We start from the raw sequence: 288,358 nt of genomic DNA, 5'->3' as shown, positions 1-288,358 counted from the left end.
GTAAAGTATGGAGGCATATGGGGATGTGGAGGTAGTGCTCCACACATTCTCGACCTCGACCTAGGCCATATTATGAAGGTGATGCGGTGATGTGGTTCACCAACCGCCTTTACCCCAGGTTTGCCCCAGGTACTCATTTGGGCTGAGTCGACTCCGGAGCCGCTAGGGATATTTGATTGATTGATTTGTTGTTTTAATTCCACTTTATGCACGGGAAGGCTAATCGGGACTGGACCTACAGTTTAAAGTGAGATCCGAAACACTGTGCCATGTGCCTCCACTGGGTATCGAACCAGGGACCCCTTGATTACAAGGCGACGACGTTACCACTACGCCATCGGGAAGGCCTGCTAAGGATATATGAAAGAGTTCCACAAACCACCGTGCGTCTCCCGCGTGGTCAGACGCCCCACCAACTATACATTTTGCACTTCAGTTGCGGTATAATTGAAAGATGGGCAGACTTTAACGGCGACTTCGGAAAGAAATGGTTATTGAAAGTGTATATATTCAATATTTTCAGAATGGATTGAAAAGGTAACCTGTAAACAATGCTCGTTTCGTTAATTCGTTCATGTTGTAAGGGAGATGGAAATGAAGAGAGAAAACAATAACACATTCATCATTGTTGTCATCATTGTTATTTTTTTTTCTCGAAAAACAATAACACATTTCATCATTGTTGTTCCTTTTCATAACACGTTTTCCTCAACACAGCGCCAGACGGCTGCACTGCGTACCGTACCCCATGATATGGCAACACCGTGACGCGTGTTCCTTCAGCTCTCAATACCAAACTAATTTTGCGGCAGGTATAGGTAATAGAAGAGATTTTACGAAAAATATCGAAATTGTCGGAAAATTTGAAGTTGTTGGCCTTCTGCTTTTGTTTTACTTGTATGGTGCAGTGGTGTCTTATTTCTATTGCATCTAATTAATCTAAATGGGACGTATAACAAATGCATACAGTAAATAAGATTGTTACGGTAAACTACAAGTCGGGACGCGATAAGAAGCGGCGTGCAATCAGAACGCAGAACGGGAGAACGTGACCAAATTCTGTCTCCTCGTTGGCTGCCATGTGGCTGGGGGTTTTCTACGTTGCCACGTTTGCACAAACAGACGGACAGGCTAATCAGCTGTTGGCAAGCTCGGGAAAAAATTAAGCGTCACGCGAAATTAAGCACGTACGGATCAGTATGCTAATATATGTTACTTCCGCCGTAAAGTGATAATTTAACGAATATAGAAGTTTGAATCTGAAGTTTCTTGAAGGTTAACGTTAACTTCCCGTGTGAATTTTACATTCTGGCAAGCATGAAACATTTTATCTTCCTGCTCTACACAGCAACCGAAAACCTTCACTGAAAGAACCTCTGTTGTGTTTTTATTATGGTACATTGCAAGCATCAGTTACCCGCATCTTTATACTTGTGTTGTATCACAATTACCAACAAAAGAAAATGAGTCTTGTGTTATAAACAACTGTGGCAAATCGTTCTCCTTTGATTTCATGCCGCCTCTCTTTGCCTTCTTTGTCACACCGCGACGTTTGTCTTTTTCACAACTCAATACCGACCGCAGCTATGGCCGCCTATTGTTTTTGTATATGAAACTCGCCCTTTGCTATGTAACCACATGGAATTTATACTTCTGTGACATAGTTGAAGCTTCAGAAGTTACAAATTGAAATGTATTTCTTGAAAATTAGGGCGAATAACGTATCAACAAATTACGTACAACTTGGTTTCGTTAACACGTTTTTTAAATTATATTTTGCGGAACCTACAAAAATTTACCTTTTATACAGAATTTCACAGAACTGAGTTACTGTATTACAGAGACGAATTTATTAAGAACAAATCAATTGTGTGTGAATTGATTGATTGAGTTGGTGTTTTAAAGTCCACTTTATGCACACTACGGATAATCTGGAATGGACCTACAGTTGGAAGTGGGATCCGAACCACTATGTACCTCGACAGGGTATCGAACCCAGCACTACTTGATTACAAGGCGACGACGCTTACCCTACCACTGTACCATTGGAGAGGCACATGTGGGCGTGTGAAGTGAGATAATTTGGGAAGCTACAGGATAATACAGGCTCTGGCAATACAGAGTTCAATTAATTACAACGAAACGCTTGGCAATTGCTCGATTTCCTAAACATTAATGATACATTTGGTACATGTGTAATTAGTGCTTCGATCTACCTGTATGTAAAAACATAAAAAATGAATGAAAGCACAGAAGTTAAAGAATCAGTTGTTTTTGATGAGAATGAGAACAATGGAAGTGTCCAGTTGTTGACTGTTTAACCAGATGTTTAATCCTACACGTGTTTCTGTGGACTCGCGAAAATCCTGAAGTAGGTCAATCCGGCAACTGCGCTTCGCTACCAGAGTGGGTGGTTCCACGCCGCTTGCTAGCGCGTCCCGACTTATAGATCAATTATTCAGAATACGTTACTATGTTTTGCTGAGGTTTAGTTGTTGTTGATTTGGTGTTTTAAGTCCACTTTATGCACAGTAAGGCTAATCTGGACTGGACCTACAGTTTAAAGTGGGATCCGAACCACTTGTGCCTCCACAGGGTATCTAAACTGAGGTTTAGTAAACGTAGCGATGAACATTTTGACATTGCACTAGACTTCCACATGCAACAACTGTTAAGAATATTACATATCTTCTGTCCGTTGTAAGAACGAATTCACTGTAAACAATTAGCTACACGTGGCTTCTGAGAAGTTTTATTGGTTATTCCAATGGCGGCCTCATGGGCAAAATAACACCAGCACTAACACATAGGAAAGAAACTATTTTTTCAGCAGTCACGTGTTATTGTTTACATTAACTTCGTTCTTACCGTGGATGAAGAATAAGTTGCAATTCTTTCTTAAGGTGAGGAGGTACAGTTACGCACCAGTTGTGCATTTATTTTAATATCGCCCAAATGGGCAGCGCTACAAAAAAAAAAGAAGAAGAAGAACTGGGTGTGTGCAAGGGTATGAATTTCTCCCCATGTTGCAAGTGGAAGCGTTTTCTTATGTTGATTATTAAGCTGGACACGACGATTGAAAAATATGATGATTAAGAAATTTCGGAATCCCGTACTCCTTATGGGAATCAACTTCAACATCAAGTTACGGCCAATCAAATGAAAGTTTCTACTTCTCCGCTTGCAATCACTTCTTCAAACTGACCTCTTCCTGTTGATGTATTTTTGTATTCCATCGGAAGTTTCATATTCGCAAGAGAACAAATCAAAATAATATTCCAATAAGCACAATGTATTTCTCCTTGCATCCTACGGCCATCCTGGCAGTGTTGCCAAACCTGATGCGGATGAAAGAGCTAAATTTCACCTTAAATAAAGTTAAAACTGACTTTCAAGGAGCTAGAATTACGAAAGCTGGATAAATTGCCTCCCACGGTAATGTTAGTTGTCAAAGGGTTGGGGGTGCTGCTATTATCGTTAACTCTAAATTGATGACAATTTATTCTTAGTTTTCACCATGTAGATCCAGAGGCATGACCCATTTCAATAATCCACCGATGGTCGTATGAAATCGAAAATAAAGGATTCCCTGATAACAATATGTGAATTTCACGTGAACATGGCGCTATAAAAAAAGTAGCTGGGGATATAAGAGGGGGTGGGCCCACGCAGCAATATAACAATATCACGTCACGTGTAAAATGTATCATCATGGCAAAAGTCGTTCTATGTGGGCGGAAACAGTGATGGCATCAGAGTGGGGCACGGGGGCGGGTGCACAAAAGAGCCAGATCTGGCTTCAATAGTTCTAAGTTGGCAACACTGTCACGTTAGAAAGTGCTTGGGAAGAGCCCGTTGGAAACTGTTCCGCATGTCCTTAATCCACATTAGATGTTCACGTGAATCGTTTCGTTAACAATACGGATCGCCAGAACAACAACCGCGAAAGTAAAATTTGTGCAGCAGTTATTTCGTTTCGCGGTTGTTCCTTTCGCGCTTATTCCACCTCCCCAACAATACCATAGAGCAGGCAACACTGCAAATCTACAGAAATTATCGCAGGAATTAGTATCAATTGCATAAACAGACGCCGAAAGCAATTAGTCGTGTAGGATTTACCCTGAACATAAACTGGAAAGTTGCCAATATAACGGAAGTGATACAAGAGTGTCATCGCAAACAGAAGGCATTCTATGGCCTGGCTTCCAACCACGATATCAACTTTCATTGTCCACGTGAAACAAGCAAACAGGCTCCATGCATCTTATCGTACACGGGTCATCGTCCTAATTTACACACTCTGATAGACTCGGAAGAAAGTTGAGTTGTGTCGCTACAAAGTCGTTGCAAATAAACTTGCAGATCGATGCTTAAGAAGAAGAAATCTAGTGGCGTGCCAAAGGGGGGATTCGTGAAGTTTATAATCCCTTACTTTTAGTGTTGCCCACGAGACGAGACTTTGGCCTGTCTCGTCTCGTGGAAATGCTGTCTCGTCTCAAAAATATTCGTTTGTCTCATGACGCATGGTCAATCTCGTCTCGTCTCGAATTTTTAAAAGCCTGTCCCGTCTCGTCCCGTGGACAACACTACTTACTTTGGCCCAATATTCCTGAAAAAATCGCAAAAACAGGAACAGATGGTAAAATGAAGACTGACTACTGAAAATAGTCTATGTCAATGAGTGATTCTACAATTAGGATATAATTTAAAAGTCGATCTTAACTACACGTAATCTAGATAATGAACATGTGAGGTTATATATATATTTTTATACCGCCTTTTTACCTATTCATGTAATAATAATAACAATACGATATTAATTAATCTACACATTATTATGAATAAACGTATAAATTATATTAACATATTAATTTAAACATTTTATTATTGTTGTTGTTATTATTATTATTATTATTATTATTTCTGAGTCACTTGGTTCGGAAACTCCCCCGAAATATATTTCTAGATACGTGTCTAGCTACAGTGACTAAAGCGACTATGTTTTCTTTTTCTCTTTCTTCTGAAGTTCTAAAATGCAAGGCGGAAATCCCATAAAGAGTATCCATGAACCTTAGACAGAGAACACAATGAAAATAAACAAAAGGTGCAAGGGCAATTAAAGTGTATCTGAGAAGTTTCAATAGTCAAGTCTCTTCAATTTACCGTAGCATATGGGAGAGAATTAAAATAATAGGTGTACTAAAAGTGCATAGACGTCCGGAAGGGGGGGCACGCCCCCATGGAAAATGAATGTCCACCTAAAAAGTATACATTTCACACATAATTTCATTTCAGTCATAGTAATTTATATTAATTATTATAAGGATGTTGAAGGAACATAATAATTTCAGACTGAAGTAGTGTTTTTTCGAGGGGGCATCACTATTATGGGGGGAAAATATGTCTTCTTTGCCCCCCTGGAAAAAAAATACCTTGCTTGCCCGTTCCTGGAAAGAATCCTGCGGACGTCCATGTGAAAGTGGAAAAAGCAGGATGCTATCTTGGGTAGAAATGAAGATTCTGGACCATGGGGGGTCCAACAGGTCCGTTGACGCAACTAGTTAATTTCAAGTTACAAAATAACCAATAACAGCAAGTTTGCTATTTTATTGTGAATAACGTAAATTATGTTTAGTTAGTTAATATCCGAACATAATGACGTAGTAAAAAATTGTAATGTAAAATACAGGAATCAGTTTGTTCTCATATTCTACCATTTAAACCAAAGACTCAGTGGCGGCGATTAGGAGGGCGAGGGAGATAAAATTCTTCTCACTTTTCGCCACTTTTGCCCCGGCACTATGCTAATAAAACTTATCTACAAAGGGAAATATACTGCCCCCCCCCCCTCCTCCGGCTGGTTATGGAACTCAATCGCCGCAACTGCAAAGAATATTTAGTTCTACATTTTTCAGAACTCCAAAAGTCAAAGTTTTATCTGAGACGTTACACAACACAAAGACTATGGCTAAAATTTCCTCCAGTGATGTACCGTACACTATAAGTTTACGTCTTCATGCGTTGTCTACACGTAATCTACGCGTAGATTACATTGTGTTGTAGTTTACATAGACTACGTAGACAATTTAAAGTGCATTAAAATTAATTTTCAAGGCTTCCATGAAAGGAAAGTGACATTTCCAACTATTTTGGTTCCTAACGAACTGAAAAGAATCCTATTTACAACAAAGTTTATTTTCTCTTCTATCATCAACTATGGAAGAAGATAAATAGTATGCAAAAAAGACGACAGATGGCAGTCGTGAGGAAAAATTAGTCCTTTTTCCCATAAAACACCAGAATATTTCCTATATTAGGTTTTTCCTAGGTGAGAAATTGTTCGAATTTGGAAGAAAGAGTATGAAAGGTTCTCCTCCACGTTGCCAACTGATACGCAGTATAATTTTCTTTAAATTCCACAGCGCCCTTTGCTAAGGTTTCACCTTTCGCCATGTTGTTTACATAGATTACGTCATCTACGTGTATAATATAGTCTACGTGTAGAATGTAGACTATCGTTGTCTAGGCGTAGACGCACATAACTGATTTCCTCCTAAGTTGTAAGCTTTTTCTTGAACAAGTGTATGAAAAACATTTGTTCTGGATATTCATTCATCTCATAGATCGAGCAGAAAAGTCCCCCCTCCCCCAGGGATATAGCCTAATAGTAGGAGTAGTAGAAGTTGTGCTACTACTACTAGTAATAATAATAATAATAATAATAATAATGAAAAATGCTTTATTAGTTTATAATAATTATTTTGTATCGTAATCATAAACATGATAACGATAATAATAATTATTATTTCTACTATTGAAGTTTAATGATGGCCTGACGCCCCCTACAAAAATTTCTGGCGACGCCTATGTTCTGGGGGTCTGGCCCCCGCCCCTGCCGTTTCGACGACCGTTATTGTAACTGTAACTCGGTACATTTAGAAAGTAACTGTGCAAAATAGTGGTTTGTATGCTACATGCACTGGCTTGCATTTCTTTCCCATGTCATGCATACGCGAGTAGCCTACTAGAAAACCAGTTTCAACTGTGAATCAACAACATACACGTGGCAACATCGACGGCCTTTGTATTGCCTTTGCACTTGAGGCAATATAAGGCGCCGTAAAAGATAATGATAAAAAACTGTTCCATTCTTAGATTATCTACGCATTATCTGCACGATTGTTCCCAACTGTGAGTAACCGAGGATATCATACTAGATGCGAAGATTGATTGATTTAGCTTCGCTTTTCTGCTCCTTTTGGCTAATCGCGAAGATGAGGATGGGTAATTTACAGTGGCGGTGATTAGGGTGGCGAGGGGGGCAGTTAACCCCCACTTTTCGCCACTTTTGTCCCCACACTATGCTAAATCTTATGAACAAAGGAAAATATACTCTCCTTGCCCCCTTAGTTTTGGCACCTTGTGCCCCCAGTTTTGGGACACAATCACCGCCACTGGGTAATGATATGATGAAATTGATGAAGGGAAAATCACAAAGAACACTAGTGCCCAGGTCGAACCCGAGACCCCTGGATGCGAAGGAAAAAATGCGGAATCTGTCACTGTCTTCAAAACTTGTGGCTAATCTATAAGGTTGCTGTATATCCAGGATTTTCCGGGAGGCCTGGATATAGAAATAAGCTTTCGGTCTGAATAAATGTCAGGGTTCCTAACGAAAACTGAGAAATTAAGAAAAATAATGTTTTTTCTTTATTTCTCTTAGCCTGTCCTCTTGGCGGAGTGGTTAGCGCATCGCACTACGACGCCAGAGGTCCCGGGTTCGAATCCCGGCCTGGGCATGGGTGTTTGTGTGTCCATTCATAAATATCAACATATTTGAATTAAAAATTTTGTGTGCGTCAGCCCTTAGGCTAATAAAGTGGACTTAAAACACCAAATCAATCAATCAATCAATAATAACCAAAGTAAAAGGTGTATTAGATCAAGAAAATTAGAATATAATACAGGAACAAGGTTAAATTCATATTCTACCATTTAACCCAAAGACTAAATGGTTCCACAGCTTCCAAAAATTATTTTTATGCGATAAGCCATGCAACATAAAATTTATGAGTAAATCACCTCACCCCCCAACTTTTAAAGCCTTTCCCTTAACGAGATGTGTAAACTTTAATAACACAAAACAATAATTAAGAATTTCAGTATACTAGGTGTATGAAATATTTAAACAAAAAAAAATAGCAAAACCTCCCTATTTGCATATGTACGATAATAATAATAATAATAATAAAATTGACTTATTTATATTAATTTATTATGGTTATTACTTTAAAATAACAATTATGGCCGTAGTAACAATAACTATTGTTATAATTTATACTAGGTTTTATCTATGAGCTGACCCCCCCCCCCCCACCCTACAAAAATTTCTAGCGACGCTCATGGCTCATACACACTTTCCTTTGCCTTTCTCTTTCCTCATTCCATCTTCCTTTTTTCCGCTTGTGTATCAGCTGGACGTCAGGAGTGAACATACCACTTGTTTTCTTGTCGGCTTGGCTTGCTTAGAAGCAAAGCGCACCGGTGCAGATGTCAAAGAGAGTGTTGGAACGAACTTTACTTCCTTGTATCTATTTTTGCGAGAGCTGGCCTCCTTTTCGTCTCTTCCCCAAAGCCTTTTCATGTCACTGAACTTGTTTTCAATGTCGTCGGCACAGGTTGAATGCTTTCTGGTGTTCGCTAACATCGCTGTTCGGTCTTGTCTCTCGTGGTGTTCTCTTTTTCTACTCTTCATGTGACTCTTGTTGTTGAACGAAATTTAAGCAAGGTAAGTACATGTTTTTTTTTTATTCGTCGCAGAAGACTTGGCGTGTTTCTGGCCAAGGTAAGAGGTTTCTCGAAATTCTGGCAAGTTATTTATACTTTTTTGTTTAAGTTTCAAAACGTTCTGGTCCATGAGCGCCCGCAAGGAGGGTCAAGGGGACACTTGACCCCCTTTCAGTAGAAAAATTACCTACTCGTTCTTTAATTTGTAACTCATTTGTGTATTTCTGTTATTGTATCATCTTTTTATCTTACGATCTTCTTCGTTATTTCTTTTATAATGTTCTGCCTCTCTTCTACAGAGCATTCCCTGACATTCGCTACGAGACTCGGCGGCAAGCGGCCCGGCATCAGCGCTTGTCTTTCCCGGTGAACGGGGTTCGCGACAGTCGCTAGAGTCGGCTATTAAAATTACAGTTTTCATATTGTGTACTAACCTTGACTACAGAAGGTGTTAAAAATGATGTTCCTCTGCTGCAACACATTCCTGGCATCTCCGAAGGAAATTGGCATTTACACGTGCAAGTTCGTCTACTGTAATTCTCCCGATTAAGAATTTTAGCGGCTCTAAATGCTGTGGTTTTTGAAACACGCGTTTCTTGTGAGAGGCGGCGGATAGATTTCTGAGGAGATTGTTCTAACCTTTGTCCTATCTCATCGAGTTTTTCCTCAGTAAGTACACGTGGATTTTTCTTTCCACTTTTATTCAGAACTGACCCTGTTACTCTAAACTTTTTACGAGGTTTAATATAGTGGTCCTATGTGGTACGGGAACACGAGGAAATTTCGTTGCAAAACGTCTTCGCACTTCTCCACAATTCCTCTTTCCGAAGTAACACTCGACAAGATAAATCCTTTGTTGTCATCTAAACTTTCGTGGTGCCATATTAAGCCACAATCTTCAACACACGGAGGATTATACTGGCGTCAGTCTGCAACGTCAACACTTTCTGAGAGCGAAGGCAGGGAGAGCGAAGAAACAGACTGGAGCGTGCGACTGTTCGCCGTTCACCGGGAAAGACAAGCGCTGATGCCGGGCCGCTTCCCGCCGAGTCTCGTAGCGAATGTCAGGGAATGCTCTGTATATTTCTGCCCACCCCCAAGACTTACGAAGTCGAAATTATAACAAGTAAAAAAAATGTTTACTATTGACGTTCATTCATTTCAGCAGAACTTGCATAAAAGAACGGATTAGATTGCGATTATACAACTCTGAGCTGACATTGCCTGCGAAAATATATGCGTACTACTACTAGTAATAATAATTCGCATAAATGTAATGTTCAGACACTTCTTGGTGTTCAATCAATAACACTGGGGAACAGTGAAATTGCGGCACAGTGTTTGAGAGCTAATTTAGGGCAATTTCATGCTGCTGAATAATGATATAATAATATATTTCCTGAATTGGCTCTAATTTATGAAATAAATGCAACTAAATCAAAATGGCAGAAACATAAGACATACATATAAATGAACTTCAAACAACAATTTAATATTTCTTTTTGTGATTACAATCATTATTATTAAAATAAATTTATATAGGTCTATGATCATAATAATTAAGAAAATATGTACACAATGAAGTAACAAACTATGTGAAACGTTTTCTATACGATTTCCTGCTGTATTGCTTTTTAGGACAATCCCTCTGTAAGCTCCAACAGTGGTCGGCCATCATGTGGCGATCCCACCGTCCCTGGTACCTTTCTTCCATTATCCTTATATCCTGATGGAACCTTTCTCCCCGTTCTTCACTAAAATCACCAACGTTCTCAGGGAATCTGTCAATGTGGCTATGTAGAAAATGTATCTTCACTCTCATATTAGCTCCCAATTTCTCAAAATTTTTCAACATATTTCCAACTATATCGGGGCACTTTTCTGCTCTGTGATTCCCCAAAACGTTTTTGACGACGGACACAAAGCTCAGCCAGGCCTCAGATTCGATGTAAGACATGTAAGTTGTAAAATTGGCATCATTTATAAGTGTACGAATTTGTGGTGCTCCGTCAAAGATTCCTGCCTTCAATTTTTCAATACTTAGTCCTGGAAAAGTGTGGCATATATATTTGAAACAATCACCACTTGTATCTAAGGCCTTGACAAACTGTTTTATCAACCCAAGTTTAATATGCAGTGGCAGAATAATGATTTTGTCCCTATCTATCAGCGGTTCATGAATGATATTAGCTTTTCCCACTAATATTTTCCCTTGGGGGCCAAACTTTTATCGTCCAATGCTTTTCTCTAGCACGACTATCCCACAAACATAGGAAACAGGGATACTTTGTGTACCCACTTTGCTGTCCTAGTAAAAAATTCACCATCTTCAAATCCACACACACGAGCCACTTATGTTCAGCATATTCAATTTTTTTTCTAAAACCATTTTTATGTTTTGGTATTCTTCCTTAAGCTTTGTTTAGTGTCCGATATATTGCCTAGCAATGCTTAATAAGTTGCCTAGCAACAATGTACAAATGAATAAGTTTCTTAATGGGCATTTCAGCCCATTATCAAATTTTGATATTACAGAGAAAAGCGTAGAGTAATTTTACCTCCTACATTTTCCATGGTGTGTTTATTTTTATAACTGGAGTCAATTCAACTGAACCAATCATACAATTGGCAATCACAGCTGTTTTGTGTGCTGAAACTGTTATTAAACTTTATGCCGCAAAATAAAATCTTTTTTTTGTTCCCCAGTGTAATCCATTGTAATTTTTTTACATTAAATCTCTGGTAGCTAAGCTGTTTCTGTAATAACAATATAAATAGTGGCCGATTTTAATATTATTAATCTTATTAACTTATTAATTATAAACATTATTATTATTATATTTGACACGCTTGGTTCAGATTCCTCCCGAAATGTGGTTTTAGATACGTGCTTGCAGTGGCGTGGCCAAAAAGGGTTGGTGGGGTCATAACTCCCCATCTTGGCTCACTTTTCCTTAAAAAAAATTAATGTCAAAGGCAGGAAAAGTTGGCAAAATGAGGGCTGACTACTAAAAAAAGTATACTTAACCCCCCCCCCCCTTTCATTTCGAAAATCCTGGGTAAGCCACTCCGTGCTTGAATTGGAGTGCTAGAGTTAACCCTCTCATGAGATACTCTCAAAACAATACAACATCCAGGGCACGTTCTTGGGAAGTGCCGAGTGTCGTAGCGACGAATGACGGACATGTGACGGAGACATGCTAGTTCTTTGCGCCGCAGCATAGCGGTCCAAGACAAAAACAGCGTCTGCCAAAAAGTGAGTTATGATTCTATATCCGTGTATGTAAATATGGTGCAACCCGCTCGGTACAGAACGTGCATTGGCAACGCTGGTCACAATGACGGACGCTTTTTGTGGTCACCTCAAGGACAGAAACGATGTCTTGTGTTTGCAGTGTGCTGTTTGGGAAGTGCGAGTGACGAAGAAAACGGTATCGGTGCTCCTGGACTGTTCGTTTATTGCATGTGCTTTTAATTTGTCGCAAGATCTGTTGAGAAAGCAGAGGTTCGTGTGCACGGTCATCTCACTATTCTGCAGATTACGTTAGGGAAATACAGAGTGCCCATAAATAATTTCCTGCGTTTTTTTAAAGTTTGAAATTGGCTTTTTATATGATTTCGTAGTGTAGTTTTTTTTTCGGTGGTGTGTTTCGATTGCCGTTTCCGCAACTAGGAGCGCTGGGGCTGTTGTCCAGTTAAGTCGTTCGTTTAGGAACACCCTATATTCTTAACCCAAAAAAGTGACTTCGAATCAAGTACCTGACGGCTCAGGAATATAAATGTTTTTGTGCGAGCTTGACTTTCAACGGTAGCTTTCATGAACAGTGATTTGCCGACCTCCGTGGGGGAGTGGTTAGCGCAGCGCGCCACGACGCCAGTGGTCCAGGGTTGGACATGGGTGTTCTTTGTGAGCGTTCCTTCATCAATTTCATATCACCACTCATTCTCATCGTCGCGATTAGCCAAAAGTGTCAGAAAAGCCACATAAATAACCAAATCAATCAATCAAAGGATTTCGTGATGGCAATCAAGAGGTCCAGAATTTGTTACCGCGGTGGAGTCACATTGCATAGTAGTCCGGACCTGACTTTAGTCAGATTAACCTATCTAAGCATAGAGTGGACTAATAACAAATTTTGATTTCCTAATATACCCCATTGGCCCGACCCTTGTTTTCATATCCTCAGGAACGCTTTGTGTATTGAATTTCCTATTATTATTTATTAATTTAGGTTATTTTACGGCGCTCTTCTGCTACCTTTGCCTAATCGAAACGATGACTATGAGTAATGATATGATGATTGATTGATTTAGTTTATTTTACTTCGCGTTTTGTGCCTCTTGGCTAATTTGCGAAGATGGGGATGAGTGATGAAATGATGAATGGACATTCACAAACAACCAAGCCCGACCGGGATTCGAACCCGGGACCCTTGGCATCGCAGCGCGATGTGATAACAACTCGGCCACAGGGTCGGGCTAATGATATGATGAAATTGATGAAGGGACACTCACGAAGAACACCCATGCCCAGGACGGGATTCGAACCCGGGACACTTGGCGTCGTAGCCCAGTGTGCTAACTACTCTCCCACGGAGGTCGACTGAGACCTAGAGTGGGCATGACTTCCTTTATGTGGTGTTCCTCCATTAACAAAGAACATCATTCATCCTCATAATCGCGATTATTCTAAAGAGGTTGAAAATCGGCGAAAAATTAAAACATAAAAACACTGGAAAGACTTAGGTATCCCATCGTATATCCAATGACCGACTTAACGGTTTTCTTGCCGATTTTTTTAAAAAAAACAGTTCAGGGCGCAAGAAACAACTTTACAACTAATTTTTCATAGATACGAAGTTTCGAAGAAATGTTTGATTGATTGAATTAGTTTATTTTACGTCACTTTTCTGCCACTGTTGGTTAATCGCGACGATAAGGATGGGTGATAATATTATGAAATTGATGAAGAAACACTAACAAAGAACACTCATGCCTCAGCAGGGACTCGAACCTGAAAACTTAGGTGGCGAAATCGAAAGACGACCACTTCGCCCTCGACCACAGAGCTGCCATCAATTTGAATGTCTATCGTGAATAAACTTCGGAAGGTATACATGTATTTTTTGGAATAACAAGCTCAAACATAAACGTTGAAGATGTTATCCTCCTCTTTGCATTTTACATTTACGAAAATACATTGTTTCGAGAATATTATCATGTTTACTTACTTTGAGGGCAAGGGTACTCACGTAGGTCAGTTTCATTCGGCAATCTCTTTATCAATCTGCAGGACCAGTCAGTGTGGCCAAGTGTGGCCTTGTGAAATGTGTACACGACTTCCAGCGCCACAGTGCGGCTTGGCCTGAAGTTTCAGCAATTCTTGTTTGTACAGTAGCAGTGGCTGTGCAGCTTGCCGGCATGCAACATGGAGTTTGACGGTTCGGCGATATTGGAATTCTTCGTAAGAGTATGGCGAGCCATTACAGAATGGATTACAAGAGTTTTTTGGTGGAATCCGAAACCGAAAGATTTCCCAGCTACAAACGACAAAAAATCGAAAGATAATTCTGTGCAGGTAACTGTGGATAGCGTGAAAAATGATTCCAACAGTGAATGTGACGTTGAAGATGACAGTGAGGAGCCTGTAACCCCTTTCGAATCTGAAGACGATAATTCTTTCGAACATTCGGAAGATTACGAAGTCAAAAAGGCCGAACTTACAGACTACAATCCTGATAATGGCACGCTTTGCGAAAATCGGGTTGAAAAATTGAACGGAGATGTTTTATTAAGTAACACAATTGTTGCCAACAAAGAACAAGGTGGTGACATGAATGTTCTTGAAGTAAGCAGCAAAGAAGCCCCAGCCGAAGAGATAGTGTTAACACGAAAACAGTGCAGTGAAGTGTCGAATTCTGTATCTTTTGTCAAACCTCAATCAAATGACACAGATTTGGAACCAGAAGAAAAGGACAACCCTTTTCAATCTTGCGAGGAAAGTGAGGACTCTTTCAAGGATGAGGATGTAGCTTGTGATATTAGTTCCAGATGTGCTCCGATTGATGACAAGCTTAATTTGAAGTGTCCATATACTCAACAGCTCTTGACAGACTTAAAGGAATCAACTGTTCAGTAAGTATGCAACGTTTTAAAGTTTAAATTATGGCTTATTTGTTTTAGTTTCTGAATAACCCGTTGTTAAGTTTAGTATTACTGTCATGTTCTTAACTTTATTTATACCAAATGTTATGTACCTTTGTTTTTCTAACAAAGGTTAGAAATAACTGCATTTAATGACTTTAGCCAAGCAAGCAACTCCATGATCGAGTTGAGGTCAACGCTACGTCTTGTATACACTCGCCTCAATTAGTACTCCGGCAGTTTGTTTCCTTATACAGCATATTTGCAGAAGATACAATTCAAAATACAAGTGTATCAGTATACGTTGTATAAAACCCAAATTATTACTAACTTCGTTGACCCTGTACACCCAACGGCAAAATAAATGGTATGCGAATTGTCCACCCCAGTCTCTTTCCCAGAATATGATGATCATGAATTGAAACAAAAACGTGAATAAACAAAGGACAACATTTGCTTTGCATCAACAGAATTCCATTTCTTAAAACAACATAGGATGCAGAATAGAAAAGAATGAAAATAGTGATGGACAGTTTGCCTACTATTATCTTTGCCGTTGGCTGTACGTACAGGGTCAACGAAGTTAGTAATAAGGTGCGTTTTATACAGTTTGTAGGTTGAATTGTATATTCTGCAAATATGCTGTATAAGGAAACAAACTGCCAGGGTACTAAGTGAGATGAGTATACAAGTAGTCCTGGTCTAAGTGGTTCGGATCTCACTTTTAAAACTAATGATGCAGTCCAGATTATTTACGATTGCAGACAAACTAAGCTTTTGCAATTTAACTCCGTATCAATTTCAGTCTTTCCATTTCATTGTCTTCTGATCATATCAGCTGGTTTCTCAGAGTTCTCAATCTTTTTGTGGCATAGGTGTACGGAACTCAGGGTTCTCGCGTATGCGAATGGTTAACGCTCTTGCCATTGGTGTTGGCGGTCCCGGGTTGGATCAACGACGAGAACTCTTAAGTTCTCTTGACATAGTATTATGAGGACTGTTGGGGAGATACTTTAAAAGAAGACGCGAGTTCGAGCGACAGCAACTGACAGAAGCGCCGATGGGGCTCAATGCACTTGTCAGTGCTTTAAAAATGTCACTGACACTGTGCTGACTCTCAGAGGCGAGGCGTCCGGCATCGGGAGATGCGGCGATAACAAAGCAAAATAATAAAAAATATTTATTTTTAAATATTTTAGGGAAGAAGAAAAATAAATCAGAATATTCGCATATTTGAGCGAAATTAGTCAAGTAACACCATTAAACAGCTAGAAATACACAAAAGATTCGCTAAGTTTAGCGCATCGAAAGGAGAGCCCAGTTCTACACCCCGTGCCCAACCGTCCCGCTGCGTTTCCGTTGAGTGCAATGGTGTCAGACGGGCCAGCTCATGGCAGCAGGTCTGTGAATCCAAGGTCCTTCGACCGCTTTTCCCCCGCTTTTGAAGGTCTTGTCATGAGAGACCTTTTTTTTCAGCCTCCTTGTTTACAAACACGGCAGGGTTTCTGTGACATCAAAATGAAACTTTTCAGAATGTCCAGCACTGTAAAGCATGTAACGCTCTTGTTTTTTAAGAGAAAAAAAATATATTGAAGGGCATCGCAACGCAACTTACACAGAATACATGATGAAAGTAATGGTGCATAGAAAAAATATAAGTAAGCAAAGCATAAATTTCCCCACGGATAGTGCTAGAAAGAACTGGAAAAAAAGCAGTTCTGGATCCATTCTATTTTCTTCATAGTTTTTATTTTTTATTTTTATTTGGATCCTGCGGTTCAAATATCGATTTTTTTTTGGGGGGGGGGTGTTCTTGGTTTACAAAACACTAAGTACTTCCTGCTGTTTTGTGTTTACTATGCATACAAATGACAAGATTGATCAAGATTTTTGTTCTCGAGGTGATAGACATACTTACTCAAACAGAACCTTTTCCCTAACATATGTTATTTTCACACCAGGGACGGCCAAAAATATCAGGATTCCGGAAAATCTAAAAATATCGATTCAATTCTACTACCCGGACTTCGGAGAGAGAAGTTTAACAATTTTTCCATTTTTTTTTTTAAAAAAAAGAATAGATTTAGCCATCTCTACTTCACACGTCATGGAGGAACACTGTTATCATCATTATCAATGTAGAAATCCCCCTCCGCCTCCACGGTTGAAAGATTGACCCTGGCGTTTGGCAAGTCTTGCGATGACTACGTGAAAATGTCACGCTTCGCCACTGCTGACTCTTTAACTGTACAACACCAGAACTAGTGTTTTTTAATTCGTCCATGTTCTCTTGTATTTGAGTAAGCCTACCAGACATGCTCGAAGGGGGTCGGGGCATGCTATCCCCACATCCCCCATCGCCACCCACTGCAACGTCTTAAAGTTGATCCATACAAGCATCTTACCCCCATACCTCCTGCTGCCAGATAATTACAAGCACAATAATTCACGATAAATAATGTACCTTGCTAGGAAATGTTAGCACATATTAAATGGCTGAATTTGAAGGGCTTGGTGCAAGAACATGACAAGCCACACTAAATTATCTGTTTTCTCATTGGAATAAACACAAACATCCATGTCACAACCGGGATTTAGCCACACTTTTGGTGAAAATAGTTTCTTCGGCTCAGGTGACGTTTTGCTACAGTGTCCAACGATTTCTAAGAAATAGCTGCACGCACCAAGACTGTCATGGTGTTGCCCAAATTATTTTCCTCCTTTTTTAAGAACATGACAAGCCACTGTGTAAGATGACGTCATGTCGTGTTGCTCGATGCCAGGAGGTAATTCTTTAATTCTGACACTTCGTTGCCTAATTCTAGGTAGGTAGGCCCTGGCCCTGTTGCCCCACGGGTTATTATAACATTTAAAACACACATTCGTTTGAGTCAGTGAAGATATAAAATATCTACTTAAAAAATTATGAAGTCGAACTGAACATTAAATGCAAAATAAAAATTACGGAATTCTTCAAAAAGTTAAAAATTGCTCTACTGAAAAATTTACTGGATGTGGCTTTGTCATGTTGTTGTTGCACAAAGCTCTTCATTTTCAGGTGTAAAAGGTAAAGGCACAGTACCCTTGTGCATGTGCACACATGTCATGAAGGCATATGGGGTGATGTGGAGGTAGAACTCCACATATTCTTGATCTGAGCCATAGTTGGGATAATGTGATCAGCATCACGCCCGTCTTTACCTCCCAGGGCTACCCATTTACGAGGCTAGTTGGGCCTCAGAGCCGTGCAGTAACCGGGAAATGAATGGAAAATGTCCTGTTCCAGATCACCTGCACAGAAATTTAATTCAAAAATGTAATTCGTATCTTATAACAGTTTTATTTAATTCTCGTATAAGCATCATGGTAAAAGTATTGAACTATCAACTGGAACTAAGTAAAAACTTCCAATGTTCTGTTCTTTTCAATTACTTAGTTTCGGGTGACCAATTATCGTGCGTCCACACTTGCATCCGTATTACGTATCATAATAGACCTGTGGACGGAACGCCGTATCGCATCAATAACTTGATACGAAAAAAAAAGTCTGTCTGATTGCATTTGTAAAGTAACTTCTTAACTACTGAGTTACTTTCAAACCGAGTAACTGAAAAATATGAGTTATAATTTGAGTAACGAAGTAACAACTATTTCCACAGCTCTTGATACCAAGAGACCCGCAAAAGTAAAGACAACTTACGGATACCCATTTATCAGATTCAAAATTTAGCGTCGTATGCCCGGAATTCCATTCAAATTGAAACCCGAGAACTGCAGTTCGATACTCATAGTTGGGCAAATTCAGCTCACCAATTTGCAAATATTATTTCAGAAGTGGCTCCCCCAGGGCTCTGCTGCTCTTTCAATAGAGATATATCCTTATCGCTTGGCCATGAACTTCTCTCAGTGATAACGTTCACAGCTTCAAGGAAAAAGCATGGTTCCTACAAATGGATTGAATTGGATTGGATTGGGAGACGATTACAACGAATTTCGGGAGTGTAACGCAAGGAACATTTACTTTTTCAGTAACGCGTTACAGAAATTACAGGAATAATTGTAACGAGTTCTCTATCTTTTATTGTGCGTGTTACTCGATAAATTCAGAACAGGAGGATATATTTGTCATGGCTAAAGAGGGTTCGTTGTGTTGTCAGTTGATGTAACTTTGTTTTATTTTTAAATTTATCGAGGAGAATAGTTATTGAAAAACATCTTCTGTTTCACCTCTCGTACTACAGGAATTATAATTTTAAAAGTTTTGTAACGAAACAATAAAATAAGATAAAAGTAGAATAGGAAAAGTATGTTAACATGAAATTATTGGAGAGGACACAGTCGTGCGCATACGACATTTCATACATGTTTCTGAATTGAAGACGAATTGGTAAAAGTTGTAAGTGCCAAAAGCGAAAGTGTTGGGAAATCGCATCGTTCCGCACATCAGCCCGTAGGAACGTGCACACTAGTGACCTCTTTACACGCCCTTTGAACTACTTAGAGGGCTACCAGCCACATTTCACGTTTACCACATTATAAAGCATGGCTCATTTCACAGTTTAACGTGGAAAACTGTGTTTGAATTATTGTGGCACTTACAGTGTACACCAATTTTAGTCTTCAATTATTCAGAGCCGCGAAAGTATAGTGTCGACCTCCGTGGCGGAGTGGTTAGCACAGCGCGCTACGACGCCAGAGGTCCCGGGTTCGAATTCCGATTACGACATGGATGTTTGTGTTCGTCTGTCCTGAATGAAAATGAGATTAATTGATATGAGTATAATCTGTGGGGAAGGCTGCGCTTAGGGGCCTTTGTTTTAATAAAAAAAAAGTTTATAGGGCACCTGACTGCAACGCGAGAGACCCGGGTTCGATTCCCTGGGTGGGTGATCTAAGCTCGGAATTTGTTCGGCCTTGTCCCCGCATAATGCGGCTCGGGGCACACCCAGCCTCAAATTGATGGACACATGGGGGCAACCCTGGGGAGTAAAGGCTGCCGGAGCGTGGTGCTGATCACGTGGAAACTTATGACTTACTACATTTTCTAAAAGGTTTACAAAACACATTTTTATTGTCGATTATATGAGAAACTCTTAATTTCGGTGAATGTAACGTTTGAAACACACTGCATCGCGCGCAAATATAAAACATAAGACGACGACGAAATTCTCGACGTAACGATGGTGGCGCCGCGAAGGACACGACAATCGTGCTGCCACCTACGGTTAGCTTTGCCCGTTACATGCTGGTGATCTCGCAGTCAGCAACGGCAGCAGAGAGAAGGTGACGGAAGCACAATGGCAACACTGAAGAGAAGTCTCTGGGTGCAACCGGAAGTTTTATAGTCTGTGAAGGTCGTTCAAGTGTCCTTTCGAAGTGGGTCAGAAGAGCCAGCTGTATTCGTTTGTGAATGAAGTTGTACTGGCAGCTGTAATGTGAGAAAAGGTACACTGTTGTCAAAGTTTTACGACCTGATATAATGATCGGTGTTGTGTTTATTTAAATGCGTTGTCTTTTCTGCAGCACTCTATCGGCAGTCTAACCAAACTTAGAGAATTTAGTGCAAGGATTAAATGTCCTCAAGCATTGGATTTACAAGGTAAAATATTTTACAATTACAATGAATAAGCGTGAGGTTGATTGTGAAGAAGGAGCTGAAAGCAAGGTTCCGAGGCTTGAGGAAGAACAGACTGTCAGCAACAATCAGTGCAATGCCGAAGTAGTTCAGCAGGATTCGAACACCGAAAGTACATTATCAAAGAAGCAGCTGAAGAGGTTAAGAAGAAAGGAAAAATGGTTGGAACATAGGAAGGAGAAAAGGGAGAAGGAGAAGCAAAAGTTAAAGGAAAAGAAGCAAGAAGCACGTTTAAATAATATTAAATTAGGCCCTTCTAGGAAAGAACTCAAGAAGTCTAAGATGTCAACCAGCAAGTGCAAAGTTACTGTTGTTATTGACATGTCATTTGACGAACTGATGAATGACAGGGATATTGGAAAATGCGTGAAACAAATTCATCGTTGTTATAGTTTAAATAGGAGAGTGAACGATCCACTACAATTCTACGTGACAAGTTTTAGTGGAAAGACTGAAAAGGAAATGGAGAAACATGATGGATACCAGAACTGGGATGTCAATTTCAGTGGTAAAACTTACACAGATGTATTTGAAAAGACTAATATAGTTTACCTCACAAGTGAATCTGAAAATGTTATAAACACTTTGGAAGATGACAAGGTGTATGTAATTGGGGGTTTAGTTGATCATAATTCACAGAAGGGACTATGTTATAATTTAGCAAAGGAAAAAGGAATAGATCATGGAAGGCTTCCTATTGATGAATACATAAAGCTGAAAACTAGAAAGGTGTTAAGTATTGATCATGTGTTTGACATAATGTTAAACGTTTGCCAAGGAAATTCTTGGGAAGAAGCTTTTCTTAATGTAATACCCCAAAGGAAGGGTGCAGAGAGAAAAAGTGAAGCGGAATAACATTTTTTTTAAATGTGATTTACACCGGGATTTATCATATATATATATATTTTTTTTTTACGTGTGGATGGTAACAATTATTGAAGAGATGTGAAATAAAATTTACAACAGTCTTCCAAATCTATTTTGATTGAGTTACAAGCATTTATATTTTTGCACATTATTTCTCCTGCTATTTATTTGCTGGTCTCTCTGATCTAGTTGCCATGCCGCAATAATAGGGAACTAGGGTAAGACATAGATATTAGTATTTTCCCTCTATCCACCACACTAATTTATTTTTATTGTGATTGAGCTGGTAGTTAGCTGTAGTGACAGTGATTTAATAAATAATGCATTTACATCTTAATATGCATGCATTTAATATTTTGTCATTATTTTTTTAATTTTAGTAATTTTATGTTGTACATTTCTAATGCTAGATTATCTTAAATTAGTTACATCAAGATTATACACTAATATCTATGTCTTGCAAAAATAACTTACATCTGTTATTAATCATTAGACCATGTGAAAGAAAATGGGCTAAATGAATAGCTAATTTTGAATGATGCTCTTTTATGAACACTGTAACATCTTTGCACTCTGATTTTAATAGTAAAACAATGAAATAGGGGTAGAAGAAACTATTACGAACTATTTCAGATATATCAAAGTAGGTTGATTGAGAGTTAGAATCTAAACCTAACTGTTTCTTCTGCAACCTGAAAATATAAAATATGAAGTGACATTGAATATTTATCCTATCATTGACACATTAGGAAATTAACCAATATTCAATGTCACTTCTTATATTATATTTTCAGATTGACAGAATATCTATGGGATAGTTCTTAACAAAGCAGGATGTGCGATGACAATGATATCCCAAATTTTACATTGTAATGCTTCTTCTCAATCAGACTTCTGCATACTTGATTAAGCTGTGTGGTAGAGTGGGAAAGCATCTTACGAGACAAGGAATTTGTTTAATATCATGTGTGACATTTGCGAAATGCATTTCCAGTGCATTTGCTCCCAGCAAGTACCTTTGGAAGTTAACCACAATCTCAAGTTTCAGTTGTGAGAGGTTTTAGTTTCACTATGTTCTATGCACTTACAAATCTGGAAAGTACAGAACTACCAAATTAATCAAACTTAGCCGAACCAACTCCTAATGTTTAAAATGTTAAATGCACAAAATTTAAGTGGCTTCAAACTACTAACAGAGGAGTCCAGCAATGTGAACTTGAGCCAATTTTTCAGACAAGCTAGTATATATCGTAAGATTGACATCGTGCACACACAAACATCCCTAACTGGCAGCATCTCTGCTTGTGTGAATCCTCCAAAATCTTTCTGCATTCTGATTAACGCTTGTGTTGAATATTTTTATTTTGTGAAGTACTATTGGAGATTGGTTTATCATCATTTGTCATTTCCTGCCTCTGGCTGGGTTGGCATAGAAGTCAAGCTAAAGGTAAAGGTAAAGTGCTCCCCTGTGCATAGCACCACGCCATGAAGGCGTATAGGGGGTGTGGGGGTAACGCCCCACACTTTCTTGATCCGGTCGTGAGTGGGGGTGATGTGATCAGCATCACGCCCCTGACCGCCTTTACCCCCCAGGTACCCATGTTATTCGACGCTGGGTGGGCGCCGGGGCCGCTTCCATCGTTAGCAAAGTTCCCGGATTTGAACCAGCCGGGGATCGAACCTGGGACCTTTAGCATGGTAGTCAGATGCGTTACCGACTGAGCCACCGTGGCCAAGCCTCTCCATTTTTTCCTGGTCTTTCACCACTCCTATCTTTCCACGGTGTTCCAATCGTGTCCTCTTCTCCTAACATTCTCCGCTATCTGCTCTTTCCACAGACATCTTGGTGGTTTATATTGCTTGTAATACTTGACATGATACATCAATACATTCGCAAACTTAGTAGAAAAGGTTAATAATGCACTAAAAATGCTGACAAAGGCAGAAATTTATTTAAAAATACACACTATGCACGTGACGTTTCAACCTTCCAGTAAGGTATGCTTCAGACTCTGAACAACTTTGAATCGATTGGAATTTGGTTTATTCATGTGTTATTTGGTTGTGTTTATTAAGCATGGAAACAAGGCTTAACAGTGTTATTAGAAAAGGTTATCAAGATTTCAGTGTATCATATACTTACAATGTCAGTGAAGCAATGAGTGTTTAGCTTAAAGATATTGCTTTCCAGGTTCTGCACATAAATAAAACATTTAGGTTCTATCATTTGGAAGTAGATTCAGTAAGGTTGGCATCATGATCAAAGAAGCAAATATATTTTACATATGCTTAAAATTTGAGAGTGAACATCTTCAAATGAGGTTTCAACTGTTGATACCTACTTTTGTTAAACATTGCAAGTTTATTAGTAAAATTCTGATGAGTGCATATGCTTTGAAATATTGCCAAATGAGTGTTTTTTTATGCAGGTGTTAACCTTAATATGAAGTAGTCTCAGTGGACAGAATAAAATATGGTATCTCGATGCAGCAGGATCATTTTTGAAGTTAGAGTTCATTTCTGAACACACTCTAGTTTTACATCAAACATCCAGATAAAGATGCAGATGGGAATTGCATTGCCTAAAGTTTTATCTAATTTTCACTGACCAAGCCTTAAGATTCATGCGCAGCTGCTTAGAATCTGATGTGCATCGCCTATTTTTTTTTCTTTGAATGCCTATGAGCCACACTAACATTATGATGTTTGATTGATTAATTTGGTGTTTTAAGTCTACTTTATGCACAGTAAGGCTAATCGGGACTGGACCCACAGTTTTAAGTTGAATCTGAACCACTTGTGCCTCCACCATGTTTCGAACCTGGGACCTCTTGATTACAAGGTGACGATGCATTATGATGATGTGAACCAGGAGTGCAGTGATAATTACTTTCTTATATGATGGTAGCTTGTAAGGTTTTATGTTAAATGCAATGTTTTTTAAGTGCTGTAGACAAGATGCAATACCCTCATTTATAGAAATGTGCTTAACACGTTGCTATGAATGACTGTAGGCCATTGTGAATAATTGTCACAATACTTTGACCATATTTACTCATTTGATAGCAACCTAGATGTACTGATTTATTCATACACAGCCTCCTAACACCTGCAAGTTTTTTGCAATACTTGCCTAAAATTGCTGACAGTCAGTCATTTCCACACTAAATATGTCTTTATACCACTCGCCTTAAAAATAAACTTTCAACCTCCAAATGGAAATTTCTGAATGGTCCTGTGTCAAAGTGGACCCCAGAACAGTTTTCCACAACTGTCTACATAATGGGGTTTATTCAGTTTGAGACTTCCCCCACATTTTTTTGTACGAAATCATGCGCAGTAAAAGTGATTAAAGGTACCATCTGTGATTCAAGGCATAGTTTATGAGAAAGACCTTTTGCCATTTACTCTAACCCGTTAACAGTAACATGAAGTATCTGAAGGTGGTTACCATGAATCACTGTGAGCAAAGGAAAGTACGTGAACTGCAGAAGTTTTTTCTTGAGTTACGTTACAGTTTAGAAGATTTTTTTATATTTGAAATAACAAATAACTTCACGTAACTTGATATTGTTTAGATGACATTTGAAAATAATCCAAATGTAGGAATGCATCTCAGATTTACGTGAAAAAGAGGTAAATGTCTGTTATATTGGAGACACATTTCTTCATTTTTACAGAAGAAACTACTTGAGTAAAGTAAAGTGCTCCCCTGTGCATAGCACCACGCCATGAAGGCGTATAGGGGGTGTGGGGGTAACGCCCCACACTTTCTTGATCCGGTCGTGAATGGCGGTGATGTGATCAGCATCATGCCCCTGACCACCTTTACCCCCCAGGGTTTCCCCCAGGTACCCATGTTATTCGACGCTGCGTAAGCACCGGGGCCGCTTCCATCGTTAGAAAAGTTCCCGGATTTGAACCGGCCGGGGATCGAACCTGGAACCTTTAGCATGGTAGTCAGACGCGTTACCGACTGAGCCACCGTGGCCACTACTTACGGAAATGAGTTTCTGTAGCATTTTGAAAGTTCGTGGAGGTATTTTCTCACCTTAGAATGCTGCACAACAAGAAATAAGCACTTTTGATATAATAAACTTTCATTCTGTGCAAAGCGACAACATTATGCTGTTGTTTCCATTATGTACCTGCAGATGGCACGAGCGTCGAAAGCCACGTGGTTTTGCCAGTGTTTCCAAATGTGCCTTTTTTTAAGAGATTTTTTTTAAACTATGCTTATCTTACCTAACCTTGCCGGAAATTGTTCGTGGGGCTATCGAATGGTTTTTGGGGCTGTCTGTCAATGGTTCGTGGGGCTATCCGTCAATGGTTTGTGATGACATAATGAACATGAAAGTAGGTATTTTTCGATTAAGAAGGTTGAAACACTGCATACCCACTCCAAATCAACAAAACACAAGCACAACACGCGATGATCCACAGCTGTGCGCGCCATATTGTATGTTCTGCAATGGAAGAAAGGAACCAAAAGAATTACTCATAATGTGAAAAATCTAAGTTATTTTCGTGTAAAAAGCATAATGGCACCTTCAACTACGTTCCGCAATACACAATTGGTAAGTACGAACCATCCAAAACACAAAATGTCAGATTTTTGTGTGTCTCCGATATAACAGATATTTACCGAAAAAGATTTGAGGTATGTTCTGGAAATAGAAAATTCTGCACAGTATGTGTGTGTGTGTGTTATTGCATCAGTTGCAAACAAATTTGAAGTTCACTTGATGCTCAGATACGCTAATGCACAACTGGAAAGAGGCATTTATGAAATTTTAATAACTTTGTCAATGAGATTAATTACAATGGTGGTAGAATACCATCTTGCTGGACTAATCTGGAATCTGCAATCTTCAATTTAAAAACACCCAGTGGATGATCTCAATACTTCCATCTCCTCCTTTTTAAACTTACCTTTTAAAGGGTGCAATTTTAAATTGATTTTTTCCAACTCCTTAGGATGATGACAGGTGATTATCGAAAATTGAGCAACAGCTACATTTTTCCTCAGCATTTGAAGTTAATTTTGAATGTGACAACAGCATTAAAAAAATCTACAATAATGCTTACTTTTGCAGGAGGTTCATAGAGACAGTCTTTTACATGGAAATACGGATAATCTAGATTTTTAAATATCTTGATATTGCAGATTATAGATATCCACGTAATATATTTCATTAGTATCTGAATATATATCTAATATCCAGATCAGATAACTAACTGAAATATATGAATATATTCCGGGTAACAGCTACTTTTTTTTTGGCTGCATTCTATTTTTGGGAGAAATGCCTCGTTTGCGCCACACCCAGAACAAATGCTGTGGGTATGAATGGTGTAAGAGACAGCAAAATGTCATATAGTACTGTGAAATGCAACTTGCAGTGCAAAGACGAGTGATCCATTTTCTACTGCAATGACAAAGCAATAGTGTCAACAACCAATGGCTCAGTACGTTAGCAGCATTGATCATTTTCAGTATATGATTTAACCAGCAGGAAGTTATTGTTACAAGAATGATAGATATGCACTTTCTGGAATTACAATTATTTTCGTCACATTATTTGTTCACAAATTTTAGAATTACAATTCGATTAGAACACTCGGGTTTACACATCAGTTTCCTGAACATATTTTATGATATTGTAAAAAGTATGTACGAGTTATTGACTTTCCTGCAGAAACGACAATTTTCTTTAGTTAATATACATTTTAGAAATTTATGTATTTTCCTACTTTTCATCGCTTTTCTCTAATTTTGCTAATCATGACAATGCCGAATGAATGGTTCATTTAGTAATTCTTTTATCTAGAGAATTTCTGTCTCTTTGGCTAATTGTGAGTATGAGGAAGAATGATGATAAGCAGTGCAGGGAATGCAGCAGCCGGATGATCCCATCCTTCCAAGAAGGTGTCTTTCCCAGTTTTTATTTCAAGTCCACTTTATGCACAGATAAGCTAATCGAGACTGGATCCGAACCACAATGTGTGTCTGCCATGTATCGAACCTGGGGCCCTTTGATTACAAGGTGACAATTTTCCACTACACTACAGAAGCATTCGCCATCTATCCTCAAGGTTCAAGTAAAACATTCCCCCTCCCCTACCCAACTAACATTCCGTTTAAGGGCCAATAAGATAAAATTGATAAAAATCACATTTTAATGTTATTCACCTTTTGCATAACATGTAATAGTTAATTTTGATATATATGATAATTATCTAGATAGAAAATCCATCATGTTCACGACAATTATCATCCTTGAAAAAGTGTCATTGAGATATTTTTTCAATCAAAATTCTGTCTTCATATCAGTGTATTGAACAATGAAATATTTATTCTATAAAATATGTTGATATATAAATAATCCTACCAAATTTTATTGGTGTATATTAGTAATCATTAATTTGGGTAACACCCTAGTTGCATCACACACATATCAAATTTGAATTAATATGCCACTTACATAGATATGTTATTCTCAAACACTATAGTAGAAATAAATAACTGAAGTAACACTGGTATCAAAATTACCGAATCGTGATAATAAATAACAGAATTTATTTTCCAGAAAGTACAATTATCATACTAGGGAAATCTTTTAAATATCCATGTGGTTGTTTTAAGTTTTTTTATGCAGGAGTAGCATATCAAGCTACTTTTGGGTAAATGTATCTGTAGCGAAGCTATATTCTTGGAAGAGTAGCTGTAGCAATGCTACTTTTAAAATGTAGTGTTCTGATCACTGTCTATTACTGATGCAGTACCAGCAAATGTATTACATGCACAGTCAACAATTTTAGTAGAAGCAATCTAGGAAGTCACAGAAAAGTTTCTATAAAAGCCATTTGATATTGAAGAGAATAGTTGTCAAGTAATATTTTTCATTCAATCACCCTTGTTTTTGGTAAGGAATAGGGGAGCAGCCACTGCACTCTTATTCTTTGCTTCTGCTTAGAGCTTTTTAGAATCACATTTAGATGATGACTGGTCTTTCAGTTTGGCAACAGTGTTCTTTTTAACCAATCGAGCAGGTTCCACCACCTCTGTATTTGATAAGGCTCTATTGTGCCATTGCTCATTTTCATTAACTCCTTGTAAAAAGAAAATCTTCAGTAAGGGAAATTAAACATCGATTACAAGAAGGAATAGAAAATTATATAGTTTCGCATAAGGTAAAGGTAAAGTGCTCCCCTGTGCTTAGCACCACACCATGAAGGCGTATAGGGTGTGTGGGGGTAACGCCCCACACTTTCTTTATCGGGTCGTGAGTAGGGGTGATGTGATCAGCATCACCCCCTGACCGCTTTTACCCCCCAGGGTTTCCCCCAGGTACCCATGTTATTCGACGCTGGGTGGGCGCCGGGGCCGCTTCCATCGTTAGAAAAGTTCCTGGATTTGAACCGGCCGGGGATTGAACCCGGGACCTTTAGCATGGTAGTCAGACACGTTACCGACTGAGCCACCGCGGACAACCATAACTTAGTTTCGCATAAGGTGTATACTTATTTTTTCCTGTCAAAATGTGTGAATATTTAAAGTAAAAAGAACAGCAAGTTGTAGGTTTTGGATTTTTTCCTCACATTCAGTTCTGATTACATCTTCAAGCTGATTATTAAGCTGCATCATAGTTATAAAGAATGCCATTTACGAGTGTCACAACTGCCCTGTATTTCTTATGGAGAATGACCATGCTCACTCTCCACCTTAGTTTTCATTATGAAAAGATTCTCTTGGGCTATCGACCATGTGAGTTGATGGCCACAACTCACCTGGTCAGTAGCCCAAGAGAATCGCTTCATCCTTTGTTGCCAGGAAAGCTTCAGGATTTACTTAGTTTTAATTACTGAAAACAATTTTTTTTTTTTTCCATTTTTCATAACAGCCAGTTCTTCAGCTTTTCTTCTTTCCATCCATGTGTTTTGTGCAGTCATGTAGTGTAACATGTTCATACAGTACTGTTTAGTGACATAACCAGTTCTCGCATAACTTCCTTTATATTAACCTGTAGCACAAGAGCCCGTGAGCCTACCTACAGACTGCTGGCCTTGCTCCCACATGCCGATGTGGGAGATCATCGAACCAGTTATGGGGTGACGTGTGGTCAGCATGATGAACCCCCATCATGTTCAATGTTGTAGGTTTCCATGATGGAGTTGTGCTACTCATTCATAACTTCCCAGTTTCCTCATGATGGTTAGGCGTACCATTTTTTTTTTGGGTCCAATTACGTGGCATTATGATTAGTGCCTAGAGAAAATATGAACCTGATGAAGGGGGCAGTTGTACCCTGAAACGTTGTTTTCTAAACTTCATACTCACTCGAGTAAGTTCAATTTTGTACTAATTTAGTATTGCTTATAATATAACATGATGGCCAGGGCCTACCAACTGACTGCCGACCTCACTCCCACATGCCTCAGCAGAAGTGGGAGATCATCCAATCAGTTACGGGGTGTCGTGTGGTCATCACGACAAATCCCCAGTCGTTGTTGTAGGTTTCCGTGACCGGGTTACGCTACTCATTCATAGCTCCCCAATTTCCTCATGATGGTGGCTGGCCACCAGTCTCATACAGTGGCCAGAAACTTGTGTGAAAGGTTGTTACGCTTCCCCCAGCGTACTCAAACCTGCATGCCCAAATCCTGATACCGTGACTCGAACCCTCAACCTCCTGGTTACGCTACCATCAGGTTATCTTCCCAGGTCCTTCCCCTTTCACTCTGGCTTAGGGGTTAGCGATTTGTTTAATTTGAAGTTGAGGCTGTTTTCTGCGTGGACCACACAGCATCGGAACGGGCCAAAACAGCACCCACACAGTGTGGAAGAAGATTCAGAACTGTGTATTTATGCATATACACATGGCAACTGACCAGCCCCCACCCTTCTGGGACAAAGACCCTTCGTTGAGCTGAAAAGACAGCAAGTCATTGGGAAAAATTAACATTAGAATTCCTGGCTAAGCAGCAAGAGGCAACCATGACACAAACACAGCTTCACACCTGTGTCTGTTAAAAACCACACATCAGTGCTCTTGACATGAGCACTAAGTGGTGAATATACAAGAGTTTGGCTTTTTATGCTTTGAATGATGATAGCAAAGTTGTGGAGCTAAGTCAGACTACCTATAGATGTATTGGACCAGTAAAATTAAGTGTTGCTATTTTTGACTTTGATTATTTGACTATATTTGATTGGCTTCAAATCTAATAATTTACCTTCACTATCAAGTGTTGTTTCCATATATTGAGTTTTGATTATAATTTTCAGAACTACCACTGCAAAAAAGATGCTTGTTCGGAAGCAAAGCTTAACAGCCATTGGTCCTGTTCTTGGTTTGGTGGGGAACTACCCAGGTAGTCAGCATCAGATCAGGGTGTTGACAATAAACGATGGGGAAATCCAAGAGTCAACCTTGTACAGACTACAGAAGGGTAAGTGTTACAAGACTCACTTTTAGAAAAAGTATTTTTTGAACTGACTATGCGATGAGATTTTTTCACCTATTTGGACCCTGGAAATTGGCAAATTTCATGATCATAAAACTAAATTTTAGGGAATAGTAAATACAGTAGAATTCTGATTTTACATTTCAGTTTATTTTTGTGCTTTATATTAGGGTCAAAATTGCCCTAATAAAGGCACATGGTGGTTCTGATCCCATTTTAACTATAGGTCCAGTCACAATTAGCCATTCTATTTTTAAAGTAAAAATTAAAGCAAATTCAAATTTTAGTAGATTTCCACTGATACCGATGTTTGAAAATTGTGACATTTAAAAGTTGTTCAAAATATTAGTGTGTAAGCATTCCATTTCAATTTATCAAAAGTTTTGCTTCAAAGTATTCAAGAATGACATCATATTGTGCAATCACAAATCCAGTTTTTCACATAATACTGGTACAAAATAAATGGCAACTTTGAATTTTGCATGCCATTTGTGCACATCCCGTGAAAGTAAAAAATGCCAGAAAAATATCGAGATGGCCACTTCTTGGTTGTAATGATTCCATTGAAACTTAATGGGAGTGTTAAAACCCAGAGCTATCCATGACTGTACATAAATCCCAATGGATACTTTTCCCGGTGGAGGCACATAGTGGTCAGATCCCACATTAAGTTGTAGGTCCTGTCCTGATTAGCCTTACTGTGCATAAAGTGCACTTAAAACACCAAATCAATCAATCAATCAACCAACGGATATTTTCCAAATACTGATGCATCGTTTCGACCCTATTTTATACATTTTACATTTCTGGTACACATTCAGTAACAGCTAATATCATATTTTATGTGTGGGGCCCAACATCCAACCCTCCCTTCCTCAATATGCCTTAAAGGTATGTTGCAATATGCAGGCGTTAGCTTTACCTTTTTACATTTAACTGTTCACTCCCCACCCCCAAAGTAAGATCAAATCATTTCAACTTCCAAAAGAAAATTAATAAGAGCATTTGCATAATAATTCCACAAAATTGATCTCAAATCTTGAAATACTGAAGCTATAGGATGTTGGGTGTTTAAAAGATAATGATTGATTGAATTGGTGTTTTAAGTCCACTTTATGCACACTAAGGCATAAAAGATAAGTCTTGTTTTGTGAGGTTTTACATAGGGTTGAATCAGTACCACTTTGTCCTCGTACCACCTGAAACTCTTAAAGATTCCCACTGATACTAATGCTTGAAATTAGTAGTAATTAAAATTTGTTCAAAATATTGATTCATTAGTGTAAAGTATTCCACTCCAGTTATAAGCATCAATTTATCAAGGATTTTGTTTTAAAATATTCAAGAAATTACATCAGAATGTTAAAATACATGTTATGTAATCGCAAAATTCAGTTTTTCACACAGAACTAGTGCAAAATAATTTTAAGATAATTAGACTCCATAAAAGTATCGCATGGCTAGGGTTACCAGATCACTATAAGGGAAAAAGTAGGACATGTTGTCCTAAACTGTAGAACTTTAGTCAAAATGTAGGACACAAATTGTTCACAGTAAATAATATACATTACTAATTACTAGAGCATGTTTGCGTAAAATTGACACATTTTAAGTATTTCTTTAAATAATGATTTTTTTTCATGATTCCTTACATACAAAATTCCCAAACTTGTAATCAATATTAAACGATTTACTTCTTACTATACGTGTTTTCATTCGTACTTCTCAGAGGAGCGAATCTTTCTCAAAATTTCAATTTGTTCCGTATACCCCTTACTTTACATTCAAAATATTGAATAACAGTAGGAAACATCTTGTAGGATTACTTCTATTGTTATAAATGCTAAAGCAAGAAATTACACTCAATTCTTCATTGATTATAGCTTCAGTCTTTGTTCTAGCCCAAAACATTTGTTTTTGCAATGTCTGAATCAAAGGAAATCTCTCTTTCCAGCTTTGAAAGGCAAACTTAATGATTTCTCTTTGTTGAACTGAAACACATACAGTAAAACCTCATTAATCCAGACTTTGCTTAATCCGGACAGACAAAAGGCCAAAAAAAAAAGCAGAATGCAAGGTTTGAATTGATTGATATGGTGTTTTAAATCCACTTTATGCACAGTAAGGCTAATCAGGACTGGACCTACAGTTTAAAGTGGGATCCGAACCACTGTGCCTCCACCAGGTTCGAACCTGGGACCCCTTGATTACAAGGCAAATACTCTTCCACTGAGCCATTGGGGAGGCTCTGCAAGGTTTTAAATGTGGCTAGAAGTCAACAAGAGAACTTCCCAAAGAAAAGGCAGTCAACCACTGATGAAATTCAGTTTCCCACAGACTTTGTACTGCATAGTGCATTTAGGCCTATGCCCTTTGAACACACCATAATAAACGTGTTTTGTTGCTATAACCTGAGTTTTAATGCAGTTTCTACTGTTCTTTTAGGTTATTTCAGTTAATCTGGACTTTCATTAAACCGGTCAACTTATCCCCCCCTCCATTAGTCCAAATTAACGAGTTTTTACTGTATTTTCTTAATTCAAATTATGTGATGCTCCAAATGTAGGGCATGTATGATTTTTTCCAAAATTCTCCTGCCGTGCATAAAGCCAAAATGTAGGACATGTCTGGGAAAAAGAGGACGTCTGGTAACTCTATACATGATATTTTGGAGATCCCTTGAAAGACGAAAATGCTGGTATTGGTATCGGATCCGCCAGTTTTATCCCGTCTTTTGTTTTTGCTAAGTTACTTCATGAGATGCAATCATAATCTTGCAGGATGGACTCTCCAATTTCGTCTGGGCCCTACCTTGCTCGGAAGGAAAGTTACAATATATGTAAACCACCCTGAAAATGTTGATGAGGACTTTATTAGGAATAAATACCATCCGCTTGCTTGGAAGAGTGATAGCGGAAACCATTCTGACGACACAGCAATATATGCAGATGTGTCCGTTCGGAGAGCTGGGTCATTTCATTACTACTTCACCTATGAAGGAAGGTGAGTATCCTAACATCATAGCAAGTAACATATGTAAAATTTGTGTAGTTTTTTTATTTTTTTTTTATGAAATACTTCTCAGCAGGGTTGCATAATTTCTAGTGTGTTGATATAACTGACTGAATGTATGGGTTCAAATTGAATCAACATTTCTCAGTATCATCCCGAGTTCTGGTATCTCACAAGGCATGCAAAATGATGATAGAGATTTTCTCAGTGCAAATGTCTTGTGATTTATTTTCAAGTTGGGAAGAATGATCTTTCCAATTTGGAACATATGAGGGATTGAGAGCACAAGTGGCGTAACTCCATTCAAGACAGTTTTGAGAAAAACATACATTTAAAGAACTTAGTATTATCTTTAGCTGTTGAAGCACAACACAGTGGTGCCTCTGTGAGCAAGAATTTGAAACTTAGGAGATACTAACTTCTAGCACTGGAATGTTAATACTTCACAGTTGTAAATTATACAGGGTAAGTCAAAATGGTGGACCCGATTACAGAAATTTATTCTGTGAAATCTAATAAACATATGTTATTGTGAGAGACGCGCTTCAAAAGGTTAACTTTCAAAGTTTAGTTTCCACGCAGTGTTTCCACTTTCTACCGCTAGGAGTCAGCAGCGAGCAGGAAAATGGCGTTGACTGGAGAACAGAGATCTTTCTGTGTGCTTGATTATCATGTGAACAAGTCTGATTAGTGTGCAATGGCATTTCCATACCAAATATCGGAGAGAACCACCTACGGGGAAGGCCATTCGTAAGTGGTATGAACATTTCAGAGATTCGGGCTGCATCTGTAAACTAAAATCAACTGCCCATCCATCGACTGGGGAAGAGACAGTGGAATGAGTGTGCACATGTTTCGTGCGGAGTCCACAGAAGTCCACCTACCGGGCAGCGAGAGTACTTCAACTTCCACAGAAAACTGTCTGGCAGGTTCTGCGGAAACGTTTACAAATGAAACCCTACCGCTTGCAACTAGTTCAAGCCTTAAAAGACACTGATTATGCTTTGCCCTCATCCTTCTGTGCTGATTTCCTCGCGTTAATGGAAACTGATGGGTTCTCTGAGAGGTTAATTTACAGTGATGGAGCAACTTTTCACCTTTCAGGGAAAGTGAATAGACACAACATAAGGATTTGGGGAACTGCTAACCCCCATAAATTTGTGGAACACGAAGGCGATTCTCCCAAAGTGAATGCCATTTCCCATGAAAAGATGTATGGGCCCTTTTCCTTCCATGAACGTACTGTGACAAGACTTGTTTTCCTAGATAGGCTGCAACTATGGCTCCATCCCCATCTTGCAGAGGATAACGCAGATTTCATTCTCCAATTGGATGGTGCCCCTGTGCATTACCATGGCAGCATTCGGGACCATCTCAATGGGGCATTGGAACAACATTGGATAGCCCGTGCATGTCCGGAGGATCGACCTCTCCTTCATTGGCCACCTCGTTCCCCCGACTTGACCCCATGTGATTTCTTCATGTGGGGTTTTGTCAAGGATCATGTTTACGTACCACCACTTCCAACAACTGTGGATGACCTGCGTGCCAGTATCACAGCAGCCATTGCTGATATTGACCGCAACATGCTCTACACAAGGTTTGGCAGGAGATAGACTATCGGCTTGATGTGTGCAGTGTTACGCGAGGTGCTCACATAGAACACTTGTTGTTTTTTTTAAAAAAAACTTTGACAGTTTACCTTTCTTAGCACATGTCTCACAATAACATTTGTTTATTATATTTCACAGAATAAATGTCTGAAATCAGGTCCATCATTTTGACTTACCCTGTACATGCAACTTAATTTCCCCTCATACATAGATTACTCCTGCAATTAAATTCAGGTGAACAAAATTGGTCCAGATGGAAAGATTGATTCATTTGGTTTATTTTACTTTGCTTTTCTGTCACTTTTGGCTAATTGCGAAGATGAGATATTTGTGATTTGATGAATTGATGAAGGGACACTTGCAAAGAACACTCATAACCAGGCTGGAACTCGAATCCAGGGTGCCTAATATAGTAGCAGGCTGTGATAACTGCATGCCACAGATAGAAAAATAAACTAGAAAAGTTTATTCTTGCAGTCACATAGTGTGTGCAATTTGCTACCAGGAGTGACAGAGAAAAGTGGTCAACCTAAAAGCTGAACTTCACTCTGTAGTAAATAAAATTACTCTTAGATCTCGGTGAAATGATGAAATAAAAGATTACTGAAGCTGATGTCTTTGCTCATAACATTTGGAACAAATTCTGTATTATTATTATTTTCCTTGTAGTTTACGGTTCTTACAAGCACATGAACACAATTTTTTATGTAACATTTCATGAGAACACACGTTCCCTTCATCAGACCTTTATTCCTAAAGGTCTTTTCTACTCTTATGGTGGGCACCATACATGCTAGCAAGGGAAGAGGGAGGAGCGGGGAAGCGACCGATCCAGCGCGATAAGAAACTTAACATCCTCTACCTTGTAACTCTCGGAGCCACCACTGTTGTCTGGTTGGTCTGCGACGTATTCCCCGTTCCCCACTTCCCTTGCCAGCATATAGGGTAGAAAAGACCTATTGTTTGAGTAATGTTAGCATTGTTTAACAATTCTATTGTTGACATTGAACAGATTGTTTTTATTAAATAACTATTTATATTGCAATGTGGTTTCCAGCATGCCAAAAAACAAGTATTGTAAAAACTATGTTCTAATTCTCAAATTTTACACGGGTTCATTAATATGAGAAAAGTATAAAGTGTGCGAGATTTGAAAACTGTACAAGAAAAGAGAATCCATAAGTCAGATTTCTTAGGTTTTGCTTACAGTAGAACACAACCCTGTAGTGTACTAAATGTATGAAAATTGTAATCAAGCGTACTTAATCATTCTTGAACATTTGACTATCGGAGGTAGTTTATTTTTTTATATATGATTTTTTATGGAAAAAAATGGCTTACTTGCCCCTTCTTGGAAACCATTACTGAATTTATATGGAGAGTTATGCTTTCTCTGTCCCAGGATTCCATGCAGCAAGCAAATGAAAACAAGTGCTCTGCACAGTTTAGTGACTTGAGAGAACTTTGCTTTGCTCCACCGACTCCTGGTACACAACATATTACTAGACACTACTTTATAAAATATTAAGTTAATATAGTGCATAAATGTTCTATTATCAATTTTACAGTGAGAATGTTGGTTATCAAGGATCCGGCTATTTTCTCGTCGATCCCGTTTTGGCATATGGAACAGACGAAGTTCTCCCGTTGGATTGCGTTCAGTGTCAAACTGTCTTGGCAAAAAGTTTAGGCCCATTTCAAACATGGGAAGCTAAGCTAAGAGTTACTAAAGAGAGTGGCTACAATGTTGTTCATTTCACACCAGTTCAGGTAAGTCACCATTTCAGTGTCACAGGTCAATAAATTAAGTCTGACATTCCTAAACCCAATGGTTGTTGCAGCAGCATACACCATGCATGTCTACAAACAATGAAGGCAGTGGCGGCTTGTAATCACACATTCGCTATTATCTCAAACGGCTCATTTGCAGACCCATGCTTATTGAGACTTTTTTCTTCTATTATAGTGTACTTTCACCTGTGTCAGTTTGCGATTTTACTTATGAGACACCCTGTATATTGTCCATTCTGGGAAATATCAAAGGGAACTGCATATTACTTTAAAATAAGGAGAAAAGAATGCTTATATAAATTTGCACTAATTTAAATAATAATATTACATGTTATTTATTGAGAGATTGTATCTGTATTGATAAATTATATTTCCTTATATTGACTCATCCTGGCAGAATACAGATTAACCTTTTGGAGCCCAATGCCATTTTCACATGTAACCCCCTTGATGCCCGAGCCGACTTTGAGCAAAATGCAGAGTTTCAATTAAGTGAGTGTAGATCGGAGGCTAATTGCCTTAGACAGATGAGTGATATACCGTTGTACGCGGAATGAATGAGAGATTTATACTATATAAAATTTATGCAAATTCGGCATATATGTGGTGGGGGGAGAACACTCAAATTCCAAAAGTTCCGAAAAAATGGGGATTCCCCCTCCCCTCAAGAAAAAAGTACATGGCAGTGTTGACATGCACATGGAAATTATCGCTGACATGTAAGGAACACAAAAATATTTGCATTACGTATGACCAATGTAACGCGAGTTGTACCCCCAAAAGGAATGGTCAGCATGCCACTGATTCAAGCTTCAAAAAAATGCAGCGGCACCTTGAAATGACTGTAGCTCAGAGGCTAATTGCCTTAGATAGATGAATGATATACCTTTGTATGCGGAATGAATCACCGATTCAGACGTTATAAAATTCATGCACATTCGGCGTATATATGGAGGGGGGAAGGGGGAATCCCCCCAAAATCTTTCTTTTTTAAAATGAGCCCCCCCCCCCCCCCCCCGAAAAGAAGGACATGAAAAGGTCAACATGCACATAGAAATTATCGCTGGCATGTAAGAAACAGAAAAATATTTGGATCATTTACATATGTTACCAATGTAGTGCGAGTTGTACCCCTGAAACGAAAGGCCTGTGCGTCACTGTCTCAAGCTTCCAGGAGGAAAAGCTAGAACGGAGTGACAAAAGCGTGCCAATTCTTGCAGCTACTTTCAAATTCTATTTTTAGACAATGCAGGGTAACCTTTGTAGCCATTTGTGAAACACTGTGCTCAAGAACAAAGGCTTTTCTTCAGCGTAACTCGAACTTACATTTTTATGACACAGTTTCAAGAACCCCTCTTCCCCTCCCCTAACTCCCAACCCCCACTTGCTCCCACACGGAAAACATTCCTTTTGACTTCAGGTACCAATATATATAAACTTCCTTCCAATGCAGTTTCCAGGGGTGATGGAAACGCATTGCTTTAGAACAACAAAGCCGGCCTTCCTTTGTCAGCAAAATGTTTCCCTTGAAAAGAGATGCAAAAAAGAAGTCTCCTTTTCCCCCGCCATTTTCATGAAAAGAAGAAACTTACAACAATCATTTCTGTTAAATACATGTGTTAACAACAATATGAAATAAGAAAATCTACATTCTAGCAAAAAATTGCGAAGGTATGACGTAAAAACTACGATCTTGACAGAGTGTCTCGATCGAGACCGTCGGGCTCCTAAAGGTTAATGTGTTCTGTCCCTATTTTTCTTGTCCCATTATATTTGTGGGATATTTATTTTTGTAAACTCTGCCCAAAATGCAAATTTACATATTTTTGGGAATATTAATACCGTTTCTAAGTATACTGTGCAATATTGTGTATTTCAGGAACTTGGAGCTTCAAATTCTTCGTACAGCTTGAGTGACCAGTTGAAGTTGAACCCTATCTTCAGCGAAGGCAATAAGGAGAAGATCACGATGGATGATGTTGCGAAGCTCATTGAGAAGATAAAGGTTGATTGGAAGGCAAGTATAAGTTCACATTTTTAACAGAAGAGAGCCGGGATTGTAGGCGATATTTTTCTGAAGCAAACTGTGCTTTTAACACAATAGGGACTGAAAAGAATGTTTACATATGTTCATGAATTTCTAGGAGCTCTACATATCATTGCTAGAGGCATGCATATTTCGTTTTTGACGAAAACACTAAATGTGAAATAACACATTGTAATGTTAATTTTTCATGTTTGAAAGGTGTTAGGTGCATTTTCTTACCCTGTTTTGTCACGTAATAATGCGAAATAAACTGCTAAATGCAAAATAGACTCTTAAACATGAAATTTTGAGTTTATTTACAGACTTGACACTTTCAGAAGTCGGAATTATCCTGCGAGTTATGCAATTCATGGAAAATTGATTAATTCTGCTGTAAATATTTGAGGAGCAAAAATGGATCTCTTTATACTGAAATAAACTTAATATTCTGCTAATGACATAAATGTGTTATTTTAGAAACTATGTTTATTTTGCATAGTAAGTGCAGTTTTTAAATCAATTTTAGGATTACTAACTAACTAACTCTCTAGCCTTCTTAAACCCGAAGGTTCATGGCTGCAGCAACACAGGCCTTCCATGTTTCCCTATTTTGAGCAAGTTCTATATACTCTTTTCCATCCCTACCGATTTCCCTTAGGTCCATCTCAACGTTGTCCCTCCATCTTCGTCTTGGCCTTCCTACAGGTCTCTTACCATCAGGTTTCCCAACAAGAATCCTGTAAACTCCTCTTTCCTCTCCCATTCGTGCCACATGGCCTGCCCACCTAAGTCTTCTTGATTTAATTATTCTAATAATATCTGGACATGAATACAAATTATGTAGTTCTAAATTATGTAACCTTCTCCACTCACCTGTCTCCTCATCCCTTTTAGGTCCAAATATTTTCCTAAGGATCTTATTTTCAAATACTCTCAATTTATGTTCCTCTTTCAATGTAAGGGACCAAGTTTCACATGCATATAATACTACAGGCAAAATTACTGTTTTGTATATTTTAACTTTCAGTTTCTTAGATATTAAACGAGAAGACAAAAGTTTATGAAGAGAGAAGTAACATGCATTTCCTGAATTAAGCCTACTTTTTATTTCCTCTTTAATATAATTTTCATTTGTTAATATTACTCCTAAGTATTTGAATTTGGAAACTGGTTCAAACGAGTTGTTATCAATAATTAGATTTTGATTATTACCTAACACTTGGTTTCGGCCTGTAAGCATATATTTAGTTTTCTCTTTGTTAACTTCCAAACCTATGTCTTTAGCAGTTTTGAAAAATATTTTAGCATTATTCTTAATTGTATTCACATCATCCCCCAGTAAGTCTACATCATCTGCATATGCTAACAACTGAGTCACACCATTTAATTTTAGTCCTTCTTTAGTTTCTTTTACCTTCCTAACAGCATATTCTAAGGCAAAATTAAAGAGCAATGGAGATAATGCATCTCCTTGTTTTAACCCATCATGAATTGTAAATTTGTCAGACATATTAATACCCACACGAATTTTACTTTCTGTTTCACTGGTGCATACTTTTATCATACTAACAAGCTTCTTAGGTATTCCAAACTCAACTAATATATTATATAGTTTATCTCTTTTGACTGAATCATATGCTTTTTTGAAATCAATGAATAGCTGATGGACATTTTGATTATATTCCCACTTTTTTTCAAGTGTCTGTCTGATGTGAAAAATTTGATCTGTAGTTGATCTGTTACGTTTAAATCCACATTGATAATCACCTATAATTTCATTAGCATATGGGGTTAGTCTTGTTAAAAGAATGTTAGATAATATTTTATATGTTGTTGAGAGTAGAGAAATTCCACGGTAATTATTGCAGTTCATTTTATCACCTTTTTTAAACACAGGAACAATTATGGATTCTTTCCACTGTTGAGGGATTTCTTCTTTATTCCATATTAAACAGATTAATTTATGAATTTGATACATTAATGAATTTCCACCATATTTAATTAACTCAGCTGGTATTAAATCAATGCCAGGTGCTTTGTTATTCTTTAGCCTTTTAATAGCATCTTTAACTTCAGTCAAGTTGGGTTCTGGAACTAAAGGTTCTGCTGTGTGTACTTCATTCACTTCTGATTTATCTCCTACGTGGACATTTAAAAGGTCATTAAAGTAGTTCTTCCATCTATTTAGAATATCACTTGGGTCAGCTAGAAAATCACCGTCTTTATCTTTTATCAAGTTTACTTTAGGTTGCCACCCCTTTCTAAATTCATTTACACCTTTATATAAATCTCTGATATTTTTATTTTTGCTGTTTGTTTCAATTTCGTTAATTTTGCTTTTCAAGTAATCTCTTTTTTTACTTCTAAACGTGCGGTTAACTTCTCGCTTTATTCTATTATAATTGTTTAGATTTGTATCATCAGAGTTATTTAACCACCTAAGTCTAGCCTGATTTCTTATTTCTATTAGATTATGACATTCATTATCAAACCATGGCTTACTTTTTCTTGGTTTATGGTATCCTATACTTTCTTTAGCTGCTGATTCTATTGCATTACGTATGTGCTCCCAATTCTTATTTACGTCTGTTTCATTTATATTTTCATCATCATTTAAATCCTGCAAAACATCAAATCTATTTGACAGTTTAATTTGGTAATCTTTCTTAATTCTTTCATCAGTAAACTTTCCTGTATCAAATTTTAGAACTTTTAGATTTTGTTGCTTATGATTTATCACTGAGAGTCTTTCTCTTAATTTAGCAATTACTAAATAATGGTCACTAGCACAGTCAGCACCTCTATGTGTACGGACGTCAATTATACTAGTATGCCTTCTCTTATCAATGAGAATATGATCTATCTGATTGTGAGTTTTACCATCTGGAGAAGACCAGGTATATTTATGGATATCTTTATGTTTAAAAGTGGTACTTTTCACAATTAAATTCTTTGAGGTTGCAAAAGTAATCAATCTTATACCATTATCATTACTTAATTCATGAAGACTTTCTTTACCAATCGTGGGTTTAAATGTCTCTTCTTTGCCAATTTGCGCATTACAGTCACCTAACAGAATTTTCATATCATACTGAGAAAATTTATCAAAGACCTGTTCTTACTCTGCATAAAAATCATCTTTAGTATTATCATCTTTATCTTCCGTTGGTGCATGTATGTTTATTAAAATAATTTTACACCACCTACCCTGTAAAACTGCATATGATATCCTATCATTAATAAATTCTACTGTTTTAAGAGCCGATATAATTCTATTATTTATGAAAAAGCCTGTTCCAAAATTATGATTTTCAGTACCACCATAGAAAAAAGTATAATTTTTAGTTTTACAATTCCCTTCTCCTGGCCACCTAACTTCCTGGACAGCTACTACATCTAATTTATACTTAACTATCTCATTAACTGTACACTGAAATGCCCCAGGCCGGTAAAGGCTCAGAACATTCCAGGTGCCTAATTTAATATCCTTCTTCCTAACGTAGATCTTATCCTTAGTCCAGAGACCTCCCAAAGTAGTCCCCACCCGGAGATCCGAACGGGGGACTATTTTACCTCCGGAATATTTTACCTTGGGAACATCCATGGCCTTATATTGTTGTTTCTTGACATGTGTTTTTACAGTGCAGAGTTGTCAGCTCTACGCCTAACCCCCAATATGAATGGAGGAACTACTACACAAGACGAACACAAACACATTAGATGACCATAATACCCCTTGGTACCCTGATGTAGGAGCACTAGTGCATTTGTTTGTATCAGCCTCCATTTCCCCGCAAATGGGAAAAAAGGGATTTTTTTATCACCCATCTCAATAATCCACTGATGGTCGTATGAAATCGAAAATAAAGGATTCCCAGATAACAATATTGTCATCTTCATCACAGCGTTGGCGCTATCAAAGAGTAGCTGGGGAGGAAAGAGGGGGGGGGGGGGCATTGCCAATATAACAAAATCCCATCACATGCAAAATGTATACTCATGGCAAAAGTTGGTCTATGTGTGCTGGAGCAAGTGATGGCATCATGGGGGGAGGGGGGGTGGACACCCCAGCTCAGGAAAGAACCAGATCTGGCTCTAAAGGAGCTAAGTTGCTAACAGTTCTGCCAGCTGCTGCAGAGAGAAGAACCTCATGGAAACAATCCCTCATGCCCTTAAGACCATAGCTACAATTCCCACCTCCAAATGAAAACTGATTATCAGTTCCATAGTTGAACTTGGCAGACTAGTGCTGGAGTCCATATGTTGTATTGGCACTTTTATGGGTTGTCCTATTCGTGATCTTCATAGACCCATGTCCCTATTATGCAAAAGTATACCATGTTTGATAATAAGTTGGATACAAGTACAGTAGATTCGTGATTAACCGAGTCTCCGGGTTAACCGGGGGAGTGTTTGAAAAACATCACGCTTCATAACAGAACCCCCTGTTTGTTTATGAAGTCAAGTCACCATCCATGCTGCACGTGTTTGTTACATTGTCGGTGTATCCGATTGTTACGGTGGTGTTTAATTTTAGGATTATATTAACAATTTTAAAACCAAAATGTCATTTTATATACTGCTTTTTCACTGCTATAACACAGAGATTTGATTTTATTTATCGCTTTTTAGCCCGAAATTGACTGTTTTTGTACCAAAATTTTGCTGTTTTAAAACCTCTGACAATAAAGTTCAGTGAATGATCCTGAATATCGAAAGTAGACGAATTCTTAATGAAACCTACCTTGCTGTCCTTCGAAGTAGTCCCCTCCCATGGCTATGCACCGTTGAGAACGGCTGCACATGTCCTGGAAACTTTTAGAAAAGTCTTCTTTCGGGATGGTGTTCAAGACCCTCGTCACGTTCCGTTGGATGTTCGGAATATCCTCAAATCTCTGACCTTTCAAAGCGATTTTGAGGCGTGGGAAGAGAAAGAAATTTGGAGGATTCAGATCCAAATGTCTTGCAATGCATTGCTACAGAGGATGAGAGCTGGTGTGTGAGGTACGACCCTGAAACTAAATGCCAAAGCATGGAATGGCGTTTTCCTTCATCACCCCGTCGGAAGAAGGCCAAGGCGGAAAAATTGTTGTACCCTCCGGCAGGAATTCCTTGTGGATCATGCCATCACTGTCAAAGGATAAGCATCGTCTTGATGCGTGATTTTTCCGCCTAGACCTTCTTCCAACGGGGTGATGCAGGAGAACGCTATTCCATGCTTTGGCATTTTGTTTCAGGGTCGTACCTCACACACCAGCTCTCATCCTCTGTAGCAATGCATTGCAAAACATTTGGATCTGAATCCTCCAGATTTCTTTCTCTTCCCACGCCTCAAAATCGCTTTGAAAGGTCAGAGATTTGAGGATATTCCGGACATCCAACGGAACGTGACGAGGGTCTTGAACACTATCCCAAAAGAAGACTTTTCTAAAAGTTTCCAGGACATGTGCAGCCGTTCTCAACGATGCATAGCCATGGGAGGGGACTACTTCGAAGGACAGTAAGGTAGGTTTCATTAAGAATGCGCCTACTTTCGATATTCAGGATCATTCACCGAACTTTATTGTCAGAGATTGTATTTACCAAAAATATGTGCCCCTAATCATTACTAATTAAAAAAGAGACTTGAAAATATCTCTACAATGCTCTGTGATGCAAAAATCCAGTCTCATATGGTATTTACCTCAATCCTTAACATCTGCTTTAATCTTCCGTAGATTTTATTGCATTCAGAGCATTCCACGAAAAGTGGTCCTACTCCATGCAATTAACAATGAATTAATATGAAAATTATTATTGTTTTTAATTGCGTTAAGGTATAAATGTTTGTGAATGTCTATAATTTGCACATTCACCAACAAAAATTACTCTCATCTGTGGATGATATGCTTCACAGCCAAATGAAGTCAAAATTTGTTACATTTTTAAAGTGTCACGTACATAACACACTTTTGTTAAAGCTTTTCATGCATTCAGCCTATGTCATCATATTAAAGTCAAATATTGTGTGTAAAATGACAGACATGTAATGCTGGAATGCCCCATACTCGGTTTTGGTAGGCAGCAAGAGGAGACTCTCACAGTCTCTAAAAGTGGAAATGCAAGTATATATATAATTTCACAAGTTTAGATGCTAATAACTATTGAAGAAAAGTGAAAATGTTTTCTCGAATACAGAATAACAGTGGAGCTGTTTAAAATGCAGCATATGTAGATCATAGAAATGAATGTGCATTTATGACAATTGTATTTCAAGTTTATATACTATTGACAAATACACTAGTATACAGTTGTATTACCCATATTATTAGGCTTACCATATATTTTTGGGTCCAACCCAGGACATATTGGTGATCAACTCGTTACTGCTAAATTTCATTTTTTTACAAAAAATAAATTGAAATTACTTTAAAACCTTAATATTTTATTGGAACATTAAACTATAAATTTTACAAGATAAAATATTAGTATTATTTTCTAAAATCAATCAATTATTTTTTAAATGATTAATTGAATAATACATTTTCTGATGTTTAGGAAACCTCTCTGTTCTAGGTAGCATTATCTGTTCATTGACTCAGTTGTACTTTTCACTAGACATGACTTTTTTCAGAAATGTATTGTTTGTCTTAAATTCTGGTCGTGAATATTCAATACCTGTAGCTATTTTCATGTTCAGATTCTCAAAACCCCCGACATTTTGCAATCCCGGACAGCACTAAAAAACCAGGACTGTCCGGGCTAATCCTGGACTTATGGTAAGCCTACATATTATGATAGGTATTGCATCTTCTAATGAATCCCTTCTCCATGCAGTTTTGAAACTTATCCTACAACTTATCGTTCACATTAAGCTTATCACATTACATTGACCTCTCTTTGGTCATAAAATACTTATGAGATTTACTCTCGAAAGTATTTATAATTTACTAATTTAAAAACAATCATCATATATCATAGGAACATGGATTTATATCAAACACTGACATACATAACACAGTTTAAAATATGACAGCATTATATACATGTGTTCAGTTCAAAATATTTGTGTGACTGAACTACTAAAATAAAGTCAAACATTTCATTTTTGCTGTCTTCTGATTGGTAGTTGACTAGACTTGAGGATGGTTTTTAGAGATGAGAGGAGGAGGACCTATGGGTGAGAAAGCTCGCATGATCCTGAAGTCAGGAAGCTGCAGTTTTATCCTGAATTCAGGACTGAGTTAAGTACCATGCAAGACTGGCTTTATGGTTTCCATATTATTAACTATCAAAGGTAGGGTAGAGGTACTTTTTAATCATCCTGTAGTATGTCATTTGTTCATTGTTCCGATTTTCTCATTAGGTCGTGAGCATCTGTGATATCGTTCTAAACCACACAGCCAATGAGAGTCTATGGCTAAAAGAGCACCCAGAATGCACTTACAATTTGGTCAATACTCCCCACCTGCGACCAGCTTACTTGCTGGACATCATGCTCTGGCAGTTCACCATCGAGGTCAATGAAGGCAAGTGGGCATTCTCCGGAATACCTAAAGAAGTAAATTCTGAGGAACATTTGAATGTAAGTACAGCACCACCAATTCAGACATAGTGAAGTAGTTGGAATATGTTCAATGTTAACTAATGGTTATGCATCAAAAGTTATTACAGGAAAAAATTTCAAGTTCCACTCATCATTGTTCCCATGGGCATTGCCAGAAATGAATAATAGAAATAATAATCATCATGTAATAAAAATAATTAAAATTTCACTATAATAAAACAATTTATTCTAAAACTTATTATCATTATTGCTGTTATTATATCATTGGCCTCCCTGCTGGCGCAGTGGTAGCATCGTCGCCTTGTAATCAAGGGGTCTCGGGTTCAATAACCGGTGGAGGCACATAGTGGTTCGGATCCCATTTTAAACTGTATGTCCAGTCCCGATTAGCCATACTCTGCATAAAGTGGACTTAAACACCAAATCAATCAATCATTATTATATCGTTGACAAAACTTTTCTACTCGATCCATCAGATGCGTGAATGTGCAGCACAACTGCATTTTTTTTAATGTTTCATGCAGTGTGTACTGAAATCCATAGTTATCATATTTTGTCATTAAATTTTTGATACCTTCAAGAAAAAGCTTTAAATGTTAGAGGGATTTTTTTATTCATAAAGTTTGTTGTTTGTCCTGTCACACAAAACTTATTTTTTTGAATTTTGAAAACTGTGGAACCAGTTATTCTTTGGATTAAATGGTAGAATATTAAAAAAGTAAAACTAACCTAGTGCTTGTACTGTAACCTCAATTTTTCGATCTTGACGCATTTTAATTTTATTATTTTGTTTTAATACTAACTAGATGAACTTTATTTATGTTATTAACAATAAAAAATAAGAAAAACGTTCTACTATTTTGTATCTTGCAATAAAAGGTGCCGGTTCCTGGGAGGGGGGCGGGGGAATTCCAAATATCCGTAAATTCTAGCTCGATCGTCCTAGCATTGTCTCCTTGTTGTACTATTGCGAAGCTTCAAATACATTTTTGAAAATGAGTTACAAATTTTGGTTTCTGAACCTCCATCAATCCAACATGCCAGAAATTTCAGGGTGAGGAGGTTGAACCCTAATCCCCCCACCCCTAAATATGTTTACCTGGAAACTGGAAATACTCAGAGAAATTAAAGTATTTTGCTTGCCAGGATTTCACGTTTTCCACCCAAATAGTTTCTTTCTCTTTTTTTGGAGGGAGGGAATATTTCACATTAAAAAAATGTTTTTATTTTTATTTTTGACATTTTTTTTCAACAATGGTAATTCATTTGTTTAACACACAAATTTGAAGATGTGTGCTTTAGCACGTTAATACAAAATGTATTTGAAAGTACTTGGAAATGTAATGGAATTTGGTTTTGCAATATGATTTGGACTTGTGTAGTAATTACCGTAGTTAAGAAATTAATGTTTGTCATTGAAAAAAGTCATTTTTTGTATTTTAACATTGTTTTCTAATTTTTACATGGCTTCCTATCAATGAAGATATAAATAATGATTTTCTATGTACAGGCCACATTAAATATCAGAATACATAGGAAATGCCATAAAATAGACTGAAACAATTAACTTAGAAGAATTTTCTTAGAAATTTAGCAAGTTTTATGTCCCTCTCCTCCTTCGCCCCTCTCTCTCTCTCTCTCTCTCTCCCCTTCACATCCACCATACTCGACAGATCTCTCGCCAACAGACTACTGGTTTTTTAAACACTTGGACCATTATTTGGTGACGCAAAGGTTGACCAATGAAGCAGCTGCCTATAATCCCTTTGAGGAAATTCTTCAGACCAGAACGTCTAACTTCTATGAAAGTGGCATTAATGCACTAGTATCGTTGGGAGAAATGTATAGCATCGAGTGGTGCCTATTTGGATCAATGAAAGTTCCTTTCCACTACGTTACTGTTGTTTGAAGTTTCATGTGAAGCAACCTAATAGTTTCAGATCCTGGCCAATATTTACATTCAAACTAATCTCAGCATTTACAAACTTTAGGATAGGAGTGCAGTCATAATTTAATTTGAAACTGTATTTTTTGTGCATTAACATAATTTTTTAATACTGATATATTTTTTTCCCCCAGTCGATTCGGAGTGCACTTCATGGTTTCTTCCTGCCACAAATCAAGATACCAGAACTGTACATGGTTGATGTGGTTGCACTCGTAGCTGAATTCAGTGAGCGATCACGAAGGACAGTTCCACCGATTTGTGCTCAGAATGAGACTTCACAGCTGAAAATCCTCCAGGATCCCCAATACAGGCGCCTCAAATCTACTGTTGATATGGAACTTGCTCTTAGGCTGTACAATGTATACAGGTAATAGATGGCTGATTGTATTCCTAGATTATTATTATTATAGTAACTTTTCCATGCACATTGGCGTTGTCTGTTGTATTTCATATTGTCTGTCATTATTATTTATTTTATATTTAGGACTGAGCCAGTGCCAAAATATCGGTTGGATTTTATTTACTGATACCAGTCAATACTTTTCTGAAATTTTAGTATTTCACAGGGTCTCAAAAAATGCCATGCTACACTTTCATGGAGCGTAATTATCCTGGAAATTATGCAAAATCAAAGTTTCCATTTATTTTACTCCAGTATAGTGTGAAAAACTTTACATTTGTGATTACAGAACAGATATTTTAATATTCTGACATAATTCTTAAACCAATAAGTTGCTGACCAAGGCAGTTTATTAAGGTAAAAACACTTAACACGTAACGTTTCGACCCTGTATCAGGGTCTTCCTCAGACGAAGAACAAAAAAAAAAAAAAAAAAAAAAAAAATCTTTTTTTTTTTAGTTTAGTTCTTCGTCTGAGGAAGACCCTGATACAGGGTCGAAACGTTACGTGTTAAGTGTTTTTACCTTAATAAACTGCCTTGGTCAGCAACTTATTGGTTTCAATATGGAAACAAGGCTTAATTATATTACAAATAATTCTTAATTTTTTAAAGCAAGACTGGTAAACTGATGCTTACAATTGGAGTGGAAGGCTCGACCACTAACATTAATACATATTGTGAACAACTTTTAAGTGTTACAAATTCCAGACAATGGTATCTGTATCGGTGGGAATCTGTAAGAGTATCATATCAGTAAGGGCATGCATATTTCGTTTTTGACTATAGAAACTATGTCAAAAAACACATTGTCGTGTTAATTTTCCATGTTTTTGAAAGGTGAGAGATGCATTTTGCTACCATGTTTTGTCACGAAATAATGCGAAATGAACTTCAAAATGAGAAATAAACTCTTAAACATGAAATTTAGGGTTTATTTACAGACGTGATGCCTTCTGAGGTCTGAATTATCCTGAGAGTTATGCAATTCACGGAAAATTGATTAATTCTGCTGTTAATATTGAACAAGCAAAAATGGACTTCTTTACACAAATAAACTTGATACTCTGACAACTACATAAATGTGCTATTAGAAGTGAAATGTTAATTTTGTGTAATAAGTGTAGATTTTAAATTAAATTTAGGATTATATTCACAATTTTAAAACCAAAATGTCATTTTGTATAGCAATTTTGATGTGATTATTCACCGCTATAACACCAAAAATTTTTATTTTATTTGCCACTTTTGAATCCGAAATAGACTTTGTATCCAAAGATATCTGTTTGGCTGTTACGCGGAGATAGGTAATTAACTCTGATAAACTCACTTTTCATTTTTCCACGTAAATTTCTTTTGCGATCAGTCAACACAACCACCATCTGAAATTCTGTGTTCAAAACAGCCAGGAAATAAAAGAAATGGTCACTGGATACGTGAGGGCTGACAAAATATAAATGGCCAGCATAGACGTCCAGGAAATGTACCCATCCATACCAAGAAGCATTGCAATAAGTGAGACCAGAAAGTAGCTATTAACTAACACAAAAAGCCCGTATGAGACCGAACTAATCATATCCCTCCTGAAAGTTTGCTTGGAAACCTCTGCCCTACAGTTCGAAGGCCAATACTTCTATCAAGAGGAAGGCCTGGCAATGGGAAACCCCCTTTCCGCTATCCTCTCCAACATAGTTATGAATGCAATAGAAACCAATGTCACCCCTCCTTTCCGGAATTGGCTACAGACTGTATGCTGACGACTCATTCTTTTTTACAAAAACCACGAGCAATTACAAGAAGCTGTACGATTATTTAACTCTGCCCACCAAAGCATCCACTTCATACCAGAGGAAGAAAAAGACAGCACACTAAACTACCTGGATCTCGCCATAAGCAGAAAAAAATGACAAATTCAAGACCAATGTGTACAGAAAACCCAACTCAGGAACACAATACATCCACAAACTTTCCGGTCACTCTGCACGACAGAAAAACAACATTTGGATCAACTTCTTCCAGAGGGCCATCAACCTTGCCCCGGAAATCGGAGAACCTGCAAACTGAATTGAATCATATCATCTCCCTTGGCATCAGCAATGGGTACAGCATCTCCTCCACCTCCTGGACACTACCAAAAGAAGTAAAATGAACCAGCCACGCCCCCAGAAAGAAAAGATGAAAGAGAAATGGATCGGCCTCCCTCGCCATTCTTGCGTAACCAAGGAAATTCAGAAAGTTCTAACCAGGCACAATTTCAAGATAGCAGACCAAATCCCTCCTTCCATAGCCTCCCACCTAACCCATTTCAAAGGATATTACACCGACCCCAATGCAAGAAGTGGACATGATCACCTGCACATGTGGAGGCAAGTACGTAGGTATGACAAAATATCTTGATGATAGGCTCAAGGAGCATGATGCTGACCACCGACATGGGAGGAGAAGAACAGGCCTTTACTGCCACCTCATAGATGAAAACCATAACATAGACTCAGCCAAAATAGTCATGCAAGCAAAATCCACATTGGAAAGGTTTTCAAAGGAAACTTATGCAATAGTGACCATGCCCGCCGACCTCAACACTAAACCCCGGGGCCCTCAATAAAACCTGGCTTACCGCTATCAGGAATATGCGCACCCACCCAACCTGCTCCTCCCCCATGACAAGTAACCAAGCACTGACCTCAAGCGTTTGCAAAAAAGTCTGCCTGCATTTGTGAACAATCGCCGCTCCATGAAAGCAGACGATGAGAGCAGGAACCGCCACAGCGCCAAAACCCCATTGCACGGTAAAGGAAGGAAGCACTATGCCCTCACGGGAACGGCAGACAGTGAAAGGACTGCATCAACTAGCGCCGCCACAAGCACAAGCGGAAAAAGAAGGAACCACGCCGCCCGCAGCAAGACAGTACATACCTGACGAAGCCACCAGACGGGTGGCGAAATCGATCGTGAAAGAAATTTACGTGGAAAAATGAAAAGTGAGTTTATCAGAGTTAATTACTGAAATAGACTGTTTTCGTACCGAAATTTTGGTTTTTTATTTACCAAAAATATGTGCCTCTAGTAATTACAGAACAGATATTTTAATATTCTGACATAATTCTTAACTTTTGAAAGCAAGACTGGTAAACTGATGCTTACAATTGGAGTGGAAGACTCGACCACTAACATTAATATACATTATATATATTAAACTGTGAACAACTTTTAAGTGTTACAATTTTCAGACAATGGTATCTGTATTAGTGGGAAACTGTAAGATCGGTTCAAAGTGGTATCAGCTGAGCCCTATTTATAATAGTTTTATTTTTTCCTTCCAAACAAAAAAAAACATTAGGTGGTAAACTTTCAATCTTACCAGTTGGGGGGGAATTTTCGTGAGATAGTTTCTAATTATAATCTAATTTAATATAATTCATCTTATGTAATAATAAGAACCTCTCTTTATAATTTAAAGTTTCCAGGTTTGGGTTCTGGAATTGATATGAGTGTATCTTTTGAGCAGGGGTGTATATTCAGGACTATCTAGGCTATTTGCAAAGCCCAGACTCAGTGACCAAAACACAGAAAAAAATATCTATCAGAAATGTGCATACAATTGTTCATTTCAATAAGAAAATGAACCTGATTTCTTAGGAGTTGGCACCTTTATTTCTTAGGAGTTGGAAACCTTGCCCGCTTTCTTTGAATTTGCGAGGCGACAGCTGGCAGCTCTCCAGGGGGTGATGGGCGAACGTGACAGAGCTATCTTAAGGATCACCCGATCAGTGTTGCAAACCAATTTTTCCCAGCATGTAATTTCCCCAGGAACGGGGAATTGTGGAGCCAAACTGTTAGAGGAGAGGGAACAGGGTTGCATATGGCCGGAAAATTCCCTCTGAACTTCCTTAACAGTCTGGGTCATTGTTGCATGTAATTTTCCCAGGAATGGGGAATTTTGAAGCCAAATCATCGCAGTCAAGGGGAAAGAACATCATTGAACGCTTGCAGACGAGTTGAAAAAGAGGTCGTTGGCCTTCAAGCAACAAGTTACAGTGGGGATGAGAAAATTGTTGGCTGACTGGAATGGTTTATGATTTCATCTAAAAATTACCGAAAGAACAGGAACCAGTTCTAGTCTAGATCGCGTTGAGTGGTCTTAAGGGTTCCTTTGTGCATGAAATTCATTTAGAGGCAGCGTGTGAATACAGTAGTGAGTGAATTGTATTTTTGTGAATGATACGTGCTGTTCTGTGTTGTGTAGTGAACTGAAATGAGGGACATAATAAGCTGTCTATTTGGCTTACGTATGACAATAAGCTCCAAATCGTTGTGGATTTTTCTTATGTCCACTTTATGCACAGATAAGCTAATGGGGATCAGATCTACAGTTAAAGTTGTATCAGAACCACCATGAATCGAACCCGGAACCCCTTAGTTTGAAGGTAATGATGTTACCACTGCGTCAACAAGGAAGCCCCAAACTTGAAATCGTGAAAATAGGTAGGTAGAAGTTTTATATTTATTCTCCCATATAGGCCTACATAAATACAGTATTTTACAATATGGGCCTCTTATTTATGCAAATAAGAATGAAATTCTTTCCTTACTGACATAGTGTACATTTCCATATTTTATTTATCAGGTATATATTTTTAATCACAATGTCACATCACTTCAACTAGAAAAATGTCTCCACCAGCAAATTTTTGTCCATTCGAGCACTATGATATGGTGAGGTAGCACAGGTGTTTAACCCCATTATACACCACTGTTTGCGAGTGTTGCTTCATCACTCATCATCATACCATACAAAAATATCATTTGTGATGTTTCTATATATGCCAACAAGTTCATGGAAATAATTTTAAATAATATAACAATTGGTGACATTTAGTGCATTTCATAATGCATGTACAATGAATAAATAGATTGATAATGCTGATGATTCTGTATTCTTGAAAATAGAATTGACTCACTTTGAGTGAGTGCCAAGCTACATTTATTTTCATCATTGACTTACAGAAATTTCAAATAAAATGACATGCAAGTCACTTATGGACATTAACAGGATACATTTTTTATTTATGGGTTAGACCAGCAGTTCCCAAAGTGTGTGCCGTGGGAAAATGTAAAATCAGGGTTCCACTGTATGTGCTTATTTAGTACTTTTTACACATAAATGAATTTGAAATATGTGTTTATCTTTTAACTTAAGGCAAGCAACCTAACCACATTAACAGAGCGTTTCAAATGTTAGATAGGCCTACATTCTGACTTGGGCACCAAGGAAAAATCTTGAAACACTAACGTGCCCTACTCCTGGCCTGGGCATGGATGTTGGTGAGTGTCCAATCATCAATTTCATCATACATATCATCACTCATCCCCATCTTCGCAAATTAGCCAAAAGTGGCACAAAAGGCGAAGTAAAATAAACCAAATCATATTCATATTCCATGCCCTATTTTTTTTAAGAAAGTAAATGGCTAAATATGCAACTTTTGCACTGCAGTCAGCTCAAAACGCACATTTATTTAGGAGGTCGATGAACCATTCACGTTCTTCAAGGATCATTTGGAATTTTATATTGGATTGGTAGAATATCGGTATCTGTAAATTTTTATCTGTACTTATTCGGTATCGACCAAAATTTCATATCGGCCCATCCTTAATTTAAAGTATTTAGAAATTAGATAAGTTTGAATTTTTAAAATTAAAATGTTATTGCTTTCTAGAGAGGATATATTTGATGAAGAAACAAGGCTGAAGAGATGTTCCGAAGACTTGAAGCATGCCCTCGAGGAGTTGAATAGCCAAAAGTTTAACGAAATCCAAACTGATCTAAGTGCTGCTATAGAGAACGTCATAGCAGGTGCAAGGTACCATCGAGTGCAACTGGATGGCCCTAGAATTCGGGAAGTCTCAAAGAAAGATCCTCTTGTACCAAGGTGATTTTCTTGATAAGTATATTTGTCTGCAGCATGCAATTTTCACTAATTATAATTATTTATTTTGTATAGTACATATATCTAGTGAGATGCTATCCTGCTATTTATGGATATTTAATTTCTACATATTAGAAACATATTATTGTCCATAAGTTAATGGTTTTGATTTCTTAATGTAGTGGAATATATAATTTCATAGCATACATTTTTTGGATTTTTTAGCTTTTTCTTACACTGCATCATTAGTAAGATTTAATTTGTTCTCATTGGCATTGTGACTACATGAAACTTTGAAAATAATAATTATTATTATAATACCATTCTTTTTAGTATTGGATTAGTATCTTTAGCATGAGTGTTCCTTATGATTATCATGGCATTCCAAAACTTTGTATTTTACTGAATTAGTTTAACAAATGCTATTTACACTAGATTATATTTGCTCACAGATTTAAATATTATAATACCACATTACATAAATATATAATTTTATTAGCTTCACATATTTTTTTTTAATTAGTAGTACCTTTATAGTGCATTACTTTTAACATTTGAAAAATGTATTAACATGACCTCACTTCTGCGTAGATACTTCACCTTCTGTGGACTTGAAGGTTCTTTAGAGCTTGTGGAAAAAGGCCTAGTCTTGGGTTTATCAAGGTTGAGTTGGAAATTTTCATAATTTTCCTTTCATGCAAGCATGATTGAATTGACTGGCCTGCCATTGACAGTTGTTTGAAAGTGTGAAATGCATGAGAAAGAATGAAGCAGTTTATATTAAATTTTAAGTAGCCTTCTTTTGCATGTTTTTATCTTTTATGTGGTGTGTAATAGGCTGAAATGTTTTCCTGTTGACAGTGGCTGTGATAATTAATATCTGCTTGATGACTGATGACCTGCTTCATTTTTCATGTTTTTTTGAAGGTGTGAGGTGCCTTTTTCTATCGTGTTTTGTCGTGAAATGAACTACAAAATGCAAAATAAAGTCTTAAACATGAAATGTAGAGTTTATTTACCAACACAACATTTTGGAAGTCTGAATTTTCCTGATAGTTATGCAAAATCATTAGTAATTGATAGAGGCATGCATATTTCGTTTTTGACGAAAACACGAAATGTGAAATAACTCGTTGTAATTCTAATTTTTAATGTTTCTGAATGGTGTGAAGTGCATTTTACTACCCTGTTTTGTCACGAAATGATGCGAAATAAACTGCAAAATGCGAAAGAGACTCTTAAACATGAAATTTACAGTTTATATACCGTCGCGACACTTTCTGAAGTCACAATTATCCTGTGAGTTATGCAATTCACAGAAAATTTATAAATTCTGCTGCAAACATTTGAGAAGCAAAAATGGACCCCTTTGTGCAGGAATAAACTTAATATTCTGGTAATGATTTAATGTGCTTTTACAAGGGGTATGTTTATTTTGTGTACTAGTGCAGTTTTTGAATCAAATTTTGGATTATATTCACATTTTTAAAACCAAAATGTCATTTTATATACCGCTTTTTCACCACTATAACAGCGAAATTTCATTTTATTTACCGCTTCTGAACCCAAAATTGACTGTTTTTGTACCGAAATTTTCCTCTTATTTACCAAAAATATGTGCCTCTAATAATTGATTACTTCTGCTGTAAAACTTTGAATTAAGAATGGATTCATTTACAGAGTAAATGATAACTCTGATAACTACATAAATGTGCTACTGGAAGAGACAGGTTTATTTTGTTTAATAAATATACATTTTAATTCAAATTTAGGATTATATTCACCATTTTAACAAAAAAATTCCATTTTATACCCTGCTTTTACTAGTGCAATGTGCCCAGTATTTATACCGAAATCTTGACTTATTCACCATAAATATGTAGCCATAGTTACCAGCTCATTCTCTTGCCAATATGCATGCACAGTCTTATATTAAACTTGACATATTTTTCCCCAGATATTTTGTGTCTTTCCATCCGTACACTTCACTCGAGGAGGAAGAGAAGCAGATGTACACAGACAATGCTCTCTACATAATGGCTCATAATGGTTGGGTTATGAATGATGACCCACTTCGCAACTTTGCAGCTCCAGGCTCGAATGTGTACCTGAGGAGAGAGTTGATCGCATGGGGAGACAGCGTGAAGCTACGGTAAGCCTAGATATGTGTCATTTGTTCTAGAAGTTTGTGATTACGTGGTAAAATGACACACTCCAAAGTCCTGTTTTAGCAGCGCATCTGAAAGATTCAGCAAACAATGTTTTGCAGTGTTGCTGACTAGTAGACTTTGTCACCACATGCAGGGAATTTTGGAGATGTACACTAGGAATTGCTTGTTAAGTAAAGACACTAATTCAGTAGTCTTCCAATTGTACAAATAAGGCAACAGAAGCATTGGATAAAATAGTCATAAAATAGATGAGGGATAACTTACACCACATGCCATCATTTCACTAAGTAGCTGAAGTCTAGTTTAGGTATGTACTTATTTTTTTTAGTTACTCTAGCTTTTGCCACATCAAGGCCTTAAGTCCTGAAGAAGCCACATGATGTGGCGAAAGCTACAGTAACTAAAAGGAAGTGAGTACATACCTAAACTGGACTTCAACTGCTTAGTCATAACTTGATCGAGTTTGGTTTAAGTCTATCGTATGCACAGATGGGCTAATCGGGACTGGATCTACACTTTAAAGTGAGATCTGAATTAATATGCGTACTAAACGTGCAGTCTCCAATATTTTGTCTTTTCATTTATCAATGAATTACATGTTAGTATTGTCCCTCACCATGGCTGTGTGGTCTACGGCATTGTGCTTTGAGATGCACGCAGATTCGAGTTTCCTGGGGGAAGCATAACAGCTTTTCTCCTGAGATTTCTACCTGTGTATGGACCAGAAGTGTGCGGTAAAGGAAGACTGAGCAAGCGCCGCTTGCGTTGTTTTCTTAAAAGCAATTTTGATATCATAAGTTCAGGTTTTTCAATGCCTTTATACACCTTGGAATGTAATTTATCTACTTTAACATATTTACATATGCAGACTTTTCATTTCCTGTCATATTGGCTGCAAACATAGAGAAGCTGCAGCCTTCACGAGGCTTCGCAACATGGCACAGCTGCATGGTCACTGTCCGTCCTTCTTCACGAAAAAAAAGGTTGACCACAAGTGATCCCCAGTCCGCTTCATCTTTGGCAAGGTGTTGGAAACACCTCGTCCACGCTGGCCACGAGTGTTGCTAACTTCCAGAATTTTCTATGCATTCATAGCACCACCTAACTCAGTACAATTATTCACGCGTGAAACTCAACAGTAGTGAACAAATTAGCTTATGAAGATTGTCAGTGAGTACCGGTGTGTGGTATTTATAAGAAATAAAATCAGCAGCCAATACTTGGACATATCAGTAGCTTCGAAATATAGAGGGTATGTAACACTGCAAACAGGGTGAGGAAGAGGGCACATTTGGAAGTGTGGGAGCTGCGGATACATGTTTTCTTTACTGTGGCCTTCGTCCTGTGTTATTCCGTTCTTTTGTGTGGTGTTTTTTTGTTAAAGTATGGTCTACATTGAAAATAACCACCAGGGTTGACAAACAAGACCAGCCATCGATTTGGAGTGGTGAAGGTAAGGACTTGATTAGAGATCTTCTTCGAAAACAATTCAGTTCAAGAATTTGTATCAAGAGGTTGGAGGGTGTGAATCATGAGAGATGGTGTCCTATACTATGCATGACCAAAACAAGTCAGAAAAAAGGGAAAGTTTTCATTAAGTAGTTAAAAAGTGTCTCGGTACTCGTAAAAAAACAATATTATGTTTAAGTCCACTTTATGCACAGAAAGGTTAATTAGAACTTGACCTACAGTTTAAAGTAGGATCCGATCCACTCGACCGATTTATCGAATCCGAGGCCCATTTATTACAAGGCAACGAAGTTACGTATTGTGTGGTTGTAGCAATGATATTTATAAATCATTTTGTAGGAACGTGGAAATTTACAGGCCAGAATGACATCAGTAATTTCCATAAAGCAGTGCAAAGACATGAACATTCCCAAAATTACGCTTGTGCAGTGCAGGGGGATTGGTGGAGGTCAAAACCCCTCTTTTGGCACAATATTCCTAAAAAAAGGCTAAAGGCAGGAAAAATATGACAATACACATTTTAGGGACCAGGTTAGCAGTGGGGAGCAAGAGCCCCCGTTAGAATTACAGCCTCCTCCCCTCACAACCCCCGAAATTTTCTCAATACCCTCCTACAAGTTGACCAACGCCCAATTTTTGGTAATTTTGGCTCCAAATTTACCCTTACCCCCTCTATATCACATTTGAAAATGTTGTAATAAGCCGAAATGAAAAACTGACCCATCGCTTGCCTATCATGAACATTCACGGCACACCCCTGGTATGGACCAGTGGCCACCCACCATCGAGAGGAAATTCGGAAGCTACAAATGAGTATCGTAACCCAGTCATGGAAACAAACTATGACAACGACCACACATCACCCCGTAACTGGTTGGCTGATCTTCCACCTTGGGTGAGTGAGTGAGGCTGGCAGTCGGTAGGTAGGCCTCGGTGCTGTTGTGCTGTGGGTTATTATTATTGCTTGTTAGTATTTAATAATTTCCTTCTCTTCGTATACAGTTTACCTTATTGCAATTTTAGGTATGGAGAAAAGCCAGAGGATTGCCCATACCTATGGAAACGTATGAAGGAGTACGCAGAAGAAACAGCAAGGGTGTTTCATGGGATTCGATTGGATAACTGCCATTCTACGCCTATCCATGTTGCAGAGGTATGTGCTTATGCAATGTATCTTAATTTTTATTATGACCCTGGGTAATGTTCAGGGTGGGGTCAAATCTTCAATGTAGCCCAGTATGACAATATCAAATAGTATTTTATGGTGTAAGGATTCTGGCCATAGTAAATTCGTGACATAAATGTGTGTCTTTTCTAAATAGCTTATCAGACCATACTTTCCGAATACCCCTCGTATATTATGAAGCTTTCTTTTCTAAGTAAAAACCTATTAGTCGTAAATTAATGAAGGTGGTGATAGAATTCCTTTCGGAATGAATGTTGTTGTATCTTGGATGGATACTCGTAGATGTTGGTCTAAGTTTCATATCTTCTCCATAGTAATATAAACAGAGAAATGCAAACGTTTCACTATAAGCTGTCAAGAGTCTTATACTATGGCTGAGCGAACCGAATTTGTGTACTGATACCGGCCATACTTATCTGGCATTTTGGTCTTTGCATGAAGTCTGCAAAAGTATCATGTTTCCATTTATTTTGCACCAGTATTGTGTGACAAATTGGATTTTGTGATTACGTAATATGTATTTTAATATTCTGGTGTAATTCTTTAATATTTTAATGTAAAACTCTTGATAATTTGATGCATATAAATTAAGTGGAATACTTGCACACTAATATCCAGGCACGTTGCCTGATAATGTTCGCATGAGGACATGAACACTCATGTATGTGTCTTAAATTACGTACATATTAAATGCACACACACATACGTATGTATATTTATTTAAAAAAATACTATGTTTGATGTACGAGTATATACACACAATTTATTCTTGACACGACTTCTTTCAAGTCTGATAACTTTTGTAGATAGTTGGTAACACTGACTCCCACTGTGTTCCACGGAGGGCATTGAACACAATTGCTTTGCATGTTGCATAGAGCTGACAGCTAAGGGGCTGTTGGCCACTATACCCAGAAGATGTTCACTTCGCTGTGCGAACTCTGATGCAAGCAGCAATACTTATTAAATTTGGTGCCAGAGTGCAGCATATACAAGGCATGTCTAGGGGGCCTCAAAAAGGTCTGTGCTACATAGTTGCAAACTGTAGTGAGAAGTCACTAAACCTGGTGGATTTTAAGGGTGAAAGGGACAATTTCCTCTAGGTCCTTCTTGTATTACTTCAAATATAGAGTGATTTTGTGGGGAAATTGTTGAAAATAAATTCTCACTTTTTCAATTGAAGATGAAGTTACAAGGGAGAGGAGTAAATCTGCATTCAGTACAAAAACATTTCATATGCGAACTGCACGTGATGCCACTGCTAATACCGATCAGTATTTTGAACAACTTTTAATTGTTACGCTTTCAGTATCAGTGGGGATCTGTAAGAGTTTTGGGATCGATTTGGTTGTCAATTGAATATTGTATCCACTCAATCTTATCTTATTCACTACAGAGCCCAGATACCTAGGTTTGCTGCAGATGCAAGTTCATGTCAGGGTGTCAGTAATAATTTCCAGTAATATGTAAGTGCCAAAGAAATATTAATTTCATGTTCAAAATTAAATCTAAATCATATCTTTTTTTTTTATATATATAGTACCTTTTAGATGCAGCAAGAAGAGTACGACCAGATCTGTACATCGTTGCAGAGTTGTTCACTAACTCTGATGAAAAGGACAATATCTTTGTCAACCGATTAGGAATCAGCTCACTTATAAGAGGTAAGGATTGAAATCAATCAAAAATTATGGTTAACTGTAGCTTGATGTGTAGAAACTCTCTTCTAATAGCATTCTCATTATTATTCAAGGCATGTGCAGCCTTGCTGGGCCTAACTGTCAAAACTGGTTTTGAGTCCCAGCATTTGTACTCCTTCATGAATTTAATCTAATCACAGTTCATTTTCATTGTCATGATTAGCCAAAAGTAACCAAAATAAACACAAAAGAATAACTAAAACTTTGTAGATATTATGTAAATTTTGGCATTCAAAAGGAGGATTAATTAATAGGTAGAGGCACATATTTTTGGCAAATAAAAGAGCACGTCAAAACAGTCAATTTCGCTGTTATGATGGTATATAAAATTACATTTTGGTTTTAAAAATGTGAATATAATCCAAAATTTGATTTAAAAACTGCACTTAACCCCTTGAATCCCAGCCTGTAGATAGAGAGCTTAATACCATGATACTTCAATAACAGTCTCGTAAATGTTTCTCACATTAAAGTAATGGATAACATGATCATCATTTAGTATTTCTTTATTTTTAATGCTGACCTCCACTGTGGATTGGTTATAACACCGTACTACAATGACAAGGGCCCCAGGTTCGAATCCCCGCCTGGGCAGTGGTGGCGATCGCCACTTTTCTCCACCGTACTATGCTAAATCTTATATACAAAGGGAAATATACTGTCTTTGTCCCCCCCCCCCCCAGTTTTGCCACCTTGCTCCTTCCCCCCCGCAGATTTGGAACCCAATCACCGCCACTGCACCTGGGCATAGGTGTTCTTTGCGAGCATCCCTTTGTCAATATCATCGCTCCTCCCCATCTTCGCAAATGGCCAAAAATTGCAGAAAAGCCAAGTAAAATAAACTAAATCTATCAATCAATTATTTCTTTTTAACTCTGTTATTCATATAATTCTTCTTTTTTTTTAAAAAAAAACACGACGAATTTTCACGTGCATCACTGAAAGGATCGTTCACATATGTCCAATCTCAGACGGACTTTGCCTCGTCTTCCACATCGGATATATCTGAATCCTCCTCTTCCGGAACATAATCCGACGAACTACTATCGTCGTCCTCCATATTTTTCTGCTTTTTTTCACCAAATATGCAACAAAACAAATACACACAGGTCTCCTTAATATCACGGTTACGTACTTTCAGCAACAGATGGCGTAACGAGCATGCTTTGCTCATTGCTTGCGATAGCCACATGCTCAAATGACATCACAGCAACACGTAGACTTCGGTCCTTCCCGACCAGAGGCATTCATATGTTTTATTGGCCATTACCATGCAAGAATATTTCTCTTTCGGCCAATACTACCAGCTATGTACAGGTTGTACGGAGTGGTAGGAGAGCATGCAGACTCGACAATGTATGGGCCGTACGTAGTGGTAGTCAAGAGGTTAATACACAAAATAAACATATCCCTTCTAATAGCACATTTATGTCGTTACCACAATATTAAGTTTATTCCTGTAAAAAGGTGTCCATTTTTGCTTCTCAAAAAGTGTCGCATTGGTAAATAAACTCTAAATTTCGTGTTTAAGAGTCTATTTCGCATTTTGCAGCTCATTTCTCATTATTTCGTGACAAAACTAACTAACTCCCTAGCCTTCTTAAACCCGAAGGTTCATAAAAAAAAGTAAAAAGTAAAGTGCTCCCCTGTGCATAGCACCCGAAGGTTCATGGCTGCAGCAACACAGGCCTTCCATCTTTCCCTATCTTGAGCAAGTTCTATATACTCTTTTCCATCCCTACAGATTTTCCTTAGGTCCATCTCAACGTTGTCCCTCCATCTTCGTCTTGGCCTTCCTACAGGTCTCTTACCATCAGGTTGATACTGTTTTCGTGACAAAACAGTTTGGGAAAATGCACCTCACCCCTTCCAGAAACATGAAAAATTAACATTACAATGTGTTATTTCACATTTAGTGTTTTCGTCAAAAACAAAATATGCATGCCTTATTAATAGGTAATAAATATCAACCAATAATGGCAGTGTGACTTGTCAGTAAATTTATTGATAATTTTACTAGTGTGTTAATTCTATAAATATTCTTTGAAAATCATCAATGGTAACACTATTAACCCTTGTTTCCATGTTAGAAAAACACTAAAGATGCTGTAAAGTGTAAAGTATACACTAGTAAAGTGTTTGAGTGCATAATAAATATGTATAATAAAAAAATAAAATATATGTAATATAATGGTCGATCAGCATCTTTAGTGTTTTTCTAAATATTCCAAACTTGATTTATTGAAAAGCTAGTGGTCAACCAAAGATTAGTGCCAAATTATTTCCTCAAATAAAGTGGGATGATCACTTTTTATGCTTCCATCAATGAGGGATTATTTATTAGTTGGATATCTTGAGGGTAATTTGTTAATTCTAGATTTCATGGAAAAGCTTGATTACTCTTTTTCATCTTTAAAACTGGTCGTCAGCATTAACGTTTACATCAGTTGATTATTTTTAGGTGAAACAAGTGCTCAATTTCGGATATCAAGTAGGTAAGGAAGAGATTGTCTATTTAGACTGACATCCAGAGAGAGTTATTGATTGTCACTTGCTCTTAAGCATTAGTATTCACATCTTAGCAACCAACCTCCGTGGTTAGCGTAATGTGCTGCAACACTAGAGGTCCTGGGTTTGAATTCCAACCTGAGGATTGGTATTCTTTGTGAGTGTTCCTTCATCACTCATCCTCATTGTCGTTATTAGTCAAAAGTGGAAGAAAAGCAATGCTAAATAACAAAAATCAATCAAATCAACATCGTAGCAGGGAAGGAGGTTCAAAAAAATATTCACAATCTTAGTAAGATGTATAATGAACTATTCTTAATGCTTAGTATGAACTGCTAATGCAAATTAATATTTATGATAATTTTTATTTTTTGCCTTTAATTTTATCTTGGTCCTCCAGTAGCCATCCTGGTCTATATAAAAAAAAATTATATTCTTAGTTTAAAGTGGGATGTAAGAGGTGACCTTCCATATAGTACACCCAATCGTCAACTTCACTTCCACGTAGTACACCCTGGAATGCATTTTACGACGATCGAGGCTCTGGCGACTGGCACTATTGCCAGTATAATTTTGTGTGTGTTGTCCTGTTTTTTGTCCTTGTGTGTGTGCTGAGTGCCCCTTTACAACCTCAGCTTTTAGCAAGTCAGAATATTTGAGTAACACGACATTGCAATTATGCTATTTTAGTTATGGTAAGGGACTGGACCCCGTGTAATGTGACGGGAGTTGAAAATAGCCTAAGTGCTGACGCACCCAATATTTTAAATTCAAATTCTGTTTAAAAGTATTTGAATTAATATTTTGTATCATCAAGATTTAAGAAAGAACACTTAAATAATCTCCAGTTGTTATTTACTTACCTCTTTATTTATTTTGCATAGCTATGACCACATATTTTGCATTGCAGAGGCTATGTCAGCATGGGATTCTCATGAACAGGGTCGTCTGGTGTACCGTTACGGTGCGGAGCCGGTTGGAGCCTTTTTCCAGCCCCCGTTGCGACCGCTGGTTCCTTCAGTTGCACACGCCCTGTTTCTGGACCTTACTCATGACAATCCGAGCCCCGTGGAGAAGCGATCTGTCTATGATCTTCTTCCCAGCACAGCCATTGTGTCTATGGCATGCTGTGCTACCGGAAGTAACCGTGGTTACGACGAACTTGTTCCTCACCATGTAAGTAATTTTGTTACTTATGGTTCAGATAGACCTCCTGGCCGACTGCTGTGTGGTTTTAGTCGTGAAGCTGACAACCTGAGTTTAATTTACATGTTTGTCAGTGCTCTTGTCATGGTTGCGTTTTGCTACTTACTGGGTATTGTAGGTTGGGTGTTTCCCCAACAGCTCGAATAATGATCCTTTGTGTCATAAGGGTGGGAGCGAGCCGGTTTTATCATATGTATAATTATGCAGTTACAACTCCTCGTGAGAATACAGGAGAGTTCAGGCGCTAGTTTCTTATGAGCACCTTGCGTAAGGACTCTGCATGGTAAACTCTGAGAGTGAGTGAATGCTATGTTAAATAATGTGATCATACGACCACAATTAAAAGAACATTCAGCCAAAAGTCTCCGTGCACCTCCCCCTCAATTGGTTCAACCCTGGCAATAAGGAAGCCTGCTCCATTCTGCCCCTCCCCTCCAGCAGGAGTATGATGCACAGGAGTTGCAGGTCTGCGCAGGCTCTTTTGCCTGTGGTTTCAAGCATGAGTTAAGCTAACGGTATTTGATGAGAGACAGAGTTTTCTTTTTAAAGAACTGCATATTTAGATATTTACTCTACAAATCCAGGGCACTAGAATTGTATGTTTGTATGAATAAAAATGACAAAATGAGCCAACCTCCGTGGCTGAGTGGTTAGCACAGCACACTGTTACACAGGTCATGGGTTCGAATCACAGCATGTGCATGGATGTTCTTTGCGAGTGCCCTTCATAAACTTCATCATATCTTGTTTGCAATTAGCCAAAAGTGGCAGAAAATTGAAGTAAAATAAACCTAAAAAACAAATGACAGAACTGTCACTAAATTACAAATTATTATGGATGCATCGGATTGGGTAAAATATCTGATTTTATTGATAAACAGAATTCACCAATATACGTGCATTAGCCCTTGCCCAATAGGAAGTGAATTTTAATATCCTTTGCCTTATGGATGTAAACTAGTTTGTCCTGTGAATATTTGAAGCTTTAAGGCAATTAAATAATAATTTTTCAATAACTTAATATTTGAGCACTATTCAGAAAGTGTCTTCTTTAGAAATGTCTAATTTTAGTTTGTTTTTTTCATTTCAGATTCATGTTGTGGATGAAACACGACAATATACAGAATGGTCCGAAAAACCCACAGTCTCTCCTCAGTATGCGAGCTTGAAATCCGGTATTATTGCAGCGAAAAAAGCTCTAAATAGACTCCACTTTGAATTGGGAATGTCTGGTTACAGCCAGGTGAGTTGAGATACAATTGGTAATTAGTATCATTTTAAGTTGAGTTATTTGGTGGTTTAATTTTTATTTGAGGTAGGGATTTGAAGGCTGACAGAAGACAGTCGTATTGGTATCTGAAAGTATCTTTTGAATTTTATTTATCGATACTGCCAGATACTTTCTACCATTTTGGTTTTCTACAGATCCATAAAAATTAAAAATACCATGTGATAGCTTTTGCAAAGTCTAATTATCCTGAAAGTTATGCAAAATTAAGTTTTCCATTTATTTTACAAGATTGTGTGAAAAACTGTATCTTGTGATTACATAACAGATATTTGATATTCTGATGTAATTCTTGAATATTTTGAATAGGGATGGACTGATATGAAATTTTGGTCATACCGATAAAGTACTGATATACAATTTACTGATAACCAATATTCTACCGATCAGATATAAAATTCCAAATGGTTCATTGACGACCTTAATAAATGTTTATTACCCGATGAACAAAGATTTCACGATGCAAGAGAACCTGCACATTTAGGCAGTTACTTTAAAAAATATGGAATGGAGATTACATGTTCATATCCATAAAAGTTATAACAAACTGGCATAATATTGCACTAAATTCTAAGATATTTATAGATATATTGGATTGGTAAAATTATTGGTAATATTACCGATACACAAATATATTTCTATCGGACGATGCTGATAGAGTACAGATTAATTGAGGGGTCTAGTGAGAGAGGGAGCTATGCCAATTTAACAAGAAATGGAAATAAATTGAGTTTTCTAAAGCATTGTGTTGTCATAATTTGTGTAACAAAAGGTAATTTTTTTTTGCTGAACATATTGTTAGGTAAATTATTCAAAAGGAAAAATATGAATTTCAATATAAATACCATTTATTATGAACATGTATGGTATATTGTTGTAGTATACCCATGTGAAAAAATCAATCTAGCACATTAAATATTTTGAACAAGGCTTAAGTACTTTTGCCTGAGTGTAAATCATGTTCACAGGGTTTCATATGATATACATAAAGACAACTTCATATGTCGTCTGGAGGATCTTCACTGTCCATTGTTTCTGTGGATTTTAGTTTTTGGTAAACCATGAAAAGCTGGAGGAATATAAGGCATTATTGCCATGAGATCTTTTAACTTGAGGGCTGATATTAAATCTTGCACCGGTTACTGCAACACAACCTCTGCCACTCCTATTGCAGACACCATAAGTAAGTGGCATAGCTCCTTCTCTCACTCAAAATGCTGATGAGGACGTATTCAAGAACTCAGAAAATCTGCTGCAGAACAAGCGGGAGCTATGCCACATGGTTGTAGTTCACATGATAGATGACAGATGATAGGAGAAGACTCAAAATGGCAAAAAATAAAATTTTCAACATTTGTGGCATAACTGCCTCTCTCACTAGACCCCTCAATTTGCCCCATCCCTAATTTGGCATCTGTATCAGTGGGCATCTGTTTGTTAGAGTATTGGCACCGGTATCAGTGTGCATCTGTTTGTTAGAGTATTGGCACCTGTATCAGTGGGCATCTGTTTGTTAGAGTATTGGCATCTGCATCAGTGGGCATCTGTTTGTTAGAGTATTGGCACCTGTATCAGTGGGCATCTGTTTGTTAGAGTATTGGCATCTGCATCAGTGGGCATCTTGGCATCTGCATCAGTGGGCATCTGTTTGTTAGAGTATTGGCACCTGTATCAGTGGGCATCTGTTTGTTAGAGTATTGGCACCTGTATCAGTGGGCATCTGTTTGTTAGAATATTGGCACCTGTATCAGTGGGCATCTGTTTGTTGGAGTATTGGCATCTGTATCAGTGGGCATCTGTTTGTTAGAGTATTGGAACCTGTATCAGTGGCCATCTGTTTGTTAGAGTATTGGCATCTGCATCAGTGGGCATCTTGGCATCTGCATCAGTGGGCATCTGTTTGTTAGAGTATTGGCACCTGTATCAGTGGGCATCTGTTTGTTAGAGTATTGGCACCTGTATCAGTGGGCATCTGTTTGTTAGAATATTGGCACCTGTATCAGTGGGCATCTGTTTGTTGGAGTATTGGCATCTGTATCAGTGGGCATCTGTTTGTTAGAGTATTGGCACCTGTATCAGTGGGCATCTGTTTGTTGGAGTATTGGCATCTGTATCAGTGGGCATCTGTTTGTTGGAGTATTGGCATCTGTATCAGTGGGCATCTGTTTGTTGGAGTATTGGCATCTGTATCAGTGGGCATCTGTTTGTTGGAGTATTGGCATCTGTATCAGTGGGCATCTGTTTGTTGGAGTATTGGCATCTGTATCAGTGGGCATCTGTTTGTTAGAGTATTGGCATCTGTATCAGTGGGCATCTGTTTGTTAGAGTATTGGCACCTGTATCAGTGGGCATCTGTTTGTTGGAGTATTGGCACCTGTATCAGTGGGCATCTGTTTGTTGGAGTATTGGCACCTGTATCAGTGGGCATCTGTTTGTTGGAGTATTGGCACCTGTATCAGTGGGCATCTGTTTGTTGGAGTATTGGCACCTGTATCAGTGGGCATCTGTTTGTTGGAGTATTGGCATCTGTATCAGTGGGCATCTGTTTGTTGGAGTATTGGCACCTGTATCAGTGGGCATCTGTTTGTTGGAGTATTGGCATCTGTATCAGTGGGCATCTGTTTGTTGGAGTATTGGCATCTGTATCAGTGGGCATCTGTTTGTTGGAGTATTGGCATCTGTATCAGTGGGCATCTGTTTGTTAGAGTATTGGCATCGGTATCAGTGGGCATCTGTTTGTTAGAGTATTGGCATCGGTATCAGTAAGCATCTGTTTGAGTTGGCATCGGTATCAATGGGCATCTGTTTGAGTTGGCATCGGTATCAATGGGCATCTGTTTGTTAGGGTTGGCATTGGTATCAATGGGTATCTGTTTCTTAAAGTATTGGCATCAGTTCAAAATGGTATTGGCTCATCTTAATCATTGCAAAATAATACAGTATATGTTACTATTAACCATGAAACTTTGCTGCAAGATTAAAAACTACTTTAATAGTAATATTCATTATCCAAACTTTTTAAGAATGACACTGATATTTATGATTCTAAATCATAGTTTTGCATTGTATAAATGTCTCCTTTCAGGTTTTCGTGGATCAAGTAGACAAAGATATTGTTGCAATAACTCGCCACTGCCCAGCTACACACCAGTCGGTTGTTCTTGTTTCGTACACGGCCTTCCATCCACCAGAGTCCTATTTTCACAGAGCCCATGTTACCCCTCTCAGGGTAGAGGGTACAGTGGAGGAAGTTATCCTGGAGGCAAGGCTGATCAGCAAATTGTGCAGGTATGTTTGAATCTTTGAATTTTGTTTTAAAAAAGTTACTGTAATACAGGGTCCATTCTGAAAGTATCCGAATTGTCTGCAGCGCGGCGCGAGAGTCTGTTGAGGGTTCGGGTAAGCTGCGCTAGGTGGCAGTGGGGACCTTAACCTTCAAAACAAGGCTTTGCTCAGTTGCCTGCGAGCAGTGGTTGAGGTGCAATCACTAGTGTTGTGTAGACGGAAAAAACATTGCGTCGAGAATATGCAGTTGGTGAAAATGGAGCACACTTTGGAACACTGTGAAATTTTGTGTTAAATTGAAAAATAACTTTACGGAGACTTTAACCATGCTACAGGAGGCAAGTATGACCCCGAAAGCAAGAGACAAAGTTCAGAATGGCACCCCCCCCCCCCCTGCGTCCCCTCGTCAAAAGAAGGCCCGGATGTCAAAATCAAAGGTGAAGACAATGCTTGCTCCTTGTCTTTTTCGATGTGAAGGGGGTCGTGCACAAAGACTTTGTACCTGCTGGGACCACCGTGAATGCAGCTTACTACAAAACAGTGCTTCAGCGTCTCCGACAGAGGGTCCAGCGCGTCCGGTCTGACATCGCTGACAGGTGGGTGCTTCACCACGACAATGCGCTGGCTCACACAGCGCTGTTGGCAAGTGAGCTTTTGGCCAACATACGCATGGCAATGCTGCCTCATCCCCCTTACAGCTCGGACTTGGCACCGGCCGTCTTCTTTTTGTTTCCCAAGGTCAAAAGGGTGCTCAAGGGGAAGCATTTTGCATCAATTGAAGAGGCTCAAGCTGCCACGACCGCAGCATTAAAGAGGGTTTCAGTCAAGGACTTCCAGGACTCCTGTGAACAGTGGAAAAGTCGCTATACTCGCTGTATTGAGGCTGAAGGTGCCTACATTGAAGAATATTGACAGCAGTTGTAATTGTCATCAATAAATTGTTTGCAAATAAATAAGTTCGGATACTTTCAAAACAGACCCTGTACGTATGTCTAAATCTTATACTGATCTAGTAATTTCTGTATATCAGTTGGGTATAACCATGGGTAGAAAAATACAGGGCACCCAATTGCAATGGCACCTAAAAATTTTCAAATTCAATTCTATATTTTTTTATGTTTAGAGTTTACCTATGAAAATTTATATTACTTTTGTTTTTAATGACTAGTACAGTATGTGTTTTTTAATCTTTATAAGCTTTCTGTATCACATGTGGCATTAAATCGAAATAATGAACGTGGCATTATAAAACTTTGCAGTGTTCCTAGCTGAATATTGAAACCTGCAGTGATATGATAGCGTCAACTATGTATTAGAATGTATACTATAGTTATGAATGCTGTTACTTCTTTAGGAGGGGCACTCCGGTACAAGAATTAATTGATTTTAACCCCTTCCCTGTGAAATTTTCTGACAAAATGGTTTCCCGTTCTGTGTATTTTTTTTTCTGTGTTTGCGTAGTAATATTTTTAAGTAGCTACTGCTTCAGCACAATTCATCCGAGTATCATGGTTCATACGTCTTTCTCTTCAGCATAGAACAGACTTTCAAATGGTACCACGGACATGTGTACATGAAGTATGAGGAAAGGGAAATTGGGGATAATTCAGGAAATTTCCCTCCGAAAAATCCCTTTTGGTAACTTTGGGGCCCTCTGGACCTGCCCTGGATATAGGTACCCGATTATAATCTACCTTGAAAAATACTACGGTCTATACGTAATGTGTCCGCCAAGTTTCATTGCAATATCTTCAATAGGTATAATGGATGAGGGGAAAAAATATTTCGCAATCCTGTTTGACAATACTATTAGAAACTCACAAACTCAAAAACCAAAAATAAATCACCAACAGTTAATATAACGCAACACCAAAAAAATTGTACATAAAGCAACTGACTAAACGCGACACGCAAACAAACTCACGTTTGCACTTTGTGAGCATAACACAAAAACAGTTTACTTTCCTCTGAACTACTTCTTCTTTTTGTCGGCACTGAAAATCGTGACTAAAAAAGGTTGTTTCTTCAATAGCAAAACATATGTTTCACCAACAAAAGAAGTATCATTCCGTTCAACACAGGTTACTTCAGTCAGAGATGTTCGCGAGCGTAATATTACGCCCAACACAGAATAATCTATAGCGACCAAGGGCGTAATATTATGCCGAACACAGGGAAGGAGTTAATACAATCTTGTATTTATTAATAAATAAAATGTCTTATGATCATATTTCAAAATATGTTGCTTTGTATTAGTTGGATTCATATCTTTCTTAGACTGTATTTGACAAAAAATGGCTGGCTCCTGACAGAAAAGGTCCAGGGATTGAATTATTGTAAGTTTTTCTACCCCTGAGTATCATCATCCTTCGCAGTTTCCTGCCCCTGGCTGGGTTGGCATAGAAGTCAAGCCTCGCCATTTTGTCTGGTCTTCCACAGACATCTTGGTCTCCCCCTTGCCCTACCACAGAGTATAACTATTGCAAGAACCAATCTGCTAGTGGTATCATTCTTGCATTGTAATCAAGGGATCCTGACTTCAATACCTAGTGGAGCCACACTCCACTGTGGTTCGGTTTTGGCTTTATACTGTATATCCGGTCACAATAGCCTATCTAAGCATGAAGTGGACTTAAACTTCAAAGTTGGCCATGACAGCTTGGTGGCAGAGTACCTTAAGTTCGAGTACAATCTCTGACATGGGTGTTTTTTGTGAGTGTTCCTTCATCGATTTTATTTAATCATCACTCATCCTCATCATTGTGTACAGCCAAAAGTTGCAGAACCATTAAATAATGGGTGGTCATAGATATTTTACCCACGCAAGTTTATCAAGTAGTTTTGATCTCCCGTGTTTGTTCTGTGAAGTTATGACCAATCGAGGATTGGCAATACATTCCCAAATACAAGCAAAACACCACACTACTCCATTCAAGTGCAAGGCTCAGCGCTACCATGCCAAAATGGCATGGGAAGCCATTTTGTTTAGTATCATTATTAGCGGAAATTAAGATTAATGCCTGAAAACCCTAGTAAAACAGCCTAAAATCAAGTTAATGCTGCAATCCATAACAAAATAAGTTATTATCAACATCCCAAAGCCATTTTGCATACATAAACACCATGTGCTATATTTTGTTTATCAGACAAAATTTTTATTTACTTATGTATTTTCAAGAGAACATTTGTCTAGGTTCAGAATAACCCCCTTTTCCTGAAAATACTATTTATTTACCCCAGTTAGCATAACTGTGCTTAAGAAACCCCAAATATCCATGTTTTTTGGAATAAAAACAATAGAGAGCTGAAAAACTCCATGCTAGTCTGTCACCTGGTGGCCAGACTGGGAACTGCTTGATACAAGCTACCCATAACTTGAGTCAGCCAATTGGAACCGTTGCAGACCATGACGTCAATCCACCAAATGGCAAACTTCCTTTATTATGTGTGTAGGAAGCCATCTTGGACTCTATTCTGTACCAACTTTTGACCAGTGAAGGTCGTGACCAAGAAACGTGCTATGTTAAAACAATACGAGTGAGCACAATGGCCCGGATATCACATGGAACTACCGTAATAGTGATATAGAGTCCCTCAAAGGCCTAGTGTGGGCTTACAGGATAGATAACAGTGAGAAAAGTTATCTAAGTCAGGAATCGGGACTCTGGCATGTGAAAAAGGGGTAAAATCGGAAAATGCGGACTTTTCATTCCCCGAACTTTTCGCGTTTGCCTACGTCGCTGTGTAGGCTGAACAATACGATGCATAGTGAATGGGATCCACCTCAATCTAAGGGTGGATCAAGCATCCAACATCATCAGTACCACCAATAGTCTGTAGAGTCTCCGGGAAGCTTAGGATCTTGTGTATTTGTGCCCGTAAATTCTGCTTTCCCCCAAAAAATGAGCCATCATCATGTGAAAGTGTGCAAGTGCATAACAAAGGGCCCACATCAGGTAAAACGTGTTAGGTGTTCATGCCTAGGATGAGATCTGGAAATTGTAAGTAGAATATGTCATCTTATCTAAATGCTGTGTGTGTGAAAGTATACATGTTTGTTTTGCCTGTGCTATTTCAAGATACTAGGGATGTTCAATATATAAGTTTCCCTGTGCTATAAAATATTGTATAAAGCAATGCTATTAAAAAGAAGCACATGGTTGACAAGCGCCATCCTTCGTCTACAAGGAACAAGAATCGATTTGTTATCAGACGTGAAGGCACATGCGCTCAAGAGCGAAAAGTAAATGCTTGTTCGGAAAACGTGGGCTCGCGTCATAAGGAGTTCAGAAGCATGGATGCTAACGGCATTCTGCTTATGGACTTTTTGGAACGAGGAAGAACAATTAATGCTGACCGTTATTGTCAAACATTGGATAAACTGAAAAACTCAATTCGACATAAGCGACCAGGTCTCTTGTCAGCTGGTGTCATTCTTCTTGACGATAACGCTCACCCCCACTCAGCAGTGCAAACACAACACAAAATTGAAGAATTGGGGTGGGAACGGCTGTCCCACCCTCCATACAGCCTTGATTTAGCACCGAGTGATTTCTATCTTTTTCCAGTGTTAAGTCTGAATCGCAAGGTTATCGTTTCGAAACAGATGAAGAAGTGAAGCGGAATAGTGAATAGTGCTCAATAGCCAGAGCCCTGATTTTCTTGCAAAGGGCATGGACAAATTGGTGCAACGGTGGGACAAATGCCTGAATCTCTATGGGGATTATGTGGAGAAGTGAGGTAGGATCCTCCTATACATGTATGTATAGTTTTGTAATGTATCTTAAAATTAAAATTTTTTACAGCATACGGAAACTTATATATTGAACGACCCACGTACTTGTCCTAATGGCCAATAAATTTGTCATTTCAATGAACTGCATCTGATTTTCATCCTTGAGTGTGTAATTCTGCCAGTGTTCCTCCACTACCGTTTAAATTTAGACTGAAAATTCCTCTAGAGACAAGAGAGTCTTCTTCGGAACACTCGCTGATAATCTGGGAACACCACACATCGCATGTGGGAGGTGTGTGGCTGCATAGAGTAGCTTGGGATGTATATTTTTAGGTTCCTTTGCTTCTTGTGGTTATTGAAGATAAGTAGATAGCCAAACTGATCAAACCAACCTCAAAATCTAGAAATATAGCTCCCGAAAACCATTGTAAAGTTGTGAAATTAAGATGATCAACACTTAAAACAACTGCCTGCTTTTATTATACACAGCTCGACAATTAAGAAATGAGACTGATTTTGTACTGTCCCACGTGGGCATTCTATCTGTGAAGTAACGCTTTCATGATGTAGTGTGGTCCATAATCCACAACCTGGCAACACCCCATGAACTTGCGATGGGCATGCTGGGAATTATGCCGCCATGTCGTGAAGGTGGTGCAAGGGTGTCGTGACATAATAGCTATGGAGCAGTGAATGAACATCAAGTTTCATGAAAGACATTCTGAAAACTGCTTGCGGGAATAAACATTTCTTGAATTCTATTGTTCTGGAGGACAAAACAGAGCATTTTCACTCTTGTAAGAACCGACAAATTGCAGGATAGAAGTTGCTAAATTTACCAAGAGGGAAGAAAATGCAGCTCGAAAAATCAAAGGTGAAGACAATATTGTGGTTTTTACGACAGCAAAGGCATTATTCATAATGTATTTGTTCCAGAGGATGAAACTGTAATTGGCTGTTACTATCGTAGTGATCTGAATTATTATGAAAGAGAACTGACCCTCTCAGAGCTCAGTTTCCTGAGGCGGGCAGTTGATTCCTGCTTCACGATAATGCACGGTGCCAGGAAGCTGTGTTTGTCTGGGTATTCCTAGTCCAAAAACAAGTGAGTGTGTTGCATCTTCCTCTCTACTCTTCAGATTTATCTCCCTGTGATTATTTCCCATTCCCAAAACTGAAGCTGCTGCTGAAATTATGCACTTTTGATGAACACAGGACCATCCAACAGGTTACGACGCCCAATCTTCGTCATACCACTTAAAGATTTGCAGATGTCGTATCGATTGTTGGCCAACCATGCCAATTGCTATATTGTTGCAGGAAGGATGTACTTTGAGTAATAAACATGCAATGTTCAATTATTTTGTTTCCTTTTCACAATATAAAAGTCAGTCTCATTACTTAATTGTCGGATTGTGTATGAGGGGCTCGGAGCATTTCGTGGGCAATGGAGCTACATGTATAACTGAACTGCAAAGTATCAATATTTCATTGCTAGAAGTAAGTATCTCCTAAGTTTCAAATTCTTGCTCACAAACACCACTGTGTAGCTAAACATAGCATATCGTACCCAAGGTATTGGGTAAGAAGTATAAAGTCTTAGCATAGCAGGAAGCAGAGGAATGCAGAATAAGCAATTAGGCAAACGTTAGGTGAGTGACTTGGGAGATGGGTATGGAAGGAGTGTTGGAATTGTCAGGAGTTGTGATCAGTTGGCGAGAATAGGAGAGAGAGTAAGGTCTACGGATTGTGAGAGAGAAGCAAAGTGGAGAACGATTATTGGACGATGGTGTGTGATTGAATCGATGTCTGACAGAGAGGTCAGACAGTGACATTTGAGAGGACAAGTGTAGGAACAATCTTCATCTCTTTGTAAGGCAAGTAATATCCTTTTCTAAACCAATCCATATCGGTTCAGTCATGGAGAGTATAAAACCCATATCTAACCTAAGTTAATTTCTATCGCCATTCCTTAAAATGTAACCTCTTGCATTTATCACATTTAGGCCAAGCGAGTGATAACCATCTGAGAGATGAATGAGAAATAACTACATCACCCAATTCAATCTAGAGGTTCTTGGTTCGATCCCAAATGCAGCATGGGAGTTGCGTTACAATAGTGCTAAGTTATTTTTCTCAAAACTGAATGGACTTATGCCACTTGTGTGCTTAATCCCTCATATTTTGTGTATTTGTTATGTATAGGCTTTTTACAGCATGTAGGTTTTATTTCCGTAAGATTATCTATAAACTTTTAATAATTGCATAGGTTTTAGGTAAGGGGATAATCTGTGCACTATGAGATTGGGGATATATACAGCCAACAACAAGATGATGATAAGTAACTTATACATCACCGGTAAGGTAAAGTTCCCCATGCATATAGCATTGTGCCATGAAGGCACTTTCTCAATTTTGGCCATTTTGGAGCTGATGTGATCAACACCAAACTCTGGCTGCCTACAACACCAGGAGTCCCGCATTTAAATACTTGCCTGAGCATTGATTGTGAGCGTCCCTTCATCAACTTTATATCATCACTCATCCTCATCTTCATGATTAGCGTAAAGCAAAATAAACCAAATCAATCAATAAACTGTAAGTGTTGACACGTGCATTTTTTTTTCAGACCAGGAGGTCCCAGATATAATCGTCCACAAAATTTTGTGAAGAACTCAAAGTATATCAATGGACTGGACAGCTACGAGGTGGAAGTTCGGGAGCATCTTCAACTGTACGAGTCCGAAGTTGTAGAACTAGGGGACTCAGGAGATTCCGTCATCACGCAGGTGGACTTCACCAACTTGCAACCAGGAACTGTCGTGGCTGTAAGGTAGGTGGTGTTAAATTCAAGATGGTGCTCTAATTCAGTACTGATTTTGTGATCACTTGGATATTTGTATTCATTTAACTCTACCTCTTTATGGTATAGTTAAATGAATGGGTTTTCTTTTAAGAATGAATCGCATAATTTAAGATTTCTTAACTTTTTATTTGTAAAAAGATTTTAAAAAACTACAGAATAGTAGACCTATTAGGGTTAAGCGAATACCAATGTGAGTATTTGTTATTTTGTCATTTATTCCCATTAAATTTTTTAATTATTTTTTTGTTCTCCAATATTTCATTGAATTTAAATTATTTCAGTAGTTTAAGTAGAATATTAAGTTGTGGGCTTAGTGGTAATTATGAAGTTCTTAAATCCATGGTTTTTAATTTTTCTATTACACCCTAAAAACAATTGCAGATCAATTAATCAAATGCTTTAGTATCAATATTGCGTAGAGTTCCCATTTTAATGCCACTTTATGCACAGTAAGGCTAATCGGGACTGGACCTACAGTTTAAAGTGGGATCCAAACCACTTGTGCCTCCACCGGGTATCGAACCTGGGACCCCTTGATTACAAGGCAACGACGCTACCACTGTCCCATGAGGGAGGCCAGTATTGCGTAGAGGATCTGTAAGAATACATATGAAAACTTGCAATCTGGTAGATGATCACTCAGTCATTTGTTAGGTAAATGTCCGATAGCTTCCGTGACTGAGGTGAATGTATGACGATAGGGGAGAATAAAACAATGGAGACTATGAGAGACGGGGTTTTTTGGATGGAGTAATTGGAGAGAGAAGAAAGTCTATAAATGGTACTACGTCTTTGTGCCGAGACTAGGTAAGCTCTACCTCTGTCTCATGAAGTCTGCCATTCTCTGTCATAAGGTATTGGTAAAATGCAGTGGTGTGCATTGAAGGCAGGCTACCGAAGCTTCGGTAAAAATTCAAATTTTGCATATCTCCTGGGATAATTAGACTCCCCGCAAGTATCGAAAGGCATTTTTGTGGACCCCGTGAAAGACTAAAATGCCGCAAAGCAGTGGCATGCGGTGTTTTTATCAAGGCAAGCCTGCCCCTTGATGTACTATTGTTTATTTCAAAATTATATGTTCAGTGCTTCAGTTATCTAAATGGTCACCGCACGCTACTGGTAAAATGTAATCTCTCGTGTCATTTCTCTGTCAGGTTTAGTATCCCAATGCACCTCTCAGGGGGGTTTATGCTAAGCGAGTGGCGTACCTGTGGATTACATTACGATTGTTTGTTACCAATGCACATTATCCATTGTCTAGTGCTTTAAACTATACTTATTCTAATGCTACGTTTCGAAAGAGCACATCTTCTCTCAACTTCAGGTGAAGAAATTTTGTTCTTGCTGGTGGTGAGGATCGAATCTATGAACTAGGAGCTTTACTACAAATATGGTGTGCTAACCAACTACTCCATGCCATTAACATTGCATGCTAATATAGGACCATATCACTAACAATCAGAGAATTATTGATAATTAATAGAAAAAATACCTGTTGGAATTTATTCACCGAAACTGGTCAGTACTTCTCTGGCATTTGTGTATTTTACGGGTTTCCTTAAAAATATCATGCAGCACTCTTGTCGAGTCAAATTATCCTGGAAAGTATGCAAAGTTCTAAGTTTTCAATCATTTTGCAACAGTTTTACATGGAAAATGGATTTTGTGATTAAACAACGTCTATTTTGATATAATTCTTTACATAGGGCTCTTGCGTAGTGAAATGTTGGCACTCTTGCCTTCAGTGCAAATGGTCCTGGGTGTAATTCCCAATGTAAGTTTAAAAGAAAAAGATAGAAAGAATGAAAGATGGAAAAACTCCGTGTTGACCCAGCATTGCGAGGACGATTGGGGAGCTACTTGAAAAGAGGAAGTAGCAGGCTCCTGTCTCGAAAGCCACGAAACAGAAGTAATGGGACTCAACTCACTGACCCATTGAAAAACTGCTTGGCAAGCCTTGACCCTCAAATGGCTGTTGTGCCATGGCATTTAGATTTTAGTATTTTTCTTTTAATTCTTTGAATGTTTTAAAGTAAAGTTTTGTTAATTAATATGTATAATTTTAGTGGACTTCCATATTAATAATGATCAGTGTTTTGAATAACTTTTAATTGTTACGATTTTCAAACTTTGGTATTGATTGAAGATGGTATACTGAACGAAACTCCAACTGGCGGCTAGGAAATAGCGAATCAGTTTTCAGTTGAATTTTTTTCAACTGAGATTGGTCATTTTCGAGTCACAAGGTACCGAACTTTGTTCGCGGGACAAAACAAATGAGCGTCGGATACACCACATGTTGCCAAACGTACTGTAAAGCTGGAAAGTGTCTTCTCGGGTCAACACGAGAAATCAGCAGGGGTTAATGGTACAACTGCACACGTGGTCCTGACCGATGAAGTTTCCGGAAGGACCACAAACAGGTCGGAATGCAGGAGGATACACAGTCATATAAAGAAAACTGGCAAAAACAGAAGCACGCTTTGCAACGTTGCTTCGGGAGAGCGAGGTGATCCCTTCAGCTTTTATTTCGCAACTGAGTTTGTTGACACCCATTGGACCCCCCCCCCCCCGAAAATGATTGGGGAAAAGAAAGCACCAGTTGTAGTTGCGATCAGTATAATGGCTCAGCCATAGCACTAATTTAAAGCTTTTTTAAAAAACAGATTTGTAAACTTGACAATTTTACTATGGTACACTGGTACATCAGAAGATGCAGGCTGATTATGGATCAATCTCGCCTATTCCTAGTAAATATAATGTATCAGCTATTTTCAATTTTCTTCCATGTATATTAATTATCATACGGAATGCTTCTTTCACAGGGTATCTTTACATGGAAACGTGAAGCCAGCTGTTGCAAAATTAAGACAGCTCGTTTCCCAGTTCACATTGAAATCCTCACCGTGGCAGCAATCATTCATGACCCTGGCAAATAGCGAGCTGGAGTGCATCATATCAAGGTTGACTCTTGCGGACCTAAACAGGGCCCTGTATAGATGTGACGAAGAGGAGAAAGATGAAGGCAGAGGTGGCGGGACTTACAATATACCTAGTTTCGGACCAATGGTGTATTGCGGACTTCAAGGTAAGCACACACTAGGATGTCTATTTAAGTTGGACTGTGTGCCTAGTTAGAATAATAGTTGCAGTGTTGCCACTGAATAATATTTGTAACTAAGATAGTTTTAAATATACAGTACCTTAGTACTCAGTACTATTAATTTTGGACCTTAGTACCAAAATTAATAGTACTGAGTACTAAGGTCCTCTGTGCATATTTACTACAACGTGTCTCATTTCTAGGGTCATGCATATTTCGTTTTTGACAAAAACACGAAATGTGAAATAACACATTGTAAGGTTAATTTTTCATGTTTCTGAAAGGTGTGAGGTGCATTTTCCTACCCTGTTTTGTCACGAAATTTTGCGAAATAGACGCTTAAACACGAAATTTAGAGTTTATTTACAGACGCGACACTTTATGAAGTTTGAGTTATCCTGAGAGTTATGCAATTCATGGAAAATTCCTTAATTCTGCTGTAAATATTCGAGAATACAGGAATAAACTTAATACTCTGGTAACTACATAAATGTGCTATTAAAAGGGATATGTTCATTTTGTGAAATAAGTGCAGTTTTTAATCAAATTTAGGAAAATAAGTCTGTGAAATTTAGTGCAGTTTTTAATCAAATTTAGGAAAATAAGTCTGTGAAATAAGTGCAGTTTTTAATCAAATTTAGGAAAATAAAACATTAAAATACTGACCAAGGCAGAATTTATTGTATAGAATATATATACACTAAAAAGGTAAAGTTTCCACCCTCTAACAGGTTCTTCTTCAGACGAATATTCACACTAGTGAATTCACTAGTGGATATTCATTCTAGTGTGAATATTTGTCTCTGTTAGAGGGTGGAAACGTTACCTATTTAGTGTATATATTTTCTATACAATAAATTCTGCCTTGGTCAGTATTTTAATGTTTTATTAACATGGAAGTAAGGTTTAACAGTGTTACCAAATTTAGGATTATGTTCACAATTTTAAAACCAAAATGTCATTTTATATACTGCTTCTGATCAGTTTTTTCACTGCTATAATACCGAAATTTTATTTTATTTACCGCTTTTGAACCCAAAATTGCGTTTGTTTTTGTACCGAAAGTTTGCTTTTTTATTTACCAAATATATGTACATCTACTCATTTCCCAAATATAAATAAGATAGTTTTCTGCATGAATCAGTGTATTATTTCATTGCTAAGTTTCAGTTTTAGTGACTCCTCACAATTCATGTACGGAATTTAAGCTTACCACAGGTTGGTGAAGAATTGTATTTTTTAAAAATTTCTTTTGTTCTCTCCACCGAAGTTCCCAAACTGGGCACTCTTCTTTGTGGGGGTCATTTCATCACTTATCTAATAATGGAAAATAACAAAAATACAAATAATGATACTAACTGATAATTTTATGGAGTTGTGGAGCCTGCAAATGTGTCGCACAACACTTTCGTGGAGTCTTTATATCTTTGAAATTACGCAAAATGGATAATTTTCCTTATTTTTGCAACAGCATTGTGGGGAGACCTGGATTTTGTGATTGAACGATTCTCTCTTCTGATCGTGAATATTTTAAAGCAAAACTTGAATTGATTGCTATTGTGTAGTTCAATGAAAAACTTTTATACAGTGGAACCTCGATATTATGTTTTTCAGGGGACCAAACTGAAAAAACTTAGTGCAGGAAAGTGCAAAATTGTGGAAAACTTTATAACATTTTGCTATATTGCAACTGCCAAGATTGAATGTACAGGGTAGTCCAAAAGTGTGGAAACACCTGAATAAAAATTGAATGGCATGATATTTCCAAAAACTAACATTCCAGGTTCGTAATAGGGGTGGGGGAAAATGTTATAGGGCATATGACGATGATGGCCGCCATCTTGAATGCAACTTTAAAAGTTCAAATGGAAACCATTCATTGCAGGTGACGTAACACAGCATGGGTCTCATGCAGGCAGAACGCATTGAGATCGTGTTGATCTCAGGCGAACGAAGCACGAGGGTGATTGCAGACGATTTTAACCACCGTCACCCATATAGGTGACCGTGGTAAAGTCAGTAAAGTGCTTGCAAAATTTCGTGTAACCGGGACTGTGGCTGACAAACCAAAATCACGATGGCGTCCCTCATTACGGAAATTGTGTTCGTCAGTACCTGGATGTGCTGTTTCCCAACACTTGGATTGGACGACAAGGTGCTGTGGAGTGGCCACCACGTTCCCCAGACCTCACTCCGCTGGATTTCTACCTGTGGGGACATGTCAAGGCGATCGTTTACTCCGAGAAAATTCGAGATATTGTTCACCTTAAGCAACGCATCATTGACGCATGTGCCAGCATTACTGCAGACACTTTATGCAGGGTTTTGCACGAATGGGTATCAAGACTGGCTTTAACTGTGGAACGTGTTAATTACGAACACAATTTCCGTAATGAGGGGCGCCATCGTGATTTTGGTTTGTCAGCCACAGTCCCGGTTTCACGAAATTTTGCAAGCACTTTACTGACGGTACCATAATGGATGGGGACCCTATATGGGTGACTGTGATTAAAATCGTCTGCAATCACCCTCGTGCTTCGTTTGCCTGAGATCAACACAATCTCAATGCATTCTGCCTGCATGAGACCCATGCTGTGTTACGTCACCTGCAACGAATGGTTTCCATTTGAACTTTTAAAGTTGCATTCAAGATGGCGGATTTCAAGATGGCGGCCGTCATCGTCATATGCCCTATAACATTTTCCCCCACCCCTATTACAAACCTGCAATGTTAGTTTTTGGAAATATCATGCCATTCAATTTTTATTCAGGTGTTTCCACACTTTTGGACCACCCTGTATAATGCAAAAAAAAAAATGTAAATGTAAAATGTAAATTCGAGCGCTCCTATCCAGCGAAGACTTTCATCGGAGTTTTTATGTTGTCACCATAATTTTTTACCTTTTCTATCCTCAACCTGAATCCTCAACTTATGATTTAACAACGCGGTACCATGTTTGGCACCTAAAGTTGTTTTTTTATTTTATTACCTGATGAAGGAAGTAGTACAGACTTCCGAAACGTCGTTCTGAAATATTCCTACGCACTCACGTAAGTTATTTATATATTTTTATTTTAATATTAATAACAATCATTTTTCAGTTCTAATTACAGCAAAACATAGTTTTGATTTATATCACGAGTACTTTAGTTGCAGCATGCTTGTGTTCATATATTTTTCATGTATCTAATCAAGTTAATCCTGTTTTATATGATCTCTGATAAGGAATTAAAAACAGCCCTTTTTTTTCAGGTTTTATGTCTCTTCTAAGTGTAATACGACCCAACAATGATCTTGGACACCCTATGTGCAACAATCTACGACAAGGAAATTGGATGATCGGTAAGAGCGAATTGAATACTATGATGCTAATGTAATTTAGTTAAAATGATCAAACTTAGTTGTTTCTCAACCCAATCATAGAAAGATTCTCATCATAGTATAATTTAATATAACAGGTGGCGCTAAAGTCATAATTCTATTTGAACTGACCTTTATTTTGACATCTTGTTGTTTATATCAGTAGTGTTTTGTCAGTTAAATAGAAGATACTCACAAAATGTATTGTGTGCGAAAATTAATAAGTATACCCCACATACAGCCCGTGAAACATTAGCTCTTCTGGGTAACACTTTTCCGGGCAGAGTAATATCCAGTTTTGGTGATTTGCCATGGCCAGCCAGATTTTTTCATTTTGGGATATTTGAAGTCATTGGTTTATGTGAATAAGCCAGAGATGTTACAGCAACTAAAGGACAATATTCAGCATGAAATTGAAAACATGTCCCCGCAGATTCTTTCCAACAGCACCAATGCAATAAAAAGAGCCCAAATTTGCATCAATTCGAATGGTGGTCATTTATTGGATGTTATCTTTAAAAATTGAGAACATAAAACTTACAAGTATCAATAAAAGTTTAACACAAAAAAAAACTATTTGTTTAATTTAAAACCCAAGCTATAGGCTAAGAAAATCAGGTGATGACTTTTGCGCCACCTTGTACAAATCAGGCAGCAATATACACATTCAGCAAATTTTATTACAATGAATTATATATATTTTTTGTATGTGTTTCTCAAAATGTGATCCAGTCATTTTTATTTTATATTTGCACATGGCTATATTTAAAGTGAGCATTTCTCTTAGAATGATTTAATAAACATTTTGCATTAATTTTATAATACAATTGAGATACAAAGAGTGGAACTGAAACTGATGAGAGATTCAGATATGTCTCTGAGCTTGCAAGAGGTAATGTAACTTATATTCAATGACTGAAGTTGATTCTGGATATCCTTCCAAGCCATAGGTGCCAACTCCATGGGGCTTGGTGGGGGGGAGGGGATGCCTCGAGCCTCCCTTAATGTTAACGAATTGTGGGCAGAGCCCTCCAAATAATTTTGCTTAAAAGGATCTAATTTATTATTTTGCTTCTCTTGTAAAGTTTACTCTGAATTGTGCCACATGAACTTAACTTTAAAAACACATTTGAAATGTTCTAGACTATCAACTTTCGGGGGCTGAGACTGCTAAACCATCAACTTGGGGGGGGGGGGGGGGCTATGACCAGAGACAGCAAAACACATGACTTATTACTATATAATAAGTATATAATTATGAGTATTGTTAACGTTTTTACTAAAAAGAGTTTCAAAAGAAGATGTGCATGAACTAGGAGAGTGGATGGGACGTTCGGGCTACAAATGGCTCTCACATGACATTCAGAACGAGATCATTAATATATTAGGGAGATCCAGTGGCAGCGATTGGGGGGGGACGTGGGGGGCAACTGCCACTTTTGCCCCCACACCATGCTAAACCTTATCTACTAGGAGAAAGTAAACTATCCTTGCCCCCCCCCCCAAGTTTTTGCACCTTGCCCCCCAAGTTTTGGCACCCAATTGCCACCACTGGGGATCTGTTTTGCGCTCCGTGGTAGCAGATATTAAAAGTCGGGAATATTTTCCTATTATGGTTGACGAAACTTGTGACATATTCATCCGCGAACAATTGACATTGTGCATTCGAACTGTAAATAAAAATTTTAATATTTTTGAGGCTTTAACGAGATTCCGAACACTTGAGGCCAAAACTTAACAAAGGGAGGGAGTGAGTCATTCATTAATTTATTTCAGTGATCAGAGCCCCCCAATAATTTTGAGATCTAATGTCACTCTCATCTTCAGGCCGTTATGTCCATGAAGATCAGTGATGCTAGCTTAACAAAATCTTGGGAGGTCATTTTCCGAAATGACCTGACTAGTATTTTGAAACAATCTCTCTATTATTTTATTAATTGCTGCCACAAAAGCTTCAAGAATAATTTCTTAAATGTTTCGCTCTCTAGAGTATGTGTCAAATAGGCTGAAGCAGGATCCAGGCACTTTGGAACTGGGCTTGTGGTTGGATAAGAGTTTGCAACCACTGAAAGACATTCCGAGATATCTTGTGCCAAGCTACTTTGATGCTGTCATCACCGGAGTGTACCTTTCCCTCCTGAACCAAACATGGAACCTTATGTCAGAGTGAGTAAAATTTTTAGTTATGTACTTTATAAATATTGCAATATGCCAATATCAGCAGCAGTTGTTAGGCAGTCTTTTGCATGTAGGCAGGATTTCAGTAGAATTTTTTATACTCTTGTTATCATTTGACAGTATGGCTATGGTAATTCTTAATTGTGTACAATACTTGGATTGTTATTATGATCAAGTAAGCACCATCTTTCCTTGTAGTGATGTTTTGACATTTACCTTGGTGCAGCTATTTAATATTGAGTGTATTTTACAGTACTTGTAAATAATACCTTATTTTTTTTAAAATTGGCAGTTTAAATGCTTCTAACCAGGATTGTCATGTTTAAAACATCATGTTCTAAAGTTTTAAATCACATGTAAATGTTTTTAGAAGTGTCAAAAACACTTCTAATTTGATAGAATTTGGATTGAACACTTCTGTTCATACTTAATGTTCACTGTTGTTGTTAGTGCTAATTTATTTTATTTCATTTACAATAAGATGTGATTGGTTGTAAGGGGTGACCCAAGAGGCACCCAAATGTCAACCTCTCTTCCACATAGTACACCCTGGACTGCATTTTGCAGACTAACGAGGCTCTGATGCCTGGACCTGCAACCATGACAATCCTCTGTGGTGCTCATGTTGTGTGTATATATTTGCAACTGTCCCTTCATCTATCACCATTCGTTCTCATCTTTGCGATTAACCAAAAGTGACAGCAAAGTAAAATAAATCAACCGCCAATAACTAACTCTCTAGCCTTCTTAAACCTGAAGGTTTATGGCTGCAGCAACACAAGCCTTCCATCTGTCCCTATACTGGGCAAGATAATCCAATATTTTCCATCCTTACCGATTTCCTTTAGGTCCATCTCAACACTATCCCTCCACCTTCGTCTTGGCCTTCCTACAGGTCTATGTTTCAGGTCCATCAGGTTTCCCAACAAGAATCCTGTAAACTCTTCTTTCCTCTTCCACTTGTGCCACATGGCCTGCCCACCTAAGTAGTCTTGATTTAAATATTCTAATAATATCTGGACAACCAGCCAATCATAGGCATAGCTACGGGGTGTGCCGGGTGTGCCGAGGCACACCCTAATGGGCTGCTTTATCAAAGAGAATTAAATACACATATTTCAATAAGAGAGAAAATAAGTGGCAGTTTGTAAGAAGTTGAAAATGTCATTACTTGGTACAAACGTGTGCATTATTGCTGATGAAACGGGTGTCTATAGTTTTTCGATTTTTTGATGTCATTGGAGAAAGAAGATATTTACTGCATTCTACTCTGTACTACAGCGCCTTTCTTCTATACCTGTCACAAGCTGCACGTGAGAGAGAGCTTTCTCCAAGCTTACCCAAGTTAAAACTAAATTAAGAGCAACTCGGAAGCAGGAAAGATTGGAAGCCCTGCTCTTGCTATTTGTGGAACAGGAAAAAGCTTCGTCTATTGATGTAAATGAAGTTATTGATGGGTTTAAGAACATTGTACCTTTTGACAGACGTCTCTTGTTATAGATGACGTGTATTTTGATGTATTTGTTTGTAACATTTATGAACATTTTGTGTGTGTGTGTAATTTCTATGCAATTTGATTTTTTCTACTACATATATTCAGAAATTTTCAACACTGTCATTTAGTGAATTTATATTCCTTTACAAACATCAGTGCAGTTAAAGAGCCAAATGATTGTGTTGCAAAATATGCTATTAAAAAGGTACAAGACCTCATTTTTTTTTCTTTGCACACCCACACCTATGATATTTTGGAAAACTGCGTATTGGATAAAATTGCACATGGTAAGTATGTAAATAGGTATTTTAGAGAGTTAGTTAACAGTATAAGATGGAACATAATCCTTCATTTTATTCACATTCTGACACCTTTACAGTTTTGTGAAGAAAGGATCAACATTCCTGAAGGGACTTGCCCTTGGCTCCGTTCAGTGTGGAGCGGTCATTAGATCTGCACCACTCCCTCAGTTGTCACCGAACATGACACCACCATTGCCACCGACGAGAACCAACGAGAGGGGCGAGCAGGAGCAGGCATGTGTGACTCTGTCTGCAGGTAAGGCATTAGAAAATCATGTTTTGGAAGAATAAAGGCCTTGGTGAACTTCAAGGTTTAAACTCTTTTCAAACCAGCCCGAACACTGCTGTGTGAATTAAGCTTTATGGTTTGGAATGGGAGGGGGAGGTGGTGCCCACTCAGCGACATATTTGTGATTTTATTTTGGGAGGTAGTTTTTTTTGGATATTCAAATTTGTGTGTTAGTAGTCATTACACTAAATTATTGCCAAGTACCTTAGAGCATTCGTTCTAACCTAGGTCATTAAAGCTTGTGATAACATGCGTAATTTGGCAACACTTAGTGTATTTATGAGGGGGGAGAGAAAAGTTTTGAGCCTCACGGGAAAGGGGTGTTTGAGCTACAGTTTCTCATTATGATTTCTCTACATAATCACATAATCTCTATAATCACCCACCAGATCAGTGAACTTATGCATTCTGTACTGCAATTTGTTTACTGTCATCTGGTAGAATGATTTGTCCTGAGTCTCGTACCACTGAATGGCCGCCTTCGTCCGTGTGGAAGTGTCGTCCTCGAAGTGAATTCTTCATAGCAGGGAAAAGATGACAATCTGACGGGGCAGGTTGGGGGAATAAGATGGATTGTAATGAGCATTTCTGCAAGTTACATAATGGGGCATTGGCTCTACAAGGAGATAAGGAAAGTAGACCAGGAAGTAAGGCATGTGTCACACTCAATTGTCTCATCCTCAACATGTGTGATTCAGCCAAGGCCCTTCCCTCCTCCCTGTGGTTCTCTGCTTTTACAGCGGAGGGACGATCTGTTACCGTACCAATTGGTCATTTAGTCTTGGTTCGATGTTGTCTCATGTGTTTTCTTGGTGGTCTTTGGTTCGAATTTGTTAGCTCTCTTTTGTCGCTTTCTGTCTTAATGGTCTGTATTCTAGTGTACGAAATTTGACTATTAAGCTTATTGAGGTGTCCACCTTGTTAGTTGTCTGAAATTGTTTTTTAATAGTTGTCACACATCAACAGACATCTGGTGAACGAAAACCCCTTCTCACTGCTGTTGTTATACTATCAAGAGCAAGGTTCCTGACAAGGCAACCTACAGGAAGTTTGGTGGCTTGGCGGCAACAAGGCCAGAACCTTGGCCGTGAATATTCTGGGAATAACCTTGGCGATAAGCTTAGAGGTCTACTGACCACAAGCCTACGTCATGGCCAGCAAGGTCATACCTCTCCCCAGAATGGACAGTCAGCGAAAATAGCCACAAGGTTGTGAGCTCTCGGCTGGGTTGGGTATAGAGACAAAGTTGTCAATTTAATAAATACTCCTAGAACAAGCACTGGGAGGAGTCGTCTTGGCACATCGAGAGACGCCGAGAGGCCATTCCATTGTTCGCTGCTGCTATCTTAGACTACCCTAAGTGGTGACACTTGGGAATTCTTTCTATTTTAGAATAAGATCAACTCACAAAATGGCCAGTTAGTTGGAGTTAGTACATAAGTATTTACCGTTAGATGTTTAGACAAATAAATATATGTTATATACCAAGCGAGTGCCTTTTATGTCTTCCATCAAGTGAGGTATTACCCAAGGTAGTGCAAGATGCCCCCTTAAGCGTTACAGGATGGGGGTCGACCAAAGCAGCCTGTGCAGTGAGGCCTTGGCGACAGAGGTACGGAATCACGGCCCTGTTGGCCACTCTCTTCTCTGACACTTCATTCATTTTCAACGTGACAAAAAAAATAGACGACGTGAATTTAATAGAAGTTCGCACAGTGTGTCCTAAAACTCAAACCTTACATCCTCCAAAATTTTAACTACCTAGCATCACTCCTTCTATGTGAGGCTCAAAACTTTTCACTCTCCCCTCGTACATTCTAAGAAAATCCAAACTCTTTTACAAAAAGAGCTATTGAACTAGTAACACCACAAACTTGACTAAATTTCTATTGCAAAGTTCAAACTTAGTATCCTATACGTTTCTTGTGAACATTTTAATACATGTAAAATATGAGCACTGCCGTGGAAACTTAAGTGGAAAACAGCCTGCTGTTGTGTCTACTCTGTGAGGCTGGTCAGTTGCAGAATGCTGTCCCTTCTTAATTCACAAGGCTGCATACTTTTCGGTACAGAAATCTTGGATGATATTAATGGACAAGAATAATTTTTCAATTGTCTTTGTTACATAGTTAAGAAATATTATACTATATTCTTTCAATTTCATTTTCTTTGAGGGGAGGTAAAAACATAGCCAGCAAGGAAAAAAATAATTTTATTTTGCCAGGGATAACATTTTTTTTGTGGGAGTGAAATCCCTGGCACCCCCCTTCCCCTGTTAATTTGCACGCTGCTGAACACACAGTGTGTCTATATCATAAGCATACTTACGCTATTGACTGCAATAGATAATTAGTAGTGTAGAATTAATGCATCATTCATATTCACAGCAAACCACCTGTTTCACTCCAAGAAGTTACTTTGTGGCACTTGCTATTGGAAAGAATTTGTTTTAATTCTGTCTTTGGTATGTGTATACAAGATGTGCTCATTGAACTTTTGAGAAGAAATTTCAAAAGAAGAAAAGAAGGGGGGATATATTAGGGATTCTTATAATTTACACTTTTTAAAATGTTTACTTCCTTGCAAACATCATCAATTAAAAGTTGTACATAAAAGAAGAGTTTTCAAATGTTGTTTTGGCATAAGCATTGTTACTTGTAGTAATATCGGACACATGGCTTGATAAAGATACTGTCATTGGGTGTTGAAATGTTGCCTATTCAAGGAATATAGGCTTGTTTGTGTAAGGCTCAATGTCTATTCAAAAAGTATGACAGTTTTTTTTTCCCATGGAAACAAATTAAGCACGGAAGGTGTTGCCCTCTGGTGAAGAAGTGTTGAACATCTACATGAGCATGTGATTTTTATAGCCACAGAGGACGTCTGTATCTGGTATGATGGAATGACTTGAACAGAGGTATTGCATCAAATTTTATTAAAAGCTTGTTAATGCTCAATTGGAAATTATTTGAAATATTTATCAGGCTTTCAGAGATCATGCCATGGGCATCATGAGTGGTTAGCTCAATTAACCAAAAATGGCAGAAACTCGAAGTAAAATAAACCAAATCAATCAATGAAGCCATGGGCATCACAGAAATTAAAGAGTGGTATAATGGTCGTCCTCTTTGGATGGCCACTTTACATGAAAGAAAGTTCCAAAAGATTAATTTTTCCCATAACAACCACATGTCAGGTCCACGTGGAGTCCAATAAATCGTCCCCTGAAACGTTTCCCCACCAATAGCGTCCGTCCAAGAAGTGACAGCTCTTGTCAACTCCCGTGGAGTAAATGAGATGTTGCTAATTCAGTTTCTTTAGAGATTTTTGAACATGAAGTTGCGGTTGCGCTATCTTTTCTAGGTTGTGTTATGGTATTGTGCTACTTATTTATACAATATAAAGACCTTGGGAGTATAACGTCGCAGTGAATGAATGGATGTCTAAACACTGCAGGCAAAAGTGACAACAGCGCTTTACAGAAAAACAGGTGGTTGCTCGAAACCAGATACTGGTCCGGTCGGCTTCCTCTGGGATTGTGTCAAAGATGCCAAACTGGCAATACGCTCAAGACTAGCACTATACAACCACTTCAAAGATGGTTGCACATTGGTGGAAAACGAACCACATTCTGGTAGGTCCTCAACAACATGGTTGACCAAGTGTGGACTTTGGTCAAGCAGGACTGCCGTGTCACCGCCCACTTGTGGACGAGGTGGTTTGGTACATTTCATTTCGCAAGGGTGTTTGGCTATGTGGAGTGTGTGCAAAATTTGTGCCAAAACTGCTAACGATAGAGTAGAAGCAACTTGTATTTGATTCAGGCTTTCTTGGCCAAACACAACACTCCTCTAGTTCGTCAGGCTTCCTACTCTCCTGACATGGCACCTCCTGCTTTTTGGCTGTTTCCCAAGCTGGAATGACCGAAAGGGACGAGATTTGCATCTAGAGAAGACACATTATGTGGAATATGCCAGAAAGATATATGCCATTCCCAAAAGAGACCATCAAGAAATTCTTCCAACAATGACTGGCCCTGCAAGAGAAATGTGTGCAATCAGACTATTTTGAAGGGGCTTAGGATTTCAGACCTCCATGCAAGTAATTGTATTTTTCCCAGCCAAATGTTGTCTACTTTTTGAATAGACCTCGCATATGATTTAATTATATTGATAGATAATGAGAGAGTGGTGTTGAGCACACTACATTCACTATGGCTGAAATCAAGAATGTGTGGTGCCCTATATGTAGAGGCATGCATATTTCGTTTTTGACTAAAACACGAAATGTGAAATAACACATTGTAATGTTAATTTTTCATGTTTCTGAAAGGTGTGAAGTTCATTTTCCTACCCTGTTTTGTCACGAAATAGTGCAAAATGAACTGGAAAACGAAATACTCTTCAACATGAAATTTACCTTTTATATACAGACGCGACACTTTATGAATTCTGAAGTATCCTGTGAGTTATGCAATTCACGGAAAATTGACTAATTCTGCTGTAAATATTTGTGAAGCAAAAATGGACCCCTTTATACAGGAATAGACTTAATATTCTGGTAATGATTTAATGTGCTATTAGAAGGGATATGTTTATTTTGTGTAATAGTGCAGTTTTTAAATCAAATTTGGGATTATATTCACATTTTTAAAACCAAAATGTCATTTTATATACCACTTTTTCACCGCTATAACAACGAAATTTCATTTTATTTACCACTTTTGAACCCGAAATTGATTGTTTTTATACTGAAATTTTGCTTTTTTATTTACCAAAAATATGTTCCTCTACCTGTATACCTTTATGGCACTGTGCAATGTCTATAAATAATATTCCTATATGGGATGGTCATTTTGGGGAAACGTAATTTTCAATCTCTGAATGTGTGTTTGGTTAATACTGATTTATTTCTTTACAGGTCTTCCACATTTCTCTACAGGTTTCATGCGAAATTGGGGCCGCGACACCTTCATTGCACTAAGGGGTCTGTTTATACTGACTGGAAGACATCAAGAGGCCAGGTAAGGGGCATTACATCATTCTGACATTTATCTTCAGGTCTTGGGAGGTTTTGGGGAGGGGGAGTGTTTGGTTTTTAGATTTGGAGCTAATAATAGCTGTGGGGATAAATCTCCATGGCAGGGTAGTTAAAAGCATTCTATAGAGCCAGAGGTTTGAGGTTCAAATCTTGCATGAGGGATGGATGTGTTGACGCTGGTTCGAGATGAGAAATTTTAAATTTCCTGATTAAGCCTGATCTGAAAGTGCAGTTTCCACACTATTCCAGACCATGGAAAAGTCATCAAGCTATGACTAAGCCTTTCAGGGTTCTATATGTATATTTTCCAGACAGTTCTCAAACTGAAGATAACACAAAAGCATGGAAATATTACTCCCACCCTTTCCACAAAACTTACTGTATTTTTTCTTGTATGTACGCATTGCTTGCATTGTAGTATTATGTTCCTGTATTTTACGGTTATTACAAGTATAAGAAAACAGTTTTTCGTTGTGACGTTTCAGGAGAACACACACTTCCTTCATCAGGAATGTGAAAATAAATGTCTGATGAAGGGAGCGTGTGTTCTGAAACATCGCAACGAAAAACTGTTTTCTTATGCTTGTAATAACCGTAAACTACAGGAAAATAATATTACTGTATATGTAGTCTCCAAATGTTGCCAACTTATAAATTTTATGTAAAATGAATAAGAGTAATTAAATGAATGCAGAATAGACAGGCTGTTAAACATGATAATTTGTGTGGTAATTGAAAATTACATAAAAAAATATGGTAGGGATGAACCGATATAAAAATTTGGCTGATGCCAACAACCAATATTCTACCAATCCAATATAAAATTCCAAATGATCTTCAAGAACGTGATTCGTTCATTGGCCTCCTTAATAAATGTGTGTTTCCAAGTGACTGCAGTGCAAAAGAAGTTGCATATTTAAACATTTAAAAAGTAAGGCATGGAGCTTATCCACAAAAATTATAACAAATTGGCAGAATTCATGATGGTTGTGGTAAACGCGGTTTAAAATGTCTTACTTGAAATTTAGAAAATTTCGCACTGCACAATTTAATGGTTAAATCCTATTAATTTCAAAGATCCACTGTCTTCATTCATAGGGTGACCAGACACATACATGTAAAAAAGAGGACAGAGCATGGTGAAAAAGGAGGACAAAGTCATAAAAAAGAGGACACAGCAAAAAATGGCAACTAATTTACCATTAATCATAATTTAATCATTATATAAAAAAACCTGCCTAGGCTTTGCTCACCTATAATTCTGATGATTTTTTTAAAATAATTTCCTTTTACCTTTAAGCAACGAAAGCAATCGCATCATAATCTATTATTTAACACATGACAATCACAACAAAAAATATATATAGTTTGAAACACAGAATTTTACTCTTTTTACAATTCTTGGATATTTTGGTTTGAGTTGGTGTTTTAAGTCCACTTTATGCACAGTAAGGCTAATCAGGACTGGACCTACAGTTTAAAGTGGGATCCGAACCACTTATGCCTCCACCGGGTATCGAACCCGGGACCCCTTGATCACAAGGCAATGACGCTACCACTGCGCCATGGGGGAGGCCAATTCTTGGATATTAGAATGCAATATCACCATAAGTGAATGCAAATGTAACAAGTAAGCTTCACATTAACTTTTTAGTAGTTTAGATTGGGTCAAAAAATATGATTTTAATGCCACGAACAATTCTAGCACTCTTTCAACAGCAGGGGAATGTACCAGTCACCTTACACTTTACCTCATATTCATTTCTTCCATCCTTTAAGAGCTGGATATTTTATTGGAAGATCATTGATGAATTTACACTTTCGCTTCGTTATTTCATAAAAGTAAATTTGACTTAATAATCAAAATTCTCACTACGCGTTTCTGTATCACGTATGCATGACTCAAATGAACTGGCCAACCTCTGTGGTGGAGTGGTTAGCACACAATGCCAGAGATCCCGGGTTCGAATCCCAGCCTGGGCATGGGTGTTCTTTGTGAGTGTTTCTTCATCAAAATCATCATATCATCCTTCATCCTCATATTTGCGATTAGCCAAACGTGGCAGAAAAGCGAATTAAAATAAACCATATTAGTCAATCAAAAAGGAACTGCTCAAATTACATGTGTTTCATAAGTCTCAGATTGTAAAGCAACGAGTTAGAATAATACATACTAATGACTAAGGTTGTGCGGGACAGAAATTTTTTTGGTCAGGATGGGGAATTTTTGTTAAATCCCGATGTTCGGGATGGGAAATTTTCAGAAACGGGCAATGATAAAAAATTACCGACTCTGTGGAAATCATGAATTTTACGTCATTTCCCCCTTTTTTCTATTTCTGAAATAAAAGCTAACCATTTCCAAGAAATGTCAAGACACTTACAATGCAGAAAACATCAAGAATTAACCACTTTTTAAAACGACCATTTGAAAGTTCCGAACTGCTCGGGATCCCGAAATGTCTGGAAATAATTTCCCGAAGTCGGGATCGGGATTTGGAATTTTTTTACCGACTTTTCTGGATCCCGCAGACCCCTACTAATGACTCAGTTGGAAAAGTGATCATGTTGAGCTCCCAGATGTTAGGTGAGCCTTGCTCTAATATTTAACGTAGCCCAAGTGATATGAATATCATTATGTGTGGAATCATTCTCTATGCAGAACATTTGCTACGGTCGATGCTATACTCTTTCTAAAAAAGGAGGACATTTACAGATTTTTAAAAAATCCGCCCGGACGCTGGACAGATACCTAAAAAGAAGGACATGTCCGGATAAAAGAGGACGTCTGGTCACCCTATTCATTCACAAAAGGATACAGCGTTTGAAGCAGAGATGGTACCACGTCACAGCCCGGGAACAAACAATGCAGTGACGTGGTACCATCTCCGCTTCAAACGCCATACCCTTTTGTGAATGAAGACAGTGGATCTTTGAAATTAATAGGATTTAACCATTAAATTGTGCAATGCGGAAGTGCAAAATTTTCTAAATTTCACTTAAGTAAATTGGCAGAATTTTGCACTAAATTATAAGATACTTAGAGATGTATCGGATCCGGTAAGTAATCTGTAATATAACCGATATGCCTAAATTGGCCGATACCGATAAGAGTACCGATTAATGTGTCCCATCTCTATTTAACACATTTTTTAAAAGAGAAAGTAGGAAATGCAGATATATCCATAAAAATTACAACAAAAGGGCAGTTTATTGCATTAAATTATACGATATTTATTGGCCACACTTGGACTTGAACCTTGAACTGTTGGTGGCAAGATCATGAGTCCAACACTCCATGTGGCAGAGTAAGAAGTAGGAGTGTTTAATTGGTGCTTAAGCAAGCCTACATCCTCTCTCGTCATGTGGCAGTAATGTGTGACAAATACATTCATGCACACTTCGCAACATCTTATTTGACCGCCCCAAAATAATTCTAAGTCCCGAAATTGTAAACTTAGCAACATTGCATTTCGGCTCCAGGTGAGAGTAGCCAACTTTGAGTAGGTCCTTCCACTAGACGAAAAACGCTGCGGTGAGAGGTTTTCAATTTAACACTTTCCATGAACTTAGAAACTATAAACCGCTATTATAATACACAATCAAACAGAAATAATAAATTGGAAAAAGAACTTTGAGGGATATTTACGATTCTGCTTGCTCGACTTGAAATTTGGGGGGTTTGAAACACTGAATAGAGTTTTTCTCCACCTGGAGGAAATTGCCATCAAGTTTGTGCAGAAAGAAGCAAATTTGTGAGGAGTTTATTCGACATTTTCGACAATGTCGATCAGTTCTCAAAAACATATATTTTACACGACATGTAGAGAAAATGTGCTTGAAACACAGGAAGGTGGGAGTCTTCATAAACGTCAACATGTTTTTAAGGGTATGTCATCATTAAGTTAACGTAGAGCAGTTGGTTAGGTGCTGCTATCCCCATTTTTTGTCAAGCGTGAAAGGTCGGCAGTTCAAATCCCACCCTATCCTCTTTCTTTTTTTGTTTGCTGAACAGATACCATTGATATTAGGATATTTAAAAAAATGAATCCGATGCACACTTGAGGGACGTCCCTTCTGCGCATATTTCCCCTTAGAAGTTGGAGATTTCCAGGATTTAAAGTTAAAACTTTTCTCTTTTAGTTATTGTTCATATGTTGTGTTAACACACACATCATGATTAATTCACAAATCACATATATGTATTCAGGATGCAAAATGTAATGTTATTTAAGTTATGTATGGTTTGTTCTTCACTGACACCTAAATTATTGATTATTTGATTTCGATATACTAAAAAAATATAATATTAAGTAGTAATATATATTAAGTAGTGATGTAGTGCAGTACTGTAACGAAGGAGAGCGTTTAATGAGTTCAAATTGCTAAGATTGGTAATTCTATGTCCGTTCCTTCGTAATGACTGTTGTCAATCCCCTCACCACCATCTTACCATGATCCTAAAACTAATAGTAAATCGCTAATTAACATAAGTAAATGGTTATTGCGACGGAGGCCGATTCGATAAGAAACTACTAATAAGTATTTATACAGTGAGTGACAAACAAAAAATTCAAAACCTCATAATGATCATTAATTCCTCACTGCCTTTGTATCTAAAATATTTGTCTTATTTGAACAGAAATTATGAGTATCAGATATAACAATCTTTCCGCACCAACTTTTCAATATTCGAAACCACCATCACAGACTTAGCTCTATGTAACTTGATTCTTCGCATTCCACGTGGCATGTGACTTCCTCCTATCATCGAAATAACTTTCTCTTACTATTTCCTTTCCTCTCGTGAAATACAGAGACCAATGTTAACTTCTTAGCACAGTGGATAAACTTTACATCCAATGATAAACTCCTGATAAAAATCCTGCCTAGGTGGAGAATCGAACCTACGACCTCCCTCATGAAAATCAAGCAAGCTACCTCTTCTCCAGATAGCTGATGTTAAAATTTGCCACCAGTTTGAAGAAGCTAATTCACACATAATGTCATATCTATAATTTCCTCATGGCAATTTTCATGAGGAAACGAATTCAGATAAAATCGAGAAACGCTGATAGGGAAAAATGATGAACATGTCTATTGGCGTTTTGTCAATTTTGTAAATTGTGTAAAAATTCCATGTTTTGAACAAGCAATCGTTAATTACGAAGCATTTTGTTGTTTGTTTAAAGTAGGAACAGGAGGGCGAAAAGGAGTAATTTGAACCAGACCCCGTTTGACAAGAAACTTCAGCTTTTTTCCAAAGGCTGTATGACAAGAGATAGGATAGGGATATTCAACGTATGAAATATAAAATATGTGTGAAATTAAAACAATGGAAACCTTGAAAGATAATACTAACGAACTTCAAACTATGAAAAACATATTTTCGTGGTGGAATACTCAGTCATTTTCGAAATATGAACTTGATTTTTTTCTGTATTATGAAGTGGAGATATGGGACAATATGATCCCTCAGCAAGAAAATATTAAGTAAGCTACCTCCAACTTTTTCAATGGTCATAATTACTAATTAGGGTCCGGAAGTTGATGAAAAATCAACTTTTTTTCTGACCCTTAAAAACAATGCTAAACCTGATATGTCCGTTTCCCTTCAGTTAGAGCCAGAAAACACTTTCTATTTTACATTTTTCGGCCTTTTTTGGCTTTTAGTTTATTTGTCAGTATATTTAACAGTTTTTGTTGCATTTTTTCTTATTTTTGAGATTTATTTTTCTCCTCCCCTGTTGTTTCGTGCATTTTAAATGCATTTACTAGTAAAACTTACATATTTAGATTTCTTGACATGGTCCTTTTAGCAAATTCACCATGAATCGAAAATACGGTCAATGGAAAAGCATAATATTATTCTTAACTGAAATGTTTGGCAATGGATTAAAATACTTTGTGTGAAGATGTTTATATATAGTTTGTGTTATAGTTCTGATGTGTTTGTGTGTGTCTTGTGTAGTAGTTGTGCTGTCTAATGTGTTTGTGTTTGTCTTGTGTAGTAGTTGTGGTGTGTTTGTGTTTATATTGTGTTATAGTTGTGATGTGTTTGTGTGTGTCTTGTGTAGTAGTTGTGCTGTCTAATGTGTTTGTGTTTTCTTCTGTAGTAGTTCCTCCATTCATATTGGGGGTTAGGCGTAGAGCTGACAACTCTGCACTGTAAAAAGCCATGTCAAGAATCAGCAATATAAGGCCATGGATGTTCCCAAGGTAAAATATTCCGGAGGTAAAATAGTCCCCCGTTCGGATCTCCGGATGAGGACTACTTTGGGAGGTCCCTGGACTAAGGATAAAATCTACATTAGGAATAAGGATATTAAATTAGGCACCTGGAATGTTCCGAGCCTTTACCGGCCTGGGGCATTTCAGTGTACAGTTAATGAGATAGTCAAGTATAAATTAGATGTAGTAGCTGTACAGGAAGTTAGGTGGCCAGGAGAAGGGAATTGTAAAACTAAAAATTATAGTTTTTTCTATGGTGGTACTGAAAATCATAATTTTGGAACAGGCTTTTTCATAAATAATAGAATTATCTCGGCTCTTAAAACGGTAGAATTTATTAATGATAGGATATCATATGCAGTTTTACAGGGTAGGTGGTGTAAAATTATTTTAATAAACATACATGCACCAACGGAAGATAAAGATGATAATACTAAAGATGATTTTTATACAGAGTTAGAACAGGTCTTTGATAAATTTTCTCAGTATGATATGAAAATTCTGTTAGGTGACTGTAATGCACAGATAGGGAAAGAAGAGACATTTAAACCCACGATTGGTAAAGAAAGTCTTCATGAATTAAGTAATGATAATGGTATAAGATTGATTACTTTTGCAACCTCAAGGAATTTAATTGTGAAAAGTACCACTTTTAAACATAAAGATATCCATAAATATACCTGGTCTTCTCCAGATGGTAAAACTCATAATCAGATAGATCATATTCTCATTGATAAGAGAAGGCATACTAGTATAATTGACGTTCGTACACATAGAGGTGCTGACTGTGCCAGTGACCATTATTTAGTAATTGCTAAATTAAGAGAGAGACTCTCAGTGATAAATCATAAGCAACAAAATCTAAAAGTTCTAAAATTTGATACAGGAAAGTTTACTGATGAAAGAATTAAGAAAGATTACCAAATTAAACTGTCAAATAGATTTGATGTTTTGCAGGATTTAAATGATGATGAAAATATAAATGAAACAGACGTAAATAAGAATTGGGAGCACATACGTAATGCAATAGAATCAGCAGCTAAAGAAAGTATAGGATACCATAAACCAAGAAAAAGTAAGCCATGGTTTGATAATGAATGTCATAATCTAATAGAAATAAGAAATCAGGCTAGACTTAGGTGGTTAAATAACTCTGATGATACAAATCTAAACAATTATAATAGAATAAAGCGAGAAGTTAACCGCACGTTTAGAAGTAAAAAAAGAGATTACTTGAAAAGCAAAATTAACGAAATTGAAACAAACAGCAAAAATAAAAATATCCGAGATTTATATAAAGGTGTAAATGAGTTTAGAAAGGGGTGGCAACCTAAAGTAAACTTGATAAAAGATAAAGACGGTGATTTTCTTGCTGACCCAAGCGATATTCTAAATAGATGGAAGAACTACTTTAATGACCTTTTAAACGTCCATGTAGGAGATAAATCAGAAGTGAATGAAGTCCACACAGCAGAACCTTTAGTTCCAGAACCTAACTTGACTGAAGTTAAAGATGCTATTAAAAGGCTAAAGAATAACAAAGCACCTGGCATTGATTTAATACCAGCTGAGTTAATTAAATATGGTGGAAATTCATTAATATGTCAAATTCATAAATTAATCTATTTAATATGGAATGAGGAAGAAATCCCTCAACAGTGGAAAGAATCCATAATTGTTCCTGTGTTTAAAAAAGGTGATAAAATGAACTGCAATAATTACCGTGGAATTTCTCTACTCTCAACAACATATAAAATATTATCTAACATTCTTTTAACAAGACTAACCCCATATGCTAATGAAATTATAGGTGATTATCAATGTGGATTTAAACGCAACAGATCAACTACAGATCAAATTTTTCACATCAGACAGACACTTGAAAAAAAGTGGGAATATAATCAAAATGTCCATCAGCTATTCATTGATTTCAAAAAAGCATATGATTCGGTCAAAAGAAATAAATTATATAATATATTAGTAGAGTTTGGAATATCTAAGAAGCTTGTTAGTATGATAAAAATATGCACCAGTGAATGAGAAAGTAAAATTCGTGTGGGTATTAATATGTCTGACAAATTTACAATTCATGATGGGTTAAAAGAAGGAGATGCATTATCTCCATTGCTCTTTAATTTTGCCTTAGAATATGCTGTTAGGAAGGTAAAATAAACTAAAGAAGGACTAAAATTAAATGGTGTGACTCGGTTGTTAGCATATGCAGATGATGTAGACTTACTGGGGGATGATGTGAATACAATTAAGAATAATGCTAAAATATTTTTCAAAACTGCTAAAGAGATAGGTTTGGAAGTTAACAAAGAGAAAACTAAATATATGCTTACAGGCCGAAACCAAGTGTTAGGTAATAATCAAAATCTAATTATTGATAACAACTCGTTTGAAACAGTTTCCAAATTCAAATACTTAGGAGTAATATTAACAAATGAAAATTATATTAAAGAGGAAATAAAAAGTAGGCTTAATTCAGGAAATGCATGTTACTTCTCTCTTCATAAACTTTTGTCTTCTCGTTTAATATCTAAGAAACTAAAAGTTAAAATATACAAATCCGTAATTTTGCCTGTAGTATTATATGGGTGTGAAACTTGGTCCCTTACATTGAAAGAGGAACATAAATTACGAGTATTTGAAAATGAAATCCTTAGGAAAATATTTGGACCTAAAAGGGATGAGGAGACAGGTGAGTGGAGAAGGTTACATAATTTAGAACTACATAATTTGTATTCATGTCCAGATATTATTAGAATAATTAAATCAAGAAGACTTAGGTGGGCAGGCCATGTGGCACGAATGGGAGAGGAGAGAGGAGTTTACAGGATTCTTGTTGGGAAGCCTGATGGTAAGAGACCTGTAGGAAGGCCAAGATGAAGATGGAGGGACAACGTTCAGATGGACCTAAGGGAAATCGGTAGGGATGGAAAAGAGTATATAGATCTTGCTCAAGATAGGGACAGATGGAAGGCCTGTGTTGCTGCAGCCATGAACCTTCGGGTTTAAGAAGGCTAGAGAGTTAGTTAGTTAGTTAGTTTGTGTGAAGATCTACTTTGAGGTTCTTTTTCTGGACACTATTATTGCTTTAATCTGTAGTTTTAAAGTAAAATTAGTCACAATATTAAATGCAATTACACTCTGTTGTAACCGAAGCAGAACTGAATTTTCGGATGCTGGCCGACTACAGTATCATAGAAGGCCCACTCTGAAAGGAGATGAATTGGTTGATTTGGTGTTTTAAGTCAACTTTATGCATAGTAAGGCTAATCGGACTGGACCTACAGTTTAAAGTGGGATCCAAACAGAGTGCATAAAATAATGTGAACCGTGGGGTGTAGGGGGATCGTTTGCTTATGGAATGGAAGGTCATGGGTTCAAACCTACTTCTTTGCAAAATCTTTTTCGGGAAGTTAACGGCTTTGGACGAGAATGCTTATCTATGTTTCTTGGATATTTCCGTTGATATTTATGCGATTTATGTCCAGCATTTCTGGATGCAGATAGTTGACATGTAAGTTCTTAATATGTGTTAACTTATAACAGCTGAATGAAAGTAAAAGTATTTCCCAAAATCCTGCCAATCACTGAAAGATTAAAAACACTAGTAGAAGCATTACTTGAGGCATGCACAGTGGCGACGATTATGGAGTGTGAAGGGGCAGATGACCCTGCACTATGCTAAACATTATCTACCAAGGAAAAGAAACTGTCCTTGCCTCCCCCCTTCCCCCCAACTTGCCCCATCAGTTTTGGAACCCAATCGCAGCCACTGAGCATGCATTGCATAAATATTTACAGTAATATCATATAATATTATATTACGTTATCAGAACACTTCGTACTCGGTAAATATAAAGGAAAAAAATAATAAGGAAACGGTGGGATTTGAACCTACGATGTTTTGATCTTGTCGAAAACAGTAAAAACACTGAAGTGCTGTCATCTAACCAACTACTCCAGGAAATTACTAAAAGAAAACTCAGTAAAGCACATTAATCTCAGTTGAAGCAACATTGTGCCGGAGTTTTCGAACCATTTTTCACCAAGAACCAAGGAAAAGACACACTTTGCAGAAACGTTTGGTGTTGTGCAAGGTATCTTTACTAAACATTTTGCATAAAATCATCATAAATTTACCTTTTTGCATTCAAATGTGACCGCAATTCTTTCCAGGTGGATGAGAACCTGTTCAATGTTTCACAGTGCACATAAGTTTTCCTATTTTCAAATTCAGAACGAAGAATCTTGAAATATTTTCAACATTCGTATTTCTAAACATTTTTTGTCTTCTCATATATTTTGTTACTGCTTTAGGGTATCTTTACTTTATGGAATGTGAAAGAATGAAAAAAAAATCACAAAGGGCCTTTTCATTCAGGAAGAAGAAATGTTGCAAAGTTGGCTACTCTTATTTGGCTCCGAAGAGCTATGCTGTCAAATTTACGAATTCCGGACTTTGAAATTTTTCAGGGCGGTCAAATAAGATGTTGCGAAGTGTACATGGTGTAGTAGTAACGTCATCGCCTTGTAATCAAGGGGTCCCGGGTTCGATACCTGTGGTTTGGATCCCACTTTGAATTGTAGATCCAGTCTCGATTAGCCTATATGTGCATAAAATGGACTTTAAACAATAATTCAATTCAATGTACATGAGTAAGGAGACTCAATCTTGACTCAATCTTCATTGGGTCATCTTTTTAATCAGTTTTCTTTATGTTCTCATGGTTGGGATTAACGTAGCGATAGAAAAACCACAAGAAATAGCTACTTACATTTTAAGTAACACAATGACGACTGTTCGATTTTTATTAGTTGCGTTTGTCTACGACAGGTACCACATCTTAGGCTATGCAGCCTGCCTTCGCCACGGCCTCATTCCTAATCTCTTGGATGGGGGCAGAAACTCCCGGTTCAACTGCCGAGATGCTGTTTGGTGGTGGCTGTATTGCATCAAGGGTTACGTGGAGGAAGTCCCTAACGGATATCTGATTCTCAAGGATAAAGTGTCTCGCATTTTCCCAACAGACGATTCTCTGCCCGTGGATGCTGGAGTCAAGGTTAGTTGCTGGTTAATATTTGTGCTAAGCTCATATGAATAGTGATTTAGAGATTGATTGTGGTCAATATCCATGATATTGATATCCAGGTTCTGTCCTGAAGGTCAAGTATTGTGACACTGCTGATATTTCTTTAGGGGTCCCCTTAATAGCATAGTAGGAATGATGCTATTCCCTTGTAATCAGGTGATCCCAGTTTGATTCCTCAGCTAAGATGAGCATTAAGTGGCCTCAAGCAAACTATACATTTACACTTTTTTTGGTAGCATGGGATTGATTTGGTTTACTTTGCTTTTCTGCCAGTTAATAGCGAAGGTGAGGATGAATCATGAAATTGATGAAGGGACACTCGCAAAGAAAACACCTGCAAAGTGTACAAACAATGGAAATGAGGTACCTTCGAAGAATAAGTGGGAAAACCAGGAAAGATCTGATAAGGAATCAAACCATCCGGCAATCTTTAAATGCTCAGCCACTACAAGAAACAGTTGAATGTAATCAACTCAGATGGTTCGGCCATTTGAGCAGAATGAGTGAGACGAGACTGCCAAAGCAGATATGGGAAGCACGTCCACAAGGAACAAGACCAAAAGGAAGACCAAGAAAGACATGGAATATGAGTGTCAAAGAGATTTTGGAGAAACGAAGCATAAGATGGAAAGAGGCACAGGAAAAGGCGATGGACAGAAACGTCTGGAGAACTCTCTGTAAACCCTCGACACCGGCAGGTAGAAGAGGACGCGACTAAGTAAGTAAGCGAAGGTGAGGATGAATCGTGAAATTGATGAAGGGACACTCACAAAGAACACCCAGGCCAGGATTCAAACCTTGGACCTCTGGCAACATAACCAGCTGTGCTAACCACTCCCCCATGGAGGTCGACTAGGTAACATCTGATACCGTGGAGAATTCTCCAAAAATTTGTAATTTTCATTAATTCCATTGTAAAATTGTGTGATTTGTGATTAAATAGAGTGCTATAATATCATCGCCTTGAAATCAAATGGCTTAAGGTTCGATACATGGTGGTGTGGTTCCCTTTTTAAGCTGTAGGGCCATTCCTAATTAACTATGTATGCATAAAGTAGACTTCAAATCTCAAAGTGCTATGAAGCTAACAGTCATAGGTTTTATAATATGTTTAATCATTCAGCTTCATGATTACCGTAGATAGGTAGAAAAGCAATGTTAACTAACCAGAATAAAGATCTATTGAATTTTTAATTTGTTCCATAAATGAATTTTGACGTACACTCTGAATAGATTGATTTGGTTCATGTTACTTTGCATTTCTGCCACTGTTGGCTAATTACGAGGATGAGTGGTCACTTACAATGAACACCCATGCTCTGGCTGCGATATGAACCCAGGACTTTTGGCGCCAAAGCATGGTGTGCTAACCAGTCTGCCATAGAGATTCTCTCTAGTAGACTGACACGGTAGCAGTGGAATATTTAATATTCTAACATTTACTGCTGTTCTGAACATCTTTAAATTGCTATAATTTCATAGCGTCTTTATTGGTGGGTATGTATGAGAGTATTGTTGAAACTCATATTGGGGCAGCTGATACCACTGCCAATACACTTACCAATTCCCACTACCGATATTGATTCTTGTAACAATTTTAAGTACGAGGGTTGCTTCGAAAGTAATGCCTCCCAATTTTTTTTTTTCAGACAAACTACAGCAGATACAAAATATCATAACACACACCATTTAATAAAGCACAGTTTCAGCTGCATGACACTATGTAATCACCACCTTTCTATACACATTTTTGCCAGCGATGAACAAGAGCCTGTATGCCATGCTCGTAAAAATCACCACCAACCAATTTAGTCCACTGTTTGACAGCTGCGATGTGGTCATCTGTTGGGAAATGTTGCCCACACAATGCATCTTCCATTGGCCTGAAAAGATGGAAATCTAACGGAGCCAAATGATGACTGTATGGTGGATGTGGAAGGAAAGTCCAGACAAATTTGGGAATGTGTTCCTTGGTCTTCAAACTTGTGTGAGACTTGGCGTTATTGTGCTGCAAGAAAAAGGTTTCCCACCGTGCACAACTTTGTGATATTCCAGTTTCCTTAACATTGTTTTCAATGCATTGAAGCCAATATCAGTTCTATGCACAGTTTCCTGGTCGTTATTTGCCGATTCGAACAGATAAGCTCATAAACAGGCATCTCATTTTCTGGTGTGACAGCTGTGCATGGCCGTCTAGTACGTGGTCTGTCTTTTTCACTTTCCCCACTGCTGAAAAGTTGCACCCACCGCCTCACTGTTCTAACATCCACTATCTGGTTTCCATAAAACTGCAGCAATTGGTGCAACTTTTTCTGTGTGAAGTAATTTAATTGCACATCATTGCTTCAAGCGGACATCCAAGTCAGACCTCGCATTTGCAGGATGCCTGTCTGCTGTCATCTGTCACACAGCAACGAACTACCAGGTATATTTTCAGGATAATACATCCTCCACTACTGTATCATCAACAACCACCTATACTGTCATGCAATGAGAAAAAAATTGGAGGGACGACTTAAGGGACAACCCTCGTAGTTCAGAATATTTGTAACTTACCCCTAAATGTGCCTTCATGGCATGGTGCTAATGCATGGTGAACTTTACCTTTACCAGGATTTGAACCCAGGTGTCTGACATACTGTGCCATTGCTCTACAAACTGAGCAACTGAGCCAGACCTGGCTTCGCCTGATTTTTTTGCTGTTTCTGTTTTACACAGTATGCCAGGGACTTGTTTGAGTCCTGGTTGAGCCTGCAAAATTTGTACATACAGGGTGATTCATTTAATACTGACACATTTCAATATCAATGTATGCAAACCAGGGTAAAGCTAGCAACAAGTTATTTCATCTGAAATGTAGCATAGATGGGAGTTTAATAACCTTTATGTTACATGCTGAAAGTGTCCTTCCCCCTCCTGAAGGTACCGCTAGATGCGTCGTTCTATGTTCCTGGTCGTTCGTTGGAGTATGCTGTTGTCCATACTGGTGACATCATTTGTAATGCTCTTCTTCAATTCGTCCAATGTCCAAGACTGTGTAGCGCACACTTTTTCCTTAAGATACCCCCTGGAAGAAGTTGAGGGAGTCAAGTCAGAAAGACACTTTGAATAAGCACAAAGGACTCATTTGGTGCATGGCATGTGGAGCCATTCTGTTGGAAATACCCTTGACTATGCTCTGTCATTCAATTGCTCCACAAACTCCATGACAATTCGTAGCGTGTACTGAATTTTCACAGTGACTGAGACAATATGGGGATGAAAGCTATCAAATCTTGCACAGCTGCACGTGCTCTTGAGAATGTATGAATCTCCCAGATGTCCAGCGTCATGTGAGACTAATACGGAGCATTACGATGTATTCCTATTGAAATGAAATGTTAGTTTTATATGAATCACCCTGTAGTACATCTCATATTTGTACCATGTAAGATATGATAGTGTTGCATGTCATTTTTGAGGACTGTGAGACATTGACCCCAGAAAAATATTGTTCAGTATTGAGGATTAAATACCAACTGTTAAACTGTAGGAGTCTATTTCAACATATACTTTTGACTGATTTCCAGGACCAACCACTGGAGGATGTGATACAGGAGGCTCTCCAGCGACACTTCCAGGGGATGCACTTCAGAGAGAGAAACGCAGGACCTCGCATTGACGAACACATGAAAGACCAAGGTTTCAATAATGAAATTGGAGTAAACTTGGACACAGGTAATTTACAAAGTGAACTAGCCAATGCTGTTCGATGCGAGAGTTTTTGATCATTTGCATGAAAAGATTCTTTGGGTTCAGATTATGCTGAGTATCCAGGTCAAGATCTTGTCTGAAGATTCTGGATTCAATTCCTCGACGTGACATTTGTATTACTTTGTGTTTTTATTCTTTCATCTATTTTATGTAATAGCTGTTCCTTGTTATGATTGTTAAAGCAATTTGTTCAGTGAACAATTCATATTTTTTTTCTTGTTTCCTTTTTTATTCAGTGTAAGATGTGTAAGCAGGCATGTAGCCAGGGGTAGGGCTACCTCCAAAATCCTACAATATCTAATTTAAATGTTTTTATTATTAATAACAGAAATACAGATAAACACAGTAAAAACTGCATTACATCGAAAGGTTATATTTTTATATAATCTACCATTTAATCGAAAGAATAAATGGATCCATAGCTTCCGAAACTTAGTTTTATTTGTGAGAGGTCATGGAATATAAACTTTAGGAGTAAAATTTACCACTAACTGTTAAAGCCTTTTTTTCCTGATTGTGTTGCTGCACCATCTCCAGTTGCTGTACAGTAGTGTTCCTTCAGGAGCCAGTGAGAATCAGAAACACATGGGAGCATCTGGGTAACCCATAAACATTGCATTTTTCTCGGTTTCATACTTTTGTGGTTTAACAAGTTTTTCTCCAGAGCCACTCTTAGTAAGAATATACAAGGTGTGGCTAGAAAAAAAATCGGACTGTTAAACTGTAGGAGTCTATTTCAACATATACTTTTGACTGTTAATTTGTACAATATGAACATTATCCCCTTCAAAGTACTCCCCTGCACTATCGATACACCGCTCCATACGAATCTTCCATTGCTGGAGACAGTGCTGGAAATCATTTTCTGAAACCATGTTCATGACTTCAGTCGCTTTTGTTTTCACACATTCTACGGTCTTAAATCTGGTTTTTTTTTAGTGCTGATTTGACCTTTGGGAATAAAAAAAAACTCTCATGGAGTGAGATCCGGTGAATAGGGTGGATGTTTTAACACTGGGATCCCATACTTGGCCAATAAAGCCTTGACTGACAATGCCGTGTGGGCAGAAACATTGTCCTGATGAAGAATCCATGACTTGCTTTTCCACAAATCAGGTCGTCGTCTTCTTACTCGCCCACGAAGGGTCATCAGCATCGTAATGAAATATTGTTAGTTGACAGTTTCACCTTCGGGTACACAATTCGAATCAATTCACCGACATTTGCAATGTTTGATTCAGTTTTTGACGTGCAAGACCGTCCAGGATGCTTGTCGTTCGCAATCACTTCCCATCCCTCTCTAAACCTTTGAAACCACTTAAATACTTGAGTGCGTGATAAACACACATCTCCGTACACTTCCTTCAATAAACCATAAGTTTTTGTGGCGGATTTTCAGAGTTTGATAAGAAACTTCAGATTGATACGCTGTTCCACTTTCACACTTAATTTCTTTTCTGACTGAGCACAGAATGTACGGTTCACTTCATCCACAAACTACAGAAGAACTAAACGCTGCGCACCCTGGGCAATCACACAGCCGATAGGCAAGATATCACGTTATACACCCATGCACAGCTTATCCTTGACGCGCTTGCCGTTTGTCGACAGCAACATCAATCTGTTTTTTTCCTAGCCACACCTCGTAATTATGAACAAAAGCAGGAAGTAAATAACCCAAATACAAACAAATGTATATGAAATTTCAATAATAACAACAATAAGTGGTTTATTTCTATTTTGCTTAGGTTTTGTCTTTGGCGGCAATGAATGTAACTGTGGGACATGGATGGACAAGATGGGTTCGAGTGCAAAGGCTGGGATCAAAGGGAAGCCAGCGACTCCTCGTGATGGGTCTGCCATTGAGCTGGTTGGCCTCAGCATGGGAGCAGTGTCCTGGCTGAAGCAGATGCACAAGGAAGGGAAATACTCTCACAACAAAGTGGAGCGGAAGGAAGCTAATGGTAGGTAGAAGCAAAAGGAAGTCTGACCTTTTTTCTCCCATGGCACCAGTGGCGGCCAGATGTTTTCACCTAATTTTGAAATTAATATTGAAATTTTTCATTTCCTTGTTAAATTAAACTATTTCACAGCAGAACGCACACGATAATACTCAAATAATACGCCGCTCGGCGCTACGCACGTGAAGAGTTCGTCGTAGCTTAAACAAACCAAGAGCAGACGCCGCCAGGTTGCGGAAGACTTTAGCCGGTTGTCATGGCAACGGTGACGTCACCTACCGTTGGAATTGAATGGGTGTCGCCATCTACGTGCAGCAGTTCTCTCGTCGACAGAAAACATTGCATCCAGTGGTTGTGGCAAAATCGTTGCGTTCTCGCGAGATCTTGTTCCGCGTGTGTGTTTCACGTTTCCTATCGTGTGTTGTGTTCATGTGTTGAGCTGTGGTTTGTACAATGAACCCAGTAAATGACTTAGTGTGTAATTTGTTGCAGACACCATTTTCCAGATGGACGGATGAAGACAAAAAAGACGTTTTAAATTATGGGGGGGCCACTGACACTTACTATTTGTTTTTCATTGCCTATAAATGTACTTCTTCACCTGTTATTTTAGGCACGAGCCGCTACTGCATGGCACAACAGCTCATGAGGCCCAGGGGTTGTATGTGTTTCCGTGACTCGTTCCTAACTCCCCTCTTTCCTCACAATGTCAGGTGGCCACTGGTCCCTACAGGCCAAAATCTCGGGAGAAAAGTTTACACTTTCTCCCACGAGACTCGAACCTGTGTGCGTCCCATAGCAAATATCAATCCTGACTTCTGTCCGTGACCAATTTTTCAAACGTGCGGCCATTTTGAACAGTCGCTGCACAGTGCACAGCTACTTCTGGTCAGGACATGCCTACACACATTACGGGTGCATACATTCTGTTATGATGAGATCAATGTATGCACTCAAAACATTTGAAATAAATGTAGACTTAAGTGGCCGCGGTGGCTCAGTTGGTAACGTGTCTGACTACCATGCTAAAGGTCCCGGGTTCGATCCCCGGCCGGTTCAAATCTGGGAACTTTTCTAACGATGGAAGCGGCCCCGGTGCCCACCCAGCGTCGAATAACATGGGTACCTGGGGAAACCTGGGGGGTAAAGGTGGTCAGGGGTGTGGTGCTGATCACATCACCCCACTCACGACCGGATCAAGAAAGTGTGGGGCGTTACCCCCACACCCCCTATACGCCTTCATGGCATGGTGCTAAGCACAGGGGAACACTTTACTTTTTACTTTTGTAGATTTAACCTGACTCTGAGAACAATTGTTTGCATTACCTCACCAGAAAAGCTTCAGTTCCTACTATGCTTGCTACTATTGTTTATTCCAAATTGACAATATATTTTGAAATGGTATTTTTGCATTTGTTGCAAAACTTGAAAATAACAAGATCGTATAATATACAAATAATAATAATAATAATAATAATAATTTAAATTTTGAATGGGACAGATTAATCAGTGCTCTCATTGTATCAGCTAATAATGGTTTTATCAATAAAATTGCCAATAATTTTGCTGCTCCAATATTTCTATAACATTTAACTTAATTTTAAATTCTGTCATATTGTTGTTTATGTACAGATAGGCTAATCGGGACTGGACCTACAGTGAGATTTGAACCACTGTGCAATGAGCCTCCACTGGGTATGAAACCTGGGATCCTTAATTATAAGGTGATGACGTTACCAGTATCCCATCAGCGATGTCTCATGTTGTTTTTATGAGTATAAAGATATAATTTCATATACTCTGGTTTTGTAAAGTAAAGGTTTATATAAGCAACTTTTTTTCCACATTACAATCACCTGATATGCATGTGGGGTTAAACAGGTGTATTAATAATTCAAATCTTCATGGAACATTTCCAATATTACATCAGATCGATAGAATATTGGTAATTGGTATAAGTTAAATTTATATCTGTTAGCAGTATTGGCAAAAGTTGATCCATTCCTAATATAAATATAATTACACATGCAATAAGATATGCTTGATATCAGTACATGCACATATTTACTTTACTCTACTACAACAACAATGAAATTTATGGCACTTGCATCCTTTTTTTTATCACCCTAGTATTACGATATTGGCTCATTGAGCGAGCCAAGTTTTGATTTTAAATAATTTTGATCCATATCCATAATACAATGAAAATAGTCTGTATTTACGTAGCATCCAGTATCTGGAAAATGGTGGTGATCTGTCCCTTTATGGCACTGTAGAATGCATAAGGGAAATTTTCAAAAATGGGTTATATTAATTCTTTGCATGAATATTATTTTAAAACATTAACATTTCTATGTTGAACTTGTCATTGGTGAATATAGCTCAAAAACAGCTAAGAGTTTATGAATGGCCTTTAACCTAACTCTATATTCTGTGGTAGAATAAGATGACAGCTTTGTGTAGAAACAAAATAATTTGTTGTTAATTTCAGGGAAAGTCACTGCATGGAGTTTTGATGAATGGGAAATCAGGATAAAAGCAAGTTTTGAGAAACACTTTTGGATCAATGTGACACCTGTCTCTGAAAACGAGCCTCGCCCTGACTTGATCAACAGACGAGGAATATACAAGGATTCTCATGGAGCTTCACAGCCGTGGGCAGATTACCAGCTTCGTTGCAATTTTCCAATTGCTATGGTTGCGGTATGTATTAGTACATTTCGTAGCCTTTCTTCTAGAAGTTATTTACGGTGATATGGTGGTTCATGTACCACGGGAGACTGGTTTGACTGTCAGAAGTGTTCCGCAACACTCCACCCTTATCGGGTCACTTCTGGCAGGAAAAAAAACAACTAAATAGTCTCGTAGTCTTGGTTTCCCATCCCGTTCCTCACCAGAGCACTCGAAACCAAAGAATCAATCACAGTCAAGATTACACTGAATTTTCGTTGCAGGCTAATTGATGAAAGTGTCAGTAATGGGCTTTATATACATTTATTTACAACAAATAAGGCTCGGATTCTTCCATTAGATTCTCTATTTTACATTATTTACATAGTCTCTAATTTGATCCCCACGGCGGAACCGCAAAAGTGGAAGCTAGCATCGGCGGAACCGCCTTGGGATGCTTTGTGACTAATGAGAGGTTTCTAATGTCCGAAAAATCACTCTCCCTCCGGCTACCAGTTTTACACACACTGTCCTCTGTCGGACAGGTCATATTAATACTAACTCCCTCGTCGCATGGGGGGAGGACTGGATGTTCAAATCCTATTGGCTGTTTCGAAGTTCACTCTTACGAACTATGGAAGAAACCCAAGAATACAGACTCTTCACAAATTACAATAACTAATTCTAATTAGGATCTGGCCAGATCACATAAACACACACATTCACACACATATTATGAAATAATAATACACTTAATTAATTTCTCATAATTATACACAAAATATACATAAAAACAAATACTGTTTGTAACAGAAGGTAATGGGAAGATGTTGAATGCTGGAGAATGGTGCTACCACCCACACTTACAAATTATATTGATAATGCATGGAACCTGGACTGTATATGTGTTCATTCCAATATGCTTTTGTAAGGGGTGTCACCCAAATGTCCACCTTTCTTCCACATAGTACATCTTGGACTGCATTTTGCTGGCTAACGAGGCCCTGGTGCCTGGACTGACAGCCTGTATTATCCTCTGTGAGGGATAATGTGCAGTGGGGAAAAAGTGACTTAAAATATACTAAATCCATCAGTATGCTGTAGTGACATGATTTTGAACATAGGTCGGAAACAAATGTTTTTTTCAAATACTGCTATTTTATCTCATGGGAAATTCGATTAAAAGTAAGATAAATATGAATGGCTTATTGCAGAAAGGGACCTGAGTCACATTTTTGAGGAATCTGAGTTAATGGTATTTTTTATTTTCCTAGTTACAGGCGCATCTTTTAGTGCAGAAAGGACGTCAGTCACACGAGGCTATAGCCAAGAAAATGCACAGTGAAAAGTGTACTTTAATGCAGAAAGGTACCTGAGTCACTGACTCGGGTCCTTTTCTGCAATAAACTTAGCTACTCTGTAGCGACGGACACTGGTCCCTTTCCACAGAGAAAGAGAAATAACTGTGTGGAAAATAAAATTGGCAACTCTGAAACAAGTTACGAGCGATTTCCGTAAGAATGGTGCGTCTGTAGCCGTGGTCTGTAGAGGGTGATATGAGTTAGTGCAGAGCGGTGGCAACTTTTGTGAGATGTTATGTTGCTTGTATTGCAGATATGCAGGACGAGAGTAGTGTTAGCGACGTGAGCGTTGACAGTCCAAGAAAACATAGGAAAGGAATTCGACATCTGGAAAAAAAAGTGCCCAAAAAAACGTTATGAGCAATTCAACGAAGACGAACAACGTGCAATTTTTGACATATTGTATAGAATGCAAAGTAAAGATGATCAGGATATACATTTGCAGAGAATGATCCATGTTGAAAATGTTAAGACACATCGTCCACGCAAAGAAGATGCTGCGTTACACGAAAAGTCGTTAAAGTACCACGTACTACTGGCAAGTAGCAAAATACAAGTTTGTTGTGAAGTGTTTTGCAGACTTTATGCTGTGTCAAGAGAAAAGAATAAGGCGTTTGCGGAAGTTACTGTTAGAGGGCAAAATACCTCATATGCGCGGACAGAGCAAAAGTGGGAATATGATTAAGGCTGAGGATATGCAGGCAGTGCATGGACATATCGCGTCTTTTCCAACTAAACGTGGAGATTATGCAGACATCAAATACCTACATGAAAACCTGTCAATTCAAAAGACGTATGAACATAAACAAAAATACCCTACGTCCAGAATAAAACACAGTTTCGACTACAAGTATTTTAAGGAAAATTTTGCGTTTCGTTTCGTGAGGCCACAGGTAGACACGTGTGGTGTCTGAAGAACAGACTAACAAAATGAAGAGGATATTTCTCGTCTTATTTCTCAAAGTTTCCACTTTTATTGCAGAAAGGTACCGGAGTCACAACTTTTTCATCTCCACTGTCTCTAGCAGCATACTGCAGGCGGGTGCACTGAGAGTTGCAAAATTAACTATTCATTATGCTGAATATTTGAGCCAACAACGGTACATTTCTTTCTTACACTATCAATATTATACGATTTTTCTTGTTTTTCTCGGAATTGTGCAAAAGTGACTCAGGTCCCTTTCTGCAATAAGCCATTCATATATATATTTTATAGTGTCTTCATGGCATATAGTAGAGATTTGCTTTGTTAGCATGGATGTTCAAAATAAATTTCTAATACAGTTTCTTTTGAATGATTTTTGCACAATAAATTTTTCCTACTTGATATTAGGCCAGTATAATAATCATTATTGTAGCTGATAAAAAATATTGTCATTGAACCTTACATAATATTTTGTATAAATATGCTTGCTATTATAGGCACATGTTCTTGGAAGATCAGCCACGTTAAATTGGCATTTATTCCAAAATTACGGGTGCATACATTCTGTTATGATGAGATCAATATATGCACTCAAAACATTTGAAATGAATGTAGACTTAACCTGACTCTGAGAACAATTGTTTGCATTGCCTCACCAGAAAAGCTTCAGTTCCTACTATGCTTGCTACTATTGTTTATTCCAAATTGACAATATATTTTGAAATGGTATTTTTGAATTTGTTGCAAAACTTGAAAATAACAAGATCGTACAACGTGCAAATTATAATAATAATAATTTAAATTTTGAATGGGACAGATTAATCAGTGCTCTCATTGTATCAGCTAATAATGGTTTTATCAATAAAATTGCCAATAATTTTGTTGCTCGAATATTTCTATAACGTTTAACTTAATTTTAAATTCATATTGTTCATATTCATATTGTTGTTTTAAGTTCACTTTATGTACAGATAGGTTAATCGGGACTGGACCTACAGTGAGATTTGGACCACTGTGCAATGAGCCTCCACTGGGTATGAAACCTGGGACCCCTTAATTATAAGGCGATGACGTTACCACTATCCCATCAGCGACGTCTCATGTTGTTTTTATGAGTATAAAGATATACTCTGGTTTTGTAAAGTAAAGGTTTATATAAGCAACTTGTTTTCCAATGCAAAATTCATTGCAATCACCTGATATGCATGTGGGTTAAACAGTTGTATTAATATAATTCAAGATCTTCATGGAACATTTCCAATATTACATCAGATCGATAGAATATTGGTAATTGGTATCAGTTAAATTTATATCTGTTAGCAGTACAGTAGACTTGTGATTAACTGAGTCCCAATTAACCGAGGCTCAGAGTTAACCAAGGGAGTGGTTGGAAAACATTGCGCTTCATAACGCAACCCCCTGTTTGTTTATGGAGTCAAGTCCCCGTCCACGCTGCACGTGTTCATTACATTGTCCGTGTATCCGATTGTTAAGGTGGTGTTTGTCTGTGTAGGCCTATTGTAAGCGGAAAAAGTAATCTTCTAATTTATGTTGTACTAGTAATAAATAATTACTATACAGTTTTATGTGTTGTTTCATAATTTACGACCTATTAGCACATTATATCCGTATTATCAGAGTTTTTCCATATCTGAGGTAATCTCGGTCCCAATTAGCTCGGATAATCATGAGTCTACTGTATTGGCAAAAATTGATCCATTCCTAATATAAATACAATGAAAAATAAAAATGACAATAAAAATAAGAAGGAAATAAATTTATTTGTATAAATCAGAAAGCATGGCAAATACATAAATCTAAAAACAAGAAAATAAGGAAGGTAAAACTTTTTGAAATGAAATGAAAAAGTCTTGTTTATAGAAATGAGAAAGTAGTGAATTTTGTGTTTTAGGCACCAGAGATGTTTGATCCCAATCATGCCTGGACAGCTTTGAAGAACGCTGAGGAGATTCTCCTAGGCCCCCTTGGGATGAAGACATTAGACCCTTCCGATTGGGCCTACTGTGGCTGTTATGATAACAGTAATGATGGCAGTGATCCAAAAGTTGCCAACGGCTACAACTACCATCAAGGACCTGTAAGTACTAATGGTACCCTTAAGTTTTGTGCACGTGTGTTCCATTGTAGGAATTTAATGAACAAGTTAGACAGATTCTTAGTGACAAGTGAGAAGCACAGCCGCAGCCCAGTAGCTAGATATTTTGGTGACCTAGGCTCCTTCCACACCATGGCGTACGCAGAATTTTGTTTCGGAGGGGTCTGGAACGGTAAAGGTGGATAGGATATTACATAGCTGTGTTTTGGAAGTGAGGGGATGCTGTAAAAATATTTTGTAATTGCCGTTTTTAGCCTTCAGTTTTGCAAAGGCAAAAATGCTAATCATGTCTCATATTAAGGGGGAAGGGTTGCATTTACAACTTTTTGTTTTCTAGAGTTTTGTACTGTTTTAATTTGAAAATTTTTATTTTCTCAAATTTTCTCCCCATTAGCCTCTCTGCATTTGCCAGTGCTCTGCACTACCAAACACCAACATTTTATGTGCGTCCTTCAATATTTTCTTAGCCATTTTTTTGTGATATACACATCCTACGAATTTTGAAATTAGGAAAATAAGATTCATAGTTTCACATAGTTCGTACACATAGAGGTGCTGACTCTGCCAGTGACCATTATTTAGTAATTGCTAAATTAAGAGAAAGACTCGCAGTGATAAATCATAAGCAACAAAATCTAAAAGTTATAAAATTTGATACAGGAAAGTTTACTGATGAAAGAATTAAGAAAGATTACCAAATTAAACTGTCAAATAGATTTGATGTTTTGCAGGATTTAAATGATGATGAAAATATAAATGAAACAGACGTAAATAAGAATTGGGAGCACATACGTAATGCAATAGAATCAGCAGCTAAAGAAAGTATAGGATACCATAAACCGAGAAAAAGTAAGCCATGGTTTGATAATGAATGTCATAATCTAATAGAAATAAGAAATCAGGCTAGACTTAGGTGGTTAAATAACTCTGATGATACAAATCTAAACAATTATAATAGAATAAAGCGAGAAGTTAACCGCACGTTTAGAAGTAAAAAAAGAGATTACTTGAAAAGCAAAATTAACGAAATTGAAACAAACAGCAAAAATAAAAATATCAGAGATCTATATAAAGGTGTAAATGAGTTTAGAAAGGGGTGGCAACCTAAAGTAAACTTGATAAAAGATAAAGACGGTGATTTTCTTGCTGACCCAAGCGATATTCTAAATAGATGGAAGAAGTACTTTAATGACCTTTTAAATGTTCATGTAGGAGATAAATCAGAAGTAAATGAAGTACACACAGCAGAACCTTTAGTTCCAGAACCTAACTTGACTAAAGTTAAAGATGCTATTAAAAGGCTAAAGAATAACAAAGCACCTGGCATTGATTTAATACCAGCTGAGTTAATTAAATATGGTGGAAATTCGTTAATATGTCAAATTCATAAATTAATTTGTTTAATATGGAATAAAGAAGAAATCCCTCAACAGTGGAAAGAATCCGTAATTGTTCCTGTGTTTAAAAAAGGTGATAAAATGAACTGCAATAATTATCGTGGAATTTCTCTACTCTCAACAACATACAAATATTATCTAACATTCTTTTAACAAGACTAACCCCATATGCTAATGAAATTATAGGTGATTATCAATGTGGATTTAAACGTAACAGATCAACTACAGATCAAATTTTTCACATCAGACAGACACTTGAAAAAAAGTGGGAATATATGAAAATGTCCATCAGCTATTCATTGATTTCAAAAAAGCATATGATTCGGTCAAAAGAGAGAAATTATATAATATATTAGTAGAGTTTGGAATACCTAAGAAGCTTGTTAGTATGATAAAAATATGCACCAGTGAAACAGAAAGTAAAATTCGTTTGGGTATTAATATGTCTGACAAATTTACAATTCATGATGAGTTAAAACAAGGAGATGCATTATCTCCATTGCTCTTTAATTTTGCCTTAGAATATGCTGTAAGGAAGGTAAAAGAAACTAAAGAAGGACTAAAATTAAATGGTGTGACTCAGTTGTTAGCATATGCAGATGATGTAGACTTACTGGGGGATGATGTGAATACAATTAAGAATAATGCTAAAATAGTTTTCAAAACTGCTAAAGAGAGAGGTTTGGAAGTTAACAAAGAGAAAACTAAATATATGCTTACAGGCCGAAACCAAGTGTTAGGTAATAATCAAAATCTAATTATTGATAACAACTCGTTTGAACCATTTTCCAAATTCAAATACTTAGGAGTAATATTAACAAATGAAAATTATATTAAAGAGGAAATAAAAAGTAGGCTTAATTCAGGAAATGCATGTTACTTCTCTCTTCATAAACTTTTGTCTTCTCGTTTAATATCTAAGAAACTAAAAGTTAAAATATACAAAACAGTAATTTTGTCTGTAGTATTATATGGATGTGAAACTTGGTCCCTTACATTAAAAGAGGAACATAAATTGAGAGTATTTGAAAATAAGATCCTTAGGAAAATCTTTGGATCTAAAAGGGATGAGGAGACAGGTGAGTGGAGAAGGTTACATAATTTAGAACTACATAATTTGTATTCATGTCCAGATATTATTAGAATAATTAAATCAAGAAGACTTGGGTGGGCAGGCCATGTGGCACGAATGGGAGAGGAAAGAGGAGTTTACAGGATTCTTGTTGGGAAACCTGATGGTAAGAGACCTGTAGGAAGGCCAAGACGAAGATGGAGGGACAACGTTGAGATGGACCTAAGGGAAATTGGTAGGGATGGAAAAGAGTATATAGAACTTGCTCAAGATAGGGAAAGATGGAAGGCCTGTGTTGCTGCAGCCATGAACCTTCGGGTTTAAGAAGGCTAGGGAGTTAGTTAGTTGGTTAGATTCATAGTTTGCATTTCTGATGTTAAAACAGTTTAGCATATTTGAGAATATTTCAGTTGAAGAATATTTTTTTTTACACTTACTATTTTTACTACTTTGGGAAAGAGGAAATTCCAGTAGTGTTACTAGAATATAAGTCTACAAGAAAAGTAAGAAAATAAATATTAATAATAATAAATAAAATTAAATACAATTTTTACTTTGTGATCCTCAAGGCAAGTATCTAGGGTATCACATGAAAATCTTAAATAGGAACAAGGATTGAGTAACACCTTGTAAGTTTTCCTTACCTGTTCCAAGTGTAAATATCCCACTCTCATATTTCAACTTTGTCTTAAAAAAAAAATCAATAGCACTCTCTGTGCTTGTCCTTTCCTAGGCTTCTGCCCCCCCCCCCCAATCCTACTTCTTGCTACGGTCCTGCACAGACTGAATAAAGCAAAGAACTCTCACAAGTGCCCCTAATGCCACATTTACGTTGACTCAAGTGCCTCCAACCAGCAACTCTTTGAAACTCGGGTGTGACTATTTCAGAAAGAACCCAAATGTAACCGTCTCTTCCATGTAGAATACCATGAACTTCATTTTGCAGACTAACGAGGATCAGTCATCTACACTTGGACAGTAGGGTGAAACGAAAAAAAATATTCTTTTTTTTTAAAAAAAAAAGCTAATAGTGCGAAAAGTTGCCTTTTCATGTAAAAACGACAAAAATAAAGTTTGATGGTAATCTGAGCATGTCTTGAGGTGCCACAAGTACGTTATTTGCCCAAATGAAAAGTTCTTACTTTTTATGCCTTTTTATTAATAGAACAAACTTTTTTTGGAGGTTTTAAATTTATGGTGAGGATAAAAAAAATAATTATTAAAATATTAAATTTAAACCCCCCCAAAAAGTTTGTTCTATTAATAAAAAGGCATAAAAAGTATGAACATTTTGATGTGGGCTTTTATAGCGCAAATAAGAAACTAGAGAAAAAGGTTGAAATAGAGCAAAAAAAATTCTAAGTTTTGAAACTTTATCGTATTTGCGGCACCTCAAGACATGCTCAGATTATCATCAAATTTTATTTTTGTCGTTTTTACATCAAATGGCAACTTTTCCGCACTATTAGAATTTTTTTTTTCGTTCCACCCTATTGGACAGTATAATCCTCTGTGGGGTTTGTGTGCATGTGACTGTGATTTCATAAATTTCACTTTATCACCATTCATCCTCATCATCACGATTAGCCAAAAATGGCAGAAAAGTGAAGTAAAATTAATCAATTCCTGCCGATACTTTCGTGCAGTCTAAATATCCTGGAAATTATCCAAAATGCACAATTTTAATTATTTTCGTAACAGCATTGCAGGAAGAAATGGATTTTGTCATTAAATAATTATCTGCTGTGAAATTATGAATATTTCAAAACTGAACGCTGGTAAATTAATACGGTATACTGTAATTTCAGTTTTATCGACCCAGTCCTAGTAAAGACTGTGGATTTAACTGATAATTTGGTTACTCTTCCAGGAATGGTTGTGGCCAATTGGTTTCTTCTTGAGAGCCAGGTTGCATTTTGCTCGTGAGGTGGGTGGAGATGCTGAGCTGCATCGCACTGCCGCAAGTACAAGGGCGATTCTTGCACGGCACTTCACGGAGCTGCAAAGTTCTCAGTGGCGCGGGCTGCCAGAGCTGACCAACAAGGATGGCGAGTACTGCAGGGACAGCTGCAGAACGCAGGCCTGGAGCATGGGATGTCTTTTGGAGGTACATAAATTCCTGTTCTACAGCAGTGTGCATGATCTTCTCTCCAAGTACAGTCCTCTGTGGTGGATTGGTTAGCACAGCATGCTATGATACCAGGGGTTTCTAGGGTCGAATCCCACCTATACCGTGGTTCTTGTTTGCAAGTATCTCTTTATCACATCATCACTCATTCTTATCTTTGTAATTAGCGAAAAGTGGCAGAAATGCAAAGTAAAATGAACTAAATCAATCAATCAAGTCCCGAACAGGAAATATGCAATTCACTGTTCACCCATCTAGTTTGTCTGTAGCAATCAACCTAAAACTGAAGAATATTGACATTAAAATAACAAACTTTGCCTGTAATGCAGGTTCATGGAACAAGTCCTGAAGCAGTAAAACATTGGTGTTTCTTGACGTGAAACTCCTACTTCTATCTCAACTAGCCCTCTATGGGAAAATACTCGTACTTACTCTTGATCCATCACATAAAAATTATTTTTAAAATTCCTGTAAGACACTTAATGCAGTCATATCTCTATAAATGGTGCAAATTTATATTTTAATCTGGTTGACGTGACACTTATACGAGGAAGGTTCTAGGTATTCTCTAACTATCCCGTTCCTTCTAGATTTGCAAATGACTTGCTTATTTTCTAATTATTTTTGTAGGGTTCCTCTTTCCCTTAGCATTTTCTCTTACAACACCTGGGGCCTCCCCGATGGCATAGTGGCTTTGTATTCAAGGGATCCTGGGTCAGTATCTGGTGGAGACATGTAGTGGCTTTAAGCTGATAGCCCATAATGGCTGTGCATAAAATTTTAGTAGGATCAAAATTTAGATCGAAAAGAGCCAGTGTAGGGTAATGAACTAGGGAAGTGGTTCATAAGCTGTGGTTTGCAGACACACCATGCCCTCCAAAGTAGTTGACGAAAGCTTGAAGTACTGTTACAAGGGTCACTATTTATATTTTGAGCCTTGGCAACACTGATTGAAGTTAGGCACAATTTGACGTTTGCACGGAATCGTCTGGCATTATTGACCATAACATACTTCAAATGTTTTGTCAATAGCTTCATTTGTGTTGTTTATGTTGCCTTGGAGATTGCGCGACAACAATAAAATGGAATTAACTCGTGAACATTTTCGTGCGATGATTTTTTACGATTTTCGACGTGGATTATCAAGACAAGAGTGCATCGATCAACTTACTTCCACATTTGGCGATGAAGCCCCATCTTTTGCCACTGTGAAACGCTGGTATGACGAATTTAATCGTGGCCGCCATTCGCTCACAGACTAGATTCACGAAGGTCGTCCAAAATCAGTTGTTGTTCAAGAGAACATTGATGCTGTGCAAAACCTAATACTGCAAGATCATCATGTGACATAATGTGAGATTGAGGCAACCATAGGCATTAGTTCCACCAGCATATATAAAATATTACATGATCATTTAGCTGTGAGAAAGGTATGTTCTCGTTGGATCCCACACAATTTGACAAAAACTCAAAAAGACGCTCGCGTCAATTGGTGCAAACAAATGCTCAATAAATACAATCGTGGTGCTTCAAAAGACGTATATAAGATTGTAACAGGTGACGAATCATGGATATATGCATATGAGCCGGAACGTAAACAGCAGTCGACTGTATGGGTGTTTCAAGATGAACCCAATCCAACAAAAGTTGTTCGCGCTCGAAGCACATCGAAACAAATGGTCGCCTGTTTTTTCGGGAAAACTGGTCATGTGGCAACTGTGCCTTTAGAGGGACGTAGAACGGTCAACTCTGAAAGGTACACAACAATTTGTTTGCCAGAGGTCTTCGGTCAAATACGGAAAACAAACAAACGCCGTCGGATCATTCTTCATCAAGACAATGCCAGCTGTCACACATCTAGTCTAACAACCGACTTTATGAACAGTCAAAAAATCGAATTGATGGGTCATCTGCCATACAGTCCTGATTTGGCACAAAATGACTTCTTCCTGTTCCCGAATGTCAAGAATAAATTGCGTGGACAATGATCTTCGTCGGCGGAAGATGCCGTTGATGCATTCAAAAACCATATTATGGAGGTGTCTCAAGAAGATTGGAAAAACTGCTTTGAGAAATGGTTCGAACGAATGCAAAAGTGTATTGACCATAAAGGAGAATACTTCAAAAAACCATAAAGCAGTTTTCAATGCCAAATTCCTGTTTTTTTCATTGTTAGGCTCAAAATATAAATAGTGACCCTTGTACAACATTTTATACTTGATACAAGGTTCGAGGAAAATGGAATATCTGTTATTCAAGATTATGTTCTAGAGTTTGCTAAAGATGAAAAATTGATATTCGTTTATTAGTATTGGTCAGCTACCAGACACAGGTCACAAGCACCACGCGGCTCTCGGACAGGGTGTCACAAGCACCACGCGGCTCTCGGACAGGGTGTCACAAGCACCACGCGGCTCTCGGACAGGGTGTCACAAGCACCACGCGGCTCTCGGACAGGGTGTCACAAGCACCACGCGGCTCTCGGACAGGGTGTCACAAGCACCACGCGGCTCTCGGACAGGGTGTCACAAGCACCACGCGGCTCTCGGACAGGGTGTCACAAGCACCACGCGGCTCTCGGACAGGGTGTCACAAGCACCACGCGGCTCTCGGACAGGGTGTCACAAGCACCACGCGGCTCTCGGACAGGGTGTCACAAGCACCACGCGGCTCTCGGACAGGGTGTCACAAGCACCACGCGGCTCTCGGACAGGGTGTCACAAGCACCACGTGGCTCTCGGACAGGGTGTCATAAGCACCATTGCACCAAACTTCATACACCAGGATATACACTTTCCCCTCTGCTCTGTAGAAGAGCATTCACTACACATGAGCAACCAATGGAGCAAGGCAACGTAATGCACACTATTGAGAAAACTACCCAGGCTGAGTGACACACAAGGCACAAATACATCTTATGCGTCACTCTGGTATGAAAGGTTACATTCAATTTGCAAGTGACAAGTGTTGCTTGTCACTTTCATGTGAAAGATACCTTAGGGATTCACTTATAATATAAAACTTTGTAAAACAAAATATTAGGCGAACATTCACTGTTCAGCGTCTTTATCACAATAAAAATGAGTATTGTATAATTGTAATAAAAAAGACCCTTGATGATGCACTTCATGAGACTGGTTCTGGAAACTCCTAATGTATGATCATTTGTATCTTTTTGTTCAGCGCAACTTGTGTAATAAGTGTGTGATTTTTTTCCAGGTCTTGCATGCAATGAACAAAATAGAAGAACAACAGCCAAAGATTCTAGATGGTAATGACAATTGACTTTTTTTAGTCAAGATAACATGAATAGTTTCACATTCATTCATCATTGTATTCAATAAAGAAAGTGCCATTAGGTAAGTTATTTTCTGGCAACATTCAGAAGAACGCACCTCTAGTAGCAATAGTAAAAAATGAACAATTTTTATATGTTTTGTATGTGCTAGATTTATGTAGACTTCCTATTGTATAGTTTTTTAGGCCCATTTGAGAAGGTTAGCCATTTTGTGCCAAGTTGTAGTCAATGAAAGTACATTGTCAATATAATCTTGCCAAGCGATGTTTAACACAGTGACATATCAGTCCCACAGTATTTTCGTCTTGATTGAAAACAAATTAATTTCTAGCCTATAATGAATTGCATTGTATATTCACATCACAGCTGATGAAAGTTTTGAAATGGGCCAAGCAAAACAAAAAAGCTATTTGAGAAACATTAGCAATTGGCATATAATATATAAGCTTTTGTCTTCTTGCAAACTAGAAAAAATTGAAAATGCTTTGGAATATTTCCAAGAATGTATATGCAATATTTCTCATGTTATCAGCTGTATGGCATTTTGCATTGTTAATTTTTCATAAAAACTCTTGAAGTATTTTATCTGTGCTTGTATATATACATATATGTATCACACATGAAATTTGTAGATGTTGAAAGCAAATGTATAATGATGTTTGTTTCAATTAAATGTTTAATTTTTTGAAAGACTGCTTCTTTTTAAAAACTACAAAATACTTTACAAAACTCTAGATGTTCATAACCTTTGTGGTTAAAAGTACTTCTTATTAAAGCAGGGTTGCCATATTATATTGCTTCAATTATAATGGAACATTCTGGTTATGAAACCATCTCTCACTAAACTTCATGTCATGTATTTTAACTATTATACAGATGATATTAATTCACTAATCTATTTTAATTAGATTGGGGAAGATTAATAGTACATATTGTCATTTCTTGATAGACATGTCAGTACATCATTAAAATTACTAATAATTTTACCTATCTGCTATTACTATAAATAACATAGCCCGTGGCTCTACAGCCCTGGAAGGGCCTTGGCCTATCTCCTGACTGCCAGTCTCCCTCCCACAATTCTACTTAGAGGTGTGGAGATGTTCAACTGGTAATGGGGTGACATGGGGTCAGCATGTCGAACCCTCAGCCGTTATAGGAGATTTCTCAGACCGAGTTACGCTACTCACTCGTAGCTCCCCAATTTCCTCACGATGGTGGGTTGCCAACAGTTCTATACACAGGCAGACTCGAATCCATGTCTTCCCACAGTCAGAGTCCACAGCACCTTAGACAGCATGGCCAGGAGGACAATTACTATAAATAGCCTTAATAATAATCCATGGTGCAATAGCCTGAGAGAGTCAGAGCCTACCTAGAGACTGCCAGCCTCACTCCCACCATAACCAGTAACAGGGTGACGTGTGGTCAGCACAACAAACTCGGTCGTCATCGTAGGTTTCAGTGACAGTGTTACGCTACTCACTCGTAGCTCCCCAATTTCCACACGATGGTGGGTGGCCATCAGTCCCATACACTGTCTCAGGAGAAAATTTGTTATGCTATTCCGCAGAAGACTCAAATCAGTGCTCATCCCGTAGCCCAAAACCAGACACCTTAGACAGTGCAGGTCATAAATAGCCTTAATTTAGTTGTTGTTTGCATTTAAAGTAATTTTGTTACTTATTTGAAATGTTATAATGGAATAGTAGTTTCTCGATTATTGACAAATTTTGAATCGGTATTTAATGAGTAATCACATAAATGTCATATTAGTCCAACCTTAATTTTCATAATTCTTTCCCTCAAATATCTAGACCCACATAGGTAAAGGCATCCTTTCACCTAGCTCTCGGAGACCTGGATAAAATTTAAGTATAAAAGACTAAAAAAGTATCCAAGATAAAAATTAATTACTATAAACATTTATGAATAGTTCCTTGTTTATCTTGCAAAGCACGTAAATAATTGATGGCCATGAAAAATTGCACTAATAAATGTCACTGGAAGTTCAAGACAATGTAATTTTTATTGTTTATTTCAAGTAAAAAAAAGTGCATTTTCTATTACATATGGACACTTTTTGCATAGATTTTCCTTTATTTCATAGGATCTTTATTGTTACATCCTACAATGTTTTTAGTCTGAAACAAATTTACACAATTCCCAGCAGTCAGTTTAGACACCCTGTTTCTATTCTGAAGCGTAATGGACTCTGTTAAATGATAGCTTTTCTGATTTGGTTGTAGATATTTATGGGGAAAAGAATCAAAATATAAACTGGAAAAATTACAATATGGCTGAAATGGAACAAGGTACAATAATATCCCAAACTGCAACGTTAGCACCACTCTATTAATAGTCGAAAATTTGATGTAACAATACTCTTTATTGATACGGTTTGTTTAACAGAGCTCTAGCCAATGGTGCAACATGGTGTTTACCAAATGCACAAGTCTGCTGTAATACAATTTCAGTGTCTTTAAGAAAAAGTAAATATTTAAATTAACATTAATCAGAGTCTGAAAAAATTAGTCTTGTTTGTTACAATGATATAAATAACAAAGAACCACATAAACCTAAATTGTACAAATATCGACACTGGCAAAGAAAAATCTATACACATGGATACAATGAACGTTAGTTTGTCTTAACATCCAGACGGACATGTTCTAAGCTGTTGAGACTTACAGAAACAATAAAAAATACAAAAATTATGTTGTTATACTCTGTCCCAGGTATTTTTAGAGCAAGTGCACTAAAACAAGTCTCTGCGCAAGTAGTGACTTGAGACAGCTCCACCAATCAACATGAGAGGGAATGGGATTGCATGGAGGGGGACAAGAGACTGCAGTTGTCAGTCTTCCCAGCAGCGTGCACTGCTTATCTTTGTCCAATCATCCCCCCCCTTCCTCTGATGCTATGCACAGCCTTGCTCCAGAGATAATCGGAACAGAGTATAGTTTCATATTATGTTAAAAGCAGGCATAAAAAGATCCAGTTCACGGAGCGTTTAGTTGAGAACTCATGATCTTGCTGAGTCCCGGATTGGGCATAAGCTTAATCTATTCATTATTAATCCTCATCATGATTATCTAAATGTAGAAAAAAAAACCTGCTCAAAATAATTGAATTTTTGTCTATACCAATATTCTAAAAAAAAAAAAAAAAAAAAAAAAAAAAAAAGTGAAGTGCTCCCCTGTGCATAGCACCACGCAATGAAGGCGTGTGGGGGACACTTTCTTGATCGGGTCGTGAGTGGGGGTGATGTGATCTGCATCATGCCCCTGACTGCCTTTAGCCCCCAGGGTTTCCTCCAGGTACCCATGTTATTCGACACTGGGTGGGCACCGGGGCCGCTTCCAATGTTAGAAAAGTTCCCAGATTTGAACCGGCTGGGGATCTAACCCGGGACCTTTAGCATGGTAGTCAGATGCATTACCGACTGAGCCACCGCGGCCACCTATATATTCTACGGATCCGATATAAAATTGTGAATGTTTCTTTGAACGTGAATGGTCTATTATGGTTCTTAATTAATATATGTGACCAGGTGACTGCAACAAATAAAGAAGTGACGCACTACAATCTCAATTTCTTTGAAATTTAAAAAAGAAACTAAATTGCAATGTGAACATACAATACATCACCTGTACAATATCAAAGTTAGTTTGATTACCGATAAACAGATACACCAATATGCCTATATTGGCAGATTCATGCAATAAAAATACAACACAAATTCGATATTCTAAGCAGAGGAAAAAAGAGAGAGACAGGTAGCCTTTCTCTGCATAAAGTGGACTGAAATAAAACAAACATGAAATCGTTCCGGCATCTCCAGTAACTTCCAGCATCAAGAATGATAACATATTTCACTTCAGGAACAGCCTTTTGACCTTTCTATACCTGCTTTATCTTCCTCTATGAGAAACTGCAACTAACTTTTAACATTCTTTTATTTTCTGCTACAACTTTTGATTCTAATTAATCATTCTCGGCTCTCAAGACCATGTTCTGTCCAGCATGTGGTCTGATATTTCACAGAATTTAATTCATGAAAAGCATTGATCACAAACTATAAATGAAATAGAAGTTCATATGATTATAACAAGAAGGTACGACTGTGTTTTTACAAGATTCACATACTATACAAGTAGTTGAGTCAATACCAATTTATACTTACTATCAACAAAATTTCTTCTAATTTTATCCTTAGTATTAGCAAATAACTATTCCAAAGCATGGATCCTTTGAGGAATGTAAAGTGATTGAATCTATACTGAAACAGGGAAGCAGTACATGCAATTTAAATAGTGATATTTCCTTTTATGAGTCTGGTATGTGCAAAATGCCGATGAAAGTTTTCCCAGAGGCCTAATATCTTTGAAATTATGAAATTTCCTATTTTCACTTTTTGCATTTAAATTGCATGGCGAAAGTAGATTTGATGATTCAACGACGACAGTTATTTTAATTTTAAAAGTAGGTATTTTGCCAACGCTAAATATGAAATGGAAGCACAAGTACCCATTTTGTCTTCCAAATTTTGGGACCGACCTTGGTCCTTCAGGGATGAGAAAAGAAAGAGTTGTTAAACTGGGATAAAAAGCATTTATAAAAAAAAAACATGGCAGAGGACAAGACAAGTATTGGTATTGGTTCAATCTAAATTAATTCCCAGCAGTACTAATACATGGAATATAAAATTATTTTTGAGATATGGTACCAACTTAACCATTAAGATAGCACTATCGCTTAAGTGTACATACTATAACAATGATAATTGCACTATCCAATGTTTCAATTGTGGTCATCAATTTCACCTAAAGGTATGATGTCTGATACAAATTATACATTTCTAAGGCTGAGGCGATACCATTTTAAACCGATGCTTGAAAATTGTAACGAAAGTTGTTCAAAGTATTGATTAATATTAGTCTGCGAGTAGTCCACTACAATTATAAACACCAATTTACTGGAGTTCTGTTTCAAAAAAACTGAAAATTACATCAGAATATGGAAATACCTGTTATGCAATCACAAAACAATTTGTCACACAATATTGGTACACAATGAATGGAAACTTCGAATTTGGTATAATTTCCAAGATAATTAGTCTGCAAAAGTGTTAGTGTGAAATTTTCGGACCCCTCAAAAGACCAAACTGCCGGAAAGGTATCAGCCGGTATCTATAAATAAAATCCAACCTTGATACCAATGCATCAGCCCAGCACTATAACAGTTGGGCTGAAAAGTTCGTAGGCTGACTCATAGATGGCGTTACTAGAATTAAATCCATGGGATTTTTACTTAGTACTAACCTTCAAAAGATACGTGTATAAATTTCACAGCTGCGGGATAATTAGTTCGTGAGATATAGCATTGTGAGTGAAGCAGCTTTTGTTATTGTGAAAAAATGGATAAAAAAGAATTTCGTGTGTTAATAAAGCATTACTTTTTGGCTAAAAAAAATACTGTTGAAGCCAAGGCTTGGCTTGATAAACATTATTCGGACTCTGCACCAGGAAAATCAACCGTTGAGAAGTGGTTTACTAAATTTAAACGAGGCGAAATGAGCATCGAAGACGATGCACGCAGTGGACGCCCCAAAGAGGCTGTTACCGACGAAAACATCAAAAAGTCCACAAAATAATTTTAAATGATCGTAAAGTGAAGTTGATCGAGATAGCTGAGACTTTAAAAATATCAAAGGAACGTGTTGGACATATTGTGCATGAATATTTGAACATGCGAAAGCTGTGTGCAAAATGGGTGCCGCGCGTGCTCACAATCGATCAAAAGCAACAATCGTTTCGATGATTCGGAGCAATGTTTAGCGATATTCAACCGTAATAAACACGAATTTTTCCGTCGATATATTACAATGGATGAAACATGGCTCCATAACTACCCTCCAGAGTCCAATCGACAGTCAGCCGAGTGGACTGCACGTGATGAACCAAATCCAAAGCGTGGAAAGACGCAACAGTCGGCTGGCAAGGTTATGGCATCAGTATTCTGGGATGCGCATGGTATTATATTCATCGATTACCTCAAAAAGGGCCAGACCATCAACAGCGATTATTACATAGCGTTGTTGGAGCGTTTAAAGGATGAAATCACGAAAAAACGGCCGCATTTGAAGAAGAAAAAAGTGCTGTTTCATCAAGACAATGCACCGTGTCACAAATCAATGAAAACGATGGCAAAATTATATGAATTAGACTACGAATTGCTTCCCCATCCACCATATTCTCCAGATCTAGCCCCCAGTGACTTTTTCCTGTTTGCAGACCTTAAAAGAATGCTCGCTGGAAAGAAATTTAGCACTGATGAAGAGGTAATCGCCGAAACTGAGGCCTATTTTGAGGCTAAAGAGAAATCGTACTATAAAAATGGCATCGAAAAATTGTATGACCGCTATAATCGTTGTATCGCCCTCGAAGGCAACTATATTGAATAATAAAATCGAATTTTGTCAAAAAAATATTTTTTACTATGTTAGCCTACGAACTTTTCAGCCCAACTGTTATGTCACAAATCCAAAATCTCCTCAGTGTTGACAATTTAACAATGAGATCACAGTAAACAAAGTGGCAGCAGTATGATTCATAAATATTTGGTGTTGCGTGATTCTTATATAACAAAAAAAAAAGGATATACAATTAATCATTTTTCAATTTTCTTCTTCAACAATGCAAGTGCTTCTAATGGAAAAAAATGATTATGAAAAAATGCTTGTTAGTTTTCTTATTGCAGAAATTTGCAATGTGGCGACACAGGGTGAAAAAATATCCACACGACTACATCTAAATAATACAGAGAACTTTATGAAGAGATTTCCTTCATATACCAACCAGATCAGTTCGAGATATGCTTTCGAGATCTGTCAATCTCATTCCTGAAGGGCACGTTGAAGAGTTTCCACGTGCAGCCAGTCACAAAAACCCAAAACTACTACTGCTCCTCCACGGACATTTCCCCATGGCAAGTGAGGGAAAGAGAGGTCTGTGCACTGCATACCAAACTTCTGATGGGGTAGAAAAACACATCAGGGGAAACAGGACAGGTTGAAGATTTTGCTTGTGTTAGGAAAAAGTCGAAACTTCCATTTGATTAGCTGCAAATTGAACTTGTTTGTCCATAAGGAATACATGGGAGTCTACAAAAAATCATATGTCTTACAGATCATATCTAGCTTATTAATCAAGCTTAAAAATCGCTTGCACTTGCAACATGTGGAGAAATTCATACTCACTTGTCCTATGTTTTGCTTTTTCAGTAACAGTTCCCGTTCTGACAATATTGAAATAAATGCATACCTGGTGCAACTGTCACTCTTTGCCTGAAGAAAAGTGAAGTTAGCTCTCGAAAGCATATCTGGAACTCACCTGGTTAATATTCAAAATCTCTTCATTATTCACTGGCAGGAAAGCTTCAAGAATTATATTGCAGAGAAATTATTTTGAGATGTACAGGACATTCAACATTATATGTACACATTTTTTTAGAGAACTGTACAAAGTATAATGATATTTACAGCAAGCATTTCTGTGTAGAAACATATCACTTTATCTTTGAAGGAATGCTCTTTTCCAATATTTGCTTCCAAATAGTTGAATTATAGTTTTTTTTTAAAAAATGGGACTGCCATATCCAAAATTAACATATTTGTGTTCTGACAATCATCACGCTTGATCAAGTTGATCACATTTACATGTAACTATGAAACATCATTAGATATATATCGTGAAAGGTCAGTAAACACACTCATACAACTGCTGCTTCAGGGAGACATGAAATCAGTATTTTGCAATTTAGGAAATAGAAAATTTACAAGAAATATAGGCCTATGATTAGAAAATACAACACGAAAGGTCTTGCATTCATCCTGTAAACCATCCAAAGAATTACATATGTGCAAAGTTTTGCATTACTGTACATAATATATAGGTAAAAGAAATATTTTTGTAACTACAGCATCTTGTCGAGTACTTAAGGATTATAAAACTGAAATATTAATATACCAGTAACCACACATTTCTCTTACTTTGTAAACTATGTTTAAAAACAATGAACTACTGGATAATTCCGCAGGGTGTCTACCAGTTTTGATATTTTTCACAGTATAGTGAACTTACATTGTTATACAGTGGAACCTCAATTTTACGTTTTTCAGGTGACCAAGCTGAAAAAACTTAAAATGCGGGATAATGTAAAATCGAGAATTTTTTTTATGACATATTACTATGTTGGGACTATCAAGAATGAATGTATTAGGTGGAAAAATGTAAAATCCGGGAACGTAAAATCTGAGTTCCACTGCATATCTGTACTGGGATTTGATAAAATTGAATATTTGGAAATCTAAAATTTTATTGAGTTGTGGTTAAGATTTGTTCACTTCGTTCTTTAAGAATTACTTTCTTGTATGCATGAAGTTTGTAAAAATATTACATAATGTGGCCATTCCCCATCCAGGATGAATCCTAAAGCAAGTCTAAATCTTTGTTAAAGTACAGCTTCAGTTAAATATATTCGAACAAAACCCTGGTAAATTGGGAAGAGTATCAGAAATTGCATTGGTAACAGTTCAAAGTGGTATTGTGCCAGTCCTATTTAAAACTGTATGACGAGGTCATCAGAATGTGACATTAAACAACTTACCTAGTTAATACAAAGTGTAAAGAAACAGCTTGCTTTTCAAATTTCACTCTAATTACGGAAGTGGAAAGAGTGTTAAGACAACAATGAAACTTTGTAAGTAATTGAGGTAACATGATATTGTTGTGGATTTTAAAATTCTTATGACTTGAATAGTGCACTTCAGCAATGAACAGCTTCAGATCTTAAAAGGTAAAGACAATAACATACAATAAAACCTCAATTTTACTTTTACCTGTATTATACACTCAATGTTCCTGGTCCCAATAATACAATATTTTCCTGCATTGTATATTTTTTAGACGTGGGTCACTGAAAAACAAAGGATTTAGATCCCATTGTGCTAGTTGTTTTTTTACACACATTTGCATAACCTTCCTTAATTTAAAAATAAATACAAGTATAAAAAAGTTCAATGGACACTTGAAGATAAATTGTAATGCTGTAAGTTCAATTAAAAAATAATAAATGTTTCAAGACAATACATGTTTATATATTTATAAATGTGAATCACGTACTTGTTTTCAACATGTTTATTTTCTATTAATAGAAAGAACTCTGAAGTACATGTTCCGTGTTATAAAAAGTTTAAATAACTAAAAATACCGTACAACCTGGAAAGTGCAACATGCAGTTGAGAGTTAGTAAAACTAGGACATGATGTAAAATTAAGACATTCCTAATTCCTCTTTGTAGCCAATCAGTGTTGGCTGATTCACGATGAATTGTTTGGACTTTTTAACCACTGTACTTCATTTATTATACATACCAGCTTTTCGGAGATTGGTTCTGCCTTCGTCTTTAGGGTTGCATAGTTTTGCTACGTGGCAAATGTTCTATCTGAAAATTGTACACAAATTGAGATATTTTGGCTGTGGTCCCTTCTTTTTCTGTCTTACTTCAATCTGCCTTCATGTCACCACAGCACGTCTACCTGTCCAAACTACAAGGTGGAGGCTTAACTATCATTAAACAACATTCAGAAAAAATAAGTACATTAACTTGAAGACAGAGACGGAACCAGCCTCTGAAACGCTTCATTATACAACAAACCAAGTACAGTTGTTAAAAAGTCCACACAATTCAACACTTTTAATTATTTTAAACTAGGGCTGAGACAATACCACTTTAAACCGATAATGATACCGATACTTGAAAATTGCAATAATTAAAAGTTGTTCAAAATATTGATCAACATTGATGTCTAAATATTCTTCTCCAATTATATGCATCAATTTTCCAAACAATTTGCTTTAGAATATTCAAGAATTACATCAGAATATTAAAATGTATGTTATGTAATCACAAAATATGGTTTATCATGCAAAATTCGTGCACAATGAAAAGAAAGTTTGGATTTTGCATAATTTCTAGGATAATTAGACACTGCGAAAGTGTCTTGGCAGACTCCGTGAAGATCAATATGCCGGAAAAGTATCGGCTGGTATCGCTAGATGAATTCCAACCGATACTTTCCAATACCGATAAAACTGATATCAGTCGATACTGATACATCGGTATCGGCTCAACCCTATTTAAAACTAACTTTCAAAGCAGAAACAGCTCATAAAACATTAAAAATTAAAATAGTCTGGATTTACAAACTTACACAGGAAACGTTACTATCATTTTTAGTGCACAATAATGCACTACAGTCTTCAATTACCGAAAGCAAATGATCAAAAAGTCTCAATAGGACAAACACTACAAGCTACAAGATTCTAATTATTGTTCATCTATTTTCATTATTACACACTTTAAAAAAAAAGCCTACCTTTCCCTTCAAAATTTACAAATTTTCCTATGCTTCTAACTGTCTACAAAATAGCCAACATATAATCTACACAGTACAAAGCAAGTTTTTTCTTACGGTTAATACTTTTAATTGTTTTGGCTGCTGCTATTTAATAAGTTTTATGTATAATGTTATATTCATGCTATATTTCAATTTATTATTCAGTCCTTTAACACTATATTTTTAGAAAGCTTAGTTGAATATTATAGTTGTTTTTCAACAACGTGTTGGAAAAGAGTAGAGGAACTTTTAAGTCACGGTAAGTCAAAAATAAACATTTAAATGTTACAAGAAAAGTATTTCAATATTCCGCCATGGCAGTACAAACCCTGTGAAACTTCATACACTTCTTAACAGTCTTTAAGTCTGCCATTGGTGGAAAGCGATAACTGCAGATTGCAAATGTTTCAAGGGGTACAAAAATAGTGTTGGGTGTAAATTAAGTAATTAAACCTCGTACCCAGAACAAATATGGCGTCTGAGGAATAATGGCAACCTAGGCTGTTTGTTACACAAGCTTCATCAATTCGTAAACTGGAGATGAAAAAAATTAGTAATGCAAGAGTTATATTGGTGTGGTCAGTACCGCATCCGATGCCAACTCGATTCAATGTCCAGAGTGGATGATCTTGTGTGGGGATTTTTGAAACACTGTTCCTTCAAAAGTGGCTCTAGGATTTACCAGCCGCTGATCGATTGGTACCTGGGAGAAGGTCAAGGCATCTGATATCGAGAATGCATGGGACTCTTCTGCACGGCGCACGTTTTGGGCCTCGCTGATGATGGTTCTGGTAACGGGGGTGCATAAATGATTCACATAGCAAGAATTTGCATTTTTATTATTTAGCATTAGTGAACTGTGATAAAAAATAATAATAATAATAATAAAAAAAAACACCTTCCATGCTCACACCGGAACTTGAACCTTAGATTGAGTGTTATGATCAGAGACCAGCATTCCATGCACTCAGCCACCAAGGTGGCATAGTAAGAAGTAGGGATGGGACATATTCGGTACGCTATCGGTGTCAGCTGATATAGACATATTGGTTTATTTGTAAATTACGAATATATTTACTGATCCAATATATCTATAAATATCTTATTTCAATATTCTGCCATTTTGTTACAATTTTTAAACACACAGAAGTTTTTTTTAAGTAAATGACTAAATATGCAGGTTCTTTTGCATTGTAGTTATCTGGTAATATAAATTTATTAAGGTGGTCAATTAACCATCCCAGTTCTTCAGGAATTTTATATAGCATTGGTAGAAAAGCAGATATTGGTAAATTTTATATTGGTACTTTATTGGCCAAAAATTTCATATTGATCCATCCCTAGTAAGAAGCATAAAGAACTCTTTGTATATGTTTAGTGTAAAATGTTAATATAAATAACTTTTTATTAAGAATTGATTTTTCACCTTGAAAACCTGACATTATACTTGAATTGCATGTGGCTCATACAGTAACCATACTGCTACTTTGAACTGTAGGTTGAAAACCGATTAATAGTTTGTTGTTTATTACTTAAATGACAGCCATGACAATAGGCAACTGGCCAGAATTGTGCTGCTGCCAAATACGGGAAAAGCAAAGCGAGAGTGGGACAAAAGTCGCTCGTTTCCGCGCAATGCGGGGCAATGTCAACCAGACTGCATTGTCTAGTACGACCTCTCTCCGGGGAACTTTTGTGTCATCCCTGACTTTTCGAGCAAATACTGTCAGTTTGTATCACATGGATTACAAAGACAAACTCTACAATGAGATCTCTCATTCTCTTAAACCTCCGAACAGACGGGGTTGTGCTCCAACGTGGCAACACCACAAACTTCTACCACCCACTTAATTTCATGGCCGTGCATATACTGTAGTTCCTTGATGTCACTTGCATAGTTACTGAATTGATGAAATGCTACTACAGCCTATGTCAACTTCCATTCTCCCCCAGTCAACATGCAATGAGAACTGCCTTAAAGAAATACACAGTTAAATGTACTGAATTCACAACCTAGGTGTAGCGTTAGTGTAGCACATATAAAGCATTGGAATGTAAGATGAGTTTAAACCTAAGAGATCATACAAATACTACAGGATTGTTAATACACTGCTTACAAGAAAACAAACCCCAACCGTTTACATTGTAATAAGCATGTCTTAAGCATATCTGACATTACATAATTTCATTTATAATTCACATTTTACTGGCAGGATGCGTTATGCTACAATGGTGCAATTTACGCAATTCTTACAAAGAACGTGAGCATTGTTTCTTTCTAAAGTGAAAACTGAATGAATCGTCACAGTGATTCCTTACAGTTATCTAAGGCTTTTTCCTCTTACAAACAGATGAAGATTCTTTCAGGAAAGAAAAGTAGAGTTCTCTCACACACACATATCTACATATTCACATGAACAAACACACACATAAACTTTGTGAGTAAATAATTCAACCAGCTCTGTACAAAAATAAATAAAAATACAAGGTCAAACCTATCTTCACACAACCGTCACAAGTTCATTGTATCGATTCACTGTATTTTGGTATATTGCGTACAAATAAATTACAATCTAATGGCACTCACCGTATGACAAAATAAGTCACAGACGCATAATTAAATGTAAAGAGTTTAGCCTCGGCTCATTATAAATATTTTGGATTACACAGTAATATTTATCCTAAAAACAAATAATAACATTGCTTAAATGTATGCTTATATATTATAATATTAAAACTGAAACGAAACAATTGTAAATATTATGTTAACAATTCTTTACAAAAGTTAAGGTGTAATTGATACATACCACAGATCTTACCTCCCACCGCCATAACAAGAGTTTAAATTCAGAGCTAAGCTGAAAAATTTTATGATTAAACGTCGTCGAAAATACCTCTAGGTGGAGGACCCACACGATCTCGAGGTCCCATTCCGAACGTGTTGCTTTCATTGAACGTCTCCATTTCCCTCTGGTACATTCCAGAAAGGTGACTTCGTTCTTCGCTGTTCAGATGAGAGTAGAACTCTCCGTTATTGCTTACGTAATCAACGGGTTCTACGTCTCGTAAGAGAACAGTTCGGGCAGACTCTGTCGAGTCATCTCGATGGAGTGGTCTCACTGAAACAAAAAAGAAAATGTTTTGTAAATTGAACTGAACATAAAACAAATTAATATCTTGTTTGTTGGTAGAGCTCCCCAGAGCCAAATCGTTAGTACACTCGCCTTTCCTTGGTTCAATTCTCAGTTGTAGCTCAAAAATGTCAGTGCTGGCCCAACCAGAGGCCTGCACAAGACCTGGAGCAGACCCGTTCGCGAGACATCGCTCCTGAAATGCCATGCAACCTGCGCAACACCCTCGCTTGAGCAGCTTGTCTGACCACCTGCCCAGATCGTTCCTGGCAGGCATTGTAGACCCGCCGGGTACCCGCAGTCTTCCGATACCTAGTAGGTCTCAGTTCGTTCTTTCCATCAACTGCAGACCCCTCCCTCTGCATGACGTAGTTGCTTCGAGTAGAAACTGCACCGGGCCCACATCGTTCTGCGGTGTTACCAACTGCAATATATTTTCACTACTTAAAAAAGGGAACTCAAAGCTTCGTAAGCCACATCACCAATGAAATGAGATTTACGAATGTTGCTACCCCCCCCCCCCCACACACACACACATTGAAATAGGTTTTCCGTGGCACAGGATCCATAAGTATATGTCGTAAACAACCAATATACGTATATATAGTGATATAGGGCAGGACTGAAACATGTCACGTTCGACGCCGAGGTCGCGAGTCGAACAACACACTGTTCTACTGCGAACACCAGGGCCGTAGCCAGCCAGGGGCATTGCCGTTACCCTCGTTTGGGGAGGGGGGGTTTCAAGTACTTGGATAAACGTGCCAACAACAATAATCACAATAATAGTAATAAAGTAGCATGAAAGGCATTATTATCCTCATAAATCACGCAAAAAGGGCACGCAAAGAGGGGGTAGAAGTCCGTTCTCATGTATTTGTGTTGAAACAGAGGATTAGAAATATTTTTTTTTCAACACGTCAATTTCACATTAGCTAATAATGGAAAACAAGCACACAAACTGTTTTTGAAAGAAAGAAAGTGCATGATAAATGCATTCCGAATGTACATACATATGGCATGTAAAATTTCCATCTACAATATTTTCTTTTCACATGGAGCGACGTATTACATAATCAATTCATCCAACTCGTAACAAACCAACATTAATAGCAAATAATATCACGGGCCACCATAGCATTCTCTGTTTTAAAACTTTTCTCACTTAGATCGTTCGGCGCTCAGGGCCGACTCCCGCTACCCCTTTGCTATGGCATTGAACTTGATGAGACTGTATAATATTTTATAACATATTTCTACTTTCGTAAAATTTGAAATCAAGGGGTTGCAATTACCTCTCCATTCCCTCCCCCCCTGCAGGTGCCGTTGGCCGTCTGGAAGGAAAATGCAAGAAAAATATGAAAATTAATTCCATCTTGAGTACCCTTTAGCTCTGCTACTCTTAAATTCTGCTAGCCTGTTTTTTCTTGTACTTTAATGTTTGACCCCCACCCTGGCCCCTCCGCTAGACTTAATTTCCGTCCAAGGTTGTGAGCAATGCACCCTGCCCCCTCTGGTTGCGCCACTGCGTGCCTGGTTAAGGCACCATGCAATGAAAAACAATTAGTTTTCAGTGATGAGATTTTTGTTTGCTCGATCATTCATTTAGATAAATGAAGCTGTAATACTGCGTGCATTTCCTGGCATAAGATAAAAACTGCTTACGCTGAACTGAAATTGCTAAGTATATAAATTCTCCTTGGAGGAGAGAGCTCCTCCTAGGACTTCGTAGGATTTAGGAGCTACGTAAGTAGGCAACACTGGCTGTAACTGTCCACGTGGTGATGAAACACCTGGAGCGACATGCTGCCGGAGGGCTGTTTCCTTCCAGCAGGTTTTGCAGGTGCCCGGGTCTTGTTGAATGCCCAGTTACCTTGTAAGCGCAGAGTGCCTTGAAGACCAAGAACCCGGGTAAAGACACAAGTCGACTCATTGCCGTGGGCAGGCGAGCAGGTATACCTGTCCTCGCGGGCAAGCAGGCAGTGGGTAGGTAAAAGGCAGACTATGCAGCCCTCTAGGCCCAACATTTCGAAAACTAAATAACAATAAGTAGGGGGCTCTGGTGTATAAAGCCATAAAACAGTGACGATGGGACTTGGTTTGCTTAACAAGAAAAACAACACTTGGTACGCAGAGGCCTGAAAGGTCTGTTGTACCATGGGGTTTAGTATTTTCTATCATTTATTAATATCCCGAGGCTCGACAGCCCTCGAAGGGCCTAGACTGATCTCCCGACTGCCAGTCTCCCTCCCACAACCCTACATAGAGGTGTGAAGATCTTCAACCGGTAATGGGGTGACATGAGGTCAGCACGTCGAACCGTCAGCCGTTATAGGAGATTTCAGAGACCGGGTTACGCTACTCACTCGTAGCTCCCCAATTTCGTCACGATGGTGGGTTGCCAACATTCTATACACAGGCTGAGAACCCAGAGACTGAACCCATGCCGTCCCACAATTGGAGTCCAAAGCACAGCACCTTGGACCGCATGACCACAGAGGAGGACTCTATTGTTTATTATAACTACAAAAAATATGGGAGAACAGAACAGCATGCAAATTTATAGAATACAGACTATACAATAAATTATCAGAAATCATCAGTATTCTTATCAGCATTGGTTAATATGGACAAATTGGTGTAATTGTCGATAATTTTTCTGATCCAGTATTTCTATAAATGGACTGTCACTGAGTGCCAAATTCAGACATATTGTTAATATATTTGTAAAAATCTTTTGTAAATCACAATTTTTTCCTTCCAAGAGAAACCATTGCAGTCAATGTCTATTAAAGTCAATAAACAATTCATGTTCTTCAAGGAACATTTGCAATTTTATATCAGTACTTTATCAATATCAGCTTAAATATCATATCAGTCCATCGTTACAATCAACAAATTAGGCAATTTGGTTCTCTAATAAACTGCAATAAATTGAATGTAAGAAATGGGATTTATAACTGATGATGAATTTATTTGAAAGAAAAAAAAATACCTCGATCTTCAGCTTTTTGTCTAACGGTGCGGTAGCTCGACCCTGTACCAAATTTCTCTTGAAATTCTCGCCGTCTATTCACGGAATCCTCGGTTCGTTGGCGTCTTCTTTTCTCTGTAGATATAAAGATGAGAAATCATTAAAAAAAATCTCTTTTCAGTGCATTCCATGATCCTTAACACCACACAAAGTATGAAAAAAATCGGCATGTGAATGCACCTATATCTAACAACTAAAAGTAATGTGCCATCTTATGTGGTTGCGGTAAAGGCACAAATAATAACGATTACAATTATTATGAACGTGAGAAAGTAAAGTTCCAATGTATGAATATCAGAATAGAAAACTATCCAATGAAACCAATCTACAAGCATTAAAAAAAGGAACAAATACCTCTCTTTATAAGTTCTCGGCCTTCATCAACGAGATCAGCTGTCACATCGTCATCTCCGACGAACTGCTGGAATCCCAAAAGTGTCAACATTCGTGATCCAATGCTGAAGTAAGTTGCTAGGCAGAAGGCAAGCATTGCCATGGGGAAATACACATTGAAACCATCTGAAACGATGGAGATCACATCCATGTGCCCCATTACCTGCAAGATCCAAGAAAACAAGTCAAATCACTTGTTCAGAATCGGAACGTTTTTGATGCTACCATTTGCAATAGTCTGATGATAGGTTGATGACACCATGAAACTATTAGAAAATATCTTCTATTTTTAAAGCAGGCAACAGGGTCTAATCTTAGCATACTGTTTATGTAACCACAACCATTTTATATTAAACACAAATACAGAAAATATGCTCGTTGTGGTTAAGACTTCTTCATTCACTTAATGTTTTGACACATATGTGTCACTTTGGTATTTAAGCACATCAAATTGTCAATTCACAAACATGCCACCAAAAGGTTTGGTGTTCTAGACCCAATCAATTGTTCCTTGTATTCTTTTATCCAATCAAAAATGCGATTAACTATAAGTGGCAGAATATTACCGTATTTACTCATGTATAATGTGCATTTTTTTTTTTTTTCAAAATTTTTGCCCCCAAAAACTGTGGTGCGTATTATGCACGGAATAAGTCAGACAGCCAACATGAAACCGGGCAGGGTCATTACATGATTTTGGGACACTTGCATTGATTTTTCATGTTTACGGAACTCTACCACGTTATATATCGTTGTAATGTTTGAATTCTGCAGTTTCTGAATATGGAAACAGTATTCCATACAAGATAACGACAATAATGTGAAATGCGGTTGAAATAAGTTCATCAAAAAATGAAGAAACGTTCTGATTTTATGGTACTTTGGATGAAAGAAAACATAAGGAAAAAGATAATAAAAATTAAAATGTATTACTGGCCAAATAATAAGACATACATGGAGTGTGTAAATTCCTTAATGGAAGAAATCTTGTGCTGCTAATTGCTATTTGGAAGGCCCTGAATGTGCCTCGTATAAATGTTACATTAGTCACGGAAAGAAAAAGTATATATTTTGGAAAAGAAGGAATGAGCAATTGAATAGGTATGATGTCATTCACTCTTGATCAGAATAGGAAGAGATTTACAACCTACAACTAAGAGAGCCATTTCTTGAAACTGGATTGTAGTGTGCATTATATACGAGATATAATTTTTTGTCACTTTTACCCATCCAAAACCAGAGTGCGCATTATACACGCACGCGCACTATACATGCGTAAATAAGATTTTGATTTGCTTTATTTTACTTCACTTTTTGTGCCACTTTTGGCTAATTTGAGTAGATGGGGATGAGTGATGATGAATGGACAATCACAAATATCTATACCCAGGCCAGGATTCGAACCCGGGATCTCTGGCATCGTACTGTGCTAACCACTCTGCCACAGGGGCCGGATATATTATATAAGAAAAATACAAATAGAACTTCAAGAATAAACAATGCAAGTGATAGTTTTCATTTACTTTAATTACATATACTTGTTTTCAAAACAATATTTCCACTGTTTCAAAGTCCTGCACTCAAACCAAAGCTTTATTATGCCCGTTCTTACACAATTACATGTTCCACATGACGTCCATCATTATTCACTACTACTCCACGTGGTAAACCATGGCAACACATTCACACCAGTTTACAGCAATACAAATAAATATGGGCAAAAATCATAAATGAATTTTCTTGACTTCCTCCATATTTGTATGGCTATCGTTTTTCACAGAAACATGAAATTTGAAGTAACACACTATAATGTTAATTTATCAAGTTTTTCAAAGGAATGTTTTCTTAGTAAGTTTTGTCATGAAATGATGCAAAATGAGTTAATAAGCATGAAACTTAGAGTTTATTTACTGATGTGACACTTTTTGAAGTCTGAATTATCCTGTGTGTGTGCGAACCATGGACAATTAATTAATTCTGCTGTAAATATTTGAGTAGCAAAAATGAAATTATTTACACAGGTATAAACTTAACACACTCACATTATTTTGTGCAATAAGTGTAGTTCAAATGTAGTTTTTTATTCATCATTTTAACAGCGAAATGCAATTTTATATACTGGCTTTGATACCAAAATATGGCTAGTTTTTGTACCGAAATCTTCATCTTTTATTTACGTAAAATATGTGGCCCTACGTATGACATTAGCATTGTGTTTACCTTACCTGAGTGTAAAACGTCTCCAGGATGTGTTTCTTTATAATGTGGCTGTCCATGTGGATCAAACCCAAGAAGTTTAAGCACATAGGGGGAGTCAAACGACACAGCATCCTGAAACAAGGGTCACCAATTCAATATTTAGCAGGCAACGCTCAGCCTTGGGGGAGCATTCAGACTGAAGAGGCAAGTTGTGACATGCTCCTTCAGTCAGGGAAAAAAAACACTGAAAATGTGCACCCAAGGCACAACGATGCATGCAATTGAGAAAATGAGTTTAAGTGACAATCAAGCGACTGTGTAGCTTCTTGTGCCACTTTGGAACGAGAGGTTGCATTTATTTCTGTACGTCCGTTACCAATTCAATCTGAAAGCTCCCTTAAATAACTTTACCAACTAACCCTTGTCAGTATACAAGGGCTGGGGCATAAGTCATGGCAACTATATTCTTTCTGTAGTATGTAAAAACGTCACTAGATGGCAGTGTGATGAACAGTTATGGTACAGGGGGCAGTGGTAATTCATTGTTTGAGTCAACCATTGTTTATTTTGATTGATTGATTTACTTTACATGATCAAATTGATGAATGGGCACTCGCAAACATCCATACTCAGGCTGGGATTCGAACCCATCCCGGGCATCGTAGCATGATGTGCTAACCACTCTGCCACAGGGTCTGGCTTAGAGTCAAACCATCGTGCCACGGCATGAACAGCATTTGTGTTCTTCGGGGGAGAAATGCTAGAGAATGCCATATGGAGCTGGTGGAAACTGTGGACAATAGTGTCCTACCATAGTATGCACCTCTTTTGTTCCTGTAAAGCTAATGCATGCTTTCTGACTTGCGGCACGATGCTATGTTTAAGGTGGCACGATGCTATGTTTAAGGCGGCACGATGCTATGTTTAAGGATGTTTTGTTCCATTCTCTCTCCAACACAACTGGTGCACACATGATCTGCATTGTTCATACATTTCACAGTACCATACACTACCACTTTCCATTTGTATATTTCAAATTTTCGTGCCGGTTCCACATTCTCACAAAAAAAAATAGTTGCTGTGACTTATGCTCCAACCCAGTCCATAACAGCATGCACAGGTGGTAAGACCCACACTAACAGACACAAAAATACAAGTTCACATTAACATACTTTGGTAAACATATGAAAAAATAGCCATAACAACAACATGGTAATGGGGGATGGGCTGATGAACTTTCTGCTGAAACCAATAAAGTATCAACATAAACTTGAAAAATAGCAATAACAATATTCTACCGATCTGATTTAAATTTGTCAAATATTCAATAAAGATCCTGAATGGTTACTTCATCTCCTTAATTAATGTATGTAATATGAATGGGCAGATATGAAATTTTATCCGAAACCACTCACGTTGCGAAATAAAATTTACCGATACCGAAAACTGATAGCCTATCGATATGATACAAAATTTGAAATGGTCTTTGAAGAACCTGAATGGTTCATTGACCTCCTTAATATATGTGTTTCAAGGTGACTGCAGAGCAAAAGAAGTTGCATATTTAGACATTTACATTTTTAAAAAGTAGAGCATAAAGATTATCCATAAAAAATTATAACAACATGGCAGAATTTTGCACTAAATTGTAAGATTTTTACAGATATATTGGATCGATAAAATAATCTGTAGTTTTACCATTAAACAGATATGCCTATATCGGTCGATACCGATAGAGTACCGATTAATCTGTCCCATCCCCAGTATTGATTGATTGATTTATTTTACTTTGCTTTTTGTGTCACTTTTGGCTAATTTGCAAAGATAGGGATGAGTGATGAAATTGATGAATGGACACTCACAATCATCCAAGCCCAGGTCAGGATTCGAACCCAGAACCTCATTTCCAGTCTATAACAAGGTAACTGCAATGGGGTTTGCCTTATGTAAATGAAATTTTATATTGCGACACTTGCTTTACACAACCTGGGTATGCATTATAGTATTAAATTCAGAAAAATACAACAAAAGGGCACAACATTGCACAAAGTCAAGGCTATTTTATGAATCTATCAGATTGGTAAAATTATTGGTACATTTACTACAGCTCAATGTGACCCAACCGTAATTATATTAATGTAAGTGCTTCTGCAAAAGGAACTCTTTCACTCAACCACTGGAAAACAGGCATTACATTTTGTCATATGAGAACCAGAGGGACGTAAGTAACGCCAATGTACGAAATTTACAGGAAAGAGGAAAGAATGTGTTCTTAGGAATAAGCCTGGCTCTAAAAAAGTCAGTAAATTGGAGGTACGGGACTCCACCTTACTGAGGATTAAAAGTGGAGATATGCCGATCCAAATAGAGCTCTTCACAGGAGTTTCTTTAAACAAAACTGAAAACGTATTTTTGGAGTTAGGTTCCTCTGGTTCTCATATGACTATTTCAACTATACCACAGAATTCTGTGAAGTTTTGGTTTTAAGCATTCTTGGATTAAGTACTAAGTCATGAGAATATCATGATGGCAGTAAAACGTAACTAACTTTTACCACATATTTTGACACATTATTGACATTAACTTCATATTCTGAATATTCTAAGGATATGTGGACTCCACCAAACTGTTGTTAGATGCGTTTAAAAAATAAGGACCGATTGTTTATAAAAAGTGACTGGTAACAGTGAGTGGATCGTGCCTGCGCTGTAACATCAACTAGTCCATTGGCCACCCAGCAATCATATTTTCGCTAGTCAGTTGGTGGTTATCCTGTGACCTAGAGCATGTTAAAATGGCTGCACGTTTACACAATTCTGCCAGTAGAGAGGTACGGTCTGTGATTTTGATTTCTTAACATCAAAGGTCGTAATGCTGTCAAAATTCACGGAGAATTAATTGTGCGAATGGTATGGTCCGTGTATAATGAGTGAAGGAAAACTACGGCAATGGTGTCGAAGTTTACACTCACCAAAGACGAAATAGTTCAAGCAAACTCCATCTGCTAGAAAAGTCATGGCAACTGTTTTCCGAAACCAACAAGGTGTGCTTTTGGTGGATGGAGCTGGGCAAAACAATCATACTGTGAAATGGTATCAAAATTTAAGACATGCCATACAAAACCAACAACGTGAGATTAGGAATTGTTCTTATCCATGACTACATTAGACCACACGCTGTTACCCTCACGATTCAGAGGTTTGGATGGGAACTTTTTGATCACTCCTCGAATATCCTGGACCATTCACCTCCTAGTGACTATCATGTCTTCCTGCACCTGAAAAAGTGGCTTGAGTCTCAACAATTTGAAGAAACTGAGATGTTGAAAACGGTAGGGTTGGATTGGCTGAACTCCCAGGTGGCGAACTTCTATGCAGGGGGTACATGAAAACTTATCCCACGGTACCAAAAATCAAGTGGATATGTACGTGTTTGTAACCACTAATACAGTATTGCTATACCTCACAGGATATTCACACAAACCGGCCACTACTGATACATTCATATCAATTAGAAAAATTTTTCAGTCACTGAAATCTTGATGAAAATAATCACTCAATCGGGATTTAAATCTGAAACCTTGTTATTCCATGTTTGTACTTTACGCTACCATGTCAGACATTCACAGAATATCGGCTAGGCAAATCAATAGGTGCTGTCATTAATTTCCTAGACATTAACAGACTTAGCAGCACAAATAAGTACTCACATGCCAGAAAATATGAGACTGTACTCATCAGTCTGATGATGGGGAGCCAGGTAGTAATAATTGAGAACTCGTATCTTGAATACAGTTGAATATGCACAAAAGCACATGTATGCTATGATTATTGTTGAGATTACCTGAAATAAAAAAAAAGACAAACTTTAAGTATGGAAGTGAGTGACAGATGATAGAAATGTCACACCTATGAAAAAGGAGCCAATTTTAATGATGAACTATCAATATTTGCTAAACACTGGGTCTCATCTGTAGTAGAACAAATGGCACTCTGTATATAGGTATTATTATATTCTTTCTAGTTCAAATACCTTTCTTGCATAAAAAAATCCTATAAAACAGTTCCTACTAGAACATGAATGAAATACAATGTTTGAAATGATAATGGGTTACTAGAAAATGTTGAAACGAAATCACAAGTAATAATTCCTTTTTAAACACACTATATTTAATTGAATTGGCTTTATTGTTGGGTGGCACCTCACTATTCATAATTTACACCCTGGCATATAAAAAACAATGGCAGTATGTTTACAAATCATTAGTTGACACCGTAAGTCAAACAGTCAAAGTTTGTCTGAATTAGGACTGGGCTTACAGTTTAAAGTAGAATCCGAAGCACTGTCCAAGGTGCCTCCACTAGAGATCAAACCTGAAACCCTTTGTTTATAAGGCAACCACTTTGCAGTCAGGGAGGCCCAACAATATAATAGTCCAAGTCTCCACGTAATTTAATTTTTCTCATATTTGAGGAATGGAATTTATATTTGTGCACGAATTTTTAGCTCCAAATATTTCTAGCTCCAAATATTTCTACACAATATAACTTCAAACTTGAACATCTGCAATTCATTTTCAGTATGTGCAAAGCAATAAAGACAGAAGTTATACTTAATCTTCCCCACACTTAAAAAGTTTTACTCAACCTACAACCTACGATTTTTTCCTAGTAGCTGCTGAATTGTCCTCACATTGCTTAGTTAAGAGCAAATCTTTTTGAACCCCACCAGCCTTGAAGCTGGAACCAATGAAAAAAAAAGATGTCATGATATAAATGCAACATGCCCCCCCCCCCAAAAAAAAAAATGCTGTGGCATAACTTGAACTTACTTCAATGGTAAAATAATCATAACTATTCCTTGCCAAGCTCACAAACTGAGCGAACAATGACAACACAGGTTCTTTGTTGAAGAATGTCACTTCAGACCACACAACAGCTGCCGACAGAAGTCCAGACATAACGGCCAATATCTTCAGCATGTAGCCATGGAACACACATTTCCAGTACCACTCTGGAAGATAAAATAATGCTCATGAATTACATGGTTATGATTGAACTAACCAGCCAAAGTAGTGGTTTTCTTCTCCATGACTACTTCAAGTGATGTATGAATATTATACTGTGTTCGTATGTATGATCAAATACCAGTAGTACTGTTGACGATATAACTACTTATCACAATATTCTTACAAATCCTATCATTACTGATGCTTATTGATTGTTTGAATCTGAAATTGTGTGTGTGTCAGTACTTAGCTATTTTGCACCTGTCACATTATACGAGGCCCAGTCTCTTACCATAACTAAAATAAACACATGCCTGAGGACAGAAATCTTCTTACCTGGGTTAACCTTTAGACCGCCGAGTGGGTTTTCGAAAGAAGTAATCTCTCTCCGGCCACCTCCTTTGCGTGCGATTTTTAATTCGTACACTTATTTGACAAAATATGTTATAACTCGTAGACTATTTGACCAATCTACTTCGGCTAAGTTTTGTGTTGCAGCTAAAACATCAGGGCATGCAACCGTGCACGAATCAAAATGCCAAAGGCAATAAGAACGATTGGGTGGGCCGTGGGACTCAAATTTCAATAAAAAAAATCATAAAAATGGGGAGTTTGCCCCCTCTTCCTCCACTATTTTTGGAAGGGGACGCAAACTTTAGCATTATTTTCAAAGAATGGCCCTTTCTCAACCGAATGAAAGTCATGTCATGTTCCTGGGTGCATTACATTATAGAATATGTGGAAAAAACTCCCCATTTTTATGATTTTTTTCATTGAAAGTTGGGGGCCACGGCCCACTTAACCCCTCTTATTGTCTTTGGCATTTTGTTCATGCATGGTTGCATGCCCTGATGTTTTAGCTGCAATACAAAACTTACCAGAAGTAGATTGTTCAAATAGTCTACGAGTAATAACATTTTTTGTGAAATAAGTGAACAAATTTAAAATTTGCACCAGCTTCCATACTTAACTTTGGAGTCGGGGGGGGGGGGGGGGGAGGAGGATGCATCCACATGACACGCCAAAGCACCATGGGTCATATATGACTAGAGGCATACAAATTTCGTTTTTGACGAAAACACGAAATATGAAATAACATGCTGTAATGTTCATTTTTCATGTTTCTGAAAGGTGTGAGGTGCATTTTTCTATCCAGTTTTGTCACGAAATAATGCGGAATTAACTGCAAAATGCGAAATATACTCTTAAACACGAAATTTACCATTTATATACCGACACAACACTTTCTGAAGTCTGAAGTATCCTGTGAGTTATGCAATCCACAGAGAATTGATTAATTCTGCTGTAAATATTTGAGAAGCAAAAATGGACCGCTTTATCCAGGAATAAACTTACAAGTAATACTCTGGTAACTACATAAATGTGCTATTAGAAGGGGAAGTTTATTTTGTGTAATAAGTGCAGTTTTTAAATCAAATTCAGGATTATATTCACAATTTTCAAACCAAAATGTCATTTTATGTAGCACTTTTGATGTGATTATTCACCGCTATAACATCGAAATTTTATTTTATTTACCGCTTTTGAACCCGAAATCAACTCTGTTTTTGTACCGAAATTTTGCTTTTTTATTTACCAAAAATATGAAGTCCACACAGCAGAACCTTTAGTTCCAGAACCTAACTTGACTGAAGTTAAAGATGCTATTAAAAGGCTAAAGAATAACAAAGCACCTGGCATTGATTTAATACCAGCTGAGTTAATTAAATATGGAGGAAATTCATTAATATGTCAAATTCATAAATTAATTTGTTTAATATGGAATAAAGAAGAAATCCCTCAACAGTGGAAAGAATCTATAATTGTTCCTGTGTTTAAGAAAGGTGATAAAATGAACTGCAATAATTACCGTGGAATTTCTCTACTCTCAACAACATATAAAATATTATCTAATATTCTTTTAACAAGACTAACCCCATATGCTAATGAAATTATAGGTGATTATCAATGTGGATTTAAACGTAACAGATCAACTACAGATCAAATTTTTCACATCAGACAGACACTTGAAAAAAAGTGGGAATATAATCAAAATGTCCATCAGCTATTCATTGATTTCAAAAAAGCATATGATTCTGTCAAAAGAGATAAATTATATAATATATTAGTAGAGTTTGGAATACCTAAGAAGCTTGTTAGTATGATAAAAGTATGCACCAGTGAAACAGAAAGTAAAATTCGTGTGGGTATTAATATGTCTGACAAATTTACAATTCATGATGGGTTAAAACAAGGAGATGCATTATCTCCATTGCTCTTTAATTTTGCCTTAGAATATGCTGTTAGGAAGGTAAAAGAAACTAAAGAAGGACTAAAATTAAATGGTGTGACTCAGTTGTTAGCATATGCAGATGATGTAGACTTACTGGGGGATGATATAAATACAATTAAGAATAATGCTAAAATATTTTTCAAAACTGCTAAAGAGATAGGTTTGGAAGTTAACAAAGATAAAACTAAATATATGCTTACAGACCGAAACCAAATGTTAGGTAATAATGAAAATCTAATTATTGATAACAACTCGTTTGAACCAGTTTCCAAATTCAAATACTTAGGAGTAATATTAACAAATGAAAATTATATTAAAGAGGAAATAAAAAGTAGACTTAATTCAGGAAATGCATGTTACTTCTCTCTTCATAAACTTTTGTCTTCTCGTTTAATATCTAAGAAACTAAAAGTTAAAATATACAAAACAGTAATTTTGCCTGTAGTATTATATGGGTGTGAAACTTGGTCCCTTACATTGAAAGAGGAACATAAATTGAGAGTATTTGAAAATAAGATCCTTAGGAAAATATTTGGACCTAAAAGGGATGAGGAGACAGGTGAGTGGAGAAGGTTACATAATTTAGAACTACATAATTTGTACTCGTGTCCAGATATTATTAGAATAATTAAATCAAGAAGACTTAGGTGGGCAGGCCATGTGGCACGAATGGGAGAGGAAAGAGGAGTTTACAGGATTCTTGTTGGGAAACCAGATGGTAAGAGACCTGTAGGAAGGCCAAGACGAAGATGGAGGGACAACGTTGAGATGGACCTAAGGGAAATCGGTAGGGATGGGAAAGAGTATATAGATCTTGCTCAAGATAGGGACAGATGGAAGGCCTGTGTTGCTGCAGCCATGAACCTTCGGGTTTAAGAAGGCTAGAGAGTTAGTTAGTTAGTATTTACCAAAAATATGTGCCTCTATATATATGACCCATTGACTGTTTTCGCCTATACTTTCTATGGGTCATATATGACCCGTTGGGTGTTTAAAGGTTAAAAGCTGAGGCTGTAAAGCATCACTCAACACATATAAGGACAAAACACAGCCCTACTACTGGTCCTGGCCATAGATCCAGAGCCTCGTTACTCTGCATAATGCAGTCCAGGGTGTACTATGTGGAAGTGAGGTTGACATTTGGGTGTACTACATGGAACGGTCACCCGTTATATTCCTGATGCTTATATTCTTCCCACCATTACTGAATCTCATATTCCTGTTGGCATATTCATAAGAAATGAACATTGACAGCCCTTTGCAGTATTTTATTTTTGTACTGTGTGGGGTTTTGTATTGGTGTCCTGATTCTAATATAGCTGACACCATTTACTTCTCTGCACTAAGGATCATATCACATATGAAACATCGCTTCAAAACCGGAACATGACTATTTTATCTATACAACTACTAATAAACATACCTATTGTAGGGGTATAAAATGGACGAATTATAGCTAAGCGCTGTGGTTGAAAAGTTGGTTTGAATCGATGATCGTGACTGGCTTGGTTTCTTGCAACATCCTCCAGCTCAACGATTTTGTCCACAAGGATCCCCCACTGGGTCTCGGTTCGATGCTGGGTTTGTAGAGATTTTATTACCTTCAAGAAAGGAAGAATATTCATTCCATTAAAGAAAGGCCTTCAATTTTAGAAAGCAAACAATGAAATGAAAAAAGAGGGCCAAATTAAAACACTTGCACAGTAGAGTACAGGAAATCAGTAGTACTCAACATTTGCATCTTCACTCCCTCCTTACAACACAACCAACAACAAAATACCTTCAGTAACTTCATTCTTTCTGATTTCAATTGGAAAGGACCAAAGGGTAGGGAACATGGACAGCAGATGGAGTTATATAATGACAACACAGTTTCTTCCTTGGACTTAGGGGAATTAAAATTAGTAGGAATAGGACCAATTAATTGGTAGTTTATCTGTAGCAGTAAATATAGGGTATGCCCAGTGGCAGCGATTGGGTTCCAAAACCATGGGGAGGGGGCGCAAGCTGGCCAAACCGGGAGGGCAAAGACAGTTTATTTTCCTTTGTAGAAATGGTTTAGCATAGTGTGAGGGCGAAAGTAGCAAAAAGTGCAGGGGGCACTGCCACTGTATATACCAATAATATTACAGATCAGATACATCTATGTATAAATATCTTGTAACTAGAGCAATAGTTATAATAGTTCTGTAATACTTTTTGTGGATATAAACATATAGTGTGTGTTCCAAAATCGCATGAGTTTAATGCTTTAAACAAGTTAAGGCAACTGATCATTCCACAAGTCCTGGCATGAAGTTGATGAAGTTCGTTATGGTGTTCCTTAAGTCGGTTTTCGTGCAATGTGCGAAGTTCGTTCTGGCACGAAATGCACTATCCAGGAGGCTGGTTTGTTCAGTGAAAATCGTCTGCTGCTCCCAGATGAACATGCATGATGGCTTCAAACTAAACTAGTTCGGAAAATACACTATAATTTGAACAGAAAGTGATATGAAGCAACATGAATGTGTTTTAACTGTTCTTAAAAGGTAATTAGAATGAACACGAATGTCTGTAATAGAGATTATTTCTGCTAGTAGGACATGTCTTCCTCTGGATGCCTTGTGGAAAATTTCTATAAACGAAACACTGCCACTGACGCTTTCACCTCGAGTGTTCCTTAAGTTGTTACAATAATTGGTTTTCCCAGGTTCATGAGGGCCAGTTATTTTTGTGCATTTTGTTATGACTTTTCGAACGAGCCCATAATGTCCATTCCCTACTAAAACCAAATGTCTAAATATTCAACAACTTTTGCATTTATGATGGGAAACATAATTTGAATGTTTGGGAAGCTTCGTTCATTGCAGAACACTGGAATAAATTAAATAATGAAAATGGTAACATTGTCCCACTATGGAGTTGTTGTTGTTGTAGTTTTTTATTTTTTTCACAAGTGGAGTAAGCCACCAACTTTAAAATTTAATGTAATAGAAAACATCAAGAAACTCTGTGAAAGCAATGATGATTTTGAATTGCCTGATGATATTTGGGATTCATATTTTCTTTTTTAAAAAGAGGTGATCAAAATTTTGTATCTGAAATAAAAATAAAACAGAGTGCTTGTTTTCACAGTTAAGTTGCTATATTACAACAATGTAAAACTGACAACATCCATTGTATAACTGATTCTTTCTTGTTAAAAAAAATTATAACCATTGCTATAACTGATCAAACTAAAAATAAATTTCTGATGAAGGGAGCATGTGTTCTCCTGAAACGTCACAACAAACAAAAAAAACTATGTTTTTATGCTTGTCGTGCACTACAAAAGAAATAATACTTTTGCATTGCAGTCATCTGGTAACCAATTTTTAAAAGAGGTCAATGAACCATTTATGTTCTTCAAGAACCACAGGGAATTTTACATCAGTGTCGGCCAAAATTTCATACAGACAATTCTGAAAAGAAGTGGCTCGGAAAGAGTTTTAACAGCAGACAGGACTTTTTAGCCAGGACTTTACAAGATACAAAAATTGATTTTAAGTCCACTGTATGCACACACAGGGTAATCACAACTGAACCTACAGTTTAAAGTGGGATCTGAACCACTGGGTGTGAAACCCACAATCCCTTTAATACCTGGTGGCAACGTTAACCACTAGGCTATCAAGAGTGAACTGAGTGAAGTACCAAATCAACATCTGGCTTCACCAATATTTTCTCCTACATCTCCGTGTCCGTAGCAGAGATAGGCAGAATGATTGAATTTTTTTTTCAATCTGAGCTTAAAATAAGCGAAAACGCGACTCAAAATGCAATGTCATTACCTGTTTGTGAAGGCGCACCAGTGCCTTTTCAGAAGGGCAGTCCATCGAGGCATCATCCGGGGGCTGCCGTCGGTTCATCCTGTCTCGAAGTTCCACAGGAACCTTTTGAAATATTGTCTCCAAGTGTTGATGCAGGGGATGTCCAGGACCCACAGCAATAGATGCTGCCTGTAATGACTAAAAAAAATTCAACGAAATTTACTGTTACTGTAATCAGAAACGGTAATCACGCAAAATATTGCATTTATTACATGCTAAATTGTATGAGAAAGAACATGTGTACATGTAGCACTTTTGCTATAACTGAAAGAAAATATTTAAAAAAAGGTTAGGTGTCTTACTAAAGTGCATATTCATTTGCATATTTTCCATCTTCTTAGTGCATAACTATCCTGCCCTAGTAATGATCCTTACCTCCAGTACGTCATCTACAATCTCTTCTGCCTCACTCTTCTCGGCACTGAGTTTCGCAGCCTTAAAATAGGAGTAGTTCAGCATATAGCCCTTCTTGCTGGAATTCCAGAGGTTCCGAGGGACCTCCACTAAGGCATATCCCAGCAGCAGCACCAGAAGGAACAAGCCCCAAGTGTTGCTCGCAGACGAAGCAATGGCTTTTAGCTTTGACCTGTGAACAGATAATTTTTTTACAATCAACATGCTGTATGAAGTAAAACATAAAACACTAACAAAAGATTTACAATATTAATTTACTTAACAGACATGTTTAATTCTGTGTTACATATTTCAATGGGGGAAAACAGTTTTATAGGAATAAAATTATATAAAAAACTTACGTGAGTGAGTAGAAATGTTTCAGAATGACGTTTCGGAAGTCTGTACTACTTCCTTCATCAGGTAATAAAATAAAAAACTTTAGGTGCCAAACATGGTACTGCATTGTTAAATCATAAGTTGAGGAATCAGGTTGAGGATAGAAAAGGTAAAAAACTTACGGTGACAGCATAAAAACTCCGATGGAAATCTTCGCTGGTTAAAAATTCCTCATGTTGAAAACAAAAACCTACACAACTAAAACAAATAAAAATCGAAGACCTATTACAGTCCCCTAGTGACTTCCACCAGTGTTGGGTAGAACACATGGACTGTGAGCCTTCATATCCTGCATTGAAGGTGAAATTTCCCCTTTGGTGTTCCCCTCTACAATCGTATAAGTCACCATTCCAAGGTGAACTCCCTCTCTTCTTCGACGGCCTTCACAACCTCGGGAGTGACATGAAAACCTATTTTAGTATCGGTATTTACCGCTTTATCCCACTTTTTAAGAAAGGCGATCAATCCTTCCTCCAGATTACCATCATCTCTGTTAAGCTTGTTCCCTTTTCCTGTGCATATAAATGCAGCTTCATGAACATTCCTGTTTAATTTATTCTCTTCTTTCCTAATTACTTCCCTTTTTATAATCCTATGTCCGCTCATTATGATATGTTCGGATAGGCCTGTTTTGTGTACCCCTTCCTTAATATCTTTATCATGTTCGTCCCATCTAGTGTGTATGTTTATCCCCTTTTGCCCATCATATTCATTCCCACATTCACATTTGATCCGGTATACCCATTTTTGTTCTTCTGGGTTATCCCTGTTCCCCCCTTTTTTGTGCGCGGTAAAATTCTTTTCAATATTTCTAGGGGCCTTCATCCCGCATTTTACGCCGTATTTTCTCATTGTTTTTGCGATCTTTTCGGAAACCCCCTTGTAATAGGGGATTCCGACGAAATGTCCTTCATTACATTTTTCATTATCATCTTTTTCTTTTTGATTATTACTTTCTTCACGATAATCTTTCTCACTTTCCTAGCCATCCTATCTAATTCTCGTATATTATATCCATTATTCTGACCTGCCCTTTTAATCCAGGCGATTTCTCTCTTTTTCATTGCTGTTATTACACAGTATTTCGGCTCATATAAAGAAATTAAGGAAAATGTTCAGTTTAACCCCATTGGAGTGTTCTGATTTTTTGTTGAGGTACAATTCGTCTGCCAGTGGTTTATGAAAAACACCAGTTGTGAGCTCTTTTTCATTTTTGGTAATGCTTAAATCCAAAAAATTAATATTCCCGTCCTTTATATTTTCCCTGGTAAAGCTGATTCTTTCATCTTGTTTCCCTAATTCAACAAAAGATGTGTCTAATGCATTACTGTCCCCTATAATGAGGATGTCGTCAACGTATCTGCCATAATACATTACGCCTACCCCCACTTGATCTAAAGCCGCTTTTTCAACATAATGAATGAAAACGTTGGCGATAAAACCTGAGATTGGGTTACCCATGGCCAGTCCCTCTTTTTGTCGAAAAATCTTACTGTTTACAGAAAAGTAATTATATTCAGTAACAAGAAAAAAAACATCGGACATACTCCCATGCGACAAGAATCTCCATCCCATTATCTAAAAGCCATCTCTGGAACCCATTATCTAAAAGCCATCTCTGGAAGCAGTCTCCAGCTTTTTCTCGGGGGTACACTCGGGAATAAGTTAACTACATCAAAACTACTAATGGTATCATTATCCACCAAAACCAGTTTTTCAATGTACCATGTACATGTACTATGTTTGGCACCTAAAGTTTTTTATTTTATTACCTGATGAAGGAAGTAGTACAGACTTCCAAAACATTCCTACTCACTCACGTAAGTTATTTATATAATTTTATTTGAATTGATAGAGTAAAACACACCATTGTAATATGTTAGTTTTATAGGAACAGACTAATATGAAATGTTTGTTGCAATATAAAGTTTTCTTGCATGTGTGCATTGCTTGCATTTTAGAACAGGGTGTCCACTCTAGGACCTTGATAAAATTCAAATATAATTCCCGGTTTGCAAAGTGAACTTTCCAAAAATTCAATGGTACCAGGTGGTTATAATTAAAGTGACGGTGTTCAGAGTGGAACAGCATGGGCTGTAATGAGAGTAGCAGTCTGAAACTTCGTAGATATGCTAATGAAGCAATGCGCTCACGAATTCTGAAAAAAGTTCCAATTCTTGCCACCAGGGTAAAAAATGGTGCTGTAAGCAGTCAAAACGTGGTATAGTTACAGGAAAAAGGCAGGAAAGATCAAACACATGAGAACAATGGTTCTGGCATGTTTATTAGGAACTATCAGTGGCATCTCGTCCCTTGGGACTTCCGGGGCTTAGCCCCTAAAGAAAAACAGATGTATTCACGTAATTATCAATCACCATAACGCATAACTATCACACAGTCTTCTAAAAGGCGATTTTTACCCACGTAAATTCATCGTCTGTTGCAATGGATACGACAGCGCTCCTAGCGGCATTGATGTCAATTATCGTTTTCCAGGGCACGTCGCAAAGGAAAGCGTGGCCTACACCCACCTACGCTACAGTGAAGGTCACATGCTAGCAGAGAGAGAAGGGAAGAGTGCAATGGATTTGAGTGCTGATTCGGGGCTAGCTCCGTTGCGTCGCGTTCGATCTCGCGTGTTGTTCTGTAGTGTTTTGGTGGCTTTCATTCGCTATGTTTGAGTGAGTTTGGCAGGGTTGATGTTCGAACACAAATTGATGAAGGACATAGGCTGTTAATTACAAGACACAATGAATTTGTCCGGAAAAATAGGCATATATTAAATAGAATTATCGATTGCTTAAAATTCTGTGGTCGACATGAACTTGCTCTACGAGGACATAATGAAAGAGAACAATCTTTAAACAGAGGCATCTTCCCAGATTTATTATCCCTTCATAGAAGAGGGAAAACTAAAGAGGGAACTTCGTGTTCTTTATTGTAGTGAAGAGTTGAAAAACATAAACTCTATCAGTAGATTGCATTCATTTTTTATTGAAAATTATTTAGAGGGTACCTTTTCAGAAACAGTAAAAATGACAAACATAGTTTTAATAACTCCAGTGGCAACAGCTGAATCTGAACGATGTTTCAGCACATTGAAGCGTATTAAAACCTGCTTAAGAAATACAATGGGACAAGACAGACCAAATGCCTTGGCACTTGCATACAATAGAGATAGAATACATTTCAAACAAAGAGGGCTTCAACGAAAAAGTAATAACAAAATTTGCTGAGCAGAAGAACAGGAGTCAACGTTCTTAGAAAGGTATGTTTCACAACAATACCTGTTTCTTTTGTAATCATGTGAATTGTCATTATATTTTAAATTCTTTAAAAAAATAAGTCCAGTTTTGTAGTTTAGAAGAAGATAAATATCAGTTTTTTTGTAATTCATGTAATTTGTCATTACATTTTAAATTCTTTCAAAAAAGTAAGTCCAGTTTTGTAGTCTAGAAGAAAAAAATACCTTTTTTTTTGTAATTCATGTGAATTGTCATTATATTTTAAATTCTTTTAAAAATAAGCCCAGGCCAAATTTGAGGCCACGAGATGCCACTGGGAACTATGGTTACAAGAACTGTTCAATATGGCCTCCCAATTCAGCAACATGCTGCATTCGTAACACGGCATGGTCGACGGTTGCTCGCAGCATGTCTGGTGAAATCTGAGCGACATGTCGTTGTATGCTAGCCTTCAGATCAGGCAGAGACCGGACATGTCCCTGATAGACACGATCTTTTAAATATCCCCACAGCCAGAAGTCACATGGATTAAGGTCGGGGGATCTGGAAGGACATGCATCTGGAAACTGCCTAGAGATGATGCGGTCATTAGTAAACGTTTCTCGCAGCAAATCTTTCACTTGGCGAGCGACATGTGGTGTTGCCCCATCTTGCATGAAAATGGTGGTGTGTTCACAGTTCCATTCTTGCAAAGCTGGAATCACGTGCTGCACAAGAAGGTCCCTATAACATGCAAATGTCACTGTACACCTAACAGGCCCTCAAGGTGTCATCTCCTCAAACAAAAACGGACCAAGAATAAAGGAGCTAGTGAACCCACACCAAGCAGTTACGTAAACTGAGTGCAATGGTTGTTCCTGCACAACATGTGGATGAGTGGAACCCCATTTGCGACAGTTCTGAGTATTCACTGCACCGTCCAGAGTAAAATGCACCTCGTCAGTCCACAGAATATTCCCCGGCCACATGTCATCCACTTCCATGCGTGCCAAAAACCGATGGGCAAACTCACGGCATTGTGGAATATCTTGGGGTTTCAATTGGTGCACAGTTTGAATCTTGTAGGGATACCAGTGTAAAATGTACTGCAAAACCTTGCGAACTGTTGACCAGGGGAGTGACAATTCATGTGCCACAGCTCTAGCACTGGTTTCAGAAGTTCAGGCATGTGCTGCATGGTCAGCCACAGCAACTTTGTCCACAACTTCCACGGGGATGGGCCACCTTCCTCTCCCTGGTGCAACACCCAATTCACCTGTTTCCTCGAATTTCTTTATCATCTTCTTCAGCCCATTAATTGACATGGGCCCTCTTCTCAGCCCTTTCTGTTGGCGATATTTCCGCAGTGCAGCGTTGCTATTGCTCCCATTCTGGTAAAACAACTTCACTAGAAGTGCACGGTCTTTCTTCGCAATAGCCATTGCTTTTTACACGGAAAAATTCAAACTTTTTAATGTTCAGCGAACATTCACATCACTAAAGGAAAAAAAGCAACAAGCGTCACCAACAACAACCAGGGAGTTGCAAAGACTAACAATGGTTAGGCAATGTCACCGACTTTGGAATAACATCTTGACGTCAGATTTATGGCAAATTCAACTTTTTGACTGCTTACAGTGCCATTTTTTACCCTGGTGGCGAGAATTGGAACTTTTTTTTTTTTTTTTTTTTTTTGCATAATTCGCGAGCACAAGCGCATTGCTTCATTAGCATATCTACGAAGTTTCAGACTGCTACTCTCATTACAGCCCGTGCTGTACCACTCTGAACACCGTCACTTTAATTATAACCAGCTGGTATAAGCAAATGTTTTCTCTATTTCGACCATACGTATTACCACTTCTTACCCCCACACACATATTAACAGTATAAAGGGTCTGTGCATTTCCAATTTATCAAAAAAATTTCATTCAATTCAATTAAACGGTGTGTGTACATCATATTTAATTTAAATTGCAGAGTTTATATTCGCCATTTCACATACTCAGACTAGAAATATCTACAAACACAAGTCACAAATGTTATGGGATATATTAATTTATGAAAATTTGTGAAACGTATAAGAATTTTAAATTCAAATTTATCTAATCAACTTCAAGATATGTTGCAATTATCTTCCATCTGTCAGATAGATTGTTCTGCAAAGGACACTAACAAAGCAAACAGATTGGATGAATTCTGTTTTACTTTCCACTCAGCTTTACGTCATCCTCCCCACCATTCATTGATTGACTGATTGATTTGGGGTTTTAAGTCCACGTTATGCACAGTAAGGCTAATCGGGACTGGACCTACAGTTTAAAGTGCAATCCGAACCACTATGTGCCTCCACAGGGTATCGAACCCAGGACCCCTTGATTACAAGGCAACGACGTATCCTCCCCACCACTCTTCTACGTACTGATCTGGCCTTGAGAGTACGAGTGGTGCCAACTCAGTACATTAAGCTAAAACAAATATGACAAACTATTTCTACTGTGTGGATTTGACCGTGCCGGAAGGCAATCTGATAACACACTTGCCTGTGTTCTTTTTTAAAGCATTGAAATGTCCTTGCTTTTTACTCTTGGCTGCATATTTTTGAAATGCAAAAATAAAATCATGACGGGTCCAACAAAATCCAAACCTGCTCTGGAAAGCCCCTTAGAGGACAGGCCAGATAAATTGTTTACAATGTTGCAACATATTTGCGAAATCAGGAGTTACATAAACTTAAGTATAATGTTGTTGAGTCCACAAGCTCCGGCACGGGAGTATCTAAATGGATGATTTCTCAAATTTTAAAAGAATTGGATTGGATTGATTTGTTGTTTTAAGTCCACTTTATGCACAGTAAGGCTAATCGGGACTATACTTACAGTTACAGTGGGATCCGAACCACTATGTGCCTCCACCGGGAATCGAACCCGGGACCCTTTGCTTACACGCCATCAGGGAGGCCAAGTTTCAAAAGAAGGAAAAGAGTCGTTGGCGAAAGTGAGCTGAATTTCTGTACTCCGACAGGTAGAAAACAGCCCATGAAAAAGCGAATACAAATTTCATTGAAAATCCTCAGACCATTCCGTTCCCTCCAGGTTCCAACACTGCGAACCAATGTCGCTGCGGAGAATGGAGTGGGGAAATGTGGTGCGAGCTGCGCAACAGCTATTTGCAGCGTCTTGTTTTTAAACTTGTCAATTTATAGTAATGGCTCAAATATCGAAGTATCAACTCAGACTTCCATACCACTTAGCACAGTTTCTTCTCTTACCCATCGAGATCAAGCTGGCTGGCAATAATGTAACACAGAAGTATGCTGCATATAAAGAGGTAGGACCCATAATATATGGCGTTATCAATAAGAGCTGACTTGAGCTTTCCGCGGACAGTAAAATCTCCTGCCTGAGTGTACGACTGCATCAAGGGTAGGATCAGCCTGCAAAAGAAGGAGAGCAACCTTTCAAACACAATTGTTATGAAAAATTACAGTTTTAAGAATAAGAACATCCCCACTTCACAGTCTTCTGAAAGTTACTTTTTAAAAGTAATGCAGGTGCAGTTACTGGTACTTGAAAAGTAACAGTACAGTTACTTTCTGATGAAAATGTTCTTATAAACAAGTTACACACAATCAGTGATCATAGTCTAGACAAATTGACAAACTACAATATGTAGATTATGGAATAAATGAATGGCTCGGGTGTAAAACATGGTAAGTGACATTTTGGTAATTTTTGAGTTACAAAGTACAATGTGCCATCCTTCAATTTTAGACTCAAATTGCCATGTCATACAATTTGCATTGGATTCAGTGAAGCCTTCTGAAATTGTTAAACACTACACGAAAACATTCTTTATCTACAGTATAGATTCTTATAACATTGATGAATGGATACATTCACAAACAACCAAGCCTGAGCGGGATTCGAACATGCGACCCTTGGTATCGCAGAGCGATGTGCCAACCACTCGCCCACAGGGTCCGGCGTGTGCTTTTTGAAATGATGAATTGTAATAAAGTGTTGATGTTCTAAATTCAGCATGCAAAGAAGCCTAGCTTCCTTGTGTTAAGCAATTTCATGAAAATCCTTGCACCTTAGCATCCAGAGAAAACACTAGTTGCCTAATTTAAATGCCTCAACATGTTGTCAATTTTTCAAGTTAATAATTTAAGTGTCATAAAATAACTCATGATACCATTAAATCTATTGAAAAAAAGTAACTGTTACTTGTAACTGCATTACAAATAACTAGTTACTTCCTAACACTGCCACTTTTGTTATTTCACATTGCTTTTCTGTCACATTTACCTGAAGATGAGGATGAATGATGAACTAACGAAATGAAAGACCAGGCATACACAGGACCTGGGACCTCTTGCTTGATTACACTTATCATCATGCTACAAAGGCTAGCAAATCTTGTAATAAATTGTCAATTAAAATAAGGGTGCATAATGATCCCCCACAACTAAAATCAAGTAATCATTCCAAATACCTCTACAGCTAACACCTAGTGAGATAAAATACTCCCCTACCAGCCACCCCAAAAGACGATCGGTAAGTCACTTAACAATACTTATTATGTAGTCTTCGTACATGCTTTTTACCACATCTCATAGTTATAAGGTTCTACACACTGTCGTAGGACACTCTGGAAGGACTCGAGAGGGTTTGACCAAAGAATGCGTGGAGGGAAAAATACAGCTGCAGCTACCAGCAGTTTACACTCCATTGCTCCACACACTCACTTTGTCCCCTTCTCTACTGTTAAGCATGGCCCTGGTCCACAGATTCTCGAGCCAGACCGCAAGTTTCATTCCCAATAAGTGACAAGTGCATAAAATGGAATTTAAATTAACTATGCCTCGTTGCCAAGAATATTAAATGCTTGACTCACATCTTCGTCTTCAGAGGAACCTGGTTTCAAACATGTATGCTCTTCATCATACTCATCAGTGAGGCAGAACAACATCATTAAATAGCATAAAATTCAAAATGAACATGTTTTATTTATTTATTTGTATTTGATATGACAAGAGGATTTTATAACATTTCTTCAGTACATGCATCAAAAACACTTTGATTAAACTTGCCATGTGAGACACTGTGAGGTCCAATAAACGACCCTCCATAAGTCTGGAAAAACATTTTCGGGAACGTCACTCCACGGTTCCTGACAGGTAGGAATGTCTTTTGTGGTTTCATTAATGTCGATGGATGCATCCGTACTGTTGTCATCCACAGCTTGAGAGCTCTGTTGGATGCTTGTGTTGAAGAATGCACTCATCGGCAAATTATTATGTATGCACTGGCGAAAAACAGTCTGGAATTGAAATGTCATATTAGTCAGGTGCTCCAACTATTACAGACTTATTTGTGGTGATTAAAAGTGAAAATTTTGGCACAAAAGCTGAAAACTTTTCAATGGGATTATTCCATGTCAAATCAACAAGGTCCTCCACCTTGGATTCTTTTATTCAATTTGAAATTTTGCATACTAAGGCAGGAATTTAAGCAGTTGCAGATCCGCATGTCTTGTATTTCCGAACTAACAGGGATGCAAAATGTGTACCAGTTTCCTTCACAGTCTTGTTAATCTTAAATTGCAATATTTCGGCAATCAGGGAACCTATAGAAGTGATTCAGAATGCCGTTGGAAAGGACTTGAGGAGCTATTTCACACAAGATATTACATGCCATGTTAGGGGTAAAAATTCTTGAAGGTGGTGTAATAACATTTTGGTAGCCATTTTCTTAAAAATTGGTCTCTTAATTTTTTTCAAAAAAATATGTGACATATACACTATTACTCAATAAATGTACAAAAACCTTAAAATGGGATCCAGTCATGTTGGATTTAGAATATGTTAGGTTATATATGATAACTACAGGGGTTGGACAAAAATATAGAAACACCTCGTGAAATGCACATCTGAGTTCACATGTTCAATATTTCAACGTTTGTAGGTGGCGCTGCCGTATTCGCCCAATACACCTACTTGTCTAACCTTCACACTATGTTGCAAGCTTCATTTGTTGTGAAGACAGTGTTCTGTGCAGTTGGCAGTGAATCATGTCAGAGCTAACAGAATTGAACATGGGCAAATTGTTGGAGCCCATATGGTGGGTGCTTCCGTAACCAAGGTAGCTGAAGTGTCCAGTGTTTCACGAGGGACGGTATCCAAGATTATGACCGCATACAGGACGACTCGAAAAACCGCATCTGATAAACACCAGCGTGGACGGAAATGTGTGTTGAGTGATAGATGCCAGAACATTGTGTAGGATTGTGACGAAAAATAAGAAGACTACAGCTACAAAAGTGACTGCTGAACTGAATGTCATGCTCACAAGCCCTGTCAGCATCTAAAAAAGTACGAAGGGAGCTCCACAAGCAGGATATTTCTGGACGAGCTGCAATTCCTAAGCCACTCATCAGTGATCCAAATGCCACTAAGAGGAGACAGTGGTGCAAAAGTCATAAAACCTGGACTATGGGGCAGTGAAAGAATGTCAGATGAGTCCTGCTTGGTCAGATGACACACTCTTTCCGACTTGTGGCCGAGTTTATGTCTGGAGAACGCCGGCCAAAGCTTACGATTCCGACTGTTTGCTGCCAAGAGTGAAACATGGCGGAGGTTTGATCACGGTATGGGCTGCCATATTGTGGTATTCTGTGGGGCTCATCGTTTTCTTGCAAGGTCACATCACTGCCAAATTCTGTGTGACCATTTTGAGCGACCAGGTCCATCCCATGGTGTAAACTTTGTTCCCCAATGGTGATGCCATTTACCAAGACAACAAAGCTCCTGTTCACAAAGCTCACATCGTCCAGGACTGGTTTTCTGAACACGAGGATGAAGTGTCACATCTACTGTGGACACCACAATCGGCAGATCGCAATATTATTGAGCCTTTGTGGTCTGTGTTGGAGAGAAATCTGCGTGCGCAATATCCACCTCCATCATCGTTAACGGAACTTTCCAATGTTTTGCTGCAAGAATGGTACATTCCCTTGAAAACCATACAGGATCTCTATTTGTCCATTCCGAAAAGACTGTAGGCAGTTCTGCACGACAAAGGGTCTCCTACACCATATCAGTCACGGAAATGTATTTTTTGTTGGGTGTTTCTATATTTTTGTCCACCCCCTGTATATATATATATATATATGCATATTTCATTTCTCATGTTTTTCAAAGGTGTGAATTGCATTTTTCTAACATGTTTTGTCATGAAATGATGTAAATTTAACTGCAAAATGTCAAATAGACTCTTAAACACATAATTTAAATTTATTTACCAATGCAACACTTTCTGAAGTCTGAATTATGTAAATCATGGAAAATTGATTAATTCTGCTGTAAACATTTGAGAAGCTACAAAATGGACTCCTTTACACAGGAATAAACCTAATAGTCTGGTAACTACATAAAGGTACTATTAGAAAGGAAATGTTTATTTTGTGTAACAGTTGGGCTGAAAAGTTCGTAGGCTAACATAGTAAAAAATATTTTTTTGACAAAATTCGATTTTATTATTCAATATAGTTGCCTTCGAGGGCGATACAACGATTATAGCGGTCATACAATTTTTCGATGCCATTTTTATAGTACGATTTCTTTTTAGCCTCAAAATAGGCCTCAGTTTCGGCGATTACCTCTTCATCAGTGCTAAATTTCTTTCCAGCGAGCATTCTTTTAAGGTCTGCAAACAGGAAAAAGTCACTGGGGGCCAGATCTGGAGAATATGGTGGATGGGGAAGCAATTTTATTACGGTTGAATATCGCTAAACATTGCTCCGAATCATCAAAACGTTGTTGCTTTTGATCGATTGTGAGCACGCGCGACACCCATTTTGCACACAGCTTTCGCATGTTCAAATATTCATGCACAATATGTCCAACACGTTCCTTTGATATTTTTAAAGTCTCAGCTATCTCGATCAACTTCACTTTACGATCATTTAAAATTATTTTGTGGACTTCTTCGATGTTTTCGTCGGTAACAGCCTCTTTGGGGCGTCCACTGCGTGCATCGTCTTCGATGCTCATTTCGCCTCGTTTAAATTTAGCAAACCACTTCTCAACGGTGCAGAGTCCGAATAATGTTTATCAAGCCAAGCCTTGGCTTCAACAGTATTTTTTTCGCCAAAAAGCAATGCTTTATTAACACACGAAATTCTTTTTTATCCATTTTTTCACAATAACAAAAGCTGCTTCACTCACAATGCTATATCTCACGAACTAATTATCCGGCAGCTGTGAAATTTATACACGTATCTTTTGAAGGTTAGTACTAAGTAAAAATTACATGGATTCAATTCTAGTAACGCCATCTATGAGTCAGCCTACGAACTTTTCAGCCCAACTGTTAATAAGTGTAGTCTTTCAAATCAAATTTAGGGACATGTTCACCATTTTAACACCAAAATGCCATTTTACATACCAATTTTTATCCAGAAATGTGCCCAGTTTTTGTACCAAAATTTGATACTTTATTCACCATAAATATGAAGCTCTAATGAAAACATATTTTGATAGTTAAATTCCTATAACTCCAAAAAGTAAAGATTTAACCAAAATGAAATTCAATATAAATGCAACATTATTTGAATTAACACACATGAAGCTGATGTTCACATTCCCAGTGGTAAGTGGTTGAAAAAAAAGGATAATTAAAAAGCACGACAACAAAAATTTAAAGATGGCAAAGTTGTTAAAAAAAGTTAAAATAAATATAAAGTGCTCAAATATTCAATGTAGGCAGAAATGGCAGGTTAGGTCATCATGCCATGTTTTAGAAGCTGATACTAATTTTCAGATTTTGTTTGGTTACGAGTGTCAGGTTTAAAGGTTTCTTTTCCATTGGAAGGGGGGAGGATATACTTCCACACGTTTTCTCTTTTTTTGTTAAAAAACTGTAGAAGTGATATCTGTGATATGAGGAATTGTGGGAACGCTGGTTACATTTCAGGGTCAAACACCTCAGTAATGTATGGTTTCTGCACCTTAAATAAATTATATATAATGTAAAACACCAAGCTGTCAATTAAATAATATAAATCAACTTTTTCGAGGGTGTATTGCTAATCACTGCCACCCATATATACCCTTAAAAAGAAAAGTTCGAGGTAATTCTCTACAAATACAATGGCAGGAAGAAATTTCCTACACTTTCTTTTAAATGAGAAAACAAAAATCAGAATTCTTTATTTTTAGAGCTCAGCTAATACCATTGGATATATTTTTATTGGCTCATGCCAACATGCATATCTGGACATGTCTGAGCCCTCTACAAATATGTCTATTTAACTGAACTAATAATGCTATATGATGTAACATAAGGAACTCAGAGGACATATAATGCATGCCACTCTGTGCCAATACTCTATCACTGAGCTCAAATGCCAATCTGGCCTACTGAGACACAATTTTTACATAATTTATATTACGTTACAATTCACTGTACTGTACAATATAAAAAAGTTTCGGTAACAGTTTAGTATATAGGAAACACATTAAAATCAGATATTTTGTGTTTCGCATGGTTCGTACTTACCAATTGTGTATTGCAGAACATTGTTGAAGTTGCCATTAAGCTTTTTACATGAAAACAAACACAATCTTTCACATACAGAGTGACTTCTTTGATTCCTTTCCTCCCTTCCGTAACACACAATATGGTGGCCACATCTTGACTCACATTGTGGGTATGCAGTGTTTCCAACCTTCTTCACCGAAATATACCTACTATCGTATTCGTCACCGGTGGAAATTGTACATTATGCACGAGTAGCTGACGGATAGCCCCACAAACTATTTTCAATAACGTTAGGTTAGGCAAGCATAGTGAAAAAAAGTGGTTGGAAATACTGACAGGGGGTTACGTCATGAAACGTATGCCGCATCAGGTTTAGGTGTGGGAGGCAAATTAAAACAATGGCAATTGTGCGTCGGTGAGATATTTCTCTTGAAAAATACACGATTTCCCGGTCAAATATATTCCACGATGAAAGAAAATACCTCGACGAACGTTGTAAACCTTAGACAAACTCATTTCCATAAGTAGTTTCTTCTGTAAAAATGAAGAAATGGGTTTCCGATATACGAAACTGTTACCAAAGTTTCATTATTTTTTTAAAAAAATAATTTTTAATTACTTACTGTGGATACATCCAGGGGAAGGACAAATATTATCAAAAAGGAGAAATACCATGCTATTAACACAGATATGGTCACTATAACATGGTGTTTACACCAGTCTCCATATTTGAATAGAAGTCCTGCTGCAAGGCAGAAGGTGACCATCACCTCCGACACTAACGGACCAATACTCATTTTTGTGCTGCACTGAACAATCACTTAAATATCAAAACAAGCCCTGTATTTCTTCAGGCAATGATTAAAATCAACAGTCACAATCAGAAGAATGCGTCCAAAATTAAACACTTTGTGAAAACATTCACTTCACAAACTGATCGTCATGTCCACTTTCTTCTTGTTGCTGTTGTTCTTTCACCTTGTCTTGAGCATCCTTCTGCATCTTCTCCAGTTTCTCTAGAGTAACAGATTTTAGAGGCATTAACTTTGGCTTGCAGAGAACAAAATGGGGAATATCTTCTTGATGTAGAAGACCCTTCCGAGGAACAAGGTCTTTGAACACAGCTTTTCCTTCATCAGGCATTATTCAGAACTATAAGGAAAATCAAGGAAGATATAAGGATAATATAAGATCAAGTAATAAAGCTGATCATTCAAATGAGAACTGGAAATTCAGGCGACTCAAAAATTTCTCACCTTATATTTATGAGAACAATGCTAAAGATCTTTCATTTAATCTGTTAGCAGAAATACTCGTGTCCTCTCCTCTCAAACTCATTGATGATTAAATTTACAGGAAAGAGGCTAGTCAAAGGGTGATATATATCTTAGACCCTTTCTATGATTTTATGGTGTGGTTTCTGTATAAGTCACAATAGTTCATCAGGGAATCAAACTGTACACATAAGTATATTTTAACAAACTTTATCATGCAGTTACTGCAGAATCAGAAACAGCAATTTACAAGTGCTTCGTTAAATTTTTAAGCATGTTTATGTACTTGCACTCTGTTGCATTTGGTAAATCGACCAGGGTACTACTTTCATATATGTGTGACACCTATAAATCATTTATTTCGCACTTCTTTACATTGCTAACATACTATTCTGCATTGCGAAACATTTCTTTAGGTGAAATAATGAATTTCTATCGAAAATAATGTCTATTTCTTACATTTACGAGTACTTACTGTTATTCGTTATTTCGATAGCGTACTGGTTCATCGTGTGGTGTGCGAGTGTTTTGTCGATTTATGCAGTGTTGCAATCTTGTTCACCAAAAAATACCTACTTTCGTGCCCGGATTTGAAATTATGCTAATACCTCGCAAACCATGATGTTAGCCTCACAAAGCATTCACGTTAGCCCCACAAACCATTTCCCGTAAGGTTAGGCAAGCATAGTTTAAAAAATTAAAAATACTCGACACGTCTTGTTCTAATGAAAACATGGCGAGGTTTGAAACACTGACTAGGGGTTTACGTCATCTAACACATGGAATATTGTGCCCTCGTGCAGAAAGCAAATGGCGGTAGCAGCAACAGCGAGTTGAACAGAGATTTTCGCAGAAAACCAGATTCATTCGCTGCTTGTGTGAAATTTAAAACCACCAGTGTGTGAATTAATGGGGGATGATTTCCCCCCACAAACAATTTTATCCCCCCTCCCTCATAGGAAATGGAATTCAAAGCATATCGTACACCGTTTCTTAACTATGTAACAAAAACACAATTGAAAAACTATTCTTATCCATTAATGATCCAGTCATCAAAGATTTCCCTGCCAAAAAGTATGCATCCTTGTGGATTAGAGACCGACACCATTCTGCAATTGATCAACCACACAATTTTTTATGGTTTAATACTGATATTTAACATGCATTAAAGTGTTCACAAGAAACTTGTAGGTAGGTCAGATGGACTTTACGTTTGAACTTGGCAATAGAATTTTGGTAAAGTTTTTGGTGTTATTGCTTCGACAGCTCTTTTTTTGTGTATGAGAGGTTTTCTTAGGATGTAAATGTATGTTTCTAAATCATGTGTAAATGTTATCACAGACTCAATTACCTAGTCTAGAACCAATGTTCTACGGTACTTAGAACCGTAAGGAAATAGCCTACTTTAGTTTACTGACTAGCAACATATATACAAACTTCCATAGGCCCCTCCCCCCAAAATGAAATCACAAATACGACACTGAGTGGGCAACTTCTCCCCCACCCCACAAAGCAAAAAGCTTAATTCGTAGTGAAAACAACCTTACTATCCAGAAGTGGATTATGTCTCTATTGCTCTTGCAATTATTGAATACATGACATATTCCCTAAAACTTGTTTACAGTTCCAAAATCCAATTCGAATGATTCACTGTAATTAACTAAAAACAACATGTTCTTGAATGAATGACCAAATATGACAATACATACGTAAACTTTCGAAAATTCGCTTCCCTACTTTCTATATTCATACTACATTCCAAAATGAACTTCTTTATATTAGTCATAGCAAGTTCTTTAAAATACACGTAATCTCGATTACGTATACATCTTTGTTTACATAACATGACGTTAAAAACTTCCTGCTTAGACAGTACTTGAAAAACTTACCTAGCAGAAAGTATTGCAATCGACGACATTAGATCACAGAATATTACAAGAAGAAAAGTTGCATATCAAATGCACATGCTACTCATGAAGATTTAGAAACACAGACCTTCACCTCACCCCCCCAAACAATTTTTTTAAAATAAAAATTGCTATATAATGCTTTTAAATCCATCGTATAGTCTTTGTATTGCAGACGTCGAAGCCAAATTCCCGATGTAGGATGTAGGATATGTCCTAAGCCGCTCTCACTGTGGTCCCCTGTGAATATAAATAAGAGGCGTACTGGAGGAGGGTTATCTGCTTCATGCCCATTTGGGAGCGATTTTACAATACAGGGAATTTCTCCATTTTGTTTGAAATTCGGCATACTCACTAATTTTGACCCCCTAATCAAGAATCTGCAGTCAAAATTTGGCGCTCACACGTGGAAATAGCAAAATAATCGAAATTAAGTTCTTATTTCCACACCCTCGATTTCCGAATTTCCCGCCGGTTCCGGGCTCCGCCCCTGGGGTAATCGACCTACCGCCCCCAACCGCTATCGCGGCCCCGCCTATATCTATAGACTCCCTGTTAAGGGCATGTTAGAAAGTGGCCGGATTCACCTGCCCCCAAATAAGCGCCAAATTTATACGTGAGCGCCAAATTTTAAGTGCAGATTCGTGATTAGGAGACCCAAATTAGTAAGTAACCGAAAATTCAAACAAATTGGAGAAATTCCCTGTATTGTTAAATTATACCCCCATTTGTATCACAGGTCTCGGAAATAATACTAATTGTTAGTTGTTATTCAAAATTATTTTTCTGAATGAAGCAGGTCAAACCGAGCTGCCCCCCCCAAAAAAAATTATCGGTTAGCCCATCGGAATCGGAAGAAAAGAAGACATAAAACATCATTGCCAATTACTAATGTCACTGTAGCACCATCTGTGGTGGCACCGTCAAATTGTTGGAAATTTATGGTAAACTAACTTATTATTTAATAGGGTAGTTTGAAATTTTTAACATAATTACACAGAAGAAAGTATTGGTTATTGAAGTAATTTACGAAGTAAATCAAACCGTAATCGTCACGAACACTTTCGGTTTCTACTGTACACCGAAGGTTCCAGGTTCGAGTCCTGTATCACATCATCATTACGTATCCGTTGACCCATTATTTCTTGGGTATGAAATTCAATTTCATGATATCGTTATCTGCATTTTTTCTGAGTACTAATTTCGTCATTATGCATGTACCTGTGTAGTATAAATTCCGTACTTGAGCCAAGTTCCGATTGTTTAATTCCAATTTCCTCAGGTACACAGGCAAGGTGCAGAAAAAATGCAAATGCTTCACAGGTATTATCTTGCAGTGTTTCTGTGAGAGACTTTCTGTACATACAAGGTAGAGAATCCTGATGTTCAGTTGGGTTTTCAAAGATTTACTCTTTAAGGCCAAGAAATGTTCTTATTTTAAAATCCACTTCTTCTGAACAATGCAAATGTCAGCTGCGTGACAATTTCAACTTGAAATTGAAGGATTCGCAACAGCACTATGGCAGTGATTTATGGGAGTCAGACCTATGTGATTCTAGTTTTAATTCTGACTAGCCCTGTCTAGTTTGATATACTTTTTGACACAAGGAGTAGCGCAGGAGCATCTTAGTGTCAACCTGGTGCAAAGAAACCATGTTCGGTAAAAGTGACCATATGGGAAGAATCCTAAACACTGATGGGACTTTTTTCTAAGAAGGTACAGCTTTTTGGACATTGCTGAAAATATTCACGCATGAAATCACCCACCTTGGGAATCAAGCTTGTGCCTTTGACGTAACAGTCAAGGTGCCCTACCAACTCTTATCACCATGGCTCCCATATATTATTTAGTACATTACACAAGTTAGAAAGACATTCATAGAAATTATGTCGTGCTTCCTGCTATTACATACGTTTTTTTTTATTTTCTTTCAGATTTCGTGCGAATATTATATTATCTTGGGTTATATACAATTGTGACGTTTTAAATGCAGTTGTACCCAACATCAGTAGCATGCATATTGCTAAGTATATACAGTGTGATGATAGTCCAGGGAAAAACTATTCCAAGAATTGGTAAGTTTCATGATTGGGTAACAATAGATCTGTTATTTTCATAACTGCTTTCAAGTTCAGTAAATATACAAATATTTTTGTTCATTGTTGTGAATATTTATGAGTGAAATGATACAGGGCTTAATGTCTTGTACTCTGTAAACGGTTATCTTCATTTGCTGTAGAGTCCAACACAGATATTTCTGCCGTGCGATGCGAGACACAACTCAAGAAGCAGTGTTGCTAATGGAGCAGATAGAAAAATCGCCGCAGTGCGCCGATGCACAGCTGTTACGTACAACAAGAAAATTGGTTATATACAATTGTGACGTTTTAAATGCAGTTGTACCCAACATCAGTAGCATGCATATTGCTAAGTATATACAGTGTGATGATAGTCCAGGGAAAAACTATTCCAAGATTGGTAAGTTTCATGATTGGGTAACAATAGATCTGTTATTTTCATAACTGCTTTCAAGTTCAGTAAATATACAAATATTTTTGTTCATTGTTCAGGTCTATCTAACATTGAGTTTTAAACGTCATGCATTATACCAGGACTAGGATTAATATGTACTAACAAGTGGCTTTGTATGTAGCTACATACATATGGACTAAAAATTTGCAAAATATGAACTAACACATACATAAAATTACCAAAAATGCTGCAAAGAAGACTTCTTCATACGATTCCTTATTTGAGTGATTTCAAACAAAATAAAATAAAAAAAATAATTTTTCATTGGATTAATGCACTAGTGGCGTTCTAACTGTTCACTCCCAAAACCCGTATACACTGGTACGGAACTCCAACGGCAGATAATAACATGCCAACATGTTAAACTGCTACAATTGCACCATAACACTCCTCCTCAAGCAGTATTATTATTTCCTCTCTGTGATCGGCGACAGTCAGTTGCCTTTGTTGTACATTTACAAACAATACCGGCTTCCACAACAATAACAAGTACATATACTGCCACTAGACGATAAGCAGCTCGGATTTTTCTTTCGCTATGAACCAGGGCCGGTGCTAGTCATTTTGCCTCCCTGGGTGGTGGTGGCAGTCCATTTCGAACCCCCCCCTCCTCCCCCGTCATTACGCAGCAACGGGAAATTGAAAAAATCAATATATTCCTAAGTAAAACATCAAAATGTAAAATAAATAATGAGACTTCTTATGCTATATCAATACTAGTAAGCGCAAAATAATATCTGGTACTTGTTTACTATCCTTCGGACACATTTATTTATTTTTACAGAAGAAACTACTTACCGTAATAAGTTCCTGTAGCATTGTCACACATCGGGAAGGTGTTTTGTGTGATGTGGGAATGTTTCATAGCTGAAATTCATGTTGTTCGTTGAAAATTAATTCTCCGACAGAGAATAGCTAGCCCCACGAACCATTGGCACGTGGATAGGTTAGTTCTGTTAGGTTAGGAAACATAGTTAAAATTTGGTGTCGTGTTAGTATCAGGATCTAGAAATTGGAAATAATTGCGAACCATTGGCGCTAGCCCAACGAACCATTGGCGCTAGCCCCACAATCCATTGGTGCGTGGTTAGGTTAGTTCTGTTAGGTTAGGAAACATAGTTAAAATTTGGTGTCGTGTTAGTATCAGGATCTAGAAATTGGAAATAATTGCAAACCATTGGCGCGTGGTTAGGTTAGTTCGTCTCAGGCAAGCGAAAAGGCCTATCAGAAAGACGTACTGGTAATGTGAAAAATTGCAATTAATTTCATCAAAACAACGTTGATACACCTTCAGGAATGTTCCGCGAAGCAGATACGTAAGTACGAATGTCAAAAATTGACGAAACAAAAAAATTAGAGGTGTCCGAAGGATAGTAAATTTTTACCGAATATCTCGCTCGACCACAGTTTTCAATACGCTTATTTTTTTCTTCTCTTCAAATTTTGACATCTCAAGAGATTGTCTTTCGTTCATGATAGCCCTGATTGTTCGTTCAGGAACTCCAGTCGCAGCCGCTGCTCTCTTGTCAAAATGTCAAAATGCTATATTGGGATGCTAACACCTTGACTGGCTTCCTCCTTCATGAACTCGTGCATGTTGCTTAGAATTTCCCGAGCTTGGCTATGCAAGGTTTTTGATTTCAACTTTGACAGAACTGGAGGCATTATGGAATTTAACATTCATTAACAAACACACACTTTCACATACACACACGCAATACACGCACACAACGTCAAACTGGTCAAATACTTAGTATAAAATAAAAATATGGTGCTTCCAATCCAACAAAACTCACCGTCACTTTACCTGCCTTTCCCCTTCCGTGACAGAAATAGCGCTTCATTATTACAGTTGGCAACACTAGTTACTAGCTAGCCAATGAACATGCACTGCATAAAAGAAGCAACCACTACGCCGTGCTATATTGTCACATTACCGTCCCTGCCGAACGGTGTGAACTGCGAGCTGGACCGCTATTCAATTGTTTACAATGATGTTTGCGCAAGTGTGTCCAGGAATGGAATGACAATATGGCAACAATAGCGAAGGTTGGCGAGCAGAGTAGAACACGTGATGCTAAGAAAGAGGGAGACAAAATGAAAATTGGTATCTACGCAACAGCAAAGATATGTGTGTTGTCCTCTACATTGATGTGATGATATTACTTTGTTATACACAGTTCAACTGAGCTCAGTGACACAACAGCTCTTAGGGTGATCAAGTGGTTGCTCATTGAGCAAGTCAGCTCATCAGACCCAGTCATTCCTCCCCAGTTCAGTCGTCGCCTTGCAATGAAGGGGTCCCAGATTTGATACCCAGTGGAAGTACATGGTGCAGATACCAATTTCATCTGTAGGTCCAGTTCCGATTAGCCTTCTGTGCATAAAGTAGACTTAAAACAAGAACTCAAACAAATCAGGCCCAGTCGCCACTTTTATCTGGCTTCCTAGACCAGAGTTTGCTTCTATTTCTTTCAAGTAGCTGCTCTGACAATTCTGGGTTGACACCGAAATTTGTATCTTCCGTTAGGAATCAAACCCACTATGGGTTGCACGAAATGCCAGATCTGTACTGAGACAGATTCATTTAGGTTATTTTACATGGCTTTTCTGCCAGTTTTGGCTAATTGCGAAGATGGGGATGAGTGATGAAATTGATGAATGGACACTCACGAACACCTATGCCCAGGCTGGGATTCGAACCTGGGACCCCTGACATCATAGCACAATGTGCTAACCACTGCCACAGTGGCTGGCACTGATATGTTGAGAAGAGGGTATTAACCTGGGTGATATTTGAAGGGGGTAAGGAGGAATGTCTCCTCTGGTTGCTTGGTTAATCTCTCCCCAATTGAAAATGTTGGCCCTTTCGGGGTTGGGGAGGGGAGGGGGGTGTTTTATACATAATGCCCCAATGCTTCGAAATAAGTTACCAGAATTCCCCCCGTTTCACTGGAAATTTTTTAATTTGCCACTCTGGCTACATTGTACAGTCACGGGCACTGCCGGGTTGTAACGATTCCATTGGAAGTCAATGAATTTAGAACCCGGCAGAGTCTGTGATTGTTAAAATCAGTAACCACGTTTGTTTTTATTCCATGATGGTGCCCTTGCACTGAGCCCATATTTTGTCTCACTAAACTTTTTACGGGTGTGAATTGTCTATTTGTCAGAGTTATATCAATTATTTGTTAGTGTAAAGTGTCAACATCTGGGTCTGAGCTGTTATAGCAATACTGTCTTTGGTGTTGCCCATGAAAAGTGTTGTTAATCTCTATGAAACATATGTTGACTATTTTGTGTAATTATTTTGGTACAGGGTGATCATAAAGTATACCTTCCAAGTTTAAGTTGCTTTATTCTTAAGATTATTTGGATTTTTTTTTGGGGGGTGGGGTTGTAATTTCTTTCCATTTGCAAGAAAATAGCACTGAATCTCTAAATCATGTCACTGAATGGTAGTTCCATGAAAATCAGCTTGAGTTAAGAAAAATCGGAAACTTGGGAAATTTTGGTAGTGTGAGGGCTAAGGATGGGATTGGTGTGACATTTCATGACAAAAACTTTGTTTTATGGACTGTTTATGGCACTACATTGTAAAATATTGAATTGTATTTTGTCTAAAGCATGTCTGATTTTGGCATCCTTCATTTTGTTTCAGCTATAATTGGTGCTGGCATAGGGGGAACATCGGCTGCATATTTTTTAGAGGAGCTGTTCTCTGGAAAGGCTGACATTGATGTGTTCGAGTCCGGGAAGGTAGGAGGCCGTTTAGCAACTTTGAAAATTGGCAATGAGGAGTACGAAGTTGGTGGATCAATCATTCACCCAAGGAACAAATACATGGTAAATTTTGTAAAAGCACTAGGTGAGTTGCACCTTTACTACTTTAGTAACGGTTTGCTTTCTTATTGATAAATGTCATGGTAACACTTCCGTATAGTGGAAACGGATTTCTTCATTTGTACAGAAAAAACTACTTACGGAAATCACTTTCTGTATCATCGTTGAAGTTCCTCAATGTGTTTTCTTTCGCCGTGTAATATTTTTTAGCTTGAAATCTTTTTTTTTTTCTATAAAAATATCTCTCCTGACACGCAATTCCTATTACTTCCATTTGCTTATATACGTCAAGGATGGTCAGTGCGTTTCATGACTTAACCCCCTGTCAATGTTTCCAAACACGCATTTTTTTTGCAAGATTTTTTTATTTTTCGAAAATTCAAACTATGCTTGCCTAACCGAACCTAACCTAACCTTACCGGAAATGTATTGTGGGGCTAACGTCCATGGTTTGTGGGACTAACGCCAATGGTTTGTGAGGCTAACGAGGTATTAGCATAATTTCAAATCTGGCCACGAAGTTAGGTATATTTCGGTGAAGAAGGTTGGAAACACTGCATACACACTTCAAATCGACAAAACACTGCCACAACATGCGTTGAACCAGTACGCTATTGCCACATTGTGTGTTACAGAACCGGAAAAAGGAAAAACAGTGAGTACTCGCAAATTTAAAAAATATACATTATTTTCATTAGAAATTCATTATTACACCTAAAGAAATGTTCTGCAATGTAGAATTGTACGTTAGCAATGTAAAAAAGTGTGAAAGAAATGATTTATAGGTGTTTCCACTATATGGAAATAGTACCAATGTCATATTTATGCATCTTATTTCAAATGTGTTTGCACACATGTGTGCACATCTGATAGCTTTATAGTTAATCCTATACGGGAATCCTATACCGGAGCTTGCTCCCCAGTTCACATTACAAAGTGGTTGAGAGCACACTTTGAAATGTAGATCCAGTTCCGATTAGCCTATAGTGGACTTAAAACAACAATGCAATTCAGTTAATTCTCAAAACAACAATGCAATTCAGTTAATTCTCCCCCCCCCCCTCAGAAAAATAAACACCCCTTGCAACACTGATAAGTGCCATTTCACAACAGAAAGCAACATCACAGATACGTCAGCATTGTTGTTATGAATTTTTTCTTCTTTTGTTTCTTCAAGTGGTCTGTTTGTGGTTTTTGATAATTGTTGTTTTCTTTTTCTTTTTTGCATTGTTGATAAAAGGCTTTATTTTCCACCTACTTGTTCTTTGTCACACTGGAGCAAATATTGCAGCTGCTTTCAAGGTATCACCAAGTCGTGCTCGGGAAATTATTTAATGCAAGTTGTAGCGATAAGAGTAGTGTTCTTGTTAATATGTTGTATGTATTTGTTCCTCGTAACATGCCTGGTAAACAAATCATTTCAGAATTTTTCAAAAACTGTTAGGAAGAGGCTCAGTGGTCATGAATAAATTTTGCAGTTCGTCATTGGGGTCTGGGATATTGCGGCAGACCGGGTTTTAACGAAGGCGAACTTGCTGTGCTTTTTGCATTTTGTCCTGAAGTGGCAGATGGAAGGTACATATTATGTACTTACTATGTACCATAGGCATGCACAGACACTCTGATTAGTGAAGGGGGTGTCTTGATGAAAGTTCAGTTGGGTAAGAAAACCTCATTTCATGTCACTATTTTATTGTACCGATGGGTATGAAACAGGGGCATGTGTGTGTGACCTATGAAGCGGGATAGTACTACAATTTCATAGGAAATAAACCCCCCCCCCCCCTAGTTCCTTTCAACTTTTATCAGATTGAAGATTTCTTTAAGAGCAAAATATCGTTTAATAACGTATTAACGACGATAAGATTTCTGTACACTAAATTTCTAGGAGAAAGCATAATAATATAGGGGCTGTAAAGGGCCACACCTTTCCTTTAGAAAACGAATGTCAACGTAAAAGTATGTATTTCTCATGTGTAATTTGAGTCACAGTAATTTACATTAATTATTATAATGGGAATGCAGGAACACAATAAATACAAATTCAAGTGGTGTTTTAGGGAGCATCACTAGTATTATCGGGGTAATATGCCCCGTTTACCTCTCTGAAGACAAAACTTTCCTTGCCCCTCTGTGGAAAAAATCTGTGAATGTCCATGATTGGGGTGGGGAATTGCCCCCCTTTCCTTTGTGCACATGTCCATTCCACGTTCTCTGTATTTTGTACCTCCATTTGTTACATTGAAAATGTTAAAAAATGGTATTTTTAAATGCAAGGGTAATTTCATCTTGTATTTCACTACATAGTTCAATAAGACATTGGAAGCTGCCCGGCACCCACCCAGCGTCGAATGGCATGGGTACCTCGGGGAAACCCTGGGGGGTAAATGCAGTCAGGGGCATGATGCTGATCACATCACCCCCACTCACGACTGGATCAGGAAAGTGTGGGGTGTTACCCCACACCCCCTATATGCCTTCATGGTGCTAAGCACAGGGGAGCACTTTACCTTTAGTTCAATGAATCTGAATGTTTTCACTATACAACCACTTTCTTGGAGTATAAGACTTAATACATATTATCATGGACATCCAGGGGGAGGTCAAGGGGGCACAGCAACCCCAGTTTTGGCACCTTGCTCCCCCAGTTTTGAAAGGTTGCATGTGTGTCTCATGTTTCCATTATTTTCAGCATCGCACCCCCTAAATTTCTTTCCCCACCCCCTCAGCTCCCCTAGATGATTAATCCTGGTGCTGCCGCTGCATTTTAAGTACTGCATCAATTATTTCTTTATAATTTCTCCAGTACAGCAATTTTAAACTTGACAGAAACAGTAGTGTAAAAGTAGGCCAAGTAAAAATAGACAAGACAATAGCAAAAGCAAGATAACACAGATTATATGCATTTTTCTACAAGTTTGTTACCAAAGTTGAGTAAGAACTGATGCCTATTTGGCTGGAGATCTTATTAACCACTTGCCTGATTAACCCGAGTTAACTCGGAATTTGTTTTTGCTTTACATATTATTTACCCGAGTTATCTCGTTAAAATCGTGCAACTGCAGTGCACTTTTCTGCTTACCCGAACAGACTCGTTTGAGCTTTAAAAGGTGTTAATTCTCATTTTGGCCACTAGATGGAAGGTGTAGATAGCTTGCTGCCATCTACCGGATTCCATATGACACTACGTATTTGTCACCTTTCCAGTGATACTTGTGGTCGTTGTGTGAGTGTAGTGAGTGAGTGTGAATATATTCTGTTCATGTTTTAGTGTTTTCCATCATGTGAAGAATGACAAGATGAGAGACGACAAGCTTACAAACAGTAAAGAGGAAGAGGAGGAGGAAATGGACCTGAGTGGAAGTGATACAACAGTGGACAGTGTGTGTATTGAAGAGACAGATACAGATAGTTGTGGTGGTGTACAGTCGCCTTCCAAAATCTTTACTTTGGTATATCATTTGTTGGGAAAGGGGTACTGTTTGACAATGGACAATTATTATAACTCACCACAACTTGCAGATCTGTTCATTTAAAAAAAGACTGATGTATTTGGAACACTAAAACGCAGTAGGAAAGATGTACCACAGGCTCTAAGAACAGCCAAATTGAAGTAAGATGAAGAAGTAGGGTTGCAATGTGGCAAAGTGACTCATGAAATGGAAAGATAAAAAGGATGTGACATTGTTGTCAACCATCCATTCTGTTAAAATGATGACTGTAACACAACGTCAGAAAGCAAAACTTAAACCACGAGTGGTGGTCGATTGCAATGCAAAATGGGTGGTGTTGATCAGCATCTTGCTTCGTACGCCACACCAACGAAGAGTGGCAAAAAGTACTATACAAAGATTTTCTTTCATCTGTTGGATCTGTCTCTGGAATTCAACATTAAAATGTGAAGACATTTTATTTTCCACAGTTTATATGCTATTTTGAAACATTTGTAGTACTTTCCATGTATGTACGAGTTAACTCGGGTTAATAATTATGGAGGTTTTTTGAATAGTTTGGTAACTTTTTTGACCCCAAAAATGAAAATTTCATTACTGTTCCTTAATTGCCGATATCGGTACATTACAAAGACGCAATAAAAAAATGTGTAAAATATGGACCACTTTTGGGAAAATAATGTGTCAGGCAAGTGGTTAAACTGTTGTGGTAATCTATGAGTGCTGTATAAGTGAAAGCTGTAGGATTGTTGTGTAGAAAGATTCCTTGTGCAGGATCTGCATCCATGTACTCTTGAGTGAAATTTTATGTAGTATTCCATGTATAAATTTGTTTTCATATTTGGGAAAAGAGAGATATCTGCGAAACTGTTTTTTCTTCTTTGTTCTATTAATTTCAGTGGCCGCTGCCACCATCCTCATTGGAACTTGCTGTATTGTTGCTTGGCGTGCATCTTTTGTTTGTAGTTCTCCGGCTGCCGCTAGGTGCGCTGTTGTTAACTGTGCGTCTGGGTCCGTGTCATCTGCTATTTCCAGGCGATAACTGTTGTAGTAGGGGAAGCCAAGTGTGGTGCGCTTGTCCGCTATCAATGTTTAGCTCGTGCGGGAAGTGCATTATGGCATGCGTTTCCTTGATTTTGGTGTCTACGAGCATGTGTGCAGTGTGTTTGACTTTAACCTTTTCAATTTTATGGCTATTGTATTTGATATGTTTAGCAAGACCAGTAGTGGGTTGGGCTTTTTTTGCATCTGTTAGGTGCTGTGTGATTCTTTCATTGTCAGATCCGATGGACCTGCCGATGTAATGTGCCTTGCATTTGCACTTTGCATTGTATACACCTGAGTTATCAAGGGGGGGAGAGAAAGTCCCATTTGTGTTTAACGCACAGTTAAACACGGCGCACCTAGCGGCAGCCAGAGAACTACAAACAAAAGACGCACGTCAAGTACAGGAAGTTCCAATGAGGATGGTGGCAGCAGCCACTGAAATTAATAGAATGAAGAAGAAAAAACAGTTTCGTGGATAAAGTGAGTACTAATTTCTCGGTATTTATAAATTTGTGTAGAAATTCTCACATTTGTAATAAATACAGCAAAGTTTAATAGCCTATTAAGAAAATTGACTGTGATTACATTAACAAGATTATTTCTTTTGCTTAGCACTGGTATTATTTGCAGTGAAGTGATAAGGAACTTCATTGTTTTGTATAGGATTGAGCAAGAGACATGGCTCTTCAGATAAGATTGGCCTTTATGATGGCAAAGAATTTGTGTTCAAGGAAGGAAATTCTGACATACTCAACTATGCAAGATTGTTCTGGAGATATGGACTGGACCCCATAAGGCTACAGAGTTTCATATCAAATATGTTGTCTGATTTTGAAAGGTATGTGCAAAAAAGTATATCCAGAATTGTCATGTTGTGGTTATCGGTCATCTTTTTACTGATTATTATCATGAGGTTTTGTTCATGTTAGGCACTAGGTGATATGCACTTTAACCTGTAGAATCTTACTGGTGTAGCATGTATATTCCACAAAGGATGGGTGGTACACCTGTCTTACCATGGCTACAATTACCACTTCATTTCTTCAAAACTGCACAGTTATGTCTTTTTTGGTTCCTTGTATACATGTGAGTGCATGACATACTTGAATCACAAAACAATATACTAGGGATGGGTCAGATTAATCGGTTTCTGCGGATATATGCATATTGGTTTAATTGGTAAAATTACCGATTATTTTACCGATCTGATATATCTATACATATCTTTTATAATTTAGTGCAAAATTGTGCCATTTTGTTATAATTTTTATGGATAATCTCCATGTCCTACTTTTTAGAAAAGTAAATGTGTAAATATGCAACTTCTTTTGTTGCACTGCAGTCACCTGAAAACACGTTCGGGTTCTTCAAGGACCATTCGGAATTTTATATCAGATCAGTAGAATATCGGTATCGGTTAATTTTGTAACGGTACTTTATCAGTACCGGCCAAAATTTCATGTCGGCCCATCCCTACTATACGTGGTCTGTTAGGAAAGTAATGAGACTGGCAACACTGTGCACGAACCGGCAATGCTGCTGCCCCCGCCTTCACATGGCAGGTAGGTGAAGGCTTGCCATTGACTCAGTACAAGTTTCAACTTGCTACAGTTGCTACACGATTGTTGAGAGCGTCTGACGTGAAGTTGTGTTTGTGAGGTGCGTTACAAAAATGGACTGGCAAAAGTTTGAACAACGTTGTGCCATCAGATTTTGTGTTAAGTCACAGTAGCGGATTCGCCAGGCTTATGAAAAGTTACAAAGGGCTTATGGAGAACATACACTATCTAGGGCACAAGTGTTCAGATGCCACAAGTCCTTTTTAGAAGGCCGAGAACAAGTGGAAGACGAACTTCGTGCGGAAGACCTTCAACCTCAAAACCGGATGACAATGTGGAAAGGGTGAGGTCAGATCGTTGATTGGCGGTAAGAATGATCAGTAGTGAGTTAAATTTGAACGTGTGTATCGAATGAAGTCCTTGCAAGACTCAGGAAAAGGGTTGCACGTGTGCGACCAGGCATTGCACGCACTTGGATGCTGCACCACGACAATGCAGCATGTCACACAACAGGTTCCATCAATGTTTTTTTGGAAAAAAAAAAAGCATTGCTGTGGTTCCTCAGCCCCCTTATTCACCGGATTTCAATCCCTGTGACTTTTTTTTTATTCCCCTTGCTCAAAAACCACTTGAAAGAACACCATTTTGATACTTTGGATAATATCCAGAAGAGCGTAACCGACGAGCTAAAAGGTATTCCAGCAGAAGCCTTCCAGCACTGCTACGAACAGTGGAAACAACGCCTCCATCGCTGTGTAGCTGCCCAAGGGAACTATTTTGAAGGGGATAACCTTGATTTGTAAAAATAATAAAATTCATCGTTTACAGGAAATCAGTCTCATTACTTTCCTAACAGACCACGTATATTTATTGTTACTATTATTAACAAATCATCATCCTTGACAGTTTCCTGCCACTGGCTGTGTCTCCAAAGAAGTCAAGCCTCTCCATTTTTTCCTGGTCTTCCACCACTCCTCTCTTTCCACGGTGTTCCAATCTTGTCCTCTTCTCCTAACACTCTCAGCTATCTGCTCTTTCCACCGACATCTTGGTCTCCGCCTGGTCTTATTCCCACTCGTGCATTGTAAATTCGTACAGGTAGTCTTTCTGCATCCATCCTCTAAATGCAATTTGAAAATGTCGATTTTCCCTACTTACATTATGGGAAAGAATTTACAAGTGGGGTATTAGTCTTCAACCACCAAGTTTTATGATGTATTTTACTTTTACATACAATAATGAAAAAGAGAACTTATTCACAACATGCGACAATTAGAGGTCCACTGGAAAATTATGATTTTCCTAAATTTTGCTTTTTTCTAAAATTGGGGGACTTGTTATCACATGCCTTCAAATAGTGGTGTTTTGTTGTGTTTCCCAGCAAATTTGGTCCATCCAGCTTCCATTGGGCCAACACTAGAAGCGATTTTCTGATTTTTTCATTAGGTGGCAACACTGATTTTCTTATGTGTTATTATTTTTACACATTGTAGGAATATACCACTGCTACTGCTACATTTTTGTTCAGTTTGGTCTGTTCTGGTCGCCACATGGTCATGGCGAATGCCAATATTTGTAAAATTTCACTTTTTTTCTTCTTCTTGTAATTCTCATTATTGGGATGTACAATGTATAAATTTCACCTCTGCTAAGCATGTCCATGAAATAGTTCCCATCTGGAGAGGTTAACGCACAGGAGAGCCTCCTGTCTACTAAAGATTAAATAATTATCTTATGTGAATTCATGAATGTCTGAAAGCTAAACTCTGGGCAATTGATATGGAAAAGTTACAGTTATATGTATGAGGTGTGGCTAGAAAAAAAAACTGACTGTTGCTACAAAATCTTTTATTGGTTATTTTGTACAATATGAATATTATCCCCTTCAAAGTACTCCCCGGCACTATCGATACACTGCTCCATATGAATTTTTCATTGCTGGAAATCATTTTCCGAAACCATGTTCATGACCTTCGTCGCTTTTGTTTTCACACATTCTACGGTCTTAAATCTGGTTCCTTTCAGTGCTGCTTTGACCTTCAGGAATAAAAAAAAGTCGCACGGAGCGAGATCCAGCGAATAGGGTGGATGTTCTAACACTGGGATCTCATACTTGGCCAATAAAGCCTTGACTGACAATGCTGTGTGGGCAGAAACATTGTCCTGATGAAGAATCCATGACTTGCTTTTCCACAAATCAGGTCGTCTTCTTATTCGCCCACGAAGGGTCGTCAGTATCGTAATGAAATATTGTTGGTTGACAGTTTGACCTTCAGGTACACAATTCGAATCAATTCACCGACATTTGCAATGTTTGATTCAGTTTTTGACATGCAAGACAGTCCAGGATGCTTGTCGTTCGCAATCACTTCTCGTCCCTCTCTAGACCTTTGAAACCACTCAAATACTTGAGTGCGTGATAAACACACATCTCCGTACACTTCCTTCAACAAACCATAAGTGTCTGTGGCAGATTTTCCGAGTTTGATAAGAAACTTCAGATTGATACGCTGTTCCACTTTCACACTTATTTTCTTTTCCAACGGAGCACAGATGTACGATTCACTTTGTCCACAAACTACAGAAGAACTGAGCACCGTGCACCCTGGGCAATCTTACAGCCGGTAGGCAAGATATCACGTTATACACCCATCCACCACTTATCCTTGATGCGCCTGCCGTTTGTCGACAGCAACATCAATCCGTTTTTTTTTCTAGCCACACTTCGTATATGTATACACACCAGGCAGGGAGAGCGCGTCTGCCAGCATTTAGACCCCACAGCTATAACGCTGACCTTGGCACTGGCCGCTGTCCTGTTTGCGTGTGTTTGTGACGTGTTAAGTTATTAGATTGGCTTCTTTTAGTTTACATATCACTGGTGCCCTTCTGCAATCTAATAATGCCACACTATACACACAATTGAAGACAACAAATTTTTATGCACTTTGAATTTTTGTAGGGAAGTTGGAATTAACGTGTTTTGCAGTAGAATTTCCAGATATTCCTGTTCCACACAGAGACAGTGTTTCAAATCTTGTGAACAAATGTAGGAAAACAGGGTCTGTTCTTGATAAGAAGCAAGGGATGAAACGGCATGTGCTTACTGAGGAGAAACTAGACAACATTGGAGCATGATTGGAACATACTCCTCAAAAATCTCTCTGGCACATTGCACAAGTAAACAGACATTTCCATGACATCTGCGTGCCAAGCTAGCACATTCCACAAGAGACATTTCCATGGCATCTGCATGCTGAGCTACCAAGCTTTTAAACCTGAGGCCATACATTAGATGAATTGAAAGAGAACATTGGGGGAGAAATTGAAGCAATTTCAGAAGAGAAATGATATGTGTTGGTGAAAATTTCCTTTAAAAAAATGCTGTAAATGTGTGGGAGCCGGAGGACAACATTTCCAACACCTCTTGTAACAAGGCACGTGCTCATTTTAATTTTAAATGTCCGTGTAATTGTACAGGCTTATTTCATTACATAGCCTGCCGTTCCAGTTACATGGGTGTTGCATCCAGTTTGCCAGCAGACGTAGTCTCACTGCCTGCCATGCTAGCAGCTGCTACACAGGCGACTTGACTGTGAAAACACACTGTATTAATGTTTATAAATCTTCTGAATAACTTGAACATTACTTTAATCCCAGGTATTAGCATCTCAGTATACTGGCATCACCAATGGTGTCAGTATTGGGGGAAAGAGGTATTGGCTTAGCCCAAATTATTATTATTATTATTTTTTTACATCACATTTCTACCTCTTGGGTTAATCATTATGATGATAAAGTGATGAAATACTGATTGGACATACATAATGATACATCCAGGATTTGAACCTGGGATCACTGGCTTTGTCGCATGTTGTCATGACCACTCCATCATGGAGGCCTACTACTACTATTATTAATTGAAGGATGCTGGTGTAAAACATTGTAAGTGACATTTTGGTCATTTGTGAGTTCATTGAGAAAACTGCTATTAGAAGCTATACTGTAGATAAATTGTTTTATAATTTCAGAAGGTTTCACTGAGTCCAATGCAAATTGTATGACACGGCAATTTGACTCGAAAATTGAAGGATGGCATATTTTACTTTGTAACTCAAAAATGACCAAAATGTCACTTACCATGTTTTGCACCCGAGCTCTTCAATTAAGATAATAACTTGTTAAAAACAGCACGATAAAGAACACTGAGATGGAATCGATGTTCAAGAGTTTGTCCAAAATTTCGATTCCATCTAAGAATGATCATCAGGGCTGGTTGGGAGATGGCAAAGGGGACTCGGTTGAGGTTCAGCTAGTGCTACTCGCTGTGTCTGCCGGAACATGTCGTTGCGACCTTGCAGTGTTGGTAAGTTCTTTTTTGTTGAGATTGATGGGTTTTTAAGATGGTTTGGTTGATGAAAAGATGTTTTTTTCAGCCATCAATCTCAACAGACAAGAACTTAACCAACACTGCTAGACTGCAACAACAACTTCCGGTAGACACAGCAAGTAGCGCCATCGAAATCTCAACTGCATGTCCTTCGCAGTCTCTTGACCATCCCTGGTAATGATTCAGAGAAGGAATTGAAAGCTGGGACAAACTCGTAAAGTGTTTTTTATCGTGCTGTTTGTGCGTTTTATGTTGTTTTTAACATGTGACGTGCGAACTTTTTTACTGACACAAGATAATGACATAACAAGTGAGTTAAACATGGGATGTATTTACTTTTTCTAATTTATATATTTATTATTTAATAGAATATATGCTCTACAAGCTCAAGGAGAGGCTTTTGAAACAGTGGCAGACCTTCTGCATGCAATGAGTCCACATTTTGTTAACGTGACTCGTGTATCAACGTTTGAAGGTTTCAAGAAAGATGGGTTCTCTGATCGAACGATTAACGAGTTGGTGATGGCAACACTTCGTGCGAACTATGGCCAGACCACAGAAGTGCACAAATTTGTAGGTAAGTTCCAAATATGAAGTAACACTTAACATATTTGCGTAGTGTGCGTGTTACTCTCTATATAATATAAGCAATAATAAATTCATACTTCAGGTTTGTGCGACTTACTCACTTTTATATATATACTTTCGTATTTCTAGAATTAAAAATACAAAAATATTTATTACTTACGTATAATGAGTATCTATTTTGTACACTGACAACGTTTCGGCAATCTCTATTCCCTTCTTCGGGTCCTATATCTCGGCTATGCGAAAATTTCCATAGCCTCGTCAAATCATACACTCGTCAGGAAAAGGATTTGGTGCAATATGGTTAAGGTAAAATTTGGAAAACGCTAAAACCTTTGCTGGACCCATGTTCACTGTTATTTGTTAAAATAATCACTATAAAGTCGAGATATAGGACCTGAAGAAGGGAATAGTGATTCCCGAAACGTTGTCGGCGTACAAAATATATACTAATTATAAGTAAGTAATAAATATTTATGTATTTTTAATTCTAGAAATACGAAATACTCCCTCTGTCCCATAATTATAGTCTGGTATGCCAAAATGGGGACTTTTTATTTATGTTCTTTTGGATACTTGATCAGCCAATTTGTACTGATCCTTGAGTAACAAACGTATGACTCATTCCCGTGTTTCATTTTCTTCTGTATACACCAATGCCACAGTTTGCATATCGGACTATTATTATGGGACAACGAACAAAAGTGTACCGGACATTAATTATGGGACAGAGGGAGTAATAAATACTAAATTAGTATAAAATTGAACTTACTTACGTGAGTGAGTATGAAGTTTAGAAAACAATGTTTCAGGGTACAACTGCCCCCTTCATCAGGTTCATATTTTCTCTAGGCACTAATCATAATGCCACATCACTAAGTGTTAAAAGGGATTAGGTTAGAGGTTTGGTTAAGAAACACTTGAAACAAACCCAGCCAACATTCCTGTCTAAAAACAACCAGTTAAAAATCCAGTTTTAAAAAGTTCCCCATTTCCCATGAGACCTCTTAGACCCGGGGTCTTATAAAATCCGTAAAACACGCTCAGTTGGCTGTGCAATACTAACTACTAAATTAGTTGCCTGTGTTAGTAAATTGGCTGTGTAACTGAACGTGTTTTACCGATTTTATAAGACCCCCGGGTCTAAGAGGTCTCGTGGAACATGGGGAACTTTTTTAGAACAGGATTTTTAACTGGTTGTTTTTAGACAGGAATGTTGGCTGTGGTTTTTTTTCAAGTGTTTCTTAACCAAACCTCTAACCTAATCCTTCTTTAACACTTAGTGACACGACATTATGTATGATTAGTGCCTAGAGAAAATATGAACCTAATGAAAGGGACAGTTGTACCCTGAAACGTTGTTTTCTAAACTTCATACGCACTCACGTAAGTAAGTTCAATTTTATGCTAATTTAGTATTGTTTATATGAAATATCACTGTGTGCATGGTGAAATTTTGTGATCTCCTTCATATTTCTACTTGCAAAGGTCTTTCCCTAGGTGCACATAACTTATGTAAAATAACAATATTTTATTTGAGTGCTACAAATGGAATAGTAACCAGATGCCTGCCCACCTTCCTTACAACTCCTTTTCTCACTACGTGCAAAATAATGACTTGATGTACAATAATAATAATAACATGATTAATAGAAATCCTTTGCCACCGTTGAGCTAGTAGGCAGCCTTATCCTCACCAAAAAATCTAGGAATGGACCGATATGAAATTTTGGCCGATACCAATAAAGTACCGATATAAAATTTATCAATACCGATAACCGATATTTTACCGGTCTGTTATAAAATTCCAAATAATCCTTAAAAAACCTAAATGGTTGACCTCCTTAATAAATGTTTGTTTCCAGGTGACTGCAATGCAAGAGAAGTTGCATATTCAGACAATTACTTTTTAAAAAGTAGGGTATGGAGATTATCCATAAAAATAATTACCAAATAGCAGAATTTTGCACTAAGCTATAAGATATTTATAGATATATCGGATCGGTAAATTAATCTGTAATTTTACCAATAAACCGATATGCTTATATCGGCCGATACCAATAGAGTACTGATTAATCTGTCCCATTTCCTGTATATATGAGTACACAACCACCCACAACTTGGTTCTGAAGAGTATTTTGTTCCTGTTAAAGGTTGAAAGTTTTGATGTTGCAATAAAGTTGGTTACCTAAAATATTGATGGTATATGCTAGATATTCAACAGATAAATTGAAATCAATTTTTGTTTAGGATCTGTATCAGTTGCTGGAGCTGGTGGCAATTTGTGGTCTGTTCACGGAGGCAACAAACAAGTTCCAGAAGGACTTTTGCATGCTTCAACTGCCAAACTCCATAATGTGGAAGTAAGGAGAATCACTCGCACGGAATCGGGGAAATTCTCTCTGGATCACGTTCCGCAAACAAGGCAAGATGGTGACAGTGCAGTAAATGATTCGCAAAATGAAGATGGTTCCACCTATGACATTGTCATAATTGCAGCACCCTTAACAAAAGATAAATCTAAGCTGGAATTTGACGGTTTTCAAAAGGTGTTTAAATTTCCAGGTAAGTTCCATAGAACCGTTTGTACCATCGTGTCGGGCTTACTAAATTATACTTCATTTGGTTTCGAAGATGAGAGTGATGCATTGAATGCAATACTTACAGTCAAAGATGGCATATTCTTCAACTCGGTCGGTACCATAAGGCCAGTGGATTACGACGGCACAGATAGAAAACAAAGAAATATGTGGAAGGTTTTTTCACCCTCAGAATTAAGCACTCAAGAATTAGATAATCTCTTCAGTAAGCAAGAGTACATGCATGTGATAGACTGGCTTGCGTACCCTCAGTATTTGTCTAATACCAACTTAGGGTCTTTTGTGTTGTCTAAGAATTTGTATTACGTGAATGCAATTGAGTGGGCTGCGAGCGCAATGGAGATGAGTGCCATAGGTGCTAAGAATGTGGCCTTACTTGCCCATGAATCATGGCATGGAAAAGATACCAAGCGTAGCTATCATGATGAGCTGTAGGTAGTTTTGTTGCACTGAGTTTTAGACTGTGATCGTGAGGTGTACATAAATTGAAGAATATCACCACAGATTCCATTATCCGTGTTGTTGAGACAACACCGGATCAGTACCCATAGTCAAGGTGGTACTTCTGTAAAGGGAACAACCATAAGTATTTTATCATGACAAGCAAGGAAATGAACTGTTACTTTTAGATTCTGTTTCGTTAAGGGACTGTTGCCTTTACTGTACAATCATGACTTGAGACAACATACCATTTTGAGTATGCAGTACTGTAGGAGAAAATTACATTATACCTTGTATATCACCTACAGTGCAGTGTGATCACAATTTAGCAATGCGATGTTAATAACATGCAGCTGGTGGTGATAAAAATTGATGTGAGCATAAATCTTCACAATCCGAGAAAGACTCATAATCGGGTGTAGTAGTAATAAGACTTCCTGGGTGATTCTATGGTCCTCATTAATACTTCCAGTTAATTTTACTTCAAAGTCTTTTGTGGAAAGGTTTGGAAAATCTTCAGAATTTCTTTCTATGAATTCTATAGTTTATGACTACAGTTTCTACCTGTTCAAATTATTTTCTGGCATGAAAACTGTTGCATTTCAGAATTTCCCAACACTGCAAACATTAATCATCCAACATTTCCACAATATGGAGAGTTTGAATTTCGCAACAACCAGAATTTTCTGATCATTCAGTAATCATTTCCCAAAGTCTGCTTTAGGACAAGCCTTTCTTTCAATCATAGTATGAAAATTTTGGGACCTGAAGAACTGTGATGCTTATTCTAAGATATGGTCCTCATTGATGGACTCTAAATTTTGTAATTCATCCAGTCTAGAATGGTACATATCCAGCATTTCCAGAATGCTTTTTCCATTACTGAAACTGGAGTTTAAAATGGGTGCTTTGTACATCGTTGGTTTTTCTTTTATTGCACAAAATGTAGAACTATATAGAAGGATTTGCATGTCTACTATTTCTAAATTTGAATACAAATTTTAGTTCATCTGGCTGATGTTCAGGACTATTTTCGGTTTGACTTCAAAATAGATTCATATTTGTAGTTACAAAAAAAGTGAAAGATTTGTTTCAAATCACAGGGCCACAATTTATAAGGCAACAGCATGACTTATTATTGTGTTATTTAGAATGTTGGAGTTAAGCCATATACATCTAAAAATTATGGTGGATCTTCTTCAAATCTGAAGCTTATAATTCTACTGCATCTTGTATTCCTTGAAACATGAATTATATTTAAGTTTGGTTACCAATATTTAAAATTTATACATACCATAAATTACAATTTAGACTCAACCGGGACTCAAACTTTGGTATCTGGCATGGGTTGCCAGTGCTCTATCAACTGAGCCAATCCTGGCTTTGCCTGCTGTCTTACCTCTGTGAAATTGTCTTGTCAGTAATACTGCAATGGGATCTGTTACCTTTGAAACTCTGATGATGTCCATTGTGCCTAATGTCTCCCAGCGTGGAGATATGATATTTCAGTAATAATTGAGTTTCAATTACGGTAGTAATCTGAGATGAAGGAAGAAACAATGTTTTGAAGATCTTTCATCTTCTTTGTCTATGTAAGCAAGTTACTAACTTTTTCCGCGAAACTTACTTCTTGAGGTTCTATTCATTTTGGTGGCCTATTCGCTTGGGAACTCGTTGCTTCACTTTTGAGGAAAAAGTTAGTAACTCACTTAAGTCTAATTATACGCATCTTTTATTCCCCAAACATGAATTCTGTGTCAAGGTGATTTCCCCCCCCCCAAAAAAAAAAGAACCAATATGATGTTTCTATGCAGTACATCACCTGTATGTGCCATATTATAAGATAATATACCAGTATGTGTTGCATGTCATTTGGCCTTACGTGATATCTGGCACCTGCTAGTCAGAAGTTCATACAGTGAAAACCTCACCTCTAGTCTTTCGGCATTTGTTTTTTAAAACATTGTGGCAGAAGTTTATTTTAAGGCTGAAAACTCTTGTCAAGGTGTATACATATATTACTATTCCTCTGGTATGTTGAGTATTGTAGTAAGTGATGCAGTCAATTCGTACTGGAGAAAAAGCACCATACCATACTTGTGATTATAAAGCACAATAAAGTACCACAACTCTTTCATGGCAGGAGCAGGGAACAATTTACCACCTTAAAGCCTTTGTACATACCAAACCCCTTATTCCCATATTGGTACATTTTTCAATGAACAATCACCATTATTGTTGTTGGTGTGTGAGAGAATGCAATTGATTATATTGCATTGTAGAAATGGACGTCTACAATGGTTAAGTTAGGCAGCATACAAGGTTATCCCAAAGGTAAGTTTACAAGGAATATTTCTTTAGTATTAGTATTTTTTTTATATTTACATAACACAGTGTACACTGTGTTTTCATGATTCACATCTTATTTTTCAACTTAGTGTCTATGATGACTGAGGCAAGTATAAGACTAGCATTCGATGACTGTCATGGAGTATGGTGTACTGAAAGTTGCATCTTAGTTGCACTGCAGTTTTGACAACATTTTTGTTCTGAAATCTGTGACCATCAAGACATTCCTTCAGAGCTTGAAAGTGGTGATAGATAATCATGCCTTGTAAACTTACCATATTTACTCATGTGTAATACGCACTTGTTTCCAAAATTTTTGCACCCAAAAGCTGTGGTGCATATTATGCACGGAATATTGTTTTTTTTTATGTTTACGGAACCCTATCATGTTATATATCGTTGTAAAGCTTGAATTCTTTAGTTTCTGAATATGGCAACAGTATCCCATTCAAGATGGCGACACTAATGTGAATGCAGTTGAAATAAGCTCATTACAAAATGAAGGCAAGTTCTGATTTTTATGGTACTTTGGATGAAGGAAAAATAAAATAATAATTAAAATGTATTACTGGCCAAATAATAATATATATGGGGAGTGTGTAAATGCCTTAATGGAAGAAATCTTGTGCTACTAATGGTTAGTTTGAGGATCCTGAATGTGCCTTGTTTAAATGTTACGTTAGTATCGGAAAAAGGATATATTTCGAAGTTTTTTAAGAAAAAGTAAAGAAGGAATGAGCAAAACCATGTATAAAAGTTTAATCCCACGATTTTTCACTTTGTAATGTAATTTTCTGTGACACCAAGAAAAGCAGTGCCGTTCTGGCAGAATTGGAGCACGCACCTCCTGTCACATGGGAGACGTATCAGCCAGTATTTGTTGGGCGACAAATAACAGAAAAAACTTCCAGAGCACTGCAAATCTGTAATGTAATTTTGATCTCCCTTTCTACTATTCTAGAATAAATAAGGTGGTTAAAGAGTGAAAGCTTTAGGATGCTAAACACAGTGGAGGGAGAGGGGGGAGGTGGCTTCGGTTGGTGACTTGGATATTCTCCTCTTGGTCCACATAGCAACAGGTGACTCATTAAATAGGTATGATGTCACTAGCTCTTGATCGGTATAGCAACAGCTTTACGACCTACAACTAAGAAAGCCATTTCTTCAACCTGGATTATACTGCATATTATACACGAGATAAATTTTTTTGTCACTTTTCCCCATCAAAAACCATGGTGCACATTATACACACATGCTCATTATACATGCGTAAATACGGTACTTCTGGGATGTCCCTCGTATATTTAAGAAGACTACATTGCCATTGTCTGGGTGGCTTACACACAAGTACTCTTAAATTAAGTAAATAGGCAGTATCACAGGCAGAACTGAAATTTGATACTTAACAGTGTAAGTTTAAATAATACATTGGACTCAAGTGTAGCCAGATCATAAGACTACCAGTACTCATCATCTGGCTACACTTGAGCCTGATAATATCTTCAAACATTGGCTGAAAACGCAGCCAACCACAAAATACGAAATTGTTTCAAGTGAGTGAATATTTCGTTAATTTTTATATTTACCAAAACTTCTATGGGAAGTAATTGTAGGTTTTCACACATTATTGTATTTACTGTTGTAAGCAGTGATAACTTTGTGAAGAATATGTAATTAACCGTTTGCAAAGATTGTTACACATTTGAATACCGTAACATTAATATTCAATATGGTTGTGTTTAGTAACAAGTGCACTTAGAATAACAATAATTAGGAATAACTTTTACTCTATTTCTATGTGTAGTATTCTAGTAACTCACTAATTCTGTTGATAATTTTAGTCGCAGAACTTAGTTCCTTGTGATGTGGTCACATAGCGGGTGTATGGAAAAAGAAAAGTTCAAGAAATATTTTCAGAACAAAGTTAATGGGAAGCTCTCACTTGCAGCACATACTTATTTTTATTTGATGTGTGTAATTACACAGGTAAATGTGATATGCAAATAAAGTTCAGTACTAGTCAGAACTGTTGTTTCAGTTATGTGGAATTATGTGCAATAAAGTAGTATAACTTGGTAACTGAATCTTATATATTGTGTTTTTTTTTTAAAAAAAAGAAAAAAGAAGTTAGTCCAATTAAAGAAAAATTGTTAATGATTCTCAGGATTGAAGAAGTTTAAATGATACACATGTTACTTGTTAAAATATTTTTTGAAAGTACTGGAAGAATAAAAAAAAATGACGATAGATATAGGTAAAGTGATTTGTTGTGCTGCCTGAACAAATAAACACAATGGTTGAGGGTTGAATATTCTTAGTACAAGGGTGGGCACACAAGCATTTTTTTCTTGCCCTATTTGCAGGAACTTAAAAATGGAGCAGGAATATTGTGAACAATATTTTGGACCAGTGTAGATTCTTGCATGAGGAGTCTTTTCAATGAATCACACACAATTTTATGGACCAGGGTTATGTGCAACATAAGCAATTTTGTGTAGGTGCGACTTATCACCATTGTACAGGGTGTGCTGCGAATAAGTAGTACCACGTGCCAGCATTTATTGTTCATTTCCAGCATATCTTACGATAAGTTACCAAACCTTTAGAAAATAAGACAATTATTATAATATTGTAATAACATTAATAATAAAGTATTATAGATACACATTACCACTTGCTTGTTGTTTAATTATGGGACTACTTTTTTGTGGCCCACTCTGTATATTTTAACCAAGGCTGCAGACAAAGTGCTGTTTATGTACAAGGTCCTTGATTGCACCATGGGATTTGCTTTAAAAATGCTTGTGTGGTCATGCATTTATGGCAGTTACTATTTTTAGTTTGTCACTGGTGTAATTGTATGTATGAGATACCCTGAGGTTCAGAAATGGGCACTGTATTTACATTTGTGAATAGTTATTATTCAGAAGTGACATAAAATTTATATATGTTTACAAGTTGATATAGCTGATCTTTTAAATTCTTCTATGTAATTTTCATACAGATTTCTATGTTTGTAGTTTAATAAATTGAAAATAAAATAACCAGATTATTGAGGTAGTTTATACAACTGTCTCCATACTCAACCCTCATTCTTTTCAACCTCATTTCCATGTAGTACACCCTGGACTGCATTTTGCTGTGGGTCCAGTGGTGTCTGGACCCACAGCCAGTATAATCCTCCATGGGACTTGTGTCCTGTTCATGTATGTTTGTGATTGTCCCTTCATCTATTTCATCTAATCACCGTTCATCCTCATCTTCGCAATTAACCTAAAATTGGCACAAACACAAAGTAAAATAGGCCTCCAGGATGGCACAGTGGTAACGTCGTCGCCTTGTAATCAAGGGGTCCCGGGTTCGATACCCGGTGGAGGCACAAGTGCTTCGGATCCCACTTTAAACTGTAGGTCCAGTCCCGATTAGCCTTACTGTGCATAAAGTGGACTTAAAACACCAAATCAATCAACAAAGTAAAATAAATCAAACAAATCTTCTTTCTTCTGTCTTTCTCTCCAAGAAGGAAAGCTCTCCTTATCATCCACTCTATTTGCCCCCTCTTTATCTGTCTCTCTCTCTCCCCTTTTCTTTCTCTACCTGTCTAGAGAGAGAAGAATCTTTTCTTTCTTCTCTCTCTACTTCTCTCTTTCTCTTCCTTTCTTTCTATCCTTCTTTCAGAGAGAGAGAGAGAGAGAAATATCCTCTCCTCTCTCTCTCTCTGTCTCTATTCCTCTCTCTCTCTCTCTCTGGTCTCTTCCTCTCTCTCTCTCTTTCAAAAAGAAGAAAGAAGGTAAGACGAAAGAAACCTTCTTCTTATTCTCTTTCTTTCTCTCTCCTTTTCTTTCTTTTTAAAAAAAAAGAAGGAAATAAAGGAGAGAAAGGAAAGATAAATAGAGAAGGAATTTTTCTCTCTCCCTCTCTCTAAAGAAGGAAGTCTCTCTCCCTCTCTCTCTCTCTCTCTCTCCCTCCCCCCCTTTTCCTTCTTTCTTTCTCTGTGAGAAGAGAGAGAGAAAGAAAGAAGGAAAGGAAAGTGGAAGAGAGAAAAAGAGGGGAAAGAAGGAAAGAAAGAGAATGAGAGAGAGAGAGAGAGAAAGAAAGACTCTCACTCTCTCTCTCAGATTCTTTTTCTTTCCTTACTTATTTCTTTCTAGAAGAGTAAAGATAGATATCACTTCTCCCTCTGTAGATTTTGTGACATCCTCACACCCTCTGACCACAAACAAAAATGCTTCATTGCTCTTCTGCAGTATTTGTGAAAGCCTCACACCCTCTGACCACAAACAAAAATGCTTCTGCAGTACAAGTTTACAGTGAAGCATCTATGTTGTACCAGGTACTGCTCGACCCCCTGCATGGTAGAGTGAGTGGTTCGCACAGTATACTACACTGTCAGGGCAATGTGAGTGTTCCTGCATCAATTTCATCATATTGTCACTCGTCCCCATTGTCGCAATTAGCCAAAAGTGTTTGGAAAGAGACAAATAAAATATAATCGACCCTCATATAGGAGGTTTTGCTAAGAAGTCATTTTGTGTCATATCAGTTGTGCATTCCCATCTAGTGGTTGCATGACCTTGTAGTTGGTGGTGGGGCTTGCGTGCTTTGATGAGTTGCTAGGCTATACCAGCGACAGAGTCTCCCATGTTGGGCAGGCTAGCGACGAGGTGCCAGACTAAGAAGCAACCTACTGGTCAACGGCTCCAATGGTGGAAGAACATGGATGGTCATCTCAACGGGGAGATGAACCTAGAGGAGTAATACCTCTTAAAAACACCTTGGTTCATCTGGCTCTCCGGATGGTAGTACCTTGTAAGGGCCCCTTGCCAGGGTTACGGCGAAGACCTCAACAGCTGATGCAGTGGAGAAGGAGACCTTTAGTACAGCAAAGATGGCGGAAGAGGCAACTCCGCGACAACGACTACCGCTGTCTTGTGGTGAGGAGGCCTTTGAGGCTAAGGGAAGGACACCCTGACAGAAAACCAAAGAGCAGGAAGGGCTCTGTGGCAAAACCAACCTACCAAGGGGTGTAAACCCTACACAAATCCTGGTCCTCCAAGTTGGGGATTAGGCAAGAGACCAACGACCTCTTCTAAGAAAAAAATTCAAGTCACGGAACCCTCTGGAGGCCAAGACCCAAGGTGGGTTGTAGGGGCATGGAGGCATACTTTAGAATAAAATTTGTTATTTAATGATTTCCCCTCGTATAAGTAAGAAAAAATATTAAAATTTCCACATTTTTTATTAATATTAGCTTCCATTATAACAGTTATATACACAGATCCCAGCATGCAATTTCATTACATGACATTTTTGTACAAAACTACAAAATAGCTCTTTTTAACTATTATGTTAAAATCCACTGGATAAATCACAAGTATGTCCCTCTAAGCACTGTTTGTAATAAAGCAATTGCATGTGCAACAAAGATAAAACATTTTCTTCTACATTTCAAGCAAACGTGAGTCAGGACCAACATTCATGATAAGTTTCTGCAAGTCTTTGAATTTTGGGTGCTTCGCGTCAGCAATCATGGCAAACATAGCACACTCACTGGTCGTCAAGAAGGCGCCGGCTGATTTCATTCTTTGAAAGGCAAATTTTCTGTGGATAAAAAATGAAAATTAGTCAACTCTCCAAATGGTCATCAAATAATTTGTCAATATTTGGAAGACAATCACAACATTGAGTTCTTGGAACATATCTGCACCTGACATTAAAAAAAATATATATTTATGTAAATTGAAAAAAAAATACTGCTTTTGCACCAATTTTATGATTCAAAACTGCATAATTAAACTTCATATGGGCAGACTATTTTCCTCTACACCTTTTACTTGCTTAGAATCAAAGTACAGGACTTCACCGATGCTGCAGTGGTAGCGTCGTTGCATTGTAAGGGGTCCTGGTTCGATACCCGGTAGAGGCACATAGTGGTTCAGATTTCACTTAAAACACCAACTCAAGAATTAAAGTTTCTATGTATCATTAACATAAGCCTGGATTTTTTTCGAAAATGCGATAACATCAAAAAATGTTAATTACAAAAAAAAAATAATAATAATATGTACAGTGAAATGTTCTAAACACATTTTTCATGCAGTTGAAATCATGGAATAATGCATATTTGGCATAAAATGTGAATTGTGGCCTTTTTCGTGAATTTCAACACATTTTGTTCTTAAAAAATGAAATGTTATCAAATTCAAGTTTTCCAAAATGTTATCCCAGAAAGCAAGTATGGTGCAAGTTGGACATGGAATAATTCCAACAGCTATATGAAACCACATATAAATGGATATTTCCCATGATTTTTCACCTTCTATTGAAAGTTTTTCATCGCCGAGCAAAGTGGTGTGGTTTTGGTTAAGATGCAAAATAATTTAACATAGTTATTTTTAGTGGTTTTTATTTTATTTTATCTGCGATGTTTTGTACTGGTTTCCCAAAACTTTTTCAAGCTACACAAAAGTGTCGAGTGACTAGCCATGTGAGGTTGTGTTATTGTATGCATATCTTATGGCCGTGTGCACGAACAAAGATCAACTTTTAAACTCGAATCGGGAAAGGATCACTGGAAAATTCCATTGCACGAAGACGGTTCAACACTTGATTGCGATCTAGGAACATCAAAACGAGTTTATCTTCTGATCGGCCATTCGCCAGCGTTTTGGTGTCTGATCCTGGTTCACGATACTGATGCTTCGACTGCAGGCAGTTGTTTTTTAATATAAAAAGAGCGGAAAGTGATATCGAGGGCTTGCAAACGCTAGCGATGTTGGATGTAGAATGGTGATAATTCGAGAAATGTGTAAAGTAAACTAAAAACTGCCAAAATAATAATAATAATTTGTGGTTCTGTGGGGCAAAGTTGAAATGTTTCTAAATACTGTACTTTCTATCCCAGAACCCAAAACATGTGCAAGGGCAAGGTAAATTAGAACAGAGCAATGTTACGATATTGCTACATGGTGTTGGAAATATGATTGTATAAATTTACGAAAATAAATGTTACTGGCTATTTACACGACACGACCATATAAATTTATAAGAATTAAGAAATGAAAAATTCAAATACTTACCACAATACAGTAATAAAAAATTATCTTTATTGAGTGGGCAAGGTTCAGCGTACACCGTTCTCTCGCGAATGCATTTCGTAAGGCATTGAAGTCCCGTAGAAGAAGGTTCTTTTTTAAGATTATTATTTCTTTACACCCTACCACATCCTTGTACTCGTTGACAAGGTTGATCAGTACATTTCTCAAATTCAGATAAGTTTGCGGCCCGAATTACTTTCTTCTCCTACACGTTGATACTTTAACACATCACACTACTCGGTGGAGTTCTTGATTATCATTTGTTTTAACCAACCAATCAGGTATAGCCTTACAAATTAATCTTGGATCATTTGAACGGAATCTCGTGAACGTCATTTTTCGTTGGTGCAATGCAAATCTTTAAACCAAGTTCATTTAGAGTGGATTAAAATTGATCTCGTTCATCTGAACTTCGAAATAATTGGCGTTGGTGCACGCAGCCATTAGTGTAGCGTGGAAAAGTTCTGGGAAACCAGAACGAAATGTCGCAGATAAAATAAAATAAAAAACACTAAAAATAACTGTGTTAGATTATTTTGCATCTATAAAAAGTGGTTAGGCGAACCTTTAAGAAGAACATAGATGCTTTGGTTAAGATAGACTGTGCACCTACTGTCAAATTGGAGCAGTTGCATTGGTATTTGTTGTTCGAAAAATAATGGAAAATAACTTCCTCAAAAACAGTTTCAATGTATGACACTGTCATGAACAAATGTAGGCCATGTAAGTTACAAATTAAAATACTAGTTTAAAAGCACAATGAAGGTATAATTTTAGGTATTTGTCAGGAAAGTGTGCTGAAATAACACATTGTTTACCACTGATCCAATTGCTCGGAATAAGACTTAAAGTGGTGTGATTAACACCTGACCAACTCGGCTTTTATTTTTACTACTTAAACTTCTACATTTAAAATCATTAAGAGATAAAGGAAATACCTGTCTACTAAGTTCCTGGAAGAGACCCCATCTGCTATTACATGTACATTATAGCCATTTTCTAGGAGATCTAAAACTGTTCCATAGATACATACATGAGCTTCAATACCACACAGCAAAACAGAATCCACCTGGAAATAAATTATAAAATCTTCTGAAACTCTAAACGTGCAGTAATATTACAAAACAATTTCATCAATTAATTAGTGGACATGAAGCTATATTAATATTTTAAATTTTGCCTAAATTTTTGTTCAACTGAGTTTGTGAATGTGCTGCAAAGAATTATGGCAGTGATATCCACCCACAGTGTGTCCCAGTGAGAAGGTGACTGATGTCTGTGCAAGCTCCCACAATGCCATCTCTGTATCAATATGTGAGTTACAAAAAACAATATAAATTCAGCTTTACTTACGTTTTTTGCGAGTATAGTTCGTTCTTCAATTACGACGTTTCGAGAGATAACTTCTCTCTTCTTCAGGTTATAAGCAATTCATAGGGTCTTAGCTTTGTCAAAATATTTCTTCCATAGTCAACAGGATCGAGGATTAGGTGAAATGTGAGTGGGGAAACAATATAGGAAGATCGATTACACACTGACAATTTACGTTCTTCAAAGCCATCGTTACCTAAGTTAAAACCTATTATAAAAACTTATTGGTCCTCCTGTATACATTTTTAAAAAAACTAAAAACCTTTAAAATTCTAAAAACCATTCACTATTTCCCAGTCAAGTTGTCTGCAACGAGCTCCCCTTGCGAATTCTTATAACCTGAAGAAGAGAGAAGTTATCTCTCGAAACGTTGTAATTGAAGAACGAACTATACTGAATTTATATTGTTAATCTTGTGAGTAATTCGCACATAGTAAATATCAACGAGTTACAAAAAGACATAGCTTACTTACTACAAAGCTTCAAGATGCTAGCATGTGTAGATTGTGAATTATGAAATGTAACAGTGTGTTTCATATTTGTGTAAAAATGCTATGATTGAACAATACACTAACATTAAATTTTGTTTTAAATTGGAAAAAAATGAAACTGAAATTATTCGAACTGTGCATGGTAGTGAAGTTATGACTCTCAAAAATGTTTTCAAGTGATTTTGTGATGGCAGGGAGAACATTGAAAGCGATCCACAGCTGGGCATATCAAGAACAATTGGAAATGAAGACATGTGGAAAGTTTCTGAAATTCTCTGAACCGATTGCTGTGTTTCTGTCGGACTCCTTGAGGAACTCACTGGCATCTCTAAAACTACTGTCAATTGCATTCTAACAGAGGATTTACAACCAAAAAAATGCCAGAGTGGAGCAAATTTACAGCCAAAAATGGTAGTTTATTCTCCTCAGACTTTCAGCTGTTTCCAAAATTGAAGTTTGCCATTAAATGATAACGTCATGGTTTAATTGAGGACATCCAAAAGTTTACGACAAAGCTTCTCATTCCAGCAGAGGACAGCTTGAAACTGTTTTCCAATTGAAGTAATTCTTGAAGCTTTCCAGCGGTGTACTGATTCAAGAGGAGACTACTTGGAATATACAATAATATAGACACAACATAAATAACGCCTTGTGTTTAATTTCATGTCGGTCACCTTTTAATTGGAACACACTGTAAAATACAGCAAGTAGGATTCTTTAAATCTTTGTAACACTAAGTAAAGTTTGTGATCTCTTCAGAAATAATGCAAATGAACAAGTATAAAGCAATGTGTGTACCAGCCAATATTAAAGGATGAATATCTTCTTTGGTAACTGAAGTGGAAAAGCATTTTCTTGTATATTCCTCATCTAAAAGTAGTGCCGGACCCTGTGGCCTAGTGGTTAGCACATCGCCCTGCAACGCCAAGGGTCCCAGGTTCGAATCCCGCTCGAGCTTGGTTGTTTGTGAATGTCCATTCATCAATTTCATCACTCATCCCCATCTTCGCAAATTAGCCAGGAGGCACAAAATGCGAAGTAAAATAAACTAAATCAATCAATCTAAAAGTAGTAGCCACAGTGCCACTGCCAAGAACAAGCATGGAAAGATAATTTTGAACAATGAAGAGATTAAAAACTTCCATGCACAATAGACTAACTCTAGATGGCATAGGTTTCATTTTCTGAAACTATGCAAAAACTTGTGAAATTTCAGGACATAACCGCTTGATTCACTTTAGATCAGGGGCACCACACATTTTCTCGTGCAGGACTAGTGAATCTGTTTAAGCAATTGGCCAAGGGCTATGCCAATTGCTATGTTAAATTTTATTTACACTAAAGATAAAACCTCAAAATACAATACAGCAGTAAGGTAGGCCATATAAAACATTTTTGCAGGCTATAGTTTTGGCATTCATGCTTTAGAATCATTTTCTAAGGAAAATCTTCCTCAATTTGCAGTGATAAATGGGTTTAGTAACATGGCCTGTATTTGGTGTCGCTACCCCCCCCCCCCCTCCCAAATCATGATTTTTATGTCGCATGTTCCACAATTGGTGTGCACAAGAGTTTATTAGGCTGCACAAATTTCCAACATAAAACTGCTTTTGCTGCTTCCTCAGTTAACATAATGCTCTAGTCCAACAGTGGAAATTGGAGACTGTAGTTGAAAATTGGTGAAGCATGGATTCAATTAGAAAACGAAGTAGTAGGGAATGACTTGACATTTTTGAAGAAGAGTAGCCCACACACATGCAGAAAACAGAGAGTTAGCATACAAAACAAATAAATTTTCACGTACCTGTGGGTGTTCTTTTTTCATAATATCCTTAACTTCTGGGGTGAGCATGGAGAATAGTGTCTTTGGTATGGGTTTGATATTATATGTTTCCAGGCCAAGCTCAGGAACAGTTGGACCCAAACCTGAAATAAGTTTAATACAATATACTTTATTATGTAGACATAATATTCAGCTTCGTATTTTAAAACTGCTTTGGCTTCTAAAACTAAAAATGACACAAAGTAGTTAAGGCTCTACCAGACCTCTGACTGATGTAAGCCAAACTGTTTCCGAAAATTCCTCTACTTTCAAAAAAACACTATGATATTTGGTAACATCTTACTATACCGGAGACGGATTTCTTCAAATTTACAGGAGAAAGTACTAACGCAAATCATTTTCTGTAGCGTTGTTGATGTTCAGGAATGTAGTTTTGATCCATTTTAATGCGAATGCATGTGGTTTTCTACGAAAATCTATTTCCGACATGCTATTGCTGCTGCCGCCATTTGCTTTCTGCACGAGAGCACAATATGCGCTATTGCTGCTTCTACAAGATGACGTGTCGAGGATGCATCATGAAGTTGTTACCGGGTGTGGAAGATGCCAAGGAATTTGTAATTCAACATGGAATCTTGAGGAAAGAAGTGGAATGCAGGACGTGGAAGGTTAAAATTAAAAGAATTCCGTGTATTTTCTTTCCATCGAGAAAAACCGATGTTCGTATATGCTAAATTGAACGAAAGGAGTGCTAATGGACCATAACCTAACAGGCCTAACCTAACCTAGTAGGCATACCTCGTCCCTGTGATGGTTTGTGGCGCTATTGTGAATTTTTGGGATAACGTCAATGGTTTTTGGGGCTACCCGTGGATGGTTTGTGGGAAATAAGGAACAACAGTAAGTACTCGTTAATGTAAAAAAAAGACATTATTTTCATTAGAAATTCATTATTTCACCTAAAGAAATGTTCCGCAATGCAGAATAGTACGTTAGTAATGTAAAAAAAATGCGAAATAAATCATTGATAGGTGTCTCCGGTATAGGAAAGGTAGTACCTGATATTTAAGCTAATCTGTTTAGAATTCTTTCTTGCATTTTTCTTGTGTGTCAATTTGCGTTGCTTCATTTTGCTGTTGCCTAGATGTCTGTAATGGAAAATGGGCCTACAAAGCCATGAAACTATTGTGAATATCTAGACAAGAGCGAAAGCACAGCACTCTCAAGATTCACCTGAATGCTCTAGAAAGAATTCCAAGCAGATGTAATATTTCAGAATTTTCAATATCATAGTGGTTCTTCTAAAGAAGGGGCATTTTCGAAAACAGCTGACGTTGCTTAAGGTCCAGGGAAGCTTTAATATTCCATTGCGAGATTAAAAAATTGTGAAGTAGAAGCTCCTAGCTGGAGGGGGGGGGGGCATTAGGTCGAATTTGGGGATTGGGGAGGGTTGTCTATGCAAATTATCCTAGCTGCGGGGGGTGGGGTAATGAAAACCTAGTGGAGATATAGCATTCTCTTTCTCTCCCCAACTCAAGCACTGGATGCAATTAGGGTTCAAAAACTTAGCTTGAAAGCAAAGGATAGGGCCTTTAAAAGTACAATGCCAATGCACCGCATTAGAAACAAGATAATTCACAGTGGAACCAGCCAGTTCATTAGTTACTTCATTCTGTTGTGCGCTTTCAAAAATTGCTTGTAATGAATGGACAAGGAGCTTCTGTATATTCAAGAAATTATAATTTCGTATCTCGTGAACATATGCAACATAGCACTACCGGCTCTAAATATTTTTCGCCGGCTATTGATTAAAACGAGAATATCTCGTATATCCTACCTTTGGGGTGCTGTTCTGTAGCAATTACAGGTATACCTACTAAATTCGCAGCTTGCAGAACCCTATGTGAAATCTGTACGATTTCGGGAAAGTACTGAATTGTAGGACCTAACCTTTGTTGCATGTCACACAAAAATAAGATGGATTGTTTGGGTATTATTTTCCCCAAATGTTTCGCTACAGACCCTGCCATATCGGATTTTCTCTTGCGCTCTCTCTCTTTCTTTTTTCCCCCGTAAACGGTAGCGCCACAGCGCCTTGTAGTAGCGCTTAGATGGTAAACCTAAACACTAAACGAACAGCTAAATTCGAAAACCGGGAAGGTCGTCAAAGGAATAGAAACGGAAAAGAAGTAGGAAGTAATATTTCAAACGGAAACTGAAAATTAAAAAAATACAATTGTGAGATAGATGGGCTTGTGTCCCGCGTTGGTGTTAGAAAAGAAAATGTAGTAAGATTTATGGACGGTGGTGCTGAAGAAAATGGCTACTGATATGTAATCCTAGGCAGCAGTTTTTTTTTCTGTTCTAACTTTAGGTTGTGGTGGAAGCACTCTTTGTCAGCCAAACGTGATTAGTGCAAGTGAACTTATATTTTATAGTGCAAGTGGTCTTGTAATTCAGTAATTATGCTGAATCGAATTTTGAGAAGAAGCGTTATCTGTGGTCTTTTACCGTTTGATATATTCGATCCAGATCGTGTATCAGAAGATTCAAAAACTGCAAAGCTTCTCAGAGCTGAAGACCTTGGTAAAGAATCGGGAAAGGACAGGCTAATAATGATGTATAGTAAGGAGTATGTGTCACAAGAACTATGTGATTTAGTAGTATCCTAAGTTCATAATGAAAAAAATGAAGCATCGTGCAATACACAAAATCTGTGTGTCATTGTTAAAAAAAAAAAATAATTTATATCTCTGAACCAAACCAGCCGGTGATAGAACCAGTTTTAAAGTGATTTTGAAGCAAAGACAAAATATATGAATTGGGTAGATTGATGTTTATTCTGTCGATACATGTGTGCATCGTGTTGAGTCGATATCTGCTTCTTGAGAAATTGCAGCTCGAACAGTGGTCTGCTCATGTAGAAATCTTATGAACACGGAAAGATGTCTTACTTTCTAATTTGAAGAGAAAAATGTTGATATTATAATGTAAAAATGTAAAACACATGTACATGCATCGATTTTTGTGATGAATTTAACTAATTACGCGTATTGCAAGCAAATCAATGCCCTTGTCCCCCTTTGTGCCCAACGACACAGGAAAATCCCTCCCGCTGGTTTGCAACACTGTGCAGTAGAATCTCTGTCGTGCTCTTCTATTTACTTTTTTAAAGAATTCTTTAAGATTTCCTGGCGGCGAATGATCAAGAGGTTGGTAACAGTTTCATACATCGAGGACACATTTCTTCAATTTTACACAAGAAACTACTTACGGAAATGAGTTTCTCCAAGGTTTACAACGTTCGTCAAGGTATTTTCTTTCATTGTGGAATATATTTGACCAGGAAATAATTTATTTTTAAAGAGAAATATCTCACCGACGCACAATTGCCATTGCTTTCATTTGCTTGCACTATGACAACCGGATGCTGCGTATGTTTGATGACGTAAGCTCCTGTCAACCCCCCCTCCCTTTTCTTACTATGCTTACCTAACTTAACCTAACCTTATCGGAAATGGTTCGTGGGACTATCGGTCAGCTACCGTGCATAATGATTTGTGGAGCTATCCTTGTATGGTTTGTGGGGCTATCCATCAGCTACCCGTGCATAATGTACAATTTGCACAAGTGACGAACACGATAGTAGGTCTGTTTTGGGATGGGTAAAAGTCTGATTTTCCCCGGACACCTATAACTTCGTCATTTTGTCAATTTTTGACATTTGTACTTACCTATCTGCTTCGCGGAACATTCTTTAAGGTGTATTCACATTTTTCGTCCCGGAATCTGTGGGAAATTTAAACTTAAAAAATATTTTTGTTTGAAATTTTTGAGTCCAAATTTCCCACCGATTCTGGGCTCCGCCCCTGGGGTAGTTGACCTACCACCCTCAACCGCTAACGCACCTCCGCTCCGCTCCGGTTCCCTGGCTTTATCTATAGAGTCCCTGTTAAAGGCATGTTAGAAATTGGCCGGAGTCACCTGCCCCCAAATGAGCCCCAAACTTTTAAATTTGAAGAAATCCGTTACATCACAGAAAACACCTTCCAGATGTTAGACATTGCTACAGGAACTTATTACCATAAGTAGTTTCGTCTGTAAAAATGAAGAAATCTGTCTGGGGAATATCAGATTAGTACCAAAGGATGTTTGAAACACTGCATGCCCACTATGGTCGAGATTTGCCCGCCATATTCTGTGTTATGGAAGCGAAAAAGGAGTCAAAGAAATTACTCTCTATGTGAAAAATTGTGTTGTTTTTTTTTCGTGTAAAAAGCATAATGGCACCTTGAACTAAATACAAAACTACATAGCCAGAAATTGTAAAAATTGGGCCTTACTCTGGTATTATGTCAAAATCGCACAAGAATAGCATAACATGAGATACAGAACACTACAACCTACTTCTAGATGACACTAATTATCCAAGTTCATTTGACATTTCAATTTACAAGAAGAATATGTGATTATACTATGTTATATACATTTTGTCTTGTGTAAAAGTTGCTTCCGTGTATTCAGCTATAGAATAAAAAACATGCTTGAGAAGCATCAACTTTATCTTGTGATTGAATATGATCAATTTGGTACCTATGCAAGTTCCACCAAACACCTCTCACTCGTTTATTTTGTTATTTTTAACATTTGTACTTACCTATTCTGCATAGCGAAAGATTCTTTAAGGTGGCATTATGCTTTTTTCACAAAAATAATTGCAATTTTTCGCATTAACAGTAATTATTGTTCTTCCTTTTTTTGCTTCCATAACACACAATATGGCGGGCACAGCTTGAGTCGCGTAGTGGATCATCAGTGGGTATGTAGTGTTTCCAACTTCTTAACCGAAAAATGCCCCACACATGCGCATAGCCCCAAAAAACATTCACGGTTAGGTTAGGTTAGGCAAACTAAGTTAAAATTTGTGGTCGTAGTAATATCTGGAATGTATATTTCGTTTTTTCATGTTCTTGCAAAAAAAAACTGTGTGGTTGGAAACACTGACAGGGTGTTACATCATGGAACGTATGCAACATCCGCTTCCCTTACGGAAAGCAAGTACAAGCAACGGCAATTGTGCGTCAGAGAGATATATTTCTTCAAAAATACATCAATTCTCAGTCAAATAGATTCCACGATGGAAGAAAATACCTCCACGACCTTTGAAAATGCTACAGAAACTCATTTCCGTAATTAGTTCCTTGTGTAAAAATGAAGAAAACCGTTCGGCGGAGATCGAAAGGTTACCGATCAATTTTGGTTCTTTCCTCACATCATGTGGTAGTTGATTGTAGAGATCAATGGAAGGGTTTAAGGGACATTTCTTACATAAGTTAAGGCTGCAGTGTTTTATGTGAAGTTTGTCTTTATTTGTGTTTAGGCCATATATTTCCTCATTTGTGACAAAGTTGGAAATATTTTGCTTTACATAAATTAAGCATTCATAAATGTATATGTCCAATGCCCAGTTTGCTCAACCATCGTTAAAACGTTCTTAATGAGCTGATAGTTAACGCATCACTAAAATCTTAGCAGCCTGTTAAACTTTTAATGTTCGCTCAAGGGTCATTCCATGTCAAATCAACCAATTTTTAAAAAATTGGTTGCATGACCATTTTAGAAAATTTTCATTTTTAGTACATAGGTTTGTACATGTTTCTAGATATCAAAACCAATGTTCAAAAAAAAATATTGTCTTTAGTTCTCCTGGGGCAGCCATTTTTCTAACATGGCGCATGGCTTTTTTTGCTCATGTAGCACTTTTCAGAAACCTTAATATCTCAAAAACCATTAGAGCTAGAGACCTGAAACAAAATTCATTTTGTAGCTAATGAAGTATACTTCCTATGATATTCAGGTATGTTTTGCTTGAAATTGCATCGCAAGTACGAAAATTATGGTGGAAAATGGGGTAAGAATAGTAAAAAAATTGCATTTTTAAACCAGATTTTTTTTAATGAAGGGGTTTAGCCTAAGGCTTGATTTTTTTCTTCGTGTGTAGACCTACCTGCAGGGTGTCTGTAAATAAAATATCAGTGCTTAGAAATGCACCCCTTTTTTACAGCATGGGCTCAAACATGGCTGTTCATTGAATTTTGACAGTTTTCGGGGTTAAATATCTCAGATGGGTCCCCTTTAAATATTCTGAAATTTGGCACATAGGAAGCCCTTCATGAACCTAACACACAGTAAAAATCTCAACTTTTAGATTCAACTCGTTTTGGTCAATATGAGGTAATGTATGTCACCTAATTTCTGACATTGCAAAGTAATGTTAAAATATATCCCATACTTAAAATAATGAAGTCTTTTCTTTTTCAAATTTTGGATAAATAAAGCCTCAGAAAATATAGTAACATAAGGTTTTAATACTTGACTTACCAGGAATTGAAATTACAAGGTATGACAATTGAAAATTGTGAAATTTCATTGCAAAAGGTTTGATTTATTAGGTACCCACGACCAGTTGGTATTGTCAGCTCCAGTTTCCTAATCATTCTCTTTGTTAAATCAGGCAGAATTCTTTGTTCTTTCACTAAGTTCCTAAGTAAATTATCAGAAACCTTCAATTCATCACATATTTTTTCTTGACCAAGTGGTAGCAATCAAACTGATGATTCTGACCTTTTCAACATTAGTTTTTTGCTCATTTACATTTTTCTTCTTATAATTTCAAGTATATGATTGTCACACTTGCTTTCCTTTTCTTCAACTTAATACTTAGTGAAAAGCTACTTTCCGGTTTCCTTTGCACTCCTTGAAGGATGTTAATAGTTTTTCGAGCAAGATCACTTTATTGTTTTTCTGCAATCAGCCTCCTCAGTTTTGAAACAGGAGATGCATAAAAAACAGAACAGACTTCATGCATTTCCTTTAGTTTTCTTTGGCATGGCACAAAGACATGATTTCAATTATGGCATTTAAGTGAGTCACTTTCTCCACATATGAAACTTTTACTCCTCAACATATCAGGCATATTGATTTAACTGGTATAAGGCTTTCTTGACACTTTTTACCTTACCTTACTTAACCTTTTCTTTAAGTGGTACTTCTGAAGATCACAACATACTTTACCATATAATAGCTATATTTAATGGTATTTGCATATTGTCTCTAAGCCATACACATGTAGTCTTGACCTAAGAAGTGTTATCATTTTCACTGACTTTGTTAAGATTAGTTAGGTCTTTGGGAACCTTACCAAAAGGGTATTTATGACAGTCCTCTCCAGTTAAAAATATTACAGAACACTCCATTTCCTGTCACAGATAACGAACATTCACAAGTCACTACTCTCGGCACATTAGGCAAAGGAAGAATGACAGCAGAGATTGTACATGCACAGATCAATTCCAGGCTTGCCTCACATCCTATCAAAACATGTCTCTGAATCTCCTGCTATGCATGACTCACATCTATTTCAACGAATGTCTTTTCTTGGGAGAAAGAAAAAATGTGGAAAATAAAGGAAACAAAAGAAAATATATTCTACCAGCTTTGACACTCCAAAATAAATAGCCTACTTTCAGTGGAGTGCCCAAGGAGGGGTTTGTGGGGGTCATAACCCAATACCTTTAGCCTAGAATTCCATAAACAATTACGTCAAAGGCAGGATAATGTGGCAAAAACAGGGCTGTATACTAAAGAAGTACAGTAGAGCGTCGATTATCCGAAGTAATTGGGGGACATGGGTGTTCGGAAAACTGGTTTGTTCGGATAATCGAACTGTACATGTTTATTTGCCAAAAAGAAGTACTGTACAGTAAATTTATTCATAAAAACAGGAATCTCTTTAAGTATGTATTACAAAGTAACGTACAAAGGCAACTTTAGTAGGAATATATAGTATGTGGTACAGTTTATTAAACAAAAATATGTACATATTACATACGCATTTTGCATGAACAATACACACAGTACACAAAATTAACGTTTAAAAAAATCCTTTATTTTGGTCTGTCTAAGCAAGCCTACACACTTACGAGCAGCTAAGTCACGTACTTTTTTCATTACAGATATCTGAAAGTGAGCGAGTACACAGTTCGGTTAAGCGGTCGTTCGGTTGACCGACGTTCAGATAATCGACGCTCTACTGTATATGTAACCCCCCTCCCCTCCCTTTCGAAATTCCTGGACATGCCACTGCCTATCTTAAGCTGCATGTACTGATACATTGATAAAAATATGGCGGAAGCTCAGTTTTGGAGCTGACAATACCAACTGGTTGTGGGTACCTAATAAATCAAACCTTTTGCAATGAAATTTCTCAGATTTTCAATTGTCATACCTTGCAATTTCAATTTCTGGTAAGTCGAGTATTAAAACCTTATGTTACTATATTTTCTGGGGCTTTATTTATCCCAAATTTAAAAGAAGAAAAGACTTCATTATTTTATGTATGGGATATATTTTAACCTTACTTTGCAACGTCAGAAATTAGGTGACATACGTTACCTCATATTTACCAAAAGGAGTTGAATCTAAAAGTTGAGATTTTTACTGTGAGATAGGTTCATGAAGGGCTTCCTATGTGCCAAATTTCAGAATTTTTAAAGGGGACCCATCTGAGATATTTAACCCCGAAAACTGTCAAAATTCAATGAACAGCCATGTTTGAGCCCATGCTGTAAAAAAGGGGTGCATTTCTAAGCACTGATATTTTATTTACAGACACACTGCAGGTAGGTCTACACACGAAAAAAAAATCAAGCCTTAGGCTAAACCCCTTCATTAAAAAAATCGGGCTTAAAAATGCAATTTTTTAACTATTGTTACCCCATTTTCCACCATAATTTTCGTACTTACGATGCAATTTCAAGCAAAACATACCTGAATATCATAGGAAGTATACTTCATTAGCTACAAAATGAATTTTGTTTCAGGTCTCTAGCTCTAATGGTTTTTGAGATATTAAGGTTTCTGAAAAGTACTACATGAGCAAAAAAAGCCATGCACCATGTTGGAAAAATGGCTGCCCCAGGAGAACTAAAGACAATAAATTTTTTTGAACATTGGTTTTGATATCTAGAAACATGTACAAACCTATGTACTAAAAATGATTTTTTTTCTAAAATGGTCATGCAACCACCATTGGATGGTTTGGCGTGGAATGACCCTCAAGCGACTTTATAGGCCCGTTAACTAATGACATGTTAGATGCATTTTGCTTTGATTCTTTGCTATTCTCATACCTTGATACGAGAAATACAACGTTTTGATTGGTTGCACTGTTGACAGTAGACTATGAGTAAGCACGTTCTTCCGAAACATTTGTTTTGGTCTTTTTTTGTATGAAATCCCAGGAATAACAATAAATAAAGTAATGTGTAACACATAAATATATGTTTACGAAATGAATGTTAGCTAGATATTTACATCCACACACCGAAAATGTTATGTATTAGGATTAACAGTTACATTATCATTTCGTAAGTTAGATTTAAATGAGTGCCTACCGACTGCCAATACAAGATCATATATATATAAAAAAAACTACTCTTCTAGGTTAGGGTAATCTGTTTGAAGTTTGATAAATTTAATTATATTAAGATGGCATTTCAAAAGAGGCCTAAAGATAGAAATGAACGTGTGTTTGCGATAATAATTTTCCTCAACAAAAGAGAACATTTCACGAAATGTACACCATGCATAACTTAACTTGCTGTGCCATGGCAATTAAATAATATGTAAATATTGCATGTCACTTCTTTTGCCACTGATGTGAATGTGACACTGCAAACAAGAAATCTACTGTTTCCAAATAATCACTGACAAAAAAAGAAGGCACGTATATTGTTTACCAGTATGCTTACCGTTCAACCATATATGTACAAGAGATGTTTCTGAATGGTTGTTTGTTTTGTTTTGTACAAATGTTTTTTTTTAAAGAAAAAATATATATACAATACGATATTTTATATTTGATTTATCATAAATGGTAAAAGGAAGGACAAGTACACTTCTTGTACGAAGGAATGTGCAAGGAATAATTTCCGAATGGGTGGTAGTGTGTTTTACAAACAAATATGCATACTTTTACAATGTCCATGCACAAAACTACAATACCTGAAACTGCTTAGGATTAAGCTTTTTTCTTAATGAAACATACATGTGTAGTACGATACTTTACATTATGTTTGGTTATTCATTATGTGATGAAATGGTAGTCATTCAGAAAATGTACCTTGTACATGGAACGGTTGATTAATATGATATTTTACATTTGATTTATCATAACTGGTAAAGAAAACAAGTGCACTGTTAGACAGTACCATTACCACTTGTATTATGTACAAGGAATAATTTCCGAAGGGATGGTAGTGTGTTTTACAAACAAATATGTACACTCTTACAATGTCCATGCACGAAATGCCAACACCTGCGATATTTTGTGTTTATGGTTACAGTGCATTGAAGCTGGAAGCCTAATATGCATTTAAAAAAAATCAAGTTCGTATAATTAACTATAAGTATATATTTTTGACTCAACAGGCAAAATTAATAAAATTTGAATAATGTGTGATGATCACGATGCCAAACTTTAAAAAGTACATAGATACAATATTTCTCCTTCAAACTTACATGTGATTTCTGATTTGCAGTACGAATTTATAATATGAAATACGAAATGGGAAAATTATTTTTGCTGTAGAAAGAAATCGAACTAGTGTACGTTTTGCGATGGTATGCAAATAATGTGTTCAAATCGGTTTGGGATAACCTTTCAACACAACAGCTGGCATACGCAATTTCACCATCTTATTTCCGACACAACACAATGCGCTGTTAAGTACTTTAATGAAGCAAAAGAGTGCCTTTAGATTTAACGATGACATTAGAGGTGTGTTAGCCTTAACTATGGTTGGAGAAATGCCTCGATGTGCTAATGTAGCGTTAACTTGATTTAACGCTTCTTTAAAATTTAACACGCGTTGAGCGAACCGGGCACAAGAGTTATATGGGAGAGTTAACACATTAATTTTATGGAAAAGAGTTCTACATGAATAAGTTTTCTTTACTCAAGCTATGATTCTTATAGCTCTTTTTTTTAATCATAAAAGGGTAATTCCATGTCAAATAAACTAATAAAAAATAAATTTTGGCATTTGATGTCATGGATTTGACTAATTTTTGGTATACATGTTTCTTATCATCTGATATATAGAAAATATTTTCATGTTGCCGGTTTATGAGTTATTGAATTTTGAAAATTGATAAAATTGCCCAAAAACTGCTCACTGCTGAAATTTTAATTATGATTTGCAAGAGACCTGTTTCAACTACAGGGCTGGGCATGGTCTTATTTTAAGGGTTATGAAGAGGGCTTTCATTTGATATACAACATGCTTGTTTTTTTGTTTTTTTGCGAAAAAAAAATTAAAAGGTGTTTCAAAATTTTATTTTACAATTTCCAAAAAAAAGAAATTTTTAAACATTTTGCACATATTGGTACATATCTACTGAAGGTTCAGTCGAAATTTCGATATGGTATCTCTATATTGATCTATATATTGGTATATCTACATTTCAGATGATAAGAAACCTGTATACCAAAATTTAGCCAAATCCATGGCATCATATGCAGTGGTTGATTTGACATGGAATTACCCAAAAAGGACATTGGAGTAGCCCTTGTTACGCCAAACCTAATTAGTACAGTTAGAAGCTTCACCAAATACTATTTATGAGAGAAACTATTATTTGAAAAGTAGTAGCAAGAAAAACACTTTAATTTCGAAGTAATTACGGTTCATGCAATTTTTTTACATCATTCGATTTGTGTTTGTGTCTACGATCAGATAATTCAGAGTCTTACGGCATGTTTTCTGGAGAAGAATTGTTTTCTTCAATATATTTGTATATGATTCTTTGCTAACAGCCGTTCGTTTACTTGGGTCAAGGGGTAAACCTTTTCGAAGACACCGAAATGTCAACTTCCCTTTTTCGTTGTACACCCTGGACTGCATTTTGCAAACTAGGGAGCCTTTGGTGTACAATCCTCCACCTGCCCTTGATGTGTGTGTCGGCTGTAAATCAAGAAGAGCTGCTCACTGTGAAGCTACTTTTTAAATCACACAATTCATCCTGTAAATAATATTTGGCGAAACTTTTAAGTGTGCTTTTTAGTTTCCTCAAGCTTCAAACTCACTTCCACATTTGTTCCCAGTAGATACTTCCAATACTTCTATAAAACTGCAGAAGTTATTAAACATTCAGAACCATTACTAAAAGTTAAAAACTATTGCCTTGTTTAACTGTTTATCTTTGTATAATTTGGGCCCGTTGACCCACTGTACCCCTCGAGAGTTATGTTGACCTTTTGTTTGAAATCGACGGGTTTAGACTTTTTACATTATATAAAATAGGTTCCAGTACACAAAAAACATAAATGAAGGGCTTGTGTGTAAAACATGGTAAGTGACATTTTGGTCATTAAGAAGATAGGTTATTAGAATCTATACTGTAGATAAATTGTTTTCGTGTTGTGTTTACCAATTTCAGAAGGCTTCACTGAGTCCAATGCAAATTGTATGCCGTGGCAATTTCACTCGAAAATTGAAGGATGGCATATTTTACTTTGTAACTAAAAAATGACCAAAATGTCACTCACCATGTTTTACACCAGAGCCCTTCAAATAACGGAGGTATGGTCAGACTAAGTAAAACCTGCCATCTCGTAGTATTTTCACAGCTTTTTATTAGTAAAACCGTTTGTGTGCATGCTAGAATAGTGAGAGAACATGTCCGAAATTGCTATAAATGCCAAACTTACCACTCCTAACTTAATGATGTAAAATGCTGGCCCCCGTGGTGGAGGAGTTAGCATGTCGTGCTATGATGCAAGGAGTCCTGGGTTCGAATCCCAACCTGGGCATGAATGTTTGTGAGTGTCCATTCATCAAGTCATCCCCATCTTCACAAATTAGACAAAAGTGGCACAAATGCGAAGTAAAATATAACAAATCAGTTAGTCACTAATGATGTAAAATTATAGCTGCTGTTGTGGAATGTCGTGTTGGGTGCTGTATTTACTTCCGCGAAACCTTCAGGTACTGTTCTGCTTCACCGTAAGGTAACAGGCATACTTTACTTCACAATAACATATTTCTGCCAGCTAAAATTAACTGAAAATGTTTACAAACAACATAACATTCGTATACCATGCAAAATATTTCAATTTCTTGGGGAGGGGTTACAGAGGGTCAAGGGTATTGCATAATTTTGTATTCATTAAAATACGTGAGCTCTAAATTTAAAAGTGGCCACACTCTCAGGAATAGGTGCTAACACTGTGCATGTGTTATCAGGCAGTGAGCATTGTCAGTTGGGGTCCATGTCGATGTGTGGAGTGCCAAAAGTAGTAGGTGCAGCGAGAGCAGTATACAAAATGGTGTTAATTTCAACCTCATACATACACAATAGCACTTGCTGTACTGACCACTTTTGGTACTCCACGTATCGACATGGGCCTTAGCTGACAATGCTCACTGCCTGTTAGCTAGAGGCAAGTACAGTTCGTTTTTCGAGGAAAACATAAAATGTGAAATAACATGCTATAATGTTCATTTTTCATGTTTCTGAAAGTTGTGAGGTGCATTTTTACTACCCTGTTTTGTCATGAAATGATGCAAACGAATTGCAAAATGTGAAATTGACTCTTAAATACGAAATTTAGAGTTTATTTACGGACGTGACACTTTCTAAAGTTTGAGTTAACGGAAAATTGATTCATTCTGCTGTAAATATTTGAGAAGCAAAAATGGGACACTTTATACAGGAATAAACTTAATATTCCAGCAACTGCATAAATGTGCTATTAGATGTTTATTTTGTTTAATAAGTTCAGTTTTTAAATCAAATTTAGGATTATATACAGAATATTAAAACCAAAATATCATTTTATATACTGCTTATTCACTACTATAACAGCAAAATTTAATTTTATTCACTACCACTTTTACACCCAAAATTGGCTCTGTTTTTGTACCGAAATTTTGCTTTTTTATTTACCAAAAATGTGTGCCTCTACTTATAGCACATGCATGGTGTTATCACCTATTGCCACTTTTAAATTTACAGCACACTTATGTAAGTGCAAAGTATTGTCTAGGTCCATTCATAATACTCATTTCTTCAATTGGAAAATTTTCAGTTCTATTTCTAAATGCATGTAAAAGTTATATGGTTGCTTGTTCTAACTCTGTATTCTTGGCTTGTTCCAGTGAGTATGGAAATCTGAGTCCAGAATTCTATTCAGCTGTCCAGTGTGCACTGTTTGGCACTTTCACCGGGTCCCTGATTGGAGGCTTTATAAATTCTCGAGAAGCTTACATGACCTTCGTTGAGAGGAATCAAGCAACGGCTTTTACTAGCACTAGGGAGGCACAGGTAGGTGAGTTTGTTCTTGGTTACAGTATTTACAATATGCATATGAAGCAAAACTCAGAGCGTGTTGTTATTAGACATGTAATACAGTGCGTACATTTTAAAACTGGCTCTGAGCACAAATATGAGAAATGTTACAATATAGTGATCTGCGCATGTAGTACCTTACAACAAATGTTGGAAATGATGTCCTTCTTCCAGGATACACATGTCCTGACACCTTGCCATATTCCTAGCAACCTTATGGAGTACTTCTGCGGTGATATTCTGAATGGCAACAGTAATGTGATGCTTCAGCTCTTCTAAGGTGTATGGATTATGTGTGTATACAGTTTGTTTCAACAACAGAACCCAGAGGAAGTAGTCTGGACTTGAGAGATCGGGAGATATGGTGGGCCATAGTCCTTGTGAAATAATCCTGTCGCCAAAAAATTCCCTTAACGTCGCCATAGTTGATTTAGACGTATAGGAAGTTGCACTATCCTGTTGAAACCAGCACATTCGTTCATCAGGTTTGAACCATTCAAGAAACTGCATAATAATGTCTTGGTATACCACACACCTTAGAAGAGCTGAAGCATCACATCACTGTTGCCATTCAGAATATCACCGCAGAAGTACTCCATAAGGTTGCTAGGAATAAGACAAGGCGTCTGAACATGTGTATCCTGCAAGAAGGACGTCATTTCCAACATTTGTTGTAAGATTTGTAACATTTGCGCAGATCACTATATTGTAACATTTCTCATATTTGTGCTCGGGGTCGGTTTTAAAATGTACGCACTGTATAATGCAGAAATTTACTTTTAGGGAATAGTGCGGTGATTTGAAAGAACCAGTGGCATGGCATTACTTTTTCAAAACTGTTACCGGCCATCAGAAATTATCATCTTCCACCAAGAAAAATGTCTTCGATCTAGATTTTTGTTCATTTCGTTCTGTTTTTGCAATCTGCTCAGTGATTTAGCCACTTATCACTCATGAGAAAGTTACCGCGAAAATCCAGTAAATAGTGGTCAAGACTTGCCAATTCTTCATCTCTGTTTCTTTGCAAAGAAGTGGAAAGGGGAAGAAGAACCACACATTTCTCGGGTCTGACATTTGTGCGGTCAGCAGATGACAGAATTCCGCTCCCCCAATGGTGGAAGGGAAGATCTGTACGTACTACTTTGGAGCAAGGTTTGTCCAAATCATGAATTGCACCAGGTACTTATCTTTTCATCTATTACGTAAACTGTCTCAGTTGTAGTTAGTAGTTAAATCCAGCCTTGGGTTTGCGGTCTAGCTCTAGTTGCTTCAGAAAAATAGTATCACTGTTTTAGGCGGGATTTGGCTCTTTTCTGCCAATCCAATGTGACAACATTGGCCTGTGTCCGGCAGGCCTGACCGGTAACCCGGTCCATAGACATGCATATGGATAACCCCATAGCAAACTCCAATTTGAATCTGAACTTGGGCATGAGTGTTCTTTGTGGATGTATTTTCATCAGTTTTATCACTCATCCCCAAATTTGCAATTTGCCAAAAGTGACAGAAATGCAAACTAAAATAAAAACCAAAAATCAATCAGTGGTTACAAGTGTTCGATGTGGGTTTGCTTTGGTCTGTTTTTTTTGGTTTGTTTTTTTTGTTCGGTACTGGGATCAGAAAAAAAGAACTTCCTTTTCCAATCCTGACTTTGGAAAATTCCAAATGATCATGCCTTAGAGGTGTTTAATTCCTGATGTGCACTGTAACTGTGTGAAATTTCTTGGAAATGTCAGTTTTTATTGCAGAAATGCAAAAATATCTACACTGAAATGCATATTTGAATGCAATTTATCCATTTTTCAAATTATTTTTAAGTAGAAATCAAGAAGCATGCACCATTAAAAATAATTAGCCCTATTCTTTTAATAATGGGTGAAGGATTTTTGGACACGGCCTTCTCCAGTCTTTGGCCATCAAAAAATACAAAACCAATATAGATTTTTTAGGGCTGAGCCATTGTACCAGTATCGGAAAGAGTTAGTTGGATTTTATTTATCGATACCAGTCAATGTTTTTTCTTGATTTTAATCGTTCGCAGGTCTGCAACAAATCCAAAAATTATGTTTCCATTGATTTTGTACCAATGTTATGTGAAAAACCTGTATTTTTTGAATCCATATTGATGTATTTTTTTAATATTTTAAAGCAAAACTTGTAACTGGAAAAAATAAATATGCTGACCAAGGCAGTAATTTATTGTATTAAAAACATAAACTAAACATAACGTTTCAACCTTCTAGCAAGGTCTTCTTCAGACTCTTTATCAAGTAGAAAATTAACAAGATTCAAAAACAGGGCATTATATATACACAAACATTACTCTCTCCAGACTATTAGAAAGTTGTTATGGAATAGCGAAGAATGCAAACAAGAAAAAGGAAAACAGAGAAGAGGAAGAGGAAGGGATTATCTACGAAGTAAAATATAAAGAATGTCAGTGTGTGTACATAGGAGAAACGAAAAAGAGGCTGAAAGACAGGTTGAAACAACATAGGGATGATGTACGACTGAAGAGAGAGAGAGAGAAAAATGCGATATTTAAACACACGAGAGAAACAGGACATGACATAGAGTGGGATGACGCTAAGCAGATAGGAAGGGAGAAGAGAATGCTAGTGAGAAAATGTAAGGAAGCCAAGGAAATAGATAAGAAAGGTGAACAAGACACAATGAACTGGAATGGGGGACTGAAGTTAAACAAAGAATGGAAGAAGGTGTTAGAAAGAGTGGAAAGGACAAGAGAGAAAGAGGAGAGGAGAAGGAAGAAAAATGAAGGAAAAAGAGCGTGAGATATAAAGCCCAACCACATTCTATATGGAAGTAAATATGTTTAGCCTTTTAGGTGAAAGTACAGTTGACAAGGGAAGCCACCTGGTAGAAAGTTCCATAACAACTTTCTAATAGTCTGGAGAGAGTAATGTTTGTGTGTATATATAATGCCCTGTTTTTGTATCTTCTTACTTTTGTACTTGATACAGAGTCTGAAGAAGACCTTGCTAGAAGGTTGAAACGTTACGTTTAGTTTCTGTTTTTAATCAAATAAATTACTGCCTTGGTCAGCCTATTTATTTTTTCATAATCATGGAAACAAGGCTTAATGGTGTTATAATTGTAACTGGAGTGGAATGCTCACCAACTAATATTAATCAATGTTTTGAATAACTTTTAATTGTTACAATTTTCAAGCATTGGTATTGGTGGGAATCATTAAGGGTATCTGTATCGGTATTAGTTGAAAGTGGTATTGACTCGGCTCTAGATTATACTCCATATGTTAATCAACTAAATCATAATGACGTTTACGATTTGTTTCCAGAAACAACTTCAGGACAAGTTTACAGTGGCGTTTGGCAAGGGTGCATTTAGATGGGGCTGGAGGATTGGACTGTTCGCTGGATCGTACATGTAAGTGTCTTGATTACTGTTAGCAATTTTATAACTAAATTATAATATCCGTAAAAGAAATGGCCTGTCTTTTTTAAAAAAATGCCCAAGAGAGTTTAAATTTTGATGAATATTGTAACATTAACTTCCAGAGGACAGCCGATTTCAAGCGAAGCCACCCAAATTATGGCATTCGGGGTGGCTGGTTTCGATCAAATTAACCTCCACATGGCAGTAATTGACACCTCATACCTTGAAAACTACACACAATATTTCAGTTCTGTCTTTATTGTTCATTTGTATGCCTGTGAAGCAGTGGTTCTCGACCTCTTTCAGTCCGGGACCCACCTTGAAGGATATTCCACTTCATGGGACCATAAGCATGGGATCCAGCAGAATAACTTGTAGGAGTGTGCACCCAGTTTATGATCATATTTTTGCTAACATTGAGTAGATTAAGAATCCCTCTTTTACGCTTGCTTAAACAAATTACACATACTTCATTCTAGACAAGTAAATATGTAATTTAAAATACTAATTTGCTCTAGTCTAACATGTAACTAAACACACATGATGAAGTTGAGAGTTTCCGGTTAAAAGCAATGGTAGAGCGTGAATAACAGAAATGTAGAATTTAGACTACGTACAACACAAGTTGAATTTAAATTGTTTAAACAATAGATCTTGGTAATTTAAATGTAATTGGTTCTTAGAATATAGTAAATAAATTTTCGAGTCCGACTTCGCGACCCACCAAATGCCCCCTCGGGACCCAGCAGTGTGTCGTACCCCATAGGTCGAGAAACGATGCTCTAAAGGTATTACATACTCGAATTACAAAACAATATATCCATTGTCAATAATGAAATTGTTTCCGTAAACTGGCAACACTGCTGCTCTTATGTATTGTTTTTTTCACAAGTAGTATCATTCTGTTTTTAACAAAACTTGCCTGGTTGTGGAAGTGTACCACTGCAACATACTACATTTTTTTAAATTCACTTCGGTGCCCCTGTGGCAATGCCGAATGCCAATTTTTTTTTAAAAAAATCAATTTGCTTCTTCTTTCTTTAACACTAATTATTGAGAGGCAAAAGGTATAAATTCCTCTTCCGCTAAAAGCTCTGTCTTTCTGAAGAGAAACAAAACTGATTTCATATCTCTACGACAATTAGTTGTCGAACTACAATTTTTTTGTGCATCGCGGCAAGTTTGAAAAGAGTGCACTTAAAAAAAGTTCCCACCCGAAGAGACTCCCACTGTCTAAAGTTGCAGAGCAATCTGTAATCCAGAGCTAAACTTGTTAAAATGTTTTCTGTCCAAACATTGTCATACTCAAGTATGTCCATGTTAATTTTTCATGTGTGTGAGATAGTCTGTGAAGCGACTTAATTTTTTTGTTCCATCTTATTGTGTCTGTGTGGCTTCTAAGAAGAGAAATAAATCTCCTTATGTTCAGTCTGGCGTATTAATCATTATGCATATGCAGTATCAGGTTTGTAATGGCTGCAAATTTTTAACAAGTTATGGGCCCAGCCCAGGTGTTCAAAAACTGTGCTGCAATGTACTTTTGAGTTGTTTCATCACAGTGGAAAATTTTATCGTAAATTTTGTGATGTACTCATGACTGATCACATGATATGATAATGCATGTAGTGCTTGTGAAGCTTTGAATCAAAATTTTGTGCTGTGTGATTTTTCTTGTACTGAAATTACGGTGACAAGAAAATTGAAACAAATTCGATACTACATACACTAAGAACAATGACGACTCCAATCGTGATTAATATTGGTGGACAACCGAACGTCGAGAAACTGGAAGGTGTTAAGAATTACGCCACGTGGAAGTTCTTAATGAAATTAACTCTGATCGATTGTGGTTTATGGGACTGCGTCGAAGCTACTACTCCAGTGGATCCAGTTCGAGACCAGAAAGCATATACCAAGGTTTGTTTGTGCATACATTCTTCTTGCTACCCACATGTTAGAAATGCGCAAAGTGTGAAGGCAGCATGGGTAATCTGAAAGCAGCTTACGAACCAGGGTATAAGTAGGCACTTAGCAATTAAAAGAAGACTGGCCAGAGTGCGTTATGAAGATTTTCCTTCAATGGACTTGTACCTGGGTGAAATCATCTCATTGCAACAACAGTTAGCGGACGTGGGATGCAGTATCGATGATGAAGAAATCACTGAAGTTATGTTGATTGGATTGCCTGAAGAGTTTAATCCTTTGGTAATGGGTGTTGAAGGAACCCAGACGAAACTTACAAGCAAGTTTGTGAAGTCACGGCTCATGCAGGGTGATTTTCGACGAAGTGAAATTGTTTCCAAGGATTCTGCATATTTAGCTTCAGAAGAGAAGGGCCCATTTGTGCCTATTTGCCATCATTGCAAGAAGGAGAGCCACATAAAGCCAAGATGTCCTCAACTACAGAAGTCTAAGAAGCGGATGAAGAAACCTACAGTTACGAAGCAAGAACCAAGTTCTTCGCAACACAATAGTTCATTGTTGTTGACTACCCACAGTGCTTACGCCAGTAAAATGTTTAATGATGATGACTGGTTACTGGATTCAGGGTGTACTTCACATATGAGTAAACGTAAAGATTGGTTTGTTAATTATTCAAATTCTAAATCATCTGAAATTTTACCAATGCAAATTATCAAAAGTTGATAAGTAATGGAATTGGTGATGTGAAAGTAAATGTCAAAAATAATGTGCAGAAGTTAATATCTGAAGTGATGTATGTTCCAGATAGTACAGCTAATTTGTTGTCTGTTAACAAAGTTACTGAAAAAGGTTATGTTATGCTTTTTGATAAGAAAAGGTGTAGTGGGTACAATGTATCTGATATTGAGATTAAGGCTATTATAAGTTAGACCAGGCTGAAAATTTGTCCATGATGAATTTAAACAATACAACTGTAAATTCTCTTGAAAATTGTGAAGAGACAGTAACTATGTTGTCAGTTAATTCTTCACAAGATGTATGACATAAACGTTCAGGTCATTTGAGTCTAAGAGGAATGATATCATTGAGAGATAATTTAGCTGATGGAATATGTTTTCAGGATGACACCCCAAAACCATGTATTCCTTGCATTGAGGGGAAACAGAAAACTGCATCTTTTCCCAAGGGAATGGTAAAAAGAGCTAAACGAAAACTAGAGTTAATACATTCCGATGTTTGTGGACCAATGTCCGAATCAAGTTGGGATGGTGCACGATATTTTGTTACTTTTACTGATGATTATACTTGGAAGAGTTTTGTATATTTTCTCAAATATAAGCATGAAGCATTTGAAAAATTTGTAGAGTTCAAAGCTTTTGTAGAAAATCAGCGTAATTTAAAAATCAAGAAATCAGATAATAGTACAGAATACTGTAACAAGAAATTTTCTGCATATCTCAGTGAACATGGTATAATCCACGAGACAAGTGTTCCGTATACTCCGCAACAAAATGGAGTTGCTGAGAGACTAAACAGAAAAATTGTAGAAGAACAATTGTAGAAAAAGCTAGAACCATGCTTCATGATGCTAATCTCAGTAAGAGATATTGGGCTGATACAATTTCAACAGGTGTATACCTGAAGAATGTTTGAATTAAAGATGCTACTCCAGAGGATATGTGGACAGGACATAAAGTTAATTTAAGTCATCTTCGTGTATTTGGTTGTACAGCATATGTTTTGACGCCAGAACATAGTATCAAGATGAATAGTAAGTCGAAGCCATACATTATGGTAGGATACTATGAGTTTACAAAAGGTTATAGATTAGCTGATGCTTCAAATCCTGGTAAGATTATTACAGCAAGAAGTGTTATATTCCTGGAAAATGTTGCAGGATCATGTGTCGATGGGACAGATGTCAACACTGACATGTCTTCCGATGTAATTTTACCTCTGACTGTACAGATACCATTTAATGAATCACAAGTTAAAAACAATGACAGTCAAAATGTTGTAGATAGTAATGTCAGTGAATTATCAGAAGTAACAGATTCAGAAACTGCTGAATGTTCAAATGTAGATAGTAATTTATTTCAAAATGTAGAACAAGAAAATGGTAGACCTGTTAGTTAGAAATAAGCAATTACCAATTTGGACAGGGGATTATGATTTATCCGACACATCTTTTATGAGTTTTGAAGAGCCTGTAAGCTTTGCAGATGCCACAACATGCAAAGAAAATTCCAAATGGAAGAGAGCGATGGATGATGAGTATAAACCATTCTTGAAGAATGAAGTTTGCAAATTAGTCGATCGTCCAAAGAACCAGAGTGTAGTTAATTGTAAATGGGTATATAAAGTAAAAACAGATGTAAATGAGACATAGATAGATGCAAAGCTAGATTAGTAGCACGGAGCTTTACACAACGATACGGTATCGATTATGAAGAGACGTTTGCACCTGTTGTAAGACACTCTACTCTCAGAATATGGACATAGAGCATATAGATATAAGTACTGAGTTCCTGAATGGTGATTTAAATGAGACAATTTATATGGAACAACCACAAGGTTATCAGGTTGATAGTAAAGTCTGTCTACTCAAAAAGAGTTTGTATGGTCTAAAACAAGCAAGTCGAGCTTGGAATCAGAAAATACATGATGTGTTAATCAAAATTAAATACAATCAATCAAAATGTGAACCTTGTGTGTATACAAAATGTATAAAGGGTAAAAAGATGATTGTAGCATTATATGTTGATGATATTTTTGTATTTAGTGAAGATGCATGTGAAAAACAAATGTTGCCCAGTTGATCAATGTACTGAAAGAAAATGTTGATGTTAAACTTTTGGGACAAGTAAGACATTGTCTAGGAATGGAGGTTGACAGGAATAAGAAACTAAATACTCTGACTTTATCTCAGAAGTATACTAAACAGTTGCGTACACGTTTTGGTATGAATAATTGCAAAACAGTTTCAACTCCCATGGAGCTAAATGTAAAGTTAGAAAAAGCTGAGAAATGTGAAACCAAATTTCCCTATCAGCAATTGGTAGGTAGTCTCATGTATCTGGCAGTTTGTACACGACCAGATATTGCTTTTGCTTGTAGTAAACTCAGTCAATTCAATGATGTAAGACATTGGGTTGCAGCAAAAAGAGTTTTCAGATATTTGGCAGGTGCACTATATTATAAACTTAAGTTTCAAAAAGGTGGAAATGAAGTAAAAGTGTACAGAGATGCTGACCGGGCTAATGATTTGGTAGATTGTAAGTCATACAGTGGTTTAGTTGTAAAATTTGGAGGTTCAATTGTAAATTGGGAATTGAGGAAACAACGAACTGTTGCTTACTCAAGTACCGAGGCAAAGTATTATAGTTTGGGTGATGCCGCCAAAGAGGCACAATTCATGAAAAATTTATCAGAGATAATTCATATTAAAGTGCCAATTACAATTTTTAATGATAATTTAAGTGCTCATAAAATTGTTGAAAATTTTCAGGACCATAGGCGTACAAAACACATTGATGTACATCATTATATCATGTATGCATATTTGAGTAAGGGGAAGTGTTAAAATGTTTTGTGTCCAAACATTGTCATACTCAAATATGTCCATGTTAATTTTTCATATGTGTGAGATAGTCTGTGAAGCGACTTAATTTTTTTCTTCAATCTTATTGTGTCTGTGTGGCTTCTAAGAAGAGAAATAAAACTCCTTATGTTCAGTTTGGCGTATTAATCATTATGCATGTGCAGTATCAGATTTGATTAATGGCTTCAAATTTTTAACAAAACTGTTGTATCATTTTATACATGGTGATATTTGTAGGGGGAATGAATGTGAAATGTTGCTTTAAACCCTTATTATGCACAGTTTAAGAAGCCTACACCAGGTATTGAACCTGGGGCCTTTTGATTGCAAGGCAATGATAATACCACTAAATCATCAGAAAGGCAGTAGGTGAGAAGTCTGTTTACTATAACTTCCTACACCTTAAAAAAGTCACGAGTCACCACTGATTTAGGATACAGTTTTCAAATAGTTTTCTGTTTGGAAATTAGTGTAATTATATTTGTATTACTTATTGAAAATTAGCTAATTACAGTATATTTGTATTAGGTATGTTGTTCTTATTCCACATGTTATTTTCCGAGGTTAGCTTATGTAACTGATTTTTTTTTAAAATTTATTTTGTAGGCTCATTAGCACTACCATATCTGTTTATCGTGGCAAGTCGAGTGTGATGGAGTATATAGCAGCAGGTGCCATAACAGGGGCATCATACAGATTTACCCTAGGGCCTCGAGGAATCCTGGTTGGAGGAGTCGTAGGTGAGGATATTTTAGTCAATATATGTTCTCCCTGATCTGTCTTAATGTTGCATTTAGTACAAAGTTTAAACTGTGGACTGTTCCATGGTAGAAGCCGTGGTAGCTCGGTTGTTAGGGCGTCTGACTACCATGCAAGAGACCCAGGGTTGATTCCCAGCAGGGGAGAACCGGGATTTTTCCACCTGTTCAAGCAGCTCCGTCATCCACCCAGCATCGTATAAAGTGGGTACCTGGAGGAAACTCTGGGGGGTAATGGCGGCCAGGGGCATGGGGCTCATCACATCACCCCCACCTTCGGCCGTGATCAAGAAAGTGTGGGGCCCTAACTCCATGCCCCCTATATGCCTTCATGGCATGGTGCAAAGCACAGGGGAGCACTTTACCTTTACCTTTTACTGTTCCTTTTACTGGACGTGGGTGATGTCTGGCCTGATGAAAGTAATGATTGACTTTTCTTTACAAAATCCGTTTATGCACAGAAGGACTAATCAGAACGATCTACAGTTTAAAATGGGATCCTACCCATTATTTGCCTCCACGGGGTATCGAACCATGAACCCCTTGATTAGAAGGCGACAATGTTACCACTCTACCATTTGGGAGGCCCAAAAGGAATTATTGAATTAGGTTGATACATTTTGATTATTCGGTAGCAACAGAACATAAAAAAAAATTGAATGACTGAAAGGTGTACCTAGTGTTTTTTTTTCTTGTATTAACATCGCCTCAGCATTAAGAAGATAAGAGTCTCCCCCCCCCCCCCCGAAAATGAATTATGCTTTTTCATAGAAAAAGCATAACAGAATTTCAAAATCGTGATAATAGGGCTGAGTCAGTAGTGATATGAATGCCAATTTCCACCTATACCAATACTTGAAAATTGTAACGAACTGAAAATACTTCCACGTATTTATAAATTTCAACATTTAACTTCCCTCTGCAACCATACCATATCGATTTACCCATGTTTTTAGTCATAATTTCACACGAGATAACTATTTAATTACGAAATTTTCATTATACTTAGACAAAAGTACCACATGGCATTTTTCCGAATCCCACAGTCTCCAACGAGAAATATTGGTATTGGCCTGTGTGACAGCATTAATTGAACAATCCTTACATTGCATCTTTATAATTATTAGGATCTGCCCTTGGCCTCATTGGTGGATGCTTTACCCTTGCCCTGATGAAGCTTTCTGGAACAACCATGGAGGACGTGAGATTTTGGCAGTACAAATGGAAGAAGGGTTACAGTGGGTACGTATGTACATTCCTAGCATGAATATATATTAGTCTTTTTCATCAGATTAGTGTTACAATTGTCCGGTGAGACTAGTGTGATTTCTAGGGATGGGACAGATGATCGGTACTCTATCGGTATTGGACAGTATAGGCATATCGGTGTGTCCTTTTATTGATAAAATTACGATTATTATACCAATTGGATATATCTATAAACATTTTTTTATGCACAATCTCTATGCAAACTTTTTAAAAAAGTAAATGTCTACATATGCAACTTCTTTTGAACTGCCGTCGCCCCGAAACATGCATTTATTGAGGTCAATGATCCATTCTGGTTCTTCCAAGAACCATTTCAAATTTTATATCGGATCAGTAAATTTTATATCGGTACTTCATCGGTATCGGCCCATCCCTCTAGGGCAAGAATGTATAGCCGTGCATAAGCACACTTGAGCCTCACTCCCTGGGGAAGGGGGGGAGGGTAAAGGCAGTTGGAGCTTGGTGCTGATAGCATCACCTTTACTATGACCAACATCGAGAAGTTGCAACTTTGTCACAGTAGTGTACAAGATGAAACTCGCACAAGAATATTTTTTTTCTTTTTTTAATACTGTTTAGAAATTGTCTGCTTATTTTAAAACTGAAATGGATAATGTTTCATATCAGTGCATACTGCTGTGGAAATGTAAATAATAGCAAGAGCTCCAGTTGATGCCAGTGTGACTGCCACATAGAACTGGGGTCAATTCCTATTTGGGGGGAGCCAGATCATACTAATCCAGAGGCACAACGACGGATTTTTGTTTTGAGGGGCAAGTACCAGGATAAATGTACCAATAATAATTTTAATAATAATAATGCTAATATTAATAACGTTAATAATATTATTATGACATTATTATTGTTATTAATTTGCTTTATTTTACTTCACTTCTTCTTGTGCCACTTTTGGCTAATTTGCGAAGATAGGGATGAGTGATTATGGTGAAATTGATGAATGGACACTCACAAACATTCATGCCCAAGCCATGATTGGAACCCGGAACTAACATTATTATTATTAGTAGTAGTAATAGTAGTAGAGATGGAACCGATTAATTGGTACTCTAATTGGTATCGGCTGATATAGGCATATCGGTGTATCGGTTTATTGGTAAAATTACCGATTATTTTACAGATCTGATATATCGATAAATATCTGATAATTTAGTGCAAAATTCTGCGATTTTGTTGTAATTTTTATGGATAATCTCCATGCCCTATTTTCTAAAAAAGTAATTGTCTAAATATTCAACTTCTTTTTCACTGCAGTTACCTTGAAACACACATATATTGAGGAGGTCAATGAACCTTTTAGGTTCTTCAAGGACCATTTCTAATTTTATATCGGATCGGTAGAATATCGGTTATTGGTATCGGTGAATTTTATATCGTTACTTTATTGGTATTGGCCAAAATTTCATATCAGCCCATCCCTCATAAATTATGCAAAAAGGTGGTAGAAGTTGGTGCTAAAACATTTGTGTTCGAACAAACGATTTGAATTATTTTTTGAACACATTCAATTTCACATTAATAATGGAAAACAAGCATACAAACTATTTTTGAAAGACAGAAAATGCTTGATAAATGCATTCCAAATATAATTCTTCTTTACATTAACATGTATAACTTTCAAGCACGAAATATGTTTCACACATATGCAACATGGAGCAACGTGGACACTAGATTGTGTGCATATTCAAAGTTTCTTTAATGCATATTATATACAACATATATTTTTTAAATACATTACACAACCAATTCATCCATCTCACAATAAACCAAGAGCAAAAATGATATAATTGTCTCTCAAATGTGCACGCTCTCTTTCCTCAAAACAATTGTTCATGCATTTAAGACAAAAATCAATTAAGAGAAGTGTTAGTTCTCTGTTTGGGTATTTACAATGCACTACAGAGAACAATGATACAGTGCAAGCGAAGCAAGCAAGAACCTTTTTGGATCCAATATCTTTCCAGGCTGAAATCAGTATTGATTTAATAGGGTGCAAATAATTTCACAGGACGCCAATGCATTCTCTCTTTTACAACTTTTGTGCCTCCCCGATGGTGCAGTGGTAACATCATCGCCTTGTGATCAAGGGGTCCCAAGTCCGATACCTGGTGGAAGCACATGGCACAGTGGTTCGGATCCCACTTTAAACTGTAGGTCTAGTCGCGATTAGCCTTTCTGTGCGTAAAGCCTACTTAAAACCACAAATCAATCAATTTTACAACTTATTTTCATTTAGATCGGCATCCAGGGCCGACTCCCGCCGCCTCCTAACTACGGTCCTGAACTTGATAAGAGCAAGGAAAGAAGGGATTGCGAGGGAAGCAAGCAAGAACATTTTATGAATAGTGTTTTTATTTGCATACAATTTGAAGTTGTGGGTGGTAATTGCTCCCTGCACATATACTTGGCTGTCAATGTTTCGCCCCCCCCCCCCCCCAGAACTCGTTTCATCCAAGGTTAGGGGGGGGACAATGCCCCCTGCCCCCCCCCCTATGGATGTGCCACTGTACTAATCATGTTATGACAGATCCTAAGTTGTCGAGTTGTAAAACGTATAAAAATTAATTTTATAAGAGTTCAATCACACTGTACAAATTATAACTTTGGCCGTGTCCAAAAGGTGCAAGACCGTACTTGAAGCGAGCATCCTCCGAGTATGGTCTGCAGTGCGGTCTTGGAAGTCGTGAACTGAAAGTTTTTCGAAATTCACTTCAACTGCAGCGCCAAATACGATCAGAAGATAAAACTGAGGACACCTTGTTTTCACCGCATTTTAAACACTTGTTTTTCACCATAGAAATCACATAGCATTTTCAAATGTTCATACACATATATTTCCACACATTACAAGAACTTTAATCAACAACTTGCTGGCCCATAACGTATATTTAACCTGTGTTGCTGGCTTTGTACCTCTGTAATCTTAAGCAAATGAACAACGTGTGTGGAAATCACATGACCTAGTCAGCAACCATCTGTGCGGCGAGCTGTGTACTTCTGTACTTCTGTACTTGGCTCTTTGGAACTGTACTAGGTGATACTTCAAGTCTGTACTTTGTACCTTTAGGACACAGCCTTTGCAAGTAATTTGAAGAAAAGCCATATTGGCAATAACGCTGTACAAATTATAACTTTGCAAGCAACGTGAAGAAAAGCCATATTGACGATCATATTGTATAAAAGAGAGTAAGGGCAATGTAGAGAGATTCTGTGTCTTCTGATGGAAGCCGGAATTGTGAGTAGTTCGATGCATGTCAATCAGATTGTTTTTTTAATGAATTTGAAGCATGTTTGCATGTGAAACCAAATAAAAAAAAACTTGAAATCACTAACTACAGACTTGTTTCTGAAAATTTCTGTGAATTAGCATACTGTGTTTAAAGCCCAAGTAAGGAAGTTGATCCCTGACCATTCTCCTGCTGCAAGCAGTGCTACAAGGATTGTTAGGTGGTTACAAAGTCACTGGTTCAAATCCCAGTCTGGGGATGGGTGTACTTTGCAAGTGTCCATCATATCATCACTCATCCTGGTTTTCATGATTAGCCAAAAGTGGCGGAATGGTGGAGTAAACTAAACCAAATCAATCAAACTTTTAACTAAATAAAGATGATGACGTATTTTTTATTTAATTTTAGGGATTGAGTTGATTATGTCACTGATTTGATGAAAAAAAAAATAAAGTTCACTCACAGGGGTGTCAACTTTTGAAAACATGGGATATGCTCAAACACTTGACTTATAAATACGGAGAAACTAGTACTCACTTTTATCCACGAAGCTGTTTTTTTCTTTTCAGATTAATTTCAGTGGCCACTGCCACCATCCTCGTTGGAACTTGCTGTAGTGTTGCTTGGCATGAGTCTTTTGTTTGTAGTTCTCTGGCTGAAGACAGAATAACTCAACCTTCTAGTGAACAAGCTAAATAGCATCCACCCCAGGCTCAACTTCACCGTAGAACAAGAAAAACATAGTAAAATCAACTTCCTGGACATCACCAGCAGCCATGCACTTAACAAATTCACAACCACTGTCTACAGAAACCGGATGCAGGCAACCAGTACATACATGCTCTCTCTAGCCTTCCCCCAAGCAAAAAGCCAATGTGTGGCTGAACTTTTATTGAAGAGCCTTCTCCTACTGTTGCAGAGAAGAGGATCTACGAGAGAAGATAGCCATCATCACTGAAATAGTCCTGAAACATGGCTACACTGAAGCACAACTTTCCACTTGGTGCAGTAAGGCAGAAATACAGGTCAGACACCTAGCAGATGCAAAAAAAGCCCAACCCACTACTGGTCTTGCTAAACATATCAAATACAATAGTCATAAAATTCAAAAGGTTCAAATCAAACACACTGCCCACACGCTCGTAGACACCAAAATCAAGGGAACGCATGCCATAATGGACTTCCTGCACGAGCTAAACATCGATAGCGGGCAAGCGCACCACACTTGAATTCCCCTACTACAACATTTATCGCCTGGAAATAGCAGACGACACAGAACCGAACACACAGTTAACAATAGGGCACCTAGCGGCAGCCAGAGAACTACAAACAAAAGATGCACGCCAAGCAACAGTACAGCAAGTTCCAACAAGGATGGTGGCAGTGGCCACTGAAATTAATCGGAAAAGAGAAAACAGCTTCGTGGATAAAAGTGAGTACTAGTTTCTCCGTATTTATATACTACCGCGTCTCTCTTTTTCCCAATTATGAATTGACTTATAAGTTCACAAAAAAACTCGTAAATACACTTGTCATCATATTAATGCATATCAACAATGCATCCGCTTATTTGTTTTAAAAAAAACCTGTCATTTACTGATTTCAATAAGCACTCCACCACGAATCATAAATTAATAATAATAATAATAGCAAGTCAAATTATTGGGTGGGTTTGAGCCCCACGGACCCATATAAGTTGGTGCCACTTTATACTCAAGTATGTAATCTCTACATGGAATGTATGTGTGGAGTGAGGCATGTTACAGAAAGAAGATTAAGATCATGTCGTTCATTTGCATCTTGATGTACAAAAATGTAATCTTTCATTCCAGCGAGCTTCGTAGGTTGGCAAGGGAGAGGCATTATGAAGAAACTCCATTGTTGAGGGTTCATGACGAACAGTATGGCCGTCTCAATAGAAGCATCAATTCTTTAGATGAACTGGAACAGAAATCTGCTGATAAAGGAGACACTCTGAATATAAAATCTTGATAACTGCCTAGATCTAGTAACATTTATAGTGAAAAGGATACACTACTACATATGAAGTTGTGACTACTGTGTGAGATCGAGATGTACAGTAAAAAATAGAATTTGAGTGTAAATATTGTACATGTCATGTTGGAGGATTGATTATGTGACATAAGTGACCATTTTGCATGATTTGTATGTCTAAACGTGTATATACATATTATCTTTGTAACAGTGTGTTTTTTTTGTTTAACTTATCTGCGTCGTGCACAGAATTTACATGTGTTGGCTTCTACCGGGGGAAACATTCACAGCCCTGAACCTTAGAATCAACATTAACAAACACGACTCCTCCACCCAAAACCTGGTCTTCACTGTTGCCATTCATTCCATATTCCTTTCAACGACTGCTTCCAGGTAGTGATCATCCAACCCTTACCGCAATCCCTCTGTTACCCTGGCTGGTAACCCAAGAACACTTGTTCCAGACACCTCCTTGTAAATGACTAAGATTGGTGTCTATTTGGGTGCTACTAGTGGTATCAAGCAACAGTCATTTAAAACTCTAGGCCATAGCCGTTCAAGTTTCATTCACTGGTGGTGCGTGATTGCACAGATATAAGGTTTTGAAATCAGGTCATTCTTTTTGAAACACACTGTGCATCAATTAAGCAGTTCGGGAGTAAAACGTAATAACCCACAAAAGTATAAAACAGAAAAATGCAAGTGAAAGTTCGTCCATTGCATTGTAGCTTATGTATTACGTAGATGATCCTGTTTTGTATGTTAACGGCTACTGAATGGGCTTTGATCGCTAATGTGTCAGCAACAGGACCAAATATCTCAAATTTGAATGGAATGAGGGTTATCAAGTTTATGCTCCCGAGCCACTCAAGTTATTGACACAATTTTGATAATATATGGCATACTGGGTCTGATATCCCAAACTCTTCTCTCCCCCTTTTCATTTCTTTAATAATAATAATAATAAAAAGAGGAGGAAGCCAACATCAGACATTTTTAGCCAATGGAAAATACATTTACAGAGTTATGAAGATTATGGTATAGCCTGAAATCATACATGCGATATCCTGTAACCAGAATACTTTCTATTTACATCAGGTAGCCAGTCGTAGCCTGATGTCCACACTGTAAAGAAACATCAAATCCATTTTTGCTGCACCCTTGCCATCAACAAAAGACAGTCTCAAAACCAGACATGCTTCAAGAAGTAAGCAAGCCTTTTGTAAACATGAAACTGCATAAACGCATTGTTTACGACTTGTTTTGTTTTAGTAAAGTCTATATCGTGTATGCTTTTAGAAGGAATATGAGTTCAGCATACATGCAGCGAGTGCTATTGCGCTGTTGCCAAACTAACTGCTAGGGGAAGGAAAAGTCTGAGAATTTGCTGTGTGTCCAATATTCAACTATCTTGTACATGTATATAATCCTCTCACAATTGTTCTTTGTGGCGTATGAACGATAAAAGATAAGCAAATAATTTTACACTGCCCTTACTACGAAAATGCTGGACTCAGACTCGCAATGTTTGACAATGCCCACAACAATGAAGGGTCAATGAGTATATTAAAATGAAGACACGACAACTTAGCTGTGTCAACATGGTGGCAATGAAAAAAACAGACTGGAGGAAATGTAAGAGTAATTTTGTGTGTTTTGAAACATGCAGTTTCCCAGTGTTTCTTCAAGAAATTGTAACTCCGGCTGTAGGCAACTGAAATTTATCAGGTTCAAAATGTCTTTCCTCATCTTATGATGAACTCTGAAAGTGGCGAGTTCTATGAAAACTTCTTGCACGCAGAGAAATACAGAACACTGCATTTAACTTGGATGCCGCAGTTTCCTAACTACAATGTTGCACTCCTGCCATTGGCTGGTCACCATGGACAGGCCCGGTATTGCTTCTAAAACCATATGCCGTAAAAGTTTGGGTAACTTTTCCATGTGTGTAACCAAAATTAAGGTGGATTGCATGTGCAATTCCCATGGCGGACTTCTCTGTCAGTACACACTTCTCTATCCAGAGTTTGAAATCACGAGCCACAATTTGTTTGTTTTGGGGAATAAAAGATGAGGTAGCAATCTTGTCAATACAAGATCCCTAGAGTATTCTTGCAGTGTCCTCTGTAACTAATAGAACATCGTAAAAATAGTTTCACTTGATGGGTTCTTATCGAATTTGGCACCTAAGTATGCTACACAAGATGCTGAAGGACATGCACCCTAATTAAAAATATATGTAAATAAATAGGGTCAGGATTTTCATGACTGTAAAATGGTGGGAAAAAAATGGATTTGGAACAATTAAGAGAACCACTAGTGGACCAGATAGAAGTTGTGAATAAAATTGTGAATAACTTTTGTGGTGAAGTGGAACAAGTGTCAACAAAAATTAGGAAAGTTTTGGAAAAAACAAAATGGTATCATACATTGCAAAAATGTTATTGGGAGAAAAATTTTCTCTCACTACTACAGAACTTGAGCCAAACGACATTGTTTACTTTAAATATGCTCCTCTTGTGACAGCCAAAGTAGAAAGAAGCATTTGTCAGTACAAGGCTTTGATGGCTTACAATAGGCAATCATTTTTATTTAAAAATGTACAGAAAGTATTAATTGTACATTGCAACTTATGGCTCATACAGTGAACTAAAAATGATATGTGAAAATATCTCAGCATATATTAAATATTGATGTTTGAAACAGTTCAGTTGTAAGGGCATATTTTTTAAAATTTTAGTTTTATTTTTCATATTTCGGTGATTTTTAGGTAAAAAAAATCATATCCCTAGTAATTAATAACATCAAAATAAACAGACACAATTTACAGTACTAGCATACTGAACGTTTATTATATTTTACAAACTTGACATACACCATACCATCGTACACTCAGACAAAAAATATACACATCTAAAAAAAATTGCACTTAATTATTTCACCAGCACATGGTATATATTAGTAACAAACAGTACCACAATTTGCAGCATAAATTATCTTGGAAGTATAAATAAATAATCATTATATAATAATAAGGCTGTTGTCACGTATCTTCCATTCATCTTCGTGTCAATACTCAAGTCAAATTAATACATACAATCCATTCACTGATATCTTTGGTATTTTGGAGATCAAATAACTATTACTTATTGCTTCTTAGTTATTATGTGGATAAGACATGTAAGAATTTATGCATAATTGACAAGCTGATGCAAATACCAAAGGTATCAGTTACTTTCAGTTTAAAAGCTTGTCCTGAAGCATGCTTCCCTTCCCCAAGTGCTGTGCTAATTTCCCTAAGCTCTTTATCACATTAAGTTGAAGACTGTTGTGGTTTAGTGATACGCTTGGCTCCCCTATTTGGAGGACCTTTTGGTTTTGCGAACTTTGGTCTATGGAGATTTTTCTTTGGATGTATTTCATCATGTAGGAATTCTTCCGTCAATTCTTCACCAGAATCTATTTCCAACTGAAAATGTAAACAAATAATGTATCATTTTCACTAAGTTCCAGACAAAAAGTAAGTTATATATATAAAATAATATTTTGAGGTTATGATGAGTAAAGTTTCCAATATGATTTTGAAACTCCATTGTAATAGCCATACAGTAGAACCCTGATTTCATATTTTCCCTGTATTACATTCAATCCAGATGGGCCCATCATAGCAAAATGTTATAAAGTTTTCCTCAATTTTACATTTTCTCACAGTTTAAGTTGTCTTAACCCCTTCCCTGGGGTGATGTTGAAGGGAAGTATGACAAAAAACACAAAAAAAACTATATATAGATGCAACTGCAAATTCGTGTCATCGTAAATAATGCAAAAACTAACTATAAAAAAAAGACTTGCTCAGGAAAACAATCTATATATAGACTCTGCCGCAAATAAACATTCCACATTAGGTAAGGTTCCCCCTGCATACAGCAAATGTGCCATCAAGGCACATTGAGGGTATGTGAGGGTAAAGCTCCACACCCCACTACATATTCTCGATCTACGCCATTTTAGAAGTGATGTGATCAGCATGCTCCAGCTGCCTTTAACCCCAGGCCCCCCCACCCCCCTTACACATTGATTTGAGACTGGGTGAGCCCCAGAGCCATTTTATGAAGGGACTAGGTTGGTAAAATTCAGACCTCAGAACAACCACCCCAGGAATAGAACCTGGTTCTCTCACATGGCAGTCAGACACCCAACCAATTAGACCACAGTGACTCTAATTCCATTTTGCAAAAAAATATTTTTCAGGAACTGAGAAAGCATCAACAATGAATTTTTTCGTTGCCAATAGCCCACATAGACTTAATAATAGCATGCTCTAAAAATGACTTGCCATAATACAAAAACCATTAATTTTCAAATAACATCTATGCATAGACGCTCTGTGAAAAAGTCCCAATTTTGGAGTAGGCATGCACATTTCATGTTTTTGAAAAGTGTGAACTTCATTTTCCTACCATGTCCTGTCACAAAAAATGCAATATAAACTAGGGATGGGCCGATACCTGATAAAGTTCCCATATAAAAATTTACCAATCCTGATAACTAATCCGATATTCCAAATGGTACTCAAAGAACCGGAATGGCTCATTTAAGAAGTGCAAAAGAAGTTTAATTTTTAACATTTACTGTTTTTAAAAGTTTGACATGGAGATTATCCATACAAATTATAACAAAATGGCAGAATTTTGCACTAAATGAATGGATTGGTAAAATAATTGGTAATTTTACCGATATGCCTATATCAGCCGATACCGATAGAGCACCAATTAATCTGTCCCATCCCTAATATGAAGTCTTAAACATAAAATTTAGAGTTTATTTACCAATGCAATTATTGCATTCTGAAGTCTGGATTATCCTGATAGTTATGCAAACCATGGAAAATTTATTAATTCTGTTGTAAATATTTGAGAACCAAAAATGGACTCCTTTACACAGGTGATGCAGATTTGATGAAAAATGTGGACGCCAAAGGTAAAGCTCAGTGTGTAGCCTGGTTTATAGAGACAAAGTCCGATACCCAAGTGCAACGGAACTTTCGGACACAGTATGGAAGGGAACCACTGTCCCGACCCACCATTTGGGCTTAACCCCTTCCCTGGGGTGATGTTGAAGGGAAGTATGACAAAAAAACACAAAAAAAAAACTATATATAGATGCAACTGCAAATTCGTGTCATCGTAAATAATGCAAAAACTAACTATAAAAAAAAGACTTGCTCAGGAAAACAATCTATATATAGACTCTGCCGCAAATAAACATTCCACATTAGGTAAGGTTCCCCCTGCATACAGCAAATGTGCCATCAAGGCACATTGAGGGTATGTGAGGGTAAAGCTCCACACCCCACTACATATTCTCGATCTACGCCATTTTAGAAGTGATGTGATCAGCATGCTCCAGCTGCCTTTAACCCCAGGCCCCCCCACCCCCCTTACACATTGATTTGAGACTGGGTGAGCCCCAGAGCCATTTTATGAAGGGACTAGGTTGGTAAAATTCAGACCTCAGAACAACCACCCCAGGAATAGAACCTGGTTCTCTCACATGGCAGTCAGACACCCAACCAATTAGACCACAGTGACTCTAATTCCATTTTGCAAAAAAATATTTTTCAGGAACTGAGAAAGCATCAACAATGAATTTTTTCGTTGCCAATAGCCCACATAGACTTAATAATAGCATGCTCTAAAAATGACTTGCCATAATACAAAAACCATTAATTTTCAAATAACATCTATGCATAGACGCTCTGTGAAAAAGTCCCAATTTTGGAGTAGGCATGCACATTTCATGTTTTTGAAAAGTGTGAACTTCATTTTCCTACCATGTCCTGTCACAAAAAATGCAATATAAACTAGGGATGGGCCGATACCTGATAAAGTTCCCATATAAAAATTTACCAATCCTGATAACTAATCCGATATTCCAAATGGTACTCAAAGAACCGGAATGGCTCATTTAAGAAGTGCAAAAGAAGTTTAATTTTTAACATTTACTTTTTTTTAAAGTTTGACATGGAGATTATTCATACAAATTATAACAAAATGGCAGAATTTTGCACTAAATGAATGGATTGGTAAAATAATTGGTAATTTTACCGATATGCCTATATCAGCCGATACCGATAGAGCACCAATTAATCTGTCCCATCCCTAATATGAAGTCTTAAACATAAAATTTAGAGTTTATTTACCAATGCAATGATTGCATTCTGAAGTCTGGATTATCCTGATAGTTATGCAAACCATGGAAAATTTATTAATTCTGTTGTAAATATTTGAGAACCAAAAATGGACTCCTTTACACAGGTGATGCAGATTTGATGAAAAATGTGGACGCCAAAGGTAAAGCTCAGTGTGTAGCCTGGTTTATAGAGACAAAGTCCGATACCCAAGTGCAACGGAACTTTCGGACACAGTATGGAAGGGAACCACTGTCCCGACCCACCATTTGGGCTTGGCATGCGTCATTCATGGAAACTGGTAGTGTTCTCCATAAACAGGGAGCAGGTCGGCCATCTGTGTCGGACGCCAACGTGGACAGGGTGTGGCAGGCATTTGCAAGGAGTCCGACAAAATCAGTGTGTACAGCGGCCAGAGAGTTGGCAATGCCACGAGCAACAGTGCACAACGTTTTGCATAAGAGATTACGTCTGTATGCCTACAAGGTGCAGTTGCTTCAGGCACTTGGGTATCGGACTTCGTCTCTATAAACCAGGTTACACACAGCTTTTTCATTTGGCATCCACATTTTTCATCAAATCTGCATCACCTGGAAAATAAAAGAAAAACTTTATGAGTTTTCTTGTCACATGTTGAAAACCGTTTGCCATTATCTAGTATAATTTTCAAGTTATTAAAGTCTAAAGTTGTAAAGATAATTTATGGACACCCTGTATATGTGCAGGTGTAAGGGGTGACCTTCCACGTAGTACACCCTGGACTGCTTTTTGGAGACTAACGAGGCTCTGACGACTGGCCCTATGGCCAGTATAATTGTGTGCATTGTGCTGTCTCTTGTCCTTACGTGCATCCCTTTGCAGCCTCAGATTTTAACATAAGTCAGAAAATTTTAATATTTTAGTAACACGACATTGCAATTATGTTATTTTATTTATGATAAGGGGCTGGACCCCATATAACATGGTGGGTGCAAAATAGCCTAAGTGCTGACGCACACAAAATTTTAGAATCAAATTTAAACTCAATATATATGTGGCTCTAATTATCATGACCTTAGTGAAATACACCAAATAATCTGTTTTTGAAGAAGTCTGTTTTTATTATCCTACATTATTCTGTGAATTTTGCTAACCTTATTGGATAATTCAGATTTGGAAAGCACGAAAGCAGAGATGAATATTAAATGTTGGAAATTTTTTGAAAATGAACCACGGAGAGAAGTTAGAGATATGGCAACATGGGACATATGAAGGCACAAAGTGCAGTAAATCCATGAAACCTCAACATACACCTTACCTTCTTTATGACTGGCAATCCAATATCAGTTTCTATGATTTCCAGCAGAGGGGCCTTACAGCTTGAATACAGCATCCTTTCTTTTACAGAACATGAATACCCTGGCATGGAATAAATGAACACTGAAATAGAAGAACAAAATAATTATGCACATTACTTATAAAATTGCAGTAGAAACTTTAATTTTGCAGTGTATAGTACAGAAGCTCCTCCATGGCCGTGCGGTCTAAGGTGCTGTGCTTTGGGCTCCGACTGCGGGACGGTATGGGTTTGAGTGTCTTGAGTTCTCGGCCTGTGTATAAGACCGGTGGCAACCCACCATCGTGACGAAATTGCTTAGCTACAAGTGACTAGCGTAGTCCGGTCTGGGAAATCTCCTATAATGGCTGAGGGTTCAACGTGCTGACCCCACATTACCCCATTACCGGTTGAAGAACTTCACACCTCTAGGTAGGATTGTGGGAGGGAGACTGTCAGTGGGGAGATAGGCCAAGGCCCTTCCAGGCTGCCTAGCCTGATTATTTATATAGTGGTTGGAAACTATTTTCACAGATTTTCACAGACTGCCCGATGCATTTTCCTTAATTTAGTCTTTCTCGGGGTACACAAAACTGCGACACAAGACCTTTGCAGAGTCTAATTATGCTGGATATTATGCAAAATTTGGAAAATTAAAAATAAAGTAAAATTTTGTAACATTTCGCTACATCAAGAGTGAACACATGAAGCGGGAAAATGTAAAATACGGGAACATAAAATTGGAGTTCCACTGTACCTGTGTCAGGAATTAAATTTTGTCTAATATCTCTGGTGATCTTAATATCACAAAACTGTTTTGATGTAGCACAACAGAAAAAACAACAACCACAGGAGATGCTACGGATATCTTGGTGGCATAATGAAAGTATGACTTTACAGCGTTCATCAGGACTTGATTTAGCTTGAGATGCAAGTGCAGTATTACCAGATTGTTCAATCTTGGATGGTTTTCTCCTGATGGTTCAACAATTCTATTGTTATACATGCCCCCACCTTGAACACAGTAAAGACTTACCTAGAGTTTCTAAGTAGTCACCCTCGTGGGTGTGCTTGAAATTGTAGAGATGGTAGCGGGCAGTATCAGAAGGCACTTTTCGAGGTAGCTTCTCAATGCTTACATTATCAGCATTTGACAAGTGAATCTTCTCCTCTTCTAAATCTGCAAAAACAAAGTAGGGCATGCTTATGGAACATGGATTGAAATTACTTTTCTAGTTCTCTAAACACTACTAAGTTCTACTACAAATGTAATCCCTATCGTGGAGCAACCTGCTACTTTAAATGTAAACAGCTTCATTGTATCACTCATCCTCATCAAAAAGATTTGCCAAAAGTAACGTAACGAACCTAATTCAAACACTCAATTGAGAAAAATACCCAGGTGGCTTCTGAATTGGCAGCCACTTCGGCTGAGCACAAATTATATACTATATTATTTACAAGTTAAAGATAAACACAGCTATAGTGGAACCACAAGCAAAAAAACCTGTGCAGAAGCACATCACGCTGGCGGGTGCGGGAAAGGGCAGGGGGAAGTAACATTCAGCGCAGCTAAGGTCAGCGTTGCCAGGCCTATTGATTTCTCGGGAGAATTCCTTAATAAACTATTGCTATGGAACCTCCAACGGCCAGCTTAAAAACAAGTTTCCTGCTCATCTTACTTGAACATGGAGGGGATATGTGGAGTGGAACTCCACTCAGCCGTGAAAAGTGCTGTTTGAACTGTGAAATTATGTCAAACGCTACTCAATTGTGCTATTTTAGTTATTTTACGTCGCTTTTGTGCCTCTATGAGCAAGTACGACAACAAGGATGAATGAAGAAGTGATGACATGGATGAAGGGACACAAACACAGTGAAACGTCCATCCCTTGCTAGGTAGAACCTCTGGCTTCGTAGCGTGGGCAAATTATTTTATACACACACACATATGTGTGTGCGTGTGTGTGTGTGCGTGCGTTTGTTTATTTCTAGCAGATGGGGAGGATACATGAACACTAGCATAAGCGTTGTTATCTTCAATTATTGAGGAAGACATGCTGTATAATTCACCAATATATTTCACATATGTCATTCATTTTCTCATTACGGTGCAGAACACGTGCCAACCCCTAACGATACCTGTACACCGAACACCAGCAGAAGGCAAATTAATTTGTTACTGTTAGTATTAGACTTGAAACATTGTGGAAAATCCCCTACAACAAAGGGCGACACGTTAGCTTCATTTGTAAACACAACTTTCTACGATTTACTGTCCGAAAATAGAGGCATGGCAGACCCCTTCTGTCGGTGCTGAGAAAGGGCAAACTTGAGGGTGTTTTCGGTGCACCCTCTTAGATTTTACCACCGGAAGATGTGGAAGACATGAAAGACAATGGTCGGGTCCCTCGGACGGTTTACTTTCTTTTGTTTGAAACACGTCCACTCCTGAAAAGGAGATGTCGGTTTCTTTTCGCCAAACACAACGCTTCCCACTGCAGCAGGGGGCTTTTATTGTGACCCTTTGCTTGGCGACTTCCTTCCCTTCCCTTCTGGAAAATGAATGTTGACATAAAAGTACCTATTATTTTAGACCTATGAGTCAATTTCAGTCACAGTAATTTACATCCATTATTATAATAGGAACGCGGTAATTTCAAACTCAAGTGATGTTTTCTGAGAGGGCAACACTATTACGGGTTAATATACCCAGTTTACCCACCTGATAAAAAAAAAAGTTGTTTCCCCCCCGCTGGAAAAAATCTGCGGACATTCGCTTGCTCCCAAGTGCGCACGCCTATGGCACACCCCCCCCTCCCAAAAAATGTCGTTTATCCGCTACTATTAGGTCATTGGATTTCGTAGCAGATCTTCTGGTTTCTCAAGGAACAATCCCCTGATTTTTTCAAGTCTGACCTGGCAACACTGCCCTGAGCACCGACAATGGCAGGGAAGATGCACGAACGCTTTCGACGGAAGGTTTTTTTCCTTGTGGTCGAACTATAGCAGAGCACTGTCTCCATCTCGATGTGATTATGGCTAGTTGAATACTCGACCTTCTGAAGAGTGACATCTCATTGCGGAAATATTAACAAACTCGATATAAAAAGAAGCAAGACTGTAGCTAGTCATACGGAGAAGGTATGAACCAGAGAATGACAAGGACGGTTATTTCCTTTGAACCCACTCTAGATAAAAAGTAGGCATCACAGATATATCTGTCATACCCACTTAAGCAAGAAGAAATCTAACAGATCCTACAAGTTCATCCGAGGACAATTCTCTTAGGCACAAATAAAATTATCACAAACACATTGCAGAAAACCACAGAAAAAACAAAAATTGTAGTTTTTTTCCCTTTAGTATTTTAAAAATCTTGCTCTCCGTGTTAGCTTTTATCCATTTCCTGCAAGACAACATACATTGTGCCAAGTTTTCGCTATCGTGTAAATGAAAAATCCTCACCTATCTTCAACTGTATGTAGTTATATCTAGCATTGTTCATTTCGAGCAAGGCTTGCCGTGCATTTTCAGTTATTGGGAACGCAACTCCCTGTAAAGTCTGTTGCCTGGTGTCCACTCCAACATTGACACCCACTTCTGTCCTCCGAATCTCCGCCAGCTCCTCCTCGGCCATGGTGAGTGGTGCAGGTGAAGTGGCCGCTGCCTTGTGTTTGTGAAACCCACTTAGGGAGACATCTTCCTGTCGTGGGAACAACTAACTATTACATACGAAAAAGTTTATTTTCAAAAATTACAAGAAAATTGATAGTGGTCAATAAAATTTGACATTAGTGGCCAAATGACAGTCTATTAACTCTAAAGGTTCAGAGTTCAAGTCCTACCGAGTGCAAACGCAGTAGAGTTGCAAAGCATAATTGTGGGAATAACTGTTCCAATGTTATTAACCCATTGGGCATATATTTACTTTACTGACATAACATGGCGCTCATATTTGATTTTGTTCTATTTTCAATTTTGTTTTGAACAGGTGCTATTCCTCCTTTTATGAAGACTTGATCTGCCATCTGTCAAACACATGAAGAATCGAAAATATAAAAATGAGTGCCCTTTATAATATATTTTTATCATTAATGATGATGATGATAAATAGCATAATAGCTATGAAAAAATAAAATGCTTGTAATCCAATTTTGCATTTCACTTTGTTGTGTAATACCATTAACAGTCAATGGGGTTGTTACAAGTCAAGACGTGTCTATGATTGTACACCACTTAAAATAATTGCATTAAAAATATAACCGTGAGTACCATTTTAATTATATTTTTATTATTCATAATAATAATAGTTATTACTTGTAATAATCATAATTACAAAAATGCTTGTAATCCAATCAGTTGCAACTGGAAAACTGTACTGTTCAATACGTTAAGGTGTATCAGGGTGGCTACTCGAAGACCCTGATAAAATTCAAGTATAATTCCTGGTTTTCAAGGCAAACTTTCCAAAAATTCAAGTATACAAGTAAGAGTTTCCTCTATTTCAACATTAGTTATTACCCGCACCCCGATACACAAAAATACATGTACAATATGAAGGGTCATTGTGACTCCAACGTATCCAGACAGACAATGAACTGGCGCTAAACGCAGTTGAATTTCGATCATAAAGGAACTCAGCTTAAAATCTCGAAAAAGGTTTGACTTGGCATCCTCATAAGACTTACCATGTCTGTCAGACAGACTGTTATGCGAAACGTTAACAAAGTATACAGAGTGAGAGAAATCAGTTTTGTTTTCTCCTGCAGCTTTCTTTTGCTTCCTCGGTAAACACAAAGCTAAACTGTGAAAAACACATCCGAGCATTTATAAATATGTATAGATTAAATGGCATTTGTATTAATAAAAGTTGCAATATTTCATGTGTATGGAGTATAATTCTCGCATGATTCCAGGTGAGTAGCCACCCTGTGTATGTATCTAAACTCTGTGGCTCGACTGACATTTGAGCGTGAGGGCTTACAAAGAAACTACTAAATGGACGACTCGAGTTTCATTGCCATTTTCTGGCCTTCTACAGTGTGTTCGAAAAGTAACTATACACCTATATAAACACGATTGTATTTTGAGAGACCGTGCGCTACGAGTAATGTTTCCTGCAAAGCTTGGTAATCCTGCGTTGTGTGCAGTCTGCTTCCACGAGCCAGTCAGGCTGGTGCTTTTGAGACTAGAAGTTGTGTCTCGTTCTTTGTTGTATTAGTGCATGACAGGTGTATAGTTACTTTTCGAATGCACTATAGTACACAGTCAGTTACCTTCTTTTCAAGCAGCTCGAGTGTTCTATTGATTCGATGCTGAAATTCTGAAACAGGATAACACAGATCTGTTTGACCCCCTTCTCATACACATGAATCTTACCGGCACTGTTCCATGAAGCTCCTCTTTTATTTGGCCACCGCCAAACTCCTGCTTCAGCGTGGCCTTTGTGGATGCATACAACATCTTCTCCCGAATAGCAGAGTTGTCAGGTGACCAACTAATTAGAAGCCACTCGAACCCAGCGCTATTCTTCGAGTCCAGCCTGCAGACATAGATAATGCAAATCAGTATAGTTATGCAACGACCTTATACAAAGCTGATTAACAAGACACTTGAGTGAGAAGCAATTGTCAGAGTTTTGGAAAGGTATTTGTATTATTATTTAGTATTTCTTTTTTGATCCTTCTCATTTGATTGATTGAATTCAAATTTGTAGGTGTGTCGACACATTAGGCCATTTTGCACCCTTCAATATGGGGAAATATCCCTTACCGAAAATGCTTATATAAAAAAGTTAAAACAAGAGGTGTTAAAAGCCCCTTGGGAAAAATTAACTGAAACATTCAACATGTTTGTGCCATTTTGGTCAGATTTTACTGCTTTTATCCAATCATGATTCATCATTGTTGCCAAATTTAATTAAGAGAGTAGAAAATCAACATTAATTAACCAAAAAAATCCAATATAAATATGGTGAATTGGTACAAAATAGAAAATAATATAAATATCATCATATAACAAGTGAAAATTACAAGACTGCATCATGGACAAATCATTAGCATTAGTTCAAATTCTATGTACTGATTCTTCAAATGGTGTAGCATTCTTCGAAGAATGCTCATTCATATGATAAGATAGTGCTCTACTCATTTGATATTATTATCTCTTTAGAATAGCAGGTAACACTTTCGTATAGCGGAAACGGATTTCTTACTTTTTACATAAGAAAGTACTTAAGAAAATCATTTTCTTTAGCATTGTTGAAGTTCTGGAATGTAGTTTTGACCCATTTTAATGCAAAATCATGTGTTTATCTGCGAAAATATCTCTCAGACACGTTATTGCTGCTGCCGATATTTGCTTTCTACGTGAGCACAATGTTCCGTGTGTTACATGAATTAACCCCCAATAAGTGTTTCAAACTTTGCCGTGTTTTCACTATAACATGACGTGTCAAGTATTTTTATTTTTTAAACTTGCCTAACCTAACCTTACCGGAAATGGTTTGTGGGGCTAACAGCAATGGTTTGCGAGGTATTGGCATAATTTCAAATCCAGGCACGAGAGTAGGTATTTTTCAGTGAACAAGGTTGCAACACTGCATGCACACTCCAAATCGACATAACACTGGCACAACGCGATGAACCAGTATGCTATTGCCATATTGTGTGTTATAGAATTGAAATAACGAAGAACAGTAAGTACTCTGAAATGTAAGAAATAGACATTATTTTCGTTAGAAATATTCCGCAATGCAGAATAGTACATTAGCAATGTAAAAAAGTGTGAAATAAATGCTTTCTAGGTGTTTCACCTATACGAAAGCCAAACTCGAAATAATTGTTCATATAGCTTTTCAATTACCTGTATAAAATGTATGATGGTTGTAGTTCCTCCAGCAATGGAAGAATCATCCTGTCATAATCCTGTTCCCAAGTGCCCTTCGCCTCTTTGTAGGCTGCAAGTGTGAGCTCCTCTGTAAAACAGAAAAAAAAATAGTGGAAATACGTATAGCATGGTGCCAGTCCTACATCCATTCTCAATGTGTGTGTACCATGTTATGATGCTCTAATAACAACCACTTGCCATGAATTTTATTAGTGTCAGTTTGCTCGTTGCAAGAAACGAACTTCCATTGCCAGTCCAACTTCCATATGCTGCATTTTCACAAGGTTTATGAGACTGAATTACACATAAAATTAAATGTTTCCATGATTGCTGTACTAGTCAATTTCCTAAGTAACAGTTTATGGATGGTTGCTTTATCACACACGAGACAGATCATTCTGGAAGGAAGATGCAGATAACATGAGCATATTGAAGATATTGGCACCCAGCAATAAGAAGTTGGATTCATTCAGGTCTAGTCAAAGAAGTAATTAATTCATCCCCCCTCCCCAACATAATAATTGGGCTACTTCGTGCATGTCCAGTAACTTAATTCTGCTTACCATTTTTTATGGAAACTTGGAAGACACGGATGTTGCCTCCTCTGCACTTTCCAAAAAATTTTTTGAGAGCATCATTGGCTGTAAAGAGACAGAAAATTCAGGTCATTGCATTTGTGCAAGGCTGATACTATATAAATAAATAAAAAATGCCTTCAAGAAAGTTCACTGCACCTTCATCATCTGGTTTGCAGAAAATAGCTTCTAAAGGAAGAGGTCAACAAAAACAGGAAAATATACGTGTAAATTTACAATAAGCACAAGCATAAGGACTCTCAAACTACAAAAATATACATAATTGTATACCCAATTTTTAAAAACTTTCACGAAAAAATATATGTATGAAAATAGGAGGAAATGACAGTCCTACCTAGACACTCGATGACGTGCATGATAGTCTACTGCAAATACCAAATTAATGAAATCCAATAGTCGAAAAATAAACATAGTAATTACCTCGTATACCCGTCTGATGCGACATTTGTAGTCATAAGTTTTCGAGACACAATTAATATATATATATTCCGCACCGACCACCTCCCCGTTCAGTTACAGACCTCCACACAGTGTTGTCAAATACTGAGGGCCAAAATTATGGTGCACAATTTTTTCTGCGAGCACATAGACAAAAGGAAGTTGGCGACTGGAAAATTGATAATGACTTGAGAAATCGAAATGAATATGCTGCGTATATATTTATTCTTAATATCAAGTTTTCACTTTTATTAACTTCTCAGCAAAATTTTGTAATATGAAGAGAAATCATTTGTAATATGGAAACACTTCATATATGGTTGAATCCAGAGCATCACACTTCACGAAATATAGCTGAGTAGTGCATAGTGCAAACTATACTAGGCATCGACATTACACACACACACACACACACACGAGAAGTTAATACCAGAAAGATTACCAGGAAAAGAATACGCCTCGATTCATACGTCAGGAGTTGATATCCGGCTTTTCAAGATCCAAAATATATTTGAAATTCCTTGAAAATGGAAATTATGCAAAACAGTTCAGTGATTTTTAGTTGACATTACTTGCACAACCATTTAAAATGTCGTGTGATTTGTTCACAGCGTGTTGTTGAAAAATACAATTATATTTTAATTACTTTAGTAGCATTTTTTTATTCAAATATATTCAGTATTTCCATAAAGAGTAATAGTTACGTCTGCTTGTTTGTGTGGATATGGTATTTCAGCGAATATTATTTTGTTTCATGTGCTTATTAAACTGGGTGTCGTGTACTCTGATGCTGGACAGTTAAAGACAGTGTTTAAGAATAACAGTGGAACCAGTGTAGACGAAATGGGAGTGATTAAAAAGAAATTAGAAATGTTTATATACGTTAAATACTCAAATATGCGATTATATTCGGGTCTGCAGTGAGCATACATGTTTGCATATGATATTTTACTATAATTTTATTTTATTGAATTGATAATTACTACATTGTGATTCATAAAAATTGTCGACATGGCTTTGACAGGTATGCCAAACAATCCAATGAACTTCACAGAGAACCAGCACGGCAATGCTATTTTAGAAAAATTGAGGTCACAGAAGGAGCAAGGAAGATTTTGTGACATCGTTCTTTGTGTCCAGGGCAGACAATTCAGAGCTCATAGAAATGTTTTAGCTTCCTGTTCACCGTATTTTGACTCTATTTTGAAAATGCATAAAATTGTTAAGGAGCAATTGACCATAACCTGTCAAAATTCTGACGTATTTCAGTGCTTGCTGAATTACATGTACACAGGATCTGTAGTTATTGACAAGCATAATGTATGTGAGCTTCTAAAACTTGCCAATCACTTTTTAGTAGCAAAATTGAAGAGCTATTGTGCAGAATATCTCGACAGATACTTGGACGTTACTAATTGTCTCTCTGTGAAGGAGATGGCAGAAAAATATAGCATGCCAGCACTTTCAAAACATGCGACTTTGTATGTACAAATTCACATCCATGATGTTATGTTTCAAGATGAAATATTAAACCACCCGTTGCCAAAAATTGAAGCATTTCTTTCAGATAAGGTAAGTTTATTAGGTGTCTCTCTTCTCCTACATTTACAAAATAATTTTCTGTGTTTAAATATGAGTAGTAATGCAACATCAGCAGACACAGGGTAGAGACTGTGTTTGATAAAATAGAAAATAACATTTTAAAACATCGCACATAAGAAACTTCCGTAATTATGCGATATAGCCCGAACACCTCTCACTCGTTTATTTCGTTAATTTTAGCATTGATACTTACCTATTCTGCATTGCGGAAGATTCTTTAACCTCTTAACTGGGTAATTTCCTCGTCGAAAGCCCAATCTGCCCTGGGAATTTTTGTTGATAAATTGATGAATTTCGTAAACCAATATTTTAGTTAATATTTCTGTGCTCCATGGCATACCATTTAGATATTGTTTATTCTTTTATTGGTCCTTGTTGTACTTTTTACAATATGCGAGATTTACAACTACAATATATCTCGGATTTCCTCAGCAGGAAAAACACGCCGTCGCTTCCGATTTGCCTGAGCCATTATTGCATACGCGATAGAACTGAACGTCGGGCTGTGTTCATTGCTTCCCGCTAACTCTAACGGTTACAACAGTCTGGAAGTCAGAGCCATCTGGTGAAACAAAGAAGAAAGTAATTTTACGAAGTATCTCGTCATACACAACAGATATCAGCAGTAAGAACATGAGAACGTAGTATCCCGTCATGCCCATTATAAATCAGTAGAGCCAGAACGGAGTATTACGTCATACCCAGTTAAGAGGTTAAGGTGAAGTTATGCCTTTTTCTATAAAATAGTGTCAACTTTTCATATTGCGAGTCATTATTTGGGTAAATATGCGATATCGCCCGGACGGATTTCTTCAAATTTACAGGAGAAAGTACTTACTGAAATGAGTTTCTTTAGCATTCTGGACGTTCTTGGAAGTATTTTCTTTCACAGAAAGTAAAAACTTCGTTTTTGAATGCTGCCGAACAAGAATTAATCACTTTTTACGTAAGAAATTGGCATTGCCAGCCACATTATGCCGTTGCTTCCATTGTGTGCGTGCATATGGCGAGAGTGTTGAAAGTCACGCGATCTCTGCAGTGTTTCCAAATGTGCCTTTTACTTACGAGAATTTTTTTTTAACTATGCTTACCTAACCCAACCCAGCCTAACCTAACCCTGCTGGAAATGGTCCATGGGGCTATCGTGAATGGTTTTTGGGGTTATCCGTCAATGGTTTTTGGGGCTATCTGTGAATGGTTTGTGGGGCTATCATGAATGGTTTTTTGGGGCTATCCATCAATGGTTTGTGATGACATAATAAACACGAAATTAGGTATTTTTTGGTGAAGGTTGAAACTGCATACCCACTCCAAATCAACTAAACACAAGCACGACGCGTGATGATCTGTGACGAGTGCACGCCATATTGTCTATTACAGAAGCGGAACAAGTAAGACAAATAATCAATCGTAATATGAAAAGTTGACACTATGTTATGGAAAAAGGCATTACTTCACCTTAAAGAATGTCCCGCAAGGCAAAATAGGTAAGTACCAGTTGTAAAATTAAGGAAATAAATGAGTGAAAGGTGTCCTGGCATTATCGCTTATTTACCATTATTTGTCTTCCTTGTTCTGCTTGGTTAACAGACAATATGGCGTGCACTCGTCATGGATCATCGCACGTCGTGCTTGTGTTTTGTCAATTTGGAGTGGGTATGCGGTGTTTCAATCTTCTTAACCGAAATATATCCACTTTCGTGTTCATTATATCATCACAATCCATTGACGGATAGCCCCAAAAAAACATTCACGATAGCCCCACAAACCATTGATTGATAGCCCCATGAACCATTGACGGATAGCCCCAAAAACCATTCACGATAACCCCAAAAACCATTCACAATAGCTCCTAAAAACATTCACGATAGCCCCCAAAACGGTTCACGATAGCCCCACGGAACATTTCCAGCAAGGTTAGGTTAGGTTATGTAAGCATAGTTAAAACAAAAAAGAAGAAAAAATTCTCATAAAAAAAGGCACGTTTGGAAACACTGGCGAGACCGCGTGACTTTCGACGCTCATGCCATCTACAGCAGGGTGCGAAATTTCCGGTCGCCATTGGCGACCAAAGGTTTTGGGCTGGAGATTAAAATTTTGTTGTTTCAAATGTGTGTCAAACACGCCTCAAGACTTCACCTCTTGAGAGAAACGGCAGAAGTTATAGAAGAAATTGTAAAACTGAGTGATATCCACCCTATTAGGTGGTTAGCCAGCAAAGAACGTGCAAAAAAGAGCTCTCTTGCAATCATGGGAAGCTGTTGTGACCCATCTTGAACAGGTGGCCCATAGAAAAGACAATGATGGCGCTAAAGCTAAGGATTTGCGGAAATGTTTGAAGCAATTTAAATTTGTTAAGCTTCTGTACTTCCTTTTGGATTTCTACGGGAAATTGAACCCTTTAAGCGTGGCACTACAAAATAAGAATCTTTTGATTTCATCTCTGAAAATAAGAATTGAACACTGTATTTCAGTTTTGGCTGACCTGGAATCTAATGTTGGACCAAGCGAACAAGATTTCTTGGACCATGTATCCATTTCAGGGAAGATCAGGGACGTGCAAGAGTTTCATACTTCCACATCTAACATTTTACGATTTTCAGAAAGAAAAAAGTAAAGGTAAAGTGCTCCCCTGTGCTTTGCTCCACGCCAAGAAGGCATATAGGAGGTATGGAGTTAGGGCCCACACTTTCTTGATCACAGCCGAAGGTGGGGTTGATGTGTTAAGCACCATGCCTCTGGCCATCTTTACATCCCAGAGTTTTCTCCAGGTACCCACTTTATAGGATGCTGGGTGGGTGCCACAGCCGCTTGAACAGGTGGAAAAAATCCCGATTCTCCCCCGCTGGGGATCGAACCTGGGTCTCTCGCATGGTAGTCAGATGCCCTAATGACTGAGCTACCGTGGCTTTTCAGGACCCTTTCAAATTTATTTATTCTGGCATCTTTCTCTTTTCATTACACCTTGTATATTTTGTACAAAATGTTTATTATTGTAAAGGGTTAATCCTTTAAAACACTCCTCTTAAATATGGCCGTGTTATGAAGCTACCGTAATACTACTTAAATTTCTTCCTGATGAACACTAATGTCTTAATGTGAAGAATTAAACAGTTGTTTCAATAAAAGGAACGACTTAAGATGACCGGACCCCTCTCCGATTTTCTTCATATTTGGCGTACTCAGTAATTGAGGCCTCCTAATAACGAATCTGGGCTTAATTGAAGATGAAGGGAGTGTTCCCAGATTTGTTTGAAATTTTGTATAGCCTACTTTCTATATGAGGCCTCCTGAACACAAATCAAAATTCACGAATTACAATTTCCTGGTCACGTCTGTAACTTGAAAATTTCATGTAACGTTACGTTCGGTTAAGTTAGGTTAGGTACACTCCAGCAATGCAGTTGCACAACATTTACAATCTTCAAACTGCTGTCTCGCCATTCTCAACCGGTCCTTCCTCTTCAAGTGACAAACACACTGTGTGGCAACACTGTAGACAGCTCAACTCAGTGGCTACATTTCACAAAACATGGCTTCCTCACTTCTTTCCGGAGAAATATCCCCATTTTGAAAAGCAATATATTACACTTTACTCTCGTAATATACAAATTTCAAACAGTGACCGGGACATTAGACCCTCTGATACTTCATCCGGAAAAACTTATTTGGTTAGTACATTCTCTAGTAAATCAGAGAACACTCCCGTCACCTTCAATTGCTCCCGAATCTGAAGTTAAAAGTTGTCGGAGACGTCTAGAAATTACAAAATAAGCTGAAATAAGGCGTTAGTTTCCGCAATGGAAACCATCGATTTTTGCGAAATTTTTTGTTTCACAAGGAAATATATACTGATACTACGACGACACCAAATTTTAACTATGTTTGCCTAAACTAACCTAACCACACGTCAATGGTTCGTGGGGCTAGCATCAATGGTTCACAATTATTTTACAATTTCTAGACGTTTCCGACAAATTTTAACTTCAGATTCGTCATTAGCAGGCCTCAATTAGTAAGTATGTCAAATATGAAGAATTTTTTTTCTGCAGTCTACAGAAGTGAAGAGAGAGGTCAATTCCGCTACCCTGAAGAAGTAACAAGCCAATGCAAGGGTAGAGCAAAGGAGGACTTTAGGACAGTGTACTATGGGGTTATTCATATGCCTGTTAAGAGACCCTGTTACCATTCAGGCCTGCTGGAGACAGGCCAGTGTTGTCACATTAGATTGGCGAAAAAGAGCTAAATCCCAACTAAAATAGGGATACTATTTCTCTGAAGCAACTAGAACTAGACTGCAAAACCAAGGCTGGATTTAACTACAACTGACACCTGTTAGGTAATAATCAAAAAGATAGTTCCTTGGTGCGATTCTTGATTGGAACAATCCTTGTTCCATAAAAACTAAGTTGGCAACAGTAGTATGTACAACTGGACCTTCATTATCGCTGGAGGAGCGGAATTCTGCCATCTATTCACCATACAAACATCAAACTGATGGGGGGGGGGGGGAAGGAGGTGGAGATGAAAACGTCTAGCAGGCATAATTGTCATGCTAATGGCCGATAACTAGGGCTAGGAAGTTGAGGAAAAATCCTTCTTTTTCCTAGAGTCCGGAGACGAGGCCCAACATAATATATATTCATTTTTCGTCATTGTAGGCCAGAAAAAGGTGGGTTTTATTTGTCCTTTTTTACCTTTTTCATCATTTTTTGGCTTATCAGTCCTTTTTAGCCTTTTTTTTTTTAGGTCCTAATGACTTTTTTTGCAACTTCACCTTCTTTCGACTACGTTTTTACTGCCCATTCTCAATTCGAATCATCATTCATCACCTCTTAAACATCCTTTCTGTAGTAAAGAAATATATTTGAACCATCCCTGAAAGGAGAGAAGAACATTTTTCGACAACTGAAATAGGATCCGAAGTCCTATTTCTCTAACCCTAGTGTGGTTAGGCCAAATATGATTTTTTTAAATTATGTTAATCTAAAAAATATATAATGTCTGAAAGAAGATGCATTCCATCCATTCATATAGTTTTTTCGCACTGTGTGCTCCATACCATCAGAATTTTGTATTTTTTTATTCATTAAATATGTAATTAAAACTGAAGTTATTAATTAATTTGGATCACATTTATACGTCCTTTTTTCCATTTTTAGGTCCTTCTTTTGATATTTTTAGGTCTTTTTTTGGCAATTTATAGGTCTTCAACTTACGAGCCCTACCGACAACACTTTTGAAAAAGTCAAACCACACCTGTCTCTAAAAGGCATTTTCAAACTCTTTTATTTATCTTTTTAGTCATGGACTGTTCCTCAAAACTCGCTGTTGAAATTTATAACAAGATGGATAGGGCATGATGTTCCAGCACGGGAAAGAGACATGAGGACCCTCCTCACCTTTATCGATTGGAACTCAGTGGATGGAGCATCTGTCATGGACCACATAGATCGAGAGTCATTGTATTCATCAAGTGAAATTTGCTTGTACTTCATTCTTCAGAGCCTAGTGGAGAATAATCTGTTGTTTCCAAAGTACCAGCACGTTTATCAGACTTTACAGGAGAAGTTCACACAGGTATGTAAACTATAGTTTCCAGAACATTTTACAGTGTTGAATTAAATCCTGTTAACTCAATTTAAATAAAATGTTTTTGGTTAGGTTAGGTAAGGTAGAAAATGAAATTAAGATTAATGATGCAGAGGGGTCGTTCCATATCATATCCTCCACTTCAAAAAATGTTGGTTGCATGGCCTTCCTGGTGGTGTAGTGGTTGAGTCGTCATCATGTATCAAGGTTTCCTGGGTTTGGTACTGGTGGAGGCACTCCTTAACCCTTAGACGCCGAAGATGATTTTCCGTATTTGCACTAATGCCGAGTGTGTTTTCAGCGAGAAATTTGAAATTCTGCATGCTTCTAAATGAAATTTTATATTTCCGGGTCTAAGAACGTTACAGGTACAAATGATACCTCGTTTTGTTCAGTATAATTTGGACTGTAATCTTGATGGAAAAAATGCCCCCCCCCATAATCAGTTAGAAGAAGAAGAAAGGGAAAATAACGATTTTTTTACACAAAATTTGAAATTCATCGGACTCCCACACAGGCTATGCCAGGATGTGAATCTCCAAAAGGTACTCGCATAATGCCTGGTATGTTCACCATTGGTGTGGAAAAATGTACGCACTTATTGCTAATACGTTCGGAGAAAAAAGAATTTTCAATGCACTAATGCCGAACATGTTTTGAGCGGGAAATTTGAAATTCTGCATGCTTCTAAATTAAATTTTATATTTCTGGAACAAATTTCATTTCCAGTTGAAAAAGTCAAAGTTTGATTAGACATATTTTGAGGTTGAAGTTGCCTCCCGATAAGAAATATATGGTATCCTGTAAATACTTATTCATCGTGTTTTCCATAAATCGTATCTGTCTGGCTTAATAATCAATGTAAAGAAACTCACTTCCACTTGCAACATGGTGAGGACTTCATACCCTTTTATTCACAGAGTTTTTTTTTTTTTTAGTAGTAGTAGCAGACACTTTCCTTAGACATTGAAATAAATGCACACCTAGTGCAAGTTTTTCACTCTTCGCCTCAAGTAAAAATTTAAATCATTAATTAGTTGCATGAACATTTTAGAAAATTTTCGTTTTTAGTACACATGATTCTACATTTTGTAGGATATAAGAGTCAATGCTTAAAAAAAAAATTCAACATCTACTTCTGTGGTATGGCAACTTTCCCAATGTAATGGATGGCATTTTTTGTTCATGTACCTGTTTGCTGAAACCTTCATAATTTAGAATTTACAGCTAAGGGCCTGGAATAAAATTCATTATGTGGCCATTCTACTGTTACAGTTTAGCTGAAAATTAGGTTTTTCATAAGTTATTCATACTTTCAAATACTGTGTTGCATTGAAATCAGTGTTTGTTATTTTCCAGGCAGGTCAAACTATCGACAGTGATAGCTTTTTAAATATGGCTGTCTCAACAGCTATTGAGGGTCTCCAGGAAGCTTCGTCTGATCTTGGAGACGATTCAGACGGGACGCAGCACCACCCAGGAAAACCTGAGGTAAATTGTTGACACCTGTTTGTTAAGTGTCTCATGTCCAGTTGTTTCTATTCGTTCAGGGGTGTAAGGGGTTACCTTCTGGCAAGGCACTCACTTCCCCATAGTACACCTGAGTAACTGCCTCTTGCTGGTCAGTGAGGCTCTGCCACCTGGATTGACCAGCAGGATAATCATTTGTGGAGTGTTGTTATTATGTTTGTGCTGAGTGATCCTTTGCAGCCCCAGCTTTTCACCTAGGTAAGGAGATTTAGTCCTTGGAAACCGTATAGTTTTAGTTCTTGTTATTTAATGAATGAATTAATTAGTTTTTAAAAATTGAATGAGGAATTCATGTTACAGGACTTTAGATGCGGTAAGATATTAATGTACACACAAAATGTGCTAAGTATCTGCATACCTGTTTTTGGTGACCACCATCCACATAGGACCAATGTCATTATCCACTTGGTGGATGACCAATGTCATTATCTACTTTATGGGTGACCACTATCATTGTCCACTTTGGTGGGTGACACAGTCATTATCAACTTGGCAGGTGATCACTGTCATTATCTACTTTATGGGTGACCACTCTCATTATCCACTTGTTGGGTGTGATCACAGTCATTATCCACTTTGGTGGGTGACAGTCATTATCCACTTAGCAGGTGACCACTGTCATCCACTTGGCAGGATAAACAGGTATGTGGATACTAATTGTTATCATGTTTCATGTGTATATGAAAAAAAAAAAACAGGACAAATATATTTACATGAATGTCTGTTCCCACGTTTTCCTTTTCTCTTTTCTTTATTGTTTAAATTTTACAAGTTGTCTTGATTCTACAGGTGTCTTGTGCAGACATTCTGCAGAATCAAGTACCAAGGCTGTTTGGCAGTCCTGGACAGCCCCGATTTACAAATATATATTTCAATAAGTATATAAATGGATAAGCATTCTGGTATGAGGGATCTTTTAACAATATTTTATTTTCTTGTTAGAGGCCTATCCTCTGTTTTGTTTGAGTTAAGGAGCTTATTCCCGTATTGTGTGATGGGCAAAAACAGCCAATGTGTTGATATGCTCATAATATAAAAATCATTAAAGATGAAACTGAATATTTGTACGAGGGAGGTTCTGAAAGTTCATGGATTGGCAACACTGCATCGATTCTGTGTAAACCGAGTCTGTGATTGTTGCACATGAAGATAGCCTGTGAACCAATGTGCAGCTGTTGTTTGTTTGCTCGCTTTAAAAGCATATACCAATAATTACCAGACAAAGGATCGCTATTGAATTTTGTGTGAAGTTATACAAAAGTGGCCAGGGAATGTTTGAGATGATCAAGGAACCTTTCGGTGACGAAGGAATGGACAGATCGGCCTTATTCAAGTGGTGGAAGCATTTTAAGGGAGGTAAACGTGATGTGTAAGTTAAGGCAAGAAGTGGGCATCCATCAACATCAGTGAATGATGAGAACATTGTTGAAAGAAGATAGATGTTTATCGATTCGTGAATTGGCAGCTAAACTGAATGTTGGTGTAGCAAGATGTCACGAAGGGAGCAATGTGCAAAAAAAAGACATGAACTGTGTCATGAAGAATGGTGTCTCCTGCAGGACCCTGTGGCCGAATGGTTAGCACATCGCGCTGCGATGCCAAGGGTCCCGGGTTCGAATCCCGGTCGGGCTTGGTTGTTTGTGAATGTCCATTCATCAATTTCATCACTTCATCACTCATCCCCATCTTCGCAAATTAGCCAAGAGGCACAAAACGCGAAGTAAAATAAACTAAATCAATCAATCAATCAGGATAACGCTAAGCCACATGTGGCACAGCAAGGTATGGCAGCTTTCGAGAAAATTGGTGGGCAGTCTGTAGACCATCCTCCATACAGCCCAGACCTCGCACCCTGCGATTTCTGGGCATTTCCAACACTTAAGAAAGAGTTACGCGGAAGGAAGTTTAGCAAGGACAGGAATTGAAAGCTTTCACATCCGCTACCTTACACCGACTCTCAGAAAATTTTCTGCAACATGGGTTTGAGAAGCTGGTGCATCGCTGGAATCGGTGTGTAGTGTGAAGGGTGCTATTTCGAAAAGGAAACTCAAACCAACCCTCGTACTGACTCCGACTTCGAATAGTGATCTCAGTCCATGAACTTTCGGAACAACCCTCGTACAATGATAGCATATTTGTCCTTCAAATGGGAGGGGATTCGAGGGTGGGAAAGTTAGTTTTTACATCATGGTCTGTAAGTTTTTAATGGTTAGTATTATTTTTTTTTTGTTTCTGTAATTTTTAATATTTTTTGTTGCTTAAGGGCAGGATCAATTTTTAAGCAGCTGATTGAATCATCCATACTTGCTTAGGATTGAAAATTCAGCAACAGGTGCAGAGAGGCTTTTTTTCTCTTAATGGTAGAGCAGTACATAGATTTCTCTAGCTGTTTTTCTATGAACTGAAATATTGTACCATTCTACCGTAGGTGCACAAAGAGAGTTCTTCAGAAAAGTTGGATGGGAGTTGGAAATCTTCCATGTCACTTTCCGACACCTGTAGCAAGACAAGCCTTGAGAATATTGACACAGGAAGATCCGATGAGCAACAGCACACTAAACACTCAATGCAGACCCAGACAGATGAAAAAGACAGTGAAATAAATGGAGAAGAGAATAATCTAAAGTTAGGTATGTTGTCTTAGTGTTCTTGATTACAACAGTAATTTGTTGGGCTAAGGTAATAACGATGCCAATGTATTAGTAGTAGCCCATACCAGTGGTATGGGTATCGTTAGGTATCTCTTGGAATTTATTCACCGATACTGAATGGTTATTTTCCCAGAGTTCGGATGTTCATGGGTTCTGAGAAATGTCATACAATAGTTTTGTACTACGTAGAAAATTTTAGCGAAAACTGCAGGCTCGACCAGGACTCGAACCTGGGTCTTTGGCATACCGTGCCATTGCTCTAACCACTGAGCTACCTCGCCTGATTTTTCGCAGTTGCTGTTTTACCTGCGTGAAATAGTCTCTGCCAGTGCTACCACAATGGAATCTGTTGCCTTGGAAACACTGCATACTTCGACGTTGCCTGGTTCTTGTTGCGGTGGCACTTGCAGAGACAATTCCACGCAGGTAAAACAGTGACAGCAAAAAATCGGGCGAGGCCAGGCCAGCTCGGTAGCTCAGTGGTTAGAGCAATGGCACGGTATGCCAGAGAACTGGGTTCGAGTTCTGGTCGAGTCTGCATTTTTTGCTGAAAATTTCTACGTAGTACATCTGCTGTGTGTGCCTAATCTTCAATAATTAACATCTCTACACTGGGAGGAACCAGGCAATGTCGAAGTCTGCAGTGTTTCAAAGGCAACAGTTTCCATTGTGGTAGCCCTGGCAGATGCAGGTAAAGCGTGACAGCGAAAAATCAGGTGAGGCCAGGCTGACTCGGTAGCTCAGTGGTTAGAGAAATGGCATGGTATGCCAGAGACCCGGGTTCCAGTCCTGGTCGAGCCTGCATTTTTTGCTGAAAATTTCTATGTAGTAGATCTGCTGTGTGCATGTAATCTTCAATAATAATTTTGTAACATCTTATTATCCTGGAAATTATGCAAAATTTTAAATTTTCATTTATTTGCCATCAGTATTGTGTGAACAAGTGGATTTTGAGATTAAATGACATCTACACTACTACATAAAATTTAAGGAATACCAAAGAAACAGAAGGAAACCAATACAAAAGCAAGTTTCACCAGGGTTTATGAACTCCAATATGGTACAGATGCAACATGTAATGAAAATGACCAGCAACATTGCAGAATGGTATACAGGGTGTCTGGAGTATGAGAGCTCTCAGACCGTCAATACGGTGTGTGACCACCTTGAACAGACAAACAGGCACGACGTCTGGCCTCCATGCTCTGGATCAGATTGGTTAATCAACTCTGGAGGGATACGGGGCCACTTGTGTAAGAAGGCGTTCCTGAGGTCAGGAAGGGTCCATGGTGGAGTTGGGATAAGCTGTGCAAGTCACTCAAGATCATCCTAAACATGCACTATAGGATTGAGGTCTGGCGAGCATGCAGGCCATTCAATAAGGGTGCACACGGTTGGTTAGGTTTTGTGTTTATCTTTGTCCTTCTGTCCTCTTAGTGTTCCTTAAGTTTTGTGGAGTAGTGTATTTATGTATTCCAATGTAATTCTTCGAATATTTTATAGCAAAACTGTGGTAAATTGATACATATAATTTACAGTGGAAGACTTATACATGGGAGTATCATTTAGACACAAAATTCATTTCTCCTCAATAATGAAAATGATTTTTTTTGCAATATTTACGAGATAATTAGACTCCACAAAATTGTTGCGGGTCATTTTTGTGTGCACTGGGAGACACCAAGAAACCTGAAAGTGTCTATATTTATTAAATGAAATTTCCAGTGCAACAGAGGTCATTTTGAACCAGAAAGAAACAATAGTAAAACAGTAGACTAAATAGTGCTAAAAAAATACAAAACAGTGCCCAGATTAAACAATAGCATTGCTTGTTAAAAAATATTTATAGGTTGGTGATAATAGGTGGTTCATTAATTTGGTTGATTTTACTACACTTTTCTGCTATTTTTGGCTAATAGCAAAAAAGTGATAATTAGGGAGTAGATTTTTAGGTGCAAAAAAACTGAATATATTTATTTTTTGTTCTAAAAACAGTGGAAATATATACGTGGATAAAAGTCAAAAATATTTCCATTGAAAAAGTCTGCCAAACAAATAAATATTCACCAGTGACAGAAGGTTCTTAGTGGCTTGTTGCATTCTGTTACAATGAACAACAAAGCACATTTCCAAATTGTCCATTGGAAATGTGTGCCAAATATTTCTGAACAATGACTTATATAATGTGAAAACAACCTTTCCACATCACACATATTCAGATGTGCATATTCATCTTCTACACATTTAATCTCCAGAACATGAGCAACTTACACAGTTTTTGGTACCCCCGCGTTTTATTTCGGAATTTATCTCTAAGCACCTGTAAGTGTGTCCCGAATTTCCCTGCAACTGCAATAACAACTTTCACTGTTTCACAAAGCAGTTGTGTTGAAGTTTCCTGTTTTTATATCACGCCACACAATAAGCTTAGATTTGCAGAGAAACCCCAAATTTTTTTGTATACATCCATATAAGTCTTGATGTATTGTAAAGTATTTCATCTATTTTATGCATTAACTCCAAGATATGCGTTCACACAAAGAATTTGGAAACACTATTTTGTCTGTAATGTCTAAAATATGTACATTTTATGCGCTTTCATTACTTATATGTGTTTTATGTGCTGAAGGTAAAATTATGCATCTTCATGTCAAATACGAACATGCAGGTTGCATTGCATCTGTATGGTTGACACTCCTACCGAGTGTGTCTGACTTCTGAAGCATGGAAAGAAATATGTTTTTTACCTAAAAATCCCCTCCTTAGTGATGATATGATGAAATTGATGAAGAGACGGTCACAAAGAACACCCATGCCCTGTCCAGGATTCAAACCCAGAACTCCTGAGGTCATAGCATGCTTTTTAAACCACTTTGCCACGGAGTTGATGATGAAAGATGAATAAGAGCTGAAGATATCTATTTGGTTTGAAATGTTAAAGTGATTTGGTAGCCTATGGAATAAGGAGCAAGGTCTTGTATGAGTGAGAGTCTTCGAGTTGCAGTGTGGAAAGTTTCCTTTCTCCTTGTTTTATGTCCAGGCCCTCTGAGGGAAACTTAATGGAGTAGAATGCTACATCTTAGCTTTCCATTAATGATCTTGTAAAGTAATTTCATATATTCAATGTTTCTACAAGGTTCTGGGCATGAGCGTAACTTGGGGCATAACTTTGGAGGGGCAACGGGGTGGGGGGAATCAAACTTGGGACTTAACTTTCAGGGGCTGGACCCTGTGGCCGAGTGGTTAGCACACCGTGCTATGATGCCGAGGGTCCCGGGTTCGAATCCCACTTGGGCTTGGTTGTTTGTGAATGCCCATTCATCAATTTCATCATTTCATCACTCGTCCCCATCTTCGCAAATTAGCCAAGAGGCATAAAACGCGAAGTAAAATAAACTAAATCAATCAATCAATCAATTAACTTTCAGGGGAAGAATAAATCTGGGACTTAAAGTTTCAGAGGCAGAATCAATCTTGGGACTTACCATTGGTGGCCTGAATGAAACTTGGGACTTAACTTTGAAGAGCAGAATCAAACTCGGGACTTCACTTTCAGGGCAGAATCAATCTTAGGACTTATCTTTCAGGGCAGAATCAAGCTTGCGACTTATCTTTCAGGGCAGAATCAATGTTGGGACTTATCTTTCAGGGCAGAATCAATTTTGGGACTTACCATGGGGGGCTTGAATGAAACTTGGGACTTAACTTTCAAGAGCAGAATCAAACTTGGGACTTAACTTTCGGGGGCAGATTCAAACTTGAGACTTTGGGAGGTAGGACAGGAATGACAAGTTTCCATCCCATTAAAAGTCCAGAACTATTTTGCTAAATAACTTACATTGGCGCAATCATAAAATATACTCTCCAATACTTTGCTACTCCGGTCACAGTAGGCTAAGAAAAGTATCCTTAGTTTTTAAATTTAGTAACCTGACATTTTGGGGGGAGGGGGATAAGTGCCCCTTCCCCCCCTTGCCCTCACCAAGTGACACCTATTGTTCTGGGGTATTAACGTGTAAGTTTTCAAGCAGATCAGCCGGTATTATTAGTGATTGAATTCTGTATCGGTATTGACTCAGCGCTAATTTTAAACCAATACAAAAATCTATTACTTTTTCCTCTTAACTCTAGTTCCAGGTTCTTCGTTGGAGAAAGATAGCACCCAGCACACTTGTAAACCTAAGATAAAGCGAAGGCAGTGTATTAAGCTGTCGAAGTTAGGTCGTGCATCAACGGCTCGTCTTGCTATGATTAAGAGGATTCGGAAGAGGAAGCTAATTGTGAGGTCCTTGGTGAAGAAGAAGAAGGTGGTCTCGTGCAAGGGACTGCAACAGGATGATAGTGAAGACAATTATAATGAAGATGAAGCAAATAGTAAGCTGTTTGAGTGTTTCATGACAAAGAACTGCTTTTGTTGTCTAGTTCCTGCTTATTCATTATTAGTAATGGTATTTCACTTTTTACTACTGGCAATAAGGTTGAGCTTACGTGGATGTTTTGCTTATCCATTACAAGGAGAAAATTAGTGGAGGATGTTGGGGTAGGCATAAGAAGGCAATACTTTCTGAGATGAACAGTCGCATTGAAAATACCAAACTGACAATGTGACATTTGCTAAATGAGCATGCCCCCCTTCCCACAAGGGTACAGTAATTATGACACCGCTTACAGCGATAACCTGCAATTTCCACAGTATGATGGGCATCACTGCAGTGTTGCCAGGTTCAATACACATCTTTACTCCTTTGAATAAAAATCTGTTAAAGTCAGTTCCACAGTGTAAATTGACAATGATAATGGGTTTTAAAAACAGCTGCAAAGAGCTTCAAAACAAGAACAAGATCGAATTTGTAGGACTACCCAGTACTAAGAAAACATTTTTCACAAATTGATAACCTTTTTTGGCCAATTTTAAAAATCTCAAAATTTAGAATTGTATTTAAAACCTTTCTACCTGCACTGTATTTAAATTTCATCATCATCAGATCACTAGTTTTTTATTTATAGAATTTCAAAGAGAGTGGTCGTTTGGCAAGCAGCAAAAAACCGGCACTTTTGTGATCCAACGACAATAAAATATCTAAGGCACTCTCAAATAAACAATTGATTACTATAGATTAATGCAGAATTGAATAAGCTAAATTTTGATGTAACTCGTTTATTCTACTGGTCAATTTTTAATTGAAGTCCAAACTCTAGTATCCATAATCCGATAGTAGGTTCATTTGTCTGCCTACTTCCTCTATGACATTGTCATTACAATCACATAACACCAACCTACCTACGTACCCCTCTGTCTCTCATTCCGACCCCTCCTTTCTTCCTCACTTCCTCAACCTAAGTATATGACAGTGTGTCAAATGAAAACCAAGTCCAACAAAACAATATAGGGCAGACAGTACACAACTCAAATGTACTTGAAGTATCAGCTGTTATTTACAAAAGCATCCTCCAGGCTGAACCATTGGTCAAGTCCACTGCATTGTGTCATTAGATTAAATATGGCAGCTCCACTGCACACTTGCATAAATGCGGAGCAGCAGTTTTGAATGTGTAGGTGCTTTGTCATCGTTGCATTTTGGATTCTAATTTCCCTTTCTTCCTAGTTTTAGACCACAACAGATCCAGACGAGGTGTGAGATGCCACATGTGCAGCTATGTTGCTAAGGATTCATCTCTGCTGGAGCAGCACGTAGCTCACACCCACTCGAAAGACGTTACGTACAAGTGCGGAATATGTGGCTTCATCTGCCATTGGAATAAGGAGTATTACACACACATGAAGTCTCATTTCCATGGGCCACCTTTTAGGTGTGATTCATGTAAGTATTCATTTATTTTATGTTTATTTTTATTTGTTTTATTTATTTTCATTCATTGATTATTTTTTTATTAACCATATAAATTAATAACTACCTTCTGTAAGCCTTTTTCTGTTGAGTTTTGGTTTTAAGTTCATTTCATGTACAGGAAGGCTAATCGGGACTGAATCTGTACTTTAAAGTGGGATCCGAACCACTTATGAGTCATTCCATGCCAAATCAACACAGGTACGTGCAATTTCTAACCTGACCATCACCAATTTTCATGAAATTTGGGGAGTTGAAACTATGCATGGAACTTAGTAACTATGAAAATTTTTAGTTTCGTTTGTCTTGTAATTGTTAAATTATTCAAGGTCAAAGTTGGCATAAATTGTCCCAGTTGGATAATTAAAAAAATTGAAGTTATTAATTGAAGCATGTTTTTTCCTCTTCTCAGGCGAATACAGCTGTGATCGAATACAGCTTCTTCTCACTCACCGCCTGCAGCATTCCGACGAAAGGCCTTTCAAATGTGAAGAATGCGATTACCGTTGCAGGACCAGATCTAACTTAACAGTACATATGAGATGTCATACTGGTGAAAAATCCTTTAAATGTAAGTGTAAGCATATCATGAGTAATTTTTTTGTAAACGAAAGATGCATCTGGAGGTCCCAGAAATAAAGGGGCACTCTGGAATAAGGGCATTGTCGTATCTGAGTTTTAGTCTTGTGAAATATGTTTTATTGGTGGTGTTTCCTTTGTTGTTACACTACGACTAGAGCATTCTAGCATGCAATTGCTGAATAGACATTCCCCTAATTGTTGGATTGGGAGACGAGAGGAGACCTTGCTTTCCGGATCTTAAGCCTCCAGACTTTTTTCTGTGGGGTGTCCTGAAGAATGAGATGTATTCCAAGAAGCCACATATGATTGATGGACTGAAACGAAACATCGTGCAAGTATGTACAAACATTCCCGTGAATCTGTGTACTACCAAAGTGTGCTTATCAGTTCGTCACAGACCTACCAAATGTCTGGAAAGCAACGATGCCCTATTTGAACACTTGCTGTGGACTGTGTACTACACTCTCAACTTGGTAACACTAATCATACTGTCCCTTCTAACTATTTCCATTTCCAATAAAGATAGATCAATAGATGATACGCAGTTGCCCCCTTACTTCTGGGACACCCTATTACTATATTTAGGCTACACGAATGGGAGCTCTAAAAGAGATTGCTTTGCATAATTTAAATTCACACAAACTAGCTACATATGTAATTGTAGAAGCATATCAATTTACAGACATTTTTTATAGGGTCCAAAAATGTTTTCTATGCTGTTGTATACTGTAGTTTTTCACTGATTTTGTAAATTTTATTTACTATAAGTTGTTGTTCCCATGCTGATAAAATGTATATGCAGTGGCCCTCCTGAACCAATAATGGCTAATACTATTGCCTTGCAATCTACTGAAGGTATTTTACAATAGTTCTAGATCTCACGTAAATAAACTGAAAACTACAAGTCTATTACCAAGTTATTCAGCACCATAAGGAGGATTTTAGAATATAAAGGAATATAAAGTCTTTTTATTTGCTACAGACTGAGGTTCAGCCTCAGGCTGCTCTACCACCTAACTCTGCTAATTAATAGTACAATACATATATTTGTAACACTAAAATTCAATATAAACATGAATTTGGCATGAATCAAAAATAATAAAATTTTAAGAGAATACAATTCATTAACACACACACACATACACACGTGTACATATGCACTTTTCAAATCAAGACTAAAAAAAATTAATGCACAATTGGAAATATTCTGTGTCGGGTAAGTGTTTGCAAAATTCAGGGTTTTAATTGGTACTTGCTTACTTGTACGAACTAATGCTCAGTTGTTGTTTTTGCAATATAAATAATAGAGCTCGTTCTTAAAAGTTTTAGGGTGATGTAGTAGATGAAATGTAACCTTTGCAGACCAGAGGGAGAAGGAGCCCTCGAAACTAACTGACAGCATACTCAGGGTTGCTACGTGTCTGGAAAACAGGGAAATGCCAGGGAATTTTGCAGATCGTCTGCATTTTGGAGTCTGCAAGAGAAAAGGTTGCAAAATGAACAAGGAGCTCACTTCCACTTCTGGATTCAGTTCTTGTGATTCCACTCCCAAAAAAGATTCAGTTTAGAAACTTGTTTCTTTCGTTCTTATGAATCTCAGTCTTGTGCAAAATTGTGGTTCCTTCGAATTTCTGTAATAAATTTTCACTTTTATAATACTAGATATTAGGAAGAATATCAAAGTAAAACTTGGTGTCCAGATATCTGATTGCAATATAATCATAATTATCAGAAAGGTTGGTGAAGATGAGGTTATTGTCTATTATTTTATAGATCTTAGTCTTGTTGGCATTTCCTATAGAATTCATGTATGCAACAAAAATTTCTCCAGATGCTGTGTACTTATAAATGTAAGCAAAAAGCAGCATTTTCTACACTTTAAATCCACCAGAAAATCAAAAATTGTGTATGTTTTTTTAACTTTTTCTGTTTTTATATTGTGGAGATCTGTTTTGGTTAAAATAATGTACCTCTGTTACCTTAGCCTGAAGGCTAGATGCATGTGATACAATACATTTGATGCAGATTGTAATTTTACATTTTACTCTTCGAATTTTCATGTGTTCTTGAGTGTGTAGAATGAAATTTGCTAAAAAGAAGTTGTGAGTGACTATTCATAATAATTAATGGATTATATATTTAATTGAAAAACACAAGGTTCAAAGCAAAAATCATGATGATAAACATGTATGGAAAAATTTCATTTTCGGACTGGAAAAACCTGGAAATGTCAGAGAATTTCATAATCAAAAAATCGTAACAACCCTGATATTGGCACGGAATGTCAATTTTTCGCCTACCTCTCATAATGTTTGAATGTATTGAATATCTAAATGTCAGTTTCTCGTGGAGATAGCTGGCTGCGTGTAATTTTAATATTTTATACACTACACAATTTTTTTTTTAAAATTCCAAGTAATTAGGTGATATTTGGTTATTTTTTGTTTGGTATTTTCATCAGTTTAATCTGTAATTTTTCACACACACCTCTCTCACTGTCTAGCTTTCATTCCTTTAATAAGTATAACATAAAATAATATAGTCTTATTTTACAACATGATTGTTAAACTTATTTCTTACATAAGCATAAATTCGAAATTAGTTAATTTACTTACGTAAAGTGTGGCCGCGGTGGCTCAGTCGGTAACGTGTCTGACTACCATGCTCAAGGTCCCGGGTTCGATCCCCGGCCGGTTCATATAACTTGGGTACCTGGGGGAAACCCTGTGGGGTAAAGGCAGTCAGGGGCGTGATGCTGATCACATCACCCTCACTCACGACTGGAGTGGTGCTAAACACAGGGGAGCACTTTACCTTTTTTTACTTTTTACTTTACCTTTTTACGTACGTAAAGTGAGTATATAGTTGTCGTAGATGACGTTTCGGTGGCAACTGCCCCCTTCTTCAGGTCATGAAGTCTGCTATTAAGTGAATACGTAAAGCTTCGTCATTTAGAAAGGATCAAAGTATATGTATGGACAGGTTGAATGTTAGGATAACTAACTAAAACTGTTAAAACTGCTATAAAAATTGTTAAAAACCCGTAATGTTACTCTATCACAGCTCCATGTTACCAGGAACAAGAAGTTCAATAACTATTAAAAATTGCTAAAACCAGTGAGGTTACCCTAACACTGATACACCTAGACAGGAACATGTTTTAGTCATCCTAACATTTAACATGTCCATACATATACCTTGATCCTTTCTAAATGATGGAGCTTTACGTATGCACGTAATAGCTAGGGGCATGCATATTTCGTTTTTGACGAAAAAATGAAATTTGAAAAAACACATTGCAGTATTAATTTTTCATGTTTTTGAAAGGTGTGAGATGCATTTTGTGACCATGTTTTGTCACGAAATAATGCAAAATGAACTGCAAAAAGCGAAATTAACTCTCAAACACGAAATTCAGGGTTTATTCACCAACGCGACACCTTCTGAGGTCTGAATTATCCTGAGAGTTATGCAATTCCCGGAAAATTGACTAATTCTGCTGTTAATATTGGAGAAGCAAAAATGGACTCCTTGACACAGAAATAAACTTAATACTCTGATAACTACATAAATGTGCTATTAGAAGTGAAATGTTAATTCTGTGGAATAAGTGTAGTTTTTAAATCAAATTTAGAATTATATTCACAATTTTAAAACCAAAATGTCTTTTTATATACCACTTTTCATCCAATTTTTCACCGCTATAACACCAATATTTTATTTTATTTACCGCTTTTGAACCCGAAATTGACTCCGTTTTTGTACCGAAATTTTGCTTTTTTATTTACCAAAAACATGTGCCTCTAGTAATAGCCTACTTCATGACCTGAAGAAGGGGGCAGTTGCCACCGAAACGTCATCTACGGCAACTATATACTCACTTTACGTAAGTGAATTAACTAATTTTGAATTTATGCTTATATATGATAGTGAGTAAGTCGCACGGAACCAAAAAATGAATTATTTCTTACAGTAGAAAACGTAACTAATGGGTTGTCAATGAATAGCTCGATATAGTCCTGCATGCAGTTTTTATGAAAACTATATTTTGAGACATCTGTGATTGTTGTGTATGAAGTGTGAAGGATTTATCTCTTAGTAATAAGTTTCTCCTCCCTAGGTGAAACTTGTGGGCGTGCATTTGCAATGAAGAGTACCCTAGAACAACACCTGCTTAGTCATGGCAACGATAGGCCATACCTCTGTGATATGTGTGGGTTCTCTACAAAATATCTAAGTCATCTAATGGCCCACAAGAGGATACATACTGGTAAGATAAGTTATCATAATATTTTAATTCAAATCTGTTCCTTGCACCATATTTATTTAATATCATAAAATCATCGTAAACTAGGAGGAAAGTAAACACTATACGAAGACTTAGAATGTGTTAAGTAGAGGATATTGCAGAAAGATTGGAGTCATTTTTGTAAAGTATTGATTATATTTTAGTGATGGGACTGATTAATTGGTTCTCTATCGGTATCGGCCGATATAGGCATATCGGTGTATCGGTAAAATTACAGATTATTTTACCGATCCGATATCTCGATAAATATCTTATAATTTAGTGCAAAATTCTGCCATTTTGTTGTAATTTTTATGGGTAATCTCCATGCCCTACTTTCTGAAAAAGTAAATGTCTAAATATTCAACTTCTTTTTCATTGCAATCAGCTTGAAACACATATTTATTATGGAGATCAATGAAAATTTCAGGGTCTTCAAGGACCATTTCTAATTTTATATCGGATCGGTTATCGGTATCGGTAAATTTTATATCGGTACTGTATTCGGTATCGGCCAAAATTTCATATCGGCCCATCCCTATTATATTTTCAGTTTAAGATTTTGGAAATTTACTAACTGTTTAATGCTCAAGTGTATTAGTCCAAAAACAAGAAAGGATAGATAGGTACAAATGTGTGTAAAATTATGCTGTAGGTCTCACTTCGTTATTTATTATTACAGTGGAACCTCGATTTTAAGTTTTTCAGGGGACGAAGCTGAAAAACATTAAAATGCAGGAAAATATAAAATCGAAAATCAGGGTTTCACTGTACTTCCTATTTGAATTATAATTTGACATTCATAGGACATGTATTATGTAGTAATTTAAGCTCAAACTGCAGACTCGACCAGGATTTGAGCCTGCTCTACCAATCAAGCTACCACACCAGCCCTGTTTTTTTTACCTAAGTTTTCGTTCTTGCTGTTTTAACATCTCCACTTAGCACATAGAAAATTATATGATACAGCTGAACCTCTCTATAATGTACACCAAGTGGGAACAAAAAAAAAATATCCAGTATTGAGAAGTGTCTGCTTTTTGGAAATGTATGGAAATGGATATTTATGGAAATGCTATAAAAACTTGATTTGTTCAACAAAATGTTTTTATGTATTTAAATGTTTAGAATATATTCTAAGTTTAATGAACAAAATTTATCATGCATGTAAATTTTCCATATTAATTTCTAATGTATGTACAATTTTGCCAAATATCTTTACATTTCTTTCTCATAGACATTGATGACTATTTAATTTAAAATTAGCATGGTTGCAATTGTAACGCATACTTCCCAAGATGCCAAAAGTTTGCATTTTTAAAACAGTGTGTTTCAACAATTAAGAACTCTTCAAGTGAGAGAAATATATAAATATGTCTGACCTCAACCAAACTGTTGAAACTCTTACATGGAAAAGACATTTTGTCTGTCATCCCCGAATTTCAGAAATCACCATCAGTGACGGCGATTAGGGAGGCAGGGTGGATGGGGGGCAAATGACCCCCACTTTTTGCTACATTTGCTCCCGTACTATGCTAAATCTTATGTATAAGGGGAAAATATACTGTCCTTGTCCCCCAGATTTGGAACCCAATCGCTGTCACTGATCACCATTGTTGTTTGTCACAGTTATCCTTTGTTCTGATTTTTTTAATTGGCCCTGGGGAACCCTGGGGTGTAACGGTGGCCAGACATGATGCTGATCACATCATTCCAACTGTGGCCGAGATCGAGAATATATGGAACTCTATACCTCTGCATCACCCCATCTACCTTAATGGCATGTGTGCACACACACCGGGTACCTTTACCTTTTATCTGTGTCCATATATAAGAACTAATCTCCTCATATCCTCATATACCACACATGTATTTTTGCCGGAGAATTAAGAAATGTTCTTTCTTTTTTGTAGCTAATCAGTGGTGATTTATTCATTCTGTTTTGTTTTTTTTACTTTTAACCACTGTTATTTAAAAGAGATTTACCAACGTTTCGGAGGCTGCATCTGCCTCCGTCTTCAGGGTAGCATGTCTAAATGGTTGCCTTGGAGGATTATTCTAGGTGGCCTAGGCTCTACCGCATCCGTCGGTCACAAGGACCTCTAGTATATACAAAGTTGCAGGTAGGATTATCAGTGGCCAGGCTCCACTTCTTAAAATGACCACGTCAAGGTCACGATCAAGGCTTCGTGTGGCACCGTTAGGTTTCCACCTTGATCCCCGGGGACTGGACCGCCCCGGATTGCATGTCGATGGAGCCTAGGCCACCTAGAATAATCCTCCAAGGCAACCATTTAGACATGCTACCCTGAAGACGGAGGCAGATGTAGTATCCGAAACGTTGGTAAATCTCTTTTAAATAACAGTGGTTAAAAGTCCAAAAAAACTAGAAGAAATGTTCTTATTTAGAGTTGTGTGTTGGGAGAAGTTTTATTACATTTGCCCCAAATTTTGTACCACCATGTAAATATTCAGATTATCTAGATCTTGATTATTCATTGGTTTCAAAACACCTAGTTTTTCTTGTATGTACGCATTGCTTGCATTGTAGAATTATTTTCCTGTAGTTTACGGTTATTACAAGCATAAGAAAACAGTTTTTCGTTGTGACGTTTCAGGAGAACACATGCTTCCTTCATCAGACATTTATTTTCATTTTGACTAAAGATACAGTTATAACAATGGTTAGCAATTTTTTAAACAAAAATAATCCATTATGTAATGGATGTTGTCAATGTTACATTGTTGTAATATACCAACTCAACTGTGTTTTCTTATGCTTGTAATAACCGTAAACTAAAGGAAATAATTCAAAACTTGATATATACTTGATAATGTGAAATCATCCTCATTTCATTTGAAGCTATGTTTATTGTGTCACGTAGAATGCAGTGAATAACCTTATTATATTTATTAATTACTTTGTTTAGTGAATTCTTGTCTCTTTGCCAGGAGATGTGTACCGGTGTTCATATCCACACTGCAAATATTCAACGCCCAAGAAGTCACAGTTAGGGTCTCACATGCGAACCCACATGGGTATTCGCCCACACACATGCACAGTTTGTGGGAGAGGGTTTCTGGAGAAGAGCCACCTGGTGCGACACGAGCGCATCCACTTGAACGAGAAGCCATTTAAATGCCAGCAGTGTGACTATGCAAGCTCCAGGAGGGATAAGTTGAAGGAACACTTCCAGAGGCATCACAGTGAAAATGCTTCAGCCAAAGTCCCGTACAAGCCTCGTCCTCCGAGGAAGATAAAGTACGAGCAGATGTATATCGGTGGACGAGGTGATCCGCAACAACAAGAGATAGATCTCATGATGCAAGGCTCCCAGCTCTCGTCTCACCCCCCGACCACATCACAAGGGCACATCTCGGTCCCGCCACCCTCCGTGTATTCTTTCGAGCCTCATCATTCCAATCAAGACTTCCATCAGATGGCGCCACCGTCTATGTCACGTTCGCAGTCAAAATCTGAGGAGCTGCATGTGCCGCAAGCGTCGTCGACACCTTCGTCAAGCCATACCGTCGTACCTGGTGTGATCCCACGATCTCTGTCGAGCAAGATCGACACGCTGCAGGGGTTGGACTCTTCATCTCAACTTCCGCACCATGTTCTGCCACCTTTACCCAGAGCACAGCACCAAGTACCACCAACCATGATGCTAGATCCGCGGTTCCATGCTAACCCGGGACCATACGGGAGTGCTCTGGAACCACCAAGAAGCCTCCCAGTGTCTATGGCCATGTCTCCGGCAATACAGAGCCAGCCGGTTGGCCAGCATCCTGGAGAATACCCAGGACTTCAACCATGTATGCCATTATTTTGAACAAGGTTCAGTATGTAAATAGTAGTTCATTATTCGACCCTTTCATTCAGCCAGCATTGTTGCAGCAAATTGTGTGAAATTCAACAGTATTGTGCCAGCCTCATCAACTTACTATGTAACCAGTGATTATACAGGATGAGGCAAAAGTCAGGTTACATAGGAAAACAAATATGTGCATGCTTCAATTTAATGCATATGACATTAGTATGGTGTGAGTGATTAGGAAAATGGCACCTGTTATCATTTCTTTGAGGTGATCCAGGCTCTTAATTTTTCTTAGTATACACAATAGCCTTTATGTGTCCCCAGAAGTAAAAATCCAGGTGTGCTAGGTCTGGAGACCATGGTGTCCAACATATAAACACAAACAATACCACCAACGTAATCTAACTTCTGCGTCACCCTGTAAATTTGAATTCTTTGTATTGTAAAGATACCTGTTCAATTGTATTTTTACCTATTTTATCAATCACCATCCATCCTGATTGTAGCGATTGGCCTAGAGAGGTACATTATTCTACCACAATTTTCTTTGATTGCATTTTTCATCTTTATTTGCTTCTCAAGAGCAGTAGCAACCACTTAGGTACTTGAATGTGTGAAATTACTTTTGGTTATGATATGGCAGTTGTGGACAGAATGCTCAATAATGCCATACCAACAATATTACTGGTCAATATTTCTGTAAATATTCTTGAAGTTTGCTGTTTCCGCATTGGGAATTTGGGTGCTTTCCTGTTGATTTTGAAGGCCCACTGCCTTCATTAACTGAGGATGCATATTCCCGCATATCGGGCCTCCCTGATGGTGCAGTGGTAGCGTCGTTGCCTTGTAATCAAGGAGTCCCGTGTTTGATACCCGGTGGAGGCACAAGTGGTTTGGATCCCACTTTAAGCTGTAGATCCAGTCCCGATTAGCCTTACTGTGCATAATGTGGACTTAAAACACCAAATCAACCAACCAAGCATATTCCCTCATTTCCTTCCGCATGGAAGGTGTTGAATTCATGATGGGTGCTGTAAACACAGTTTTTGTATTTCATACGTGAAGTTTGGTGTTTCTGTGTTGAGAATAATCAGATAATGAAGGCACTGGGCCTACGAAATTAATTGGGGAAAAAACCAAATTTGCAACGTGGAAACACCAAACTTCACATGTGAAATACTAAAACCATGTTTACCGCATCCGTCATGAATTCTCTAATTTATTTCTACAATTCTGTGATGAATCATCAACAGTTATTTTTTTTAATGACTTTCTAAATATGCAGTATCTTTTCCTATGAGGAACCACATTACAGGTATTAGCATATACAGATGGGGGACAAAATAATATGAACACCTGTGAAAAAGTATGCCACATTTCACACCAGCAGTACAGCAGCAGCACCTGGCACTGAAGTCTGCCACCTAGTGGCTGTGAAGGGGAAGGTATTAGTCTGTCAACAGCAGTCATTGGTGGTGCATTCTTCTATTGTACGCTCTCAAGAGACGCTGCAATGTCAGACCTGACTAGAGTTCCAAACAGGCACGATTGTTGGAACACGTTCAGCTGGAGCCACGGTGATGGAATCTGCAAACCTTGTGGGGTGTGCAAGGAACACAGTATCAGCCGTTATGACAGCGTACACAACACAAGGTAAGATGGCATCTTCAAAGCACAACAGTTAACAAAAGACAAAGCTTGCTGCTCGGGAAAGGAGGGTGTTCAAGCCCATAGTGGCCCAAAAGCACAAGCAATCATTATCCGAGATAACATCTGAAATGAACAGGCATCTCCAGGACCCCATTTCAACCAAAACTGTCAAAAGGGAGCTCCATGCTGCAAATATTCATGGCAGAGTGGCAATTCGAAGCAGTTGGTGACATTATGTAATGCTGTCAAGCGAAGCCAATGGTGTAGAGCTCACAGAAGTTGGTCATCACAGCAGTGGCAACAAATCATCTGGTCTGATGAATCAACATTCACGTTATTTCAGACCACCGGGCACGTTTATGTGTGGAGAATGGCCCGAGATGCGCTTCATCCTGACTGCCTCTTGCCGACTGTGAAGCATGGAGGTGGGTCTATTATGTTATGGGGTGCGATATCTTGGCAGGGTGTGGGACCACTTGTTTTTCTGCATGGGAAGATCAACGCCAATCACTATCGGAGCATTCTGGGGGATCATCTTCATCCTTTTGTCCAGACTTTACTTCCTGGGGAGCAGCCGCTTTTTCAAGACGATAGTGCTCCTATCCACACTGCTGGGTCTGTCCAAACATGGTTCAAAGAACATGACGATGAAGTAGGACATCTTGAATGGCCCCCACAGCCTCCTGTCTTGAACATTATAGAACGTTTGTGGGGATATTTGGAGTCCAAACTGCATGCTCGAAGTCCACCTCCAGCCACACTTTAGGAATTGGAGACTGCTCTGGAGAAAGAATGGCTCCATATTCCCTTAAACATTGTGCATGACCTCTATGCATCCATCCCAAGTCGCATACTAAGTGTACTTCAGTCACAGGGTGGTTCAACCCCATATTAATAAAGATTTTCTCTAATTTCACAGGTGTTCGTATTATTTTGTCCCCCATCTGTATGTGTACATTGGTTGTGTTTAAGATGCTGATCTGTTTTTTAAGCTTGATCCCTGGATAGATCCATTTTCTACTAGATTGTTATATTCCTTAAAGATGGAACAGTATTGTTGAAAGAAACTTGCAATGTTTTATTAAGACTGAGAAAGTGCATGCATAAATATGTACGAGGGGAAGTCAAAAATTATCTACACTTTTGCCACAACTTTTCTCAGGTTGGCCACACTGCCTTCAGCGCTTGTGTGCTATAAGGTTGTACTTTTGTGGTCACGTGGCCGAGGTTTAATCTTAATTGTTTCCATTTTTCTTTCTTTTGTTACAGATTAAACATGGCTGCTCCACTGGCAATGTACACCAAGGAATAACAGCAATCAGTGATTAGATTTCTCTGGTCTGAAGGTGTGTCAGGAAATGAAATTCATCGCAGACTTTCAGTACATCTGATGATGTCAGAATAATCTCTTTGGATGATGAGTGACCATCGGTTCATCAGAATCATCTCTCAAGCTTGTTGAATCTTCCCATCAGAGGTGGAGGCTGATGGGATCCTACGCTTCGTGTTTCATGCTTGTCCAGCCATTTTTAAACCTCTTGATCCACTTATACACAATTTCACGTGGTAAAGTGCTGTCCCTGTATTGTACTGAAAGGCTGTGATGAATTTCAACCCCCGACATATCTTCAGACCAGAGAAATCAGATTGTAAAGGGTTTGACCATTCGTCCTGGAGACCGAAGTCCCCAGTTCGAGGTGCCAAACAACTCTACCGCTGGTCCGTAGGTTCAGGGTTCCGCGGCCGCCCGATTGGACGGTCGTCGGTCCTTGGTTCGCGTCCCCGGTTAAGGAAACACGATTCCTACCACCAGCTAACGGTTTAATTCCAGGTTCTTGTCACCGGGTCAGTTATTTACACCTCCGGCGGTAAGCCACGTCGTGCATAAAGTGGTGCTGTTATTCATTTATAGCAATAATAATAATAATAATTGTTGTAATAATAGAAAAAACTATAACCCTTCTGGTCAATGGAGACAAGCTATACAGCTTCAAACTCAGGACTAAAACCAAAAATATCGACCATACGAGGATATACATCTATACATACATATAAATGAATCAAGAACACCTGTAGGATAACAAATATATAGGTATATTCGGCAAAAATAAACACAACAATGATAATATAACACATTACTTGTACATATCCCCTCGCTCTCATTCCATCATGCACTCACACACACACACACGCTGCAGGGGTGAACACAATACAGTACTGGCCAAAAGAGTGTCAACTTTTGGTTTTTTTGCTGTAACTGAGGTATTTATTGCAAGAATTACACAATATTGGCACCAAAACATCTTCAAATGAATTACATTCGACTGATAACCGAGTGGTTCGGCAAACTGTGAAATGGTCTAAAAAAAGAACAAATTTATGTAAATAGAAAAAAATACACACCATCGAACATAAAGAAATATTGCACTTCAGTTCACCGGGAAAGGTCAAAACTGGTGTTGATCAACACAAAATTAACAAACAGCATCTAGTACTTTGTGGCAAAGCCTTTGGCGATGATGCGGCTTGGCAATGACGCAGCATGGAGTCGATAAGGTTGTGGATAAAATAGACTGGTATCTTCTTCCATTCCTCCTCCAACTGAGCAACCTTCTCATCAACATTTTGTGCTCTCTTCCCTGCCAGACAACGCTCCAACTCCTTCCACATGTGCTCAATCGGATTGAGATCCAGGGATTGGCTGGGCCACTCGAGAACATTAACGCGACGGCGGCGGAACCAGTTGCTGATGTTTTTGGATGTGTGTTTTGGGTCGTTATCTTGTTGGAGGGTGAAGGTACGGCCAAGGGTTTGGAGAGCAAATGGTCTCATTGTGTTCTCCAGTATGTCCTCGTACTGGAAACTGTTTATAATACCATTGATTCGGCATAGTAGGCCGACGCCATTGACAGTGATGCACCCCCACACCATCACAGATCCCCCTCCATGCTTGACTGTGGGAAATTGAAACATGGGATCAGATCTCTGGCCGACAGGACGTCTAATCCACACTATTCCGTCTGTTCCAAAGAGGCAATACTTTGATTCATCACTCCAGACCACATCTTTCCATTCGTTCCTGGTCCACGCCAGATGAGCTTTACCCATGCAAGTCTGGCCTTCTTATTCTTCGCCGAAATCAGCGGTTTCTTGACAGGCCGACGTCCATTGAGACCGGCCGCTTGGAGACGACGTCTGTTGGTCCTTCCAGATGGCGACGGGGTGGTTGGGAATGATAGCTCCCGAGCAATGTCGGCTGACGTCAGTCTGGGGTTGCTTCTGCTGATACGGAGGATGGTCCTGTCGACGTGTCTCGACGTGATCCTGGGTCGTCCTATATGGGAATCCTTCAACAACACCTCCCTGTTGCTTCCACCGCCTCAGAAATTCCGATACTGCACTTCTAGTGATTCCAAACTGTGTTGCCAGTTCCTGCAGTGTTCGCCCTCGTGCGCGTCCGTTAGCAATGCCTCTCTGCATGTCCGGAGACAGATTGGTGCATCCAAGGCGAGTACCCATACTCTGAAAACATAGAAATGTGTCATGCTGAACACATATTGGACAATGTCTGGTACACATTGTTACAATCATTAACCAGCATGGATAGGTACAATAGTAATTTTTCGGCGGGTTTTGTAATTCCTTAATATCATGGTGAAAATGGTACACTTCGACCAAAATACATGCGTTGAACATCAGAAACATCCTCAACAACATATCATGCGACGTTCATTCTCATCGGATAACATTGGCAAGAGGTATGCGAAAAAAACATGAAGTTGACACTCTTTTGGCCAGTACTGTATACCATTACATGATAAAATATCTAACCGCCTCTTTGGTTTATTTCCCGTGTACCTTCGAATTTGAGATTTCTATTAGCCCCTTAGGCTTGCTTTCAATGTAAATACGCGCGGCCAGCACTGTCACGTATGAGACGCGATTAGCTAGGCGTCATAGTTACCAAAAGTAAATAATAATTGACATTATACTTGTTGAGGAACTACTATACAAAAAGAATAAGCATACACTAAATGAGTGACAAGAGGAAATTAACTTGATTACAAGTACACGAGTGCTGATAATACAAACGACTGTAATATAAACTAGGATATATTAAAAAATGATTAAGTTGGCTATATTATTTAGTACCTAGTTTTCTAATACCTATATATATCAAAGAGCACGGTAAAAGTCAAATAATTAATTATATAAATACTCGGCGCGAGAATAGGAAAACAATAACAAATAGTAGGTCTTTTACATTTATAGAATTTCGAAGGGTGAGCGAAATGGGTTCTTAATTTTTTGAAGATTTATAGTACTTTGGATTTGATTGGCCAAAATAATTAGTAATTGCAGGCAACATTGTTCGATTTCATCTCGCTTTGTGTTATGATGAACCAGTGGCGACGTAGGTGGACAAATGTTCACTCTCACACATAAAGAAATAACTGGAGGATACTATACCGACTCAATGGCGGCGTGGTCCTCGTTGCGGCGTCCCGACGATACTCGTGGCTATGCCAGTCTGTCCTCCTGGCGGGCAAAAACTGTCTCTTCGACTTAGACGTAACATTAATTTTTCTTCCTTTTTTCCATCACGGCGACGAAGATGGGCGGAAAAAGCACCTCGCTTCCATCTGTCTGCTCGGGGCGTTGCATCCGACCGTGGCTTTAATGGCCGTTCGGGGATACGCAGGGCGTCGGGTCGTCTAAGGGCGGGCGTCGGGTCATCTAAGGGCGGACATCGTTTCATCTCTCTCTTTTCTCTATCTCTTCTTCTTTTCTCGGCGTAACATCCGTCTCACCGTTGTGGTACTTTCGTCTCTCATCTGGGTTGGCAATGCGAGTTGTCGCTGCGGCATGGCTTTCATCTCAGACGCCGTTATGCAAGCATCGTGGTGCGGTTCTCTTGACTTAAGGCGTCGTATAGTTAAGCAAGGGTCGTGACTTCTTCTCTTGGCTTCATGGCAGCAGTAATCGGAAACCCGAAGGTCCCGTCCCTCTCGTAGTTTTCAACCGCCCATGGTTATTCAATGTCCCTCCTTACAAAAAGGGAAAAACACAACAGGAGCACGTGAAACACGTAATTAACACGGCCTCAATTCCTGGCACTGTCACTGTGATCACGCACGACAATTAACACGACGGGGTCGAAAGGTTAAAACAAAGCAAAGTTCCGTAACTCGCGCAAAGTGACGCGGAGATGGTGTTCGGTCTGAATATGGCGCTAAACTGTGTCGGTCCTCTGGAGTCCAGGGGTATTTAAGGAAAACTTGAAACTTCAAAAATCAACCGCCTCGCAGTTCGTTAGCTTAGAAAAAATGCTGGACGGTGGTCTTTCTTCCAGGCTCGTTGTCCACTTGGAAGGTTTGGGGGTGAAGAAAAAAACAGAGCAGTCCTCACACGTGTTGCGAAAGAACTCCCCCTCGGTCGGCAACTCGGACGTTCTTTCTATTGCTGGACAAGTAAAAGTCACCCTTAGTGTCAAAAATTCCACAAGTCGGTATTGTTTTCCTACCCTCGCCGTCTGGAACCGAAAATCCAAGAAAAGCCAAAAAGCACAACTGGCTACAGAAAGTTGTTAAAGAGTATTTACGAAATTCGAAAATACACTCACATAAACTACAAAAAGACTGGTAACAAAAGTAATTGTCACATCTCGCCCCCCCTAACTTCAAAAAAATTTGTAGGCTTTAAAATCGCTCTCGGCTGGGGAGATTTTTTAAGGTTACATATTTTTTTAAAAACACCCTGTATATGAACACTTTTTTGAAACACCCTGTATATAAATACTACTTATATGAGCACCCTGTATATAAAATTTCACACATTTTTTTTTTATTATTCACAATAATAATACACAAGTAAACAGGGCTCAATAATACATAATACAAAAATACATAATGAAAAATAGCAATGATGTTAATAATATAGAAATAAGTGACATATAAATAAACACAAAACAAATCAAATTGTACCTTCTCTTCATAATGTGTCTTAGGTTTCCAATGGCGAATTGCAGATTTCGCGATACCTTTTCATCCAATCTTCCCGTTTCTCTTCAGAGCAGTTCCACCGTTTGCAATTCTCCACGTGCTTTGGCGCGAGTTGTTTTCCTGTTACGCAATCATCAAGATCCAAGATGTTCGTTGCAGGTTTGCCCTTACAGAAATATGGTCCATCGTACATGAAAAATAATTTCTTTATTTTTCCTTCCACCTGTGAGCTCAGGCCATGGTTCTTTACAAACACGAGATCTCCTTGCTTGATCTCAGCGCCAGCTCGCGGCGCCTTTTCATTCGCCTTTCTCCTGGCGCTCTTGGTACGCTCTATGGCCATCAAGATTTTCTCACTGAGTTTTGGGTCGCGGTCATCCTCCTGTAACCCGAAGTGACGTATCACATCTCTTCGTTGGACACTTCCAAAGTGAAGCTCTGCAGGGGTAAATCCTAACGTGTCGGACTCCGTGTTGTTGAGTAAAAGTACAACAGAAGTGACATGCTTGCTCCATTCCTGGTGGTTACCTTGGCAGAACACTCGCAGCAGTCGGTTCATCTCGCAGTGCATCCGCTCCACCTGGTTCGCCTGCGGCCTGTATGACGGCGTCCAGAGGGGGTTCACACCGTAAGCTTGAAGGGTATCTTTCCAAACACTGCTGGTGAACTGTGGCCCTCGGTCGGTGAGAATGCAGCGCGGTGTCCCCAGAAGTACAAAGTAGCAGTCGGTAAGTTTCTGAAGAAGACCTCTGGTTGTAATCGTTCGAACTGGAAACGCTACGAGATAGCGGCTGCACCCGTCCATGATCGTAAACAAGTATTTCATCCCGTCGTTGCTCCTTGGGAGTGGTCCAACACAATCGACAAAAAGTACTTCGCGTGGTCTTTCGGCTACAAACGACGTTGGGTTCTTCGCCGCTCTTGTGCGGTTTGGTTTTGTCTGCATGCATATGACGCAGTCACGGACCCACCTTTTCGCATCTTTCCTCATCCCTTTCCAAAAATAACAGCGTTCAAGGTGCCTCAACATTTTCCTGCCTCCAAAGTGTCCAGACTTGTCATGTGCTTCTTCCAGAATCTTGTTCCTTGCTGTCGTTGGTACACAAACTCGCAAGCGTTCTGGGTTGTGTACGTCGATCTTGCAAAGTATGCCTTTTGTTACGCAGAAGTGTTCAGTCACGTGCCGGCGGCGTCTGTGGTCGGCGGGTTTCGGACTCTCCAGGATATCGAAGTATGGTCCGAGCAGTGGGTCTTCTCGTTGCATTTCAGAGAAACGTTCGTGGCTGAAGCTCGTCAGGTACGGAGAATCGAACTCCATGAGGTTCACACACGCCTTGGTGAGCCCTTGTCCTTCGTTGTAACGAGATAATGCATCCGGGACTACGTTATCACGGCCTTTAACGTACTCCACATCAAAGGAATACTGCTGCAATTGGTGACTCCAGCGCGTGAGACGCTTGCTCCAATTCTTGGCACGATGTAGCCATTGCAAGTTCCGATGATCGGTCCTCACGATAAAATGTCCTCCGGCTAGATACACGTGGAAAGTCTCAACTGCCCACACTATTGCCAGGCATTCGAGTTCGCTCACTGTGTAGTTACGTTCCGCCCCTCGCAGGGATCGACTGGCGTACTGTATGATACGTATCTCCCCCTCCTATTCTTGGTAGAGCACCGCCCCAAGCGACGTGATCGACACGTCGCTCTGGACGTAAAAAGTATCAGCGAAATCAGGGTGGTAAAGCCGAAGTTGCTCACACACAGCATGTTTCAAACTCTCGAGGGCTTCTTGATGTTCCTCCTTCCATTTCCATGCTTTCCCTTGCTTAAGCAGATCGAAAAGGGGCGCTGCAACCCCGCTGAAATTCGGCAAAAACCGCCGGTGCCAAGCAAAAATACCTAAAAGGCGTTGTAATCCTTTTCGGGTTGTCGGTGCTTTCAAGTCCCGGATCGCCTGAAACCTACTTGGGTCCTGCTTTACTCCTTCGCTGTCAATGACGTGGCCTAAAAAATTCACCTCACTCTGGAAAAAAGCGGATTTTGATAACTTGATGGTCATGCCAGCTTCTCGTAGCTTCTTAAAAATGATATCCAGGTGCTCAACATGTTCTGCAGCGTTATTAGAGAAACAGAGAACGTCATCTACGTACCAGAATCAAAACTCTCGTACCTCGTCTCCTAGCACTTCTGCCATTGCATTCGTGAACGCCTGCACTCCATTCGAAATTCTGAAAGGAACGACGGTGAATTCATAAAGATTGTCTTCAAATCCAAATGCTGTGTAAGGCATGCTCTGCTCGGTTAACCCAATCTGCCAGAATCCGGCGAGTAAATCAATCTTCGAAAACATGCGCTTCCCATGGAAAAGTTGCAACGTGTCTTGTAGCTTTGGTGTTCTTATTCTCTCCAATTTGCAACGTCTGTTCAGCTGCCGGAAATCTCCACATATTCTCAGGCTTTTATCAAATTTTTCCACCACTAGGAGTGGGTTTAAATGTACAGAACGCGACCTCCTTATCACACCCCAATCTAGCATCTCTTGTATTTGCCGGCGCACTTCCTGACGATGGTTGAAGGCTATGGGATAGGGCTTGCTGACAACGGGATCATCCCCTTCGACGTGAATATCATGTACATACTTTGTGCATCTCCCTGGCCGTTCATCCAGCACAGCTGCGTTTCCCGCAAGTAAATCCGCAAACATTTTCTTAGTTTCGGTAGGCAGATT

At 37.8% G+C, this 288,358-nt stretch overlaps 9 protein-coding genes across 13 annotated transcripts; 5 read left to right on the top strand and 4 right to left on the bottom strand.

Annotated features, from left to right (window-relative positions):
• Window positions 1–14,084: 14,084 nt before the first annotated feature.
• LOC145979518 (glycogen debranching enzyme) lies at window positions 14,085–126,033 on the top strand. Of its 2 annotated transcripts, none has more exons than XM_083112461.1 (27): window positions 14,085–14,922; window positions 30,723–30,886; window positions 33,682–33,904; window positions 37,095–37,296; window positions 39,197–39,334; window positions 46,689–46,907; window positions 48,969–49,204; window positions 54,956–55,168; window positions 57,123–57,317; window positions 59,830–59,959; window positions 61,533–61,656; window positions 65,111–65,376; window positions 66,497–66,649; window positions 69,780–69,982; window positions 77,344–77,547; window positions 80,406–80,668; window positions 83,937–84,026; window positions 86,033–86,210; window positions 88,097–88,275; window positions 93,229–93,331; window positions 104,426–104,651; window positions 108,251–108,398; window positions 110,183–110,398; window positions 112,887–113,098; window positions 117,264–117,449; window positions 121,807–122,043; window positions 125,284–126,033. In XM_083112461.1, exons 1-27 carry the CDS (start codon window positions 14,216–14,218, stop codon window positions 125,347–125,349), a joined length of 5,481 nt encoding a protein of 1,826 aa, XP_082968587.1. In that variant the 5' UTR covers window positions 14,085–14,215; the 3' UTR covers window positions 125,350–126,033. The 2 variants fall into 2 exon arrangements, with proteins under 2 accessions (XP_082968587.1, XP_082968588.1); XM_083112462.1 differs by lacking the exon at window positions 14,085–14,922 and adding an exon at window positions 20,216–20,376 and having other exon boundaries at window positions 125,284–126,032.
• LOC145979519 (tRNA (guanine(9)-N(1))-methyltransferase Trmt10A) lies at window positions 20,370–21,448 on the top strand. Its single transcript, XM_083112463.1, has one exon. It carries the CDS (start codon window positions 20,552–20,554, stop codon window positions 21,419–21,421), a length of 870 nt encoding a protein of 289 aa, XP_082968589.1. The 5' UTR covers window positions 20,370–20,551; the 3' UTR covers window positions 21,422–21,448.
• A 7,438-nt stretch (window positions 126,034–133,471) lies between the features above and the next one.
• Window positions 133,472–170,088, bottom strand: LOC145979745 (LMBR1 domain-containing protein 2 homolog). The gene is made up of 12 exons (XM_083112730.1): window positions 169,915–170,088; window positions 164,842–165,071; window positions 163,018–163,182; window positions 156,106–156,316; window positions 155,692–155,868; window positions 153,306–153,483; window positions 149,413–149,594; window positions 148,291–148,424; window positions 144,608–144,713; window positions 142,344–142,545; window positions 141,951–142,064; window positions 133,472–138,943 (listed from the first exon to the last, which is right to left on the bottom strand). The coding sequence occupies exons 1-12, from the start codon at window positions 170,086–170,088 to the stop codon at window positions 138,699–138,701; spliced, it is 2,118 nt and encodes a 705-aa protein (XP_082968856.1). The 3' UTR covers window positions 133,472–138,698.
• A 118-nt stretch (window positions 170,089–170,206) lies between these two features.
• BBIP1 (BBSome interacting protein 1) lies at window positions 170,207–172,493 on the bottom strand. Of its 2 annotated transcripts, none has more exons than XM_083112731.1 (2): window positions 172,455–172,493; window positions 170,207–170,443 (listed from the first exon to the last, which is right to left on the bottom strand). In XM_083112731.1, the coding sequence occupies exon 2, from the start codon at window positions 170,432–170,434 to the stop codon at window positions 170,213–170,215; it is 222 nt and encodes a 73-aa protein (XP_082968857.1). In that variant the 5' UTR covers window positions 170,435–170,443; window positions 172,455–172,493; the 3' UTR covers window positions 170,207–170,212. The 2 variants fall into 2 exon arrangements, with proteins under 2 accessions (XP_082968857.1, XP_082968858.1); XM_083112732.1 differs by lacking the exon at window positions 172,455–172,493 and adding an exon at window positions 172,275–172,334 and having other exon boundaries at window positions 170,213–170,443.
• A 1,914-nt stretch (window positions 172,494–174,407) lies between these two features.
• Window positions 174,408–198,327, top strand: LOC145979823 (prenylcysteine oxidase 1-like). Of its 2 annotated transcripts, XM_083112849.1 has the most exons (6): window positions 174,408–174,548; window positions 178,667–178,873; window positions 184,011–184,185; window positions 189,665–189,873; window positions 192,135–192,449; window positions 197,116–198,327. In XM_083112849.1, exons 1-6 carry the CDS (start codon window positions 174,461–174,463, stop codon window positions 197,136–197,138), a joined length of 1,017 nt encoding a protein of 338 aa, XP_082968975.1. In that variant the 5' UTR covers window positions 174,408–174,460; the 3' UTR covers window positions 197,139–198,327. The 2 variants fall into 2 exon arrangements, with proteins under 2 accessions (XP_082968975.1, XP_082968974.1); XM_083112848.1 differs by lacking the exon at window positions 197,116–198,327 and having other exon boundaries at window positions 192,135–194,700.
• A 2,173-nt stretch (window positions 198,328–200,500) lies between these two features.
• Window positions 200,501–208,095, bottom strand: LOC145979820 (isochorismatase domain-containing protein 2-like). The gene is made up of 4 exons (XM_083112843.1): window positions 207,854–208,095; window positions 206,038–206,159; window positions 203,310–203,440; window positions 200,501–200,875 (listed from the first exon to the last, which is right to left on the bottom strand). The coding sequence occupies exons 1-4, from the start codon at window positions 208,044–208,046 to the stop codon at window positions 200,716–200,718; spliced, it is 606 nt and encodes a 201-aa protein (XP_082968969.1). The 5' UTR covers window positions 208,047–208,095; the 3' UTR covers window positions 200,501–200,715.
• Window positions 208,096–208,124: 29 nt separating this feature from the next.
• On the top strand, window positions 208,125–236,837 carry 140up (RPII140-upstream gene protein). The gene is made up of 6 exons (XM_083112842.1): window positions 208,125–208,648; window positions 220,239–220,404; window positions 223,748–223,836; window positions 229,976–230,109; window positions 231,255–231,369; window positions 236,474–236,837. Exons 1-6 carry the CDS (start codon window positions 208,482–208,484, stop codon window positions 236,631–236,633), a joined length of 831 nt encoding a protein of 276 aa, XP_082968968.1. The 5' UTR covers window positions 208,125–208,481; the 3' UTR covers window positions 236,634–236,837.
• A 2,622-nt stretch (window positions 236,838–239,459) lies between these two features.
• Window positions 239,460–252,164, bottom strand: twf (twinfilin actin binding protein). The gene is made up of 8 exons (XM_083112819.1): window positions 252,049–252,164; window positions 251,596–251,673; window positions 251,009–251,120; window positions 249,524–249,686; window positions 247,610–247,847; window positions 245,178–245,321; window positions 244,124–244,245; window positions 239,460–240,105 (listed from the first exon to the last, which is right to left on the bottom strand). The coding sequence occupies exons 1-8, from the start codon at window positions 252,071–252,073 to the stop codon at window positions 239,950–239,952; spliced, it is 1,038 nt and encodes a 345-aa protein (XP_082968945.1). The 5' UTR covers window positions 252,074–252,164; the 3' UTR covers window positions 239,460–239,949.
• Window positions 252,165–252,757: 593 nt separating this feature from the next.
• On the top strand, window positions 252,758–281,518 carry LOC145979439 (uncharacterized). Of its 2 annotated transcripts, none has more exons than XM_083112340.1 (9): window positions 252,758–253,638; window positions 258,973–259,248; window positions 260,620–260,751; window positions 263,219–263,420; window positions 267,573–267,815; window positions 269,048–269,263; window positions 269,703–269,861; window positions 273,993–274,142; window positions 277,116–281,518. In XM_083112340.1, exons 1-9 carry the CDS (start codon window positions 253,078–253,080, stop codon window positions 277,991–277,993), a joined length of 2,817 nt encoding a protein of 938 aa, XP_082968466.1. In that variant the 5' UTR covers window positions 252,758–253,077; the 3' UTR covers window positions 277,994–281,518. The 2 variants fall into 2 exon arrangements, with proteins under 2 accessions (XP_082968466.1, XP_082968465.1); XM_083112339.1 differs by having other exon boundaries at window positions 277,113–281,518.
• The last annotated feature ends 6,840 nt before the right edge of the window (window positions 281,519–288,358 follow it).

Source organism: Lepisma saccharinum, chromosome 26, assembly GCF_977018435.1.
Source record: "Lepisma saccharinum chromosome 26, izLepSacc3.1, whole genome shotgun sequence".
Lineage (NCBI taxonomy): Eukaryota > Metazoa > Arthropoda > Insecta > Zygentoma > Lepismatidae > Lepisma > Lepisma saccharinum.
The sequence above is the reverse complement of the archived record's forward strand: the minus strand, read 5'-3'. Positions and strand labels throughout refer to the sequence as shown.

What these genes read in the sequence shown, in the direction of transcription:
- 140up (XM_083112842.1), top strand. Translation starts at nt 208,482, where the DNA reads ATGCTGAATCGAATTTTGAGAAGAAGCGTTATCTGTGGTCTTTTACCG. An exon ending in CCTGGTTGGAGGAGTCGTAG is followed by an intron (nt 230,110 to 231,254) that starts GTGAGGATATTT and finishes TATAATTATTAG; the next exon opens with GATCTGCCCTTGGCCTCATT. An exon ending in TGGAAGAAGGGTTACAGTGG is followed by an intron (nt 231,370 to 236,473) that starts GTACGTATGTAC and finishes CTTTCATTCCAG; the next exon opens with CGAGCTTCGTAGGTTGGCAA.
- LOC145979823 (XM_083112848.1), top strand. Translation starts at nt 174,461, where the DNA reads ATGCAGTTGTACCCAACATCAGTAGCATGCATATTGCTAAGTATATAC. An exon ending in AAAAACTATTCCAAGAATTG is followed by an intron (nt 174,549 to 178,666) that starts GTAAGTTTCATG and finishes ATTTTGTTTCAG; the next exon opens with CTATAATTGGTGCTGGCATA. An exon ending in AAATTTTGTAAAAGCACTAG is followed by an intron (nt 178,874 to 184,010) that starts GTGAGTTGCACC and finishes TGTTTTGTATAG; the next exon opens with GATTGAGCAAGAGACATGGC.
- twf (XM_083112819.1), bottom strand. Translation starts at nt 252,073, where the DNA reads ATGTCGCATCAGACGGGTATACGAG. An exon ending in CCAAGTTTCCATAAAAAATG is followed by an intron (nt 251,121 to 251,595) that starts GTAAGCAGAATT and finishes TCTGTTTTACAG; the next exon opens with AGGAGCTCACACTTGCAGCC. An exon ending in CCATCATACATTTTATACAG is followed by an intron (nt 249,687 to 251,008) that starts GTAATTGAAAAG and finishes CTATGTCTGCAG; the next exon opens with GCTGGACTCGAAGAATAGCG.
- BBIP1 (XM_083112731.1), bottom strand. Translation starts at nt 170,434, where the DNA reads ATGCCTGATGAAGGAAAAGCTGTGTTCAAAGACCTTGTTCCTCGGAAG.
- LOC145979518 (XM_083112461.1), top strand. Translation starts at nt 14,216, where the DNA reads ATGGAGTTTGACGGTTCGGCGATATTGGAATTCTTCGTAAGAGTATGG. An exon ending in GGTGTATTGCGGACTTCAAG is followed by an intron (nt 80,669 to 83,936) that starts GTAAGCACACAC and finishes CTTTTTTTTCAG; the next exon opens with GTTTTATGTCTCTTCTAAGT. An exon ending in CCGTGGATGCTGGAGTCAAG is followed by an intron (nt 104,652 to 108,250) that starts GTTAGTTGCTGG and finishes ACTGATTTCCAG; the next exon opens with GACCAACCACTGGAGGATGT.
- LOC145979745 (XM_083112730.1), bottom strand. Translation starts at nt 170,088, where the DNA reads ATGAGTATTGGTCCGTTAGTGTCGGAGGTGATGGTCACCTTCTGCCTT. An exon ending in TGGAGACGTTTTACACTCAG is followed by an intron (nt 142,546 to 144,607) that starts GTAAGGTAAACA and finishes TGGATCTTGCAG; the next exon opens with GTAATGGGGCACATGGATGT. An exon ending in ACAAAAAGCTGAAGATCGAG is followed by an intron (nt 138,944 to 141,950) that starts GTATTTTTTTTT and finishes TTTTTGTTTCAG; the next exon opens with TGAGACCACTCCATCGAGAT.
- LOC145979439 (XM_083112339.1), top strand. Translation starts at nt 253,078, where the DNA reads ATGGCTTTGACAGGTATGCCAAACAATCCAATGAACTTCACAGAGAAC. An exon ending in TACAGGAGAAGTTCACACAG is followed by an intron (nt 259,249 to 260,619) that starts GTATGTAAACTA and finishes GTTATTTTCCAG; the next exon opens with GCAGGTCAAACTATCGACAG. An exon ending in AGAGAATAATCTAAAGTTAG is followed by an intron (nt 263,421 to 267,572) that starts GTATGTTGTCTT and finishes TCTTAACTCTAG; the next exon opens with TTCCAGGTTCTTCGTTGGAG.
- LOC145979519 (XM_083112463.1), top strand. Translation starts at nt 20,552, where the DNA reads ATGAATAAGCGTGAGGTTGATTGTGAAGAAGGAGCTGAAAGCAAGGTT.
- LOC145979820 (XM_083112843.1), bottom strand. Translation starts at nt 208,046, where the DNA reads ATGGCAGGGTCTGTAGCGAAACATTTGGGGAAAATAATACCCAAACAA. An exon ending in TACAGAACAGCACCCCAAAG is followed by an intron (nt 206,160 to 207,853) that starts GTAGGATATACG and finishes AACTTATTTCAG; the next exon opens with GTTTGGGTCCAACTGTTCCT. An exon ending in TCCAGGAACTTAGTAGACAG is followed by an intron (nt 200,876 to 203,309) that starts GTATTTCCTTTA and finishes TTTTATCCACAG; the next exon opens with AAAATTTGCCTTTCAAAGAA.